This window comes from Papio anubis, chromosome 7, assembly GCF_008728515.1.
Source record: "Papio anubis isolate 15944 chromosome 7, Panubis1.0, whole genome shotgun sequence".
Classification (NCBI taxonomy): domain Eukaryota; kingdom Metazoa; phylum Chordata; class Mammalia; order Primates; family Cercopithecidae; genus Papio; species Papio anubis.
In genome coordinates this window covers 129,691,076-129,979,433 of record NC_044982.1, presented here as the reverse complement: position 1 = coordinate 129,979,433, position 288,358 = coordinate 129,691,076, and the positions used below count along the sequence as shown (strand labels likewise).

Below are 288,358 nucleotides of genomic sequence, written 5' to 3'. Positions count from 1 at the left end.
TGTAATAATTATTGCTGCATTAATGGAAAGTAGTCTATAAGAGCTCAACAAATAAGTCGGGCAGGTGGGTCACACCTATAATCCCAGTGCTTTGGGAGACCGAGGCAGGTAGATCACCTGAGGACAGGAGTTCAAGACCAGCCTGGCCAACATGATGAAACTCCATCTCTACTAAAAATACAAAAAATTAGCTGGGCGTGGTGGCGGACACCTGTAACCCCAGCTACTCGGGAGGCTGAAGCAGGAGAATCGCTTGAACCCAGGAGGTGAGGTTGCAGAGAGCCGAGATTGTGCCACTGCACTCCAGCCTGATCAACAAGAGCGAAACCCCATCTCAAAAAAAAGAAAAAAAAAAGTTCAACAAATAATGTGACAAACCTGGAAGACAAACCTCCAGGACCTTTTGTTCTTGATAATTCAAGTAATAAATCTGTCAACTTTCAAAGCTTCAAACTTACAAACTACTCTTAGAGATTTCTGTTATTTCAACTTCCATTTTCCAAAACTGAACTTTAAGTGGCTTCCAGATTTCCTTGGAGATTGGAACTGAAGAATTCTCTCTTTTAAAGTGATAGAAGCCAAACTTAAAGACAATTGATGTTTTTATAAATATATGGAAAAGATATCTGCTTCAACATGTCTTCAAAATTTAACAATCTGTAACAGGTAAACGTAGAATTAAACCATATTCCCAAATAAGCTCTTAAATCTTTATAGCACCACATTCTACATTCTTAACTATTAATTTTTTTGTCAATACTATTAAATGGCTTGGTCGTTCTCTTATGAATAAGCATTGTCACGTATGCTGAATGATGCATTTACAATCTCTAGAAGATCAAACTTAAAAATACAAAAATAAAAATTATTGTGGCCTATACAGCAGTGGTTTCCAGTCTTTTTGGCATCAGGGACCGGTTTCGTGGAAGACAATTTTTCAACGGACCCAGGTGGGGATGGGTGGGGGTGGTTTGAGACGATTCGAGTACATTTATTGTGCACTTTATTTCTGTTATTACCATTGCAATATATAATACTATACAATTCACCATAATATAGAATCAGTGAGCTTGTTCTCCTGCAACTAGACGGTTCCAACTGGCGACGATGAGAGAGTGACAGATCATCAGGCATTAGAGTCTCATAAGGAGCATGCAACCCAGATCCCTCACATATGCAGTTCACAACAGGGTTCATGCTTCTATAAGAATGCGGTGGCTGATCTGACAGGAGGCAGAACTCAAGTGGTAATGTGAGTGATGGGGAGTGGCTGTAAATATAGATGAAGCTTCACTACTCATCCACCACTCACCTACTGCTACATGGCCTAGTTCCTAATAGGCCACAGATGGGTACCAGTCGGTGGCCCAGGGGTTGGGGAACCCTGCTATACCGAACTCTTTGGAGAAAACAATGTCACTGAAGCAGCAAGCACATCCTTGTGACAGGCGGGAAATACTGTTTTAAACAGGTAGGGTAGAACAAAATTATGGTGGGCCCAGCAAGATGAAAAATGTTGACTGATATGGTATACGCTCAATTACTCAATAATCACAGAATAACTACTTTATATGCTGGATCTGTGGGCAGAGAGAGAAAATACAGGGTCCTAGCCTCCAAGAAGCTCACAATTTAGTATGACAGAATTATAGAACAAAAATATTTAGACCAAGGTGGGCAGATCACGAAGTCAAGACATCGAGACCATCCTGGCCAACATGGTAAAACCCTGTCTCTACTAAAAATACAAAAATCAGCTGGGCGTAGTGGTGCGTGCTTGTACTCCCAGATACTCGAGAGGCTGAGGCAGGAGATTGCTTGAACCCCGGAGGTAGAGGTTGCAGTGAGCCGAAATCATGCCACTGCACTCCAGACTGGCAAAAAAGCGAAAATCCATCTCAAAAAATTTATATATATATATATGTGTGTGTATATATATATGTGTGTGTGTGTGTGTGTGTATGTATATATATAAAAAGAACAAAATTGGCCAGGAGCAGTGGCTCACACCTGTAATCCTAGCACTTTGGGAGGCAAAGGTGGGCAGATTGCTTGAGCTAGGAGGTCAAAACATGGCGAAATCCCATCTCTACTAAAAACACAAAAGTTATCCAGGCATGGTGGTATGTGGTATGTATGCACCTGGAGTCCCAGCTACTCAGGGGGCTGAGGCGGAAGGATCACTTGAGCCCAGGGACAGAGGTTGCAGTGGGCCAAGATCATGCCACTGCACTCCAGCCTGGGCATGAGAACCTGTCTCACATAAATAAATAAATAAATAAATAGCCAGAATACATTATAAACATGCTATAAATAAAAGCACTCTGTAGGAACAAAAGGAGGCGGCAATTAAGGACTCTGATAATGGCTTCATAAATAAAGTGGCATCCAAGTCAAACCATGAAGGATGCACAGGATGACAGTGGGCGAAGAATATTCATTTCAAACAATGCTGAGACATGGCAAGAAATGGCAACATCTAAATACTCTAATGCTTGGGACTGTAGGTTCTTTTGTTCTTTTTTTTTTTTTTTTTTTTTAGTAGAGAGAACAAGTTGGGGTCAAATTTATCAGAGTGAGCACAGGTTTCTGTTTAACCTAGTTTGAGGGAGACTTACCTGAGGAGCTGAAGGGAATAGACTAGAGGGAAAGTCTGAAAGACTACAGAGGAAGCTCTTGCAGTGATGGGGACAAAGAGTAGTTTCAGCAGTTCTACCACATTAACATGCCAATTGTTACTAACAATATTATCTCCATTTTTATTAAAATATATAAAATATTTCAATACTATTGTAAAACTATATATGAATTCATAAGAATGATAAAAGAATAAAAATTTAGAAACATACAAAACACAAAACATGACAATATCTCTAATATGCTAGTATGCAAAGAAAGCCTTCAAAATGGTAAGGAAAACATAGGTGACATCTATCTTATCCATAGTATTTTTATTCTTTATTTCCCTTTTGAGAAAATTATAAAGAAAAACAACAGAATAAAAAAAATTCAACTTTGGTCCTAGTAAGTACTCATCTAAAACTAAGGCTAAATAAAAAAGGTCGAACTATAGAATTTTAAAAAAACAAGAAATTGGGTGGTGAGGCACAGGGGTCAGGCTCACACGTATTATCCCAGCACTTTGGGAGGCCAAGACAGGCAGATGGCCTGAGGCCAGGACGAGACCAGCCTGGGCAACATGGTGAAACTCTGTCTCTACAAAAAATACAAAAATTAGGGGAGAGTGGTAGCACACAAATGTTGTCCCAGCTATTCAGGAGGCTGAGGTAGGAGAATCGCTTGAGCCCAGGAGGTCAGGGCTGCAGTGAGCCATGATGGCACCACTGCACTCCAGGTGGTCCACAGAGGAAGACCCTGTCTCAAAAAAAAAAAAAAAAAAAAAAAAATTCTGCAGTTCCTGTTAATACAATTTTTCAAATACACCTCTTTGTTCATGACAGTTTTCCCGATAACATGCTTTCTTTCTGCATCCAAAGAAAGATCATTTTTTCTTAGGCTCAGAATAAAACAGAAGACTCTAACAACTTTCCCCTACGTGCTTGCCCCTACAACAAGTATACATTCCTTCTGAAACTTTCTAACTTCTAAAGAAACAGAAAAATGCTTTGGAAAAGCTGTTTTCTATAATTCCACAGCAGAAAAGTCAACACATAGATACTGCCAAGTATTATGATATAAATGTGATAGTGCAGGTATTTTTACCCTTCACTGTTCCTCCAAATATCTAGATTCAAACTCTCCAAGCATTCTGCACAGGAACTGAGTAGTCAGATAAAAAGGGCACTAAGGCCCAATGCTCAGATTCTGACTTGTAATACCATTCTCCAATAAAAGGAACAAAGGTCTCTTGGTGAAACAGCTGATTTCACCAGGGCATTGAAAATATAACCCTGGAGCATCCTGCAGTGCCAGAAAGTAAAGAAACACCCAAAAGAATACAGGCATGTCAAACAGGACACTGGAGCCAAGCTGAAAGAACTCCCAAAGGCCAAAGCTGGAACAATTTTGACAACAAAATAAAATAGTATCAGTTCTAGTCCAAAATTTTAAAATGAGGCTGGGGGCAGTGGGTCACACCTATAATCCTAGCACTTTGGGAGGCCGTGGCGGGCGGATTGCCTAAGCTCAGGAGGTCAAGACCAGCCTGGGCAACATAGTGAAACCTCTGTCTCCACTAAAAAACACAAAAATTAGCACGGGTGTGGTGGTGCATACCTGTAATCCCAGCTACTCGGGACGCTGACGCATAAGAATTACTTGAACCTGGGAGGCAGAGGTTGCAGTGAGCCAAGAAAGCACCACTGTACTCCAGCCTGAGCAACAGAATGACACTTTGTCTCCAAAAAAAAAAAAAAAAAAAAAATCCATGAATCCATACTGATATAAATAAATCTTCCTTACAGAAGAATTCCAAACATTTATGTAGACACTCCCTGGTCCAGGAGTTGAAGCTTAACAACCCCTCCCCCACCAATCTCAAGTAGGCAAGAAAAGAGTAACTCTATATTGGAGAAACCTGGCAAACACTACTCAGCCAGGTGATCACAATTAATCAAATCAGTGCTAAGTCATGTTGACACCATGTACTCCTGATACAATGTGATGAGAAAGGCAGGGCACTTGACCTCCACAGCATTCTTTCCCAAAACCCCAAACTATGAGAAAAACATTCGGCTAACCTAGATTGAGGGATGGTCTATTAAATATTTGACAGGTAATCCACAAAACTGTTAGTCACAAAAAGTAAGGGAAGACTGAGAAACTGTGAAACCAGAGTCTACGTTGAAATATTATCTGGAGTTTTTTTTAACAATGATGTATCAATGTTGGTCTCCCAGTCATGACAAACGTGCAGTGGGTAAGATGTTAACAATAAGGGAAACTAAGTGAGCAATATATGGAAAATCTTGTAAAACTACTGCAAAATAAAATCTTCTTTAAAAAAACAAGGGTATTATTTACAAAGTTCCCTCAATCCCTAGGAAAGGCAGGAGAGAAATGAGTGACTATGGAGCTTACCCTGCTCTCCAACTTCACCATCCATTCTTTCACTACTGCCAATCTCCAAAAATCTAAAGCTGGAACCAGACCGGGCATGGTGGCTCACGTCTATAATCTCAGCACTTTGGGAAGCCAAGGTGGATGGATCACCTGAGGTCAGGAGTTCAAGACCAGCCCGGCCAACATGGTGAAACCCTGTCTCAACAAAAAATACAAAAATTAGCCAGGCGTGTGGCAGGCACCTGTAATCCCAGACACTTGGGAGGGCTGAGGTGGGAGAATCGCTTGAACCTGGGGGGCGGAGGTTGCAGTGGGCCGAGATTGCGCCATTGCACTCCAACCCAGGCGACAAAGCAAGACTCTGTCTTTAAAAAAAAAAAAAAAAAAAAAAAAAAACAGAAAAAAAAAGCTGCAACCACCATGAGAAAACAAAGGGCCTAAAACCACCCAGTTGCTCCACTGGGATAGCAAGACATACATCTGTATACACTGAGAAATTATGTGTAAGTCAAAAAATTATAGGTAATTTTTCTATGGAAAAATTATCCAATCATGTCATCTTCTCAAATTACCAATAGTAATTTTCCAAATAAACACATTTCTTGTGTTAAAATGTTCAGCAATCATGCATTAATAGTCAATATGTACACAAAGCACACATATGCCCGTGTGTATACCTGTGTTTTATCTGTTTCTTTGTGACATAAAGCATAAAGAAAACCTATTATTAAATGAGAACAGAGAAGTAGTACTTCAAAGCACTAAAGGCTAAGGGTCTTAATCATCAAATACTACAATTACCTAAGTGGAAATTAAGACAGAACCTAAAGGTTAAAGGTCTTAATCATCAAATACTACAATTACCTAAGTGGAAATTAAGACACAACACTAGGCCAGGTGCGGCGGCTCACGCCTGTAATCCCAACACTTTGGGAGGACTAGGTGAGTGGACCACCTGACTGACATCAAGAGTTCGAGACCAGCCTGGCCAACACAGTGAAACTCTGTCTCTACTGAAAATACAAAAATCAGCTGGGTGTGGTGATGCATGCCTGTAATCTCAGCTACTCAGAAGGCTGAGGCAGGAGAATTGCTTGAACCTGGGAGGTGGAGGTTGCAGTGAGGCAAGATAGCGCCACTGCACTCCCACCTGGGCGACAGAGCGAGACTCCATCTCAAAAAAGAAAAAAAAGCAAACAAAAAAGAACACTAAAATTAAGCCACTTATTCTTATATAAGCTAGGAATCTTTGGTCCCAACTTTGACAACCTTAGTTTGGTAGTGAACCATAAGACATTATCTTCAGTTGGAACATATGCCAAATGTTAAGTTTCAATGTGCTATGAACTTGTGTTCCGCAAAATTCATATGCTGAAGTCCTAACACCCAGTACCTCAAAATGTGTCTGTATTTAGAGATAAGACTTTTAAAGAGGTAATTAATGTTAGATGAAGTCATATGAATAGGTCCTAATCCAATCTGACTGGAGTCCTTAAAAGAAGGGGAAATTTAAACACACAAAGCAATATCAGGATGCAAACACACAGAAAAAAAGACTGTGTGAGAACAGGTCTTTTTGCAAGGGGTCATCTGCAAACCAAGAAGAGGGGCCTCAGGAAAAACCAAACCTGCTAACACCTTGATATTGGACTGACAGTCTACAGAACTAGGAGAAAGTAAAGTTTTGTGGTATAAGCCACTCCATCTGTGGTATTTCATCATGGCCGCCTAAGCAAACTAATAAACTGTGGAATAAACACTTTCTGAGTACCTTAAATGTGCTAGAATGCCCAAAGTATTGTAAATACAAGAATGAATAGACACAGACCAGTCCTGAAGTAGTTATAGTCTAGCAGTTAGTGAGAAGTATCAGTAGGTAATCAAAATGCAGCATAAGTGTTATGACAGAGGCATGCATTGAAATTTAATAGAAGTAGAATCTATTCTGATTCTGAAGCAGAGGGTGTACCAGGAAAAGTTTTCCAGGAAGGACAAAAGAATGAAATTTGAAGAAGAGAAATCCAATTACCCTATTTTTCATGGCAGAGGTTCCCTGAATCAACTACATAATTAACAATGAAGTATACCTAAAAATGTATAAAACAAGTTATACGAAAGACAAAATACAATCTTCTGATAGACAATTTTTAATCTTCAAGATGTCAAATTCAAACAACTATCAATCTAGAACGATGACTGTTAGGAAGAAAAGGGGAAATTAGATGACTTCTTCAGACACTTTTGAGCATATGAAAAACTAGACAAAGGTCCACGGAATTACAAAATTTCCCTCAGAATTCACTCCAATTAAATAATAGGAGGAGGAATCTACTTTATTAGACCTAAAACCCCAGGTTCTCCTTTAATCTTCAACATTAATACTAAGCTCCCAACATATCTCATCAGGCAACCCAGTCTCAATCTTTTCATTACCTTCCAGCAGGGAGAACTGTAAGTTATAATACACTTCAAAGATTAAAACAGATGTGGAGGCCAGGCATGGTGGCTCATGCCTGTAATCCCAGCACTTTGGGAGGCTGAGGCAGGTGGATCACCTGAGGTCAGGAATTGAAGACCAGCCTGGTCAACATGGTGAAACCCTGTTTCTACCAGAAATACAAAAATTAGCTGGGTGTGGTGGTGGGCACCTGAAATCCCAGGTACTTGGGAGGCTGAGGCAGGAGAATCGCTTAAACCTAGGAGGGCAACAGTTGCAGTGAGCTGAGGTCAAACCACTGCACTATAGCCTGGGCGACAGAGTGAGACTCTCTCTCAAAAAAAAGAAAGAAAAAATAATAAATATATAAAACAGATGTGGAATCCAGCTATCATCTATCAAAACAGACACATTTGCAAAAATATGAAATTTGCTCTTCTCAATGTTTTTGTTTTGAAAAAGTTATTTTCATAAAATACTATTTATATTTACATGTAATGGGTTTATTAATTTCAAAATAAATATTTTTCTTAAATTAAAAAGAATACCAAAACTTATCTAAAAATATATAATTAGTAACATAAAACAATGTTCACAATTAAAAATTTGCCTACAACATGTATTCCAAAATCTGTTTTTAGTCATGATTTCATGTGAAGGCATAAACAAAATGTCGTATTCTCAAATGATACAAAGCTAAAAAACGACTGCATATAAACTGAATGACACAATCAGAACCTGAAAATAATTATTAAAGCTTACAATTTAGCAAAACCATTTTAATTTTTTGTTTGTTTGTTTTTGAGATAAGGTCTTGCTGTTGCCCAGGTTGGAGCACAGTGGCAGGATTACAGCTCCCTGCAGCCTTGACTTCCTGGGCTCAGGTGATCCTCCTGCCTCAGCCTCCCAGGTAACTGGGACTATAGACATGAGCCATCATTCCGAGCTAATTTTTTGAATTTTTTGCAGAGATGGGGTTTTGCCATGTTGCCCAGTCTGGTCTCAAACTCCTGGCTTCAAGTGATCTACCTGCCTCGATTTCCCAAAGTGTTGGGATTTTAGGTGTGAGCCACTGCTCCCGGCCACTGAATAATTTCCTTGAGTCAAATTACCGCGTAATATTCTGGACACTCACTCACAAATGCTCCCAGTTCTAATTTTGGTGTCGTTCTATAAAAACACTCTATTATCTAGCCACCTTTCTTCAGACTCAAATATCAAAGTTTTCTGATCTGAAATTATCAAACTCTACAGACTTTTTCACCAGTCACCACCATTTGGTCACTTATAAAAAGCACAATGGGATAAAGGGGGTTCTACCAGCATCTTCCCTGACAGAGATAGTCACCCTCACAAAGACTATGCTCTAGCTAATATGAAATATCCCAAAATAAGAAAAAGCAATCCTCCCAAAACTGATAACACGTAAAAATAAAATACGTGGTTGAGTGTGGGGGCTCACGCCTGTAATCCCAGCACTCTGGGAAGCCAAGGTGGGCAGATCACCTGAGGTCAGTAGTTCGAGACCAGCCTGGTCAACATGGTGAAACCCCATCTCTAATAAAAATACAAAAAAATTAGCTGGGCATGGTGGTGAGCCTATAATTTCAGCTGCTCAGGAGGCTGAGGCAAGAGAATAGCTTGAACCCAGGAGGCGGAGGTTGCAGTGAGCCAAGATTGCGCCACTACACTCCAACCTGGGTGACAGAGTGGGGCTCCACCTCATAAAATAAAATAAAATGAAATAAATGACAATATTAACACAAAGGACAGGAGGGGAGTAAATGAAAGTATACTGTTTTAACTTTCTCATATTATACATACAACCATCTATTATTCCTTGAAGAAAGACTGTGATAAAGATGCATAGTGTAAACCCTAAAAGAACCACAAAAAGTTTTTTTTTTTAAAGTATAAGCCAAAAGTGGCGATAAATGTAATATGATTTTTAAAAATCCTCAATCCAAAAGGAAGCAGGAAATGAGAAAAGGAACAGGTGGGACAAACAGAAAACCAACAGCAAACTGACAGATTTAAATCCAACTGTATCAACACTGGGGCTACTGGTGTAAGGACAGACTAGAGTCCAGAAATAGACTCAGATACATCATCAAATGATTTTCCAACAAAAGTGCCAAGATAATGAGGAAGGAACTGTCTTTTCAACAAATGATGGTAGGCTGAGTGAAGTGGCTCATGCCTATAAATACCAGCACTTTGGGAGGCTGATGCAGGAGGATTGCTTGAGCTCAGGAGTCAAGACCAGCCTGGGCAATATAGTGAGACTCTGTCTCTACAAAAAAATTTTAAAACTAGCCAGGCATGGTGGTGTATCCCTGCAGTCACAGCTACTCAGGAGGCTGAGGCAGGAGGATTGCTTGAGCCCAGAAGGTTGAGGCAGCAGTGATCCACGATTGTGTCACTGCACTGCAGCCTGGGCAACAGAGACACAGTCTGTCTCCAAAAACAAACAAACAAAAATGGTAGTGAAACAACTGGAGAGCCAGATAGGAAAAAAAGGAATCTCAACACTTACCTCACACCAGATACAAAAACTAAACCTAAAACTATAAAGATTCTAGAAAAAACATAGCAGAAAGTTTATGTGATTATATCATGGGCAAGGATTTCACAGGATACAGAAAGTAGTACCATTTCTTAAAAAAATTAATAAGCTTGACTTTATCAAAATCAAAACCTCTGCTCTTCAGAGACAGCATTAAGAAAACAAAAGAACAAGCTGGTAAGCTAAAGACAGATAAAATTATATATACATATGTTTGTGTGTGTGTGTATACAAACATATATATGTAATTTGAATACTGAATATATGAAAAACTCTTATATCCTAATAAGACAACCCCACAAAAAAATAGGCAAAAGATTTTACAAAACATACAAAAATAGCCAATAAGTAAATTTAAAAATCTTCAATATCTTTAGTCACCAGAGGAATGTAAATTTAAACTATAGTAAGACCCCATTACACACCCAACAAGACTAAAACAACCCCACAAAAAAATAGGCAAAAGATTTTACAAAACATACAAAAATAGCCAATATCTTTAGTCACCAGAGGAATGTAAATGTAAACTATAGTAAGACCCCATTACACACCCAACAAGACTAAAACTAAAAAGACCAAAACCACCAAACATTGGCAAGGATATTCCACAACTGGAACTCCACACATGACTCTCTGGCAGCTTCTAATAATGTTAGCTATGCATACATCTAACCTATGATCCAGTAATTCCATGCCTAAGTTGGAAAACACGGATACAAAGACTTGTATATGAATGTTCATCACTTTACTCATAATAGCCAAAAATTAGAGAAAAAATAAATCTCCAAGTGAATGGATAAATTATGTTATACAGCTACAAAGGGATACCAAACAGCAACAACAAAGAAGGAACTTACTGATACATGTATCAATATGGATTCATCTCAAAAATATCATGCTAAGGGAAAACCAGACACAAAGTATTTATTTGAAATTCTAGACAGGCAAAGCTAACCTAAAGTAAAAAAAAAAAAAAAAAAAAAACTTGAACATTGGTTCTGTCTTTAAGGGATGGGGACAGGACTGACAAGGAAGGAGCATGAGGGAACGACTGTTTGAGGCGATGGTTGTTCGTGTTCAATACCTTCATAAGGATTTGGGTAACAGATTCATTTGGCAAAACTTAAATGGTACACTTAAGATTTGTGCATTTCACTGTATGTAGAGTTTACTTTAAAAAATGTAAACAGCCTGTAATTCCAGCACTTTGGGAGGCTGAGGCAGGTAGATCACAAGGTCAGGAGTTCAAGACCAGCCTGGCTAAGATGGTGAAATCCCATCTCTACTAAAAATACAAAAAAATTAGCTGGATGTGGTGGCAGGCGCCTATAATCCCAGCTACTCGGAGGCTGAGGCAGGGAACTGCTTGAACCCGGGAGGCGGAGGCTGCAGTGAGCCGAGATCATGCCACTGCACTCTAGCCTGGGTGACAGAGTGAGACTCCGTCTCAAAGAAGAAAAATAAATAACTGTGAACAAATATTTGACTCTAGTTAGTGACATGAAAACTGTAGCTTTTTAGGGATAAAATGCACTGACGTCTGTAACTTTATTTTTTTAATTTTGTAACTTTAAAATGCATAAAAAGCAACAGGTTTGGCTGATGGATGGTTTGAGGAACAGATAGATGGCTAGAAATATCATAAAGTAAAAAAATAGCAAATTGTTAATCACAGAATCTAGGTGGCAGGGAGATGGGCGTTCAATGTACAATTCTTTCGTCTTTTCTATGTTTGCAATTTTGCATAATAAAATGCTGAAGGGAAAACATTTGATGAGCAGAATATCAAACACAAGAGTAATAATACTACTACTTACATGAAATTCTAAAACAAAGAAAACTCATGTATGACGTCAAAAATCAGATGAGTAGTTGCCTGAAGCAGGAGATGTGGGTGGCTGATAGAAAAGCACGAAGGTACTTTCTAGAGTGATGGAATGTTTTATGTCCTGATTGGGGTGCTGATTGTATGGATACACACATTTGCCAAAATTCATCTAACTATACATAAAACATGTGCCTCAGATTGTGTATAAATTATACATCAAACATCAAGTTGATTGGTTTTTAAAATAAGTTCACTATATAAAATCTGGAATACACAGAAAAACCACAGAGAAATTAAGTTTCAATCCCATCACCGAAATAAAATCACCAATCTTTCCTTCTCTTGCCAATGACCATGCCTACTGGAGATAAAAATATACCTTATACTGTTTTCCTTAGAAGGAAATACAGAAATAGTGACGTCCTCAATTTTGGAATTCTTTACTCAGGCAACTCAAAACCCATTGATTTAAATCCCCACATCCCCATCACCGCTGTGACTCATTAGCAAGTTATTAATCATTCTGTGCCTGAATTTCCTCATCTGAAAAATGAAAATATTTATCACAAAGGGTTGTTTTAAATATTAAACAAAGTAACGTATGCACATGATAGCTCTTATTGTTGTTGTTTTTAAAGATGACGAGTCAGCTAGTTTTTAGAAATCATCCAGGCAAAGGAAGTCCACAAGCTTCTTCCCTCTGAATTCTTCCCGCTACCCATCACCACATTTTTTTTTAAGCAGGCCTTCAATCCCCTAGCTACACCTACCTCAAACTAGTCTAACTTATTCGAGTGAACCTCAAATTCCTCTTGAAGATTAAACCAAAACATTGAGTTGTTAAAGGCCAAAGCTAAAGTTGCAGTAACAAAATAAATAAAAATAAAATCAGAAAACTAAATTAAAAAGATGACAGCTATCCTGAGAAGGCAGGATCTAATGTTGGGAGCAAAACTGCCCAAGGAAACAATTTCTCCTTGAATGAAGTCCAACAAGTTTATTTAGATAAAACTTGTTTTTACTCCACATATATGATTTAGGTCAGTCAAAACATGCAACCTGGAAAGTAGTAATGAAAGATTGTGTTCTAGAGGCTGGGTGCAGCGGCTCGTGCCTGTAATCCTAGCACTTCATGGGGGAGAGGATTGCTCGTGCCCGGGAGTTTGAGATCAGACTGGGCAACATAGGTGAGATAGGTGAGACTATCTCCACAAATAAATAAATGAACAAATTGTATGTACTAAAGAAAGAGAACATGAGTTGTAAGACGAAAACCAGGAAGAATTACTGACACTTTAATGCCTGACAGTAAAGGCATACTGAAAGTTGGAATCTGGGAGAACACCTCTGGAGAGACATCGTGCCCATAAAGTGAACTTGACAAGAAAAAAATAATTTAAACCATGTAGGAGATTATGCTTGCCCTTCTGCTCACTGATTATATGCCTAGAATCAACACAAAATAGAAGATTAAATTTTGCTGCTCTATATTAGGTCTCACTTCCCAAGTGTCTCTCAGAATGTAAGCATCTTACTATGCTGTCAGATTCTAATCTTTGGAGCCATTTATTTTTCCCACATTATAGGCCATATACACAAACCTACTCTCTCTGATATTTAACAATGAAAACATGATTTGTTCCAATAGTGGAGGGAAAATGGGAAGTGCTGGACTTCCAGAGACTACATATTTATACTGTATATTTTCTGGGCAACTTTAGGGATTTCCAAGGTTATCTCTGACTAAATGCCATTTTTGCTTCCTCGGATCAGTATATTCAGACAGTGAAGTGAAAATTCTTGTTGCAAGAAACAAAAAATGCCAAGATATTAAACAACTCTAGAATACTGGTTTGGGGAAACCAAGAATTCATTATCCTGTATGCTGATATCAGCTACTTTATTTAACAAACCTTTTTTGGTTTGAATTTTTGCTCTAAGTCACTGATCAAGGTGATAGAAAGGTGCTAACCTTTCCTAACAAATTTCATATTTTAGATAAAAATAGTAATCCTAATCCTAATGTGAATTCTTGTACACATTAAGTCTCATCTACGCACATTTATCTACCTGTATACTTTTTTGCAATCTTCAGAATTTTAGTTTCAGTAAACCTAAACAGCAAATTCCTTTTGTTGGAAATAATAAAAAGAGACCACTGAGGATCAGTAAAGATAATTGGGAGAGAAAAGATGGAATATTTTAAATTGAAGCTTGTTAAAGACAGATAACTAAAAACAAAGTCAAGACCTTAAAACTGCTAATCCAGAACTGCCATCTATGAGGGAAAAAACACGCATTCACACTGGAATAAAATAAATAAACCCAAGAGTCTGGGAAGAGGGTTTCAAAAAGATCAATTCAGCTATGGCAAGGAGGATAAACACAGGATAGGTCATTCAAACTTCTTCCATCCCAATGAGAACAAAACCTAGAAAAGTCACTCAGGAAACAGAAATTAATTTTACAGTAGCTTATTAATATTTTAGAAGATACAATAACACTGACAATACATTAGCTATCACTTACTCATTTATGGTTCTCATTCAATAAATATTTATTGAAAGCCTATAAAGAGCTAGGCACTTGTTTTAGGCACTGGCATCAGCCATGAACAGGACATAGAAAGTCTTTGCTGTCATGGAAATTACATGCAAATGAGAGACCAAAAAAAACCAAGATAATTTTAGAGGAAAACGTGCTATTAAGAAAACAGGTCACATGCAGTGGCTCACATCTGTAATTCCAGCACTTTGGGAGGCAGAGGCAGGCAGATTGCTTGAGCTCAGGAGTTCAAGAGCAGCGTGGGCAACATAGCAAAACCCTGTCTCTACAAAAAATAAAAATAAAAAAATGAGCTGGGTGTGGTAGCAGGCACCTGTAGTCCCAGCTACTTGAGAGGCTGAGGTGGGAGGATGGTTTGAGCCTAGGAGGTGGAGGATGCAGTAAGCAGGGATCATGCCACTGCACTCTAGTCTGGGCAACAGAGCCAGACCCTGTCTCAAAAAAGAAAAAGGTCGGGCGTGGTGGCTCATGCCTGCAATCCCAGAATTTTGGGAGGTTGAGGTGGGCAGAGGGCTTGAGCTCAGGAGTTCTAGACCAGCCTGGGCCACAGGGCAAAAGCATGTCTCTACGAAAACTTAGCTGGGTGTGGTGGTACATACCTGTCCCAGCTACTCAGGAGGCTGAGATGGGAGGATCGCTTGAGCCCGGGAGGCAGAGGTTGCAGTGAGCTGACACTGAGCCACTGCACTCCAGCCTGGGCAACAGAGTGAGACCTTGTCTCAAAAAAAAGAAAAAAGAAAATAACAGCCAGTAGGATCACTTGAGGCCAGGAGTTCAAGGCTGCAGTAAGCTGTAATAGCACCTGTGAATAGCCACTGCAATCCAGCGCTGGCAACATAATGAGATCTTACCACAAAAAGGAAAGAAAGAAAACAAAACAAATGGTAAAGGCTGACTATCAACAGGATCCTCTCTAAGAAGCTAAAAATATGAATCATAGCCACTAGTCAGTCAAGCCACACAATTCTGGAGGAAGAGTATTCCTGGGAGAGAAAAAATAGGAAAGACTATGTGACAGGAAGATGCCTAACAGGTGCAAAGAACTGAAAGAAGGGAAGTAGAAGGAAAGGGAAATGGCACACAATGAGATCAGAGGTAGTCAGGGCCGGATCAGGTAGAGCCTGTAGGGAACTTGCTGAATTTGGTCATTCTCTTTTTTTTCAATTAAATGCACAGCTATGAGGGCTTTCACTCAGAACTTCAGTTCCCATGACTACTTTTACATAAGATTATTACATGTGTTACATGTTACTCACCCATACTTACCATATTTACCATGGAGATTTTCAGGAACTTGGCCCTCACAGTAGAAGAATGTTCTAATAAAACATGGTAACTGCTACAAATAAGTACCAAATACTATGGGAACACAGAAGGGACAGCTATTAATTCTAAAAGAAAAAACTGAAAGAAGTTTAAGAGCTGACCTTTAAAAGTAAAATTTCATGTAGAGAATAAGGAGAAACGGCAGGAAGACGGTCAAGAAAACAGAATGGTGAGTTTTAACCAATACTATACAGTAGTCTCCCCTTAACCACAATTTACTGTCTATAGTTTCAGTTACCTATGGTCAACATGGTCCAAAAATATTAAAGAAAAAACTCCAGAAATAAACAGCTCATAAGCTTTAAACGCTTATGAATGCCTACACAGTGCCCAAGTCATTAACCTCACTTTGCCATTTTATCATCATTTTCCATCATCACAAGATGGGTGAGTACAATATTTTAAGAGAAAGAACACATTCACATAATTTTTATTGAATATAGTTGTAATTTTTTGCTATTAACGTCTTGCTCTGCCCAATTTGTAAATTAAACTTTATAAAAGGTACGCATGTTGTAGTTGTAAGCATCTACTGGGGGTCTTGGACTGTATCCCTCATGGATAAGGGAGGACTACTGTATTTAGTTCTTTAAAAATTATTTCATAAAAAATAAAATCCCATAATATAGTTTTTGTAAGTGTTCTGTAACAAATCTTGTATCACATGATTTTCCTCACTTAATAAAAGTATTAAATATTTTCTATTAAAGACCCTAGCTGTCAAAATAGACTTAGGCTTTCTAAAGCGAACCTATTCACCAAATGGGCAGAGCCCAGTTCCATGTCACTAATATAACTTTTTTCTGGCAAAATTATCATGATTATCAAAAGCAGAAGTTCACATCTTTTAACAACATGGTAAGTTATACAAGACCTTTATCTCAAATCTCCCTCCAATCCCCAATAAATTGATAGTAAAAGGAATTCTTTTTTTAAATCAACAACAAAAATAGGAACAAAGTAGAGATGGCAATAGAATCCTGTTACCTGACTGACAGGAAATCCAGAAAAGAGAAGAGAGGTAAAAAATGGCTAAGAAGTTACCTGAGGTAATATAAGTGTGTCATATAACTGAAGAACATGAGCCCGTGATACCTCTGTTCCCAGAGACTACCATTCTCCTCCTCACCTACTCCACGAAAGCCCCAATTGTTTCTAGGCTATTTCTCAAGCAGGTCAAGCATGCTACGGCTAGTCACACTGCCTTCAATGCTCTTCCCCCAGATAACCACGAGGCTCACTCATTCACTTCCTTTACATCTGTGTTCAAATGTTTCCTTATCCATGATACCTTCCCTGAGCACCTTACATTAGTAGTTAATACCAACATCAAAATTTTTGTGGAAAGGCAAAAAAATAAAAATATAAAGTTAGGGCCGGGCGCGGTGGCTCAAGCCTGTAATCCCAGCACTTTGGGAGGCCGAGACGGGTGGATCACAAGGTCAGGAGATCGACACCATCCTGGCTAACCCGGTGAAACCCCGTCTCTACTAAAAAATACAAAAAACTAGCCGGGTGAGGTGGCAGGCGCCTGTAATCCCAGCTACTCGGGAGGCTGAGGCAGGAGAATGGCGTAAACCCAGGAGGCGGAGCTTGCAGTGAGCTGAGATCCGGCCACTGCACTCCAGCCTGGGCGACAGAGCAAGACTCCGTCTCAACAACAACAACAAAAAAATATAAAGTTAACTCAACCCTCTATCTTCCTTTTCCAGGTCACTTATTTCCATAATCACCATCCACAAAATTTGTTTCCTCACCAGAGCAGAGATTTTGTTTTGATCACTACTATATGCCCAAAAGCTTAGAACACATATTTGGCTTTCAATAGGCATTTGCTGAATTGTTGTTTAAAATAATCAAAAATCCTGACATAACTGAAAGATGGTGTGAAAGGAGAATAGCGGGCTCATCAAAAACTGGTTAATTTCTGGAGCAGCAGTTATCTTTTTTTTTTTTTTTTTTTTTTGAGACAGAGTTCGGCTCTGCCACCCAGGCTGGAGTGGAGTGGTGCGATCTAGCTCACTGAAACATCTGCCTCCCAGTTCAAGCAATTGTCATGCCTCAGCCTCCCCGAATAGCTGGGATTATAGGTGCCCGCCACCACACCCGGCTGTTTTGTATTTTTAGTAGAGACAGGGTTTCCCCATGTTGGCCAGGTTGGTCTCGAACTCCTGACCTCAGGTGATCCACCTGCCTCGGCCTCCCAAAGTGCTGGGATTACAGATGTGAGCCACCGCACCCGTTCCTGAGGACCTTCATAATCTTAAAAATTGGCCAGTCACTGTGGATTGCTTGGGCCCAGGAGTTTGAGACCAGCCTGGACAACATGGTGAAACCTGTCTCTACTAAAAATAGAAAAATGAGCCAAGTGTGGTGGTACATGCTTGTAGTCCCAGCTACTTCGGAGGCTTAGGTGGGAGGACTGCCTGAGCCCAGGAGGCAAAGAATGTAGTGAACTAAGATCTCACCACTGCACTCTAGCCTGGGTATGAGAGAGAGACCCTGGCTAAAAAAAAAAAAAAAGGAAACAAAAATCATTGGAAGATCTGAAAAAGCTTTTATATCTATTGACACTTACTGATATGGTCTGGATCTGTGTCCTCACCCAAATCTCAGGTCAAAGTGTAATTCCCAGTGTTGGAGGTGGGGCCTGCTGGGAGGTGACTGGATTATCGGGGCAGTTTCTAATGGTTCACACCATCCCTTTGGTGCTGTTCTCATTATGGACTTCTCATGAGATCTGGTTGTTTAAAATTATGTGGCACCTCCCCCTTCTCTCCTGCTCCCACCATGTAAGACACCTACTCTTGCTTTGCCCTCTACCATGAGTAAAAGCTCCCTGAGGTCTCCCCAGAAGCAGATGCTGCCACGCTTCCTATACAGCCTATGGAACCTTCAGCCAATTAAACCCCTTTTCTTTATAAATTACCTAGTCTCACGTATTTATAGCAGTGTGAGAATGAACTAATACGCTTACCCTATTAGAAAGTAAAACTCATAAATGCTTTAAAATGTATTATTTTAAAACTGCAGTAATAGGCCAGATGTGGTGGCTCACATCTGTAATCCCAGCACTTGAGGAGGCTGAGGTGGGTGGATCACTTGAGGTCAGGAGTTCAAGACCAGCCTGGGCAACATAGTGAAACCCCGTCTCTACTAGAAATACAAAAATTAGCCGGGTACGGTGGTGCATGCCTGTAATCCCAGCTACTCAGGAGGCTGAGGTAGCAGAATCGCTTGAACCTGGGAGGCCGAGGTTGCAGTGAACTGAGATTGCACCACTGCACTCCAGCCTGGGTGACAGAGTGTGACTCCATCTCAAAAAATAAAACAAAAAAACAAAAAAACAAAACAAAACCACTGCAAACCCACTATATCTAATAAAAGTAACTTTTATTAAAATATTTTCAAAAATTTAATGAGTGGTAATACTACACATTTTTTGCAAATCTCTCTAATGGCTAGCTTAACAGAAGAAAGCTGGATTGTCACACTTCCATCTGTATTCAATCTATCATGATATGCTGTTCTGGTTAAATTATAAAAAAATCCAGTTTCACACAAATATGTAGTTGAAAAAGGGAGTAGTATTTTTAAAAACCTTTTCAGGTAAGTGTGGGTGCTATTCCTCTTTGATACTACCCCAGTACTTTACAAAGGCAGCTTGAACTTAATTGCAATGTGGAATCTGAAACCGTATCAGTGAAACCTCGTACTATCTCAGTGAAAAATCAACTGTTCGATACTGCACTTTACATAGACCTTTCACCCAGACATGACTTTGTAACATCATGGTCATCTGAAAAATATTGTTTCACCAAGTTATGTGCCTCTTTCAAACATGACACATTTCATTATGTAACAGTTAAAAAAAAAAAATCATTTGTTAATAACACAACCAAGCTCATTGCAAAGTCCTGAGAAACTGCCAAAATTACAGTGACTGATAGGAGTTTTCCACAATTCTAATTTTTGCTTGAAAGTCTGAATTTTATCTTGGCAATAAATTCTGTCATTTGTTTTTCATGAAGTGAAAGGCTCACTTCATTTATTTTTGAGAAAATATGTAAAAATATCCAAGTTCACATAAATACAGTTTGCTTCTTTCAAGTAAAAATGTGTTCCATGAAAAAAGCAACTAGTTTGCTAATCCAGCTTATAACTAAATCAAACAAGTTCTTTTCTCAAAATAAGCATCATACTTTGGTATGCAGTGGAAGACCCTGTAACAACCTTCCCAAGAACATACGGACACACCAAGGGGAAGAACACTCACTGGAATCTTTCAGAGGGTGGAGGGTGGGAGGAGGGAGAGGATTAGGAAAAATAACTAGTGGGTACTAGGCTTAATACCTGGGTGGTGAAATAATCTGTACAACAAAACCTATAACACAAGTTTACCTATGTAACAAACCTGCACTTACAGCCCTGAACTTAAAGTTAAAAAAAAAAAAAACAAAAAACTTCCCATTTTGTCACATGGAATATAAAACACACGTGCTCAATAATCAACATTAATAAATTAACAATTTTTTTTTCTTTCTTTTTTTGAAACAGTTTCACACTGTCACCAGGCTGGAGTGCAGTGGTGCAATCTCGGCTCACTGCAACCTCTGCCTTCTGGGTTCAAGCCATCCTCCTGCCTCAGCCTCCCGAGTAGCTGGGATTACAGGCATGTGCCACCACGCCCTGCTAATTTTGTATTTTTAGTAGAGATGGGGTTTCATCATGTTGGCCAGGATGGTCTTGATCTCTTGACCTTGTGATGCGCTTGCCTTAGCCTCCCAAAGTGCTGGGATTACAGGCTTGAGCCACCGCGCCCGGCCTTCATTATAAGTCTTTTGAAATTGACTTTTAAAACCATGTACAGATATTAATTAGTTGAAAATTTAAAATATTCAAAATACTACTTTGAAAAAACACATATTAAGTTAGGTTGAATAAGTAAATAAAGCAAATATCCATACACAGGTCAGAAACCGGCTATGAAATATACCAAGATGTAACAGTAACTGCCCAGGGGGCAAAAAAAAGAATGTATTGGTGAGTTTTCAATCACATACAGAAATTCTGTTTTATAACTTTATTTATTTACTTATATATTTATTTTTAAGACAGAGTCTTGCTCTGTTGCCCAGGCTGGAGTACAGTGGCGTGATCTCCCCTTACTGCAACCTCCACCTCCCAGGTTCAAGCGATTCTCCTGCCCCAGCCACCTGAGTAGCTGGGATTATAGGCATGCTTCACCCTGCTTGGCTACTTTTTTTGTATTTTTTAGTAGAGGCGGGGTTTAACCAGGTTGGCCAGGCTAATCTTGAACTCCTGGCCTCAAGTAACCCATCTGCCTCGGCCTCCCAAAGTGCTGGGATTACAGGTGTGAGCTACCACACCCAGCCCAATTTTTAAAATTCACTTTAAACTTCATCGAAAAGCAACAGTTTTCTTCAGATTAGAATGTCTGATGACTTAGTTAAAAACAGTTAAAAGTATAAACTTTAGTTTTTTAATAAACAGTTAAGTGACTAAACACACACACACAATCTTTTTTTCTTCATTTCACATGATCACAATTAAGAACGTATCAGGGCCGGGCACGGTGGCTCACGCCTGTAATCCCAGCACTGTGGGAGGCCGAGGCGGGCGGATCACAAGGTCAGGAGATCAAGACCATCCTGGCTAACACAGTGAAACCCCGTCTCTACTAAAAGTACAAAAAAATTAGCCGGGCGTAGTGGCGGGCGCCTGTAGTCCCAGCTACTCGGGAGGCTGAGGCAGGAGAATGGCGTGAACCCGGGCGGCGGAGCTTGCAGTGAGCCGAGATCGCGCTACTGCACTCCAGCCTGGGCGCGGATCGAGACTCCATCTCAAAAAAAAAAAAAAAAAAAAGAACGTATCAGAATATAACTCATCATGTATTTGAAAAACAAAACAAGAAAAAAATTGCTTTATGAGAATAAACTGCTGAATCTGAGGTGATTATTTCATAAAATCTTCAAAGAAATATAAACCTACTACCAAAAATCTAATTTAAATTTAGTTTCCTAGCGATGTCCTGATGCAGGAAAAAAGAGTTTCTTCCTGTATATAAATAACACAACAGCAAATTGGATTGCCCACTAAAAGGAACCGGGGTTCCATGGAAAATGGCTCATTCCAAGACTGACACAGGAAAGAAAGAAGATGCGCTTGCAACATCTTGCTGTGCCAGAAACACAGGAAATACTTAAAAAAAAAAAAAAAAAAAACAAACAAAGGCTGGGCATGGAGGCTCATGCCTGTAATCCCAGCACTTTGGGAGGCCAAGGCAGGGGGATAACGAAGTCAGGAGTTCAAGACCAGCCAAGCCAAGATGGTGAAACCCCACCTCTACTAAAAATACAAAAATTAAGCCGGGCGCGGTGGCTCACGCCTGTAATCCCAGCACTTTGGGAGGCTGAGGCGGGCGGATCACAAGGTCAGGAGATCAAGACCATCCTGGCTAACACGGTGAAACCCCGTCTCTACTAAAAATACAAAAAAAAAAAAAAAAAAAAATTAGCCAGGCGCGGTGGCGGGCACCTGTGGTCACAGCTACTCGGGAGGCTGAGGCAGGAGAATGGCGTGGGCCCGGGAGGCGGAGCTTGCAGTGAGCCGCAGTGAGCCGAGATCGCGCCACTGCACTCCAGCCTGCGCAAGAGAGCCAGACTTTGTTTCAAAAAAAAAAAAAAAGAAAATACAAAAATTAGCCAGGGGTGGTGGCGGATGCCTATAATCCCAGCTACTTGGGAGGCTGAGGCAGAGAATTGCTTGAACCTGGAAGGCGGAGGTTGCAGTGAGCCGAGATCGTGCCACTGCACTCCGGCCCGGGGCGACAGAGTGAGACTCTGTCCCAAAAACAAAAAAGAAGACAAGTTAAAAAGCTACAGGAGCCCACGTGGAAAGGCTCCTAATGGACAAATCTGGGACAATTTGAACATCAAAATAAAGGTAATAATGGGTTATAACCCACTGAATAAAACAGGGAACACACGATTCTATATTAATCAGATAAAAGAATGTCTCTTCCTTATAAAAGAATGTCCATTAGTGAAGAAAATGGATGACTTACAAAATAAACCCTTTCCAACCATCAGAGTAAAGATGAGTATACGCAAGAAACATCAATAGATGCTACATGGGCCTTGGGGGATGTGGGGAGTGGTGAGGAACAGGATGATCTGATGAGGAGCAGAGTATCTGCACTATCTCAAAGTTATCCCCACAGATTGCTTATTAGGTACACTGTTTCACATTACAGGAGACTAAAGAGATATGAAAACTAAATGCATTTTGTGATCTTGAACTGGGTCCTATGAGGAAAATGCTGTAAAGGGATAAATGCTATTATTGGGACAATTTGACAAAACTGGAAAATGAGCTGTAGATTAATATTATCAAAGTTAAATTTCCTGAATTTGGTAACTGGTGCAGTGATAATGCAAAAGAACACAATACACAGTGAATATTTAGAAACAAATAGGCATAATGTAATATAATGGGCATAATGTAAGCAATTTACTTTTAAATGATTCAAAAGAGAATAAGGGGCCAGGCACAGTGGTTCATGCCTATAGTCCCAGCACTTTGGGAGGCTGAAGTAGGCTGATCACTTGAGGTCAGGGATTTGAGACCAGCCTGGCCAAGATGGTGAAACCTCGTCTCTAACTAAAATACAAAAATTAGCTGGGCGTGGTGGCGGGCACCTGTAATCTCAGTTACTTAGGAGGCTGAGGCAGGAGAATCGCTTGAACCTGGGAGACAGAGGTTACAGCAAGCTGAGATCGCACCACTGCACTCCAGCCTGGGCAACACAGCAAGACTCCACCTCAAAAAAAAAAAAAAAGAGAAAATAAGGCGGCAAGTATGACAACATTAAAAATTGGTGAATCTGAATAATGGGTATTCAGGAGTTCTCAGTACTATTTTTTAAATCTTTCTGTAAGTTTGAAATTATGTCAAAATAAAAAATTTAAGTAGCCGGGCATGGTGGCTCACGACTGTAATCCCAGAACTTTAGGAGGCTGAGGCGGGCAGATCACTTGAGGTCAGGAGTTTAAGACCAGCCTGGCCAACATAATGAAACCCCGTCTTTACCAAAAATATAAAATATAAGCTGGGCGTGGTGGCGTGCACCTCTAATTCCAGCTACTTGGAAGGCTGAGTCAGGAGAATCACTTGAACCTGGGAGGTGGAGGTAACAATGAGTCAAGATGGTGCCACTGCACACCAGCCTGGGCCACAGAGTGAGACTCTGTCCAAAAAAAAAAAAATAATTAAAGTAACAACAAATTGGGATGTCAAAAGATAATAAAATAAGTAATTTATTCGAGTGCCCTATAGTATCTATGAATAAGGAAAATGACTACAACATTGATTCAGATTTGACACCTAGCCATATATAGAATTTCTTAAGTTTTGTATTCTGTAGAGAAGGAAAAATATTTTTTAAGAATCCAATCACATACATACTAAACTAAGATGCTAATCCTGTATGCCCTCAGGAAAATACAGAAATCTTTTCCATGTTAACACAATCCACACTGCTGAATTCTCCTTTCCACCAGCAAGCCATAAGCCCCTTACAGGCAGGTGCTAAGAGCCTGCCCTTTGTTGTAACTCAAGCACTGCCACAGTGCCTGAAATACAACACTCCTGTTTGTTGAATAAATACTGAACATTTACAAATAGAAACAAAATACTGTATTTTATCAAAATGAAAAGAAACTGGGAAGGGAAGAGACAATTAAATATGGTACTTTTACAAGTTTTTTTGAGACAGAGTCTCACTCTGTCACCCAGGTTGGAGTGCAGTGGCACAATCTCAGCTCACTGCAATCTCCACCTCCTGGGTTCAAGCGATTCTCCTGTCTCAGCCTCACAAGCAGCTGCGATTATAGGCACCCACCACTACGTCCAGCTAATTTTTGTATTTGTATTTTTATTTTCTTTATTTTTGTGTTTTTAGTAGAGACAAGGTTTCACCATGTTTGCCAGGCTGGTCTCAATCCACTCACCTCGGCCTCCCAAAGTGCCAGGATTACAGGCGTGAGCCATTTCACCTGGCCACTTTTACAAATTGTTTTAAGACATTTTTAAATATGATTGAACATTTTCTTTTTCTTCTTGAAATGGAATCTTACTCTGTTACCCAGACTGGAGTGTAGTGGCGCAATCTTGGCTCACTGCAACCTCTGCCTCTTGGATTCAAGTCATTCTCCTGCCTCAACATCCCGAGTAGCTGGGATTACAAGCACCCGCCACCATGCCCACCTACTTTTTGTATTTTTTGGTAGAGACAGGATTTTTCCATGTTGGGCAGGCTGGTCTCAAATTCCTGACCTCAGGTGAGCCACCTGCCTCAGCCTCCCAAAGTGCTAGGATTACAGGTGTGTGTACCACCATGTCCAGCCTAAATATGAATGAACATTTTTCAAAAAAAATTTTATTTTATTGTATTTCATTTACTCATTTGAGATAGGGTCTGCTGGCTTTGTCACCCAGGCTGGAGTGCAGTGGCACAATCTCGACTCACTGCAACCTCTGCCTCCTGGGTTCAAGCCATCCTCTCACCTCAGCCTCCCAAGTAGCTGGAGTGCAGTGGCACAATCTCAGCTCATGGCAACCTCTGCCTCCTGGGTTCAAGGCATCCTCTCACCTCAGCCTCCCAAGTAGCTGGAGTACAGTGGCACAATCTCAGCTCATGGCAACCTCTGCCTCCTGGGCTCAAGCCATCCTCTCACCTCAGCCTCCCGAGTAGCTGGGACTACAGGCATATGCCATCATGCCTGTCTAATTTTTGTAATTTTTTGGTACAGACAGAATTTCATCACGTTGCCCTGGCTGGTCTCGAACTCCTGGGCTCAAGCAATCCACCTTCCTGAGCCTCCCAAAGTGCTGGGATTACAGGCACGAGCCACTGGGCCCAGCCAAAAAAAATGTATTTTAAAATATGAACATTTTCAAATCTCACAAAAGCAGAGAACAATATTAACATCCATGTACCCATCACCACAACCCAACAATTATCCAGATTGTGCCTGACCTGCTTCATCTATCTCATCTCCCTCCACTGCTTTTTTTGGTTTTTATCTGGTATCTGTTTAAAATAACAGACATCTCTGGGCACGGTGGCTCATGCCTTTCCCAGCACTTTGGGAGGCCAAGACGGCTGGATCACCTGAGATCAGGAGTTCAAGACCAGCCTGGCTACCATGGTGAAAATCTGTTCCTACTAAAAATATAAAAAGTCACCAGGCGTGGTGGCGCGCTCCTGTAATTCCAGCTACTCGGGAGCCTGAGGCAGTAGAATTGCTTGAATCCGGGAGGTGGAGGCTGCAGTGAGCCGAGATCACACCACTGTACTGCAGCTTGGGCAACAAGAGGGAAACTCCATCTCAAAATAAAATAAAATAAAATACCAGACATTTGCAAGTTTTCTCCCTAATTCTTCAGTCTCTATCACTAATAAAAAGTGGGCATTTTCTTACATGAACATAAGGCCATTATCATCCCTAACAAAGTTACAATAACTCCTTGATATCATCTAATACCCATCCATATTCAGATTTCCCCCAGTGTTTCAAAAATGACTTTCTACAATTGGTTTGAGTCAGGGTTTAAACACCACCAACATATTATATTTGGTTACTACACATAAAATAATTTTAATCTGTCTGCATCATCTGGCAGTAAATATGAGAAGCTTAACAGACAAACCAAATAATTAATTTACATTTGTAGATTCTCTAGAATCAAACCTCATCTAATGCATTTGCTATTCCTGCTATCTGCAGCAGTCTTCCTCCAAATCGTCACTATGGCGGATTTTTTCTAGTAATTGCAGTCACAGGTCAAATTACCACCTCTAAAAAGGCCCTCCCTAACCACTCAATCTATAGTAAAACCATTTCCATCCATGCCATATCACATGGTCCTATTTTCTTCACGGCACTCACCACTACCTGAAACCATTCTGTTTATTATGTTCCCCCACACACAACAGAATGTCAGCTCCATGAAGGCAGAGTGCCTTCACTGAAGAACAGTGACTGTGCCTAGAACATGAGACATTCAATAAATGTATCTATATAATAATGCAGTACTGCTCTTTAAAATGTAAGCTCAGCTAAGTATTTGGAGACTTTTTTGTTGTTTTGTGTTTTTTTTTTGAGACAGAGTCTTGCTCTGTTGCCCAGATTGGAGTGCAGTGGCATGATCTCAGCTCACTGAAACCTCCATCTCCCGGGTTCAAACAATTCTGCCTTAGCCTCTCCAGCAGCTGGGATTACAGGCACGTGCCACCACCATGCCCGGCTAATTTTTGTATTTTTTTTTAGTAGAGACAGGGTTTCACCACGTTGGCCTGGCTGGTCTTGAACCCCGACCTCATGATCCACCCGCCTCGGCTTCCCAAAGTGCTGGGATTACAGGCGTGAGCAAGCGCCCCCAGCCTCAGCTAAATATTTGTCTTTAAACATTTGTAATTCACTCCTCATGTAATGACATAAATTGAGTACCTGTAGAAACCTGAGCCAGCTGTTACCAAGAATCTGTAGGATGTAGGAAAGAAGCAAACAGAGGTTTAAGACATTCAAATGTAATTGTGGACTTTTACTGAACAATAATTACAGGTTTCTGAAAGAAAAACAAATTATTCAGGATGATTTTTAAAATGTTACCAGGAGTAATAAAAAATTTCATTTTTAGTACCATCTGAAAGCTATTAAAGCTTGAGTAATTAATATCTACAATGGGACAACAATAACAATAATATGTGGAACAACAATCATAGTTTGTTTGTTTGTTTGTTTGTTTTGAAAAACAGCCTCGCCCTGTTGCCCAAGCTGGAGTGCAGTGAGTGGCACGATCTCAGCTTACTGCAACCTCCGCCTCCCAGGTTTAAGCCATTCTCCTGCCTCAGCTTCCCAAGCAGCTGGAACTACAGGCACACACCACTAAGCTTGGCTAATTTTTCGTATTTTCAGTAGAGATGGGGTTTCACCATTTTGGCCAGTGTGGTCTCGAACTCCTGACCTCAAGTGATCCACTCGCCTTGGCCTCCCAAAGTGCTGGGATTACAGGGGTCAGCCACCACACCTGGCCCTCAGTTTCATCATAGGTTTTACACACACACATTTCATGAGGAAATTGATGCTTTCTGTATAGCATTTCTTTCCGGGGATTTGATTACGAAGAATAAAACAACGAATACCAAAAATCTAACTAGATATACAAACCGTTAGATTTGGGACCTAGAGAAAACCAGTTATCTATTCTACAATTCTCACTTAAACAGAGAGACCTGAAGCCCAAGGAGGGTTAACAATAAACTCGGAGATCTAATGTATAGCAAGCAAAGATAGATCTAAAATCTAGATCTTCTGTCTCTAGTCCTATATTATTTCATAAGATGTTACCCATAGAATGTTAATGTCAGGTTATAACATATTTTAACTTCTATCATTTTTCAGATAGTCTCTTTTATTTCCTACTGAAGTCTTAGCCCAAAAGGGGAGAAAAAGGCAAAAGAAGGGCACATAAGTATGCCTCAAGTAAAGCATAATACAGAAACCCCTCTTTAAACTACAACAACAACAACAACAAAAGCATCTAAAAATCTAAACGGTTTGATTCAATTAGTTTCTTTTATATTTTTTATTTTAAAGTAAAATAACTAGGAGTATCTGCTAAATGACTATACCTTAGCTTTATACAAGCAAGGTGCTGTTCTCTTAAACATCAGAATAGCTCTCTCTCAATAATCTGTAGAAACGGAGTACCACAGTGAAATTCGTTAAGGTGTAACCTCTTTTGTAATGCATTTTTCACCAAAATGGAGTCACTTTGTTTATATCTTTCTTTAAAAACCAATTCTATGTCAGGTGAAATAACTAGCAAACATGTGGCCAACAGACACCAAACAAAAGTTAAAAAGTGACAGAAGGATCTGCACATGATATAGCACTCGTGATAAACAAGGGGAGACTCACTCTTCCTACTTTTTCCTATAATATTATTTAGACCAATTTACAAACACCCTCATCAATTCTTAGAATACTATTGTGAATCTTTGGTCACAAACAAATGAGCAGGAGAGAGATGATAAAGTCATTTGTCCAAGGTTAAATGGCAAGAAAGTGTCCAAAATAAGATAAATCAAGGCTTTTAAAAAAAATCAACTTAAAATTATTTTAAAAGTAAAAGGACCTCCTTCTTATCCATCTGTTTTACCTCACAAACATAACCAGACTAGGGTGAAACAATGTGGCTTATATTGACATGAAGATTTTTACAAAAATACATACAGTAACAAACGATCAAAAGGTGCATCTTTACTGTAATAAAGCTAAGTCCAGTGTAACAGAACTTGTGTATGGTAATCTCAAAATCACATTCAAGCATTTACAAGCATCACACACACACACACACACACACAAAAAACAAAAATGCGAAAGGAAATGGAACCTTAGCTTATCTTTTCCCAGTTTGTTCTTTTTAGTTGAAGAGGCCCCTAAAACAAGAAAATTATAAATAAAATACCAAATGAAATAAAGTTTAGATTGTCAGGTTCAAAACCTACAGGAACTCCTACAAAACGTAGTCTATGTCAGTTGGCATCTTACCATTCAAGAGAATTCTAAATTAATGCCGCACATAAATCAAAAAACAGGAAAGCTTACAACAATACAATGGAGTCACCCCACACTATACACATGAACAAATTAAATGAATACCCTATACTTCCTGGTATTTTTTGAATAATCAAAACTTACACTTGGGTTGAGAAATACCCTCTGTAAACATCTACTATAACCTATTTAAGAACTGTTGTGACAAATCTATTTCTGCTGCACTGAACAGATATTCCCACTACAGCACTGACACTGTCTCTGATAAATTATCTAAGGACAATAGTAAAAACATTCAGCTTCTTTTTAAATGACCAACAAGCCAACTCCATACAAAATCAGACGCGTCTGTATTTCAGCTGTTCCGCGGACTACGTTTCCTTGATCACAGCAGCAGCAGGCGGCTCCCTAGCCGTCAGGGCTGACTTAGCGCCCTCCAACTCCCCGGGTCCGGGTTACCTTCATCACTCCATTGTCAAATCGCACTCCTACGCCTCGGTCCTCAGCCCCCATCCTGAGACTCTAGGGAGAGTCGGAAGAGGGAGAGAAATCCCCTCACCCACACTTCCTCACTGTAGGCTGTGGGTGTGTCGGTAGACGAAAGCCTTGCCCAAACACAAATCGTCTGCGGAGACCCAGACCCTAAATCACCACTGAGCCAGAGATAACCGGCCGGTCGCCGACCCCAGCCTTCCGCGGCCGCAGCCCTTCCTCTTTCTCCCCTCCAGGCCGGCCCCTCCCCCGTTGCGCGCACGCGCGGCCTCCAATGGATCCCCTCCCCCCTGTTCCCCTCACCTTAATCATTAGCCACCCTCTTCTCTTCCAGGGTCCGGGAATCACTGACCCAGGAAGGAAGACAGAAATGTAAGGCGTAAAGAGTAATGCGTCGAGACCCAGCGATCTGCGCCTCAGACGTCGGCCTAACAGGCCCCTAGAGTCAAGAGCAGTGTCTGTCACCGCCACCAAAACTGTACGTGCGGCAGCGCCTGGACTCGGCCCAGCTAAGCCGGCGTGGGTTCAGAATGCCTAATTTGGTCCCACAAGAACTCCTTCTCTGAAGCTGCGGGCGTTTCTACGCTGCGCAGACCGAACACCTCCTCGCCGTCGCCGCCACTGCCGCTGCTCCCCTACCGCCGCCGCCTAACCAATTCCTCCCCTACCGAGGAGAGCACGACACTAGGGGCCTTTACGACAGTTCGGAAAGTGAGAGCGCAGTAGCCTTCACGCCTCCATTAACATCTGTTTGTTTCTGCGCTTGCTCGATTCCCGTTTCTCACCGTCCCGCCCCCTCGGTCCCGGCCCTCCCCCTTTGTACTGGTTTTATCAGTCTGTTGGCGAAACTGAAAGGTGTCACAAAGCTCATTATTTAATTTTCTTTGGTAATTATGCGTTCAACATTTAAGCCAAATCTTGACTACATCTTGGTTCATTTTTTCGTAACTAAAAATTAACCAACTACAGAAATTACTATATTTACAGATACACGTAAACAGAAACATCATGAGTTAGTGTCTTTCACAACAAATGATACCCATATCATATGCGCTAATTACATAAAGATCAGGGCACCTCACTGTTAATGCTTCCGGAATCAGATCAAAAGTGGTAACAGATACCTCCTGCGAACTCGGGCTGTACAATCGCATAAGCCTCCTTGTTTATTTTATAAAAGTCAGTAGATAACAAATGCGTCATTATATGCATTAGGAGGATAGAGAGAGGATGAGCCTTAGAGTCCATCAGGCAGACTTCCTTTCGAAAGTCCAGTGATGCCACTTAAGAGTTCTCTGATTCATGAGATCCTTATAAATCTTAGTTTCCTCCTCTATAAATTGGGAAAACGTATTGACCTCAAAAGGTTCTTGTTAGATTAAATGAGACAGTTTATATAATGCTCTGAACATTACTCGCCACTTAAGTGTGCACTAAACATTAATTCCCTCTCTTTGCCATCAACTCATCTTTTTCAGTACTTTTTTTGTTCACTCATATTCTTCACATCGTTCAGCAAACAAATGATTTTGGCCAGGCACGGTGGCTCATGCCTGTAATCCCAGCACTTTGGAAGGCCGAAGCGGGTGGATTACCTGAGGTCAGGAGTTCAAGACCAGCCTGGCCAACATGGTGAAACTCCTTCTCCGCTAAAGATACAAAAATTAGCCCGGTGTGGTGGCGCACGCCTGTAATCCCAGCTACTTGGGAGGCTGAGGCAGGAGAATCGCTTGATCCAGGATGGTGGAGGTTGCAGTGAGCCACGATCAAGCCTTGCACTCCAGCCCAGGTGACAGAGGGAGACTCCGTCTCCAAGAAAAAAAAAAAAAAAAAGGCCTGGCGCGGTGGCTTACGCCTGTAATCCCAGCACTTTGGGAGGCCAAGGTGGGCGGATCATGAGGTCAGGAGATCGAGACCATCCTGGCTAACACGGTGAAACCCCGTCTCTACTAAAAATACAAAAAAATTAACCGGGCGTCGTGGCGGGTGCCTGTAACCCCAGCTACTCGGGAGGCTGAGGCAGCAGAATCGCTTGGACCTGGGAGGCGGAGGTTGCAGTGAGCTCACGATTGTGCCACTGCACTCCAGCCTGGGCGACAGAGTGAGACTCCATCTCAATTAAAAAAAAAAAAAAGAAAACACAAATGATTTTAAAATTACAATAATAATCGAGGAAAGCAGACTGGGTGGGGAAACTAAAAGAGCATTTGATTAGGATTTTCCTCAATCCTCCTATTTTCTCACTCTTAAATGTAGAATTTTGCCCGGACTATCTTATCTTCCCCTATGGTTTTAACTGTTACTATCTCATGACTTCTCAAACCTGTATTTCCAGCTCTAACCTTTTTCCTAAAGCTTTTGACCTGTGCTTGTCAATTAGGTAGACACCAGCCACATGTGGCTGCTGAGCATTTAAAATGTGGCTAGACCCCCTCCTGTTCTCCCTCTCCCCTCCCCTTTTCCTTTTCCATCTCCCTGCTTCGAAAAGAAAAGAAAAGAAAAGAAAAAAGTGACTAGTACAAATTGAGAAGTGCTTTAAGTGAAAAATCCATATCAAATTTCAAAGGTACAATACAAAAAAAAAAGACTTAAAAAGTCTCAGTACTTTTTAATATTTATTATATGTTGAAATAATATTTTGGATATATTGGGTTAAATCAGTGGTTCTGAAGCTGGGATGATTTAGCAACATCCGGAGACTGTTGGTTGTTACAACTCAGGGAGGAGGGGTGTGGCTACTGGCATCTATCCACTAAGATAGAGGCTAGGGATGCTGGCCTCTACGTAACAAAGAATTCTTTGGCCCAAAATGTTAATAGTGCAGTTGAGAAACCCCAGATGAAATAAAAGGGTGAGGGCTTGAACCCTGTTGGGATGCTGAAGGAAAAGAGTCAGCAGAAAAAAAGAGCGGAAAGATAAAGAAAATAAAGGGATGCTCAATGGAGAAAAATACCTACAGAGTGAGAGGAAATGAGATTTAAAGCTCAGATGGAAAGTTAGCCTTGGATAGGAGAAGGCACAGCCTTTCCACTGAAACAGGTGAGAAGGAAGAAGACTGCAATTTAGGTATGTTAGCTTCAGGGGGCAAATTGAGGGCTTGTTCATTGAATGAACTTGACTTCCTTATGAAACATGAGGTGGGGCCATCTACTAAGATGTGAGCTTTGGAAAACGCTGGGTGCAGAGTGACTAGAAGAGATTTAAAAAATCAGAACGGTCACTAACATAATGGCAAAAAGGGCAACAAATCAAAGCCCAGAGCGGAAGAGAAGTGAGGTTGAAGGGACAGGTGTTTTGCAGTTGTATTTAGAGGAATAATGGTAGATTGTAGGGATAAGAGGCAGCTCTCACCTGAATTACACATAACAACTTTCTGATTTCTATGCTTCTGCTTCCACCACTGTCACCACCCCACCCCAAACTCAACCTTAAGCCACAGTTAGAGTATGGCAGAAACTGATTAGACATTAAGTTGCTTAAAATATTTAAATGACCTTCCATCACCTTCAAGTTAAAATCCTTAGCATGACAAGTGAAGCCCTTCAAAATCCAGATTCTTCAATACCACTTCATACCACCCCTAGCTCCCATCCTGTCCCCTCACCCTTCCTGGACCTCAGCGGACTTCTCAAGCTTCTTGTATTTCCCCAGAAAAAAAAAAAAAAAAAAAAAAAATATATATATATATATATTCTTCCTACATAACTATCAATTTTCCCCATGAAGCTAACACACCCAATTGCATTTGTACAATCACTTCTTTCCTGTCACGTGTTTCAGTGGAAAGGCTATCCTTTCTCCTATCCAAGGCTAATTCTTCCACGTGAGCTTTGGATCTCATTTCCTCTGCCTCCATGGGAACGTTCCTCAACTGAACATCTCTTTATTTCCATTATCTTTCCTCTCTCTTTTTCTACTGTTTCTTACCCTTCAGAATACAAACAAGGTTCAAGACTCACCCGATCTTAACTCCATATTCTTCTAGATATATGTCTTTTTCCATCTCTCTGCCTTTGCACAGTTCTTTCTGTCTGAAAATTCTCCCCTCTTCTCCACATTTGCCACCCATGCTTTACCTGCTTAACAAATTCTTATCCATTGCTCCAAGCCCTCTTCCATGAAGCATTTCCTTACCTCTCTTCCTGCCCCTTGAAATGGACTTAATCACTCCAGTTTTAGTACTCTCTTCAATCTTTATACATACATCTAAGTATTATGATTATTTACGTCTATACCTGTCTCAAAACTTAAAATCAGAGAAAATGTCTCTCTTTAGTAGAAAAATAGCACTCAATAAACATGTATTGAACTGTACTGAATAAGAAGAATGGAATTCGAATCTCAATTTTGCCACAAGAAACCAGAAATCCTTAAATCACTTTAAATATCTGAAAATGAATCTTACTCACTTGTGGAGAGATCAAGGTTATCCAAATGCACTGCAAACCAAATTCTGCTTTCCTAAAACTGCAGCCAAATAATGTTTACCAAATTAGTCTGCATATATGGGCCAGCAGTATCTAACTATCTGCCTGGCAGGAATTTGGGGAGTTTGGTCTAAACATGGAAATACTGGGCTGAATTAGTGAGACACCTGCAATCAAAGGGAATAAGAAAATTTCTACAAACTACCAAAGTCAGAAGGAAAGACTGGTATGCCCGTCATCCACTGCATACTTCATAACTGAATAAAGTCTGCAAGTGAGAGTAACTAATTATATGGTCAGCTTTGTGAGCTCTTTGGAAGAAATGGAGAAAAGTTTGAAGATTTAATGCGAGAGTTAGGAAGATCTTGGGAAATTCTTGAAAGTATTTCGTGAACTATTTCCTCAGATGTAAAGCTTTGGAAATAATTAAAAGGATCTCAGAGATGAACTAGTCAGAACACTTAGTGATTCAGAATATTTTATTTTCTTGTTGGCATGTGAAGATATCACTGGAACTTGAAACTGAATGAAAAATGCTATAGACTCCATAACTACTGATTTAGTTGAGGTAGTACAGCTCCTTATTAAAATTTTCTGTATGTGCTGGGTGCGGCAGCTCATCCTTGTAATCCCAGCACTTTGGGAGGCTGGAAAGGGCGATCACCTGAGGACAAGAGTTGGAGACCAACCTGGCCAACATAGTGAAACCTCATGTCTACTAAAAATACAAAAATTAGCCAGACGTGGTGGTGGGCACCTATAATCCCAGCTACTCGAGAGGCTGAGGCAGGCAAATTGCTTGAACCCAGGAGGCGGAGGTTGCAGTGAGCCGAGATTGTGCCACTGCACTCCAGCCAGGGCAACAGAACAAGACTTCACCTCAAAAAATACATATCTAGATAAAAAATGATTTCAGGCTATGTGATTGGAAAGAGACTATTTTTAAAGATTATATATGTAGCATATACTCATATAGTACTGTATAATCTTTATTACACATAGATAGAAACAGATAGAAAAGATAGTGATTAGACACAGCCCTTTATCCTACTACTAAACTGTTTTGCAATCAATGCAATCATAGATTCTGAAAAATTGAAGAGCTATTTAGTAGAAGAATAACCTCAAAAGACAATACACTTATGATGAGTACTTATCAATTGAAAAATTTCCATTTGTCTTTGGAAGGCAACTTTCAAGATATATTTGAAATATCGAGAGGCCGGGCACGGTGGCTTATGCCTGTAATCCCAGCAATTTGGGAGGCCGAGGTGGGTGGATTACCTGAGGCCGGGAGTTCAAGACCAGGCTGGCCAACATGGAGAACCCCCGTCTCTACTAAAAATACAAAAACATTAGCCGGGCGTGATGGCACACGCCTATAATTCCAGTTACTTGGGAGGCTGAGGCAGGAGAATTGCTTGAACCCGGGAGGTGGAGGTTGCAGTGAGCCGAGATCATGACAAACAGAGCAAGATTATCAAAAAAAAAAAAAAGAAGAAGAAGAAGAAATATCAATAACTAATACTATCTCTGTGACTCTTTCTAAAAATCAGAGGTAACAAATTATGGACTAACCAGGGGAAACAGAATGCCTGGAATTTTGCAGATGAGCAAAACTTCAAATATTCTGATAAGTTTCTGGTTATCAGGCCAAATTCTGGGCATGTCTGAGGCTATCTCATTCTTTGAAAGTATATTTTTATGATAAAAGAGTAGAAAAATGAAAGTGAAAGCTACCATCCACCATTGGTGATGTAAGCCTAGAATCCCAAGTGAGGAGTTCCAACTGACTGGTAACCATTCTCAGAAATAGTGTAGTCTGTTAATTACCAGTATTTTTATACGCTTGGTCAAAGTTAGTCATAGGTTTACCAGTAGGCATTTTCATTAAGTTGTTGTTAACTTTTGAAATGCTTTTGCAATGCTGTTTTTAAAATTCAGAATTTTTAATGCGCTCACCTCTATTAGCAATTTTTTTTTTTTTTTTTTTTTACAATTACAAGTTTCTGGCCAGGTGCAGGGGCTCACATCTGTAATTTAAGTGCTTTAGGAGGCTAAGTTGGGACAATCACTTGAACCTAGGAGTTCAAGACTGGCCTGGGCAAAATAGTGAGGCCCCATCCCTACTAAAAATCCAAAAAAATTAGCTGGATATTATGGGATGTGCCTGTAGTCCCAGCTACTCAGGAGGCTAAGACAGGATAATCACTTGAGCCTGGGAGATTTAGGCTGCAGTGAACTGTGAACATGTCACTGCACTCCAGCCTGGGTGACAGAGTGGGACCTATCTCAAAAAAAAAAAAAAAAAAAAAAAATCACAAGTTTCTGAACATTGAAAAGTTAGCCTGGATAACCTCCAAAGTGCCTTAAAGTTCTAACATTTCATACTTTGCCTCAGACCTAAGTAGATTTATGAGAACCCTATATTACAATTTCAAGTGTGATTTACATACTGGCTACTTAGTTGCGAATTCAGAACAGGAAGTAAAGACACTGTGATGCATTTGCTTGTTATTATTTACAGATCATGCAAAGTTTTCCAAAAGCATTTAAAAGTTTCTCTAAACTACATTAGTATTGGTTTTAATTGCACAAACTAATACTTGATTATGATTTTAAGTTACAGGATTGCAGAGACTGTGCTTTGTTTAATTAAAAGATTACATAGTACGGCCGGGCGTGGTGGCTCACGCCTGTAATCCCAGCACTTTGGGAGGCGGAGGAGGGTGGATCACCTGAGGTCCAGAGTTCGAGACCAGCCTGACCAACATGGAGAAACCCCATCTCTACTAAAAATACAAAATTTACCGGGCGTGGTGGTGCATGCCTGTAATCCCAACTACTCTGGAGGCTGAGGCAGGAGAATGACTTGAACCCGGGAGGTGGAGGTTGCTGTGAGCTGAGATCATGCCATTGCACTCCAGCCTGGGCAACAAGAGCGAAACTCCTTCTCAAAAACAAAACAAAACAAAAAAACAAAACAAAACAAAAAAACAAAACAAAACAAAAAACCACGCATTATGTAGTACATTGTTCTCAGGAGGCTGAGGCAGGAGGATCATTAGAGCCCAGGTACTCAGGGTTGCAATGTGCTATGAACATGACTGAATAGCCACTACACTCCAGCCAGAGCAACACAGCGAGACCATGTTTCAAAAAAAAGAAAGAAAAGAAAATATTACACAGCACATTAAAAACACTGATATATTGGGGGACTATTCAGATATAAAGATATAGAAGAAGAAGAAAGAGAATAAAATGAAAGTGCCCATGGGCTAAAAGCAAATTTTAAAAAGTTATTTGACAACTTGAATTCAAACACCTTTAGTAGGTCAGGGCTTCTGGTAAGATTGTAATTATTTCTGACTTTTTTTTTTTTTTTTTTTTTTGAGACGGAGTCTCGCTCTGTAGCCCAGGCTGGAGTGCAGTGGCCGGTTCTCAGCTCACTGCAAGCTCCGCCTTCCGGGTTTACGCCATTCTCCTGCCTCAGCCTCCCGAGTAGCTGGGACTACAAGCGCCCGCCACCACGCCCGGCTAGTTTTTTGTATTTTTTAGTAGAGACGGGGTTTCACCGTGTTCGCCAGGATGGTCTCGATCTCCTGACCTCGTGATCCGCCCGTCTCGGCCTCCCAAAGTGCTGGGATTACAGGCTTGAGCCACCGCGCCCGGCCATTTCTGACTTTTGACAGAACATAAGTCACTATTATGCAACAGAAATTTGTAAAGATTAGAGATTTTAGTTTAATATCTTAATTTTAAAATTTGCTTAAGTATTTTTAAATTCTGAAAATATCAAGTGATTAAGGTTGATGATCACGAAACTCTGAAACCCAATCTATTTAAATTATACAGATAAGAAAAATCTATTTCAAACTGTTCACTAATTTAGAATTGAGTTAAACTAGGAGAGAGTGCCACCTACTGAATCAGAATTGCTTAAACATCTCAACATCAAGAACATTTTGCAAAACCTGTAAAGCTCTAGCATTTTTTCTTCAAAGATGTACATTTAACATAATCTTCATACAGCAAATATTATTTTATGTAATGAAATTTTCTTTTTCAGTAGACGATAACGGACTAGACTGGCCACAGGTGTTTATCATCCCAACATCACACTGACAAACGAGAAAGGAATTAAAAACGTACAAAACAAAAACAAGAAAATGGGAGAAGGTCATTAGCAAGCAAGTTATTCCACCTAATATCTAGAAGATAAAAATCAGAGGACTAGTGATTGTTATAGCAAAGTAAAAAGGCTACACCCGACCGGGCAGGGTGGCTCACGCCTCTAATCCCAGCACTTTGGGACCCGAGGCCGGCGAATCACCTGAGGTGGGAAGTTCAAGACCAGCCTGACTAACATGATGAAATTCCGTCTCTACTAAAAATACAAAATTAGCCAGGCATAGTGGTGCACGCTTATAGTCCCAGTTACTCAGGGGACTGAGCCAGGAGAATCGCTTGAACCCGGCAGGCGGAGGCTGCAGTGAGCCAAAATGAAGCCATTGCACTCCAGCCTGGGCAACAAGAGTGAGACTCCATCTCAAAACAACAACAACAAAAAAAAAGCTACACCATTAACTACTGTCAAACAAGGCTGCACCAACAAGCAAGCTGCTGTGCTTTGCAGAATACAAGACAGGCTACGGACTCAAGCCAAAGGCAAGCGAGGTTAAGAGTAAAACGTAGAAATGAAACCGGAAGAGATAAATCTTAAGTCTCTCTGGGCACAGTCCAGTGAAACCTTTTCACCACTCTCTCACCACGTAAAGAAAATGTGGCATCTAGGCCTTTAAGTCCTAGGCTAAAAACAGGAGTAGGGAGTTCTGTAAAGAAACAGATTGAAATAGTTGAGAAGAACCAGAACAGCTGGTGAGACAAGCAGTGATAAATACTTCACATTCTAAGATGTATAGGCCCCACCTGCCCACACATGCCTGGCGGTAGGCAGCACCCTTCCACACAGACATCACACTTAGGGTTTTCTTGGTTTTGGTTTTGGTTTTTTTTTGAGACAAGGTCTTCCTCTGTCGCCCAGGCTGGAGTGCAGTGGCACCACCGCGGCTCATTGCAAACTCCACCTCCCGGGTTCAAGCAACTCTCCTGCCTCAGCCTTCCGAGTAGCAGGGATTACAGGTGTGCACCACCATGCCCAGCTAATTTTTGTATTTTTAGTAGAGACGGGGTTTCGCTATGTTGTCAAGGCTGGTCTTGAACTCCTGGCCTCAAGTGATCCGCCCACCTCGGCCTCCTAAAGTGTTGGGATTACAGGTGTAAGCTACCGCGCCCAGCCACATTTAGTTTTCATTAATGCACTACGTTTAAAAATACATTTATTGACAACCAAGAAATGCCAGATAGGTCTGAGCACGGTGGCTCATGCCTGTAATCCCAACACTTTGTGAGACTGAGGTGGGAGAATCGCTAGAGCCCAGGAATTTAAGACTGGCTTGGGCAACATAGCGAGACCCCATCCCTACAAAAAAGAATTAAATTAAGAAATGTCGGGCCGGGTGCTGTGGCTCACGCCTGTAACACTAGCACTTTGGGAGGATGAGGTGGGCAAATCGCTCAGGAATTCGAGACCAGCCTCTACCAAAAATACAAAAAATTAGTTGGGTGTGGTGGTGTGTGTCTGTGTTCCCAACTACTTAGGAGGCTGAGGCTCTGGATTGCTTAAGCCTGGGAGATGGAGGTTTGGTGAGGTGAGATCGTGCCACTGCATTCCAGCCTGGGCAGCACAGTGGGACTCCATCTCAAACACAAACAAACCAATCCAGAAATGCCAGATATTTGCAGAAAACCTATAACACGAAAGAGTCCAAGATAAACATTTTTTTTATTGTTTGTTTTTGTTTTTTGAGACCGAGTCTCACTCTGTTGGTATGGAGTCTCACTCTGTTGGCACGGAGTCTCACTCTGTTGCCAGGTTGGAGTGCAGTGGTGCAATCTTGGCCCATTGCAGCTTCTGCTTCCCAGGTTCAAGTGATCCTCCTACCTCAGCCTCCTGAGTACCTGGGACTACAGGTGCACACCACCACGTCTGGCTAATTTTTGTATTTTTAGTAGAGACAGGGTTTCACCATGTTGGCCAGGCTGGTCTTGAACTCCTGACTTCAGGTGATTAGCCTGCCTCGGCCTCCCAAAGTGCTGGGATTACAGGCATGAGCCGCTGTGCCCAGCCAATAAACGTTTTTTAAATGACAATAGAGAATGGAGATAATTCAACAAACATAAGAGGGAAAATATTTTAAGCTCGCTAATATCCTCAGAAATTAAAAATGATACTGCATTCTTACAATAGGAAAAGGATGTTATTTTTTAAAAAGGAAGAAATAATCTTTATAAATTAAAATACGATTCCTGAAATTAAAATTCAATAGAAGGGTTAAAATTTAATAGAAGGGTTGAAAGATAAAAGAAAGAAAATATTCCAGCATGTAAGACAAAAAGAAAAATAAAGATGAAGGAAAAGATAAGAGATATAGGAGACCAACCCTAGAAGTAAAATATCTAATAGAAGCAAGGTACACACATCTATAATCAAGGAGGATTCCTTGAGCCCAGGAGTTTGAGGCCAGCCTGGGCAACACAGAGAGAGCCCCATCTCGTTTAAAAGAAAAAAAAAGTACAATAAAATTTCTTCAAAGGGAGAACAAAGAAAAGGAAAAAAGAAATCATAAAAGAAATAAAAATTTCCCAAAACAGAAAAGGAATTCTAAAATTCTAAAATCATGTATTAATTCACCCATTGATGGACACTCAAGCTTCCATATTTTGATGATCATAAATAATGCTGCTATAAGCATTCATGTACAGGTATCTGTTTGAGTCCCTGTTTTCATTTCTTAAGGGTATACACCTAGAAGTGCAATTGCTGGGTCAAATGGTAATTCTATGACTATCTTTTTGAGGAACTACCAAACTGTGATCCACAGTGGCTGCACTGCACCATTTTACATTCCCATCAGCATTATATAAGGATTCCAATTTCTCCATATCCTTGTCAACACATTATTGTCTGTCTGTTTAATTATATGTGGTTAAATATAACTGCATCTCATTGCAGTTATAGTCTGTTTTATTCTTTTAATGATTGCCTTAGCAATTACCACATTCATCCTTACCTATTAAAATCTAGTTTTGTTGCCTTTAATATCCTCTTGATCAAGAATCCATAAATGGCTTAAAAATATTTACCAGCTGGGCATGGTGGCTCATGCCTGTAATTCCAGCACTTTGGGAGGCCAAGGCAAGTGGATCACTTGAGTCCAGGAGTTCAAGATCAGCCTGGGCAACATGTTGAAATCCTGTCTCTACAAATAATTTTAAAATTAGCTGGGCATGGTCGTGCGTACCTGTAGTCCCAGCTACTTGGGAGGCTGAGGTGGGAGGAGCACTTGAGCCTGGGATGTGGAGGTTACAGTGAGCAATGATTGTGCCACTGCACTCCAGAGTAAGACTACCGTCTCAAAAACAAAAACAAAAAAACAATGTCTACTATATACATTCCCTTCACACACACACATACCATTTGTGATATTTTGGCCATTTACTGAAATTCTATAACATTTTAAACCCCACAAGACATTGTTATTGTTCTTCACACCCCCTGTTTTTGCAGTCAGTATGATTTAGATTTATCCTCATAATTATCGTTTTCTTTGGTCTTCATTGATTTCTGCATCTCTGATCTTTCATGGAAGATTATTTTCCTTTTGCATGAGGAATAATCTATAGAATGTCCATATATTCTATAGATTATTTTATAGAATATATTGATATTCTTTAGATTATTTTTTATATATATGTATACACACACATGTTTTTTGTTTTTTGTTTTTTTTGAGACGGAGTTTCACTCTTGTTGCCCAAGCTGAATTTCTATGCTGTGATCTCGGCTCACTGCAACCTCTGCCTCCCAGGTTAAAGCGATTCTCCTGCCTCAGCCTCCCGGATAGCTGAGATTACAGGCTTGTGCTACCATGCCCTGCTAATTTTGTATTTTTAATAGAGATGAGGTTTCTCCATGTTAGTCAAGCTGGTCTCAAACTCCTGACCTCAGGTGATCCACATGTCTTGGCCTCCCAAAGTGCTGGGATTACAGGAGTGAGCCACCACACCTGGCCTAGAATATCCTTAAGTGCTTATCTGCTATTGACAATATCTCTCTTTTGTTTTTCCTGGAAATGTATGAATTCACCTTCATTAATGAAGTATTTCTAGAGTGATAGTTATTTCCTCACTGCACCTTGAAGATATCATTTCACTGTCTTCTGAAACCCTTGTGTAGCTTCTAAATTGACGTCTTTTTTTCTGGCTACTTTAAGACTTTTCTTTTTGTCTTGATTATTAAAGTTTCATTGTGATGTGTCCAGTTGGGCATTTATTAATATTTTTATTTATTCTGCTTGGGATTTGTAGGGCTTTTTGACAGTGGACTATCAACCATTATATCTAAAATATTACCTATAATCCATTCTTTCTCTTTTTCTTCTGAAACTTCAATTGCATATGTTAGATCTCACTGTATTTAGTATACTTTTACCCTTTATACTGTATTGTTTAACTATTCCTTGCTTCATTCTAGATAGCTTCTTCTGAGCTTTATTCCAGTCACCTAATTCTCTCTTCAGTTATAACTAATCTACTAATCCAATTTTTAAAAATCTGGTCTCATATTCTTTTGCTTCTGGAATTTTTTTACCCAAATCTGTTATGTCAGTTTTATATAGTTCACAGTTTCCTGCTGAAATTTTCTATCTTGATTTTGTCCCTTGAACACCGTAATCATAGTTGTTTTATAGCCCATGTCTATAATTTTATGGAGTCCCTGTGATTCTTTTTCTGTTGTTTTGCCCGCTGTTCTGACTCACAGCTTCTTGTGTCTTCGTGTTCCTCTTTATCTTTCACTGTGTTCAGGAAACGGTGCTTGAAATATTATTTATAGAAATTATCTGAGATTTGTTATGAGGTTAACTTCCTCCGCAAAGCATCTTGGTTTGTATCTGTATCTGCCAGGTGCTCCAGGTGGTCAGCAGTGCAGGACCACGGTGTGTGGTTTTCTGCATTACCACATGATGTGAAGGAACCGCCATAATGTATATTCTGTTGTTGTTTTGTTTTGTTTTTTGAGACAGAGTCTCTCTCTGTCGCCCAGGCTAGAGTGCAATGGTGCTATCTCGGCTCACTGCAACCTCCACCTCCCAGGTTCAAGCCATCCTCCTGCCTCAGCCTCCCGAGTAGCTGGGACTAACAGGTGCGTGCTGCCACACCTGTCTAATATTTTTGTATTTTTAGTAGAGACAGGGTTTCACCGTGTTGGCCAGGCTGGTCTCGAACTCCTGATCTCAAGTAATCCACCTGCCTCAGCCCCCCAAAGTGCTGAGATTAAGGCATGAACCACCGCACCTGGCTCATAATCCATATTCTTTCTCTGAGAGGACACACATTCCTGGCCCTGCCCAAAGATGAGAGTGGGTCACCATCCCTGGTGGGAACCATAGATCTGCCCTCATTCCTTCGGTCCAGCACGGCTTCTAAAACTACAGTTTAGTTTCTCATTGGCCTCCTCAGAGTGTCATATTCCTAGGACAAACATGTTCCCCACATCCCATATCTTGTCTTGTAATTCCTCACTAAATGATGAGCTGTTTTATGATTTTTAAAAGACATATTTACAGGTAGTCTATAAATTTTAATACCTTCAATGGGAAGGTAGGTACAAATGATCTCCCCATTATAATTTGACTTTGGATGTCCTGCCCTCAAGGTTTAGTTTTAGGCTCTCCTTTATTTCTTTGCCCAGATTGTTCTTCTGAGCACCAGATATACATGCTCAACTGCCTATTTTACATCTCCACTTGAATGTCTAATAGGAATCCCAACCTAAGATGTATAGAATTGGATTTACATCTATATATCAATGATTCTACATGTATTATTTCATTCAATTTCTACATCTTTAAGATAAACGTTATTTTCAAAGTTTTAGTTTGTATTTCCCTGATACCTAGTGAGATTGAATACTTTTCATCTGTTGTCATCCAGATTTATGGAAAGACAATCAGAGAGTATAAGTAATTTTCGCAAAGTCAAAATTAGTATTTTAAAAACCCAGGTCTCAGCCAGGCACGGTGGCTCACGCCTGTAATCCCAGCACTTTGGGAGGCTGAGGCGGGCAGATCGCCTGAGTTCAGGAGTTCGAGACCAGCCTAGCCAACATGGTGAAACCCCATCTCTACCAAAAATACAAAAATTAGCCAGGCATGATGGCGGGCACCTGTAATCCCAGCTACTCGGGAGGTTGAAGCAGGAGAATTGCTTGAACCCAGGGGATGGAGGTTGCAGTGAGCTGAGATCACACCACTGCACTCCAGCCTCGGTGACAGAGGGAGACTCTGTCTCAAAAAAAAAAAAAATTAAAATAAAAACCCAAGTCTCAATTTTTCTGCTTTCTGCCATGATGGAATAATAGGGAATTATTGTTTTACCTTAAACAATTAGAAAATCAGACAAAATATTTTGAAACAGTTTTCAGGCCGGGCGCGGTGGCTCAAGCCTGTAATCCCAGCACTTTGGGAGGCCGAGACGGGTGGATCACGAGGTCAGGAGATCGAGACCATCCTGGCTAACACGGTGAAACCCCGTCTGTACTATAAAATACAAAAAACTAGCCGGGCGAGGTGGCGGGCACCTGTAGTCCCAGCTACTCGGGAGGCTGAGGCAGGAGAATGGCGTGAACCCGGGAGGCGGAGCTTGTAGAGAGCTGAGATCCGGCCACTGCACTCCAGCCTGGGCGACAGAGCGAGACTCCGTCTCAAAAAAAAAAAAAAAAACAGAAACAGTTTTCAGAAAATGGACAATAGACAGGACAACAGGACAAATCAGTGATCCTGAGAGAAGCGATACAAACAAGAGGAGCCCTTCGACTGCCCAGAGGCGGCTCCTGGACTGCGCCATAGAGAAGGGGAATCCAGGCCAGGCGCGGTGGCTCAAGCCTGTAATCCCAGCACTTTGGGAGGCCGAGATGGGCGGATCACGAGATCAGGAGATCGAGACCATCCTGGCTAACACGTTGAAACCCCGTCTCTACTAAAAAAAATACAAAAACTAGCCGGGCAACGTGGCGGGCGCCTGTAGTCCCAGTTACTCGGGAAGCTGAGGCAGGAGAATGGCGTAAACCCGGGAGGCGGAGCTTGCAGTGAGCTGAGATCCGGCCACTGCACTCCAGCCTGGGCGACAGAGCCAGACTCCGTCTCAAAAAAAAAAAAAAGAGAAGGGGAATCCAAATGGACCTCAAAGATTTAATGAGTTGATAAAACAGAGATTCAGAGATGCCCAGGCAGCTAGAATTTGTAAGCCAAACAATCAGGAAAGAGGAAGCTGCACAGAGAAAGAGGGGACGCTGGCAAGAACTGGAGAGGGGCTGCTTCAGAATTTAACTGGGGACTGATCTACACATACATGTGAGTATACTACATCAGAAAAGAGTAGGCAAAACATCTCCAGAGCTCAGACAATGCTGTAAATAATTTTTCTCTATCAGCTAGGGAGGAAAGACCTCCATACGTGGGGGCATGGAGTCAGGTTGTCAAAAAGGTACTGCCTCAGCAGTGAGGCAAAATTAGGTCCAAAATAAAGGTTGTCTGGACCCAGCTGCACAAAGCGTAAAAGCAAGACTTTAAAAGATGACCCTGGTCGGGCGCGGTGGCTCACACCTGTAATCTCAGCACTTTGGGAGGCCAAGACGGGTGGATCACGAGGTCAGGAGATCGAGACCATCCTGGCTAACACAGTGAAACCCTGTCTCTATTAAAAATACAAAAAATTAGCCGGGCGCGGTGGCGCGCGCCTGTAGTCCCAGCTACTCAGGAGGCTGAGGCAGGAGAATGGCATGACCCCGGGAGGCGGCGCTTGCAGTGAGCCAAGGTTGCACCACTGCACTCCAGCCTGGGCAAGGGAGCAAGACTCCGTCTAAAAAAAAAAAAAAAAAAAAAAAAGATGACCCTTATTCCAAGTACCTTAATGAGGTCTCAGAAAAAAGTCCAAACAAAGCAGTAAAAATAATCCAGCACCCAAGCATGTAAAATTCACAATGCCTGGGTCCAAACAAGATTACCATGCATGCAAAGAAGCAGGAAAATAAAACCTATAATCCAGCAGAGGGAAAATTAATCAAGAGAAACAGCCAGAAATAACACAGATGTTGGAATTTGTTGAGAACATTAAAACTGTATAAATGTACTCCTTTTGATCAAAAATATAGAGAAAATCATAAGCATCATAAATAATAAAATGAAAGGGCAGGACATGGTAGCTCATGCTCGTAATCCCAGCATTTTGGGAGGCCTAGGTGGGCAGATTGCTTGAGCCCAGGAGTTCAAGACCAGCCTGGGCAACATGGCAGGACCGTCTCTACAAAAAAATACAAAAATTGGCCAGGCATGGTGGTGCATGTCTATAGTCCCAGCTACTCAGGAAGCTGACACAGGAGGATTGATTGAGCCCAGGAGGTCAAGGCTGCAGTAAGCTGTGATCATGCCACTGTACTCCAACCTGGGCAACAAAATGAGATCCTGTCTCAAAATAAAATAAAATAGAATAAAAGGTTAAAAGACCCACTCAAATTTCTGTAGATAAAAAACATAATACCTCAAATATAAAATATCCTTCATGGGATTACCAGCAGTTTAGACACTACCAAATAAAAGATTAGTAAACTTGAAGACAAAACAGCCACAACTATCCAAAATAAGCACAGAGGAAAAAGAATTAAAAACAAAAACAAGGCCAGGCGCAATGGCTCCCACCTATAATCCCAGCACGTTGGGAGGCCGAGGTGGGCGGATCACGATGTCAGGAGTTCGAGACCAGCCTGGCCAACATGGTGAAACCCCATCTCTACTAAAGATACAAAAAGTTAGCCAGGCGTGGTGGCGCATGCCTGTAATCCCAGCTACTCAGGAGGCTGAGGCAGGACAGTAGTTTGAACCCGGGAGGCAGAGGTTGCAGTGAGCCAATATTGCACCGTTGCACTCCAGCCTGGGTGACAGGGCGAGACTCCATCTCAAAAAACAAAACACAAAAAACAAACAAAAAAAGGACAGTCTATCAATCAGCAGTGAGAAAATATCACACAGCCTAGCATACATACAACTGGAGTCCCAGATAGAGATACGAGGAGGAGGAAATAGAAGTAATGGTCCGGAAAATTTTCAAATTTGATGAAAAATATAAACTCATAGGTCCAACAAGTTCAATGAACCCTCAGCAAATGATACATGATGAAAAACACACAAAAGCACATAATAATGAAATTGCTAAAAACCAATGAACAAATCCTTTTTTTTTTTTTTTTTTTTTGAGGTGGAGTCTCTCTGTCGCCCAGGCTGGAGTGCAGTGGTGCGATCTCAGCTCACTGAAACCTCCACCTCCCAGGTTCAAAAGATTGTTCTGCCTCTGCCTCCCAAGTAGCTGGGACTACAGGTGCATGCCACCATCCTAGCTAACTTTTGTAGTTTTAGTAGCGACGGGATTTCACCATGTTGGCCAGGCTGGTCTCAAACTCCCAGTCTCAAAGGATCCACCCTTGTGCTAGGGTTGAATCCACCAAAGTGCTAGGGTTACAGGCATGAGCCACTGCACCTGGCCAAAAACAATGAACAAACCTTTAAAGCAGGAAGAGGAAAAATAAAATGACATGCAGAAGAAAAATATAGGACAGCCCAAAACTCATTAGAAATAATTTAAGGGCAGGCACAGTGGTTCATGCCTATAATCCCAGCACTCTGGAAGGCTGAGGCGGACAGATTGCTTGAGTTCAGGAGTTCGAGACTAGCCTGAGCAACATGGCAAAACCCCATCTCTACAAAAAATTAAAAATTAGCCAAGCATGGTGGCTCATGCCTGTAGTCCCCGCTCTTTGGGAAGCTGAGGTAGGAGGATCACCTGAACATGGGGAGGTCAAGGCTGCAGTGAGCTGCACTCCAGCCTGGGTGACAGGTGAGACTGTATCTCAAAACGAAAAAGAGAAAAAGAAGAAGAAGAAGAAGAAAGAAAAGAAACAATTTAAGCCAAGTAATAGTGGGGTGACAAAGTACTAAAAGAAAAAAGTCTGTCAACCAATAATTCTATACCTGGCAGAAATATCTCTCAAAAATGAAGGAAAAATTAAAAAAAAATTGTGACATGTGAAAGATCAGATAAGTCATCCCCTGTAAAGTGACTGTACTGGAAATGTTCAAGTAATCTTTCAGGGAGAAGGAAAAAGTTACTAGAAGGAAATCTGAGTGTACATAAACAGATAAATAACATCGTATGTGGTAAATAGGATGATAAATGTAAAAGATTGTTTTAATTTTTTTCCCTTTAAGAGATAATTTAGCCGGGCGCAGTGGCTCAAGCCTGTAATCCCAGCACTTTGGGAGGCCGAGACGGGTGGATCACGAGGTCAGGAGATTGAGACCATCCTGGCTAACATGGTGAAACCCCGTCTCTACTAAAAAATACTAAAAAAACTAGCAGGGCGAGGTGGTGGGCGCCTGTAGTCCCAGCTACTCGGGAGGCTGAGGCAGGAGTATGGCGTGGACCCGGGAGGCGGAGCTTGCAGTGAGCTGAGATCCGGCCACTGCACTCCAGCCTGGGCAACAGAGCGAGACTCCGTCTCAAAAAAAAAAAAAAAAGAGAGATAATTTACTGGCTAAAGTAATAGTAGTAACAACATATTGTGTAATTAATTACATATTCAAGTTAAATGTATGACAAAAATGGGAGAGAAATAGTGGAAGTATGCTGTTACATAATTGTTACACTGTATATGCAACGTTTCAACATTATTTGATGGTAGACTAAGTTAAATATTTGTACTGTAACTGCTACATCAATCAGTAAAAACACAAAAATAAGAATAGCTACTAAGCCAATAAAGAAGAGAAAATAGAATCATTTAAAATTTCTCAATTAATCCACAAAAAGGTCAGGAAAATAGGAAAAAAAAGAACAAAAGACAGGTGCCCCAACTAGACGACAAGATGGGATAAATAAAAAACAAAATGATTCAAACTCAATCATATAATACATCCAGTTTAAATGTTTATAGTCTACATACTCTAATTAAAAGGCAGAAATTGTCACAGTGGATAAAAAACAAGACTCAACCATATACTGCCTGCGAAAAACCTACTCTAAATTTAAAGATACAGATAAGAGAAAAGGCAGGGGCCGGGCACAGTGGCTCACACCTGTGATCCCAACACTTTGGGATGCCAAGGTAGGACAATCACTTGAGTTCACAAGTTCAAGACAAGCCTGGGCAACACAGCAAAACCCCATCTCTACAAAGAATACAAAAATTAGCCTGGTGTGGTGGTGTGCACCTCTTATCCCAGCTACACAGGAGGCTGAGGTGGGAGGATGGCTTGAGCCGAGGAGGCTGATAAAAAAAAATGATAAAAAGTAAAGGAATGGAAGAATATATACTATGCTAACACTAAAGAAAAAAAGTTGAAATGGCTATATGAGATAAAGCACATTTCAGAGAAATGAATGTTACTATATAAAAAGAAGTTCATTTCATGATAAAGGGGTTAAATTCATCAATAGATAACAATCCTAAATGTGTATGCACTAATACAATACTTGAAGTATGCTACTAAAAAAGGATAGAATTTAAATGAGAAATGCACACATAATTAGTGTTAGAGGTTTTATTATTATTATTACTATTTTCGAGACAGAGTCTCTCTCTGTCGCCCAGGCTGGAGTGCAGTGGTGCAATCTCGGCTCACTGCAACCTCTGCCTCCCAGCTTCAAGCGATTCTCTTGCCTCAGCCTCCTGAGTAGCTGGGACTACAGGTGCCCGCCACCAAACCTGGCTAATTTTTGTATTTTTAGTAGACATGGGGTTTCACCATATTGGCCAGACTGGTCTCGAACTCCTGATCTAAAGTGATCCACTTGCCTTGGCCTCCCAAAATATCGGGATTACAGGCGTGAGCCACCATGCCTAGCTATGTTAGATATTTTAACACTTGGCTATTAACAACTGATAGGAAAAATAATTTTTCTATTTTTTATTTTTTTTTTGAGATGGAGTCTCCCTCTGTCACCCAGGCTGGAGTGCAGTGGCGTGACCTCAGCTCATGGCAACCTCGGCATCTCAGGTTCAAGCAGTTCTCCTGCCTCAGCCTCAACCTAAAAATACAAACATTAGCCGGGCATGGTGGCAGGCACCTGTAATCCCAGCTACTCCGGAGGCTGAGACAGGAGAATTGTTTGACCCCGGGAGGCAGAGGTTGTTGCAGTGAGCCGAGATTGTACCACTGTACTCCAGCCTGGGCAACAAGAGCAAAACTCCGTCTCAAAATAAATAAATAAATAAATAACTGGAGTGCAGTGGCTTGATCTGAGCTCACCGCAACCTCTGCCTTCCGAGTTCAAGTGATTCTCCTGCCTCAGCCTCCCGAATAGCTGGGATTACAGGTGTGCACCACCATGCCCAGCTAGTTTTTGTATTTTAGTAGAAACAGGGTTTCACTGTGTTGGCCAGGTTGGTCTCAAACTCCTGACCTCAAGTGACCTGCCTGCCTAGGCCTCCCAAAGTGCTGGGATTACAGGAGTAAGCCACTGGGCCCAGCCTAAAAATATTTTAAATGAATAAAAATAAAACCACAATTGTTAAAAATGTGTGGGATACCATTAATATACTGTTTTCAGGGAAACTTATAGCATAAAATATTTATATTAGAAAAGGAGAAAGCTTTAAAATCAACGACCTGTTTCCATCTTAAGAAATCAGAAGACCAAATTAAACTAAAAGCAAGCAGAAGGAAGAAAATAATAAAAAGGCAGGTGGTCACCAACTGAGGGGCAGGGGGATTCCCACTGGATCCTGGGCAACCGCTCAGCATCTAAGCCGTATGCCTCTATGGCCGTTCTGTCTCCTGTGTCAACAAGAACTTGCTCAAGAAGTTTGCCAAAAACCCAAATCCCATCCAAGATACTACATTAGATTTCATCGTCATGAGATATTGTCTCGTCATGTCTCATTGTAGACTCCTCTTGATGGTGGTAGTTTCTCAGACCTTCCTTGTTTTTGATGACCGTGACAGTTTGAAAAGTAGCAGTAAGCAATAATGTTTTGGTCTGAGGCTCTTTCTCTATGATCTCACTTTACTTACAAACCATCTAAGTTGGAAGGCCTGATGAATACCTCAAAGAAAATTAAGGAGGACCACGTATGCTTAAGGACCCTGGATGGCCTTCTCTGTAAAGCATTCACAGGTTGCAGTGTACCTCTGATGTGAAGCAAGATATCTATAATCTGAATACTTAGCTTTCCAAGGTATCTCTGACTTTAGACCTCTCAGCCTTCTGTGTATATTAAAAGACAACTCTTTGCTGAGCAGAATGAGCACATAGAAACCATCTTACAGAAGAGCATCGTACAAATGAAGCATCTTTTGATGTCTGGACAGACCTTGACTAACATGGTGCCAATGGTTTGTTCAAGACAAACAAAATACAGCTCTAGCTGGGATTGATCAGTTACTGACAATGGTTGACTGTGGACCATCAGATGAATAAGACTTTATACAAAATGATTTCAGGGAACTTGTGACTCTGATCAGTGCACTGTCATCTGATGCCATGGAATCTGCTGTGCACTCAGGTCTATGTGGAATCAATCACGGGGTGCTCAACAAGCAAATCATGGGATACAAAAGGAAGAGAAAGGATTTAGAAATATGAGCCCAGTGTGGCCAAAACAAGAGCAAGAACAATTGGCTGAGTTGACAAAGCAAATGAAAAAGAGAAAGAGAAAGAAGAAAGCAAAGCCCCTTGTGGATGATGACAGTTCTCCCAAGAATTACCCCAAGATGTAGAATGAGTGATGATGCTCTGGATAATGAGTACATTCTTTGAGAAGCGCACATTGAAATATGAGTATGGATTACCAGAGAAGAGGAACTGGAGACAGGGAAAGAAGGTGATAGAAAGGAAAAATGTTAACTTGTCACTTGTTATTAGGTTAACTTTTCTCTTAGAGAGAAAATAAGTTTGTGAGGCATCAACCCTGCTGATAGATAAGCTTATTTTGAGGGGTTAAACTGATACAGACCAACAGCAGCTAAGTCTGTACTATGTTTATGTTTATGTCCTCTATATGACACTTATACATAATATGAACTCTACTTTTGGAAACAAATGTAAAATTTTAATTTTCAGATAGAAAAAAACAAGTAGCAATCAATGGAACAGAAAACAAGGACAGGCCATGTGATGGCTCACGCCTGGAATCACAGCATATTGGAAGGCTAAGATGGGAGAATTGCTTGAGGTCAGGAGTTTAAGACCAGCCTGAGCAACATCGTGAGAACCCATCTCTACAAAAATAAATAAATAAATAATTTTTTGAGATGGGATCTGGCTTGGTCGTCCAGGCTAGAGTGCAGTGGCACAATCTCGGCTCACTGTAACCTCTGCCTCCCCTGGCTCAAGTGATCAGTGATCCTCCCACCTCAGCTCCACAAGTAGCTAGGACCACAGGTGCATGCTACCATGATCGGCTAATTTTTGTATTTTTGGTAGAGACACGGTTTCCCCATGTTGCCCAGGCTGGTCACAAACTCCTGAGCTCAAGTGATCTGCCTGCCTCAGCCTCCCAAAGTGCTGGAATTGCAGGCATTAGCCACTGTGCCCAGCCTTTTTTTTTTTTTTTTAACCTTTACGCTCTGTTGAACTTGATGAAGTGTCTGAAAGTTCATCAAGGTCAATCACCCTATTTTCCACAAGAGAAAAGTAAGCCCCAGAAAGGTCTAGTAACTTATTCAATATCCCACAGCAAGTTAGTGGGCAATAATAACCAAGCATGTCTTTTCATTAAAGAGGTACTATCTCCTTGAACTGACCATTAAATGAAATAGGCTTTATTCCCATTATAAATGAGAAAACTATATCTGAGAAAGGTTAAATTACTTGTCAAGGTCAATATTAAGTATTAAAGTGAGGTGTAAACAAAGAAAAAAGTTTGACATTAAAAATATTTTCTCTCATTTTGGGCCACATGTCTTTTTTTTTTTCATTAAAACATAAAAAGATAAAAATATTTTCAGGGTGGACGCAGTGACTCATGCCTTTAATCCCAGCACTTTGGGAGGCTGAGACAGGTGGACTGCTTGAGTCCAGGAGTAAAACCAGCCTCGGCAACATGGCAAAACCTCATCTCTACAAAAAATACAAAAATTAGCAGGGCATGGTGGCATGTGGCTCAACTCTCAGCTACTAGGGAGGCTGAAGTGGGAGGATCACCTGAACCCAAGGGGGTCGAGGCTGCAGTGAGCCGTGATGGCACCACTGCACTCCAACCGGGGTGATAAAGTGAAACTCTCTCAAAAAAAAAAAAAATATATATATATATATATATACACACACACACACACACATACGCATATATGTATATATCTTTGCCCAGTGATTTGTTTTATCTTCTGTTTTGTTCTTCCTTTTTTTCTTTGTTCTTTTAGAGATAGGGTCTCACTCTGTTGCCTAGGCTGGAGTGCAGTGGCACCATCAGCTTCAATCTCCTGGGCTCAAGTGATCCTCCTGCTTCAGCCTCCCAAGTAGTGGGGTCTAAAGGCATGCACCACCACACCTGGCTAATTTTAGATATTTTTACAGTATTTATTTATTTGTTTGTTTGTTTGTTTGTTTATTAGAAATGCAGCCTCGCTCTGTCACCCAGGTTGAAGTGCAGTGGTGCGATCTCGGCTCACTGCAACCTCTGCCTCCTGGGATCAAGCAATTCTCCTGTCTCAGCCTCCCAGGTAGATGGGAGTACAGGCCCGCGCCAACACGCCCTGTTATTTTTGTATTTTTAATAAAGACAGGGTTTTACCATGTTGGCCCAGCTTGTCTCAAGCTCCTGACCTTAAGTGATCCACCCACCTTGGCCCCCTAAAGTGCCGGGATTACAGGCAAGAGCCACCGCGCCTGGCCCTGGCTAATTTTTTCAAAGTTTTTTTGGTAGAGGATGGGAGTCTCACTATGTTGCCCAGACTTGTCTTGAACTCCTAAGCTCAAACAATCCTTCTGCCCTAGCCTCCTAAAGTGCTGGAATTACAGGCATGAGCCACCCCACCTGGCCCTTTGCCCAGTGCTTTAAGAGGCCAAGGCAAGAAGATTGAGTTTGAGACAAGCCTGTCCAACATAGAGGGACCCCCATCTCTACAAAATAACAAATAAAAGAATCTTTTCATCTTTGTAGTAAGAATATTTTTCACAGATTCACTTTTGGTTTGTGCAACAAAAACCCAAGTTTTAAAAATGAAAAATTGAGTTGGGTGCAGTGGCTCATGCCTGTAATCCCAGCACTTTGGGAAGCTGAGGTGGGCAGATCACTTGAGGTCAGGAGTTCATGGTCAGTCAGTTCAACATGGTGAAACCTTGTCTCTACAAAAAAAAAAAAATTATCCGAGCTTGGTGGGGTAAGCCTGTAATCTCAGCTATTTGGGAGGCAGCAGAATCACTTGAACCCAGCAGGCAGAGGTTGCAGTGAGCCGAGATCACGCCACTGCACTCCAACATGGGTGATGGAGCGAGACTCTGTCTCAAAAAAAATAATAAAAATTAAATAAAAATTTAAAATAAATAAAAATAGATTGGCCAGGCAGCTTGATGACTCACACCTGTAATACCAGCGCTTTGGGAGGCCCAGGTGGGTGGATCACCTGAGGTCAGGAGTTTGAGACCAGCCTGATCAACATGGAGAAACCCTACTAAAAATACAAAAATTAGCTGGGCATGGTGGTGCACACCTGTAATCCCAGCTACTCAGGAGGCTGAGACAGGAGAATTGCTTCAACCCAGGATGCGGAGGTGGCAGTGACCCGAGATCACACCACTGCACTCCAGGCTGGGTGACAGAGTGAGACTCCGTCTCAAAAATAAATAAATAAATAAATAAATAAATAAATAAGAGAAAATGAGCTTAGGGATGCAATCTAAAGATCTGAAATTATGCCTGTATTTTCAAATGTGACATACCAATTCCTTGCCACAAGTGCCACTTTGTTTTATTTTTAATTTTCTTTTTATTTTTGAGACAGGGTCTCACTCTGTCACCCAGGCTGGAGTGCAGCAGCACAATCTTGGCTCACTGCAACCCCCGCCTCCCAGGCTCAAGTGATCCTCCCACCTGAGCCTCCCTGTAGCTGGGACTACAGGCACACGCCAACACACCTGGCTAATTTTTTGTATTTTGGTGGAGACGGGGTTTCCCATGTTGCCCAGGCTGGTCTCAAACTCCTGAGCTCAGATGACCCATCGCCTTGGCCTCCCAAAATGCTGGGATTATAGGCCTGAGCCACCATGCCCAGCCCACAAGTGCCATTTTAAATGAATCATCTTTTATTATATTTACTTACTTATGCAAACATGCCCAGCCCTATTCTCTAACAGTATTTGTGATAGCTTACATGAACACATGTAATCATTAGGGTAGAAACCTCAATGGATTAAGACCCTAACGGGCAAAACAAAAAAAAAAGGATGGCAAAATTCGGACAGAGGTAACTATTAATATGATGCAAAAATGCATACCATAGAATCCTGGACAATTTCTAGGCATGAGTCACAAATTTAGCTTTAGATTCCTTTCAACCAGAGCCAACAGTGAAATGCAATCAATTAAAAAATTCATAGTGTTAATAAGGGAATATGTCTTAGAAGAAGCATAACTTTTCCTTACATCAAGACCTTAAAAAAAAAATCATCATTATAGAGATACTGTGTGACTGTAAACAACATTCTGAACATCCGTACAATAATTATTATAGTTTCATGAAAGGAGGAGACATATTACAGTGAGATCCTTTTACAGTCCCTTAAGAAAGGAGATAAGCCCAATATAAGAAGGAGGCTGGCAGGCCAGGCACGGTGGCTCACACTTGTAATCTCAGCACTTTGGGAGGCCAAGGCAGGCAGATCATGAGGTCAGGAGTTCAAAACCACCCTGTCCAATACAGTGAAATCCCGTCTCTACCAAAAATACAAAAATTAGTTGGGTGTAGTGGCAGGCACCTGTAATCCCAACTACTTAGGAGGCTGAGGCAGGAGAATCGCTTGAACCTAGGAGGCAGAGGTTGCAGTGAGCCAAGATTGTGCCATTGTACTCCAGCCTGGACAACAAGAGCAAAATTCCATCTCAAAAAAAAAAAAAAAAAAAAGACAGAGGCTGGTAAAGAAGACAAAGTATGAGTCTAGTAATAAACTCCCATAATCTCTTCATATGAAAACTTTCTAGAAGATTGAGGGCCATTTATTTTCTTACCAAGTCAGGACAGAAGTTTTGCAAGAAGGGTTCTTCTGCAGGTATAATTTCCTACATGCTATCCTCTCCTGTCCTGCTGGTACAGCTTGTCCCAACTCCAAAGGGTAGGTAAGACACAGACCATGGATTTTAGCACACTCTGCTCCTGGTCATACAGAGACCAGTTTTTGTATGACATATATAAGCACTGCTATTCCAACAGTACCATCTACATGGGGAAACTTGTAATATGTGGGCAAGATTTCAATAGGTTTTTCCCAAGTAGCCTAGGATAAGGTTTTTAAGGGAATTAGCCTTAAGAGGTGGGAGATATATTAAGCTGAGCGGTAAGTTCATGAGGGTTCACTTCATTCTCTTTCCACTTTTGAATATACTTGAAATTTTGCAAAATAAAAAAACGAGAGCTGGGCATGGTGGCATGTACCTATAATCCCAGGTATTTGGGAGGTTGAAGCAGGAGGATTGCTTGAGCCCAGGAGTTTGTTTGTTTTTTTTTTTCTCTCTGAGACAAGGTCTCACTCTGTCACCCCGGCTGCAGTACAGTGGAATGATCATGGCTTACTGCAGCCTCCACCTTTCAGAGCCCAGGAGTTTGAGACCAGCCTAAGCAACTTAGACAGAACCCATCTCAAAAACAAACAAAACCCCCCAAAAAAACAAAACAAAAAAAAGAAAATATAATCATGTTGAGGATCCTCAGGGATAAATGAAGTAATATGTATCACAAATAAACAATTATAAAAAGCAGACAAAAATAAAACAAGAGTAGATGGATAAAAAGTGTGCCAATTAGAAATTTCAGAAATTAAAAAGTAGCAGTAAAAATTTAATGGAAACTCAAAAGCAACCCAATTAAAAATAGGCAAAATATTTAAACAGGCATTTTACCAAAAAAGATGTATGAATGGCTGGAAATGGTATACGGAAAGGTGCTCGACGTCATTGGTCATTAAGGAAATGCAAACTAAAGCCGCAGTAAGATACCATTTCACATCTACTAGTATGGCTATAATAAAAAAGAAAATAACTGCCGGGTGCGGTGGCTCAAGCCTGTAACCCCAGCACTTTGGGAGGCTGAGACGGGTGGATCACGAGGTCAGGAGATCGAGATCATCCTGGCTAACCCGGTGAAACCCCGTCTCTACTAAAAAATACAAAAACAAACTAGCCGGGCGACCTGACGGGCGCCTGTAGTCCCAGCTACTCGGGAGGCTGAGGCAGGAGAATGGCGTAAACCCGGGAGGCGGAGTTTGCAGTGAGCCGAGATCCGGCCACTGCACTCTAACGTGGGCGGCAGAGCGAGACTCCGTCTCAAAAAAGAAAATAACAAGTGTTGGAAAGGATGTCAAGAAATAAACCCTCAAACTTTGCTGAGGAGTATGCAAAATGGTACAGCTACTATGGAAAACTGGCAGTGTCTTTAAAAATAAACATAGGCCATGTGCGGTGGCTCACGCCTGTAATCCCAGCACTTTGGGAGGCCCAGGTGGTTGAATCAGGAGTTCAAGACCAGCCTGGCCAACATGGTGAAACCCCATCCCTACTAAAAATACAAATATTAGCTGGGTATGGTGGTGCATGCCTGTAGTCCCAGCTACTCGGGAGGCTGAGGTGGCAGAATTGCTTGAACCTGGGAGGCGGAGGTTGCAGTGAGCTGAGATCGTGCCACTGCACTCCAACCTGGGCGACAGAGTGAGACTGTGTCTCAGACAATAAATAAATAAATAAATAAATAAACTTAAATGTACAGTCATACCAAGAAATTCCACTTCTAGATATCTATCCAAGAAAATACAAACATATGTCCACACAAAGACTGGTACATGTTAATAGCAGCAGTATTCATAATTGCCAAAAAGTGGAAACAATCCGAATGTCCATCAACTAGTGAAGGGATAAACGCAATGTGGTACATCTATATAATGGAATACTTTCAGCAGTATCAGGGAACAAAAAACAAATACAGGCTATAAAATGAATGAACCTCACAGAAATCAAGTGCATAACACATATTGTATAATTCTGTTTATATGAAATGTCCGGAAAAGTCAAATATATAGAAACAGAAAGTATATTGGTGGTGCCTGGGGCTAGAGGTAGGGACAAAGGTGGACTGCAAATGGGCATGAGGGATCATTTTATTATGAAAGAAATCTTCTAAAACTGGATTGTGATAATGCTTGTACAACTTCACAAATAGATCAAAAATCATTGAATCGTACATTTTAAACTGTATGTAAAATGGTAAAGATGGCAAATTATATATGTATGTTTTACCTCAATAAAAGAATAGAAATAAAATTAAATGGTATGTAAATTACGTCTCAGTGAAACTTTTCATTTACTTATTTTTTCTTTTCTTTTTCCTTTTTTCTTTTCTTTTCTTTTCTTTTCTTTTCTTTTTTTTTGAGACAGAGTCTTGCTCTGTTGCCCAGGCTGGAGTGCAGTGACATGATCTTGGCTTATTGCACCCCCTGCCTCCCAGGTTCAAGCGATTCTCCTGCCTCAGCCTCCCTAGTAGCTGGGATTACAGTTGCATGCCACTACACCCGGCTAATTTTTGTATATTTAGTAGAGATGGGGTTTTGCCATGTTGGCCAGGCTGGTCTTGAACTTCTGACCTCAAGTGATCCACCTGCCTCAGCCTCCCAAAGTGCTGGGATTACAGGCGTGAGTCATGCACCTCGCCCATTTATTTATATTTTCAAGACAGGGTCTCACTCTGTCCCCCAGGCTAGGCTCCAGTGGTGTGAACTCCTGGGCTCAAGCCATCCTCTTGCCTCAGCCTCCCAAGTGGATAGGTCTACAGGTGCCTACCACCACGCTCAGCTAATTAAAAAAATTTTTATAGAGACTAGTCTCAAACTGCTGGCCTCAAGCGATCCTCCTGCTTCAGCCTCCTAGAATGCTAGGATTACAGGTGTGAGCCACCGTTCCCAACCTCAATGAAGCTATTTTTTTAAAATAACAATAATAATAATACTTGGGTAAACTTAAGACAGGACAACTCTGAGTAATTAGTGAACTTGGAAGATAATACTGAAGAATACATTCAAAACACATCACAAAAAGAGATAAAAATATGAGACAGGATGGAAAAAACATACCATTAATCTGAGTTCCAGAAGAAAAGACTATAAAGGAATTATAGAAAAATAGCATTAAGGTCGTGTGCAGTGGCTCACGCCTGTAATCCCAATACTTTGGGAGGCTGAGGCAGGCAGATCACCTGAGGTCAGGAGTTTGAGACCAGCCTGGCCAACGTGGTGAAACCCCGTCTCTATTAAAAATACAAAAATTAGCTGGGCATGGTGGCAGGTGCCTGTAATCCCAGCTACTCAGGAGGCTGAGGCAGAAGAATCACTTGAACCTGGGAGGCAGAGGTTGCAATGAGATCACGCCATCGCACTCTAGCCTGGGAGACAAAGCAAGACTCTGTCTCGAAAAATAGCACTGAAAGTGATAATATCTGAGTAGATTCAGGAACTAAAGGAACATACGAATCTTCAGATTGAAAGTGCACTTCTGCAGGATAAAGAAAAATCCACACCTTATATCCAAACAAGTAGGCTGGGCATGGAGGTTCACACCTGTTATCCCAGCACTTTGGAAGGCTGAGGCAGGTGGATTGCTTGAGCTCAGTAGTTATAGACCAGCCTGGGCAACATGGCATAACCTCATTTCTACAAATACTACAAAAATTCCCATGTATGGTGGTGTGCGCCTGTAGTCCCAGCTACTCAGGAGACTGAGATGGGAGGATAGCTTGACCCCAAGTTGGTCAAGGCTACTGTGAGCTGAGATCGGGCCTCTGCACTCCAGCCTGGACAAAACAAAACAAAACAAAAAGTAACACTGAAAAACATCAAAGATAGAAAGAAATTGCTAAAAGCCTGTCTAAGAAATTATCTATTAAAAATCATTAGACTTATAGGAATATTGCTTCAAATTGCTGAAAGTAAATACAGTCTTTTCTCAGTACACACAGCGGATTGGTTCCAAGATTCCCCAACACCCACGTGGTGTATACAAAATCCTTACATACTCAAGTCCCACAGTCCACCCTGCAAACCTGCATATAGGAAGTTAGTCCTCCATATAAGTGGGTTTCACATCCCACTAATGTTGTATCTTCATCTGTGTTTGGTTAGAAAAAAATCCCTGTAGTAGTGGACCCATGCAATTCAAACCCATGTTGTTCAAGGGTCAACTGTAATTGTCAGTCTAAAAATCTACGTGCAGCTAAACTATCGTTCAAGAGTGAGGATGGGCCAGGCACAGTGGCTCACGCCTGTAATCCCAGCACTTTGGGAGGCTGAGGTGGGTGGATCACTTGAGGCCAGGAGCTTGAGGCCAGCCCGGCCAACATGGTGAAACCCTGTCTCTACTAAAAATACAAAAATTAGCTGGGCGTGGTGGCACACATCTGCAATCCCAGCTACTCAGGAGGCTGAGGCAGGAGACTGAGGAGAATCACGATGCTGGGAGGTGGAGGTTGCAGTGAACCGAGATGGCACCACTACAGTCCAGCCTTGGTGACAGAGCGAGATTCTATTTCAAAAAAAGAAAAAAGTGAGGATGAAACAGCATATAAAGAACGGGAGAGAGTATTCTTTTCTGAGCCTCACTGAAAGAACTACCAAAGGATGTGAGTTAGCAAGAGAAATGAACTTTAAAGGAGTGGGATGTAAGGCATGAGAGAACATAGAACTTGACAAAAATATGTTGTTAAATTTAATTAAATGTGAACTCTAAAAATAATTTTTAGAAGAAACTAAAACTAAAACTGAACGGAAACCCTGAACAAAAATAAGAAAATAGGGATAGGGAGTATTCAGTGGATAATCACAGTATGCAAAGGTTCAGTAGAAAGGTAGAAGACACTGAAAAGCTTTAGCCTTTGGAAGTTTTTATATTTAAGTAGTGTGGTAGCCAGCCTCCTATGATGGCTCCCAATATCCTCACCTCCTGGTATGGTCATTGAATTGTGGCTTCCCAGTGTGCCCGATAAAATATAGCAGAAGTGAGAGGGCTTTGACTCCTAAGGCTACTTCATCAAAGATGTGGCAATTTCCACCTTGGTCTCTCTCTCTCTCTCAAAGCATTGGCTCTATGGCAATGATTCTCAATTGGGGATGTTTTGTCCCCCATGTTCACCCCAGGGACCATTTGGAGATGTCTAGGGAGACATTTTTGATTGTCGCAACTGGGAGCGCTACTGCCATCTAGTGGGTAGAGGTCAAAGATGCTGTTAAACATCCTAAATAGAACAGCACTTCCGGCCTCCTACAGCAGCAAATTATGAAGTACAAAATGTCAATAGTACTGAGGTAGAGAAACCTTCTCCTAGGGAAGACCAGATGCCATATCATGAAGACTATCCAACAGCTGTATCGAGATGTTCACTCGGTAAGGAACTAAGACCTCTTGCCTCAACAACTTGCCAGCTACATGGGTCCTTGAGAGTGTCCTCCAGGCTCAGTGAAGCCTCAAATGACCGTAGGCCAGTTGACATCTTGACAAGTCATGAGAGATCCCAAGCCACAACACCCAATTAAGCCCCTCCTGAACTTCTTACCCACAGAAACTGTGTGAGATAATAAATGTTGATTGCTTTTTTCTTGTTTGATTGTTTGTTTGAGATGGAGTCTCGCTCTGTGGCCCAGGCTGGAGTGCAGTGGCACAATCTCAGCTCACTGTAACCTCTGCTTCCCAGGTTCAGGCGATTCTCCTGCCTCAGCCTCCTGAGTAGCTCGGACTACAGGCGCCTGCTACCACGCCCGGCTAATTTTTGTATTTTTAGTAGAGACGGGGTTTTACCATGTTGGTCACGCTGGTCTCGAACTCCTGAGCTCAAGTGATATGCCCACTTCGGCCTCCTAAAATACTGGGATTACAGGCATGAGCCACCATGCCCAGCCAAATGTTTTATTGTTGTTTTAAGCCTCTAAATATTGGGGTAATTCATTAGACAGCAATAGATAACTAATACAAATAAGTAAAGTTAAAGATTTAAGGATATGATTAAAAGAAGAGAAATATAGTTTATAGTTCCCAAACTAGCAAAGGCAAATCAAAGGGGAACTATACAAAATGTTAATAACCCAACATAAAGCAGAGAAAGAGAAGGAAAAAAAAACAAAAAACACGGTACCGGAATCACAAAATATACACATATAAAGTTAAAGACATTAGAAATCACAATAAATGCAAATGCATTAAACTCATGTACTAAAGAGGAAAAACTCAGACAATGGATTAAAAATATCCAACCACATACTTCTTACAGAAGATAATCCTGAAATAACATAGAAAGATTGAAAATAGGCCAGGCCCAGTGGCTCAAACCTGTAAACCCAGCACTTCAGGAGGATGAGGCCAGTGGATGGCTTGAATCCAGGAGTTTGTGACAAGTCTGGGCAACATGGCGAAACTCCGTCTCTACAAAAAATACAAAAATTAACTGGGCATGGTGGCACATGCCTGTAGTCTCAGCTACTGGGGAGGCTGAGATAGGAGGATCACTTGAGGAGGGAGGATGGCTTGAGCTCAGGAGGCGAAGGTTGCAGTGAGCTGCGATGGCACCACTTCACTCTAGCCTGGGCGACAGTGAGACCCTATATCAAAAAGAGAAGAAAACTGAAAATAAAACAGAAGCAATTACAAATTACAGAAAACACATATGAACAGAAAGCTAATAGTAAGTAGTATCAGACAAAATAGAATTTAAGGCAAAAACAGAGATAAAGAGTGGCACTACATAAAGATTAAAGGAACACAACACGTAAGTCATAAGTGTATTTGTATTAGTTATAAAACAGCCTTGAAACATAAAACAATAAAGCAAAAACTGATCTACAGAGAGACATTGACAGAAATCACAATATTGGCAACTATTTGCAGTTGGAGAAAAGATATAAATATGTATTTATGTATTTATTTTATGTATGTATGTATATATTTATTTATTTTGAGATAGGGTCTTGCTCTGTCACACAGGCTGGGGTGTACTGACATGATCACGGCTTACTGCAGCCTTGACCTCCTGGGCTCCAGTGATCCTCTCACCTCTGCCTCCCAAGTAGCTGGGACCACAGGTGGGCACCACCACACCCACCTAATTTTTTAAATTTTTTGTAGAGATGAGGTCTTGCCATGTTGCTCAGGCTGGTCTCAAACTCCTTGGTTTAAGTGATCCTCCCACCTCAGCCTCCCAAAGTCCTGGGATTATAGATGTGGGCCATGGAGCCTGGCCAATATGTATTTAATAGATAATGCATGTGTATGGTAAAAAATTGAAGAGGTTCAATACTGTTCCCTGAAATGAAAGCCTCTGTTCTGTCCATCTCCCTTAGCCTCTGAGTTCCTCTCTTCAGAGGGCAATACTATTAACACTTTTAACTGTTTCTTGTGTATTCTTCCAGATATGAGTCTATATACTTACCTATATAATCATACATGTTATTTTCCCCTTGCAAACAATAGCAAACTACATACAATATAATCTGGTGTCTAGCTCTGTTTAATTTTTCTAAAGTATCTTGTAGTCATTTCCATAGCAGATATGTATCGATCCATCATTCTTACTAATAGGTGCAGGGTATTCCACTGCATGACCATACCATTGATGAATGTTTAGGTGCCCATCACTTTTGCTGTTATAAACAATGCTGCAATGTCAGTTCAAATAATATTTCCTATAGATTTGTTATTATCTACAAGAATGAGTGGGATTTCTGGATCAAAGTGTCTATACCTTATAAGTTTGTTATACATTTTCAAATTGATCTTCATTTATGTCAATTTATACTTCAATTTACAATGCATGAGAATACATTGACAACATATTCTTAAAAACACAGCAAGTTAACAAACTTTTAGCTCCATACCAACCTAAAGCTTCATATTCTTCAAAATGAACTTGATAACCAGATTGTCATGCCTGAGAAAAAAGATTTACTGGCACAGGAGATGATTAGTAAGCTGTGGTCTTTATGATGTGAGCCTTTCAATCCAGAAACATCTCCATTTATGTCAACTTGTGAGTCTTTCAAAGTGGCTTATAATTTTCCCTACGTGTATATTAAATATGTTTTGTTTGGTTCAAACGTAAGTCATTTATTTATTAATTTATGCTACAGCAAAGGTCTTCTATTATATCTCCTAACTGATTTTTCTTTGTAATATATATGAAGCTATTGGGTTTTGTGTATCAGTTTTAACACATGTTGTTTTATCTATCATTATCTTATTGTTTGTAGCAGTTGATTCTTTTGGGTTTTCCAGATACACAGTTATATCATATCCAAATAGAAATAGCTTAACCTGTTCTTCTCACAATGCTTCTCCTCTTTTTCTTATTAACACCTATATACTATTAAAGACAGAGAAGCTAGTGAGCATTCTCTATTTCTGACTTTAGAAGGAACCCTTTTTATAAGTAAATGCTGTCTTTTGGACTGAAGTATATATGCATGTGCATGTGTGTGTGTGTGTGTGTGTGTATACTCTCCTACACTTATGGAGATCACCATATACTTATTCTCCTTAGTTCTTTCAGGTTTTCTGTTTTGTTTTTTGTTTGTTTGTTTGTTTTAGACAGTATCTTGCTCTGTCACCGAGGCTGGAGTGCAGTGACACAATCATAGCTCACTGCAACCACAAACTCTTGGGCTGAAGTGATCCTCCCACCTCAGCCTCCTGGGTAGCTACGACTTGCACCACTGTGCCAGGCTTTTTTTTTTTTTTTAAAGAGATGGGGTCTCACTGTGTTGCCCAGGCTGGTCTCAAACTGCTGATCTCAAAGTAATCCTCCCACCTCACCTCCCAAAATTTGGGATTACAGACTTGAGCCACTGCACTGGCTGCTTTTTTGCCTTAGTTCTATTAATAAGATGAATCACACTAATGAATTTTGTAATAATAAAATACCCTTGAATTTCTGGAATACACTCCTGGTCACAATGTATTGTCTTTGCAAAGTGCTGTTGAATTCTGTTTACAAAGATTTTATTTTAAACTTATGCGTCATATTCACAGAAGAGGTTGGTTTGTAGTTTTCTGCCAAGACAAGTTTTTGTCAGGTGGGACTGAAAGTACCAGCTCTCTAATCATGGCTTATTCTTTCCAGTGACTAGCCCCCATCCTAAAGTTACCTAGGGGTGGCCAGCCATCAGTCAACTTGTTAGCACACACAAAGTCACCTACCAGTTTGGAGATTTCAAAGATTTTAGGAGTTGTATGCCAGAAAACAGGGAGGAAGACCAAATACTGTATATATTTCACAATATCACAAGCCCAAATGTCCATTAAGAACAAAATGAATAAACAAATGTGGTAAATTCAAACAATGTAATATTACGTTATAATTAAAAAAACAAATTACGGATATATGCAACAATATGGACAAATTTCATAGATGTTATTATAAACCAAAAAGTATCTGAGACAGGTTTCAATCAGCTTAGAAGTTTATTTTGCCAAGGTTAAGGACATTCCCAGAAGACAAGAACACGGAATCATAAAAAGTCTGTGGTCTGTGCCTTTCTCCAAAGAAGAATTTGAGGACTTCAATAATGGGGAAAAGTGCGCTGGAGGGAAAAGAGGGAAGGTATGGTAATCCACATGTTGCAAGAGAAAAGAAGCAGGTAGGGGAAGAGTCAATTATGTACTGGTCTCATGCTCAGTAAATTGGCACTTTACATAAGATAAGGTGAACATAGAGTAGCTACCGGGAGAGATATTGAACCTTTTATCTGTAACTCTCTGCTTATGAACAAAAGGAAAGGCAGCTTCTTCCATGACTCAGCTTTCAGCTTAATTTTTTCTCCCTTTGGCATAGTGAACTGGGGTTCTGAGTTATTTTCCTTTCACATTATGTTGTATGTTACCGTATTTTTCACAGCAATCAACACTCTGCCACAAATGACAAACATCCAAATTGCAGTGACTTAATATCACACAGGTTTATTTCTCAGTCCTGGGACACTTCCTGTGGTTCTGGAAGACTTCCACTATGCTGTAGCTATACCATCCAAATCATGAAGCCTCTGAAGTAACAGTAGTCAAGATAAGACAGGACGGTTGCCCAAGAAGTTTTTTTGGTTTCGTTTTTGTTTTGATTTTGAGACAGGGTCTCACTCTGTCACCCAGAATGGAGTGCAATGGCACAGTCACAGCTCACTGCAGTCTCCACCTCCCAGGCTCAAGCAATCCTCCTGCCTTGGCCTCAAGTAGCTGGGATATAGTGCCTCTACACCAAGCTAATTTTCTATTTTTGCAGAGACAGGGTCTCATTGTTGCCCAGACTGGTCTCAAAGTCCTGGGGTCAAGCAATCCTCTCGCCTCAGTTTCCCAAAGTGCTGTGATTACAGGTGTGAGCCACTGCACCTAGCCAGCCCAAGAAGTTTTTCAGGGCCAGGGTCTGAAACTGGCTAACATCAGTTCCACCCACATCTCACCAGCCAAACTTCTAGAAAGGTGGCAACCTCACTGCCTAGGCACCCAGGAAGAGAAAAGTGAACATATAGCATTACCTCTGCCATGAGTGTCCACTTAAGGCTATTGATGGAGAATCCATAACAACTGAGGAACTTAAGGATGTGGCAGCTATATAAAATAATTAGAAAAATATGAACAGATGGAGGGATCCTCCCAAACTCTAACACAGAACAAATTCATATTGTTTACATGCCTACATAGAGTAGAAATGTTCTTGACCCGCATCCTTTTACCTAATGCACTGTAGTAAACTACATTCTCACTATTCCCTTTGTAAAATAGGCTAAAGCCGTGACATACTGAACACTTTCAATTAGTAGGCTATTTTCCAGCATAATCATGTATTTCTGCTGCCAGAAGTTGGGCTGTATCTTGCTTGCTATTAGTCATATGGATTTGCTCCAAAACCTGTTTTTCCAGTTGTACATGTTATACGTTACTCTAATTATGTAATTTAATTAAATATTCCTGAAGCCCCAGAAATATGAGTTCCAAAATCAAAGAAAAGGCTTTTCTCCTTTGAAAACCCATGGCTGGGTCTGATGCTCTGAAACTTCAAATAGGCTTGTTGAAGCCATATGAACTGTAATCCAAAGTATTAAATTATGGCACCGTAGGGATTTCCTCATATAATAATAGGGTAGACTCTCAAGCAGGGCTGTGGTTGCCTCACTTGCCTCACTACGGCTTTAAATGATATAAAAGGCAGCTAGCCTACTGCTCTGGCGCTCCTGACCTAGCAGATTTTTCATTTCCAAGGGCATCTCAGACTGTTGGTCTTTGGGTGCACCACCATGAAGAATAAAGGTAGGCTTTGGGGAACCACATTGATTCACATCTTTGGTCATGTAAATATTTTGTTGACTGCTTTTTTACAGGTTCAGTCGTGAATAAGGAATCACTTATGTGATCATTCTCACCGATCTTTGAACCTAGCCTAGACAAGCCCTTCCATCCAGACTAGTTCAATCATACATCAAAAGATTGGTGAACATTTTTGTGTTTGAAATTAAAATATTTAAAAATAATGTACCATTACTAAAATGGCAATAGAGTTGTAGCAGAGTCAGACCAAAAAAAAAAAAAAAAAACCAAAAAACAAAAAAGAAGGCAGCTGATTAAAAATCTCAGCTAAAATGTGTTGACTTAGAGTTGCCTATTCAGATAGCAGTAGTAAGAAAGGACCGTCTTCCCTTCTGGGAATCAGGTAGAATTATCCGGGGAGCATGTAGTCTTCAGGTTCCACACCCCAGTTTGAATCTGTGGCAGTAACTAACTATTCTATAGCCATATCCTCTTCAACCCAGAAATCTCTGCTCCCTTGGGATGACAAATCCATTGTTGTGTGACTTTATAACCATCAAAAGGCTTAGAGTAAGTTTGGAAATAATCAAAAATCTTACTATTTAAGGTTTAGATCTTAAATATTTAATGCTTTGTCTAGAAAATGTCCTTGTATGTTTATTATTTAAAATGTTATGCTTACGGTGAAACCCCGTCTCTACTAAAAATACAAAAAATGAGCCAGGCGTGGTGACAGGCACCTGTAGTCCCAGCTACTCAGGAGGCTAAAGCAGAATGGCGTCAACCCGGGAGGCGGAGCTTGCAGTGAGCCGAGAACGCGCCACTGCACTTCAACCTGAGTGACGGAGCGAGATTCCGTCTCAAAAAAATAAAAAATAAAATAAAATAAAATAAAATAAAATAAAATATATCAGCGGGGCGCAGTGCCTCATTCCTATCATCCCAGCACTTTGGGGAGCCTAGGCAGGCAGATGGCTTGAGCTCAGAAGGTCGAGACCAGCCTGGGCAACATGGTGAAACCCCGCCTCTAGAAAAAATACAAAAATTAAACGGGTGTAGTGGCATGTGCCTGTAGTCCCAGCTACTGGTGGGGGGTGAGGTGCTGAGGCAGGAGGATTGCTTGAGTCGGGAAGGCGGAAGTTGCAGTGAGCTCTGATCCTGCCACCGTGCTCCAGCTCGGCAACACAGAAAAACCGTCTCAAAAAAAAAAAAAAAAAAAAAAAAAGGAGGCATCTTTTTTGGAAAGTTTAACTGTAAAAGGAAAGACAGGAATAGGAAAAGAAGTTCAGAATTTCCTTCTCTGCCAGTTCTTTTCTTCTTCTGTCGTTTGTTTTTTTTGAGACAAGGTCTTGCTATGTTGCCTAGGCTGGTCTCAAATACCTGAGCTCAAGTGATCCTCCTGCCTCAGGAGATGAGATTAAAGGTGCTGAGATTATAGGTGCTCACCACTGCATCCAGCTCTCTCCTTAGGATAATCCTGAACTTTAAGGTTCCTAACTTTAAACTCAACTCAATTCTTTCCTCACCATGAATCTCTTTCTCTATTTGTATTTTGTATCTCAGGGAATGTTATGATTCCACATCCGTTTGATAACTAAGACCTGTCGATTCTACTTCTGTAATTCATCCCTTCCCACTCCACCTCTCTTAACACACCAGTAGCTTCCTAACTGGTCTCTCTGCCTCCTTTCTTACTTCAATGCACATGGGAAACTTCAGGCTACTTATCCAGTCTCATCCCCCCTCCTCTCCACTTGCAGCATACCTGCAATGTCTTCACTGCCCATCCTAACGCATGTTTCCTTGTTGTCCCACATTCTTCTGCTCTTTCCTCCATTACCACTTCTTCCATTCGTCTCATCTCTCAAAACTCAGCTTAGATGTCACCTTCATTAGGAAATGTCCCAAATGTATTTTAGGGCTGATAGATCTTTTCTATTTTGGTCATTGTATGGCAGTTTAGTATTTAGATTGTATTATAAATGTTAGTTTGCTTATTTCTCCACTAGACTGTCCTTTGCGGCCTCTTTTGTATTCATTTCTGTATCCTTATTATTGGACAATACCTGGCATGGAGTGGGCGTTCCAATGATACACATTGAGAGCAAATGCTGTGTTCTTAATAAAGCCTTATTGGAGAATCCCATATAGGCTCTTCTTAATACACAGCCCTTTCTTAGCCCAGTACAGCTCTGAGCAATCTCTTTTTACTTCTTTGCTTCAGTATTTCAGCCTACTTTTTGCTCTTTTATCTCTTGGAAATCCTCTCCCCCAAAGTCAACTTTCAGACTAAGTCACAGATTCTTCAGTTTCCTACTTTCTTGCTTCTTTGTGCTGGTTATCTATTGCTGCATAACAACTTAGGAGTGTAACACAAAAATAAATATTTACTATTATATACAATTTTTCTGAGTCAGGAAGTTAAAAGTAGCTTAAATGCATGTTTCTGGGCCAGGCATGGTGGCTTACACCTGTAATCCCAGTACTTTAGGAGGCCAAGGCAGGTGTATCACTTGAATCCAAGAGTTCAAGACCAACATGAGCAACATGGAGAAACCCCAACTCTACACAAAATACAAAAAATTATCTGGGTGTGGTGGCATGCACCTGTAGTCCCAGCTACTCAGGAGGCTGGTGGGAGAGTGGCTTGAGCCTGGGAAGTGGAGGTTGCAGTGACCAAGATTGTACCACTGCACTCAAGCCTGGGCAACACAGTAAGACCCTGTCTCAAAAAAGAAAAAGAACAAGTGGGTGGTCTGGCTCAGGGTCTCTCATAAGGTTACAGTCAAGATATTAGCTGGGGGCCGGGCGCGGTGGCTCAAGCCTGTAATCCCAGCACTTTGGGAGGCCGAGACGGGCGGATCATGAGGTCAGGAGATCGAGACCATCCTGGCTAATACAGTGAAACCCTGTCTCTACTAAAAAATACAAAAACTAGCTGGGCGAGGTGGCGGGCGCCTGTAGTCCCAGCTACTTGGGAGGCTGAGGCAGGAGAATGGCATGAACCTGGGAGGCGGAGCTTGAAGTGAGCTGAGATCCGGCCACTGCACTCCAGCCTGGGCGACAGAGCAAGACTCCGTCTCAAAAAAAAAAAAAAAAAAAAAAAAGACATTAGCTGGGGCTGCAGTCATTTAAGGCTTGCTGGGACTAGAGGGTACCATTTCAAGATAACTGACTCAAAGGAATGGTGAATTGGTACAGGTTGTTGTCAAAAGACCTCAGTTCCTTGCTGTGTGGACTTCTCCTTAGGGTTACTTAAGTATCCTCACAACATGGCAGCTGGATTCTTCAAGAGCAAATGACCCAAGAGAGGGAACGATAGAGGCCACAATCTCTTTTATGACCTAACCTTGAAGTTCAACTCTATCATTTTCTCAACATCCTATTGGTTGCACAGGTCAGCCCTGTTCAACATGGGACAGTGCTACTTGAAGATGTCAATGTTGGGAGAAAGAATGATTGGGGGCCATCTTGAAGGCCACCACAACCCCTTTGAAGATTAGCATACAAGTACTTATTCTTTGATAGGTTTAATGGATACCAGAAGGAAATGAGGGTTAACAATGTTTGAGCACTCATTATGTGTTAGACACTTCACATACATTATTTAAGTTTTAAAAATAAAAGTATAGCACCATCTGTTAACCTCAGAAGTAGAATTTAAATTCATGATTATATGGCCCCAAAGCCTATGCTCTCAATTTTAACCTTTTTTATTATGAATATAATATACATAGAGAAATTGTAGAAAACAAATAGGCCGAGTGCAGTGCCTCAAGCCTGTAATCCCAGCACTCTGAGAGGCCGAAGCGGGTGGATCGCCTAAGGTCAGTTCAAGACCAGCCTGGCCAACATGGTGAAACCTTGTCTCCACTAAAAGTACAAAACTCACCTGGGCATGGTGGCAGGCACCTGTAGTCCCACCTACTCTGGAGGCTGAGGCAGGAGAATTGCTTGAACCCAGGAGGCAGAGGTTGCAGTGAACTGAGATCATGCCACTGCACTCCAGCCTGGGTGACAGAGTAAGACCTTGTCTCAAAAAAAAAAAAAGAAAGAAAGAAAGAAAAGAAAACATAAATATTCAGGCTGAGAAATTATTGTAAGGTGAACATCCCTATAACCACCATCTGAGTCAAAAAAAAGAAAAAAAAAAATTCAGGCTGGACACGGTGGCTCATGCCTGTAATTCCAGCACTTTGGGAGGCTAAGGCAGGTGGATCACCTGAGGTCAGGAGTTTGAGACCAGCCTGGCCAACATGGTGAAACCCCATCTCTACTAAAAATATAAAAATCAGCCAGGCATGGTGGTGTGTGCCTGTAGTCCCAGCTACTTGGGAGGCTGAGGCAGGAGAATCGCCTGAACCCAGGAGACAGAGGTTGTAGTTAGCTGAGATCACGCCACGGCACTCCAGCCTAGGTGACAAAGTGAGATGCCATCTCAAAATAAATAAATAAATAAATAAATAAAATATTTCAGCATTCCAGAAGCCTTGCACATGACTCTTCCCAGTTAGCTTCCCAGCTTACCTCCCAACTACAGTAAGCACTATCCTGACTTGTATGGCAACCATATCCTTGCTTTCCATTACAGACTTACTACTTCAATATACATGCCTAAATATTACAATTTGTTTTTTCTTGTACTTCAGTCATAAAAATGATACGTATTATTTGACATAATGTAAAAGAATTTACATCATGTACTTACATAAGGTAATTTATTTCAACATCATTATAATTGCTTCATATTAATTATTGTACAGTATTGCATTGTATGAATATACCACAATTAACTTATCCATTCTGCTGTTAATTGATATTTCGGTGGTTTCTAGGTTGTGACTATTACAAATAATGCTGCTATGTATATTTGTTTTTCTATAGAGCATATACTTAGAAGTGAATTTGGGGCTGGGTGTGGTGGCTCACGCCTATAATCCCAGCACTTTGGGAGACCTAAGTGGGAGGATCCCTTGAGTCCAGGAGGTTGAGGCTACAATGAGCCATTAGAGCACCAGTGCACTGCACTCCAGCCTGGGTGACAGACTGCGATTCCGTCAAAAGAAAAAAAAAAACCCCACAAGAAAAAGGAAGTGAATTTTTGACTCAAAGATTATAAAGAATATATGGTTCTCTAACTTAATTAGATAAGTCTAAACTATTTGTTAAAGTGGTTGTATCCAATTTTTTTCTTCTAGTATTAAAGAGTTCCAATTATTCCATATGCTTGCCAAAACCTAGTATTGTTATTCTCTCTGATTTAAGCATTATGCTGGGGTATAAAAACATATCATTGCAGTTTTAATATGCAATATCTTGATTACTAATGTTTGATCACCTTTTCACATATTTATTTAAATTATGTCTGTGTGTGTGTATATATATGTAATGTTTAATATACACACACATATATACCATTTGAATTGAATTTTCTCTTTGGTGAAGTGTCTTTTTGAGTCTTGATCATTTTTTTCTTTTCTTTTTTTTTTGAGACAGGGTCTCACCCTGTCACGAACGTTGGAGTGCAGTGGCTCGATCTCAGCTCACTGCAGCCTCTGCCTCCCAGGTTCAAGCGATTCTCCTGCCTCAGCCTCCCAATTAGCTGGGACTAGAGGCACACGCCACCATGCCCAGCTGATTTTTGTATTTTTTAAATAGAGACAGGGTTTCGCCATGTTGGCTAGGCTGGTCTCAAACTCCTGGCCTTAAGCAATCCACTGGCCTTGGGATCCCAAAGTGCTGGGATTACAGGCATGAGCCACTACGCCCGACCTTGATCATTTTTATTCTGCTGGGTTTTTTTCTTTTTAATGTGTTCTTTGTATATGGTGGTTATGAACCTACTGTTATCTGTGTTTTAAATACCTCCCCCTTTTGTAGTTTGCCTTCTACTCTCTCAGTGGTACCTTTTAATGAGTAGAAATTATTAATTTTAGTGTATTTATATCAATCTTTTTATTTGTAGTTGGTGCTTTTTGTGTCCTTATAAATAAATATTTTCCTAATCCAAGGTCCTGATAATATTCTCCTAATACTATCTTTGAGGAGAAACAAATCTGAGTACTGATTTCCTCCTCCCTCTGGTAACTTAGCTCAGTATAAAAGCAAGCTGACAGCAGAAACTGAACTCCAAAAGATCCTCCTTTGCAAAAAAGACTACTTCCTGGTCCAGGAACCTCCACTATTACACAGTACACTGACTGCTGTCCCCACCTACCCTAGAATAATGTAGAGCATTAAGGTGGTGATGTCCTTGCCAACTGGATTCCTTTCCATGGTTTACTGTGCGTACCCTTTTTACTTCTTACCTTGTATGTTTTTCCACTTACAGTTCCCATTTTATATTTACATACTGAACACCAGTGGTATTATTGTTTTGCCTCATATTCATGTCTACAATCCACATGGAATTGTTGTTTTTTTTTTTCTTCGTATTTGGTGTAAAGTAGTAATCCCAATGTAATCTGTTGAAAACACTGTCCTCACATTACTACTCGATAATGCCACTTTTGTCAAAAAGCAGGTGCATGGATCTGTTTCGGGTCCCTCTATTCTGTTCCATTGGTCTAGTTGTCATCTCTTTGCTAACACCACATTTGAAAATAATGCTTGAGGCCGGGCGCGGTGGCTCAAGCCTGTAATCCCAGCACTTTGGGAGGCCGAGACGGGCGGATCACGAGGTCAGGAGATCGAGATCATCCTGGCTAACACGGTGAAACCCCGTCTCTACTAAAAAAAATACAAAAAACTAGCCGGGCGAGGTGGCGGGCACCTGTAGTCCCAGCTACTCGGGAGGCTGAGGCAGGAGAATGGCGTAAACCCAGGAGGCGGAGCTTGCAGTGAGCTGAGATCCGGCCACTGCACTCCAGCCTGGGCCACAGAGCGAGACTCCGTCTCAAAAAAAAAAAAAAAAAAAAAAAAGGAAAATAATGCTTGATGTACCATAGAACAAATGCTGATATCATTTTCCTTCCTCAAAACTTTTTGCTGATTCTTGGTCATTTGCATTCCATGTAAAATTTGGAAGAGTTTCTCAAATTCCACTCCAAAAACTGGTTACTATTTTGATTGAGACTGAATTGATAAGTATATCAATTAAGGATGAGCTGACATCTTTATAATATTGAGTTTCAAAATTCATAAACCCAATACCTCTCCATTTTTTTTTTGTATTGCAAAAATTTATTAAAATTGGAGACACTGTTTTAATCTTCTTGTGCCATGAGACTCCATCAGGCTGTCTATAAAGACCATTGGGAGGCTGACGATCACTTGAGCCCAAAAGTCTGAGGCTGTAGTAAGCCTCAAAGGGCCACTGCACGCCAGCTTGGGTGAGGCAAGAACCTGTCTCAAAAAACTCTCCATTCATTTCTTTAAAAATTTTCCCACCAGGCACGGTGGCTCACACCTGTAATCCCAGCACTTTGGGAGGCCAAGGTGGGGCACATCACCTGAGGTCAGGAGTTCCAGATCAGCCTGGCCAACATGGCAAAACCCCAACTCTATTAAAAATACAAAAATTAGCCAGGTATGGTGGCAGATGCCTGTAATCTCAACTACTTGAGAGGCTGAGGCAGGAAAAGCACTTGAACCCGGGAGGCGGAGGGTGCAGTGAGCTGAGATTGCGCCACTGCACTCCAGCCTGTGTGACAGAGCGAGACTCCTTCTCAAAAAAAAAAAAAAAAAAAAAAAAATTCCCAATAAAGTTTTGTGTTTTCCATGTAAAGTCTTCCACATATTATTAGATTTGTCCCTAGATAGGTGACATTTTTGAAATTATTGTAAATGTATTTTTCGTCTTGTAGAAATATATAACCACTTTACATTTGATTGAATATTAAAAATTTGGCTGGGCACAGTGACTCATACCTGTAATCCCAGCACTTTGGGAGGCTGAGACGGGCAGATCACCTGAGGTCAGGAGTTCAAGACCAGCATGGCCAATATGGTGAAACTCCATCTCTACTAAAATATACAAAATTAGCTGGGTGTGGTGGCAGGCACCTGTAATCCCAGCTACTCAGGAGGCTGAGGCAGGAGAATCACTTGAACTCAGGAGGCAGGGGTTGCAGTGAGCCAAGATCGCGTCACTGCACTCCAGCCTGGGTGACAGAGCGAGACTCCATCTCAAAATAAATAAATAAATAAATAAATAAATAAATTAAATTCGCACTTACTTATTCTACTTATGAGGTAAAGGAAAAAATTTTAAATAGTGAATTTAAAAAAATTTTTTATTTCGTTGGCTGGGTACAGTCACTTACACCTATAATCCCAGTGCTTTGGGAGGCTGAGGTAGAAGGATTACTGAAGCCCAGGAGTTTGAGACCATCCTAGGCAACATAGCAAGATCCTGTCTCTACAAGAAAAATTAAAATTAAAAAAAATTAGCTGGGCATGGTGGTGTAAGTCTGTAGTCACAGCTACTCCCAGTACTTCGGGGGGATGAGGCAGGAAGATCGCTCGAGCCCAGGAGTTTGAAGTTACAGTGAGTTATGATCATCCTTGTAAATAGCCATCCTGCTTTAGCTTGGACAACCCAGTGAGACTCTGTCTCTTAAAAGAAAAATTCATCTTATTCATGGCTGATACATGGTAATGCAATTTATTGTTGTACACTGATATTGTGTTCAGAAACGAAGCAAAACTCTCTCATGAATTCTAATAATTCCTTTTGTAATAATATCATCTATAGATAATGACTTGATTATTGTTTTCAATCTTATATATTTTACTTTCATTGCCTCATTGTCCTGGCTAGGCTCTTCCATTGTACTGTAGGAGAGTATACAGGTGTGTGCCACCATGCCCAGCTAATTTTTGTATTTTTAGTAGAGACAGGGTTTTCCCATGTTGGCCAGGCTGGTCTTGAACTCCGGGACTCAAGTGATCCACCCGCCTTGGCCTCCCAAAGTGTCCCAACTGCACTTGGCCAAATGCAATTTTTCTAGGAATTTTAAATTTCATCTAAATTTTCAAATATGTGGCCTGAAGTTGGGTTCCTAATACCTCTTATTTTTAATGTCTGCATGATGTGTAAATTTTTTTCTTATTCTCAATATGAATTATTTGTGTCTTCTCTCTTTTTTTCTTTAAATGCCAATCTTTTAAATTTGATAAGTTTATCAGAGTGCCAGTTTTAAATTTGATAAGTTTATCAGAGTGCCAGTTTTTGGCTTTGTGGATCACTCTATTGTATTTTTATTTTATATTTCATTTATTTCTACTCTTATCTTTATCCCCTTCCTTCTACTTCTTTTATTTTGCCATTCTTTTCCTAACTTCATGAGATATATGCTTGGCTTATTTTTAATCTTTCTTCTTTCCCAATAAATGCATTTAATTCTATACATTTCCCTCCAATCACTTCTTTAGCTGTTTTCCATAGGTTGTGAAATGTTGTATCTTCATCATTATTGTGATTTCTTCTTGACCCTTGGTTTATTTCAAAGTGTATTTATTAATTTCCAAACGTATGGTGATTTTCCAATTATCTTTTTGCCTTTACTTGCAGTTAAATTGTAATGTGGTCAGAGAACATATTCCGTAATTTCAGTCCTCTGAAATTATATTGAGGCTTGTTCTATGAGTAGTATAATATCAAATTTCTAACTGCTCAGGACTGCTTTTAAAAATACATATTCTGGCCGGGAGCGGTGGCTCAAGCCTGTAATCTCAGCACTTTGGGAGGCCGAGACGGGCGGATCACGAGGTCAGGAGATCGAGATCATCCTGGCTAACATGGTGAAACCCCGTCTCTACCAAAAAATACAAAAAAACTAGCCAGGTGAGGTGGCGGGCGCCTGTAGTTCCAGCTACTCGGGAGGCTGAGGCAGGAGAATGGCGTAAACTCGGGAGGCAGAGCTTGCAGTGAGCTGAGATCCGGCCACTGCACTCCAGTCCGGGCGACAGAGCAAGACTCCGTCTCAAAAAAAAAAAAAAAAAAAAAAAATATATATATATATATATATATATATATATTCTACATTTGTTTGTCTACTATGTCAAATTTGTGAACTGCGTTGTTCAAATCTTTTATCTACTTACTGATCTTCTGCCTGCTTGTTAAATTAGTTACTGTGAGAAGTGTATTAAAAATCTCCCACAAAAAAAACAAATTCCTACAAAAATTGCAGATTTATCAGTTTCCTTTGTAGAACTGTCAAATGTTACGTACTTTAAGGCTCTGTTATTAGGTGCATAGAAACATACAATTGCCCCATCTTTCCCAGGATTTGCTCCTCAATATTAAGTGAGTCTTCTATCTTTTTAGTGGGTCCCCCACCCCAAATGCTACATAGGGTGAGTATTCCTAACCCAAAAATCTGAAATGCTTCAAAATTCAAAACTTTTATTTTCCTATAAATTATTGGAGTATAGGTGGTATGTGGTCACATGAGTAAGCTCTTTAGTGGTGATTTGTGAGATTTTGGTACACCCGTCACTGAGCAGTATACACTGCACCATATTTGTAGTCTCTTATCCCTTGCACCCCTCCCACCCTTCCCCCCAAGTTCCCAAAGTCCATTGTATTATTCTTATGCCTTTGCATCCTCATAGCTTAGCTTCCACGTATCAGTGAGAACATACGATGTTTGGTTTTCCATTCCAGAGTTAATTCACTTAAAATAATAGTTTCCAATCTCATCCAGGTTGCTGCAAATGCTGTTAATTCTTTCCTTTTTATGGCTGAGTAGTATTCCATCCTATAAATATACTGCAGTTTCTTTATTCACTCATTGATGGGCATTTGGGTTGGTTCCACGATTTTGCAATCGTGAATTGTGCTGTTACAAATATGCATGTGCAAGTATCTTTTTCATATAATGACTTTTTTTCCTGAGTAGATACCCAGTAGTGGGAATGCTGGATCAAATGGTAGTTCTACTTTTAACTCTTTAAGGAATCTCCACACTGTTTTCCAAAGTGGTTGTAATAGTTTACATTTCCACCAGCAGTGTAAAAGTGTTCCCTGTTGGCCGGGCGCAGTGGCTCACGCCTGTAATCCCAGCACTTTGGGAGGTCGAGGCAGGCGGATCACACGGTCAGGAGTTCAAGACCAGCCTGGCCAATATGGTGAAACCCCGTCTCTACTAAAAATACAAAAATTAGCTGGACGTGGTGGCAGGCGCCTGTAGTCCCAGCTACTTGGGAGGCTGAGGCTGGAGAATCGCCTGAACCCGGGAGGCAGAGGTTGCAGTGAGCCAAGATCGTGCCACTACACTCCAGTCTGGGCGACACAGCGAGACTGTGTCTCAAAAAAAAAAAAAAAAAAAAAGTGTTCCCTGTTCACTGCATCCACACCATCTATGTTTTTCGATTTTTTGATTATGGCCATTCTTGCAGGCGTAAGGTGGTATTGCATTGATGTTTTGATTTGCATTTCCCTGATCATTAGTGATGTTGAGCATGTTTTCATATGTTTGTTGCCCATTTGTACATCTTCTTTTAAGAACTGTCTATTCATATCCTTAGCCCACTTTTTGAAGGAATTGTTTGTTTTCTTCTTACTGATTTGTTTGAGTTCATTGTAGATTCTAGATATTAGTCCTCTGTCAGATGTATAGATTGTGAAGATTTTCTTCCACTCTGTGGGTTGTCTGTTTACTCTGACTGTTCCTTTTGCTGTGTAAAAGCTTTTTAGTTTAATTAAGTCTCAATTATTTATCTTTGTCTTTATTGCATTTGCTTTTGGGTCCTTGGTCATGAAATCCTTGCCCAAAGCAACTTTCAAAACTTTTTGAGCACCAGCATGATATTCAAAGGAAATGCTCATTGGCGCATCTTGGATTTCAAGTTTTTGGATTAAGGATGCTCAACTGGTAAGTATAATGCAAATACAGTTGATGCTTGAACAACATGGGTTTGAACTGCAGGAGTCCACTTATACACAGATTTTCTTCTGCCTCTGCCACTCTTAAGATAGTAAGACCAACCTGCTCTTATTCCTCCCTCCCTTCAGTATGAAGATGATGAGGACAAAGACCTCTTTGAATGTCCACTTCCACCTAATGAATAGTAAATATATTTTCTCTTCCTTCTGATTTTCCTAATAAGATTTTCTTTTCTCTAACTTACTTTATTGTAAGAATATAGTATACGATACATATAATATACAAAATACACGTTAATTGACTTATGTTATTGGTAAGGCTTCTGGTCAACAGTAGGCTGTTAGTAGTTGCATTTTGGGGGAGTCAAAAATTATACATGGACTCAGGGGCTTGGTGCCCCTAACCCTGAGCTGTTCAAGGGCCAATTATATTCTAAGATCTGGAAAAAAAAATCCAAAATCCAAAACATTTCTGGTCCCAAGCATTTCTGATAAGGGATACTCAACCTGTACCAGCTTTGTCTTGGCTAGTGTTTACAAAGTGCATCTTTTCCAAACTTTTGCTTTAAAAAAAAAAAAATATATATATATATACACACACACACACACGTTTACTTTTGAAAAGATATATGTGTTTACTTTTGAAAAGATATATATATGTTTACTTTTAAAAATATATATATTCACTGTTGAAAAGTAAATATATATAAAGATATATATAAAGACATATACATATAGATATATAGATATATAGATATATATAAAGATATATAGAAAGATGTATATATACACAAAGACATATATATATATATAGTGAGATGGAGTCTCACTCTGTCACCCAGGCTGGAGTGCAGTGGCGCAATCTCCGCTCACTGCAACCTCCAACTCCCGGGTTCCAGTGATTCTCTTGCCTCAGGCTCAGGAGTTGCTGGGACTACAAGTGCGTGCCACCACACCCAGCTAATTTTTTGTATTTTTAGTAGAGACGGGGTTTAACCTTCTTAGCCAGGATGGTCTTGATCACCTGACCTCGTGATCCGCCTGCCTCGGCCTCCTAAAGTGCTGGGATTACAGGCGTGAGCCATTGCGCCTGGCTCATTTGTGTATATTTCTTAAATGTGTTCTTCTAACTACTTAAAAACTTCTGGACTGACAATTATCTTTTACCTGGAATAGTTAACCCATTAATCTTTAATGTAATTGCTTTTATGTTTGTTTTGAAATGTTTATCTTATAGCATAAGATAATTATCCTACTGGTTCTATGTCCCCTCTTCTATCTTGTTCTTTGGAGGATTTTCTTTACCTTAGTTAGTTTGAAAGTTACAGTCTTTTAATATTTGACTAGTGACTACCCTAGAAATTAGAACATGCATGTCTGACCTTTCTGTGATCATTTTCTTCTTTCTCAAGATACCATTTAGTACTTCCTTTAATGCAGATCTACCCGTTGTTAATTCCCTCAGTTATTATTTGCTATTAGGTATTATTTATTTAAGTACAGGTAAGATATCAAACCTGCTATTTTCCGATTTCCTTTTTTGCTGTTGAAAAGTAAATATTCACTGGGCCCAGTGGTTCACGCTGGTAACCCCAGAACTTTGGGAGGCCCAGGTGGGCGGATCACAAGGTCAGGAGTTCAGGACCAGTGTGGCCAACATGGCTAAAACCCCATCTCTAATACTAAAAATGGGTTGTGGCCTGCTGGTGGTGGCAGGCGCCTGTAATCCCAGCTACTCAGGAGGCTGAGGCAGGAAAATCGCCTGAACCCGGAAGGTGGAGGTTGCAGTGAGCTGAGATCACACCACTGCACTCCAGTCTGGGCAGACACAGGCAAGAGACTCCATCTCAAAAAAAAAAAAAAAAAAAAAAAAAAAAAAAAAGAAAGAAAGAAAAAGAGTGGCCGGGCGCTGTGGCTCAAGCCTGTAATCCCAGCACTTTGGGAGGCCGAGACGGCGGGATCACAAGGTCAGGAGATCGAGACCATCCTGGCTAACACGGGAAATCTTCGCTTCCTCTACTGGGAACACAAAAATTAGCCGGGCTTAGGCTGCCTGTGGTCCCAGCTACTCGGGAGGCTGAGGCAGGAGAATAGCTGGAACCTCGGGAGGCTGAGCTTGCAGTGAGCTGAGATCTGGCCACTGCACTCCAGCCTGGGCTTTGTGACAGAGACCCGCCTCAAAAAAAAAAAAAAAAAAGAAAGAAAAGAAACATTCCACCAGGCATGGTGGCTCATGCCTGTAATCCCAGAAAGCACTTTGAAAGGCTGAGGCTTAGGTGGAGGGTTGACCAGATCACGCAGATCAAGAGATAGAGACCATCCTGGTTAATATGAGTCCCCGTCTTTACTAAAAATACAAAAAAATTAGCTAGGGTGTGTTGAGACACTCAGTCCTCAAGCCTCGAGGCTGAGGCAGGAGAATCGCTTGAACCCCGGGAGGAGGGAGGCTGCAGTGAGCCGAGACGCCACTGCACTCCAGCCTGACAGAGCAAGACTATCTCAAAAAAAAAAAAAAAAAAAGAAAAAAAAAGAAAAGCAAACATTTATCTTATATTTGCTCCTATGAAGGCGATGTCCCTTTAAGATTTTATCTTGATCTTCTGTAGTTTCACCATGATGTGTCATATATGATTTTAAATGTATCCTACTTGGGCTTCGTGGAACTTCTTGAATCTATGGATCAATAGGTTTCTTAAATTTTAGAAAATTATCATGTATGATCTCTTCAGAGATTGGTTGACCCCATTCTCTTTCTTTCTGAAATTTCCAACTACAATTATTTTGATTTCTCTGAATTCTGTCTGTCCTCACTCTCTGTGCTGATATTTCCAATTTCTCCCTTTCTCTAACTTTTTTTTTTTTTTTTTTTTTTGAGACAGATCTTGCTCTAATGCTGAGGCTGAGTGCAGTGGCCGGATCTCAGCTCACTGCAAGCCTCGCCCGTCTTCCATTCTCCTGCCTCAGCTTCCCCGAGTAGCTGGGACTACAGGCTTCGTCACCTCGCCCGGCTAGTTTTTTGTATTTTTTAGTAGAGATGGGGTTTCACCGTGTTAGCCAGGATGGTCTCGATCTCCTGACCTCGTGATCCGCCCGTCTCGGCCTCCCAAAGTGCTGGGATTACAGGCTTGAGCCACCGCACCCGGCCTCCAATCCTCTATTCTGCGTCTTAAGGGCAGATATTTACTTATTTATTTATTTATTTATTTATTTAGATGCAGTCTCACTCTGTTGCCCAGGCTGGAGTGCAGTGGTGCAATCTCAACTCACTGCAACCTCTGCCACCTGGTTCAAGCGATTCTCCTGTCTCAGCCTCCCCAGTAGCTGGAATTACAGGCACGTGCCACCACACTTGGCTACTTTTTGTATTTTTAGTAGAGACGGGGTTTCACCATGTTGGTCAGGCTGGTCTTGAACTTCTGACGTCAGGTGATCCTCCCGCCTCGGCCACCCAAAGTGCTGGGATTACAGGCGTGAGCCACCGTGGCTGGCCTAGACACTGTAACTTTAAAAATATTTGTAAAAGCAATTGGTGAACATAGGTAATGTGTTGTATCTCCCTTCAAGGATAATTTACATTTGCTTCTGCTAGGTAGCAGTGGCAATAATATGACACTGTTATGTCTTAGAACATGACTTCATGACATTAGCATGACATCAAGATGGCTGCAGTCTATGCAAGGCTTTCCTTACTCTAAGTTCATGTTTTCTTCTAGAGAGCAGTCCTTTAGTGTTTCAAAAGTAACTTTGGGGCCAGGCGCGGTGGCTCACGCCTGTAATCCCAGCACTTTGGGGGGTTGAGGCAGGCAGAGTACTCGAGGTCAGGAGTTCGAGACCAGCGAGGTCAGGAGTATGAGACCAGCCTGGCCAACATGGTGAAACCTCATCTCTACAAAAATACAAAAATTTAGCTGGGTGTGGTGGCTCATGCCTGTAATCCCAGCTGCTCAGGAGGCTGAGGCAGGAGACTCACTTGAAGCTGGGAGGTGGAGGTTGCAGTGAGCTGAGATTAGGCCACGACACTCCAGCCTGAGAGCGAGCAAGGCTCCATCTCAAAAAACAAACAAACAAAAATACCCCAAAAAACAACAACAAAAAAACTAAGTTTGGGATGGCAAATCAGGCCCCCTTCCTTTGGCAGACTCTGGGCTCCACCTTTTGTCCCTTAAATCACCCAAAAGTGGTGCTCAAATCTCACCTGCCTTTCAGCATTAGCAAGTAACTTCTTTTACTCCAAATGGTGGTCTCCTCTCTCTAGATTTCAGCCTTCTCTCAATTTTTGGCCCAGCAATTTCTCATTATCTTGTTATTTCTTTTATGGTTTTGATGTTTTAAAAAGTTTCAAAATGTTTTGTCAAACATCTTCCTTATCTTCAGAGAGACATCTATATGATTTATCTCCCCATCACTATTTAATATAAGCTATGCACTTTTCATTAAGACAAGTACACAGTAATATAACTATTGCCAATAGGAAATAGCTGAGTCCAGTGAAGATGTTTCAAGGTAGGAAAAGTTTAAAAGCCTATTTGGGCTAGGTGTGATGGCTCACGCCTGTAATCCCAGTACTTCGGGAGGCTGAGGCAGGAGGAGAGCTTAAGCCCAGGAATTTGAGGCCAGCCTGGGCAACATAGTGAGACCCTGTCTCTACAAAAAAAAAAAAAAAAAAGAAGAGAAAAGAAAAAAGAAAAATTAGCTGAGTGTGCTGGCATGCTACTTGAGAGGCTGAGGGGAAAGGATTGCTTAAGCCCAGGAGTTCGAGACCAGACTGGGCAACAATGTGGTGAAACCCTATCTCTACAAAAAATACAAAAATTAGCCAGGTGGGGTGGCAGGGGCCTGTAGTCTAGCTATTCAGGAGGCTGAGGTGGGAGGATCACTTGAGCCTGGGAGGTTGAGGCTGCGGTGAGCCATGATTACACCACTGCCCTCCAATCTGGGTGACACAGTGAGACCCTGTCTCAAAAAAATAAAAACAAAAACAAAAACAAGAGAGAGTGTAGCTGTAAGTCCCTAGGTAAATCTCTTACAATCTTGAGGACTGGGTCAGAACATTTTTTTTTTCTTTTTTCTTTCTTTTTTTTTTTTTTGAGATGGAGTCTAGCTCTGTTGCCCAGGCTGGAGTGCAATGGCGTGATCTCAGCTCACTGCAACCTCTACTTCCTGGGTTCAAGCGATTCTTCTGCTTCAGCCTCCCAAATAGCTGGGATTACAGGCGCGTGCCACCACGCCCAGATAATTTTTTGTATTTTTAGTAGAGATGGGGTTTCACCATGTTGGCCAGGCTGGTCTTAAACTCCTGACCTCTAGTGATCCACCCACCTTGGCCTCCCAAAAGTGCAGCGATTACAGGCTTGAGCCACAGCACCCAGCTTTTTTTTGAGAGACAGGGTTGCCAGCCTCTGTTGTCCAGGCTGGAGTGCAGTGACTGGATCTCACTGCAACACCTGCCTCCCGGGTTCAAGTGATTCTCCTGCCTCAGTCTCCCGAATAGCTGGGATTACAAGTGCCCACCACCACACCCGGCTAATTTCTGTATTTTTTGTAGAGAATGGGTTTTTTCTCTTGACCAGTTTGGTTTTGAACTCCTGACCTCAAGTGATGGGCCAGGAGATTTCTAAGGAACCTTTGCATTCTAAACTTCTATTACTGTGAAACCAATATTGTAGCAGAGACAGAGCTGCATTTGGAATCAGGAGGCTGGGATTTGAGCGCAGCTCTGCCACATACCAGCTGTGTGAACATGGGCAAGTCATTTAATCTCTCTAAGCCTCACGGAGATTTACCTCACAGAGTTGGGAAGGATTAAGGGGGTTACTGTATGTCAAAGTGCCTTATAAACTGTAAAGAACTACCCTAATGACAGGTATTCTTTTATAACGTCCAGTCTTCTTCTTTTTGAGCCAATCAGAAAAAGTAACCTAAAGTGAGTCAGATCTCAGGAATTTAAGTTGTAAAACCAGGAAACACATTATAGTTAATTGTGCATCATACTCACCTTATGGAATTTATAGAATCGTTTTATTCTATCAGTGCTTTCACTTTGATAATGAATAATACAAAGTAAAATTACAAATAGGTACTCACTTCTACAGGCCGATCCTCCATAAGAAGATGGTCACTGTTCTCGGAATCCCAAATTTTGAGGGGCAAAATAGTGAACACAGTATATGATAACGGCAACAAGTACTTATAAACTAGTTTTCTCATTCATTGAACAATTTCGTGTGGAGCCATCACGTCTATCGGGGAGGATAGCAAACCTGAGGTCAACACGAAAGTTTTCCTGTTTTCAAGCGAGCAGGGGCAGCCCTAGAATAAACTAAGCTGCCATCAGCAGGGCGATGATGTTTTCTCCTGAAACAGCCAATGAGACATGTGTCAAAAGCCAGGCCTTCCTATTCTTTGCACTAACAGTCCCAGAATTGCTTTGAGGTCTTTTGAATGGAACTCGGGGAACCTAGTTCGTTGGTGCACACCGGCGACAATTTTTCGATTATTCAGCAGAACTGATAAAGTATTTCCCTGAGAGGTTCAGCGCGCGCACGCGCCTTCTCGGTTTGTGTTGAGTAACGCGCGCACTGTCATTCAGTGCCTACACATCGTTGTTGCTGAAGGCTCAGGAGTTGCAAGAAAATGGCTAACGAAGCGACGAGGGAACGGCAGCGCGGCAGACGTTGCTGCGATAGGACGTGCCTGACCTCCCAGTACACACAAGGGAACGCACCGCCCAAGTGTCCGCGGCCCGCCCGACCGTACGCGCCGCTGCTGGTCCCTGAGCCAATGCGCACGCGCGGCCGTCATCCGGGTGCTGGCTGCTGCTGCAGGTTGCGCTAGGGTGGCGGACCGGGGGAGGGGCCAGCGGCTCATTGTGCGCAGCGCTGTGCGGCGCCGGCGGCCGCCGAGGCCTGGGTGGAAGTTGGCGCTGCTGCCGCCGCCCTGCAGCCCACTCGCTGCCTCGGCAGCGCGCTGCTCTTCTAAGATGGCTGCCGCTACCGGTGCGGTGGCAGCCTCGGCCGCCTCGGGTCAGGCGGAAGGTAAAAAGATCACCGATCTGCGGGTCATCGATCTGAAGTCCGAGCTGAAGCGGCGGAACTTAGACATCACCGGAGTCAAGACCGTGCTCATCTCCCGACTCAAGCAGGTGAGGCCCGGCGAGGACTGGGAAGGACCGGGGAGGAGAGCTTAGGCCGCGCCTCGGCGCCCCGCTTCCGCCGCAGCCTCCGGCCGCCCGCAGCAGCTGGGACCTGCGGGGCAGCATGGTAGGGAGGCCCGGGGCGGCTCCCGCGAGCGTGGAGGACGGGGACCCTTACGCGGTGCCCCTGCCCCCGCGCCCCGGGCCGGGCCTGCGAGGGACCGGCCACAGCAGCCCAGCGTGCCTCCGCCTCCCCGGGACGTCCCCGCCAGCCTGCGAGGGTTGCGGCCGGCCGGCGCGGCCTCCCAAGGGCGATCGTGGAGACCGGGGAGGCGCTCGGTCTCCAGCCTTTAGCCATGGTGAGCGTGTGCATTTCTTGGCCTCAGAGGGAATGGTTAGTTTGGTGACTTCTGCGAAGTTACCGTTTAATTGTGCCCAACCGTTTCTTCCCCATCTTGAGGGGGAATTGGTAGTGGGAGTTGATGGGTGGGTGACAGAGAGAGTTTTTGTTTTCCACTAGGCTTTTAGTTTTTGCATCAGCGCAATAATTACTTTTTCATTCCTGATTAGCTTTCTGGTTTGAGTGAGCGTTGGAATTGTAGTAGAGTAGCAGTAAGTTTGCATTACAGAAACTAGGAAAACTCTTTTTAGTTATTTACTTTAGTAGCTAGCAACTTTTCTGCAATATAACATATTTAGATTTTTGGCCAGTATGATGTGATATTTAATTATCTTGACATGGTAGAATTTAAAACTCCTTGCGATTTTGATACCTAATGATTTTTCTCCCCCTGAAAGTTTCTCTCACTCTTTCGTGTAGTTTAATTGCTCATTTTTGAAGTCGGTTTATGAAATAACTGGCAATTCTAATGGCTTCAGATTTGCTAAATTTTTTTTTCATTTCGTTTTTATAAAATAAGTTTAGATAGATTGTGTAGCATATTAACTTCTCTTTCTAATGTAGGCTATTGAAGAGGAAGGAGGCGATCCAGATAATATTGAATTAACTGTTTCAACTGATACTCCAAACAAGAAACCAACTAAAGGCAAAGGTTGTTACGAGTTATGAACATATTTTAAAATATATTTTGGTTATATAACTTGCCTCTGCTCTTGTGCCACTTGCCCTGTTTATATAGTGCTACTCTTTGCTATTTCCCTCTGGCACTCTGCCTTCTTGGGTCAAGGAAGAAAAGTTACTGTTGCCAGGCTTTGGGTGACTTGTAGCCCTTAAGATTCGGCTGAAGCTGATTAGAAAGTGAGAACAGTTCTTTATTGCTTCCGAAAAAAATTACAAAGTCAAGTTGTGTGATGATGCTTCATAGTGTGAAGACCTGAATAAAATACAGTTTAACACATGTCTACCTTGCCCCACAATTGGCAGAGTATTGATGGAATTCCTACCAAATCTTTCACCTTGCCTCCTTGCTGTTTTCTTTAGTATATTAAAATTCTATAACCTTTATGTTTAGTACTTTGTTTGACTTGGTGAACTTAATTTGCATTTATGCCATTATACCTCCTAATTTTTAGTGAAATTCAAAAAGACCTCACCAATCATACTAACAAGGTAGAGGGAAAAATCCATGATTAATTAGCTTTAAAAAGGTTTAAATTATAGGGATGTTAAAGATTCTTCTTTTGTAACTTTTAAGCTAGAGCAGAATATATTTATTTCCAGGATATAATGATTTAGTGACTAGCTAAAAGTGGTTTTAAATGAACATTTTGCAGTATGAATGGAACTTAGGTATTTTTTAAGGCTTCTTGGCGAGTGAAACCTTTACTTGAATAACTGCAAATTTCTCCCTCCTATAAGGACAGTGGCAGAGGGTGGACATGATATATCTGTATTCTGGTCCTTACCTACAATTTTCATGCAGAGTTTGTCATGGACAGCTGCTGCATTTTTTGTAATCTAATTTTCTTCACTGCTTTAAGTGATCCAAATGTTACTCCCAACGACTGAATGATTGCAACTAAAATAAAATGGTTTAATCTTGAAAAGAAGGGAATATTAAATTTTGATCTTAAGCACACCTGGGTATCAGAGATGAGGACGACTCACTATTTTGAGTCTTCCTAGGTTAGGAAAGTCCCCTGTTTGTGCCAAAGGAAATTGAAAAGGGCTAAGAAGCATTCCCTGGGAGAGATGAAGATGCAGTTTAGAGAAGTAAAAAAGTTACCTTAAAGGTAGCTTTTAAGATAACTCTGACTCAGTGTATCACTTTGAGAGATACATTTTCCTGTGTTTAGAGAAGCTTGTCCTGAGAAGACTGCTAACAAACCAAAGGCTATTTCAAAATGGAAAATGATAAAAATTCAGAAATAAGTATATCAGGAATTAACCATGTGTCTTGTAGTGGTTTTGATTCATATCTTTTACCTAGCATGCTGTGCTTTGTCATAGTCCCAGGTTGTTTGAGTTGACTATTATTTTAGCATTGAAAATAAACATGATTTATTCTGTTCTCATCTATTTTTAATTTCTGTGTATATCCCTTTTTCAGTTTTTTTTTCCTCAGTTTTTTTTTTTTTGGGGGGGATGGAGTTTCGCTCTTGTTGCCCAGGCTGGAGTGCAATGGCATGATCTTGGCTCACCGCAACCTCCGCCTGCCAGGTTCAAGCGATTCTCCTGCCTCGGCCTCCATAGTAGCTGGGATTACAGGCAGGTGCCACCACACCCGGCTAATTTTGTATTTTTAGTAGAGACAGGGTTTCTCCATGTTAGTTACGCTGGTCTCGAACTCCCGACCTCAGGTGATATGCCTGCCTTGGCCTCCCAAAGTGCTGGGATTACAGGCATGAGCCACCGTGCCCAGCCCCTTTTTAAGTTTTGACTGGGAACATCATTTATCTCACCATTAGAAATAATTTCAGCAATATAAAATTTTAAGGATTTTTTCAATACATTTTATGACATACAGGTATATATCATATATATGATATACAGGTAAATATATAGGTATGAATATATAGGGGTGTGTGTGTATATATATTTTTAATAGGGTATTGCTCTGTTGCCCAGGCTAGAGTGCAGTGGTGCCATCATAGCTCTTTGTAGCCTCAAACTCTTGGGCTTAAGTGATCCCTCCCACCTTAGCCTCCCTGGTAGCTGAGACTACAGGCACGTGCCACCACAACATTTTAAATAAGTAAACATTATTTATTTTTATCAGTATGTTTGTTAATTTTTTTCTTTGTATGGGTTGTATTTGAATTTTATTCCATAACTCTGATGTTAAGAGGTCCTAAGGTATTCAGTTAGAAGTTGTAACATTTGGGGGCCGTGCGCAGTGGCTCACACCTGTAATCCCAGCACTTTGAAGGCCAAGGCAGGTGGAGCACCTGCGGTCGGGAGTTCAAGAGCAGCCTGGCCAGCATGGTGAAACCTCGTCTCTACTAAAAATACAAAAAATATGTATATATGTATATATCTGGGCGTGGTGGCACGCGCCTGTAGTCTCAGCTGCTCGGGAGGCTGAGACAGGAGAATCGCTTGAACCCAGGAGGCGGAGATTACATTGAGCCGAGGTCACACCGCTGCACTCCAGCATGAGCGATAGAGCAGGAGTGCATCTCAAAAAAAAAAAAAAAAAAAGTTGTAACGTTTAATCATTTGTCTGCAGCAGGCCTCCTTGTAAGAGATGCATGACAAAAAGCTCTTGTGTCCTTGAATTCCGGCCATCATTGTTATGAAAATCCTGTGAATTACAAAGAATATAATGTAAATCTCCACCTCCAAACGTAGTTTGAATTAATTTACAATAAAGATGCTTATTGATTCAATTATTTTATTTTTATTATTTTTAGTATGAGAGATTTTGAACCCAGTTTACTTGTTAAAGAATGCTCGTGTCAAATTCCAAGCGCTACTGATCATCTTTAGAGCCAGTTTTGCTTAAATGCGTCATACCAACTCAGTTCTAGCCTTTGAGATGTTTTCTCTGCCAGTTTACACAGTGATAAGATTATTTTAGGCCAGGCGCAGTGGCTCATGCCTATAATCCCAAAAGGCCAAGGCGGGAGGATCGCTTGAGGCCAGGAGTTGAAGACCAGCCTGAGCAACATAGTGAGATCCTATCTCTATTTTAAAAAAGAATTAAGATGTTTAAGTAATAACTTTTAGAAACCAAATTTATATAGAGAAACTTATTAAAATATCAATAATGAACAGATTTTAAAACCAAGGATATATTAAATATTGTTTAAATGTGATGTCAGTTTTCCTTTTTTTTTTTTTTTGAAATGGAGTTTCGCTCTTGTCGCCCAGGCTGGAGTGCAATGATGCAATCTCGGCTCACTGCAACCTCTGCCTCCTGGGTTCAAGCGATTCTCCTGCCTCAGCCTCCCGAGTAACTGGGATTACAGGCATGCGCCATCACGCCCAGCTAATTTTGTATTTTTAGTAGAGAGGGATTTCTCCATGTTGGTCAGGCTGGTCTCGAACTCCCGACCTCAGGTAATCCTCCCACCTCGGCCTCCCAAAGTGAGCCACTGTGCTTGGCTGATGTCAGTTTTTCAGTCAAGTTGCTGAATTACTACATCCAATTCTTTTGCCAGATCTTGCTTTACTTACTGGTATCTACCTTGAAATAATTGCATCTTGGTTATGCCACTTTTCCTTCAATGAGCCTGTTTTATCTTTTGTAAAACTGGAAATTTTACTGGTTCACCTATAAGGCTCTTTTAGTTCTGAAATTTAATAATTATATAGCCAAAAATGAGAAGAAAATTCTTTCTGTTTAACTAAAATGATGTTTAAGGAAGCAACAAGTAAGCTCATAGGAAATCAGTATAGTTTTTCTTCAGCACAAATTATTAGAAAACGAAAAGTGCCAAGAAGGGGATTACTTAGAGGTAATTATGTAGACATCAGCAAGACATAATGTATAATAGCTTGTCAGGAAAAGAAATCATTCTTATGACAATATTAAGGTAGTGATTAAAAGTTAAATGACAAGAGAGAAGCTTCCTGGGTATGGAAAAAATACTTTGGTGAAACATTAAGCTTATCTCCTATAAAATAACTATAGGGTAACTTTTAAAAAGGTATGTTAAAATGATTGTATTTAGAGAGGTTAGAGGGAAAGGAACCTACATTTTTAAGTTTCTCCTAGAATACTTTTTAAATGCAGCTATTACAAGCACAAACAATGTTGATAATGTTATAGTGGGCTCTGACATTTATAACAACATATTTATAAAATTCCTTTAGATGTAGTTAATAGAGTGGACGTTTGTATCTTAGAATAGCTTTATTGAGTCGTTTCACACTCTGTTATGAACTTTTAAATAGGTAACTTAGAAGAAAGCTTCACCCATTGAAGTTTACGGTTACATTAATTGGGTGTGTGTTTAAAAAGTAGCTAAACAGGTAGAGCTAACTTCTCATTAGGTTGTTTTAGAGATTATAGATTTAAAGACTTTTGGTTTACCTGACACTGGCATATCCTTTTCTTTTAGATTTTCAACCTCTAAAGTCACCAATTAACTTCAGCAAAAGTGATGTGGTTAATCAGTACAGGATTTAGAACGTGTGTACTGCAGTACTTACCGACGTGAAAACTTAATTGCAATACCTGGCGACTTCAAAAAGACTAAAAATGCTGTGTAAAAGCTGATTTTTCTCCTATAGAAACAAGTATATTTTGAGGTTATAGGTTTGGCCAAACATCTAATGTCTGATTTTTTGTGGAAAATACCACAGACTACGTATTTATAATTACATGTTTACTCTGTAAAGCTTTCTAAAACTTATGTCAATTAAATGTAGTAATCAGCCATATAAAGCACATTTCATATAACATAGTAACATAGTGTACTGTAATTAGCTTTTTTTTCCCTCCAGCTGTAGTATGTTCAGATGTTAAGGGACACTTTAATCAGAACTGTGGCATTGAGGAGGACTTTGGGCATATAATTGTTATAGATATTTCTTAGGCACCCGAAGGCTGAAAGCTCTGTGAAAGCTGGGACGTAGTTTTTCATTCACCTCTCTGTCGGTAATGCCTAGTGTAGAGCATGGCACATAATAACTGCTCAAAAAATATTTGTTGAATGAATACTGAGGGCCTTTTTGGGGCTTTCTTAACTGCTTTTAGAAATATCTCTTTTGGGCTGGGTGCCGTGGCTTACGCCTGTAATCCCAGCACTTTGGGAGGCTGAGGTGGGCGGATCACCTGATGTCAGGAGTTTGAGACCAGACTGGCTAACATGGTGAAACCCTGTTTTTACTAAAAATACAAAAAATTAGCTGGGCATGTGGCTGTGATCCCAGCTACTCCGGGAGGCCAAGGCAGGAGAATCTCTTGAACCCAGGAGCAGAAGTTGCAGTGAGCTAAGATCGCGCCATTGCACTCCAGCTTGGGCAACAAGAGCAAAACTCGGTCTCAAAAAAAAAAAAAGAAAGAAATATCTCTTTTGGTGCCTATTTTAATTGCATATTTCTTTGTAAGAAGCAGGTACATCAGGGATTAATAGTTTTTATCTTTTTTTTTTTTAAGGTGCCTCTGAGGAGCACTAATGGCTTCTCCTTACACATTGATATGTAAAGTATACTTACTTTTAGAACACATAAATCATTACATTGTCCTTTTATTCTTTACCACATTGATGCTGTGCTGAAAAGCCTCTGAACCTTTGCTGGAATATTGTCCAACCTCAGAGATTGTATATGTCATTTTCATTTCACAAAATTAGCCCTTTTTTCAGAGCCATTAAAACCTACATTTGGCCAGGCGCGGTGGCTCACATCTGTAATCCCAGCACTTTGGGAGGCCCAGGTGGGCGGACCACGAGGTCAGGAGTTTGAGATCAGCCTGGCCAACATGGTGAAACCCCCTCTCTAGTAAAAATACAAAAATTAGCCGGGTGTGGTGGCATGTGCCTGTAATCCCAGCTACTTGGGAGGCTGAGGCAGGAGAATCACTTGAACCTGGGAGGAGGAGGTTGCAGTGAGCCAAAAATGGTGCCACTGCACTCCAGCCTGGGTGATGGAGCAAGACCCTGTCTCAAAAAAAAAAAAATATATATATAGGTAATCCAGAAAAGTAGAAAGTGAAGATTACCCATAATCCCACCACCCTGAATTTATCATATGTAACATTTTACATATGATATACATACATAATATTTATAATCAAGTACGTGTTTACTCTGTAAAGCTTTCTAAAAATTGTTTCAATCTAATGCAGTAATCAGCCACATAAAGTACATTTCATATTACCACACGTTGATCTAAGTTGTGTAGGTATGTGTGCAAGTACTTACAGGAGGTTTATGTTTAAGGGTTCCCCCCCCCTTTTTAACAACTAAAATAGATTCACACCATACATGGTGTTTTGTTGAAGGTAGATAGAATTTAAATATTTCTGTAGTCTGGAGAATCAAAACACAATAACCTTCCGTCTGTATTCTTCTTAACAGCTTCTATAGATAGATTCACTTATCTTTGTGGCTCATGATCTGCACCTGCATTAGTGATTTGAGTTTTAAAAAATACAGAAAGCAGGCTTTCACTCCCCATAGAGTTGGTTTGGGTTGTTATGTTGGGGGCCCAGGCATCAGTATGTATTTTCTAAAAGCTCCCCAGGTGATTCTTACGTACACCTGGAGTTAAGAACTACTGACTAATCTAAACTAAAGCTTGAAAATTAGCATCATTTTTATTCATCTCTCTGCTACTCAGTTTCTAGATTGTTTTATATACTTTTCAGTTTTCGAAAAACTTCTGCATTGCTTTATTTGATTCTCACAACGGTGCTGAGAGTTAGGCAGGACTATTTTCTTTTTACTGGTAGAGTAGAAAGGTAACTCATTAAGAACCCAGTTAAATTACCTTTGACAGTCTTATGTTTGTAGGCACAACTGCCTGAAGGAGTGTGCCAGAAATGTTTATTCTGTTCATCTTTAGATAATAAATGTAAGAGATTTGAAAAATACACCTTTGGCATATTCAAGGTTTATTACAATGAATGTGAATTATCTTTGTAGTAATTTTTCAAAGTGACCTATTGGGCCAGGTGGGATGGCTCACGCTTGTAATCCCAGCACTTTGGGAGGCCGAGGCGGGTGGATCACTTGAGGTCAGGAGTTCGAGACCAGCATGGCCAACATGGTGAAACCCCATCTCTACTAAAAATACAAAAACTAGCTGGGCGTGGTGTTGGGCTACCTACTCAGGAGGCTGAGGCAGGAGAGTCACTTGAACCCAGGATGCAGAGGTTGCAGTGAGCTGAGATGGCACCACTGCACTCCAGCCTGGGCAATAGAGTAAGACCCTGCCACGAAAACAAAAACAAAAAACCCAAAGTGACGTATTGTATGACTGTTGTGTTTAAGACAATGTACAAGGCCTTTCAGAAAAATGATTTTATTGGTAAAATGTCAGTTTAATAGAAGAGAAGCTAAAACACTTGCAGACAATTCAAGGCATGGCCTGTGATTGTTTTAAGATACTCCATGCAACTGAGGAGAGGTTGTTGTTGGAAACATTTCAGTTTGGCATATCTTCTTAATCTTCCCCTCCCTTCCAGCAGAAATTTTATAACTAAGCTTTTTTTTTTTTTTTTTTTTTTTTTTTTTTTTTTTTTTTTTTTTTTGTGGATGTTTAAGGGGAAAAGTTACTCAGCCATAAAGTATTTTGGCAAAATGATTTTAAAATTTCCTTGGGCTGGGCGCAGTGGCTCACGCCTGTAATCCCAGCACTTTGGGAGGCCAAGGCAGGAAGATTGCTTGGACCCAGGAGGTTGAGGCTGCAGTGAACCATGACTGCCACTGCACTCCAGCCTGGGCGATAGAGCGAGACCTTGTCTCAAAGAAAAAAAACTCATTGTTAAGTGGGATTTGTTTTTGTTTGGGAGGTACTTAAAAAGGAAAATTGCAAACCTTTATAAGGACCAGTTTGCCTTTGGAGGAAAAAGAAAATTGCAAACCCTTATAAAAACCAATTTGCCTTTGGAGGAGAAAGCCAATTTATGATCCAAAATTCTTTGTTCAGAATTCTCAAATACAAAAAGTTCTGAAAACTGAAAGTTTTTTCTTAAGTTTGGTGGCAAAGTTATTTGTAGTCTTAATGTATCCCATTTGATGTGAATCTGCATACATTTCCTTGCACAAAATGTTTCTGTGAATGTGAAATACTGTTCCAGAAGCCACTGGGAGGTTTAACTTAATAAATAGTATATGCAACATTTTACTCTTCTAAAATCTGAAAATTGTGAATTCTGGAACATATCTCAGAGGGTTTCATTGAGAATTTTTGGACCTATACAAATTTATGCTGCATAAATGTTTATAGTCTTGTGTTTCTCTTGTATATACATTTTTACTTTGCCATTTTACTTTAGACCCTAAAATCATGCAAATAATATTTTAGGTTTTTTTTTTTTTTTTTTTTTTTGTAATTTCAAAATAGCCATGTTACTACTGTGATAGTTTAGGATGTGATAGGTTAATTTTGCTTATTTTGTTATTCAGATTATGTTTACTGCCCAATTTATTTTGTAGTTTTTTCCTCAAAGCATAAAAGTTTGGCTTCAGGCTGAGCGTGGTGGCTCACACGCATCTAATCCCAGCACCTTGGGAGGCCGAGGCTGGTGGATCACTTGAGACCAGGAGTTCGAGACCAGCCTGGCCAATGTGATGAAACCCTGTCTGTATTAAAAATACAAAAATTAGCTGGGTGTGGTGGGATGAGGCTGTAATCCCAGCTACTCAGGAGGCTGAGTCAGGAGAATTGCTTGAACTCGGAAGGCAGAGGTTGCAGTGAGCCAAGATCACGCCACTGCACTGCACTCCAGCCTGGGCAAGAAGAGCGAGACAGTGTATCCAAAAAAAAAAAAGTTTGGCTTCAATCTGTCTTATACTTTCAGTTAGTTCCTTCATCCTGGTCATGCCACTTTCACAGTTTTGTGGCAGTTGCTAGATTCCCTGTAGGACAAAAGAGGTGAAACTGTTTAGTTGATTTGCTGCAGGAGCTTTGATAGCAAAGGTTTAAATGGGACAGATATAAATGGTTACTTGACTGTACAAAAATGTGCTGAAGATAGTGCTGCTTGTTGGAATTTAAGGACGATTTGGTCTTTAAAATTCTTTCTCATGTTTGATATTACAAAAGTTAGGGACCTGCAGATGTAGTGACAGGATGTACTGACAGGATGGGGTTATACACGAAGTTAGTTGAACTGCCATGTCATCCCTTTCTCCCAGCTGGGCCAAATAGAAATCTAGACCTTGTTTTCTTATTTTTAACTTTTAGAGATTATCTATTTGTTTATTTTTGAGGAGTCTCGCTCTGTCACCCAGATTGAAATGGAGTGGTGGCGCAATCTTGGTTCACTGCATTCTTGACCTCCTGGGCTTAAGGGATCCTCCCACATCAGCCCACCTAGTAGCTGGGATGGCAGGTGCACACCACCACACCTGGCCAGTTTGTGTGTTTTTTGTAGATATGGGACTCCACCGTGTTGTCCATGCTAGTCTCGAACTTCTGACCTCAGGTAATGATGCCTTTACCTGATGGAGGCCAATGCCTTGGCCTCCCAAAGGGTTTGAGATTACAAGTTCGAGCCACCATGCCCGACCTGTTTTCCATTAGTGTCCAGCATAGGATTTACTCCATTATCAGTCAGAAAATATATAATGCGGCTGGGTGCAGTGGTTCACCCCTGTAATCCCAGCACTTTGGGAGGCTGAGGCGGGTGGCTAACCTGAGGTCAGGAGTTCGAGACCAGCCTGGCCAACTTGGTGAAACCCCGTCTCTACTAAAAATACAAAAATTAGCTGGACGTGGTGGCGGCATGTGCCTGTAATCCCAGCTACTTGGGAGGCTGAAGTGGGAGAATCGCTTGAACCCAGGAGATGGAGGTGGCAGTGAGTTAGGATCACACCACTGCACTCCAGCCTGGATTACAGAGTCAGACTCCATCTCAGAAAAAAAGAAAAAAGAAAAGATATAATGCTTGAATATTGGCTGGTTTTATATTATATATTTTTGTATTTATTTTATATATGTATATATTTATATATAATATGTATAATATGTTATATGTATATAATATATAATTAATGTAATATATAATATATTGTACATATATATTACATACACATTATATTATACATATTCTATATTATATACATATATATAGTGTTGTACTAGGTTCTGAGCTGGCTGATAAACGTTATAGCCTTTTCTTTTTTTTTTTTTTGAGGCAGAGTGTTGCTCTTGTCACCTAGACTGGAGTGCGGTGGCATGATCTCGGCTCACTGCAACCTCCACCTCCCGGGTTCAAGCAATTCTAGCTTTTGGGAGGCCTCAGCCTCCCAAATAGCTGGGATTACAACCATGAGCCACCGCACCTGGCTACTTTTTTGTGTTTTTAGTAGCGATAGGGTTTCACTATGTTGGCCAGGCTAGTCTCAAACTCCTGACCTCAAGTGATCCCCCCGCCTCGGCCTTCCAAAGTGCTGGGATTACAGGCGTGAGCCACCTCGCCTGGCAACATTATAGCTTTTTAAAATGAGTTATATTTTAAACTCATTTTAAAATACGGAGGGGGAAGTGTTTTTTTACAAAATAAGAAATTACAATATAGTCGACTGGTGTCAGGAGTTCGAGACCAGCCTGGTCAACATGCTGAAACCCTGTCTTTACTAAAAATACAAAAATTAGCTGGGTGTGGTGGCATGCACCTGTAATCCCAGCTCCTTGTGAGGCTGAGGCATGAGAATTGCTTGAACCTGGGAGGCGGAGGTTGCAGTGAGTGGAGATCATGCCATTGCACTTCAGCCTGCATGACAGAGTGAGAGCCTGTCTCAAAAAAAAAAGGAAAGAAGTTACAATATAGTTTCTAATTTACTATGTGTAAAACAAGCCAAAAGTTACAAATTATGAAAGCAGTGCAAAGCTAATGTAAGATTTCAGTTTTCTTGAATATTATGTATCTATCAGGTTGTTACTGCAGTTTCATCACTGTTTGACAATGTTGTCCTAATGGCTTTTAAGATTACAAGCTGAAACATTAAATGTCCAGTGTGATTGTACTTTAACTGCTGTTGGAAATAGTATGGGACAGCAAAGTTAGACCATTTTTACATACCCCAGCGCTGCCTCTTGTTGCCCATGCGTCATAGTCATCGGGCGAGTCTCACATTTTAAAATTTTATACATGTGGATTTTGGAGCTTCTGTTTACACTAACAGAGATAATATTTTAAACAACTGGCATATTGTAGCTCCTCAAAGATCTAATGGTTTTGAGGAATGGAAATTGGGCTGCGTTTAAATTGAAGCACTGCCACTTACTAGCTTTGTAATCTAATTTTTCAGAGTTAGTTTCTCTTTTGTAAAAGGGGCATAATTGTTTCAGAGTAGTTGTGAGGATAAAATTTTAAAATACAAATACATAAATGCATGTGAAGTATTTATCCTAGTACCTGGACCATAGATGCCACTTCAGTAGTAATGACTGCTGTTTTTGTTGCTGAAGTGTAATTTGATTTTCCTGTTATTACTAAAAGAAGTGAAATTCGATACAGAGTGTGCATAGTATGTAATTTGTCATTATGCTGAGGACTGCCATTTCAAATATAATACTTTTATTTAAAAATTTTTTTATTTTGTATTTTTTTGAGATGGAGTCTTGCTCTGTCACCCAGGCTGGAGTGCACTGGTGCAGTCTCGGCTCACTGCAACCTCTGCCTCCTGGGTGCAAATGATTCTCCTGCCTCAGCCTCCCAAGTAGCTGGGATTACAGTTGCCCATCACCCCGCCTGGCTAATTTTTGTGTTTTTAGTAGAGAACGGGTTTCACCATGTTGGCCAGGCTGGTCTCGAGCTCCTGACCTCACGTGATCTGCCCACCTCTGCCTCCCAAAGTGTCGGGATTACAGGCGTGAGCCACGATGCCCAGCCAGAACATTCAGAACATTTTTATTTATTTATTTATTTATTTATTTTGACACAGAGTCTTGTTCTGTTGCCCAGGCTGGAGTGCTGTGTTGCAATCTTGGCTCACTGCAGCCTCCACCTCCCGGGTTCAGGTGATTCTCCTGCCTCAGCCTCCCGATTAGCTGGGATTACAGGCATGTGCCACCATGTCCGGCTAATTTTATATTTTTAGTAGAGATGGGGTTTCACTGTGTTGGCCAGGCTGGTCTCAAACTCCTTACCTCAGGTGATCCACGTACCTCAGCCTCCCAAAGTGCTAAGATTACAGGCATGAGCCGCTGTGCCCGGCCTTATTTATTTATTTTACTTTTAAGACAGTGTCACTCTGTCTCTAAGGCATGAGTGCAGTAGGGCGATCTCAGCTTACTGCAACCTCCGCCTCCCCGGTTCAAGTGATTGAACCCAGTGCCTCAGCCTCCCAAGTAACTGGGATTACAGGCATGCACCACCATGCCCAGCTACTTTTTTGTATTTTGTAGTAGAGATGGGGTTTTGCTAGTTGGTCAGGCTGCTCTCGAACTCCAGGCTTCGAGTGATCTGCCCTCCCCACCCTCCCAAAGTGTTGGGTATACGGGCATGAGCCACTGCATCTGGCCTCAAAGATAATTAAATTGAATTAATTCACCACTCCTTATTAGAATAATGTGTTCTATACAGGTCATAATAAAATATAGTGGCAGGAATTCAAGATCAGTCGTGAGAAATCCTGGCTTCAGTTCTGACAGCACCATTTTCAAGTTTTAGGCAAGGTATTTAACCTCTCAGGCTCATTTTCTCTTTTGTAAAATTGTGATAATGGACCCATGTACCATCATAGGGTGCCTGGACAAATCAACTGAAATTTTTTTTAAGTGCTTTGCAAATTGTAAGGCAGTTTGTGATTATAAGGAATAAATAGCATTTGTAAATGATCTAAAGGAGTTCCCCCGAAAGTTCTCCTCTATAGGCTGTTTGGTGGTGAGTGGGTATGGGAGAGGATTTGATGTTTTGGTTTATTTTGCTTCTGAGACAGGGTCTCGCTCTTTTGCCCAGGCTGGAGTGCAGTGGTTGGTATAATTACAGCTCACTGCAGCCTTGCCCTCCTGGGTTCAAGCAATCCTGCCACCTCCTGGGTTCAAGCAGTCCTCCCACCTCAGCCTCCTGAATAGCTGGGACTACCGGCATACACCACTACACCCAGCTGTGTCTAAAAAAAAAATTTTTTTTTTTTTTTGAAGAGATAGGGATCTCACTGTGTTGCCTGGGCTGGTCTCAACTCATGGACTCAAGCGCTTCTCCCACCTCAGCCTCCCAAAGTGCTGGGATTACAGACATAAGCCACTGCTTCCAGCAGGATTTGATATTTTAAAAGAGCTTTTTTTCTCCTAAAAAGTAGCCTCTTTAAGGTTTTTGTATTATGGAACTTTCTCTAAATGTAATAGAAGAATTTAATTAGCTGGGTGTGGTGGCTCACGCCTGTTATCCCAGCACTTTGGGAGGCCAAGGTGGGTGGATCACCTAAGGTCAGGAGATCGAGACTATCTTGGCTAACACGGTGAAACCCCATCTCTACTAAAAATATAAAACATTAGCTGGGCATGGTAGCATGTGCCTGTAGTCCCAGCTACTTGGGAGGCTGAGGCAGGAGAATCGCTTGAACTCAGGAGGCAGAGGTTGCAGTGAGCTGAGATCGTGCCACTGCACTCCAGCCTGGGCAACAGAGCAAGACCCTGTCTCAAAAAAAAAAAAAAAAATTAGTAGTTTTCTTTTTCAGGAAAAGAACATCTTTAATTTTTTGTCTTTCTTAAATAGATTAATACTTTCAGATGAACAGACTTTTCTTAGTGATTGCCCTTTTAGTAACTTCTAATTTTAGACTTTAGGGCAACGTAATCAGATAGACTTGTTTTCATGTGAAATTCTCATGTACAAATTAAGTTTAGTGATAAAGAGAATGATGACAGTAATTATAAATTTATATGCAAAGCATTAATCTACAAAGGTAACAGTAAACCAGAAAGTTAAACCAAAAAGTTGTTTTCCCCAAAATGCAAACATCAACATTGTAAATAGGAAGTTAGCACAACACCAAGCGCCACACCTCATTTCTTATTTGGTTCTCACAAGCCTTCAGCTGCCAATTGAGTAAAAGAAAAATCCCCACTCCTAATCTTGTTTTTTGCATACTTGGAAGGACTAGCATAGCATTTTCCCTTTTACCACTCATTCGTGGAAATGACTTACAGTTGGGAGTAGATGACAGATAGGAGCTACCGAGGAGACTAGGGAAATGCAGATATACTAACTTTTAAAATATTTATCCCAACAGCTAAACCTCTACCCTGATTACTGAAGCTTAAACTAGGTAGTAGCACTCTCTGTGCCGGTTATAGGCAAAGGGAAAAAAGTTCATTCATTGGCCTTAGGAAAGAACATCCATTCATGTTTCAAAAGAAATGGGGAAAAAAAAAATTTTAACAGTAAAGTTCCAGAAGATGTGTTTTTTAATGACATTTCTAGTACACCAAGGATTTTTAACTAGGATTTTGTGGACTAGCCTGAAAACATAATAAACTTTTAGCATTGCCTCTGTGGAAAACTTTTTTGTTTTAAAATGTGGAAAGCGTTTTTAAAGTTCCAACTACCAGCTGGGCGCAATGGCTTAATGCCTGTAAATCCTAGCACTTTGGGAGGCCGAGGCGGGCAGATCACTTGAGGTCAGGAGTTCGAAACCAGCCTGGCCAATGTGGTGAAACTCCATCTGTCTCTACTAAAAATACAAAAATTAGCCAGGCATGGTGCCTTGTGCCTGTAATTCCAGCTACTTGGGAGGCTGAGGTAGGAGAATCTCTTGAACCCGGGAGGGGGAGGTTACAGTGAGCCGAGATTGTGCCATTGCACTCCAGCCTAGGCAACAGAGTGAGACTCTGTCTCAAGAATAAATAATTATTCTTAAAAAAAAAAAATTCTAACTACCAGTTTGCAAAGTTTTGAAGATGGGCAAAGAAGGTCTGTAGTTTGTCTGAAAGCTATTAACAGTTTTCACTTTGCCTTAATTTCTGCATGCCTTAAATCAGTTATTATGTTAAGTGGCCAGCACTCTTTATATTTAGGCTTTTGGATAAATAAATAATTAGCATAAAAGTAGTCACTGTATTTAAGGAATTTCTTCTCTATGAAGAGGCAAGGTATACTAGAGACAGAGTACAAGGCAATATGTCATCAATCACCTGATGGATTGTAAGATGAAGATTAAAGTGTGAGAATTTTTATTTCAGAGAATGCTGGTTGAAGAGAAGAACATAGGAAAGGCTTTGTGGGAGGTACAGATCTTGTACTTAGCTATCAGGTGTCTGTGTATATATAGTCAGTAGAATGCCATTGAAAGGTATCACAACTTCTCAGATAATTGAGGATAGAAAATTCAACTGGTGTAAAGAAAAATGCATCATACATGTCAAATCAGTTAAGCTGATGGGTTCATGTGTAGGATTATGTGCACAGTGTATTTCAAACAGCATGACATAGGAAAGCTTTTTTTGTTTGGGACGGCTCTGACCAGGTGGTTTATAAGCAGTTGGCATTAGCTTTGTTAGATAGTTTGGGAGTGGAGAGTGCTATTGCAGGGTAGACTCTGAATATTTTTTGTTCTTAAAGTAATAAAATATCAGTTGTTAGCCCATTTTCCTTCTTTCACAGGTAAAAAACATGAAGCAGACGAGTTGAGTGGAGATGCTTCTGTAGAAGATGATGCTTTTATCAAGGTAAAGTGTTCATTACTCAGGTTAAGATGTTTATTTTAAGCTTAGTATTTTGCATCATGAATTTTGTGCATTGCATTGAAGAATGGTCACTGAAGTATGTAGGTTAAAGATAAAGACCTATATACTGACAATGTATAATATTGTCAATCTCATTAACTCTCATAATTGAGAAATAGAGTAAATAACTTTAATTAAATGAGATACAAAAGCTAAAAATAATAATCTCTCCAGGCCTTTAGGTAGAAAGCTGGCCAGGGAAATAGCTACAAGATAATAGATACGTATGTTAGTTCCTGGACAGAATATCACAGGGAAGGATATTGATAATTTATTTTTTATCTGCCATTGCATTTAGCTTTTATATATAATTTACAGAACTTAGAGTAATGTAGACCTCAAAATACACCGAGAAAATTGCTGAGGTGTTACTACTTGATAAAGATCAAATTAAGGGCCAGGCGCCGTGGCTCACACCTATAATCCCAGCACTTTGGGAGGTCTAGGCGGGTGGATCACTTGAGGTCAGGAGTTCAAGACCAGCCTGGCCAACATAGTAAAACCCCATCTCTACTAAAAATACAAAAATTAGCCAGGTGTGTTGGCGTGTGTCTGTAATCCCAACTACTTGAGAGGCTGAGGCAGGAGAATTGCTTGAACCCAGGAGGTGGAGGGTGCAGTGAGCCAAGATGGTGCCAATGCACTCCAGCCTGGGCAACAGAGCAAGACTCCATCTCAAAAAAAAAAAAAAAGAGAGAGAGAGAGATCAAATTAAGAAATTTGTTTTGCCATTTAAAGATGAATAAGCGAGGCCTTTTGGGGCCAAAAATGAGTGTGTTTCAAAACTGGCTGGCCAGAAAAATTATGGATGTAATTTTAATTGGGGTTGTGGCAGTTCTAAATACTACAGCTATAGAACAAGCTGTTTATAATTGTAGTTAGGGTTTAAATTTTTTTTTAATTATTATTTTAATGAAAAGTGATCTGCTTATTTGTTCTTAAGTATTGTGGTATTTGCAGGAATTATTTCATGAGTATAGTTTCTCTTGAATTATGTACATTTGTGCCCCCATATATTCTGTTTCCTGGGTAAAACTAGTCCATATTGTCATCATGTCTCTTGATGTTTGTGTGTTTTACCATAGAGTCAGCTCATGTTCATTTACACACCCATCTCTCCTGCCTCCTAGCTCTCTTCACTCTCCACACTGCACATACACACACACACACACACACACACACACACACACACAGCCCTACCCCCAGAAGGTATTTTGTTGAGGAGTTAACCCTGAAAGCAGATAATTTTAGGAACTATTTGCCCAGGGATCCATGAAAATTGATGATTGCATGTCTGTAATCAGCTTGTGTTTGAGCCTTTAAGTTTTGGTATTCTGTTACCCTTATTATATATCTTCCATCAGGTTTGTTCCTTTCTTCCTATTTTTCTCCAGTTGTCTTCACCAGTAAGTGTATGATTAAGCAAACATTATCCATAAGCTGTAAAAACATTGTGACTCAGTAAAAAATCTTCTACTTTTCAAATTTGTTTCTTTCAGCTCTTCAGTTCATAAAAATGTTACAGTCATTTGAAATGTCCTAAGGAGATACATACGTCTATTCAGAAGAATAATAGTACTGTTTCTTATATGTGCTACAAAGGATGCCTTTGTGTTATTGTTAAATAAACCTGGTCATAACGTCTAGAATAACAAGGGAACTTTTTGTTTGTTCGTTTTTGTTTTTTTGAGATGGAGTCTCGCCCTGTTGCCCAGGCTGGAGTGCAGTGGTGCAGTCTCGGCTCACTGCAACCTCCACCTCCCTGGTTCAAGAGAGTCTCCTGCCTCAGCCTCCTGAGTAGCTGGGATTACAGGCGTACGCCACCAGGCCCGGCTAATTTTTGTATTTTTAGTAGAGACGGGATTTCACCATGTTGGCCAGGCTGGCCTCGAACTCCTGACCTCATGATCCGCCCGCCCGTCTTGGCCTCCTAAAGTGCTGGGATTACAGGCATGAGCCACCACGCCCAGCCCTTGGAGCTTTTTAAAAAATTCTGTTTAAAGATATCTTCAGTTTATTTTTGGAAGTATTAACATGTGATATATTTGATAGAAATTAAGTGAATGTATTTTTCTCATCTCCCACAGTTGATAATTTTGGAATTTATACAGTAATGGTTGGTAAATATCACCTATTGCCTAAATACCAGAATTGTATAGAAATTGCTTCTGTGAATAGGTGAGGAGATTGGTCAAAGTTGGCACCTCAGAATAGGTGAAGTTTCCTTGGTAACTTTCCTTGATCTTTCTTGCGCCTATACTTCTGCCATAATACAGCCATGTACTCCATTTTCAACCCCTCACGTTCCCCAACTCATACTGTAGTACGTTTGGTCAAACAAGAGATCCCCTGCTCTGCAAGCACTCCACATTCCAAAACAATCATATTCTTTTCTATGCCCACCTCTCGATAGAAATTTCAGTTTCCTCACCGCAATTTAGCTGTGAATGATTAGTAGTCATGCCTCTGCCTCTTTTACCTTTTAACCCAGAAGCCTTTTCTTAAATCCGCTGGATTTACCATAAGAACAGGAAAAAAGGAAGGAACCTTTATTGCTTTTACCCCTTTCTCTGCACTTAATCAGAAGAAATTGAGCAGATTGCTGATTTCGTTTTCACTGAAGTACCATATATCCATAAACTTTGAAGGACAAACAGACCCAATCCCAACCTGTGTTACCCTTCCTAATTGACATTTGGCACAGTGGTAGATTTCAAAACAAATACATTTCAATTAGTTATTTGCATATTTTTCAAGAACAAGCATTGATGCAGCAGTTGGGTGTTCTTTATTATTAGAAGTAAACTTTGTTTTAATGTATAAGACTTCCAAAGTCTTTGAAGTTAAATCAACGTATGGCACATGGAGAAATCAAGCCATATTTTTTGGACAGCTCCTAGAAGGTGGCTTGGTAAATATTAAATAACTGGAATTTAGAGCATCTCTAGTAGCAATTCAATTAGTGTGCATTTTAGTGTGAGAAATTTGAGAACTCAGATTCGTGTTTGATGATCGTGGTATTAGACCTATCTTTAAAGACACAGTTAATATATAAGGTAAAATGATTGAACTTTGGGAATATTAAAATATGATCAAATTTGACACATTTAAAGGTGTAAATTACCAAAAACATTTGGTGGATAGCCCACGCTACTTTGCCTCTAGTTGTACCAAATTTTCTTACCATTAAAAGGACTGTGAATTGGAGAATCAAGAGGCACATGAGCAAGATGGAAATGATGAACTAAAGGACTCTGAAGAATTTGGTGAAAATGAAGAAGAAAATGTGCATTCCAAGGAGTTACTCTCTGCAGAAGAAAACAAGAGAGCTCATGAATTAATAGAGGCAGAAGGAATAGAAGATATAGAAAAAGAGGACATCGAAAGTCAGGTCTTTAGCCAGTTTTTTTTAAAACATGACACAAATTAAGTTTTAAATAATAAAAAGTACTTTTTTCTAGTTCAATTTGGAAGTCTCAGAATTTTTAAAAGATGTGCTACTAAAGCTACTTATAAGTCATCTAAAATCCTACCACCTTAGGCAACCTTTTAAATTTTTGCTTATTTCTTATAATATTTATTTTTACATAGTTGTTACAGAGTTAAGTTGATATTCTGTATTTTCATATAACATATAATTTCATAATTTTCCCATAATTTATTAGACTGCTTTCTACAATTCTAATATACTCCTTTAATTTTGGACATTTTAAGTTTTAAGGCTTTTTCCCTACTCCACGATGAATGAATGTACCAATTTCATTCTGGCATTGCCAGCATTACTTGGTGGTAGGGTTTTTTCCCCTTTCTGCTACCTTAGCAAGTATAAAAGGTTACTTTAATTTACATTTCTTTGGTTATATCAAGGGTGGGGAATTACTTATGAAAGTTTAATTTTAAAGTAGATAATATTTCCAAATATTTTCTTTGAAATAGACCATTTGTCCTGCTTTGAAGTATGTTAGTACATTTTAAGAAAGTCAGTGGGTTAAGGAGTCAGTGCTGTTAGTATTCATGCTTAAAACACTTCACTTCTACCTACCTAATAAATGAGGGGCTCAAGAGAAATGTTTCTAATTCTCTAGCGACATGGCTAACTTTTTTTTGGCATAAAATATAGTCTGAATATTAAGCATTGATTTAGTACCCATGGTATCATAGACATTATACAGAAAACAAGGCAAATGATAATCAGGTATAAGCATAAAAGCATTCTCATGTTACCCAGATATTTTGTAAAGCAAAGCTATTGTATACCCTTTTACATAGGAAATTGAAGCTCAAGAAGGTGAAGATGATACCTTTCTAACAGCCCAAGTAAGTTTACATTTAGTCCTATGAATTTGATATTGTGGGTGGAAGGGCTTGGAAAAGGAATCTTATTTTGACTTCATAATTCTTTAATTCATGTAACTGTCTTAAATTTAATACTGAGTTATTTACGTGACATACACAAAGTACTTAAAACTATTGGCAAGGCCGAGGTGGGTGGATCACGAGGTCAGGAGATCGAGACCATCCTGGCTAACACAGTGAAACCCTGTCTCTACTAAAAATATAAAAAATTAGCTGGGCGTGATGGTGGGCACCTGTAGTCCCAGCTACTCAGGTGGCTGAAGCAGGAGAATGGCGTGAACCCGGGAGGCGGAGCTTGCAGTGAGCCGAGATCGCACCACTGCACTCCAGCCTGGGCAACAGAGTGAGACTCTGTCTCAAAAAAAAAACAAAAACAAACAAACAAAAAGATCGGCAGCTGAAATTTCTGTTGCCAGAAAGATAATTGGAGTTATTATGAGTTTCCTATCATTTTCAGAATTTTAGAAAAAAAGTCCATCCTTTCTGTAAAACCTAACTCTGGTTACTAGTCTTTTGAGAAGTCTACATTCTTCTTGATTTTTTTCTTGTCACTTGATGTAAAATAAGTCTTTTAAAAGTATTAATATCCTTTTCAAAGCTTTATTTAAAATTTTGTTAATTTAACACTCCTGTAACAGGCATAGTCTAAAAATGATTAAAAATTTCTAGAAATTTACTTGGGGGGTGTGTGTATTGCAAATGACTGCACTTCAATGTGTAATAACGTGTTGCTGCTAATGTGATACACATAGTGGACTTTTTAAAGTGACTTACAGATGTTATAAGCAGACATCTGCAGATCAATTTCTGCATAAAAAATTATCCTTTGTCTTTTTCTCATATCTGTAACTAAAGAACCCTTTGTTTTTGTGTCCTCTTAATTTCATTTTAATTTTTAATCTTATAAAAACCAGAGAGGGTTTGGTGGTTTTGATCCGAGTTGGTTTTCATCTGATAAATAAATGCACGCATCCCCGGCGAAGGGAGTCAGTGCCCATTGGCATGTATTAGCTCTAGAATTACCACAGTTATCCAAGTAGGAGAGGATCGTGTCCTATTTAAATGGTGTACTTTCAAATAGAGATATGGGTTCCTTTGTTTACTAGATTCAGAAAAAATAGTCATCAGGTCAGTTATTTCCTCTGGGTGGTATTTCCTAGTAGAGTACTTGGGCCTTGTATTCATGGACTACTTATTGATGGCCCCTGCATGCTTTCTTTCCTGCAGTGCTCTTGCCTTTGAAATGCTAGTGAGCCACAGATGCTTCTGAGGCTATATATTGCCTCTCTGTGTGTTGCAGTGGAGGAGAAGTTGCATTTGGGAGAAAAATTGCATTTCTGGGAGAAATGTTGCTGATCATTTGGAATATTCAGAAAGGAAATATTAGAATGGTGAAAGTCTGTAAGGCTGTCCCTAAGTACATTGATTTCCTGGTGATAAAGAATCTATGAGGGGCTGGGCGCTGTGGCTCATGCCTGTAATCCCAGCACTTTGGGAGGCCGAGGCAGGTGGATCACAAGGTCAGGAGTTTGAGACCAGCCTGACCAATATGGTGAAACCTGGTCTCTACTAAAAATACAAAAAATTAGCCAGGCCTGGTGTTGGACACCTGTAGTTCCAGTTACTTGGGAGGCTGAGGCAGGAGAATGGCTTGAACCTGGGAGGCAGAGGTTGCAGTGAGCCGAGATCGTGCCACTGCACTCCAGCCTGGGCAACAGACCGAGACTTGTCTTGAAAAAAAAAAAGAATCTATGAGGAAAATTAACTCTTAAATCGAGAGAGTACCTTTTCTAGATTACTGATTTGCAAAAAGGGGAAGTTGAGGTCTTTATATTATTTGGCAGCTGGATATTAGCTTCTGTCAAGGATCACTCCTATAGTTGTCCACTGTGTGAGTTGTATGAAGGCATCATATCTAAGGATACCCACTTAAATAATAAACTTCATTACAAACATTTTTTAAATGGATGGAAATATATCTGAAGGAAGAACAGTTATGTATTTCTTATCGGGGAGCAAGATTCGCCATATTGTATCAAAAGATGAGGTTACATTTTTAGAGAAGTTTTCTTTAAAATGACCTTTTTCCTCTTTCTAAATAATGTCTCGTGGAACATCTAGAAACATAAATGTATCTAGGTTCCATATGATCTAATGCATCTAAACATGCTTACTGAGTCTATTACTATGTGCATTCAGGGATACTTCATAGTGTAACCATCACCCAGCTTCAGCTGTTTTCAGTTAATGGCCAGTCTTATTTTCCTCTATGCTTCTGTTTACTTTCTCCCTTCTGCATTATTTTGAAACAAATCCAAACATATTTCCCTTGAAAAATTTCAGTATGTATCTCTAAAAGAGAATTCTTATTTTTTATATTAGCACTCCTAAAATAAAAATTTTAATATTATGAAATATACAGTTAGGATTCAAATGTTCAATTTTTCTATAGGTTTTTTTTTTTCATTATGTCTTGTTTAAATCTAGATACCAGTAAGATCTGTATGTTGTGATTGATTGAAATGTTTTAGGAGGTTTTCCCTTCCATCTGTTTTCCTCTTACTATTTTGTTGAAAAAAGCAACTTGCTTATCCCACAGAGCAAGGGTTAGCAAAAACAGGCATCTCATGTAGTTTGCCAGTTGCCACTGTAGAGCTTCCAAGGCCTGGATTTTGCTGATTACATTCCTGTGGTGGTCAACATGTTCCTTTGTTTATTGTATTTTTTGTAAATTGTTAAGTTGGTTGTAGCATCTAGAGGCTTGCTCTCAGATTCAGCGTTAACACCCCACCCCAGCACACACACAGCCGCCTCGTAGGTATAGTACTGTGTTCTTCTATTTGGATGCACATAATATCTGGTTGTCTTTTTGTGATGGTACCAATCATTGATGATTCATACCCAAGTAGGGGTTGCAAAGGGATGCTATTCTAATTCTGTCATTTCTTCTGTATATATTGGAATGTTTCTAGAAAGAGAAACTTCCGCTTATTTACTATTTGGTTACCCTGTGGTATCATTTACACAGGAAAGCCAGGATATATGTTTGATTCTTTCATTTTTATTTACCAATTTTCAGAATATTGAGCTGGTTCACTGGCATCTCTGACAGTGGCCAGTTCTTAATTTTTTCTTTTTTCCTCTTTAGATTCATTTCAAACTCATGGATTTGTATATATGTAATGTATTTTGGTCCATCACAGTTGTTATCCTTAATGCTTACGTTGTTCCATGTAGTGAGAGCCTCATCAAGTTGCCTCTTGAGTCCTTTCAGCATGATCCTAGTAGACTTTGATTGATTCCTTGCTTGATGGTATGTAAAGATGTGCCATTTCCTGCTCTAGAACTATAATTAGGCATTTCTTCTTTATAGTGGTAAATGGTATTTCAAGACAACAATCTAGGTGGTGGAGGTGTTCACTGCTACTGAGTTCATTGTTTCTAGGTCTTTTCAATGTACAATGCTAGAGAAAATGTTGGAGTTGTTTTCTTTGTTTTTGCTTATTTTTACTTTTAAGATAAAACAGACCTTCAATTCATATGGTACTTCCAAGATAACCATTTACTTTATCTTACGGTACACATACAACAACTTTAGAATGATTATACCAACACTACCACCAATGCAGTTACTGAAAGTAATTTAAGATTTTTTTAGACATATTTTTCGCAAGGATGTTTCCCTCTGGGGATGAACAAATCACCGTATTTTAAGTTCTTTCCATTCTGTATGGTTGTATCACCCACTGATACATATCTAGGTTGATTTGTTTCATTTATTTTCAGTATTTAGGTATTGCTTTTGAAAGTTTAGTCTGGGTGGGCTGTGGTGGCTCATGCCTGTAATCACAGCACTTTGGAAGGTTGAGATAGAAGGATTGCTTAAGGCCAGGAGTTCAAGACCAGCCTGGGCTACATAGTAAGACTTTGTCTCTACAAAAAAAAAAAAAACAAAATTAAAATAGCTGGGTGTGGTGGTCCATGCCTGTAGTCCCAGCTACTCAGGAGGCTGAGGCTGGAAGATCACTTGACTGCAGGAAGTCAAGGCTGCAGTGAGCCAAGATCATGCCACTATACTCCAACCCGGTCAATAGAGCAAGACCTTATCTCAAAAAAAATTAGAAAATTTAATCTGGCTGGATGCAGTGGCTCATGCCTGTAATCTCAGTTCTTTGGGAGACTTAGGCGGGCTGATCACTTGGCTCAAGAGTTTGAGACCAGCTTGGGAAACAAGGCAAACCCCCATCACTACAAAAAATACAAAAGTTAGCTGGGTGTGGTGGCGCACACCTGTGGTCCTAGCTACTCAGGAGGTAGATTGAGGTGGAAGGATTGCTTGAGCCCAGGAGGTTGAGGCTGCAGTGACTTGTGATTGTGCCACTGCACTCCATCATGAGCGACAGAGAAAACTCTGTCTCAAAAAAAAAAAAAAAGAAAAAGAAATTATATATATATATATATATATGTATATACACACACATATGTGCAGCATATTTATATAGGGATTTGTCTATTTCAAGAGCCAGTCCTCAGGCTTTGACTTGAAGCTGAAATCTTTAGGCATTAGCCTCTAGGAAGTTATACTAGGTGGACTTTGGTTCAGATTCTACTTCTATTAGTTAATTACAATATTGTGATTGTGGCAGGTTCTCTATTAGTCAATTTATATGTCTATAAAATGAATATTATAATTCTTACTCAGTTGATACAGGGATTAATCATAGATTCTGATGTAGTATATGTGCAATTAGTGGTCATTTGTAGTGTCGTTTTACTAGCTTGAACATACTGCTTACTTGAGAAATTTCTGGAGCTTTTTCTCTAAAATCTTGTTTGCTAATGCTTTAAATTTTTTTTTTTTTTTTTTTTTTTGAGACCGGGTCTTGCTCTGTCGCCCAGGCTGGAGTGTGGTGATGCAATCTCCCCTCACTGCAGCCTTGACCTCCCAGGCTCAAGTGATCACCCCTCCTCAGTCTCCCCAGTAGCTGGGACTACAGGTGTGCACCACCACACCCGTCTGACTTTTGTATTTTTTGTGGAGATGGGGGTTTGCCTTGTTGCCCAGTCTGGTCTCGAACTCCTGAGCCCAAGCAATCCGCCCATCTTGGACTCCCAAAGTGTTTGGATTACAGGTGTGAGTCATCATGCCTGGCTTTAATATGCTTATATTCTTAAAAATTTCCTGTAGTTTCAAGAACCTCTTCAGTGTTTAATATTATGTGTATTCCTTTTTCTATTTGCCCTTGCCCCTGATGTTTCACTAACCTGAAAAATCTTACCTTTTTTTGTCATATGAAAATCTATATACCTCTTACAGCCAGATTCACCTATCTCCACAAAGCTTTCTTTCATCTCTCTCTTATATGTAGTGCTTTACTGTTCACAGAGAGCTTTTTATATTCATTACCTTACTCAATCCTTGATATATCTTACATGGTTTACATGTCAACTCCACTTTATAGGTAAATTCATCCAGATAGATGACATACCACAGAGTAAAACTGTTTCAGTGATAAGACAGGGTAAATACCTAGGTGTCATGATGCCTATTCTGATATTCTTTTCACTAAACTCCACACTAGCAAATGTTTTCTGAGTTCTATTGTTTAACATAGTGCCAAAGTTAAGCACTTCAGATACATGAAAATCAAGCAGTTAGTTCAGTCTTTCCAGCTAAAAACAGCAGTCTTATACTGCATTTATTTAGTACATTTATTCAACAGGTATTTTTTGAGTACTTATGTGCCAAGCATTTTGTACTTCCCTTGATATTTAGCATATTCCCAGATAGGTAAGTAGTAGTTTAAAGTTATTGTGAAGGTTTGTTCAGTCCGAATACAGTGTTTACATGTCAAGCTAGAGGAAAGGAGGTCTTACTTAGCCTATACATGTACATATATCATAAGATAACCTATGGGAAGTAGTAGAATTGAATGTGTAGTAAATACTTGGTTCACTGAAAAATAAGTCCTAGGCTTGTCTTTGTCTCTTAGCAGTCGTTGCTGCTCCTAGGATGAAATGAAAATAAAGGAACTTTATGTCTTTTAGCATTGACTAAGGATTGCAGATCCCCCTGTGAGATAAACAACATGAGTTTGTAGACATTTGCTTCCTCTTCATATGTTAAATATTTTTTAAGACAAACTTGAGTGGTTAATTTTAAAATATGCTTTACATTTAATAAATAAATGTTTTACATTTACTTATTTGCTTTTTTCCTCATTTGAAAAAAAAATCTGTCTTCAATGGGGGGAAATTGTTTTCAAATAGTTGCATATCATGTCTGTGCATATATACCATTTAGACAGGGAAAATTTCCCATTATATTTCTTGGTTTGTTTCCTTATTGCAAGTATTTTGGACTTACTTCAGACTTATGGTTAGTGCTATGCTTGCTGCACATACTGCACAGTAAAATCAACAGGCATTTACGTGTGGTTCATCTTTTCTACTTTACCCAAGTTGTTTTTGTGCTCCACCCACATTGTAATCAGTTTTGTTTTCTAAAAGTTGGGTCAGGCCATTTCCCTACCGGCATTTAAGTATATATCATAAAATTTCTGTTTAAATTATGAAACCCTTCAGAAGACATGCTGAATTATTAAGATAAAAACCTAAAACTTCTCCAGCAAGTAAGACAAACCTTGCTAGTTACTTTAGCAACTAGAAATAACGTTATAATTGACAGGAACTACAATAGAACAAATTATTTTTTTTTTTACATCATAGTATTTTTAAAATTTTACTTTTTAAAATAGCCAATAATTTGGACATGTTTTTTTCTTGAAGCTTCCTTTCAGTTTTGCATCTCTAAAATAATAACTTCGAAATGGTGTGCTCTTTGCATCTGAGGTAGATAAGGAGAATCAAACTGCATTCTTTTATAAAAAAAAATTTTTTTTTTAAATATATATTTTTCTAAAATAGAGACAGGGTTTTACTAGGTTTCCCAGACTGGTCTCAAACTCGTGACCTCAAGTGAACCTCCTGCCTCAGCCTCCTAAAGTGCTGAGATTACAGGCGTGAGCCACCATGCCCAGCCACGTGTTGCATTCTTTAAGTTCATTTAGTCTGCTTTAAATACACGCTAGGGTGTCTCAGTTTATTGCTTCAAGAAAAATTACTAAACTAAAAGACAGTTTGAAAGAAAAAGATTTATCCATAATTCAAGCATAACTCATTCTTCCCTTGCTGTCTCTACCATTCCACCCAAGTTAAAATGTTTTTCTTTCCTTTCCAAATACTGCAAATTGAACACATAATGCTTAAAAGTATATTCTAGTAAAACAATTTATTAAGACATTCTTACAGGCTGGGTGCAGTGGCTCCTACCTGTAATCTCAGCACTTTGGGAGGCTAAGGCGATAGGATCCCTTGAGGCCAGGAGTTCAAGACCAGCCTGGCCAACATGGTGAAATCCTGTCTCTACTAAAAATACAAAAATTGGCTGGGCGCGGTGGCTTATGCCTGTAATCCCAGCACTTTGGGAGGCCGAGGCAGGTGGATCATGAGGTCAGGAGATCAAGACCATCTTGGCCAACAAGGTGAAACCCCACCTCTACTAAAAATACAAAAATTAGCTGGGTATAATGGTACGCACCTGTAATCCCAGCTACTCGGGAGGCTGAGGCAGGAGAATCGCTTGAACCAGGAAGTCAGAGGTGCGGTGAACCGAGATTGTACCACTGCACTCCCATCCTGGGTGACAGAGTGACACTCAGTCTCAACAAAATAAAACAAACAAAAAAATTAGCCGGGTGTGGTGGCGCATACTGGGAAGGCTGAGACATGAGAATCCCTGGAACCCGGGAGGTAGAGGTTTGCAGAGAGCTGAGATCGTGCCACTGCACTCCAGCCTGGGTTGACGGAGTGAGACTCCGTCTCAGAAAAAATGAAGAGGAATTCTTAGAGCACAGTATAATGGACTTAGATAGTGATAGAAATTACATTGCTGTGAGTTGATGATTTACTTGTTCTGGACTATTTTACTTCTCAGCTTATGGTCGAGCGTTTTAGTATTTTTAAGTTTCTTTCATGTTACCCTAGTTGTAAAATAATTGGTCATTCCCTTATTGGCACACTTTAACTTAGTCCAAATATCATTTATTAATAAAATGATTCATAGAAATTATTATTGTTGGCCAGGCGTGGTGGCTGATGTCTGTAATCCCAGCACATTGAGGGGCCAAGGCAGGTAGAGCACCTGGGCTCAGGGATTCGAGAGCAGCCTGGGCAAGATGGTAAAACCCTGTCTCTACCAAAAAATACCAAAAAAATTTAGCCAGGTGTGGTGGCGCACACCTGTGGTTCCAGCTACTCGAGAGGCCGAGGCGGGAGGATCAACTTGAGCCTGGGAGGCAGAGGTTGCAGGAGCCAAGATCACACCACTGCACTTCAGCCTGGGTGACAGAGTGAGACAGTCTCACACACACACAAGTTTAAAAAAGAAAGAAATATTTTGAAAAAAGAAATTATTATCCAAATGTACGTTTGAGCACACTGTAAAATATTTGACATTTTAAGAATTGCATGCTTTTATATGAATCTAAAATTGTATTATAAATAAGCCGTTTAAAGTTCTACTTATGTTTCAACTTTTTTAGTCTTTTTTCACTAAGAGGTTGTTACTCGGTAAAGGCAGCAATGCTTAGTGTTCTCTCTGTACCAACAGCATTAATTTCACCTGGAACCTTGTTAGAGATGCACATTCTAAAGCCTCATTCCAGACCTTCTGAATCAAAATCTGCGTTTTATTTTAACAAGCCCTCCAGGGGATTCTGATGTATGCTGAAATTTGAGAACCACTGCTCTAAGGCTTTGTATGTGGTAATTTCACAACAAGCTTCACATCGCCTGACTTTAAACAGTGTACTTCTGATTAGTTTTTCTTTTAAAAGTTATTAAAAGCTGGACATGCTGGCTCACACCTATAATGCCAGCACTTTGGGAGGCCGAGGCGGGCAGATCACCTGAGGCCAGGATTTCGAGATTAGCCTGGTCAACATGGTGAAACCCCGTCTCTACTAAAAATATAAAAATTAGGCTGGGTACAGTGGCTCACACCTGTAATCCGAGCACTTTGGGAGGCTGAGGCGGGTGGATCACAAGGTCAGGAGATCGAGACTGTCCTGGCTAATATGGTAAAACCCCGTCTCTACTAAAAATAAAAAAAATTAACTGGGCGTAGTGGCACGTGCCTGTAGTCCCAGCTACTTGGGAGGCTGAGGCAGGAGAATCACTTGAACCCAGGAGGTGGAGGTTGCAGTGAGCCAAGATTGCACCACTGTACTCCAGCCTGGTTGATAGAGGGAGACTCCGTCTCAAAATAATAATAATAATAATAAAAATTAGCTGGGCATGGTGGTGGGTGCCTGTAATCCTAGCTCCTTGGGAGGCTGAGGCAGGAGAATCGCTTGAATCCAGGAGGCGGAGGTTGCAGTGAGCCAAGATCGTGCCACTGCACTCCAGCGTGGGGGACAAAGCAAAACTCAGTCTCAAAAAGAAAAAAAAAGTTAATAAAACATTTGGTAGGGCACAGTGGCTTGCACCTGTAAATCCTAGAACTTTGGGAGGCTGAGGCAGGAGGAATGAATGCTTGAGTCCAGGAGTTCCAGACAAGCCTGGGCAACATAGCAAGACCTCTTCTCCACTTAGAATTTAAAAAAAAAAAATCCGCTGGGCATCATGGCACACGTCTGTAGTCCCAGCTACTCAGGAGGCTGTGTGGCAGGAGGATCACTTGAGCCCAGGGTTTGAGGCTGCAGTGAGCTATGATCATGCTGCCACACTCTAGCCTGGACGACAGAGTAAGAAGCTGTTAAAAAAAAAAAAAAAATCAAAACATTTGTTAAGCCAAGCGTAGTCGTTTGCACCTGTAATCCCAGCTACTCGGGAGGATAAGGTGGGAGAATCAGCTTGAGGCCAGGAGTTCGAGACCACCTGAGCATCAATAGCAAGACTTGTCTCTAAAAAGTAAAATGATTATTTAATTTTTTCAGTTATTGAGATTAGAATGCATATTACTTTATTCTTTATAGTCTTATGTTTGGGAAAATGTTGGTTCTCTGTTGCTCTGATTACTTCAGTGATGTTTGCATTATTTGCTTGGTAGAGCAAATTAAGCTTCTCCCCTTTATGACACTTCTGTTTTTAAGCTAGCACATTCTCAATTTTAATTTTAGTGAAGCTGTCAAATATTTTAAAATTAAAATCATGTTTTAAAAATGTGTGGGTTACTTGTTTTAATTCCCTATAGCACAAATACCATTTTAAAATTGGCTTGGCCATCAGTATATGTATGACAAATATGAACTCTTTTTTTGAGACAGGGATTTACTGTCACCCAGGCTGGAGTGCAGTGGTTGATATGAACTCATTTTTAACACATTAAAAGAATGAATAATTTGAAACTGACTTAGTAACTGTTCTTCTAATGTCTGATATACTTAAAGGGGAGTGTTGTTTGTTTGATTTGTTCATTACTGTGTATCCAAGCACTTGAAAGTTACGTCTACAGGTTATACTTTCTGGTACTATTTTAAATAGTATATCTTAGCTAGGAGTACCTGTGAACTGAGTAACATAAAACACATCATCAGGTCAGTCTTCTTATTGACAGCTCTTTGATATGAGGAAGAATTGGATTATATAAACTAGTTTTGAATACCAAAATTAATCCAGTTTGTTATTGATCTACTCATTGATAGATATACCTGTTTTCTAAGATGTCCCAGACTTGCGCCACATCTCTCTCTACATGGACTCTGGTTTTGATTGGAATAGCCTATTTATTTGTTAGTGTTAGGTATCCCTACATAATAATATGAAGCTATCCACCAAATTTCACTTGGCTGATTTTGTACTATTACTAAAATCTAGTTTTATGTGAATTCATTTTACATTTGATTATTCTTTGAATTTCAGGATGGTGAGGAAGAAGAAAATGAGAAAGGTATGTTTGATGCTGAATAGAGTTTAAAAATTGCTAAAATTTAGAAAAACAGTAAATTATGTGAAAATAAAGCACTCCTTATTTGAAATCTTATTTTTGAAATTAGTTTATTTTCAAATTTATCTATTTAGTGAATTAAGTTAGCATCTTGATTTTATTTTCCAATTGGTTTTAATTTTCTTTTGAACACTAAAGATATATTCCAACTTAATAGTACATATCAGTTACTGTAGTGAGCAATGCTATTTTTTATTTAATCCAATTTTTGTTTTTAAAATAACTTCTGGTATACGGTAAGTTGATTAAATTCTTAAGACTGACACTGCAGTAACTCATGTGTGCTTATTGGAGTCCGAGTGCATAACTCACAGTGAATTTTACAACTAGTCCTAAACATGATGAATGACCAGGAGACTGACTTTGTGTTTGCTGCTTAGAGAAACTTCCATACGGTCATCTGACAATTTTAGTTCAGACGAGCTGTCTCATTCAATACAATTACAGGGGCAACAGTAGTAATACATGTGGTCAGTAGGAGGTTATGGAAGAGTCCTTGGACAGAAGTCAAAGGATCCTACTTTGGACTAGAAAGGACATGGAGCAGGGTTAAGCAAGGCAAATAAAAAGCCTAGAAGCAATGACGAAGTAAAGCTACTGACTGAAAATGTCACATGCCCGAAGCCTTTCTGTTTTGGGGGAATGCAAGACATCTTTGAAAATGGTAATTGCAGACTGACTGGACAGGATGAAGACTGGAAATAACCAATTTCCTGAACGTTACGGAGCAGGAGCATCTTTGGAGCCTTCTGTACCAGTTTTCCATACGAATCTGGACTACTCAAGCATTGAAGAGTGGAAAAGATGGGGCCCTGAAATACTGTGAAGACTGATTGATATCCTCAGACTGTGACCTGTCAAGAAGTCACCATGGGAGTTCTGAAGGTCACTAGGGTTCAATCCCAGGATAATTCGAGCATTGAACAACAATCTGCACTTTTGTCACTGTCCCTTGGAGGAACAAAATCTTCCATATGCCATTAACTTATAACCAGAAATGAAGAGCTGGTATCTTCAGGATGGAACCATTTTCTCACTGTTGTTGTTTGGTGTTTGTATGTAGAGATCATTTTTTCCATGAAGAATAAGTGATCCTGGGTAAAGGATGGTTTATGTTAGTTAATACCCTTGTGTTTTTTTTTTTTTTTTCCTCCTAACCTTCCATCAGTGCTAATAACTGGCTTTATATTTTCTAGGTCCTATTCTAGCTTATGAATATGAAATTGTTTAAACTTCTTGTTTTGCCATATTTATTCCTGTTAAATCCTCTTAGATATAGCAGGTTCTGGTGATGGTACACAAGAAGTATCTAAACCTCTTCCTTCAGAAGGGAGCCTAGCTGAGGCTGATCACACAGCTCATGAAGAGATGGAAGCTCATACGACTGTGAAAGAAGCTGAGGATGACAACATCTCGGTCACAATCCAGGCTGAAGATGCCATCACTCTGGATTTTGATGGTGATGACCTCCTAGAAACAGGTAAAAATGTGAAAATTACAGATTCTGAAGCAAGTAAGCCAAAAGATGGGCAGGACGCCATTGCACAGAGCCCGGAGAAGGAAAGCAAGGATTATGAGATGAATGCGAACCATAAAGATGGTAAGAAGGAAGACTGCGTGAAGGGTGACCCTGTCGAGAAGGAAGCCAGAGAAAGTTCTAAGAAAGCAGAATCTGGAGACAAAGAAAAGGATACTTTGAAGAAAGGGCCCTCGTCTACTGGGGCCTCTGGTCAAGCAAAGAGGTTTGTTTTTCTATGTCAGTTCTTTACGATACTGAATTCCAGCATTCAATAAGATCACTCTACATTAAGGGGGTGGCTTCAAGAACATGTACAGTAATTAGTGTCTTATGATCCTGCCTATAATATTTTTGACCGTCATAAGTTACTTTTAAAAATTTTCAAGATCTTCATAATAATGCAGTGTGTTCTACTGATTGCATTGTCGAATGTCAGCATATATTTGGTTTTTTTGTTGTTTTTTGTTTTTTTTTTTCAAATTGACAATTTTTGTGTTTTATTTTTTAAAATCCTTGTGATGATGGTTAATGAACAACTATCAGTTCTAAGAACACAAAATGAAGTCAAGTCCCAGTCCTGAAATCTGGAGAAGATGGCCATATTTCCACTGAATAGAATTGTCAGAAAATCTAGATCTTCAGGCATCTTGGGGAAAATCAGTGCAAGAATCCTCAGGGAGTCATTTGTTCAAATAACCTAATCTAGGCCTTTGGAATTGTTAATTTGTATGAATAGCACTAGTTTGAAATATAGTGAATATCAAGCTGTTCTATTTTGGGTTTGTTTTTGTTTTTGTTTTCAATTTTCTTCTGGTGATTTGCCTCTTTAGCTCTTCAAAGGAATCTAAAGACAGCAAGACATCATCTAAAGATGACAAAGGTAAAGGGTTTTTTTCCCTATTTATTTCAGTGTTGACATTGCATATTTTCATTAAAAAGTAGTAGTTGTGTGGTGTTTTCTTTGACATTTAGTCCTTAAAAATTTTATTGACAGGCTAGGAACTTGAGATGGTCTTTATGTAAACTGTAGAATTATATAGATTATAGGAAACTGATTGATGTGTTACTGTTTACTTACTTTGTAAACTGGTATTGGGTATGTTAAAAACCCATTGGCTAGGGAACACTTATCTGGTGTGTTCCAAGGGACTGTGTTGGATATTAATAGATATTTTCTTACATTATAATTTCAGAACTATTTTATCTTTTGTTAACTCATTTATAACTACTGTATATCACCACAACCTTTTCCCTGTTCACAGATTATACTTTCTGGTACTATTTTGAATAGTATATCTTAGCTAATTAAATAATACTTGTGTGTATTTGTGGAGTCTAGTGTTCGTTTTTCTCTTTTTTCAATTCTTGTAAGTTTCAAAGTGCAATATTAAGTTGCTTTCTGATACTGAGAAATTTCATGCCCATGAGCTATAGTTTCATCTTGTACATGTGCTGTGTTTACTTGAAAAATACTTACTTTCTACAAAAGGATTTTAAGGGAAAATAAAACATTCAGGTACTACAAAGCTTTTAAATACCTCCTAAATGTGTAAGGGAGAATTGTATGCATCTTCTATAGTTTATTTTAAGCCAATTGGTCTTTTAAGGAAAAAAAAATTTTTTTTCTGTAATTAGTAACATATCTGGGCCCAAATGTTACTGGTAACAAAAATGATACACAAACATTGAGTTAACATTTCATAAGGTCCTTGATGAATACCCTTTGTAAGAACAGAATCAAGTATCAACCATTAATATTTAAAATATTTGAGCCAGGTATGTGTTATCTTCTCTCCCTCTGAGTCTACGCTGAAAGTAGCTTCACAACTGTTAACACATGTAATTTTTTAAAACATCTAAAATTTTTACTCTTTCTCCATTTAATGTGAAATATAGAAATTGTTCCTTTTAATTGCTTGTATACTGTTTCTCTTAAAGTGAGTAAAAATTATTTTCCAGATAAAGTCAAGTGAATGAAAATTTCCCTTTTATTACAGCACATTTGAAGAAAAGGGTGACTGGCTAGGCCTGTATCCTAAGATATGGCCTCTATACGTATGAAGCCATAATACGTGTGTGACATAGTACAGAAATGATTCATATAATCATTTACCTGTTATAAAGGATTTTGAGATCTCTGATCTTTAATCTTATAGTTGTTTCAGAAGATTGTTTCTTACTGACTCTAGAGTTATCCAGCTGCATATAATTCCCATTTTGTCTTACCTATTCTCTAATAGGGAATGAAGGTGTACCAGTTGGTTTGTCTTTGTTATTAACCATGTAAATTCTTGAAAAATGTATACGTTACTCTGACTTTTTCTTCTTCCATGTCAATTTCTAAGGATCTAAAGCCCACAGCAGATGTGGCAACTAAACAGTCTGTTCATTGCTAAGTGATTGCTTCCTGGTTGTCTCTATTCAGTGCAGTGGTAGACTATAAATTATTAAAACTGAACAGCAAATTGATTTTTTTACCCTCTTCAACTTAGAACTCATACAATAGGAAATGTACATACATTCAGATTTTTTTCCCTCACTAGTTATGTTGTCTTGTTTGATTTCAATAATAATAAACACAGGATTTTTATATAGTAATGTCATACTATCAAAATTATAGTTTGGAAAGAATGTGGCCCTTTTAATTTTGTATAAAGATTCTGATTGAGATACTTAAACATCTGATATTAAATCTATTCTAGGAAGTACAAGTAGTACTAGTGGTAGCAGTGGAAGCTCAACTAAAAATATCTGGGTTAGTGGACTTTCATCTAATACCAAAGCTGCTGATTTGAAGAACCTCTTTGGCAAATATGGAAAGGTACATTCTTTTTACCTTTTTATCCGTCTTTCTAGTATCTGCATTTGAAATGAGGATTGTATTCTAAATACTATTACATAAATATCTTCTAATTTGTTGTATCTCTTAGGACGGTTAATAGACTGAATTACTGAATTCTGTGGTAATGGTAGATGAGAGTTAAGGGATAAATAGTGTTTCATCATTTAATCTGTCTCTGAGCCTTGGGAATCTTTGTATTCCAAACTTTAAACCTATTTAAGCCAAAGACTAAGTTTATTCATCATGGTACTTTGTAGCACGTAGCTGGGGATCTGGCATATTGCTGAGCCTGATTTGGACATCTTGAAAAAATATATTTATATTTAGACTATTATTAGGCAGTGGGATATATAATTCATTGGGGGCTGGGAGGAACCATATACGATCCTTGTTATAGATTTCTAGTCCAGTAATGGAGAAAAATGTAAAATTGGCTATTATATAGGCATTAGAATCGTTTAAACTTATATAAAGTTATATACAAACATGTATCTATATTTAGTTTATATATAAACTTTTTTTTTTCTTTTTGAGACACAGTCTTACTCTGTCACCCAGGGCTGGGGTGTAGCAGCATGATGTGGGCTCACTGTGACCTCTGCCTCCCAAGTTTAAACTATTCTCATGCCTCAGCCTCCCCAGTAACTGGGATTACAGGCATGAGCAACTGCACTGGGCTAATTTTTGTATTTTTAGTAGAGATGAGGTTTTCACTATGTTGATGAGGTTGGTCTCAAACTCCTGGCTTCAGGTGATCCACCCCTTTCTGAGCCTCCCAAAGTGCTGAAGTTACAGGTGTGAACCACTGCACTATGCCCGTATATATAAATTTAATCAGAAGTTGTTTTAAGTGCTGCGAAGGAAAAGTACACAGGTGTTAAAAGGGCGAGGCTTTACTGTGGTTAGTTCATCAGGAAAAGTTTCTCCGGCAGTTAAGGGGAGACCTAAAGGAAGAGAAGGAGTAGTCAAAGAATACTCCATTAATAACGAATGCTTTGAATTGGGAGCTGCATCCCTGAGGGCACTCAATACTGTCTACTTACATTACAGTTTTTCATATACATCATAGTTAATGTACTCCAGTGTAAGCTCTTCGAGGTCAGGGACCTTATTTACTGTACTTCATGTGCACATGATAGGCTTTCAAATACTGAAATTACTGAATTAGTGACCATTATTGGTAAATAGCCGTTAATATTATCAAAACCTGCCCTCTTGATTTTCAGAGGCTATTTTTCCTGCTTTAATTAGTGAGTTGCCTGAGTGTAAAGGAGGTTCTTGTAGGTGTCAGAAATAGAATGCTGAGAATTGTAGTCCCGTGATAGGCTATGTTATTTTTTCTTCTGTTTTCAATAATATATTGTTAGAGATGTGAAAACAATATTTTAATGTTGATATTTATTAGTAGTAAAACTATATGCGGATACCATATATTTGGTAGGAAGACCCATAGAGTTAAAAATTAAATGTCTGTGGGGCAAATCAGCCTTTCCTAGGGTTGAGGTAAAAGTTGGTTGGTTCCAGCCACCCACACCATAAAACTCCTGATTTTCCTGTTTCCTTGTTCGCAGCTTTATGTCTTTACTCTGTTCGGCACTGAATTGTTCTCTCTCACTTTTCTTCTCACTCATCCATACCTGCTTTGTCTTTCTTAACTACCCATCTTACAGAATTGAAATTATTTGTCATTTTCATATACATTTGAAAAGCACATAGATTGAAAATGTTGTCTTTCAAGCTTTAGCGTGTTTTTCGGGGGGTGCATTTTTAAGTCTGGTTTTTTGTATGTGATTGGTTCTTTACTCATTATAGAAAAGTATCAACACTCATCATGAAAATACTGGAAACTTTTTCTCTAAAGACATTCAGGGTGGGCCTATGATAGGGATATTTTGGTTCAAATCCAATTTATTTGCTTTTATTAATTGTGTCATTACTTCACTGATGAGATTGTTTTGGCTACTTTGGCTACATATTTGAGGGGAGGAAATAAATATAAAAAGAAGGTTAAATTGCTTTTTGGCACTTTAAATTGTTCCCCTGAATATTTATTAAGATGGGTAATGTAGATGGTGATCACAAGAATATGAAATAGGCTGGGTGCAGTGGCTCATGCCTGTAATCCCAGCACTGTGGGAGGCCAAGGTAGGCCGATCACCTGAGGTCAGGCATTTGAGACCAGCTGGCCAATATGGCGAAACCCTGTCTGTACTAAAAATACAAAAATTAGCAGGATGTGGTGTTGCATGCCTGTAATCCCAGGTATTTGAGAGGCTGAGGGAGGAGAATCGCTTGAACCCAGAAGGCAGAGGTTGCAGTTAGCCGAGATCACACCACTGCACTCCAGCCTGGGCCACAGAGTGCGACTCCGTCTCAAAAAAATATATACATATATATATGAAACAGAATAAGATACACCCTGAATTAATACATAGTTTCCGTTTTGAAGTTTCATGTATTTAGAAGTGTGTGTAGTTGGAACTAGAAGTGTGTGTAGTTGGAACATTGTAAAACTCTCTAAAGTACAGTCTCATTTTGTAGGTTCTGAGTGCAAAAGTAGTTACAAATGCTCGAAGTCCTGGGGCAAAATGCTATGGCATTGTAACTATGTCTTCAAGCACAGAGGTGTCCAGGTGCATTGCACATCTTCATCGCACTGAGCTGCATGGACAGCTGATTTCTGTTGAAAAAGTAAGCTTGCCTAACTGTTTATCCAAGCAAGTCGAATTTGATGGCTAGTTCTCAACTCATAGCTGTTAACAGTAGCAGGGAGTAGAATTTGCAATTATTTTTAATTTTTATGTGTTTGTAGTTTTTACTTTCCTTATAATTTTCTATCTTTTCCAGATTTTCTGCCATTAACACACTTTTTATAATCACAAAAATGTAACCATATGTATAAATTGTTTTTCTGGTTCAAACCTTTCAGGTAAAAGGTGATCCCTCTAAGAAAGAAATGAAGAAAGAAAATGATGAAAAGAGTAGTTCAAGAAGTTCCGGAGATAAAAAAAATATGAGTGATAGAAGTAGCAAGTAAGGATTTATTATTTTTATTTATTTATTTCGATAAACAGACTTTTTTGGTACATTATAAAGTACTCATTCTGGTTTTTTTGTCTGGGGTGGTATGGTCAGGACACAAGCCTCTGTCAAAAAAGAAGAGAAAAGATCATCTGAGAAATCTGAAAAAAAAGAAAGCAAGGATACTAAGAAAATAGAAGGTAAAGATGAGAAGAATGATAATGGAGCAAGTGGCCAAACATCAGAATCGATTAAAAAAAGTGAAGAAAAGAAGCGAATAAGTATGCCATATATCTTTTCAATCCCTTTCTAATGCATTCTACTGCTTAATTTTTACAATGGAAGGGAAAACCTGAAATTATAATCCAGAGGTGTAAGCTTTGTTGTTAGGTGTCATTGTGGTAGTAAAGGAGGTCTAGTAGGAGTAATTGTCTTCTTTTCTACTCTGGGGAAACAAACAAATGTTTTCTTCCAGCTAACCTCCTTTGCTATTCTGGGCTGACTTAAAATGGTCATTGATTAGTACTATTGAATTAGGATCTTTTGGTATCACTGAAAGTATTCATGTTAGCAGACTGAACTGTTTAAAAAACTCTTTGCATTTAAGTTCTTGTAGAATAAGTAGGTTTTTTATTTCTTGTATTGGTGTGTGACTATCAGAAGTTAGCATTTTTACATACGTATTTTCTTTTTCAATGATAATTTTTAGACATTTATTTTATATAATTTTTTTCCCTTAGGTTCAAAGAGTCCAGGACATATGGTAATATTAGACCAAACTAAAGGAGATCATTGTAGACCATCAAGAAGAGGAAGATATGAGAAAGTAAGTCTCTGATCAGGATGGCTGTATTCTACTTCAGCTGTTTACAAAAGAAGATAATTCTGTTACTCCGTAACCATCTTTGCATACTTGCATGCTAGCAAACCCAAGAAAAAGGAAATGTTACTAGTTATTTGAACTTTTTAAATGACCTGCTAAACTTGAAAAATAAAGCCCCAAAATATTTTAATTTCTAGTGTTCTTCTAATTTTTTTCTATAGATTCATGGGAGAAGTAAGGAAAAGGAGAGAGCTAGTCTAGATAAAAAAAGAGATAAAGACTACAGAAGGAAAGAGATCTTGCCTTTTGAAAAGATGAAGGAACAAAGGTTGAGAGAACATTTAGTTCGTTTTGAAAGGCTGCGACGAGCAATGGAACTTCGAAGGTAGGAAGAGGGTCTGTTTTATACCTGTCGTTAAATATAGGTGAATATTTAACACTGGTTATAAGCCAGATTTCTGGAAATTGTATTCCCACAGAAAACTGTTTAACACCTTAAAGAAGTACGGTAGCATCTAATGATTTCTTAAGTTTGCATAGCACTTTACAATTTACCAAGTGCTTTCCATCTGTTATCTCCAACTCAACAGTTCTGTAAGGCTAGTTATGCCCATTATACAATTGAAAAAAGTGGAGGCCCAGAGAGGCTAAATGACTCTTCCAATGCCCACATGGCTAACAAGTGGCAGAGTCGGGACTCAGACCCAAGTCTTCTGACTCCAAGTCCAATGCTCTTTCCTCAACACCAAAGCTGCTGCCATAAAAAACACGACTTTAAAGGAAAAATTTGAGATAAGACAGTTTCAGAGTAGCTGTAGTGTTCAAATACTGTAATCTGACATTTTAACAAATTTAGCAAAAATTTATTGTTTGTATTAGTGCCTAAGAGAAGGAAGATTTGTCCTGTGAGCCTAATGGTATTCAGATTGTATCCCAAAGCAAGCATTCTCTTTAAAACAAATGGAAAATATAAACAAAGCAAGATGTTTCCATTTTTAGTGGCCATATCTCAACAGTTCATCATGAGTGTCAGTTTACTTTTGTATATCAATTTTTGGATGCCACTTAAAATAGTCTTGTGGGTGTGTTTTGTAGTATATTATTTCAAATGTTAACCTATCTTGTCCAGGGGTTACTTATCATGGGATTTCATCTATTCATTCATGAGAGTGTTGGGAACTACCAGAGATACTTTTAGCAACTTAGGTTATTTCTGCATAATAATTGACACACAACTTTACTAAAAGGAAGTAATCCATATAGCACATAGAACCCATTTTCTTTTTTTTAAGATGAAGTCCAAATGTGCCTAGCTTCCTGTTTATTTAGTTGACAACAGATTGAGAGGAGAGTGGGATTGAGGGGCAACTAGACCAGTGATTCTCAAACCCTATGAGACCAAAATCCCTTTTATATTAAAAAATGTTGCAATGCCTTTACTCTCCTGAAATGAAACTGATGCGTAACATACTTAACCTATACTAATAATTTCCAAAAATAAAAGTAATGGCTTAACTATAATATAAAGGAGAAATAAAAGTAATTTATAATAAAAATATGTATTCCAGATAGGAATGTTTAGGCATGACTTAATGAAGTAGTCAGATGTTTGCATCCCTATTTAGACTCACTGAGAATGGGACAGCTCCAGATACAGACTGACATTGTATGTCAGTTGATATGTTGTATTGGTTAGTAAATACCAGAAGTAGTGTTGACATTATGACATGATTTCTGAAATGGTGAGCAACTCTTGGTAAAAGTCTCAAGAAAGTATAATTTTCCTTCTATTTATATGGAGTTGCATTATTGGAAATTCTAAAATACATAAATCATATCAAAGCAGACAAACTTAGTATTTATTAAAAATGGGGTTGAGTTCTAGACTCACATGTTATTTTTGCTTAAGGCATTTGGTTGTTTTTAATGGTGTGAATGTCCATTGTGGCATCTGAAAGGTATGAGAAGTGTTGGATGGTTCTTACTGTGTACGACTATCCTCACTATTCCATGCATCAATAAGATGCTTAGATTCCTTCATCCTCATACACTAAATGCTAGTATCTGCCCCATGGTCATTGTGATAATTAAAAATACCCCATTGATTTCTGTAGAAATAGTACTGACCCATTGAGAACCACTGCGTTACTAGAGAAAGACATGCCAATGATAGGCAGAAAAGGACACTGACTACCTTACAGTAAGAAAATAACATTAAAAGTCTAATACAATAACAATTCAGTTCAGCAAACAGTTGAACTACCTCTGACTCAGAAAACACATTACTTGGAGCCATCTATTATAGGATAGTAAACATTCCAAAATAGCCCTTAAAGACACCATTTTGTTGTATGTAGTATTTGCTATTGTTGATGTTCATTGTTATGATCCCAAATCATCAAAATAAAGTATATACTTTGTTTAAGCAGATACAATAGAATATATAATAGGCATTAGAGCTTTTTCCCATCAAAAACAGGTGTTGGAAGTTGTAGTTTTGTAAATTTATATATGCAGATTACATCCTTCTAAAATGTCAATTAATTAATGGACTATTATTATAGTGATTTTTATTTAAACAGGAATCATCTAAGAGGCAACTACTCTATATTATAAAATTTAGCTGCTCAGTTGACAGTCTTATTTATAAATAAGTGAAAATATTGGGATCTGTTTAAAGTTTTACTTTGAATTCTCTTTCCAATTACATTAAAACTACTTAGATTGAGTTGAAATTTTAAATTGCCAACCTCAAGGAAAAATTCAAATTCAAAGCTATTCTCTTTCACACAGTGCTAGCATAATTTAAGTATTTCTAAATACTGATTTTTGGTAGACGAAGAGAGATTGCAGAGAGAGAGCGTCGAGAGCGAGAACGCATTAGAATAATTCGTGAACGGGAAGAACGGGAACGCTTACAGAGAGAGAGAGAGCGCCTAGAAATTGAAAGGCAAAAACTAGAGAGAGAGAGAATGGAACGCGAACGCTTGGAAAGGGAACGCATTCGTATTGAACAGGTGCAGTCAGAAAATCTTTTCATCTTAAATAACTCACCTTTTTCAAACTCTGTGATTTTAGCCCTAAAATTTGCTTTACTTGTTGTAAAGCGTCTATAGAATGAGTTTAGCTAATGAGCTTTTAAGTGTCCCTGAAAGATAACAGTGAATTAGGTACTAGTTAAAAATACAGTTAGTAGTGACTTTGTTCTAGATAACTGGTAATAATTCTAGCTCTGCAATATCATGGCAGCCTAATAGTCTGAGCATAGGACTATGAGTCCAGAGTAGTTGTAATCCAGGCTCTGTCACTATCCCAGTCTTAGAAAATAATAATGATTTCCTTACATATTATAGTGGGAATGATTTCCCAAGGCTGGAAGGAAATAATGCCTCTCTTTGCAGAATTGCACCTCAGGGTTTTAAGGCACTTAGTCTCCATACATATTAAGAACGCTATTTCTAATTCCCTTTAGGTGCTTTTATTTTAGTTGAATGATTAAACTAAACTTGACCTTCCCAAATACTTGCCAACTTTCACCACCCAGTCCTTGTTATTTTTAATGTTGCAGAACAATAGCTATAGCCTAGATTATTGAAATCAAATTTAGGTGTCATAGGTTTGTGTTTTGCCTGGTCTTTGCTTATGATGGTTTCTTAGCGACAGGATTAAAACAAGGTTGCATGTATACTTATCTTATGTTTTCATTTTGCCTTGGTTGGTTCTTCCTTCTGTGTTGTCTGAAGGAACGTCGTAAGGAAGCTGAACGGATTGCTCGAGAAAGAGAGGAACTCAGAAGGCAACAACAGCAACTTCGTTACGAACAAGAAAAAAGGAATTCCTTGAAACGCCCACGTGATGTAGATCATAGGTAGTTACTCACTTTATTCCTTAACAGTTACACTTGCTGTTTTATTCCCTTTGGGCTAAGACTAGAGAATTAGAAAGTATAGATTCCCATCACTGAAATAAAAGTCATGATCAACAGGGATGGGAAGGATTACAGTACTGGGGTAGAGCCAGTGCACTGGCAAGTGGGAACAGTCTGCATTTCTTTCCCTGTCTACCTTTCTGATGCCAAACGTTTTTCGTTATGACTGGAAATACATTGTCGTAGTAGGCTTCAATAATAATTAAACAGATTTTGAACATTCTTAAAAAGGTAGTGCAGATAGTATAGAAATGGAAGTCATAAACTTGAGATTGAAAGATACATTCTGTTGTGTGCTTGGATTCATACTTCATATAGATTTAAAAATATAAGTATGCCCATTTAATTTTCTTAACATAAATTCTATTAAAATGAGTTGATTGTGTAGAGAAATAGGTGGAATGAATGAACTGTGCTTCTGACTTGCCACTCTAATGTTTCCAAAGTTAAGGATAACTGAAGAGGTTGTGAACTGCTGGTTAGAATTTTATTATAAAGTGGTTTCAAGTATTTTATTTGTCTTTTCCATTTAATAATTATAAGACATGCAGTTTTTCAACTATTTTTCTCTCCCGTTAAATTCCTCTCACACTATTTGACTTTACGTAATTCAACAATTAAGTCTTTGCTAGTTTGTACTCCTGAGTGTGTTATGTCTTGAGTTTATTAGCCCTGTTGTGTCCACAGTTCTAACATGTGGTATGTATGACTCCAAGTAAATGTCGTTTGATTACTGTAGAACTAATTTATGTAAATGAGCAAATATTTCTCTTCAAGGCGAGATGATCCTTACTGGAGCGAGAATAAAAAGTTGTCTCTAGATACAGATGCACGATTTGGCCATGGATCTGACTACTCTCGTCAACAGAACAGATTTAATGACTTTGATCACCGAGAGAGGGGCAGGTTTCCTGAGAGTTCAGCAGTACAGTCTTCCTCTTTTGAAAGGTAGATATGTTGAAAATTGTTACATTTATTTTATGAGCCTTGCTAGTGATAACTCTGTTTCTCCTAAAATCTTCATTAAGAAGTACCAGGTCAGAACTGAATGCTCAGAACAAATTATATGGTTTTTGTTTCTGTTAATGGGAATGTGATTCAGTATTCCAAACTAATTAACTAGAACACCATTAAGTGGGTTGGCTTTATCTTCTTATCTTTATTTTATTTTTATTTTTTTTGAGACAGGGTCCCACCTGTCTCCCAGGCTGGAACACAGTGGTGCAATCTTGGCGTACTGTAACCTCTGCCTCCTGGGTTCAAATGATTCTTGTGCCTCAGCCTCCCAAGTAGCTGAGATTATAGACATGCACCACCACCATGCCCGGCTAATTTTTGTATTTTTAGTAGAGATGGGGTTTTGCCATGTTGGCCAGGCTGGTCTAGCACTTCTGGCCTCAAGTGATCCACCCACCTCGGCCTTCCAAAGTGCTGAGATTACAGGCATGAGCCACCGCGCCCGGCCTCTTCTTATCTTTAAAACTGTGGGAGCACTGATCGCTTTGGATGTGCCTCAACTGTTAAGAACAGTAAAACATTCTTCCGCTTGGTAGCAACTTTGAGTGTTTGGTATCATTTCTCCTGAACACTAAGAAAACCAACCTTAGGCTAGACACTTAGTTCAGTTTGAAAGAAAATGAGTTGTAATAATCAATGACTAGCTTTTTTCCATGGCTTTGCCTTAAGTTCATTTTTTGGTTTCATCATTATAGGTTATGCAGACAAAGTTAAGAAGAATTAAGCACTCAAGTAAGCACTTCTTGGACCTATATTCTTTGTTTCTAATCAATAGGCGGGATCGCTTTGTTGGTCAAAGTGAGGGGAAAAAAGCACGACCTACTGCACGAAGGGAAGATCCAAGCTTCGAAAGATATCCCAAAAATTTCAGTGACTCCAGAAGAAATGAGCCTCCACCAAGAAACGAACTTAGAGAATCAGACAGGCGAGAAGTTCGAGGGGAGCGAGATGAAAGGAGAACGGTGATTATTCATGACAGGCCTGATATCACTCATCCTAGACATCCTCGAGAGGCAGGGCCCAATCCTTCCAGACCCACCAGCTGGAAAAGTGAAGGAAGTATGTCCACTGACAAACGGGAAACAAGGTAGCTGTGTACTTCATAATGCTTTCCTAGTGGTCTCATGCCTTGGGGTTAAAAAAATTAAAGTTTTGATCATGTATGTTTTTATGTTTTGTTTAACAGAGTCGAAAGGCCAGAACGATCTGGGAGAGAAGTATCAGGGCACAGCGTGAGAGGTGCTCCCCCTGGGAATCGTAGCAGCGCTTCGGGGTACGGGAGCAGAGAGGGAGACAGAGGAGTCATCACAGACCGAGGTGGATCACAGGTAAATGCTGCGGGAGGCTTGCCTCCAGCCTGCGCACATACATTTAGAGGATTCATGAGCTACTCTGGATATACAGTAACATTTTGATATGGCCTAGCTAGATTGGAATGATTGAGAGGCATTAATTTTTAATTTTAATTTTTAAAATTAATCTGAATTTTTCTCATACTTTACTGTCAGAGTTGACCATCAGTAGTCCAAAGAGTTAAGGTACTAGCCTTGAAATACTGCATTTTGATTAAACTTCCTAGTGAAATTTAAGAATTGTTAATTTGATAAATGAGCCTGTCTAATGATAACTTTGGTTTTATTTCTTTTTAAGAAATTGAGGCTTTCAAACTGGATCTGAAATCTGTGACCTCTATTTGTGTTTCCTTTTCACTTTTTCCTTCTTAATAAAATATTCTTGACCAGGCATGGTGGCTTATGCCTGTGATCCCAACACTTTTGGAGGCCAAGGTGGGCAGATTGCCTGAGCTCAGGAGTTTGAGACCAGCCTGGGCAACATGGTGAAACCCCATCTCTACTAAAAATACAAAAATTAGCTGGGTGTGGTGGTGTGCGCCTGTAATCCCAGCTACTCTGGAGGCTGAGGCAGGAGAATCGCTGGAGCCCAAGAGTTGGAGGTTGCAGTGAGCCAAGATGGCGCCACTGCACTCTAGCCTGGGCTACAGAGCCAGACCCTGTCTGGAGAAAAAAAAAAAATATATATATATGTGTGTGTGTGTGTGTGTGTGTGTGTGTGTGGCCGGGCGCGGTGGCTCAAGCCTGTAATCCCAGCACTTTGGGAGGCCGAGAGGGGCGGATCACGAGGTCAGGAGTTCGAGACCATCCTGGCTAACACAGTGAAACCCCGTCTCTACTAAAAAAATACAAAAAACTAGCCGGGCGAGGTGGCGGGCGCCTGTAGTCCCAGCTACTCGAGAGGCTGAGGCAGGAGAATGGCGTGAACCCGGGAGGCGGAGCTTGCAGTGAGCTGAGATCCGGCCACTGTACTCCAGCCCGGGTGACAGAGCGAGACTCCGTCTCAAAAAAAAAAAAATATATATGTGTGTGTGTGTGTGTGTGTGTGTGTATATATTTATATATATACGTATACACACATACATCTTTTTCTCCTGCTTCATTTAAGTAGCTTAAAGTGTAAAATTGAAATAGAGCTTTGTCTGTTTTTTGTCTTCATATCCTAAAGATAGATGAGTGTAACGTTACATATATTTAAATTTTTATTCTTGTGACACTTATATTGACTTGAATATTTTGTAAGTTAATGAGCTGGACAGAGGAAAGTATCTTCATCTGTTAGAGACTGAAATGAACAAAAACCTTTTGCCTCATTTAAAAGTATTCTACTGATGAAATACTGGCACATGGGTTGATAGTAGCACAGTTAGGACATACTTTCATAAATTATATACCAAAAAGAACTGTGCAGTGTGTGTGTCTCCATTATATGCTGGTGTTTGTTTTGTATTTTAATACATATTAGTGTGTTTGTTTATTTGTTTTTGAGATGGAGTCTCACTCTGTCACCCAGGCTGACATGCAGTGGCATGATCTCGGCTCACTGCAACCTCTGCTTCCCAGGTTCAAGCGATTGTTTTTCCTCAGCCTCCCGAGTAGCTGGGACTACAGATGTGCGCCACCACCCCTGGCTAATTTTTGTATTTTTAGTAGAGGTGGGGTTTCACCATGTTGGCCAGGCTGGTTACAAACTTCCGACCTCAGGTGATTCACCCTCGTCTGCCTCCCAAAGTGCTGGAATGACAGGCATGAACCATCACGCCCACCCCCTAAACAGAATTTTTAAGACTGAGTGTATAATCCAGATAAGTCTGCCTTGTTTACAGTAAAATTTAAGAAAGTCTCAAAGACCAGCCCTCTGCATTCAGATGTCCTTTTAGAAAATGTGTCCTGAGGAGGAGATCTTGTATCCTCCCTTGAAAATTTTCTTTTTCATAGTGTTAGTCTGTAAATTGTTCTGCCACTATTATATCTAAGCCTCTCTGTGGGTACCTTCTGCTTTCTTTCCTGTAAGCTAAGTATCACAATGCTTGCTTTCTCTTTCCTTAGATCCCTAGTTCTACAGTTTCTTTCTTCGTGTTTGCTACTCTGTTTTCCGTAGTTACAGATGTAGCACCTTGTAAGTGCCATAGCACTAACTAGTATGATGTAAAATAAGTTGACAACTCCTGTTTTCTGTGCTGTTTGCATGTTGTCCTGATAGGCTGATCATAGGCCCCGCCGTGGCTTGTCTTAAGGTTTTGATCTCTGTCTGTGCGTTCTTACAGTCAATATAAGATCCAAGTATTTGAAATAATCAAGGGTCAAAAAGCCCTTGGGTGCTAGAAAATGTAGAAATAGAAATTAATGTCCAGCCCTGGTGGCTCATGGCTGTAATCCCAGCACTTTTGGAGGCCAAGGCAGGAGGATTACTTGAGGCCAGAGGTTCGAGACCAGCTTGGACAATATAGTGAGACCCCATCTCCATAGGAAAATTAAAAAATTAGCTGGGCATGGTGGTGTGCACCCTGTAGTCCCAGCTAGGCAGGAGGCTGAGGCAGGAGAATTGCTGGAGCCTAGGAGTTCACAGTTGCAGTGAGTTATGGTAGCAACAGTGTTGCTCCAGACCTCAGTACCAGCAACTGCTCCAACCTAGGCAGCACTTGATCATGTCTCCAAAAATTATTTTTAAAAACAGGAATTGGCTGGGTACGGTGGCTCACACATGTAATCCCAGCACTTTGGGAGGCTGAGGTGGGTGGATCACGAAGTCAAGAGATCAAGACCATCCTGGCGAACATGGTGAAACCCCGTGTCCACTAAAAATACAAAAATTAGCTGGGCACGGTGGCACATGCCTGTAGTTGCAGCTACTTGGGAAGCTGAGGAAGAGAATTGCTCCATCCCAGGAGGTGGAGGTTGCAGTGAGCCGAGATCACACCACTGCATTCCAGTCTGACAGCAGAGCGAGACTCCATCTCAAAAAACAAAACAACAACAACAAAAAGTATTGAATCATTTCCTCCATACCCTTCCCTGAAGCCTGAGTAGCTTCTCACTACAAAATAGATACAAACTCTTTCCATATGCTGTTGCACTACTCATCCTTTTATCTTCTCAGACATCTTATTAATTTGCTTCTGACATTAAAAATATAAGTTGGTATGAGACCGAGACTGAGGGTGTCGTGATTTTTTTTTTTTTTTTTTGACATGGGTTTTCACTATCGTTGCCCAAGCTGGAGTGCAATGGCGTGATCTCAGGTCACTGCAACCTCCACCTCCTGGAGTGTGCAAGTGATTCTCCTGCCTCAGCCTCCTGACTAGCTGGGATTATAGGTGTGGGCCACCATGCCTGGCTAATTTTTTGTATTTTTAGTAGAAATGGGGTTGCACCATGTTAGCCGGGCTGGTCTCGAACTCCTGACATCAGATGATCCTCCTGCCTCAGCCTCCCAAAGTGCTGGGATTACAGGTATGAGCCACTGCGCCTGCCCAAGTGACTTTTCATATGCTATTCTTTTAGCACTATCCTGAGGAGCGACATGTGGTTGAACGCCATGGACGGGACACAAGCGGACCAAGGAAAGAGTGGCATGGTCCACCCTCTCAGGGGCCTAGCTATCATGATACGAGGCGAATGGGTGATGGCCGGGCAGGAGCAGGCATGATAACCCAACATTCAAGGTAAATAACTACTAACCAGTTTAGACTTTTTCTGCCAGCACACAACCAACACTTGATCCTTTCTATAAAAGTCATTATAGTTTCTGAGAGACTGAACTGCAACTAGTGAAAACCCTAGGTCGGCCTGAACATTTCCCTGTATCAACTCAGAGTCTCCAAAAGACTGTGTGCAGAACAGCTGATATTAATGTGTTACTTTGTATTCTTCCTTGTAAATGAATTCAGTCACGTTCTGGCAAGTTGATCTAGATATGGGTATGTATGTATGGTAGGATCCAGTAGATAATGAATCCTTTTGTTTTGTTTTTTGTTTTTTGAGATGGAGTCTCACTCTGTCGTCCAGGCTGGAGTGCAGTGGCGAGATCTCGGCTTACTGCAACCTCCGCCTCCTGGGTTCAAGCAATTCTCTCATGTCAGCCTCTCAAGTAGCTGGGACTACAGGCATGCGCTACCATGCCCAGCTAATTTTTATATTTTTAGTAGAGACGGGGTTTCACCATGTTGCCCAGGCAGGTCTTGAACTCCAGACCTCAGGTGATCCGCCTGCCTCAGCCTCCCCAAGTGCTGAGGTTACAGGCGGGAGCCACTGCAACCAGTCTAGATAATGAGTCTTAACCTCACATTGGAACCATCATCTTGTTCCCTACCTAGCATTCCTCAAATTCTTAGGAAGAAAAAACTGAAAGTGTGTTCTGTTTCCTCCCTGTTATTTAAAATAACTCCTGGCAGAGCTTTTAGACATTTAACACAAAATCTATTCATACATTAAGAGGCGAGCTTTACTTTCTCTTCACACCGAGGTCGGATGTGGCCCTTCAGCCAGCAGGTCTTCAGCTTCCCCATCTCTTTCACGTCCTCCTTTCTTTCCCATTCCTCTTAGGAGAGATACTGACTTGACTCAGTGACCCAGGTCACTATTATTCCATGGTCACTTCTACCATCAAACTTCAGTAAGTGTGCTACTTCTGCCTGCACAAGCTCAACATTCATTGTATCCGGTTTGTAAAGGTCACTGATGACTTTTCTCCTGATATAGATTCTTTTATTTTCATGGTTTTCGACTCTTTGGTGGTTAAACACTGTTTCACATGGTCGTTTATCTTTATTTTGAGGGAGTCTGTTTTCTAGGGCACCATCACTTTCTTTCTGCCCTTGTGACTGCCTTTGCAGGCTCCTTCCCATGGCTAAGCTTTAGACACTGCTGTTTCCTTTCAGCTTCATGTTGCCACTGCCATGTAAGTGCTTTGCTGCATCCATGAATTCAAGGTCACAGTCAAACTCATTCTTCTCCTGTTTCAAACCTTTGTGTCCCTTTTGTTGCCTGCAGCTTCTTTTAATTTGATAATGCCACCATCCATTTCACTCACCCTGACTGGAAAAACGGGACTTGTCCTTACCTTTCTTCATTCCTACCATAAATTTCTAAGTGTGGTTCTTTTTTTTTTTTTTTTTTGAGACGGGGTCTTGCTCTGTCCAGGCTGGAGTGTAGTGGCACAGTCTCGGCTCACTGCAACCTCTGCCTCCCAGGTTCAAGCGAGTAGCTGGGAATACAGGCGTGCACCACCATGCCCGGCTAATTTTTGTATTTTTAGCAGAGACAGGGTTTCACCATGTTGGCCAGGCTGGTCTCGAACTCCTGACCTTGTGATCTGCCCACCTTGGCCTGCTAAAGTGCTGGGATTATAGGCATGAGCCACTGTACCCAGCTGTGTGGCTCCATTTTTTAAAAAAATGTTTCTCAGGCTGGGCTCAGTGGCTCATGCCTGTAATCCCAGTACTTTGGGAGGCCAAGGTAGGTGGATCACTTGAACTGAGGAGTTCAAGACCAGCCTGGGCAACATGGCAAAACTCTGTCTCTACAAAAAAAAAGTTTATCATAACTATCCCTTATTCCTCATTTTAGCTTCTATCTGATCTTCCCAAATTATTATTTTTGTGTTCCATTACCCTATTTGTAAATTGAACTGTTGAAACTCCCATTTTGTTATACCATTTATTGCTCTAAAACTATAACAAGCAGCTGCTCCAAGTCACAGGATCGAGCCCAGATTCCTTAGTCTGGCATTTAAGCCTTTTTATAATCTAGTTTGATTCTGCCTGAACCATTTCACTGTAGATAATTTTTTTTTTCCAAGACGAAGTCGCTGTCCCCCAAGCTGGAGTGCAGTGGCACTATCTCAGCTCACTGCAACCTCCGCCTCCTGGGTTCAAGTGATTCTCTTTCGGCCTCCCAAGTAGCTAGGACAGGTGTGTGCCATCACGTTCGGCTAATTTTTTGTATTTTTAGTAGAGATGGAGGTTTCACTTTCTTGGCCAGGCTGGTCTCAAACTCCTGTTCCTCAGGTGATCCTCCAGCCTCAGCCTCCCAAAGTGCTGGTATTATAGGCATGAACCACTGCACCCGGCCTTCACTGTAAATTTTTATCTCCTGGTTTGTTAAAGTTTTTTCTTTTTTGAGATGGAGTCTCACTCTGTCACCCAGGCTGGGGTACAGTGGCATGATCTCAGCTCACTGCAACCTCTGCCTCCGGGTTCAAGCAGTTCTCCTTGATCCGCCCACGTCGGCCTCCCAAAGTGCTGGGATTACAGGTGTGAGCCACTGTGCCTGGCCTGTTAAAGGTTTTTTGTCGGAGGAGAGGGTCTGCTTTTTTGTGTTACTAACATCTGCTCTGTTGCATTACACATAAAGATTCCAGAAATATTTTTTAAATGACTTCCTATAATTTAGCTCACAAACTTTAGCAAACAACAGAATCACCTGGAGGATGTGTTAAAACACAGGTTGGCCGGGCGTGGTGGCTCCTGCCTGTAATTCCAGTACTTTGGGAGGCCAAGGCTGGCAGATCTTTTGAGCCCAGGAGTTCGAGATCAGCCTGGCCAACATGGTTCAACCCTGTCTCTACTAAAAATTAAAAAATTAGCTGAGCATGGTGGCACTTGCCTGTAGTCCCAGCTACTCTGGTGGCTGGCTGAAGTGTGAGAATCACCTGAGTCCAGGAAGTCAAGCGGCTACAGTGAGCCATGATTGTGCCACTGCACTCCAGCCTGGGTGAAGTGAGTGAGACGCTGTCTAAAAATATATATATTTAAAAGAACAAAGAAAAACAGGTTGCTGGGAGTCCCACCCCCAGAGTTTCTTTCTCAGTGGTCTGAGATGGGGGTAAGAATTTGCATTTCTAACAGGCCCCCAGCTGGTGCTACTGCTACTGGTTTGGGGTCCACACTTAAGAGATCTGCTGCTGTAGTCCATCCACATGCAGATCTGCAACTGGCTTCTGAAGTAATGGGACTTCAAAGTGAGATTGCCCAAGTTCAGATCTCTGCTCCACCATTTTATTAGCTCTGTGACCTTGGACGAGTTCCTCAACCTCCAGATCTCTTTCTTCATCAGTAAAGTGGGGTTAGTAATGGTTCAGACCTCAGGGGACTGTTGAAAAGAGTAAATGATTTATTTTGGATAAAGTACCAAGAACAGTGCCTGGTAAATGTTAAGTGCTGCGTAAGTATTTGCAGTGATGATTTGTTCTTTGTTCTCTGACTTTTTTTCTTTTAAACCTTTTTCAGTAACGCATCCCCAATTAATAGAATTGTACAAATCAGTGGCAATTCCATGCCAAGAGGAAGTGGCTCCGGATTTAAGCCATTTAAGGGTGGACCTCCACGACGATTCTGAAAATGAGCTCTCTGCCATGGTTTTATGATAATTTATTGAAATCTCCTGTAAACTCTACTTGACTACTTATGAAAAGGACCTCTGACTTGCTTGAGAGTTCTGTCAGACTTTTCTTTTTAAAAATTTAACATGATTGCTTTTCTCAATTTTGGAGAAGATGTTTAAATAGTTCTGTTGTAACTTTTAATAGTTTTGTGTATCATTCAACTTTTTTTCTTGCAGCACCGAGACACATTTGAAAAGATGGAATTGAAGTTGTTTTGTTTAACGCTGTGTGAATATAAAGAGTAGTTTGCAGCTGTGTGGTAGTGGTTTAATTTGCAGCCTTAGCTCTGTGGTGTCTGGCTCTAGAGTTACTTCTTTTCACCAGGCATGTTCAGCCTCCATTTTGAAGGCTGTCTATGCTTAAGAAGTCTTAGCTGTCTAATTTTTAGAGAATAAGATTGTTCATTGCATTTCTGAGTATTATGTAACCTATTTTTGCAGAAGGTACTGTTACATTAAGTGCATCTGTGTATCCTGGTTTAAAAAAAATGTAATCTTTTTTGAAATAAACCTTCATATTCTGTATAGTTGCTAAAGTGTTGAGAACCTTTTTAATTGTAAAATGAGAACCGATTTTCAGTTTAGTGTAGCAGCACACTTGTTCAGGTTTGCATGGTATGAAACCAAATAGATTCATGAAACCTTGGCCATGAGGTTTGTTTCACAAGGTTCTTAGACCGAGTTGTGCAGGTAAGTGCACTTTTAGGTAATCTGCATTGTTTGATGGATAAATTCCATCTTTGGGAATTGTGTGGGTATTAATGTTTCCATGTTCCCAACTATGTTGAGAAGTGGAAAAAAACCCAGGTTCTAGATGGGTGAATCAGTTGGGTTTTGTAAATACTTGTATGTGGGAAGACATTGTTGTCTTTTTGTGAAAATAAAAATCCACACCTGGAATTGTATGTGTCTTTGTTTTCAGCGTTTTAGGTGTTAGTTGTCCAGTTCTTTCTGTAGTTCAGCCCAAGGTGACTGACTAGGTATAGAGCTCTAAAGGCAGTCTTTTGGTCTTTGTTCCTCAGAAATAAATCTAGCTTAGACTCTTCACCTCAGTAGCTGGGCAGCATATGCTGTTCATGTGTTAGAGACTTAACCACTAATCCTATGGCATTGTTTTAAAAAGGCATCTCTTTTAGGAAATCCCTTCAAGGTAAATGCTGTTCTTTCAAAAAAGCTTCCCACATTCCTTTATATAAATCAGTGGTGAAAAATCCAAATGGTCTAGATGTCTGGTAAATTCAGCACTCTCTATGCTCGGTACAGTCATGCCATGAGATGGCTCACACTTCCCAGTGCCATGGGCAACCAAGGTACCGTGGTCTCTGGTCCTTTGGGGAACTGGCACTGTGGGGACTTCTCTGGATTTCTTACCTTTTCTGCCATTCCCAGTCCGACAGTTGTGGGAGCAGGTTGGGTGTGTACGTTGGTGTGAGGGAGGTCTACTTCATTTCTTGATCACAACATTTTGTAGGGTGTTACAGGAGAAGCCTCAGTATCCACTGGAGTGAACGTTGGTGACTTTAGGTTAGAATGTCACTTCTCAGTGTTTCCTCATTTGTAGAGTGGGACTATGTTTCTTAGAAGGGATTATCATACAGCTGCTAACATTGGCTAAGCGCTTTACGTGCTGGGCAATGTGCTAAGCGTTTGAGGTACGTTCGCCTACCTAATACTCAGAAGAATCCTCCTAGCCATAGGTAGAATTACTGACCCTGACCTGTTTTCAGATGGGAATCTGGATAGTAACCTGCATTTTAGACATTAGATCCTTAATTTGTTTCAGTCTTTTCTGTACTTACACTGAAGGGTACAAGCCTATAGACATTATAGGTAATTATTTTTTACTCAAATCACCATGGCGAGTGCTTTTTTAAGTTCAGAAAACCTGACAAAACCATCTGATACGCTGTCATTGAGGTTGAGTGACCCTCAGCGATCACCAGCAGCAGCTCGCAGCGACCTGGCTGGCTCAGAGTCAATAGTGAAAACCAAATTTAGAGGGTTTTTTGTTGTTTTGAGATGGAGTCTGGCATTCACCCAGGCTGGAGTGCAATGGCGCCATCTCAGCTCACTGCAACCTCCGCCTCCCAGGTTCAAGAGATTTTCCTGCCTCAGCCTCCCGAGTAGCTGGGACTACAGGCACCTGCCACCATGCCCAGCTATTTTTTGTTATTTTTAGTAGAGTTGGGGTTTCACTGTGTTGGCCAAGCCGGTCTCAAACTCCTGACATCATGATCTGCCTGCCTCAGCCTCTCAAAGTACTGTGATTACAAGTGTGAGCCACCGCTTCTGGCCTATTTAGAGATTTTGTTGTTGTTGTTGTTGTTGTCGTCGTCGTCGTCGAGATGGAGTCTCCCTCTGTTGCCCAGGCTGGAGTGCAGTGGCACTGTCTTGGCTCACTGCAACCTCTGCCTCCCGGGTTCAAGCAATTCCCCTGCTTCAGCCTCCCAAATAGCTGGGATTACAGGTGACTGCCACCATGCCCGGCTAATTTTTTGTATTTTTAGTAGAGACAGGGTTTCACCATGTTGGCCAGGCTGGTCTTGAACTCCTGACTTCATGATCCGTGAAGGAAGACAGTCTCCTCAAAGCCAAGAGAATGGAGGAAAATGTGCCATTCCCCATGTGCTTGATGCACAATCCAAATGTTTTGCCACAGTGCAATGGCATCAGTGAGTTAGAAGCTATAGACAGCTCACATGATGCAAAAAAGATTCAAGAAAGATAGTAGCCAGTCTTGGTAAGCTGGGCAAGATGCTGACGTCAGAAACGACACATGCCAACAATCATTGTAAAATAAAATTAAAAGCTTAGGAATTACATAGAAAAAATCTCAAGCTCTTAAATGTATGAAGTAATGAAAACATTTAAAACCCTTCTGCCTGGATTGTCACTTAACTCAGTTCCTCCATACTTAACACGTCCTAACAAATACTGAATCCTCATTGTAATCCCAGCTACTTGGGAGGCTAAGGCAGGACAATTGCTTGAACCTGGGAGGCAGAGACTGCAGTAAGCCGAGATGGCGCCACTGCACTCCAGCCTGGCGACAGAGTGAGACTCCGTCTAGGAAAAAAAAAAAGAAACGAAAAAAAAAATTGTCAGATTTTTTGCATTTGTAAAGAATCACATCCAATCCATCTCTCTACCTAAAGATGAATCTCTTCTAATACCTCCAATAACTGCTTAATTAGCATTTCTGTCAAACACCTCAAATTTACCATGTGTAGTTACCCCCAAAAACTAATCCTCTCAAATACTTAATCACCACCTTCAACTCAGTAAGGGCGCTGTAGGTGAAATTAATAATATCCCTTAAAACGCACCACTCAACAATACTGTTTATTTTTATCTGAAACAAATTGTTTCCTGAAATCCTTTAAGTGCTTCCTACAGATAAGCTTCTATCTTTTCTTTCTCTTTCCTTTTGACTTGGCCATTCCAGCCAGGCCTAAGGGGCAGGTATCATGTAGTTAATGTTCATCTACATATTCTGTACCAAAATCACCAATATCTATGTCTTCTACCCCTCTTAACATTTTTCTCTGAGAAGATCAACTTCCCCTCCAAGCCCTCTAATGTCTCTCCATCTGCAGAATACATTCAGTCTGCCACCTTATTTCCTACTACTCTCTTCCTTGTTCACCTGGTTCCATGTGCTGACCACAGCATTGTCCCGTGTGTTGACCACAGCATCTCATCTCAAGCCTTTTGCTTGTGCTCCTTCATCTGAAATGCTCTCCCGCAGATAGCGATGTGGCTCGCTTCCTCATTGCTTCAGTTCTTAGCTAAAATGTCATTTCCTCAACCATGCCTTCTTTGATTTTATTTAAAATTGCCACACTTAGGCCGGGCGCGGTGGCTCATGCCTATAATCCCAGCACTTTGGGAGGCAGAGGTGGCTGGATCACCTGAGGTCAGGGGTTCGAGACCAGCCTGGTCAACATGGTGAAACCCCGTCTGTACTAAAATTACAAAAAAATTAGCCGGGCATGGTGGTGGGCGCCTGTAATCCTAGCTACTCAGGAGGCTGAGGCAGGAGAATTATTTGAACCCGGGAGGCGGAGGTTGCAGTGAGCCAAGATCACGCCACTGTACTCCAGCCTGCATGACAAAAGCAAGACTCCATCTCAAAATAAAATAAATTTGCCACACTTACTCCCTTTCTCAGCATTCCCCCTCCTTCCCATCTAATCTATTTATAATCCATTTTTTCCTACTTGAATGTAAGCTCCAGAAGGACAGCTGTTTTCGTCTATTTTTTCTTTTCACTGCTGTATCCCTGGCCCCTGGCTCTTAGTAGCCACTCAATAAATATTGGATGAAGGAATAACCATGTAAAGGATTCAGAATTTTTATAATAGGGACTTAGGGAGAGCAATCTGGTTGGAATGGGGGAGCCTGGGCTTTGTCTTAAAGTTCGTGTAACATTGGTGTAGCATTGTTGTAACAAACACAATTAAGATTGAATACTTAAGCCACCTGTTGGTGCAGCCATCAGTAAGAAATGGGATTGTTTAGGGACAGGCTGCCCAGACCAGCAGCCTCAGCCTGGAATTCATGCTGTCTGAGGTGAGATGCCTGCCCCAGGCATAAACATTAGCCATGAAGTCATCTTGGCTCCATGCTCACCATGTAGTTTTCCACCTGGATTTGCCAATAGGGTTAGGAAATGAGAATGAAATCTACTCATTGGTTAAGTTTTCATCAGTTAGGCCGGGCGCGGTGGCTCATGCCTGTAATCCCAGCACTTTGGGAGGCTGAGGTGGGCATATCATGAGGTCATCCTGGCTAACACGGTGAAACCCGGTCCGTACTAAAAATACAAAAATTATCTGGGCGTGGCGGTGGGCGCCTGTAGTCCCAGCTACTCAGGAGGCTGAGGTAGAAGAATGGCGTGAACCTGGGAGGCGGAGCTTGCAGTGAGCTGAGATCATGCCACTGCACTCCAGCCTTCGTGACAGAGTGAGACTCCGTCTCAAAAAAAAAAAAAATTTTCATCAGTTTATGAGACCGAGCCCATGGAAAGCTCAAGCAATAACCTTTCATTGGGACAGAGACAGTTTTCCTTCTCTTTTTTTTTTTTTTTTTTTGAGATGGTATCTCACTGTCTCCCAGGCTGGAGTACAATGGCACAATCCCGATTCACTGCAACCTCTGCCTCCCAGATTCAAGTGATTCTCATGCCTCAGCCTCCCAAGTAGCTGGGATTACAGGTGCCTGCCACCATGCCTGGCTAATTTTTGTATTTTTAGTAAAGATGGAATTTCACTATTTTGGCCAGACTAGTCTTGAACTCCTGACCTCAAGTGATCTGCCTCCTCGGCATCTTAAAGTGCTGGGATTACAGGTGAGCCACCATGCCCTTCCCCTTCTCTTAATAAATCTGGTGATGTCCAACAAACTATAAATTCACTAATTTCCTCACCACATTTCAGGCATTTGGGAAGTGGAGTGCAGGGGAAATGGGTCAGATACCATGACAAGAAATGGTGCATCCCTCAAGGACATGGTAATATAAGACTAAAAATTCTAAGGAATTCTGATCCAATGAACCAACACCCTAATTTTCTAAAATTACCAAATTACCTGTTAGCTTCTTTAATGACTTTATTTCCCCTGGATCTGCCATCCTGGGCCTCTGGACAGGTAGCCTGCTAGGATTTGCTTCACCCGGTTGACAGCTCACTCCCTCTGAACTACTCTAAGAACACTCAAATTTATGAGGTAAGATGGTACTACAGGGAAGGCCCTTGCAGCCGGGACAACGTGCAGGGGCATCCAGTCTAGAAACCACAGGCTTCAGAATGTGGATGAATAGGGACTCAAAAACCAGTTTGCCATTTGCTAGATGTGTTCAATTATGGGCAATTTATCTGTATGTCCAGAATACTACAGTCAGCTTCGCTAGTAGGAACAGGGCTATTGTAATAAGTGGGAAAATATGTGTCAAATACTGAACAAAATCTGCCCATTTTTTTTTTTCTAAAAAAGTCACTTTGTGTTCCCTGATTTAAGACAAAAGAGGCAACCTCATTTGTAAAAGGTTGCTGATTAGATAGAGAATTAGGCCGGGCGCGGTGGCTCACGCCTGTAATCCCAGCACTTTGGGAGGCCGAGGTGGGTAGATCACCTAAGGTTGTGAGTTCAAGATCAGCTTGGCCAACACAGTGAAGCCCTTTCTCTGCTAAAAATACAAAAATTAGCCGGGCATGGCTGTGTGCACCTGTAGTTGCTGCTACTCAGGAGACTGAGGCAGGAGAATTGCTTGAACCAGGGAGGCAGAGGTTGCAGTGAGCTGAGATCATACCACTGCACTCCAGCCTGGGAGACAGAGTGAGAATCTGTCTCAAAAAAAAAAAAAAAAGTAAAAATAAAAACAGATAATTGGATGGGTGCCGTGGCTTACGCCTGTAATCCCAGCAGAATGTTGGGAAGCTGAGGTGGGCGGATCACAAGGTCAGGAGTTCAAGACCAGCTTGACCAACATGGTGAAACCCCATCTCTACTAAAAATACAAAAATTAGCTGGGCGTGGTGGTGGGTGCCTGTAGTCCCAGCTACTTAGGAGGCTGAGGCAAGAGAATTACTTGAACCCGGGAGGCAGAGGTTGCAGTGAGCTGAGATCGTGCCATTGCACTCCAGCCTGGGTGACAGAGCGAGACTCTGTCTCAGAAAGAAAAGATAATTGAACTTGCATAGATGCTAACTGGGCAAAATCTGGGGTCTAATGGGTGATGAGCCTGGGCCACACCCCCACAGGTTCATGGATGGGGTCCCAGCATGTTTTACCCCCAAAAGTTCCTCCAGAGGATTCACATGTACAGCAAGGTTTGACAGTCACTCTAGAGATACAGCTCAGAGTAAGAATAACCAAATGCTTTTTACAAGCCGCTGGCAATCAACTCTGTGTTTTTGCCAGTGGGATGAGATGCTCTAAATAATGTAATTTTCTGATTAAATGATGATCAATTCCTCTGTAGAGCTGAATCACCCAGGGTGGGAGTGGGGGACCTCTGCATCAGCTTTAGGAACTTGGGTCCAGAGTTTTCAGAACTGTCTTGCTTGCCGGGCGTGGTGGCTCATGCCTCTAATCTCAGCACTTTGGGAGGCTGGGGTGGGAGGATCACTTGAGGCTAGTTTAAGACCAGCCTGAACCAAATAGTGAGACCCCGTCTCTTTAAAAACAAAAACAGCCAAACTGCCTTGGTTAAGTTGTGAAATATTAATATTATGTATTATTTAGATAAGCCATACTTTGTTTTCATTCCACTAAATAGAGAATGACCTTTGAAAGAAGTGTAAGAGGCCGGGCACGGTGGCTCACGCCTGTAATCCCAGCACTTTGGGAGGCTGAGGCGGGTGGATTGCGAGGTCAGGAGTTCAAGATCAGCCTGGTGAAGATGGTGAAACCCTGTCTCTACAAAAATTATCCAGGTGTCGTGGCAGGCACCTATAATCCCAGCTACTCGGGAGGCTGAGGCAGAGAATTGCTTGAACCCTGAAGGCAGAGGTTGTAGTGAGCCGAGATCGTACCACTGCACTCCAGACTGGGCAACAGAGCGAGACTCTGTCTGAAAAAAGAAAGGAGTGTATCAAGAGTCTCATTTTGCATCAACTAAAATTTTCATTCACTAAGCAAAAATATTATACTTTCCAGTTGACACACAGTTTAACTATTTTTTTCAAGTAAGTTTTATCTGCTTGACTATTTTTTTTATTTTTTATTTTTATTTCTGAGACGGCGTCTCACTGTGTCGCCCAGGTTGGAGTGCAGTGGCATGATCTTGGCTCACTGCAACGTCCGCCTCCTGGGTTCAAACGATTCTCCTGCCTCAGCCTCCCAAGTAGCTGGGACTACAGGTGCCCGCCACCATGCCCAGCTAATTTTTATATTTTTAATAGAGATGGGATTTTACCATGTTGGCCAGGATGATCTCAATCTCTTGACCTCGTGATCCGCCCGCCTCAGGCTCCCAAAGTGCTGGGATTATTGGCGTGAGCCACCACGCCCAGCCTGCTTGACTATTTTTAAAATTTAAATACAAAAACTCCAAGTGATCACATAGAATGACCAAAGTAAAGTTAACTCAAATTCTAGTTTTCAGTGCATAGGTTTTACATCTACCTCTAGTATTTTGTTTGATGCTATTATAAATGGACTTGTTGAATGTCAATTTTAATTGTTCATTGCTAGCATATAGAAACAAAAGTATTTTGAAGTAAAATTTACAAATATGCACACATTTTAAGTGTACAGTTTAATGAGCATTGACAAATGTCTACAGCCAAGTTATTACTATGATGATCAAGAATATTTGCATCACTAAAAGTTTCCTTGTGCTCTTTCCTGGTCATCCTAAACCACATCTCCAGCCCCAGGCAACCACTTATCTGCTTTCTACCACTGGAGACTTCGTCTCCTAGAGTTCATATAAACAGGATCATACAGTAATGTCTTATTTTGTGTCTCGTTCCTTTCACTCAGCGCAGTGTTTCTGCAATTCAGCCATGTTGCTGTATCAGTCATTCCATCTCTTTGTTGCTGTGTAGGTTTCCAATGTACGGATGTACCACAAGTTTTTGTGCATTCACCTACTGATGGAAATTTGGTTGTTGACAATGTTTGGCTATTATGAATAAAACTGCTATGAATATTTGTGTACAAGTCTTTGTGTGGACACGTTTTCTTTCTTTCTTTCTTTCTTTTTTTTGAGACAAGAGTCTCACTCTGTCACCCGGGCTGGAGTGCAATGGCACGATCTTGGCTCACTGCAAGCTCCGCCTCCCAGGTTCATGCCATTCTCCTGCCTCAGCCTCCCGAGCAGCTGGGACCACAGGCACCCGCCACCACGCCCAGCTAATTTTTGTATTTTTAGTACAGACGGGGTTTCATCATGCTAGCCAGGATGGTCTCGATCTCCTAACCTTGTGATCCACCTGCCTCGGCCTCCCAAAGTGCTGGGATTACAAGCGTAAGCCACTGCGCCCAGCCGACACGTTTTCATGTCTCTTGGGTAAATAGGATTGGATATATGGTAGTGTATATTTAACATTACAGGAAACTGCCAAAGAGTTTTCTGAAATTGTTGTACCTTTGTGCATCAGCAATGTAAAGGATTCAGATTGCTCCACAGATGCACCAGCACTTGGTATTGTCAATCTTTTCAACGCTACCCTTTATTGCTCCACAGATGCACCAGCACTTGGTATTGTCAATCTTTTCAACGCTACCCTTTGTTAGTGTTCAGTATAGTTCAATGTAGTTTTGTTTGTTTTTGTTTTTGGGATGGAGTTTTGAGCTTGTTGCCCAGGCTACAGTGCAATGGCATGATCTCGGCTCACTGCAACCTCCACCTCCCAGGTTCAAGTGATTCTCTTGCCTCAGCCTCCCAAATAGCTGGGATTACAGGTGCCGGCCACCATGCCCCGCTAATTTTTTGTATTTTTAGTACAGACGGGGTTTCACCATGTTGGCCAGGCTAGTCTTGAACTACTGTTCTCAGGTGATCCACTGGCCTCGGCCTCCCAAAGTGCTGGGATTACAGGCGTGAGCCACCATGCCCAGCCCAAATGTGTGTACATATTTTTCTGACTAATGATGGTGAACATGTTTTTAATGTGCTTATTGAACATTAATATATCTTCCTTTGTGGATTATTATTATTATTCTTTGAGATGGAATCTCTCACTGTTGGCCGGGCTGGAGAGCAATGGAATGATCTCAGCTCACTGCAACCTCCGCCTCCTGGGTTCAAGTGATTCTCCTGCCTCAGCCTTCCAAGCAGCTGGGATTACAGGTGCGCACCACCATGCCCGGCTACTTTTTTTTTTTGTATTTTTTAGTAGACATGGGGTTTCACTATGTTGGTCAGGCTGGTCTCAAACTCCTGACCTCATGATCCACCCTCCTCAGCCTCCTAAAGTGCTGGGATTACAGGCGTGAGACACCATGCCCGGCCATAAATTATTTATTTAAATCTTTACTCCATGTTTTAACATTTTTGTAAATTATTTTATTTCTTTCACGATGATTTAGAGAGACTATCTTCAAGCCAGTACAAATATTTCACAAATGGTATGTGGCTGTTTTCTAACCAGTTGAATAATGTGTTGCACAATAAGCCACCTCACATCTCAGCAAGAAATCACATTAAATCTGAATAGTAAAGACATGACACACTGAATTAGTATACAACTAAAATTTGCTTTAAATGTTTCTTTGGGGGAGTGTTGTGGGAAGTCAGGGACCCCGAACGGAGGAACTGGCTGGAGCTGAGGCAGAAGAGCATAAATTGTGAAGATTTCATGGACATTTATCAGTTCCCAAAATTAATACTTTATAATTTCTTATGCCTGTCTTTACTGCAATCTCTGAACATAAATTGTGGAGATTTCATGGACATTTATCACTTCCCTAATAATACTCTTATAATTTCTTATGCCTGTCTTTACTTTAATCTCTTAATCCTGTTACCTTTGTAAGCTGAGAATGTACATCACCTCAGGACCACTATTGTACAAATTGATTGTAAAACGTGTTTGAACAATATAAAATCAGTGTACCTTGAAAAGAACAGAATAACAGCGATTTTCAGGGAACAAGGGAAAATAACCATAAGGTTTACTGCCCGCGGAGTTGGGCAAAATACAGCCATATTTTTCTTCTTTCAGAGAGCCTATAAACGGATGTGCAAGTAGGAGAAATATCACTGAATTCTTTTCCCAGCAAGGAATACCCTGGGGAAGGCATGCATTCCTGGGGGGAGATCTATAAACGGCCACTCTGGGAGTGTCTGTCTTATGTGGTTGAGATAAGGACTGAAATACGCCCTGGTCTCCTGGTCTCCTGCAGTACCCTCAGGCTTCCTAGGATTGGGAAATTCCAGCCTGGTAAATTTTGGTCAGACCGGTTCTCTGCTCTTGAACCCTGTTTACTATTAAGATGTTTATCAAGACAATACGTGCACAGCGGGACATAGACCCTCATCAGCAATTCTAATTTTGCCCTTTGCCTTGTGATCTTTGTTGCCCTTTGAAGCATGTGATCTTTGTGACCTACTCCCTGTTTGTACACCCCCTCCCCTTTTAAAATCACTAATAAAAACTTGCTGCTTTTGCAGCTCAGGGAACATCACGGACCTACCGATATGTGATGTTACCCCTGGAGGCCCAGCTGTAAAATTCCTCTCTTTGTACTCTTTCTCTTTATTTCTCCGACTGGTCGACACTTAAGAAAAATAGAAAGAACCTAGTTGAAATATTGGGGGTTGGTTCCCCCAGCAGGGGAGAGGACAGCACCCTCTACTCAATAAAGACTGTTTTTTTTTTTTTTGAGACAGAGTTTCGCTCTTGTTGTCCAAGCTGGAGTGCAATGGTGCGATCTTGGCTCACTGCAACCTCCATCTCCTGGGTTCAAGCAATTCTCCTGCCTCAGCCTCCCGAGGAGCTGGGATTACAGATGCCTACCACTGCGCCTGGCTAATTTTGTATTTTTAGTAGCAATGGGTTTCTCCATGTTGGTCAGGCTGTTCTCAAACTCCCAACTTCAGGTGATCCGCTCGCCTCAGCCTCCCAAAGTGTTGGGATTACAGGCATGAGCCACCATGCCTGGCCAAAAGAAATATTTTTTACAGTGCAGAAGTCTTTTATTTTTTTTAAAACACCTATTATGCTATGAATTTGTAGGGAAGAGGTTCCAGCAGCTCAGGCTCCTTCCTATTGGTTCTCACAAAGTGTGATTCCCTGGGTAGAGGCTGCTGCTTCAGGTGAACCCAGGTGCCTTTCTCTTTGACTTCTTTCTTTTTCTGATCATTTTCCTTCATATGTTTCAGGAAGCTATCTTGGCTCTTAGAGTGCTTAATGTGCTCAATACACACATTAATTCTCTTGGCAAGAATCTTGCCCTTAACTTGTTTACAACAATGCCAACAGCATGCTGGGTCACACTGTAGACTCTCCAGTTTAGCCATGGTAACACTTGTGGGGCATTCCTTTTTGAACAGTACCCATTCCCTTGATGTCTACAATATCACCTTTCTTATAGATTTGCATATATGTGGCCAAAGGAACAACAACAAGTTTACTAAAAGGCTGAACATATACTGGGTGCCTCTCCTCTTTCCCTTTGTGTTCATCATTTTGGCAAATTACTGGAAGATGGTGGTTCTGGCCATCTTTAATTGTATTTTTAAATTTCGATGAAGTGGGCTGGGTGCGGTGGCTCATGCCTGTAATCCCAGCACTTTGGGAGGCCAAGGAGGGTGGATCATTTGAGGTGAGGAGTTCGAGATCAGCCTGACCAACATGGCAAAACCCCATCTCTACTAAAATAAAAAAATTAGCCAGGCATGGTGGTGGGTGCCTGTAATCCCAGCTACTCAGGAAGCTGAGGCAGGATAATCACTTGAACCCAGGAGGCAGAGGCTGCAGTGAGCCAAGATTGTGCCACTGCACTCTAGCCTAGGCAACAGAGTAAAACTCCGTCTCAAAACAAAACAAAACAAACAAACAAAAAAATTATGAAGTTAGGCTGGACACAGTGGCTCACACCTGTAATCCCAGCACTCTGGGAGGCTGATGATGTGGGAGGACTGCTTGAGCTCAGAAGTTCAAGACCAACCTGGGCAACATAGTGAGACCCCACAACTCTATTAAAAATTTTTTTGATGAAGTTCAGTTTATCAACTTTTTTTCTTTCAAGGTTCATGGATTTTCTTTTGGTAGGGGGGGTGCTATCTAGGAAATCTTCACCTACCTCACGATCACATAGTTTTTTCTCCTATGTTTTCTTCTAGAACTTTTATAGTCTTAGTTTTTATAGGTTATTTTGTTGAGACAGGGTCTCCCTATATTGCCCAGGCTGGTCTTGAACTCCTGACCTTAAGTGATCCACCTCAGCCTCCCCAAGTCCTGAGATTATAGGTATGAGCCACTGCAACTAGCCTTACATTTACATAAAATCCATTTCGGGCCAGGCAGACTGGCTCACACCTGTAATCCCAGCATTTTGGGAGGCTGAGGCGGGTAGCTCACCTGAGGTCAGGAGTTTGAGACCAGCCTATCCAACATGGTGAAACCCCATGTCTACTAAAAACACAAAAATTAGCTGGGTGTGGTGGTACACACCTGTAGTCCCAGATACTCGGGAGGATGAGGCAGGAGAATCGCTTGAACCCAGGAGGCAGAGGTAGTAGTCAGCCGAGATCTTGCCACTGCACTCCAGCCTGGGCGACAAACCGAGACTCCATCTCAAAAAAAAAAAAAAAAAAGAAAAAGAAAAAAGTCCATTTCTAATTAACTTTTGTATGGCATAAATTAAGGATTAAAGTTAATTTTTATCTGTATGTGTACCAGTACATTCTCACATTACTATAAAATAACTGAGACTGGGTCATTTATAAAGAAAAGAGGTTTACTTGGCTCATAGTTCTGCAGGCTGTACAGGAAGCATAGAGGCTTCCGCTTCTGCAGAGGCCTCAGAAAATTTACGATCATGGCGGAAGGCGAAGGGGAAGCAGGCACATACCACATGGCCAGAGCAAGAGCAAGAGAGCGAACTGTGGAGGTGCCATGCACTTTTAAACAACCTCCTCTTGTGAGAACTGTATCACAAGAACAGCACCAAGAGGATGGTGTTACACTATTCATGAAGGATCCATTCCCACGATCCACTCACCTCCCACCAGGCCCTACCTCCAACTCTGGGGATTACAATTTCACATAAGATTTGGTGGGGACACAGACCCAAACCATATTGATACGGATATCCAGTTTTTTCAGTATTATTTGTTGAAAATACTTATTTTCCTGTCCGGGCATGGTGGCTCATGCCTGTAATTCCAGCACTCTGGGAGGCTGAGTTGGGTGCATCACTCGTGGCTAGGAGTTTGAAACCAGCCTGGCCAACATGGTAAAACCCAAACCAGCCTGGCCAATGTGGTGAAACCCCGTCTGTAGTAAAAATTCAAAAATGAGCCAGGCATGGTGGTGGCCCCCCGTACTCCCAGCTACTCAGGAGGCTGAGGCAGGGAAAATTGCTTGAACTGGGGAGGCGGAGGTTGTTGTGAGCCGAGATCGCGCCACTGCACTCCAGCCTGGGCAACAGCACGAGACTCTGTCTCAAAACAAACAAAAACAAACAAAACCCAAAACCAAAAAACAAAACAAACAAAGAGTACTGAATCTGTCAACCCATAATTAGCATCTCTCTTCATTCAGTAGGCTGTAGGCCTTCATTAATCTCTCTCAGTAATGTGTTATAATTTTCATTGTATAGGTCTTCCACATTTTTTTCTAACTCTCACTGCATCCCAAATGGAAAAGACTATTTTTATTTTGCAAGATATATACATTAAAAGCAATAATAACTACCAAGTGTACTTTTACCATCTTTTCCTAAAAGGACATTTCAATACCAAAGAAACAGATGGCAGGAGGTCAGAGTGGTTACAGTGGCTGAAATCTACCTATATGGCACCCACGCCGGCTCCTGTTCTGAGGAGTCATGAAAAACGGAAAGGGAGTAACCCTGAGGCCGACAAATCCCATGTTAGTTCTACTTCACATCCAGTTCACCCTGTGTTCATCTCATCTCTATGGCAGACAGAATAATGGCCCAAAGATGTACATGGCCTGATACCCAGAACCTGTCTCACAGGCCAACAGGACTCTGCAGATGGGAGAGAATTAAGCATTGACACGGGGAAACAATCCTAAATTATCCTGATGGGCCCAGTCTTATCACAGGCATCCTACAAAGTGACCACAGGACCAAAGAGGGTCAGGGTCAGAGGAGTGACAGGGAGACGGAAGCAGAGGTTGGAGTGCAGCACTCTGAGGACAGAGAAAGGGCCATGAGCTGAGGAATGCAGGCAGCCTCTAGGACCCGGAAAAGGCAGGAAACGGATTCTCCTCTAGAGCCTCAGGAAGGAATGTGGCTCTGCAGACACCTTGATTTTGGGCTCTGAGACCCATTTTGGACTTCCGACCTCCAGAACTATAACAGACGTGTGTTATTGGTACGCCACTGGGTTTGTGGTGATTTGATACAACCCACTTTAGGGAACACTGACCCAGAAGGAGGGTGAGGATAGAGAAGCCATAATCAGCACAGAGGTGCCTGGAGGTGGGAGCAGAGGAGGGGTGAGCTGTATCCCAGATAGTAATGGGGTAGAGTGTTTGGGGGCTGGTCAGATTGCATAAGAAGGCAGATGGGGCCGGGCGCGGTGGCTCACGCCTGTAATCCCAGCACTTTGGGAGGCCGAGACGGGAGGATCACGAGGTCCGGAGATCGAGACCATCCTGGCTAACACAGTGAAACCCCGTCTCTACTAAAAATACAAAAAACTAGCTGGGTGCGGTGGCGGGCGCCTGTAGTCCCAGCTACACAGGAGGCTGAAGCAGGAGAATGGCGTGAACCCGGGAGGCAGAGCTTGCAGTGAGCTGAGATTGTGCCACTGCACTCCAGCCTGGGGGACAGAGTGAGACTCCCTCTCAAAGAAAAAAAAAAAAAAAAAAAAAAAAAAAAAAAAAAAGCCTGTAATCCTAGCACTTTGGGAGGCCGAGACGGGCGGATCACGAGGTCAGAAGATCGAGACCATCCTGGCTAACACGGTGAAACCCCGTCTCTACTAAAAAAATACAAAAAACTAGCCCGGCAAGGTGGCGGGCGCCTGTAGTCCCAGCTACTCGGGAGGCTGAGGCAGGAGAATGGCGTAAACCCGGGAGGCGGAGCTTGCAGTGAGCTGAGATCCGGCCACTGCACTCCAGCCCAGGCGACAGAGCCAGACTCCGTCTCAAAAAAAAAAAAAAAAAAAAAAAGAAGGCAGATGAACGGGACCACTGGGTTGGGTGGCGCAGAGGCCATTGGGTTGGGTGGTGCAGAAGCCACTGGCAGCCTTGACAGGAGCTGCTCCCTCTGGAAGAAAGGAAGGACGCCCTGCTGCCGTGGACTGAAGGCTTTTGCTCGCTTTGCCTCACCTAGACGCCCCCTTTCTGCTGCTACATCCCAGCACCCAGCAGGCACTCCGAACACACCTACGATGAACACCCGACTGCTCTGACTCTTCACCCTCCCACCTCCGGGGACTCCAGCCTTACTATTAACACTCCCTTATTCACAGGCCCCTCTGCTGCTGGAGGCGCCTCAGGGCCTTTGCACTGGCTGCTCCTGTGGCCTGGACCACTCTTCTCAGAGATCTCTGCGTGGCTGCCTGCTGCTCATCACCCAGACCCCACACAGCAGCCTCCCGGCACGTGAGAGTGTCACGTATTGAGAGGAAAATATTTTGAAGACATTAGGGTCAGTGAAGTAGGTTATCAAAACTAAATTCACCGGTTTCTTTTTTTTTTTTTTTTTTTTGAAACGGAGTCTCAGGTTGTCGCCCAGGCTGGAGTGCAGTGGCGCGATCTCAGCTCACTGCAAGCTCCGCCTCCCGGGTTCACGCCATTCTCCTGCCTCAGCCTCCTGAGTAGCTGGGACTACAGGCGCCCGCCACCGCGCCCGGCTAATTTTTTGTATTTGTAGTAGAGACGGGGTTTCACTGTGGTCTCGATTTCCTGACCTTGTGATCCGCCCGCCTCGGCCTCCCGAAGTGCTGGGATTACAGGTGTGAGCCACCGCGCCCGGCCAATTCACCGGTTTCTTTTCACCTTTTTTAACGTGGCGACTAGAACACCTAAGATGGCGTCTGCGGTTCACATTACACATCCTCCCTGGGCAGCGTACTCTAAGCCAGGCTGCAAGCTTCCCCTACAGGGCCAGACAGGAAATGCTTCCAGCTTCTCAGGCTCTCTGTCGTAGTTACGGTGGCAAGAGTCAGCCACAGATGACGTAAGTGAATGCGTATGGCTGCGCACCAAGACTTCACAAAGACAGGTGCTGGGCTGGGCTAGGCCGGCCCCAGACAGTGAGTCGGCCCATGCCTGCTGTGTGGTAAAGAATCCAAACCTGGGGCTCAGAGCGATGGCTCACGCCTGAAATCCCTGCACTTCGGAAGGCCAAGATTAGGTGAATCACCTGAGGTCAGGAGTTCGAGACCAGCCTGGCCAACATGGTGAAACCCCATTTCTACTAAAAATACAAAAAGTTAGCTGGGCGTGGTAGCGGGCGTCTGTGATCTCAGCTACTCATGAGGCTGAGGCAGGAGAATCACTTGAACCCGGGAGGCGAAGGTTGCAGTGAGTGGAGATCACGGCCACTGCACTCTAGCCTGGGCAACAAGAGCGAAACTCTGTCTCAAAAGAAAAAAAAAGAAAAAAAAAAAAGAAAAAGAAGAAAGAAAAAAAAAGAATCCAGACCTGCCCAGAGAGAGGCCTGGCTTTTGCCCTCCGCCCCTGGGAAGTCGTCTCTGAGCCCTTGGTGCCTCATGCATGAGGAGGGTCTGACTGCCTGGGGGCCTTAGGGCAGCCCACATCAAGATGAATTTGGGGTGGAGTTTGGGCCAGATGGTATCCCTGAGCTTGGGGGGGCTGGAGGCTGAGGTCAGCCACACAGAGATGGGAGGAGTCCCCAGTAAGAACAAGAACCCAGGACACAAGGTCTGAGGAGCGCCCCTGGCTGGCAACACTCCCTGCGTGCCGGGAGGAGTGAGGGGAGAGGACAGCTGATACCCAGTCTCCGTGGAGCCTTCCGCGCCCTCTTCCCGGCTGCTTCCAGCGCGTCCTTCTCTATGATAAGCGTGACTGTGAACATGGCTGAGTCCTTCTAGAGAACTCGCAAGTATGCCAAGGTCTTGGGGGCCCTACCGACTTGCAGCTGGTGTTGGATGGAACCCCACATGGACTGTCCCTCTGCGCCGTGGCCTCCCCACCATGGGTCACACTGGTTTTCAGGGGCTAAGCAGCGGTCTTCCCTCGGCTTCCTCGTGGCTTCCCCGCTCCCCTGCCTCCTCCCCTCCTCGGTCGTAGCCCCGTCAGGCTCACCCAGAACAACTCCAGCAGGGCCACCGCCTCCTCCCCGCTGCACACCCAGGCCTGCGTGTCAGCGGGCAGCGCGCTCAGGAACTGCTCCAGCACCAGCGGCTCCAGCACCCGCTCCTTGGTCTGCACCTCGGGCCGCCGCCGGTCCCCGCACAGGGCGCGGAGCAGCCCCAGCGCCTCGTGGGGGCCCGACGCGTCGCCCAGGTGGAAGCGGCGGAAGCGGTGCCACGAGGAGCCCGGCGCCAGGCCCTCGGCCTCCTGCTTCACCGGCACCACCAGCTCCGTGGGGCCTCCTGGATGGCAGCGCCTGCCCCGCGTGGCCCAGGGGACAAAGAGGTCTCTGTGAGGGGCGGCGCTCACTCGGGCGGTGAGGAAAGGCTGTCTGTCTCGTGGGATCCCACGGAGTCAAGTCCCGGCTTCTCGCTGGGCCCCCTCCGCGGCTTCTGTACCTCAGTCCTGCAGCTCCTCCCGCAGCCTGTCCTACAGCACAAAGGCTCTGGAGCAAATTCCAGCTCTGCTTCCCACCAGCTCTGTGTCCTTGGACAAGGTACAAGGCACCTTTTGTAATACACTGTATGTCCATGTCCTTGGCTCACTCAGGTGAGGCTCCCCAAGACCCCTTACCTCCCCGCACACGTGCACAAAGCTCACCGGGACTCCTCTTACACATTTTTCATTATTCGTTGCTGGTACATAGAAATACAATTTTTTGTGTATTGATCCTTCTATCCAGTGACTTTGCAGAATTTACTTATTAATTCTAGTAGCTTTACTTTAGATGACTTAGGGTTTTCCATGTATACCATCATGTCTTCTGGGAATGAAGGCAGCATTATATCTTCCTTATTAATTTCAATGCCTCTTCTCCCCCTTGCCTTACTGCATTGGCTGCTATCTCCAATAGAGTGTCAAAAGAAGTGGCGAGGGCAGACAGTCTTGCACAGTTCCCAATTCTAGAAAGAAAGTATTCGGGCTTTCACCATCATTATGTGTGGTGTCAACGTTGAGTTTGCCACTTATATCCTTTATGAGGCTGAGGAAATTCCCTTCTATTCCTGATACGCTCAGAGTTTTTATTACAAATGGGTATTAAATTCTGTCAAGGGCCGGGCGCAGTGGCTCACGCCTGTAATCCCAGCACTTTGAGAGGCCTAGGTGGGTGGATCACGAGGCCGAGAGTTCGAGACCAGTCTGGTCAACATAGTGAAAAAGCAGCCTTCCTAAAAAAAAAAAAAAAAAAAAAAAACAACAAAAAAAAGCCGGGAGTGGTGGCAGTCCCCTGTAGTCCTAGCTACTTGGGAGGCTGAGGCAGGAGGATTGCTTGAACCCAGGAGGCGGAGGTTGTGGTGAGTGGAGATTGTGCCATTGCACTCCAGCCTGGGCAGCAGAGTGAGACTCCATCTAAAAAAAAAAAAATTCTGTCAAATGCTTTTTCTATGTCTGTTGAGATGATATGATGATATTGACAGGGGTTTTCCTCTTCATTCTGTTAATATGGTTAATTACACTGACTGATATTAAAATATTAAACCAATGTTGTAAGTTGGGGAAAATTGACACTTGGTTATGACACTGGGTTCAAGCAATCCTCCTGCCTCAGCCTCCCAAGTAGCTGGGACTATAGACGACTGCCACCACTCCCAGCTATTTTTTTTTTTTTTTTTTTTTGTATTTTTAGTAGAGACGCTGTTTCACTGTGTTGGCCAGACTGGTCTCGAACTCTCGGCCTTGTGATCCGCCCACCTAGGCCTCTCAAAGTGCTGGGATTACAGGCGTGAGCCACTGCGCCCGGCCCTTGACAGAATTTAATACCCATTTGTAATAAAAACTCTGAGCATATTAGGAATAGAAGGGAATTTCCTCAGCCTCATAAAGGATATAAGCGGCAAACTCAAGGTTGGCACCACACGTAACACACATATATATATGTAAAACCAAATCTTACTGGATTTGATTTGCTAAAATTAAAACCTTTTCTTTTTCAAAACCATTTTTTTGGCCTGGTGCGGTGGTGCACGTCTGTAGTCACAGGACTTTGGGAGGCTGAGGTGGGCTGATCACTGGAGCCTAGGAGTTGGAGACCAACATGGACAACATGACGAAACTCTGTCTCCACTAAAAATACAAAAATTAGCCGGGGGTGGTGGTGCACACCTGTAATCCCAGCTACTCAGGAGGCTGAGGTGGAAGTCACTTGAGCCCAGGAGATCAAAGCTGCAGTGAGCTAAGATCGCATCACTATACTCCAGCCTGAGAGACAGAGCACGACCTTATTTCAAAACAAACAAACAAAAAACAAAAAACAAAACAACAACAACAAAAAAGTTGGTGCGGTGATTCACATCTGTAATCCCAACACTTTGGGAGGTCAAGGCGGGTGGATCACCTGAGGTCAGGAGTTCGAGACCAGCCTGGCCAACATGGTGAAACCCTGTCTACACTCAAAATATAAAATGAGCCAGGTGTGGTGGCACACGCATGTAGTCCCAGGTACTCGGGAGGCTGAGACAGGAGAATAGCTTGAACCCAGGAGGTGGAGACTGCAGTGAGCTGAGATGGAACCACTGCACTCCAGCCTGGGCAAGACAGAGCAAGACTCTGTCTCAAAAACAAAACAAACAAACACACACACACACACACACACACACACACACATTATTTTATTGAGATAGGATTCACATGCCATACATTTCAAATCAGCCACTTAAAGTGTATAATTATTTTAGTATATTCTCAGATACACACCATTATCACCACAATGAATTTTAGAAGATTTTCATCACCTTATGAAGAAATCCTATACTATACTTCTTTTTTGTTGTTGTTTCGCTCTTGTTGGCCAGGCTGGAGGGCTGGGATTACAGGTGTGAGCCACCACCGCACCTGGCCAGAAATCGTATACTCTTTTTTTTTTTTTTTTTTTTGAGACGGAGTCTCGCTCTGTCGCCCGGGCTGGAGTGCAGTGGCCGGATCTCAGCTCACTGCAAGCTCCGCCTCCCGGGTTCACGCCATTCTCCGGCCTCAGCCTCCTGAGTAGCTGGGACTACAGACGCCAGCCACCTCGCCCGGCTACTTTTTTGTATTTCTTAATAGAGACGGGGTTTCACCATGTTAGCCAGGATGGTCTCGATCTCCTGACCTCGTGATCCGCCCGTTTCGGCCTCCCAAAGTGCTGGGATTACAGGCTTGAGCCACCGCGCCCGGCCTAAATCGTATACTCTTTAGTTGTCACTGTTGACCCTCTCTTCCCAAGTCATAAGCATCCACTAATCTACTTTATCTTCAGAGTTTACTGTAGAGATTTTATTAAATGAAATAATATAAAATGTTATCTTTTGTGACTGACTTTTTCCCCTTAGCATGATGTTTTCAAGGGTCATCTGTGTTGTGGTATACAGCAGTACTTCATTTCTTTCTAGAGTTGAATAATGTTCCATTGTATGATCTACCACATAGTGTTCATCCATTCATCAGCTGATGGGCATTTAGGCTGTTTTCACCTTTAATCTATTGCAAATAATACCATTATGAACATTCCTGTACAAGTTTTTATTTTATTTTATTTTATTTTGAGATGGAGTCTCGCTCTGTCGCCCGGGCTGGAGTGCAGTGGCCGGATCTCAGCTCACTGCAAGCTCCGCCTCCCGGGTTCACGCCATTCTGCTGCCTCAGCCTCCCGAGTAGCTGGGACTGCGGGCGCCCGCCACCTCGCCCGGCTAGTTTTTTTTGTATTTTTAGTAGAGACGGGGTTTCACCGGGTTAGCCAGGATGGTCTTGATCTCCTGACCTCGTGATCCGCCCGTCTCGGCCTCCCAAAGTGCTGGGATTACAGGCTTGAGCCACCGCGCCCGGCCACAAGTTTTTATGTTTACATGTGTTTTTATTACTTTGGGAGTGAATACATCTGGGAATGAATTGCTGGGTCATATGGCAACTCTCTCTCTCTCTCTCTCTCTCTCTCTATTTTTTTTTTTTTTTTTTTTTTTTTTTTTTTGAGGCGGGTCTCCCTCTGTCGCCAGGCTGGAGTGCGGCTGGATCTCCAGCTCACTGCAAGCTCCGCCTCCCGGGTTCCCCGCCATTCTCCTGCCTCAGCCTCCTGAGTAGCTGGGACTACAGGCCCCCGCCACCTCGCCTGGCTAGTTTTTTTGTATTTTTAGTAGAGATGGGGTTTCACCGTGTTAGCCAGGATAGTCTTGATCTCCTGACCTAGTGATCCACCCGTCTCGGCCTCCCAAAGTGCTGGGATTACAGGCTTGAGCCACAGCGCCCGGCCGGCAACTCTGTATTTAATCATTGAGGGAACTGCCAGATTGTTTTCCAAAGTGACTGCCCCAATTTATATTCCCGTCAGTCATATATGAGGGTCTGTTTTTTGTTTTCTCACCAACACTTAAGCTTGTTTTTTGACACAGGGTCTCACTCTGTTACCCAGGCTGGACTGCAGTGACATGATCATGGCTCACTGCAGCCTCAGCCTCTTGGGCTCAGGTGATCCTCGCACCTCAGCCTCCTGAGTAGCTGGGACTACAGGCACATGCTACCACACCCAGCTAATTTTTTTTTTTTTAACATGGTTTAGAATTAACTGTTTACTTCCTGGGAGCGGGGAAATTCTCTCTTTATCAAAAGTTGGCCCAAATATTCTAAGAGTTATAGGTAAATGTGAATCAATATGTCAGTTCCCCATCTCCCTGCTCATCTTTCTGAACTTTGTAGCTCAATTACATGAATATACAGAGCAAACAGACTTTGGTCTAAATATCAAAGTTTATTGAAATAAAATATAATCTATAATAAAAAATACTACAGGTGTTATTCACTGGTTACAGTTTTAAGTATATTAACAAAAACAGCCAACATTTTAATCCAACAATGACACTATCTTTGTGGTACAATAACAAACATGAAAGTAAATGTTGAATAATACTGAATAATTCTGTCAGAAATATTTTATACTTTACCATCTATGTATGCCTTTTTAGGAATATCCTCCCAAAGTGAAACTTTTGAAACTGAAGACACTGTTTTTAAGAATTAAGTAGTTTTAGAATAATTAGTATTTAAAACAAATTTATTTCACAGAAATTCAGTTCAACCCTAAGCTGGGTAGATGGTTTAGGTATCTTTATTCAAAAAATGTTTTTCAATGCTCTTTCCTATGAATCTCTAGGATTGCTATTATTCCTCAATTGAAATTAAAGCTGGTCATAAAGCAAAACAGATTAATTATTTCAGAAGTAAAAAGGGTATTAAGACAGAAAATGAAAGGAGGAAAAAATAGGCACTCATATGCAATCTATAGATTTAAACGCTTTGAGAACTCAGTAGCCAATCTTGGCCTGGCACAAAGAGATCTTTGCTATGTCACAGCAAATTGACCCAATTAGTCCAACAATAAAGTGGAGAAAGAAAACTTGTTTCTCTTCCTTGCTATATTTCAAGATAATTTTCTCTGTAGTCATCACACCATTCCACTTGCTACTCCTCAAAATATGTGCCTCAATCCAAGTATTCTGCACAATTCAAGGAAAAAGATTCACATGCACTAGCTTCAGGAAATGACTTTCAGGGTACCTCTGAAGTTTCACAAGCAAACATGATCCCTTTTGCCGACTGCTGTGAGGCAGTCATACACCAATCTCCTGTTATATTGTCCTACTTGTAATGTGTGAATCTGTAACAAGTTGTCATTTATTAAGCAAGATAGTCTTTTAACAAAAACCTCTGAGGGCTTTTCAAAAACTCATCTTTAAAAATATGTTAAACAAAGATACCCTATGTACCCTGAACAAAATGCTTATTTCACATATGTGAAAAACAATAATAAAAATTCTGACAAAATTGAGAGACATACAAGACAAGTCTTCAAGGATTAAATACTGTTAGTCTTAAAATATGTTGCAATTATGTTCACAATGTAAGGTTCATTAAACATTTTTTAAAAACACATTGCATTAGTTAGAACTGCTTCGTAAGGTATTTCAGTTACAAGGCCTATTTTGACAGGTCGCTGATTTGAGAACTTAACTGAGAATTTCAGTTTCTTGACTTTTTTTTTTTTTTGAGACAGAATCTTGCTCTGTCGCCCAGGCTGGAGTGCAGTAGGGCAATCTTGGCTCACTGCAACCTCTGCCTTCCAGGGTCAAGCGATTCTTGTGCCTCAACCTCCCGAGTGGCTGAGATCACAGGCATGTGCCACCACGCCCTGCTATATTTTTTTTTTTGTATTTTTAGTAGAGACAGGGTTTCACCATGTTGGTCAGGCTGGTCTCGAAATCCTGACCTCAGGTGATTCACCCACCTCGGCCTCCCAAAGTGCTGGGATTACAGGCATGAATCACCGCACCAGGCCAGTTTCTTGACTTTTTATTTACAGTTATAAAACAATTATGAGAGCCAAAGGAGCCAGGATCACCTTCCAAAACATTTTGTTTTGTACTTCCCTGATTTATGAGGCATTCTTCTCAAAGCAGGATATTACAGTGCAGATTAAAACCGGATATTAAAGTTAATGGTGACAAATTATTAAGTGGTTTGAAGAAATCCTTAGAATATTAGATACAGTAGAGAGACTTACTGGCAGAATAAGAAGTCTACTGGGGTTCAAAGCTTAGGTTTTATATTTCTGCCATGGTATCTCAACACTTTCTCTGGGATCGTACCATGCCCTAAAAAATACCTGTTAGGCAGACAAGTCTAAAATCTCCTTTTTCAGGACAATAGGACAAAACTGAACTTGAGGCAATAGTTGAAGAATTTTACCCTGTTTTTCAAGTTTAATTTTTTTGAGATCAGAAAAGTGAAATTAGAAACTAGAATCCTTCATGTAAAAAAATATATGCATATCACAATTTATTAAACTCTAACATCTAACAGCAGAAACACCAGGATTAAGAACATGCATGAACTAAAATTTAGATAAGATATTCAAAATAAGTTAAATTTACCAGAGTCCTGCATTTGGCCTCTCTCATGCCATTGTCTCTATTTTGCAATTTGTTTTGTTCAGGAAGCCTCTGATTTTAATATTTAAAGTGTCACCTGAGAAGAGTAACCTCAATTCTTCATGTTTTCTCAACAGTCTTAGAGGTGTTGGACATCATTAATAAAAGATACTAAATCAGAGAACCTAAGAACTCTAAGATTCTGTCGAGTTCCTTTACCATTTTCAGTCACTTTCTAAAAGGGATTTAACTTCACATTATCAAATAACATTTTACACTAAAAACACAATTTATATAGCCCTAAAATAATAGCACTTAAGAGATCTAAATGAATTCCACCAATGCAAACAAAGGTTATATACTGTATTAGTAATTTGATACCACTGTACTTTATTTCATGGAGAAAAAGGCAAAGAGAATCTAAATATTTAGATCTGTGAAAGATACTAGAAAAAAATAGATTTTTAAATGCTTCTGATCCTCCCAAAATACTCTTGATTTTGACTCTATAGTCTATAGAACACAAAAGCAACTATAAAATGCATTTGGGAAGACATGATGCCATACTCAAAGAAACTACAAATTTTGACAGCATTAAAAAAAACTGACAAGATACATTTTGTTATTGAGAAAAAAGTGTGCACACTGAAGAACATAGGATGTGTAATATTTGTGATAATTTAAGTCATACTTTGTGCTTATACTATGCCCTTTATTCAGGAGTGCAAAACACTTAATCAAAAAGAGCATCCTTCACATATTTAGAGTACACTGAGGCACAGAAAGTTTGCCCAAGGCAAGAGAGAAAGTCAGGTTTATAGACACAAAATGATCTAGAATTGTTCATGTCCAATTCCTTAAAATACAAATTGTAGACTATTCGTTATGCCTCCATCTTATTTTATCAAACATTAGTAATTTTACTAAGTTTATGCATAAGTACTGTGTGATAGGTAATGCCCAGAAGGTTTTTATCATGTTTTAAAATAACTAGTGCATGGAATAGGAAAAGTTAATCAAATGTAAATCAATTCACTTTTTTTTTTTTTTTGAGATGGAGTCTCGCTCTGTCGCCCAGGCTGGAGTGCAGTGGCAGGATCTCAGCTCACTGCAAGCTCTGCCTCCCGGGTTCACGCCACTCTCCTGCCTCAGCCTCCCGAGTAGCTGGGACTACAGGCGCCCGCCACCTCGCCCGGCTAGTATTTTTGTATTTTTTAGTAGAGACGTTTCACCGTGTTAGCCAGGATGGTCTCGATCTTCTGACCTAGTGATCCGCCCATCTCGGCCTCCCAAAGTGCTGGGATTACAGGCTTGAGCCACCGTGCCCGGCGACACTTTTGCTTTTTAACAAAACTTAAATAAATGAGCTATTTGAGGACAGTTCTGGAAATTCTTGCCTCGATTTTTCTCCAGCAAGATTTTAGATACGTAGTTCACGTCAATGTTAATATATGAATAATTATTTTCTTATTTATTGGACTTCTAGTTCTCTTTCATGATCCATCTCTTAGTGAACTGACTTTCTGATTCATTGAAAGCAAAATGCTAAGAAGGTTTTGTGCAAGTGCAAAATGGTTAATCTTGGGTTTGGTCAACTAGTCTCTGATATTAACTTGTTTAGTTAAGCCAAGATCAAGAAGTATGAGAAAGAACTTGAAATATGAGAATCTGACACATAATATGGGATAAGTAGTCAATATTAGAAATGTGAGACAATAAAAACAAGATACATTCCAAAGCCTAATCCCAAACTTAAATCTACGCTTCATTCAACTCTGAACCTGACCTTGAAACACGGAAGAAGTTACTTTACCTAAGCACACTGGACCAGTGTAAAACCAATGCCAATTTTAGCTGCCTCATACTGCTTAATGTGTATATGTACATATGTATTCTTAAAATGGTGATTCTTAAAATGAAGGGAAGTTCTGAATTCTTTTGAGAATCTAACAGAGGTCCTGATAACTTGCTTCAGAAACACACACGTACAGTAAGTGTTGATCATGTACTATAAATCACAGCATTGTGGATGCAGTGGGATTAGACATGAAGAAAAATTTTAGATTTTCAATAAAGACTCTGGTTACTAATCTTAAGGAATATACTTAGACTCGGAAAGTAAAAGGACAGTGCAGTGACCATATTTGTTCATTCATCTGCCTATTTTCAAATCTAATGATGATGTGCTGGATGCAAATGTGTCCCTAATCTAGGCTATAAATGATAAAAACAAAGATGTTTAAGTTCTAACTTTTGTTAGCAGTATACATCTAATAATTTCCAAGTATTACAAAATACTTGGAAGGAGAGACTTTAATATACCACTATCAAAATCCTATGTACCCAAACCAGCAATGAAATGGCTGGATATATAACGTTACCTTGGGCAAAATTTAAGAAAATAAAGACACAGTAGCTCTACATTTTTTTTTTTTTTTTTTTTTTTTTTTGAGACAGAGTCTTGCTCTATTGCCCAGGCTGGTGTGCAGTGGCGTGATCTCAGCTCACTGCAACCACTGCCTCCTGGGTTCAAGCGATTCTCCTGCCTCAGCCTCCCAAGTAGTGCCCACCACCATGCCTGGCTAATTTTTGTATTTTTAGTAGACATAGGGTTTCACCATGTTGGCCAGGCTGGTCTCGAACCCCTGATCTCAGATGATCCACCTGCCTCGGCCTCCCAAAGTGCTGGGATTACAGGCATGATCTAAATTCTTTATACCCTTTAAGGACAGGAAACCAGTATCTCTGAAAAGTTTGTGTGTTTTAATACAATTTACATTTCATTTTTCCCCCCACAGTAATCAAAGCAAACATTTTATCATTATTATTCTTGGTATATCAAACTAAATTCCAGGAATGTAAGAAAGTCTGACTTGGAAATATTACATAGAAAAAGGCTGAAATAACACATTACATTTTTTAGTTCTTCCTTGTAAGTATATATTGACATCTACTTATCTGATAGCAGCACTGCTGGTTTTGAGTGAGTTTTGTTTTGTTTTGTTTCCTTCCAGAGGGAATGCAGTATGGCAGTATTTTCTTTGGAACAAATTAAGAAGATAGTAACAAATAACAGAAGAAATACTTCTACACATATATTTTCCGTGGGCAATAGATAAGTATATAATTATGAAAAAATATGCCTCAACTATGCTTTTTAAAATTTCTCAAGGTTTACTGGTTTTTCTTATTAAAATATAATGCACTATCACTACTATCTGTCCCAAGAAAAACAAACCCTGAGGTTTGAGTTTCCACCTTCAGCCAATAGTGATATCAAGAGTAAACTTGGATTGAGGTCAACCTGTTTGAGCCAATAGAGTTTTCTGCAGTATATCGGGTTATTATTACTAATGTATACATATTCTAGGTTATAATCAAGATACTCATGAAATATTTTCTATCAGAGTTTTATATCCCAAACAGGTTCTTTGATGATTTATCATACTACCATAGGAAATTTGAAGAAATAACGAATTGTGTAACAGAAATAGACATGCAATATAGAGGACATAAAAGATACAGCTTGACCCTGGATTTTTCCCTTAGAATAATTCCTTCCATAAATAAGACTTTATTTTTACATATAGATTCATCCTATAACTGGTCTAGGATCATAAAGTTAATGACGTAGCTGAAAAAATCCAGACCACACATTTCTGTGGTCTTTTGTCACCCTAGACCACACACAAAAAAAACATTCTCCAAGTGGATGCTCAGGTCAGATTATGATGCTCTTAAATAAAGAAATGTACTGAAGCTTAGAATGTAAAGTACACAACTATTTGCAGCAGCAATAGTCTTTCAAAATGACTAAAACAAACTTTTAAATATAAGGCATATAAAACAGACTATTGAGGACAGTTTTCCAAACTATATATAGAAACACAGGAAAATATGTGTGGCCTCATAATAAAGTTAAATAAATAGTATTTCTGAGTTCTATAAACACTATAAGAGGTTATAGTTTTATTTGGTTCCCATAAGTTAAAAACTCTGATTGCTTTTACATAAATTCCTCCAAATTCTTAGCTACTCTCAGATTTTTTTTTTTTTTTTTTTTGAGATGGAGTCTCGCTTTGTTGCCCAGGTTGGAGTGCAGCAGTGCGATCTCGGCTCACTGCAACCTCCGCCTGTCGGGTTCAAGCAATTCTCCTGCCTCAGCCTCCTGAGTAGCTGGGACTACAGGTGCCCGCCACCATGCCCGGCTGATCTTTTGTATTTTTAGTAGAGATGGGGTTTCACCATGTTAGTCAGGCTGGTTGTGAACTCCTGACCTCAGGTGATCCGCCCGCCTTGGCCTCCCAAAGTGTTGGGATTACAGGTGTGAGCCACTGTGCCCGGCCCTCTCAGATTTTTATTAATGTCTTTTCACAAGACACAGAGATTATCTCTAACTTCCTTTCAGAAATGTGCTTTTTCATTGGTTTTAATAAGTACATTTAATTTTCTAGCAATAAACATGACTTAAAATTTAAGGTTCAAGGTAATACTAGAAAAAGGTAGACACTGAACTATCTGCTTTTCTACATCCCCATATTTACAAGGCCTAGCATCCACTGTGCTTTCCTCCATATACTCAATCACATTGCCAATAAATAGTAACTGTGGTCCAGGTTACCTATGATAAAGACTCCCAAAATTCCTCAAAATTTTACAACACTACAAAGTCATTAATATCTGATATTGATAGGTTATAAGTATTAGTGTTATGCAACCTTTTGCTATTGGAAAAGAAATACAAATCTTTATTTTTGCTATCTAAATTAAATCTAAGCTCCATGATCAGTTCTCAAGATAATACCTAAAATGTACATTCCTAAATAAAGGTAAAGCTGTTTAAGGGCTGAACTAGTCCAATATACAATTAAGGGTTATTTATTCCTATTATTTTGTCTGTTTTTGTTTTTTTTTTTTGAATCCCTATGTTAAACCCGTGGTTTCTCATGGATTAGATCATAATTTAACATTGTAAAATTTCAGAAACTATTGTGCTAATATTTAGATTTCAGGAAGGAATCAGACTAAATCAATTACCTCCATTCATTGTTAGAACAGAAGATATAATAGCTTACTAACTGATATGAGTTATGAATGTCACTATGACACAAAATTTGCTGTGATTTGCTTATCTGGCTACAAGTGCAGTATTTTTCATGAATGACAACACACAGCATTTCCAACTTGTAACACAAAACTCCAGCTCATAAAGAGTGTATTGTGTGACTTGAAAAAGTCTGATTGTAACTAAGTAACAACCTTTCCCCTGAAAAAACATGAACAAAATCCATTGGGAAATCAGGCACAGACGGTATTGATCGGGTTTTCTTCCTTTCCTCCTGTGGTTTTGTTTCTCAAGACATATAGGTGGTTCCAACAGAAGCCAACACTTGTTACAAAATAACACAGCTATTTTTTTCCTTTTCTTTTTCTTTATCTTTTTCTCGCGGTTCCTTCCGTTTACGTTCACTATTCCCAGATTGTCTTCCACTTGATGGAGAGGCTTGTGCTGGCTGGCCCTGCTTTAAGAAAAATACGCAGGAAAAAATTAATCTAAGGGACTTATTCATGGTTATATAGAAACAAAAATCGTAACAGTGGAAGGAATCACTGATGGAAAAAGAAGTTAGCTATTGGTATACAGATTTGTTATATTACGTGATATATGAGCAGTTGCCTCTACCATTCTGGATATAACTAATGCATTCATTATTCTAAATAAATAAAATTTCTTTTTTTTTGAGACAGAGTCTGGCACCGTTGCCCAGGCTGGAGTGCAATGGCATAATCTTGTCTCACTACAACCTCCGCCTCCTGGGTTCAAGAGATTCTCCCGCCTTGGTCTCCCACGTAGCTGGGATTACAGGTGCCTGCCACCACGCCCGGCTAACTTTTTGTATTTTTAGTAGAGACGGGGTTTCACTATGTTGGCCAGGCTGGTCTCGAATTCCTGCCTTCTTGATCCGCCCACCTTGGCATCCCAAAGTCAATATTTCAAACAGTAAATAACATAAGATTATATTGCCTAAAGTCAAATTGAAGACACATTTGTCAAAAGTTTAGAAAATGTTAAAGAAAGTGACACCTTTTGATAAACTATAATAGTTCTTCAAAACCTCACTAAATTCCATAATAAACAGATTTTTTTTTTTTTTTTTTTTTGAGATGGAGTCTCAGTCTGTTAGACTGGAGTGCAGTGGCATGATCTCAGTTCACTGCAACCTCTGCCTCCTTGGTTCAACAGATTCTCCTGCCTCAGTCTCCTGAGTAGCTGGGACTACAGGTGCATGCCACCACGCCCAGCTAATTTTTTATATTTTTAGTAGTGACAGGGTTTCATCATATTGGCCAGGCTGGTCTCGAACTCCTGACCTCGAGATCCACCTGTCTTGACCTCCCAAAGTGCTGGGATTACAAGTGTGAGTCACCGCACCCAGCCATAATAAACAGATCTTAAAAGGAGAAAAGAACCCCTGAGAACTGGGAGTGTGGAATGTGAAATAAGACACCTTTTTTGAGTGAAAAGCTAGGCATAACGTGGTAGGATTTAACTATTTTTTTTTTTTTTTTTTTTTTTTTTGAGACGGAGTCTCGCTCTGTAGCCCAGGCTGGAGTGCAGTGGCCGGATCTCAGCTCACTGCAAGCTCCGACTCCCGGGTTTACGCCATTCTCCTGCCTCAGCCTTCCCGAGTAGCTGGGACTACAAGCGCCCGCCACCGCGCCCGGCTAGTTTTTTGTATTTTTTAGTAGAGACGGGGTTTCACCATGTTAGCCAGGATGGTCTCGATCTCCTGACCTCGTGATCTGCCCGTCTCGGCCTCCCAAAGTGCTGGGATTACAGGCTTGAGCCACCGCGCCCGGCCGGATTTAACTATTAAGCTTGGAGTAGTCAATATTTGAGCTAGAAATAGAAATTTTATACTTATTTTAATGGGGACTTCTATATTTAGTTTTATGAGACTTAAAAGGGCATCTTGCTTTTTTTGTATGCCCAAATCAGAATTTCTTGTATATCTGAATCAAAAGGAACAGTCTAGGCCAGGCACGGTGCCTCACGCCTGTAATCCCAGCACTTTGGGAGGCCGAGGTGGGTGAATCCCTTGAGGTCAAGAGTTTGAGACCAGCCTGGCCAATATGGTGAAACCCCATCTCTACTAAAAATACAAAAATTAGCTGAGCGTGGTGGCACACACCTGTAATCCCAGCTACTTGGGAGGCTGAGGTAGGAGAATTGCTTGAACCCATGAGGTGGAGTTTGCAGAGAGCCAAGATTGCACCACTGCACTCCAAGCCTAGGCGTCAGAGTGAGGCTCCATCTGAAAAAAAAAAAAAGAACAGCAGTCTGGCATGGTATAAATATAAAAGGAGGGGAATATTTTTAACTTAATGAAATGAGATTTAACATGTAGAATCTCACCATTATATTTTAAGTGCTTTAAACGGTTTACGGAAAGTGAAAAGTAGGGAGATGTCAATCTTTGTTGAATACCTAGTACATGTTAAACATTGGGCTAAGCCCTAATATTATTTGTTGTTCACAACAAACTTAAGAGTTCTTCTATTTTACAGATAGGGAAAATGAGGCTAAGAGAGGCAGAGGATGTCATCCAAGAGATTGCAACTAGAAGGAAAGACAGGAGCAGGAAATGCAAATCCACATTTATCTGGATCCAAAGTCTATATTTTTTCTAGTAGTACCTCATACTGCCCTCTAGTTGATAGAAAGGACTTCGTCCAAATTGACTTATTTTCTTGGCAGCTATTATGAATTTTAGAAATAAATTTGAAAATCAGAACCTCAGGAGAAAATATTTTACTAAACGAGATACAAGCTTAGGACAATGTCATAAAACCCATGGGGGCTAAATTCCTAACAAAATGGAAGAGTTAATACCTAATTTAAAATTTTTTATCTCAAGTGAAATTTACTGCTAAAGTGATCATCGCCTTTTTTTTTTTTTTTTGAGAAGGAGTCTTGTTCTATCATCCTGACTGGAGTGTAGCGGCACAATCTCAGCTCACTGCAACCTCTGCCTTCCAGGTTAAGCAATTCTCCTACCTCAGTCTCCTAAGTAGCTGGGATTACAAGTGTTCACCACCACGCCCAGCTAATTTTTGTATTTTTAGTAGAGACAGGGTTTTGCCATGTTGGCCAGGCTGGTCTCCAACTCCTGGCCTCAAGCAATCTGCGTGCCTCGGCCTCCCAAAGGGCTGGGATTACAGGTGTGAGCCACTGCACCCAGCTGTGATCATCACATTTAAGACTCAGAACACTAGTTTTTACCTGAGCCTGTGTAGAGGCAGCAGCAGCAGCAGCTGCTGCTTGTTCCTGTTCCTGATAGTATTGAGAAGCCCGTCTGTCCTCTTCCTCTTGGAGTTTCTTTGCTAGTTCCAAATCACTGATTCCTTCTGGGATTTGTTCCCAATTGATCTCTTGGCTCTGCTGTTCTTGTTGTAGAGATAATGCCATAAGATAATCCTAAGAAATTAAATTATAACCATCATTAGCCATGAGATTTTGCCCAAGAATGAATGACTGCAAATATAGATGTTATATCTATAAAGCTGTAAGAATGGCTTTAAAAAAATATGCCACGCCCGGGCAATATAGCAAGACCCTGTCTCTACAAAAAAAGTTTAAAAATCAGCCAGGTGTGGTGATGTGCACCTGTAGTCCTAGCTACTTGGGAGGCTGAGGCAGGAGGATTGTGTCAGCCCAGGAGTTTGAGGTTACAGTGAGTTATGATCTCCTCACTGCACTCCATCCAACACGGGTGACAGAGACCCTGTCTATAAAAATGAATAAAAACAAAAAAAGAAGAAGAAAACAATATAAAATGACAAATAATTAAAATAAAATAAAAACCATTTTATTTTAAATATTAAAATGACAGTTACCTTCCTAAGTATTTCCCTTGGGGAGCTATGAACTTATTTCAGTGATTCTGTCATTGTTCTAAATATTTTTGGAGGCCAGGCGCGGTGGCTCACGCCTGTAATCCCAGCACTTTGGGAGGCCAAGGCAGGTGGATCGCTTGAGCCCAGGAGTTCGAGACCAGCCTGGCCAATATGGTGAAACCCCATCTCTATGAAAAACACAAAAATTAGCCAGGTGTAGTGGTGCACACCTGTAATTCCAGCTACTCGGGAGGCTAAGGCAGGAGAATCACTTGAACCTGGGAGGCAGAGGTTGCAGTGAGCCAAGATCATGCCACTGCACCCCAGCCTGGGCGACACAGCAAGACCCAGTCGCAAAAAAAAAAAAACTGGGGGGAACGTATTTGAAATTGTTTTTGGAAGCCATATATAGGCAGTCAAGAAAGCTAAAAAGAAAACAAAACAAAAAGTAGAGGGGAGCCAGGTACAACGGCACACACCTATAATCCCAGCACTTTGGGAGGCTGAGGCGGGCAGGCTGCTTGAGCCCAGGAGTTTGAGACCAGCCTGAGCAACATGGCAAAACTCTATTTCTGCAAAAAACACACAAAAAATTAGCTGGGCATGGTGACACATGCCCGTGGTCACAGCTACATGTAGGGGAGGCTGAGGTGGGAGGATCACTTGAGCCCAGAAAGTTGAGGCTGCAGTGAGCTGTGATCACACCATTGCACTGTAGCCGAGGTGACTGAGACCCTGTTTCATGTATAAATAAATAAGTAAATTGGTTTAAAGAATTTTAAAAAGTTCCCCATTTACAAAAGAAACACATGCTTATAGGCAATTCAGACAAAACTGAAAATCATAAATAACAAAATTTAAATCACCATAATATCATTACACAGAGATAACTACTGTTAACAGTAGTTTATTATTATTTTTCTACATTCCCATACAAATTCAAACCAACCCTCTGAAACTACTGCAATGTTTTCTTTTCCATTTAGTGTCCTAAAAGTCTTCTGTTTTAAAAAATAAGAATTTCCCAAGATTATTAAATATTCTTCTAAAAGATGATTTTTAAAGACAACATAGTAGCCATCATATAGTCTTACTCAATTATTTAACCATCTGCTTCCTACTCCCATGTACACACTCAGATTACTTTCGATCAGAAAAAGTGCATTTTGGTCAAGCGTTAACTTAATATCCACTTTATTAAGAGTCAGTGCTGACTAAAATTTGACCAGTCTGTGTACCTCCTCCCCCATCTACCCTCAAAATAAGATAATTTTAAATAATACAGAGGATGGGTAAACGGTTTTTGCCTGTGGCCAGGTGGGGTGGCTCACGCCGTAATCCCAGCACTTTCGGGGGCCAAGGCGGACAGATCACTTGAGCCCAGGAGTTCGAGACCAGTGTGGGTAACATGGCAAAACCCTGCCTCCACTAAAAATACAAAAATTAGCCAGGTGTGGTGGCACATGCCTGTAATCCCAGTTACTCGGGAGGCTAAGGTGAGAGAATTGCTTGAGCCTAGGAGGTGGAGGTTGCAGTGAGCCAAGATCGCACCACTGTACTCCAGCCTGGGTGACAGAGTGAGACCCTGTCTCAAAAAATAAAAAAGGTTGTTGCCTGTAAAGGTCTTATCATACATATAGCATGACTATCTCATGGATATAAAGATATAAAGAATTTGTCCTTCAAGTTCTTCTGAATTCTTCAAACTCTGCTCTTTACGAAGCCTCATGGTCTTGAATCCACCCCTTCCTTGCTGCTTCCAGATAACAATCTCAGCACCTTATCTGGACTACTGTGACAATCTATTGCTTTGCCTTCATTCCCCTGCTCCAATTTTTTCTTGGCTCACTGCAACCTCCGCCTCCTGGGTTCAAGCGATTCTCCTGCCTCAGTCTCCCGAGTAGCTGAGACTATACAGGTACATGCCACCATGCCCAGCTAATCTTTTGCATTTTTAAAATTAGAGATGGGGTTTCACTATGTTAGCAAGGATGGTCTTGATCTCCTGACCTCGTGATCGGCCCGCCTTGGCCTCCCAAAGTGCTGGGACTATAGGTGTGAGCCACTGCGCCTCGCCATTTTTTTTTTTTTTTTTGAGACAGACTCTTGCTCTGTCACCCAGGTTGGAGTGCAATGGCACGATCTTGGCTCACTGCAACTTCTGCCTCCTGGGTTCAAGCGATTCTCTCACCTCAGCCTCCCGAGTAGCTGGGGTTACAGGTGCACACCACCACACCTGGCTAATCTTTGTATGTTTAGTAGAGACAGGGTTTCGCCATGTTGGCCAGGCTGGTCTTGAACTCCCAATCTCAGGTGATCCACTCACCTCGGCCTCTCAAAGTGCTGGGATTATAGGCGTGAGCCACCATGCCCGGCCCAATATTTTTTATATATAATATAACGCTTAGAAAAATCCCGCACATTTCTCTTAACATTTAAAACACAATACCCGTGTATAGCTTCTGAAGGAAAATGAGCACAATGACTTTCAGAACTGTTTTTCAAAGAAAAGTCCTAGAAAGATGCATATTTGTTTGAATTAAATATTCTTTTGTGTACTTGATACCTGCTCTTCAAATTGCCATTATAGCACTTAACATATAACATGCGTTGGTCAAATATCTGCCTCCCCTACTAGGCTCAGCATCTTTAAGGACAGGACTGAATGATTTATCGTTGTATCCCTAGGACCTAATTATCGTGCCAGGAAAACAACTCCTCACTGAATATTGGCTAACTGAACAGTCTTTGTGCACTTAAATTGTTATGAGTGAAATATATGCCAACTGTTTAATATGACCATATTTTTGCTTCAGTCAGGGAAGAATTCACATCACCATCATGCCTCTAATAATAAACAGACCTGTGGCTCCAAGCCTGCCCACTTACGGCAGGCAAAAATCTCATCTGTCAAAAAAAAAAAAAAATCTCATCTGTCTCATTTCTAAATGCAAGTTCTATTCACTAGTGCGTCTCCTGCTATAAATGTCTACTCCTCCTTACCTTGGCCTCTAAGGTTTAGAATATCCACCCATTCTTTATACAGTATATGCTACCTTCCAGATTCTCTCTCCTCTACTTTTTCTAACTAGTCAAAATATAACTCAGATATGTGCTCATCTCTTCATCTTTACCACCCAAGGCTAAGCCACCATCAGCTCTTGCTTGGACTGTTTGTCTCTGCTTAAACCTGTATCCTTCCTATGTATTCTCCAAATAGCAGTCTTTTAAAAAGGTAAAGAAGATCCCATCACTTCCATGTTTAATGCTTGACATAGCTTCTCTACTGCAATTAGAATAAAATTCAAACTTCTCACCATAACCTTCACAGTTCAATATGATCTGGCCTTCTGCACCAAAGTACATAATTAATGTACATGTAGAATGATCACCAACTATTCAGCAAGTGTCAGGAAAATTTCACAAGTATATTGATGAATTAATCTTTAGTTGAAAAATTTTGGATAACTGAATTCACATTTGAAAAAAATCAGCATTTTAAGCATTATAAAGAAGACAATACAAATTTACCTGATCTATCTGATCTTGTTGTCCTTTGTATACAGTTTCAGGATCTGAAGGAGGCCGAAGACGAAATTCTGAGTCACAGAAATTTCCATCACCATCTACGTTGTGCAGGCTTTCCCAAACAACTTTTTCTTCAGTAAGAAACCCCTGGTCCGTTACCAACAAATACAGTTGACCCTTAATAAGAAGTAACAAAAGAAAAAAGACTGTTAAATTGATCAAAACTAGAAATATAGTATTTAAGGAAAGTTTTATAATCTATATCTTCAGAATGTATTAAACATTCCTACTGTTTAGATCTGTACAACACGATAAATAGACCAAGTAGATATTTTACTTCCTCAAATCCACTCGGCTTTGAATATAGTTTTTAATTGGCACACTACACTATAACAAGAAATAAGAGCTCTTGGCATGCTCAGCTAATGTATGACTTATAAACACCTTTGGGGGGTTTATATTCTCATTTCACAAAATAGAAAAACACCATACAAATTCCTGAAAAATATATTACAGTCACAAAAAATGATACCATGTTGCCTATTTTTTTTTCCAATTAAGCCTATATGACTAATCCAATCCATACCAATTTTTCCTTTCTCTGCAGCATTAGTTACTCTTGTTTTATACACCAGTAATACTTTGTACCTACTCTGTATTATCAATGTACTTCTTTTGTATACCAATAATACAGATAAAATGCAATTGTTTTGTACTTGTTTTGTATCACCAAATTGCCCAGTATTGATTGTATTTTCCTGCCTTATCCCATAGCCTCTGTACCTGCATAAAATTTTTTTTTTTTTAATTTTTGTGGATACATAGTAGGTGTGTGTATTTGTGGGTTACTTGATTTTTTTTTTTTTTTTTTTTTTGAGAAGGAGTCTCACTTTGTCACCCAGGCTGCAGTGCAGTGGTGCGATCTCAGCTCACTGCAACCTCCGCCTCCCGGGTTCAAGTGATTCTCCTGCCTCAGCCTCCTGAATAGCTGCGACTACAGGCATGTGCCACCACGACCGGCTAATTTTTTGTATTTTTAGTAGCGATGGGGTTTCACCGTGTTAGCCAGGATGGTCACGATCTCCTGACCTCGTGATCTGCCCGCCTCAGCCTCCCAAAATGCTGGGATTACAGGCGTGAGCCACCACGCCCAGCCTACATGGTATTTTGATACACGCATGCAATGCATAACAATCACGAGGGTAAATGTGGTATCCATCCTCTCAAACACTTACTGCTTGTGTTACAAACAATCCAATTACACTCTTTTAGTTATTTTAAAATGTAAAATTAAATTATTTTTGACTATACTCACACTCTTGTGTTAGCAAATGCCAGGTCTCACTCATTCTGGTTTTTTTTTTTTTAACATCCATTAACCATCATCCCACCTGCCTCCAAATACCCATCCCAGCCTCTGGTAACCATCATTCTACTCTCTCATCTCCAGGAGTTCAATTGTTTTAATTTCTAGCTCCAAAAAAAAAAGAAAGAACATGCGAAGTATGTCTTTCTGCGCCTGGCTTATCTCACTTAACATTATGACCTCCAGTTCCATCCATGTTGTTGCAGTTGACAGGATGTCATTTTGTTTTGTGTGTGAATAGCACTCCATTGTGTATGTGTACCACATTTTCTTTATCCACTTGTTTGTCAATGGACACAGCTTGATTCCAAATGTTGTCTAGTGCAAATAGTGCTGCAATAAACATGGGAGTGCAGATACCTCTTTGATACACTGATTTCCTTTCTTTTGGGTATATTCTTAGGAGTGGGATTGCTGGATTGTACAGTAGCTCGATTTTTAGTTTTTTGAGGAACCTCTAAACTGTTCTCCATAGTGGTTGTACTGATTTATATTCCCATCGACACTGTATGAGGGTTCCCTTTTCTCCATATCCTCACAAACATTTGTTGTTGTCTTTCAGAAAAAAGACATTTTAATTGGGGTGAGATGATATCTCATAGTTTTGATTTGCATTTCTCAGATGACCAGTGATGTTCAGCACCTTTTCACATACCTGTCTGCCATATGTATGTCTTTTTTCTTTAAGATGGAGTCTCACTCTGTCGCCCAGGCTGGAGTGAAGTGGCATGATCTTGGCTCACTGCAACCTCCATCTACCAGGTTCAAGTGATTCTCCTGTCTAAGGCTTCTGAGTAGCTGGGATTACAGGTGCCCACCACCACACCTGGCTAATTTTTGTATTTTTAGTAGAGATGGGGTTTCACCATGTTGGCTAGGCTGGTCTCCAATTCCTGACCTCATCTGCCCACCTTGGCCTTCCAAAGTGCTGAGATTACAGGTGTGAGCCAACACACCTGGCTCCATTTGCATGACTTCTTTTGAGAAATGTCTATTGAAATCATTTTGCCATTTTAAATTTGATTTAACTGATGAGATTTTTTTTTTTCCTAGAGAGCTGTTATATATTCTGGTTATGAATCTGTTGTCACATGGGTAGTTTGCAAATGTTTTCTCCCATTTGGTGGGTTGTCCCTTCATTTTTTTTTTTTTTTTTTTTTTTTAGGCAGAGTCTGGGTCCCACTCTGTCGCCCAGGCTGGAGTGCAGTGGTGCAATCTCGGCTCACTGCAGCCTCAGCTTCCTGGGTTCAAGTGACTTTCCTGCCTCAGACCCAAGTAGCTGTAACTACAGGAGCACACCACCACGCCTGGCTAATGTTTGTATTTTTAGTAGACAGGATTTTGCCATGTTGGCCAGGCTAGTCTTGAACTTCTGAGCTCAGGTAATCCTCCCACTTCAGCCTCCCAAAGTGCTGGGATTACAGGCATGAGCCACCACATCTAGCCACTTTGTTGAAGGTATCCTTTGCTGTGCAGAATTATCTGTCCACTTTCACTTTGTTGCCTGTGCTTGTGGGGTATTACCCAAGAAATCTTTGTTCACTTCAGTGTCCTAGAAAGTGTCTCCAATGTTTTCTTTTAGTCATTTCATAGTTTGAGGTCTTGGATTTAAGTCTTTATTCCTTTTTTTTTTTTTTTTTTTTGAGACAGAGTCTCATTCTTGTTACCCAGGCTGGAGCACAGTGGCACGATCTTGGCTCACTGCAAGCTCTCCATTCTCCTGCCTCAGCCTCCTGAGTAGCTGGGACTACAAGCACCCACCACCACGCTGGGGAATTTTTTTTATTTTTAGTAGAGACGGGGTTTCACTGTGTTAGCTGGGATGGACTTGATCTCCCGACCTTGTCATGATCCACCTGTCTCAGCCTCCCAAAGTGCTAGGATTACAGGTGTGAGCCACCATGCCCGGCATTTTTTTTTTTTTGAGACAGAGTCTCGCTCTGTCATCTAGGCTAGAGTGCAGTGGTATGACCCCAGCTCATTAAAACCTCTGCCTCCCAGGTTAAAGGAATTCTCCTGCTTCAGTCTTCCAAGTAGCTGGGATTATAGGCATGCACTACCACACCCAGCTAATTTCTGTGCTTTTAATAGAGACAGGGTTTCACCATGTTGGCCAGGATGGTCTAGAACTCCTGACCTCAAGTGATACATCTGCCTTGGCCTCCCAAAATGCTGGCATTACAGGCGTGAGCCTGTAGAGGCGCCTGACCACTTTAGTCCATTTTGGCTTGATTTTTGTATATGAGATATGGGAGTCCAGTTTCATTTTTCTGCATGTGGATATCCAGTTTTCCCAGTACCATTTATTGATGAGACTCTTCCTTTCCCAATGTATGTTCTTGGCACCTTTATTGAAAATGAGTTCATTGTAGGTGTGTGGATTTGTTTCTGTGTTCTGTATTCCGTTCCATTAGTCTATGTGTCTGTTTTCATGCAAGTGTTATGCTGTTTTGGTTACTATAGCTCTGTAATATAATTTGAAGTCAGGTAATGTGATTCCTCCAGTTTTATTCTTTTTGCTTTGGATAGCTTTGGCTACTCTGGCTGTTTTGTGGTTCTATATAAATTTTAGGATTTTTAAAGTATTTCTTTGAAGAATGTCATTTATATTTTTATAGGGATTGCATTGTATCTATAGATTGCTTTGGGTAGTACAGAGATTTTTAACAATACTGATTCTTCCAATACATGAACACAGATCATCTTTCTATTTTTTGGTATCCTCTTCAATTTCTTTTTTGAGATGGAGCCTCTGTCATCCAGGCTGGAGTGCAGTGATATCACAGCTCACTGGAGCCTTGAGCTTTTGGGCCCAAATAATCCTCCCACCTCAGCCTCCAGAGTAGCTAGGACTACAGGCATGTGCCACCATATCTGGCTAATTTTTTATTTTTTCTAGAGATGGGGTTTTTCTGTGTTGCCCAGGCTGGTCTCAAACCCCTGGGCTTAAGCAATCTGCCTGCTTCGGCTTCCCAAAGTGCTGGGATTACAGATGTGAGCCACCATACCTGGCCTTCCTAACATATTTTTAATACCCAGCTTGGGTCTATCTCATCCTATGATAATTTAAGAGAAAAACAAAAAGTCCTTTCCAGCTAATTTTCCACTGAATAGATCTGACCCTTCTCTTATACTTATCACAACTCATTTCAACATATCATTTAATATTACATAATGTCTCTGTTTTACAATTTATGTAGATCATATATTACACTGGCTATTTTCCAACCATAATCTTATTCGTAATTTTCCCCCAGATGATGCTTTAGTATGAGGGTTCTTCTCTTTTTTTTTGAAACAAAGTCTTGCCCTGCCACCCAGGTTTTAGCACAGTTGGGTAATCTTGGCTCATGGCTCTGCCTCCCAGGTTGAAGTGATTCTTGTGCCTCAGCCTCAATAATAGCTGGGACTCCAGGCGCACGCCACCACACAGAGCTAATTTTTGTACTTTTAGTAGAGTCAAGGTTTTGCCATGTTGGCCAGGCTGGTCTTGAACTCCTGGCCTCAAGTGATCCGCCCACCTTGGTCTCCCAAAGTGTGGGGATTACAGGCGTGAGCCACAGCACCTGGTCACGTGAGTATAAGTTTTAACTAAAAGGGTATTCCTTTCTTGGTACAGCTGATCTGTCTTCTCATAGATCATCAGCCTCAATTTCCTCCTTAGATTTTGATATTTATTTTTTGTTGTTGGTGGGTTTTTTTTTTGAGACAGAGTCTTACTCTATCACCTAGGCCGGAGTGCAGTGGCACAATCTCAGCTCACTGCAACCTCCGTCTCCCAGGTTCAAGTGATTCTTGTGCCTCAGCTTCCCAAGAGTAGCTGGGATTACATGCACTTGCCACCACCCCCTGCTAATTTTTGTATTTTTAGTAGAGACGGGGTTTCACCATGTTGGCCAGGCTGGTCTCGAACTCCTGATCTCAGGTGATCCACTGCCTCAGCTTCCCAAAGTGCTGGGATTAAAGGCATGAGCCACTGTGCCCCACCTGACATTAATTTTTTTAAAAAACTATAAGTGGTTCACTGTCAACAATGCAGATTATTAGTCAAAAGTTCCTTTATGTAATTATAGCATAGAAGAGCAAAATATCTGTGACTATAGTACTTGTTTAGGCCCATCTGATCCTGAGAGTCTACGGTTAAATCACTAACAATAATATTTCTTGCATTGATATTCCAGCACTTTTGCTACATTATGCAGTCAGTGCTTTCTTAACACTCAAATTTTCCAATTTCATTCATCGGTTTTTAAAATACTGAAAAATTTCATAAATAATAATATAGAATAGGTTTTAATGCATTAAATTCTTAATTATGTATTAGTTCATATTATATAAAATGTCACATTGTCACAATTTGTAAATTTATAAAATATTATTAAATTTGACAAGTTTTCTTCATCAATTTACAAATTGTGATGATATTGTCAGGTATGTTGTTACTGCAAGTAACTACTACATGTAGAATTAATTTACGAGGGTATTTTTATATAGAATAGGTTTTCATTCAGTGTTCTTTTGTGATCCAATATGGAGGAAAGCACTGGCTAAATATTTTTGGTTAACTAACTTGGATTCAAATTACTTAACATCTCTAGGTCGGGTGTGGTGGCTCATGCCTGTAATCCTAGCACTTTGGGAGGCTGAAGTGGGCATATCACTTGAGGTCAGGAGTTTGAGACCTGCCAGGCCAATATGGTGAAACCCTGTCTCTACTTAAAATACAAAAAGCCAGGTATAGTGGTATGTGCCTGTAGTCTCAGCTACTTAGGAGGTTGAGGCAGAAGAATCGCTTGAACCCAAGAGGTGGAGGATCCAGTGAGCCAAGATTGTGCCACTGTACTCCAGCTTGGGCGACAGAGTGAGACTGTCTCAAAACAAACAAACAAACAAACACCAAAAAACCTTTAAAAAATTACTTAACATCTCTAGACTTTAGTTTTTTCTTCTTAGAAATTTTGAAGTTTCTAAGGTACTTTATAATTTGAAAATGTATACATTTCTAAGAGAGTTTCTAAAGTATTTTAAGTACTCAAAAATGAACTTACTACTCCTACTTAACAAATGTAGCCTTATCCACAAAGCACTTTCTTATCCACCCAGACAGGCAGTGAAGCATAGCTGTTGACTTGAAAGTCAAGTTGAAAGTGGACTTGAAAGTCAGATTGGAAATGCTTATAAGCTAAGTGGTCTTGGGCAACTTACTTAGGGTCTTTATGTCTTCCCTCAGCTATTAAGTGATAATAATAATATCCACTCCTCACAAAGGAGTTGTGAAGATTAAATGAGATAATCAATATAAAATGCTTAATAAAGTACAAGGCCCCTAATTGCTTCATAAACAGAAGATATATTCATGAGTATCATCTAAATCGATCTCAATTTCTGTGTCTATCTGCTTCTGTCTCCTATTTAAGAGAAAAAGATGAATCTCTCTGCTTGTACTATGGAATCATCACTTTCCTTATTCCAGTTTCCAATTTCCCCCCCTCCCCTTTCAATTTAAAAAGTGACAATTTTTGATATATCAACCAGCTTTAAAAATAGCTAAATTTAATAGATTGTTACTTAAATGTAGCATTCTGTGGAAAAAAATTTCTACTATAGCATTAGTCAAAGAGGAAATAGAATAAACAAATTTATTTCTTTAACATGGTTTTAGTATTTATCCAGAATTGTACCTCCTTCTAAACTACTTTTCACTTCTAATCCCTAAACATAAAGTAAAAAAGCAAACAAAACCAACCTCAAAACTCATCTGGCTGAGTTTATGGTAAAAAATAACAACACAACAACCAACCTCAAAAACCTTGGGACTGAATATGCTTCAGAGAGATGTCAGTAATTGAAAACCAAGAGATAGGGGAAACAGTTATGGCATGAATATAAAGGTCGATATGGTAAAAGCACAATCAAGGAGTCATAATAGGAAAAGAACTATACAGATATCATTATATGAACCAAACATCTAGAAGCTATGTGATCTAGACAGAGGCCATGTAATCTTAGTTAAGAGCAAGCAGAAGTTATCAGAGGGTGGTGAAGGCGGGCTATGAAAATGAAATGGAACAACTAGACCTAGGATACAGAATTAGGTAAGGATAGGAATCCAACAGTCATGATCATGAAAAGCTAAACTAACTTAAAATATGAAAAGCTAAACTAACATAAACGGGTCTGTTTCTAGAACAGAAATGGTTTATTTACAACCCATCTTTATACTTTCAAATTTCCTGCATGGATAAATAGTCATCTCACTATCTAGACCCACAGGAATAGTCCTGAAAGCATTTGCCCTCTTATGGTCTCCTCACTCTGCTCGTAGAAATCAATCTAGTTATGCTGTTGAAAACCATAGATCAGTCGGGCGCGGTGGCTCACGCCTGTAATCCTAGCACTTTGTGAGGCCGAGGTGGGCGGATCACCCGAGGTTGGGAGTTCAAGACCAGCCTGGCCAACATGGTGAAACCCCGTCTCTACTAAAAAATACAAAAAATTAACTGGGTGCAGTGGCGTGCACCTATAATTCCAGCTACTAGGGAGGCTGAGGCAGGAGAACCGCTTGAACCAAGGAGGCAGAGGTTGCAGTGAGCTGAGATCATGCCACTGCACTCTAGCCTGGGCTACGGACCGAGAATTTGTCTCAAAACAAGAAAAAAAAAAAAGCACAGATCTTCAGGCTGGGCGTGGTGGCTCAAGCCTGTAATCCCAGCACTCTGGGAGGCCGAGGCGGGTGGATCACCTGAGGTCAGGAGTTCGAGACCAGCCTGACGAACATGGTGAAACCGCGTCTCTATTAAAAGTACAAAATTAGCCAGGCATGGTGGCGTGCACCTGTAATCCCAGCTACTTGGGAAGCTGAGGCAGAAAAATTGCTTGAACCCGGGAGGCAGAGGTTGCAGTGAGCCGAGATCATACCATTGCACTCCAGGCAGGGCAACAAGAGTGACACTCTGTCTCAAAAAAAAAAAAAAGGCATAGATCTTTATAGAATCATGAGCCTCCCAAAGTGTTGGGATTACAGCCGTAAGCCACTGTATCTGGTCCCCAAATTAGCCGGACATGGTAGTGCGTGCCTATAATCCCAGCTACTCGGGAGTCTGAGGCATGAGAATCTCTTGAACGCGGGAGGCGGAGGTTGCAGTGAGCCCAGATCATGCCACTGCACTGTAGCCTGGGTGACAGAATGAAAGTGTCTCACACACACACACAAAATAAAAATAAAAAAAATAGGCCAGGTACGGTGGCTTACACCTGTAATCACAGCACTTTGGGAGGCCGAGGCGGGCAGATCACGAGGTCAGGAGATCGAGACCATCCTGGCTAACACGGTGAAACCCCATCTCTACTAAAAATACAAAAAAAAAAAAAAGAAAAAAATTAGCCGGGCGTGGTGGCGGGCGCCTGTAGTCCCAGCTACCCGGGAGGCTAAGGCAGGAGAATGATGTGAACTCGGGAGGCGGAGCTTGCAGTGAGCTGAGATTGTGCCACTGCACTCCAGCCTGGGTGACAGAGCAAGATTCCATCTCACAAAAAATAAAAAAGTAAAAAATAAAAAATAAATACAATAGTGAGGTCAATGTATATTTTGCAAGGATGATCTGCCCAGTTTAATTGTAGAAGACCAGGTGGATGTACAAGGAAAGAAGTGATACAAATGACAGCAGAAATTAGGGCTATTCCTATTTGTTGCCAATGGATAGATGAGGAATAAAAAGTTTAATGAAGAGTTCATGGAGGATATTACAAGTAATAACTAACAGAGATGGATTTCACTTTGCTAATAATGAAAGAAACACAAAGGTATTTTTCCAGAATTTAGCAACAGTAAACCACAAAACTAGGAATGATAAAAGGACTTTCCAACAATAGGAAGTCAATTAATATCTGTGGTCAGAGAAAATGTCCTGTGTAATAAAAATCATTGTTTGTACCATATTCGTTCAGAAGTGTGAAGTTGATTGGTAGATACTATTCACAAAAAATGGGTCAGTTTGATTAAAACATCCACTGTGGCCTCATGATGGCAGAAGGCTTAAAAAAGTCTGTAAAGATAAAATCAAGGCTAAACATGGTGGCTCACGCCTGTAATCCTAGCACTTTGGGAGGCCAAGGTTGGCAGACTGCTTGAGGTCAGGAGTTCGAGACTAGGCTGGGCAACATGGCAAAACCCTGTCTCTACTAAAAATACAAAAAATTTAGCTGAACGTGGTGGCACACACCCGTAATCCCAGCTACTTGGGAGGCTGAGGCATGAGAATTGCTTGAACCTGGGAGGCAGAGGTTGCAGTGAGCCAAGATTGCTCCACTGCACTCCAGCCTGGGTGACAGAGTGAGTCTCTGTCTCAAAAAGAAAAAACAAACAAACAAAAAAGATAAAATCAACTGTGGTAAAAATAAATAAACAGATGAAGATGAAATCATGAAGTTAATAAACAGGGAATACTTTGTCCAGGTATAGGTTTTAGAAACATTTATATACTTTTCAACGGTTTGGTGTATTGAAACACCACCTAGTGGTCTTCTAAACACCACTTTGGTGTATAGAGGGTCACCAAAAAGCCTAACCCTAGGCAGGGTGTGGTGGCTCACACCTGTAATCCCAGCACTTTGGGAGGCCGAGGTGGGTGGATTGCCTGAGGTCAAGAGTTTGAGACCAGCCTGGCCAACATGGTGAAACCCCGTCCCTACTAAAAATACAAAAATTAGCTGGATGTGGTGGCAGGTGCCTGTAATCCCAGCTACTCGGGGGGCTGAGGCAGGAGAATCACTTGAACCGGGAAGGTGGAGGTTGCAGTGAGCCAAGATTGTGTCACTGCACTCCAGCCTGGACAACAGAGTGAGACTTCATCTAAACAAACAAACAAACAAACAAAAAAACAAAAAAAACTCCACAAAAAAGAGTCTAACTTAACAGAGAATTCGCTCTGCTTCTATCCAATACCTTGAGATGGGAGTTAGAACAAAGATGTAATACTAAACAACACCATTCATAACTAGAAAGCATGTATACCTCCCTTACCCTCTTGTCAAAGAAGAGCCCACAGCTCAAACATCTCTAGAATTCCAAAAGACTTTGGATGACAAAAGATTTTAACACACACTAAAAAAAATTAATTAAATAAATATTAAAAAAAGCTTTTCATAAATAGGGTTTAGTAAATTCCTATGGAAATTGGTACAAACAGTAAAGAAACTGGAGGTTTCCTGGGTAATCATTTTTGTCCTGCCATCATGGACTTTCCCCTGCTGGCCTAGGTCTTGATAATGATATAAGATAATCATGAATACCTGGAAGCCTAAAGATCCTCTCTGAAAAGTCGTAATAAAAATTAGGCCAGGCTCAGTGGCTCACACCTGTAATCCCAGCACTTTGGGAGGTCAAGGTGGGCGGATCACTTGAAGGCAGGGATTTGAGACAAGTCTGGACAACATGGTGCAACCCATCTCTACTAAAAAAAAATAAGCCGGGAGTGGTGGTACCTGCCTGTAATCACAACTACTTGGGAGGCTGAGGCAGGAGAATCGTTTGAACCTAACAGGTGGAGGTTGCAGTGAGCTGAGATTGCGCCACTGCACTCCACTCCAGGCAACAGAGTGAGACGCCATCTTTTTTTTTTTTTTTTTTTGAGACGGAGTCTCGCTCTGTCGCCCAGGCTGGAGTGCAGTGGCACGATCTTGGCTCACTGCAAGCTCCGCCTCCCAGGGTCACGCCATTCTCCTGCCTCAGCCTCCCGAGTAGCTGGGACTACAGGCGCGCACCACCACGCCCGGCTAATTTTTTGTATTTTTAGTAGAGATGGGGTTTCACCGTATTAGCCAGGATGGTCTCGATCTCCTGACCTCGTGATCCGCCTGCTTCGGCCTCCCAAAGTGCTGGGATTACAGGCATGAGCCACCGCGTCCGGCCGAGACTCCATCTTAAAAAAAAAAAAAAAAATCCCTAAAAAGTAGCCCCACTAACAAAATAATAGAAGTATAGATATTGATGTCTGACTGCCAGTTTATTATAGACTGGCAATTTATTATTATAAGCCCCTAGGTGTAAACACCACTGAGGTAAAGCATTCTATCTAGATGTTAAATTTGTTTGTTGAAAGTATATCTTTTTTGTTTTTTTTGAGATGGAGTCTCGCTCTGTCACCCAGGCTGGAGTGTAGTGGCATGATCTCGGCTCATTGCAACCTCCGCCTCCTGGATTCAAGCAATTCTCCTGTCTCAGCCTTCTAAGTAGCTGGCATTACAGGCACGCACCATCACGCCCAGCTAATTTTTGTATTTTTAGAAGACATGGGGTTTCACCACGTTGGCCAGGCTGGTCTCAAACTCCTGACCTCAAGTGATCCACCTGCTTGGCCTCCTAAAGTGCTGGGATTACAGGCGTGAACCACCACGCCTGGCCTGAAAGTATATTTTGAATTCTGTGGGATGAAATGTATTTATATGACAGATGTTCCAAAGAAAAAGAGTTCACAGGAGTAGAAAGATGGAAAACATGGTGACCATTAAATATAATTTTTCCTTTTTTTTTGAAACAAGGTCTTGCTCTGTCATCCAGGCTGGAGTGCAGTGGCACGATCACAGTTCACTGTAGCTTCAATCTCCTGGACTCAAACAATCCTCCCATCTCAGCCTCCCAAAGAGCTGGGATTATGGGCATACACCACCATGCCTGTTTTTTTTTTTTTTTTTTTTTTTTTTTTTTTTAAAAAACGTTTTAAAAGTTTTTTGTAGAGACAAGGTATCACTTCATTGTCCATGCTGGTCTCTAACTACTGGGCTCAAGCAATCTTCCCACCTCAGCCTCTTAAAGTACTGTGAACACATGTGTGAGCCTGGCTGGTCATTAAATATGAAAGCATAAGATGTCCCTAAAAACTCAGAGTTCCTCAAGAGTGAAATGCTAGAAGGCAGTAGGAAGATATGGAGGATGTAGCTTTGAAAGTAGTCATAGTTTGTTTAAAAAAGTTTTTTTTTTTTTTTTTTTTTTTTGGTGCCATCATGGCTCACTGCGGTCTCACCCTCCTAGGCTCAGGGCTCAAGTGATCCTCCCACCTCAGCCACCAAGTAACTGGGTCTATAGGCACATACCACCACACTGGCTTACTTTTCAAAATTATTTGTAGAGACGGGGTCTTCCTATGTTGTCCAGGCTGGCTTTGAACTCTGGGCCTCAAGCGACTGTCCAGCCTTGGCCTCCCAAAGTACATAGGATTACCGCATAACCGCTAGCCTCTATTTTAAAGTGGCCGAGGCAGTGGCTCAACCTGTAATCCCAGCACTTTGGGAGAACCCAGGCAGCGAGATCGAGTCAGGAGATCGGGGCCACATCCCTGGCCTAACATGGTGAAACCCAGTATCCTACTAAAATAAAAAACTAGCCGGTGAGGAGTGGCGAGGCGTCTGTAGTGCTTCTTTCGGGAGGCTGGGCCGAATGTGTCAGACTGGGGCCGGGCTTGCAGTGAGCTGAGATCCGGCCACTGCACTCCAGCCACGGGCTGACAAGCCGACTCAAATTCAAAAAAAAAATTATTTGTGTCCTTACTAAATTACACATTCTCTGGGGCTCAAGTTTATAAAGAGCTACAAACAACTCAGGAATTAGTAGGACAGAGTAATAGTCTTAATGCTGAACAGCCTTAATAGAACAAAGGTACAATCCTCTCTCTGCCTTATTCCCTTAATGAGCAAATGGACACCATGCTGGAAGAACCCCTTCCCTAAATTTTATTTGGGATTTATTTAGTAATTTTAAAGTATTCCTTTAGGGGTTCTATTCTATACCAACAGCCAAAGTGTTATAGATTCTGTTGTAAATCAGGTAATCTGTCACTGGGTCAATGAAGAAAACATAATTTTGACCCTTATAAAGAATGCACTCGGCCGGGCGCGGTGGCTCAAGCCTGTAATCCCAGCACTTTGGGAGGCCGAGACGGGCGGATCACGAGGTCAGGAGATCGAGACCATCCTGGCTAACACGGTGAAACCCCGTCTCTACTAAAAATACAAAAACTTAGCCGGGCGTGGCGGCGGGCGCCTGTAGTCCCAGCTACTCGGGAGGCTGAGGCAGGAGAATGGCGTGAACCCGGGAGGCGGAGCTTGCAGTGAGCTGAGATCCGGCCACTGCACTCCAGCCTGGGTGACAGAGCGAGACTCCGTCTCAAAATGTTGTCCAAACTGGTGTAAAGAATGCACTCATGTCTGGGTGCAGTGGCTCACACCTGTAATCCCAACACTCTGGGAGGCTGAGGTGGGCAGACTGCTTGAGTCCAGGAGCTCAACACCAGTTTGGACAACATAGGGATATCCTGTCTCTAAGAAAAAATTTTTAATTTGCCAGGTGTGATGGCGTACACCTGTAGTCCCAGCTGCTTGGGAGGCTAAGCCATGAGGATCGCTTGAACCCAGGAGGCAGAGGTTGCAGTGATCTGAGATTGCACCAGCACACTCAAGCCTGGGCGACAGAGCAAGACCCTGTTTCAGATGGAAAAAAAAAAAAAAAAAAAAAAGGCACTCACTGGGTACTCTGTCAGAAGTAAAGCAGTGTCTTATCTAAAGACTGAGGATTGGAAAGCTGGTATAATAGGAATACAGGAAACAGAACCGAGAACTGTAATGGGTCATAAATAATCGTCCAAATGCCCATAGGATCCCTGGAGAACACAAGATTTGGATCATATTAAAACGGAGTTACTCTATCAAATGCAATGCATGGTCTTTGATTAGATCCTGGTTTGAACAAATCATCCATAAAACTATTTTGGGGACAAGTGGCAAATTTGAATATGGACTAGATTTTAGATATTAAGAATTATAGTAGCCACTGCGCTCCATCCTGGGTGATGGAGTGAGACCCTACCCTGTCTCAAAAAAAAAAAAAAAAAGAATTATAGTTAAGTTTGAGATGCAATAGGCCGGGCGTGGTGGCTCACGCCTGTAATACCAGCACTTTGGGAGGCCAAGGCGGGAGGATCACAAGGTCAGGAGATCAAGACCATCCTGGCTGACAGTGAAACCTCTACTAAAAATACAAAAAAATTAGCTGGGCGTGATAGTGGGCGCCTGTAGTCCCAGCTACTTGGGAGGCTGAGGCAGGAGAATGGCATGAACCCGGGAGGTGGAGCTTGCAGTGAGCCCAGATTGCGCCACTGCACTCCAGCCTGGGTGACAGAGCAAGACCCCATCTCAAAAATAAAAATTAAAATAAAAAAAAAACCCAACACTTTACAAGATGTAATCCCTGTCTATCTATTTAGCCTTTCTTCATTCCTTTTATTTGCTATGCTTCAGGCACACTGACTTTCTTTTAATTCCTCAGGAGTCAAGCTCTTTCCTTCCTCAGGGCCTTTGCATACATGCTCTATCTGCTTAGTTACTCTTTTTTGGCCAATTTATTAAACTAGAAGATTCACTTTTTAGGTATCATTTTATTTTTATTTAATGAATTAATTTATTGAGACAGAGTTTTGCTCTTGTCACCTAGGCTGGAGTGCAACAGCATGTTCTCAGTTCACCGCAACCTCTGCCTCCCAGGTGCAAGCGATTTTCCTGCTTCAACCTCCCAGGTAGCTGGGATTACAGGCGCCCACTACCATGCTCAGCTAATTTTTGTATTTTTAGTACAGATGGGGTTTCACCATGTTGGCTAGGCTGGTCTCGAACTCCTGACCTCAGGTGATCCACCCGGCTCAGTCTCCTAAACTGCTGGGATTACAGGCATGAGCCACCATGCCCAGCCTCAGGCATCATTTTAAATGTGACCTTCTCAAATATATCTTTCCTGACACTCCCTAAGTTATAAGTCCTGAAAAAAGCAACTAAATTATAAATCCTGATAAAAACTCTCATAGCTTGTGATATGTATCCTTAACAAAATGTATCTCAGTAGAAATAAATTAACAATTATTTGTGTAATTATTTAATATCTGCCCCTTGTCAAACTAGGAGGTCCTTAATAGGCAGACACTATAGCCGCCTTGCTCGTGGCTGTATTCCGACTACTAGTGAGCACCCAGACATGATACATGCTCAATAAATATTTGTTAAATAAATGAATAAATCCTAGACTTGAAAGGTCAGGTTAAGTAAGAAATAAAATGATTTAGCAGTATTCACCATGTAGCAATAAATCTGATCCTTATATCCTTTGGCCTCAGAATTCTGAGGAGTATGGATGACTCTGGGCCCATATCTGACATAGACATAGCTAAAATGTTGAAGTTATACAAATGAGCTGTTGCTATAATCAAGATAGGGAGAGCCAGGGCTTTAAGGGTATTCTTACACAGGCAAACAAATCATTATTTTATACTACTCTGTGTAATTCACTGACTAAAGTGTTGAAGAAAATATGAAGATGTAATTCATGACCTTAATAAGATACTTTCGTTTAGAAAAAAAAATGACACATTTACATGGAAAGAAAACTGGTAACTAGGTATTAACCAATAAGGGCTAAAAAAAGATGATGTTGCCAATAACAGCTAGATGATGGTTAGACAATTGTACTCTGCCTTAGCTGCACATTAAAATCACCTGAAAAGCACTCAAAATTAATCATGCGCAGATCCCACCTCCATTTAATGGAGTTGGTGGTAGGTTCTGAGGACTGGCATTTTTTAAAAAGCTTCCCATACAGTTTTAGCATACAATTTGGGTTGAGAACCAGTGGTTTGAGGAAAGTAGAAGTAGCTTTACTGAAGAGTTAGTATTTGAAATGTTTCTTAAAGGATGGGTAAAATTTGGACAGGCAAAAAGGAATGAGAAGAACTTTCCAAACAGGGCTTAAGGAGTGAGATATGGCAGGAAAGTGCAGAAATTAGAAGGTATAATGTATGTATGGGATGGAGGGTTATCAGTGAATAGACACCATTTTGGCTGAAGTAAAGTATTGGTGAATAGAACATATCTTGTATTTTTATCCCCATGCATGAAGTGCTACTGAACATTTTCGGTATATTATTGACGGCATCAGTACGGTATTCTACTATACTATTGAAGGAATCTATACCTTCAATAGGTATAAGGTGACAAACTTCTGAACTAAGTGAAAGCTCTAACAACAAAAAGAATGGCTATAAGAGATAAAAAGAGTAAACCAGTAAATGACAGAGCCATAAATGGCACTATAGGAAGAATTTAAAGCTACACATTATTAAAGAATTTAATGTTTGGTCACACCAAATTCATTAAACTTTAATAATAGCAAACCATCATAAAGGCAAATCATCTAAATAAATAAAAAAGTTTATTCTAAATTCCTTTAGCACTGAAATATAAACTTCCATCATTAGATGTCATCCTAGTTCTGGCCGGGCGTGGTGGCTCACGCCTGTAATCCCAGCACTTTGGGAGGCCGAGGCGAGTTATCACCTGAGGTCGGGAGTTCAAGATCAACCTGACCAAAATGGAGAAACCCCGTCTCTACTAAAAACACAAAATTAGCCAGGCATGGTGGCGCATACCTGTAATCCCAGCTACTCAGGAGGCTGAGGCAGGAGAATTGCTTGAACCCAAGGTGCAGGTTGTAGTGAGCCAAAATCACATCATTGTACTCCAGCCTGGGCAACAAGAGTGAAACTCCATCTCAAAAAAGAAAAAAAAGAAAAAAAAAAAAAAAGCCTGGGCATGGTGGCTTACGCCTGTAATCCCAGCACTTTGGGAGGCCAAGGCGAGCGGGTCACCTGAAGTCGGGAGTTCAAGACTAGCCTGACCAACATGGAGAAACCCTGTCTCTACTAAAAATACACAAAAATTAGCGGGGTGTGGTGGTGCATATGCCTGTGATCCCAGCTACTCAGGAAGCTGAGGTAGGAGAATTGCTTGAATCCGAGAGGCAAAGGTTGCGGTGAGCCGAGGTCGCGCCATCACACTCCAGCCTGGGCGACAAGAGCAAAATTCCATCTCAAAAAAAAAAAAAAGAAGTCATCCTAGTTCTATCTCTAGGGTTTATCTTTTTTTGATTCTTAGAAAGAAAATAATAAAATACTTATTGCAAAGATCTGTGAAAAAGAAGTGGAGAATTAAAAAACAAAAAGTGATTTGAGGTGACACTTCAATTGTTAATCCATCCCATCCTTATAAAGTACTGTATTTAATAATTACCTTCATAATTTGATGGTTACAAAATATTATGCTAAAATCTTTTATTTATAAGCAGATCAAAAGACATCTCTAAATCAAGCTCTTTTGATTTAGAATCACAATTAAATAGCTATTTCTATATCATACCTTGTATTTGGTCATGGTGCTAAAATGATTATTCCGAAAGAACACACAAAGTTCTCCTTCCTGAACCGTTGAAGTTAGTTCACATAATCCATGGTATGTCAGTTGAGTGGCTGTGTTATTTAGAAACTGCTCAGCTACAAAGCCTATAGAACCAATGCATAATATTAGATAGAATAATTTCAAAATTAAAAAGTTATTCTTTTGCTATTTAAAGTGTGTTCCAAGCATGGAAAAAGGCCAATCATTATAATACTTTCCCTACTACTTTATGATGACTCCAAATTGGACATCTGTGATTTTAATTTTGCTATGAAATATGTGTATACAGAAATTCCTAACCTAAAGAAATAGTTACGTGAAATTCTTTTTTATAAACAAATGAATTTACTTATACCTCACCTACTATTACAAAGGATTTCATGCAGGTTGCAGTAAAAAAGCAGACACAATAAAACTAAAACTCATCAAAGCAAATAAAAAGACAGGTGTCAGGCAATTTTAAAAATGGGTAGGAAAGAAAAATGTCAGTCAACAGCTACCTTCCCAGTAGCAAGGTGTTTTCACATTAAAAGATTTTACAAAAATCGTAGATAATTCTTAAACTTCTCAATTCTTAATTGTACACTTCTCAATTTTTGCTTTAAAACTACAAGTAGGCATAAGGCTGAAGAGAAAGCCGTGGGATAAATGATGCCATTTGTAATGGTTTTTAATGCCATTTTTATTTTAATCTCCTCCAACATATGCCACTCATGTAGCTGTATCAAGTTTGGAAACAGATCTTATGGCTTTTGTTTTTGAAATACAATAAAATATGCAGAAGTGATCTGGGGTATAGTTTAAAACATATATATATACACACACACACACACACACACGCACACAGCTGATCTTCATAAACACAATTGATCCTCATTGCAAGTTCATATCTGCAAGTTCATCTGCTGGCTAAAATTTATTTAGAACCTTCAAATCAACACTTGCAGCATTTTTATGCTTGTTTGTGGACATGTGAAGACCGGTGAAAATTCTGAGTGGCCCAATGTGCACATTCCCAGCTGAGGTCAAACAAGGCAACATTCTGCCTTCTTGCTTCAGCTCTCTCACATACTGTAAACAAGTGTCCCTTTCATAGTCTATTTAGTGCCAAGTTTTTCACATTTTTATGCCTTCTGTTGGTGATTTTGCTGTTTCAAACAGCATCCAAGCATAATGCCAAAGTGCTGGCTAGTATTCAGTAGACAAAGGCTGTGATGTGCCTTACAGAAAAAATACATGTGCTAGGTAAGTTTCGTTCAGGCATGAGTTATACAGGTTGAGAGGCTGAGTATCACTTATCTGAAATGCATGAGACTAGAAGTGTTTTGGGTTTGGATTCTTTTGGATTTTGCAACCTTTGCGTTATACTTATCAGCTGAGCATCCCTAATCTGAAAATGAGAAATCTCAAAAGCTCCAATGAGCATTTCCTCTGAGCGTCATGTTGGTGTTTAGATTTTGGAGCATTTTGGATTTTGGATTTTCAGATTAGGCATATTCTATCTGTAGTGCTGTTGGCTGTGAGTTTAACGCTAGTGAATCAACAATATATATTAAATAAGGTGTGTTTAACAGAAACACACATAAAACAAGTTTATGTATTGATCAGTTGATGAAAATGTTGTTACCAAAGGCTCCTTGGTAACTAACTCATATTTATCCTAGGGACAGTAGTTCAGCATTCACTAATTCAGTGTTCACAGCAACTTTATAGAACATAGCTACCATAAATAATGAGAATCAACTGTATACATATTTTTTTAAACTTGTATTTCTCTTCTTCCTTGCGTCCTTCCTTTTGGAGTAAGGAGACATGTCTCAGAAGCAATGGGAGAGGAGGGAAGGGAATGCCCTAAAAAGTTTCATAAGTGATCTGAGAGATATAGATATAAGGACTAAAGATAAATCTGTGGTATGAAAGTAACACTTCAACAATAAATTTAAAATAAAACTTGGTAGGGCCAGAAGCAGATAACATAGGTTTATTCCACTCCCTAGACATCCCTTAGTGTCAAACCATAGTACTTCAAGCTACAAAGTAGTTGTAAAAAGTTACCACACTATAGTTATCACACTACTGCAAGGACTTTGTTATGACAGAAGTACAAAAATTATAAAGAGGTCTATAGTCAAAAGAAATTCATTGAATACTTGCAACTTTTTCGGTTTATACATTTAGATATAAGAGGTTTCTTCACCTGATTACTGCTGTTACTTTGCCAAGTACTAAGTGACCATATACTAATGAATAGCATTTATGATGTACACTAGTAAATAGCATTTACTATTATGTAGCATTTAAAGAGTAGGCATTATGCCTGTGCTGAAAAGTACCACTGCTGTCTGTAATATCTGTATTACTAAATGTTCCCTTCAGAAAGATGTTTTTAAATGCCCCTTCCATACCTTACTCACACAATATCCTCTCTACAGATCCCTCTCAAAAAGATACAGAAATTCAGTAGATATATAGCACATTACTTTCATGTTAGTGTGAAATTCAAAAATTCAACATTAGAAAGGTCTTTCTCTGCTACTTCTTTTTACAGAATAGGACATAGGCTCAGAGAGAATAAGTGACTTGCCCAAGGACATAAAACTAGTTATGGCAAAGTGAAGACTGTAACCTAGGAGAATTATTATGGGTATTAAGTTTTAAAATTTATTGCAGACGAGTATTATAAATGCCACCTGAATTATATCTCTCCCAAAACCATAAAGCATAACTTATTAAGAACTAGAAAAAACAATGTTTCGTAATTCTCCTGTCATCTCTTAAACAGTGGTTTTAGTGGAAAAGGCTAATCTAGTTTTAACTTTTTACAACTATTTAAACAAACTTTGGAAAACAACTCTAAGTGTTACACAGCGGTTTATTTATCTGTAGACTTATCAGAGCATCATTATAACGCTCAAAGAGGTGTTACTGATTCAAATAATCCATGGTTTATTTACAACATTCACATTAAATCTCAATTTTATTGTTAGATATTGTTATTGATGATACTAAAGGTAAAAAAATTCATATAACGATAATAGAGCATTATTCATGAGAATAAATGTAAGCCTGATTTTCCTGAGAAGATTACTATATTTGAAAATATTTCTTATATTCAGAAATTCAAGGCTGGGTGCGGTGGCTCACGCCTGTAATCCCCGCACTTTGGGAGGCTGAGACGGGCGGATCATGAAGTCAGGAAATCGAGACCATCCTGGCTTACACAGGGAAACCCCTTCTCTACTAAAAATACAAAAAAATTAGCTGGGTGTGGTGGCAGGGGCCTGTAGTCCCAGCTACTTGGGAGGCTGAGGCAGGAGAATGGCATGAACCTGGGAGGCGGAGTTTGCAGTGAGCCGAGACTGTACCAGTGCACTCCAGTCTGGGCGACAGAGACTCTATCTTAAAAAAAAAAAAAAAAAAGAAAAAAGAAATTCAATAATAAATTAGTTCATTAAACTGTTTTCCTCTATTACTGGACAGTTATTAGAGAACATGAAAGTAATGAATGCCTTACAGATGGTGAAGTTAGAAAGACAGGTACTATCATTAGGTAAAAAGGAATAGAATGTAGAAATAGGAAGGAAGGAAATTTGATTTATTTAAAAATGTTGCCTAGATGTGGTCCTGTCTGAGATTTGTGTTCAAATTTAAGCTTAGTCAGAACTTAACTTGTCACTGTGACAGCTTTAAACAATCTAATTTTAAAGAATTTAATCTATATTTAAGTTTCAAAGATCAAATACATTAATGTATTTTTTTCTCAAAAGGATGGGCAAAACAATTTTTTTTTTTTTTTTTTGAGACGGAGTCTCACTCTGTCACCCACACTGCAAGCTCCACCTCCCGGGTTCACGCCATTCTCCTGCCTCAGCCTCCCGAGTAGCTGGGACTACAGGCGCCTGCCACCTCGCCCGGCTAAGTTTTTTGTATTTTTAGTAGAGACGGGGTTTCACTGTGTTAGCCAGGATGGTCTCGATCTCCTGACCTCGTGATCCGCCCGTCTCGGCCTCCCAAAGTGCTGGGATTACAGGCTTGAGCCACCGCGCCCGGCCCAAACAATTTATTTTAATGACAAATGCCCAGATTTTACTTGAAAAGATAAAAGCTCATATAATTTTTTTTTTCTTTTTTTTTTTGAGACAGAATCTCACTCTGTTCCCAGGCTGGAGTACAGTGACGCTATCTCGGCTCACTGCACACCTGGCTAATTTTTTGTATTTTTAGTAGAGACAGGGTCTCACCATGTTGGCCAGACTGGTCTCGAACTCCTGACCTCAGGTGATCTACCTACCTTGGCCTCCCAAAGTACTGGGATTACAGGCATGAGCCACCGCGCCCAGTCCACTCATATGATTTGATTCCAGGAGTACAGTAGGGAGCCCAGAACATTTTACTGTGCCAAAAAATAAGTGCTCAAGGAAAGATGAGGAGATACAAAAGAACACAAGACCCAACTTGAGGGCATCCCACTGGCCATATCATATTTAGAACAATTAAAGCATCAAAAAGAATAATGATAATGGATTATAATACACTGAATAAAAAGGAATCCATGAGTTTATATTGATATAATTTTTTTTAATGGGGAAGGAGGAGAAGGAAGAGAAGTGAAAACTGTTCTGTTACAGAAGAATAACAACTAATAAATAGAAGGAATAACAGAAATTATGACCACCACAGTAATAATTGATTCAGGCAAGAATCAATGGATGCCAGATCTACTGGGTGAAAGATTATTAAGGAATAGCATATTCACAGAGTTTAAAGAATAACATCACAGGTGACTTATTAACTACCAAGGGAAAAGGGCATCTTTACAGTATTAAAACCTGGCAGATATTATCTTATATTTGAACATCACCAATAATGAGATAATCAGGCTCATGTGCCCCCAATTTGATGCACTGGGAAAGACATAATCTCACCTATGTAGCATCCCTGCCAAAAATATATAACCTGAATCTACTAATGAGGAAATAATCAGATGAATCCAAATTGAGGAATATTCAATGGAACAACTGGCCTGGACTATTTTAAAAAGTCAATGTCATAAAAGACAAAAAAGGAAAGAAAGGAGGGAGGAAGCAAGGAAGGAAAGGAGGGAGGAAGCAAGGAAGGAAGGAAGGGAGGAAGCAAGAGAGGAAGGAAGGAAGAAGGTTATAGAACTATTCTACATTACAGAAGACTAAAGAGATGTGACAACTAAATGATTCTTAATTGGAGCCTACATTGAAAAAAATTAAAAGCTGTAAGGGGCATTACTGGGAAAATGGGATAATTCTGAATATGAACAATATATTAAATAATATTCTATAAATGCTAAATTGCTTGAGATAATTGTATCGTGATTATATAGGAGAATTTATATAAGAGAATTCCTTGTTCTTAGGAGACAAATGATGAAGCATTTACGGGCAAAGTGCTATATTTGCAATTAATTCTCACAAGATTTAGGGAAAAAAGAGTGTGTGGGTCTAGGTGCAGTGGCTCATGCCTGTAATCCCAGCACTTTGGAAGGCCAAGGCGGGCAGATCACCTGAGGTTGGGAGTTTGAGACCAGCCTGACCAACATGGAGAAACCCCATCTCTATTAAAAATACAAAATTAGCTAGGTGTGGTGGTGCATGCCTGTAATCTCAGCTACTCGGGAGGCTGAGGAAGAAGAATCACTTGAACCTGGGAGGCAGAGGTTGTGGTGAGCCAAGGTTGCATCATTGCACTCCAGCCTGGGCAATAAGAGCAAAACTCCGTCTCAAAAAAAAAAAAAAAAAAAAAAGATTATGTGTTCGGTGTGTAGGAATACAGAAAAAAAGAAAACATTCAATATATTAACAATTGGTAAATTTAGGTAAAGAGCATATAAATGTTCATTGTGCCATTATAATATTTTTTATGGGTTTGAGATTTTTCAAAATAAAAGTTGAAGAAAGAAAAAGGAAACCAATATTATTTAATAAAAATAATAAGCCAAACTATAATGTTCAGTATTTATGGCACATAATAAAGGCTCAATAAATATTTTAATAAATGAATACATATCCTAGAAATATTTTTATAAGCGTATTTTTGTCCTAGGATCAACTGTTAAAGAAACATTCCTAGGCCGGGTGTGGCAGCTCACACTTGTAATCCCAGCACTTTGGGAGGCGGAGGTGGGCAGATCAGCTGTCAGGAGTTTGAGACCAGCCTGGACAACATGGTGAAACCCTGTCTCATCTAAAAATACAAAAAATTAGCCAGTGTGGTGACGTGAGCCTGTAGTCCCAGCTACTTGGGAGGCTAAGGCAGAACAACTGCTTGAACCCAGGAGGCAGAGGTTGCAGTGAGCCGAGATTGCACCACTGTACTCCAGCCTCCAGCCTGGGCAACTGAGCAAGACTCTGTCTCAAAACAAACAAACAACAACCACACACACAACAAAAAAGAACGATTCCTGAGAGCATCTGGAATTAAATGAACAGCTCTGGTGAAGTCTGGCTGCTGGTACTGTGCTTTTTTTTAAACTTGCTGATTTTTGCTGCCATGAAAAATCAGCATCATCACAACCAGATTCAAAAAGGTATTGTTTCTATTCATCACTATACTGGAAAAGAAGTAGAAAATAAAAAAGGTATCAACACCCAAAAGCACTGTGTTCTACAAATAAGTATTCTACGTAAAGTAAAAGTTCTATACCTTTACTTACAAGGTATTTGCATCAAGAAAAGTGAATGTTATCTAAAACAAGTTGAAAGAACACCTAACTCTATTTGATTATTTGCTAAATAACATTTCTTTTTCCTTAAAAAGGAATTTGAGGGAATATATTTCTTATTCTCCATACCTTGATAGGAAATAAAATGTGTGAATTTTTAAAAAGTTATCACCTGTGATCAAAACTTATTTTTTTTTTTAATAAAGATTAGAAATAAGTCAGCTTTGAGGTATTATACTGATTTAAAGGGAAAGCTACAATTGCAGGCTAAACAGAAAAAGAAAGCAGATTATTTCAACTGAACACCACTCAAGATAATATGATATATGATGGGCTGGCTGAGGTGGCTTATGCCTGTAATCTCAGCACTTTGGGAGGTCGAGGCTGGCAGATCACCTGAGGTCAGGAGTTCGAGACCAGCCTGGCCAACATGGTGAAACCCCATCTCTACTAAAAATACAAAAATTAGTCAGGCACGGTGGCACATGCTTGTAGTCCCAACTACTCGGGAGGCTGAGGCAGGAGAATTGCTTGAATCCAGGAGGCAGAGGTTGCAGTGAGCCGAGATCATGCCACTGCACTCCAGCCTGGGTGACAGAGCGAGATTGTCTCAAAAAAAAAAAAAAAAAAAGATAATATGATAAAGAAAAATGATGAAGGAAACCTAATTGCTAAAAAGTAAGTAAAAATGTCTATTATGGTCTATTATGGCCTTTTATTTTCCATGATTTCTTAGTGTTTTATACAAGTAACCATTAGTGTTAAGTAATTATTTCAAATGAACTACATATTTGTAGTCACTTATGAACAAATATCTAGTTTAGCTTTTTAATTATGCTGAATGACACATATAATTATTCTTTAATATGGAAATCTGGCATGTAGAATTTCACCACTATGAAATTTATATATCAAGGAAGTAATCAATAAATATACCCAGTAGATATTCCTTAAAAATTCTATACCATTTTAGAGGGTTTCTTTCTTTGCTTTTACCATGATGTTCTTCCTAAATTATCAATAACACATATATTAACTATAGTTTTTCGTTATCCTGAGGAATCAATGTCAGAAAAATAATAATATTTGTGACATCAGGTTAAGGAAAAAGAAGTAATGAAGGGACTGACTTTTTTGTTCATTTTATTAATTATTGTAGTACTAAGTCCCATCCTTACTGTATTTGTAGACATAATTGGGAAAGATGTTAAAAGTGTTCCACATAACTTCATACTCCATAAGTCAGTTTATCCAAGTATTACTTCTTGGCTAGCATTCTGTCTGTTACCACTTTCTGAATCATATTGTTCCTTCAAGTACTACTGAATAGCATACTCTAGTATACTGGACATTACTGAAGAAGGATTCCACAGATAGACATTTTTAAAATAGGAGCTTCTTTTTAGTAATATATCTATGGTAATGAGAGCTTGTATAGGAATGCAAACTTCTAGTGGGTGGAGTTTTTCCCCCCTACAGTCTAGTTCATTGAGAAGGAATTTTGTTAATTGAGATAAAACACTTTTCTAACAGTTTTGTTGCTTCCTTCCCTCCTAAAATTTGAACATTGCTGCCTCATGCTGTAACGAAAGAGTTGTCAGAGAAATCAACGATCAACGACTGTATAATGTTTTTTGCTTTTTGGTTTTTTTTTAAGACAGATTCTATTCTGTTGCCCAGGCTAGAGTGTAGTGGCATGATCTTGGCTCACTGCAGCCTTGACCTCCTGGGTTCAAGTGATCTTTCAGCCTCAGCCTACCAAGTACGTGGAGCTACAGGTGCCTGGCTAATTTTTTATTTTTATTTTTTAGAAATGGGATCTTGCTACATTGCCCAGGCTAGTCTCAAACTCCTGGGCTCAAGCAGTCCTCCTGCCTCAGCCTCCCAAAGTGCTGGGATTACAGGTGTGGGCCACAATGTCCAGCCTGTCCCTGCATCTTTATATGTTTATTGCAAGTAGAAGACTAGCATAAACCTCCCAGCCTGATCAAGACAAAATCCCATCTCTACGAAAAATACAAAATTAGTGCATGCCTGTAATCCCAGCTACTCGGGAGGCTGAGGCAGGAGAATGGCTTGAACCTGGGAGGTAGAGGTTGCAGTGAGCTGAGATCGCACCATTGCACTCCAGCCTGGGCAACAAGAGTGAAACTCCATCTCCAAAAAAAAAAAAAAAAAAGATTAGGATAAACCTTAACTAAAATACTATGTATTTTCTTATTATTTTCCTCTTTTGCAAAAATGTGTTAAACTTCTGGATAATTAAGTAATATAATTAGTTGGGTTCTGATTAATATAGATGGAATTCATGCACATATCTTTTATATGCTCATATGTTCTTGTAGTCGTCAGTTTTAATTCTTAAAAATGTGATTATTGTAATAAACTTTCATTATATCTTATGTAAAATAATTGTGTGTCTGAGACAGACTAAAACTCATGCTCTACTTCTCATGATTTCTCTTTCTTTTTTGTTTACCTTTCATAGAAAGAAGAAGTATAGCCTCAGTATTTGTGTGTATTTTTGAAAGAGTAAAATGGGGACTAAGAAGGTATATCTACATGCTATACCTTTTGATAGCATTCTGTTTCAAATCTCCACTTCTCATCATTGACTGGAACACAGTTGAAAAAATATTAAACTGATTTTGTGATGATGAATTTAGGAATTTCAGTTAGCTAAGGATTAGGAAAACTGATTTTCAGAGGCATATTCTGATCCAGAATGGGGCTTTAATATATTATATTATGCTAAAACGTAAGGCAGTAGTCTACTAAAATAGAGTACTTGAGCACCATAATACTCATCTCAGTCAATTGAAGTATTCAGGATCAATGATAAAGTCCATTCAGTACTCCTAAATAATAAACCTTTTTTAAAAAAGTAATTATCAGTAACCTCTGGGTACATGACTATACCAAAGTTAGCAAGTGATTCCAAAGATTTTTAATAGAATCGAGGCCTGATTTTACAAGTTAAATGAAAAAGAATTCTAGGAAAAACCTTTAATTGGCACCTTTATGAAGGATTACTTCTTTTTTTTTTTTTTTTTTTTTTGATACAGAGTCACTCTGTTGCTCAGGGTGGAGTACAGTGGCGCGATCTTGGCTCACTGCAACCTCCGCCTCCTGGGTTCAAGTGATTCTCCTGCCTCAGCCTTCTGAGTAGCTGGGATTACAGGCATGAGCCACCATGGCCGGCTAATTTTTTGTTGTATTTTTAGCAGACACATGGTTTCACCATGTTGGCCAGGCTGATCATGAATTCCTGTCCTCAGGTGATCCACCTGCCTCGGCCTCTCAAAGCGCTGGGATTCCAGGCGAGAGCCACCATGCCCAGCCTGTGAATGGTTACTTCTTAAAATTCATACAAGTAATATGACATGTGTTTTTTAGAAGTCTTATTTAATAAATTTGAAAGATATTAAATTATTAGAAAAATTATCTTGCCAAGAATTTCAAAAGTCAGGAAACAGCAGCACTCACCCACCTTCACTAACCAGCTCACTATTGTCTGACTGTTTACAAGAGATGATCTTCTCCACTAGTTGGTTGTAGCTGCAGTTACCAACAGCTTTTACGATGTCATCAATCTAGAAAACAAATGACTGTCTCACTAATCATGGTAAGATTAGAAACAAAACAAAAGAGAGCCATATCACTCTTTATAATTTTATTCTAATACTAAATATAAAACTATTATTTAAGAAAAACAAAATCAGCACTAAAATCAACACCCAACAGTTTCCAAGTTTGTTTACAGCTCAGTATGACACATTACGAAAAATACTGCAGTTGTATTATTTTAATTATGCAAAAAAAGATTAAATAGGATTATTACATGCAACTTTATTTCTTAAGGTCATAAACATGTATTTAAGTGATCAAAATAAAACATAAACTATTTCAGGAGAAAAAATAAGAAAATATCCATTTTTTTTCACCCAGCATAAACTACCAAGCAACAGTTTTTTTTTTTTTTTAAAAACTAAAAAACAAATGCTGCATATTTAAAGCAAGGCAACTTTAAATATGTTAATTTATAAGATTAATAAAATTATTACATTTTATTACTTATTTCCTAGAGAAGTATAGTGGAGATGTGAGTAGAGATAACTAACGTTATTTTCCTGAAGAAAAGTATGTTAATCAGGAATGATATCTGCTTCATGATTCTTATTTAATCTTTGTTTTTGGAGGTACAGCAGAAGAGTAAATTTAAACTTTTAAGCTATAGGAAAATAAAACTGGGCTTCTTTACTCTGTCTCCATTACACTTTGCTTTGACTATAGAAGAAAAAGAGGTTTCTACTGTCTAAACAACTTATATAGTTGCCTTTCCATACATAAAAATATATTTATATTTATTTATAAATTATTTACGTGTATTGCTGTATTAACAAGTTATATACCTAATAAATACAAATTTTAGAATTATATAAATAAAAATAAGAGGAACAATGTTTTCTTCCTACATTCAAATGATCACCTTTGAATATCACAGGTCTCAACATATATCTGCACATACTCAGCAGTGGTTTTCAAAGTTGGGGAGCTTATTAAAAAGATGTAAAAGAATTTCAGGCTCAAGTTGCTTCTCAATTGTGTAAGTTTTCATTCCACTGAGCAGGTGATTCCGATGCATAACAAGTTTGAGAACCACCATTCTAGGCTATAATTTATTTTCCTTGTTTATGAAAAAGTCTACAATACTAAAAGACTCTTAACTCATTCAGGCATAGATATCCTAAACATTTTTTTTAGTGGGGGGAATCGAGTCTCATTCTCTTGCCCAGGCTGGAGTGCAGTGGTGTGATCTTGGCTCATTGCAACCTCTACCTCCCAAGTTCAAGTGATTCTCCTGCCTCAGCCTCCCGAGTAGCAGGGATTACAGGTACCCGCCACCACACCTGACTAATTTTTTTGTTTGTTTTTAGATGGAGTCTCGCTCTGTCACCAGGGTGGAGTGTGGTGGGGCAATCTTGGCTCACTGCAACCTCTGCCTCCCAGGTTCAAGCGATTCTCCTGCCTCAGCCTTCCTAGTAGCTGGGACTACAGGCGCCTGGCACCACGCCCAGCTAATTTTTGTATTTTTTAGTAGAGTCGGGGTTTCACAATGTTGGCCAGGATGGTCTTGAACTCCTGACCTCAAGTACTCTGCCTGTCTCAGTCTCCCAAAGTGCTGGGATTACAGGTGTGAGCCAATGTGCCTGGTCCATATCTTAAACATTTCATATTAACTTAAAACACAAAAATGTATTCAATGGTCAATCTTCTGACGCAGAGCCAAACAAATCCTTTTCTTTGCGAGAGGATCCTTGGGATAAGATTCTATGTAGATTGCACAAAAAACATCTATGAGTTCCAGCTTTGATTTATGTAAAATGAGAAGTTAGACCCTTAAGAAACAATTTGAGGGCACAATCTCTTCAGATGTTATTTTCCTCAACACCTTTACTTTATAGTGCTTTTCATTAGTGACTCAATTTCAGTAAGTCTTTTCAAAGAATCTGAATTTTCAATTCTAAGAAATCCACAAAAATACAGCTACAATAAGTTGGCTGTGGTGGCTCACACCATAACGCAAACACTTTAGGAAGCTGAGGCAGGAGGATATCTTAAGGCCAGGAGTTCAAGACCAGTCTGGGCAACACAGCAAAACTCCTGTCTCTAAAAATAAAATAAAATATTTTTTTGAGATTTTTTTCTTACTCTGTCTCCCATGCTGTGTCACCCACAATGGAGTGCAGTGGTGTGATCTGGGTCTCACTGTGTCACTCTCGCTGGAATGCAGTGGTGTGATCACAGCCCACTGCAGCCTCAACCTCCCAGGCTCAAGCAATCCTTCCACCTCAGCCTCCTGCATAGCTGGGACTATAGGCACACGCCACCACACTCAGCTAATTTTGAAATTTTTGGTAGAGACAGTCTCATTATGTTGTCCGGGCTGGCCTCAAACTCCTGGGCTCAAGCAATTCTCCCACCTTGGTCTTTCAAAATGTTGGGATTACAGGCGTTAGCCACCACGCAAGGCCTCTAACAAAACATTTTTTAAAAAATTAGCTGGACATGGTGGTGCACATCGATAGTCCCAGCTATTCAAGAGGCTGAGGCGAGAGGATTGCTTGAGTCCAAGAGTTCAAGGCTGCAATGAGCTATGATCATGCTACTACACATCAATCAGCCTGGGCAATGGGGCAAGACACTGTCTGTAAAACAAAACAAAACCCCCCAAAACCCAACTACAATAATAAACACAAGATCAACAGGCTGGGCATGGTGGCTTATGCCTATAATCCCAGCACTTTGGGAAGCTGAGGCGGGCAGATCACCTGAGGTCGCGAGTTCCAGACCAGCCTGGCCAACAAGATGAACCCTCATCTCTACTAAAAATACAAAAAATTAGCCAGGTGTGGTGGTGGGCACCGGTAAGCCCAGCTACTTGGGAGGCTGAGACAGGAGAATCACTTGAAACCGGGAGGTGGAGGTTGCAGTGAGCCAAGATCACGCCACTGCACTCTAGTCTGGGCAACAAGAACAAAATGCCATCTCAAAAAAAAAAAAAAAAAAAAAAGACCAATATACAAGAATCACATATATTTCTCTAGAGTAGCAATAAAAAAGATTTCAAATATTCATAGGCAGAATCCAGAATCTGTACATTAGTGTTTCACCCAAGGCCAGGTGTGGTGGCTCACATCTATAATCCCAACTTTAGGAGGCTAGTGGGGGAGGACTGCTTCAGCCCAGGAATTTGAGACCACCCTGGGCAACATAGCAAGACTTTGTCTTCACAAAAAATAAAAAATCTAGCCAGGCATGGGAGTGTGTGCCTGTAGTCCCAGCTACTCAGGAGGCTGAGACAGGACTGCTTTAGCCCAGTAGTCCCAGGTTGCAGTGAGCTATGATCATGCCACTATACTCTAGCCTGGGTGTCAGAGTAAGATCTTGTCTTTCCCACCCCAGAACTCCATTCATCCAATTTATTTGGATGTCTATTACATACTACTACATACAAGGTGCCATTAGAGAATCTATACACACAACAGTGAGCAAAATAGTTTATGCTTTCATAAAGCTTATATTCTAGAGTAATAATAAACCAAATCAACAAATACATAGTGTAAGGTTGTTGTATATAGTGGTATGCACATGTTTGTTTTCATTGTAGTATAGTATTCCATAGAATATACCATAATGTGGTTATTCATTTGTCTTCTGATGGTTATTCAACTTGTTTTCAGTTTGGGATTATGGCAAATAATACTGCTGTGAAAAACTCTAGGACATTTATCCTGTTCCACTCATCAGGAGTGTATGCCTTGCCAAATTGCTGGGTCTTAAGGAACGCTTAGCATCAACTTTAATGGATAAACTAAACTGGCTTCCAAAGTAAATGGTCAATTTCCATTCTCACCACAAGGAGTGAGACTTCTCTATGCTGCACATCTTTGCCAACATTTAATATTGTCAAATTTTTATTTTTTTATTTTTGTTTTTTGAGACAGAGTCTCACTCTGTCGCCCAAGCTGGAGTGCAGTGGTGCATTCTCAGCTCACTGTAACCTCTGCCTCCTGGGTTCAAGCAATTCTCTCTGCCTCAGCCTCCCGAGTAGCTGGGATTACAGGCACCCGCCATGACGACACCCATCTAATTTTTGTATTTTTAGTAGAGACAGGGTTTCGCCATGTTGGCCAGGCTGGTCTCGAACTCCTGGCCTCAAGTGATTCACCCGCCTCAGCCTTCCAAAGTGCTGGGATTACCGCGTGAGCCACCAGGCCCAGCCTACAGCAGTTTTATCATGATGGCCAGGGACTGGAAAACGCCCAGATGCTCTTTAACAAGTAAAACCACAGTATGTCCACACCATAGAATAGTACTCAGTAATAAAAAGGAACAAACTATTGATAGATGCAACAATCTGGATGATGCTTTGGAGACTTATGATAAATCTGAAATGCCAATCCAAAAAGATTACACACTGTATTATTTTGCTTATATAATATTCTAGAAATAACAAAATTATAGAAATGGAGAAAGATTAGTGGTTGTCAGGGGTTAAGAAGAGGGTAAGGGTGTGAGAGAAGTGGGTGTGGATATAAAAGGGCATCAGGAGGGATTCTTGTGTTAATAGAAATGTTCTGTATCTTGACTTTGTTTACTTATTTATTTATTTTGAGACAGGGTCTCGCTCTTTCTCTCCGGCTGGAACGCAGTGGTGTGATCACAACTCACTGTAGCTTCAACTTCCTAGGCACAAGTGATCCTCCCACCTCAGCTTCCTGAATAGCTGGGACTACAGGCATGTTCCATCATGCCTGGCTAATTTTTGTAGACATAAGGTTTTGCCATGTTACCCAGGCTAGTCTTGAACTCCTGGGCTCAAGTGATCCTCTTGCCTTGGCCTCCCAAAGTTCTAGGATTATAGGCATGAGTCACTGTGTCCAGCCATGTATTTTGACTTTATTAATGTCAATTTCCTAGTTTTGATATTTTACTAAATTTTGCAAAATTACTAAATTTTCCCATTGGGGAAAACTGGGTAAAAGGTATGAGGGATCGTTCTTTATTATTTCTTTTTTTTTTTTTTTTTGAGATGGAGTCTTGCTCTGTTGCCCATGCTAGAGTACAGTGGCACCATCTTGCCTCACTGCAAACTTCGCCTCCTGGGTTCAAGTGATTCTCCTGCCTCAGCCTCCTGAGTAGCTAGGATTACAGGTGCCCGCCACCACACCCGGCTAATTTTTGTATTTTTTTAGTAGACACGGGGTTTCACCATCTCGGCCAGACTGGTCTTGAACTCCTGACCTCATGATCCACCCGCCTCGGCCTCCCAAAGTACTGGGATTACAGGCGTGAGCCACTGCACCCAGCCCATTCTTTATTATTTCTTACACTGGCATGTGAATCTACAATTACTTCAAAACAAAAAGTTTAATTTATAAAAAAGGTAAATTCTCACCTCATACCATAAAACAAAATAAATTTGAAAGGCATTGGCTGGTAGGAGTCCTTTGTCTTTTTCTTTTAAAGTTCACAATTAACCAGTATTATTTTGAAATTTGAATCTTACTTATGTTAAAACATGTAAGTAAGTGAAAATAATATTACAACAGTATAGGAATAGACATAACAGATCAGTGGAAAAGAGAAGACTCTAACCTATAGAAAAATTTAGTATGTGATAGTAGAATTATTTTTTCCTTTCATCCTTCCAATTGACTCTCCATTTCTTCTCTATTCGGGAGACTAACCTCTATGGACTGCAGCAACTGGAATTCTTACTTTCTAGTTATCAGCTGAATTTGGCCACTGGGAGCTACTGGAGGAAATCAGAAAGTGGCAGTCAGAGAATGTTTTACCTATGCTCTTTCCCTGCCGGGCCATAGCTTGGTGGTAGTATTCCGCTCCTGCAGGTCACATCTCCTGGTCAGGAGCTCTGTGCTTTACTAATCAATCTTGCTGTGTTCTGCTAAGTATTCCCTCTCCTTGTCTCTTCCGAGTTAGGAGTGGCAATCATTTTCTGCTGTTGCTAGGTCTAAGATGCTTCACCAACCTTTGCTTTTCCCCTTAACTTTGTCCACACCTTTGTAAATAGTCTCTTCATTAAACTTCTGACAGTTATCCTTAAGTGTGTCATCTACTTCCTGCCAGGACCCTGATACCCTTGACAAGAGGCAAAATCTGGATTGCTAGAATGGATAGATGGCAGTGCCTTTTTAAAATAAATGTTTAGGTAATACAAAATCTCTTTTCAAAGCTATGCAATAAAGAATATGGTTTTGCCCAAAGAGAGGTTTGACCTTTGTCCCGGCTCCTATGAAATAACTTCTAAATCTTGGCAATTCCGTACCAACAGGACTGACTGTGTTATTTATCGTGGGCTCCTTGGGCCACACCTGCAGTTTATACTAATGATGGATCCCTTGAACCACATGGTGTCAGCTCAGCTTCCAGGGAGGAAAGGGTAGGAGTCTGGGTTCAATTACATGGGCAATAAATTAAATCATACCTACATAATGAAATCTCAATAAAAAATCTGAACACTGAAGGTTGGGTGAACTTCCAGGATTGGCAGCACTCCATGCATATTGTCATACATCAATTCCAGGACGGTATGATGTCCTGAGGATCCAAGGGGAAGCTTCACAGTTGGAACCCTCCGAGATTCTGCCATATATCTCTCTTTCCTTGGCTAATTTTAACCTGTACCTTTGCCCTGTAATAAACTGTAATGGTGAGTATAATAGGTTTCAGGGAGTCCTGTCAGTCACTCTGGTGAATTACTGAACCTGAGGGTAGTTTTGGGAAACCTCTGAACTTGTGATTGGTGTGAGAAGTAAGGGTGGTCTTCTATGAGCTCTTCCCTCTAACCTTGTAGTTGGGCCCTAGCTCCTTGCAGTTGGGGTCAGAGGTCTTGGGCAGACTTAGTAGTCTGGAGGACTGCGCTCTTAACCTCATAGTTTGGCTAACTCCAGGCAAAAGTGCAAAAAAAGTAAGTAACAAAAAATATAAATTGAGATTAATTTTCCAAATTAATACATTTTTCCTGCATTTGTGTTTATATAATTTAAATTCTTTGACTTACCTGAGGGTCTACTAACCACCCATGGTACAAAGGAATATCAAGAAGATCAAATACTATGCATTCTGGTGTATATTCAAACACTCGAACACCAGTGAATCTTACATTTACATCCAGGCCTGTCTGTAGTTTGTGCAGAATTGCCATGGCATCACTCATATTCTGAAAATAGAAAAGGGGAAAGTTCTAATTCAGAAACATCAAAACACGAACAAAAAAGATATTCAAGTACAAGCACATTTACTTTTAATTTTCCATTTTATCCAATAAATTCAATTCAACATATTTTTATTATTGAGTATCTACTATGTGTCAGGCACTAATTGGAGTTTGAAAGATGTAACAATGAATAAAACAGACACTGAGGTGGGCGGATCACTTGAGGTCAGGAGTTTGAGACCAGCCTGGCCCACAGGGTGAAACCCTGTCACTAAAAATACAAAAATTAGCTGGGCGTGGAGGCATGCACCTGTAGTCCCAGCTACTTGGGAGGCTGAGGTGGGAGGATCACTTGAACCCAGGAGGTGGAGGTTGCAGTGAGCCGAGATTGTGCCACTGCATTCCAGCCTGGGCAACTGAGCAAGACTCAGTCTCAAAAAAACAAAACAAAACAAGACAAAGTTCATGCTCTTATGCAACTAATATTCTATTGAGAGAGATAAACATGTATATATATAAAACAATGTCAAGTATTAGTAAGAAAAACTGAGCAAGAAGAGGTTGTAGAAAGTAGGAGAAATGAAGGACCTATGTTAGACCAGAAAGTCTAAAGTCAAATGTTTTTAAAGTCAAAGAGGAAGGCCTCTTCTACTGTTGAATCTAAAATAATTGAAAGTAGGATCTTGAAGAGATACTTGTACACCCATGCTCATTGCAACATTATTCGTAATTCTTTATCTATTCTTAGTTACAACTGACAAATGAATACAGAAAATGAGGTATATACATACAATGGAATATTATTCAGCCTTAAAAAAAGAAGGAAATCCTGTCCTATGCTACAACCTGGATGAACCTTGAGGACATCTTGTTGAGTGAAATAAGCCAGTCACAAAAGTAAAAATACTGTATGATTCTACTTACATGAGATATTTAGAGTCATCAAAACCATAAAAACAGAAAGTAGAATGGTTGTTTCCAGGGGAATGGAGCAAGTGGGAAAGGGGAGTTGTTTGATGGATATAGGGTCTCACTTTGCTGCTCAGGCTAGAGTGTAGTGGTGTGATCATGGCTCACCACAGCCTCAAACTCCTGGGCTCAGGTGATCCTCCCGCCTCAGCCTCCCATGTAGCTGGGGCTACAGGTACATGCTACCATGCCCAGCTAATGTTTTTGATATTTTGTAGAGATGGGCTCTTACTATGTTAACCACGCTGGTCTTGAATTTCTTAGCTCAAGTGATTCTCCACCTCATGCTCTCAAAGTAGTGGGATTACAGACACAAGACACCATGCCTGGCAAGTTTCAGTTTTAAAGATGAAAAAGTGGCCGGGTGTGGTGGCTCACACCTGTAATCCCAGCACTTTGGGAGGCTGAGGCGGGTGGATCACGAGGTCAGGAGATCGAGACCATCCTGGCTAACACGGTGAAACCTCGTCTCTACTAAAAATACAAAAAATTAGCTGGGCATGGTAGGAGGAAACTGTAGTCCCAGCTACTTAGGAGGCTGAGGCAGGAGAATGGTGTGAACCCGGCAGGCGGAGCTTAGAGTGAGCCAAGATTGCCCCACTGCACCTCCAGCCTGGGCGACAGAGCAAGACTCCGCCTCAAAAAAAAAAAAAAAAAAAAAAAAAAAAAAAGGATATATTTTATACTGTGTGGTTTCTAACACAATTAAAAAAAACAGAAATGAGCTATCAAGCCATGAAAAGACACAGAGAAAACTTAAATGCATATTAGTAAAAAAACAAGCTAATCTGAAAAGGCTACATACTGTGTAATTCCAAATGACATTCTGGAAAGGGCAAGACTAGAGACAGTAAAAAAGATCGGTGGTTGCCAAGGATTAAGTGAAGGGAGGAGTGAACAGGCAGAGTACAGAGAATTTTTAGGACAGTGAGACTATTCTGTATGATACTGTAATGATTGATACGCATCATTATACATTTTTCAAAATCCAGAGAATATACAAAACCAAGAAAGAGTAAATTATAGACTCTTGGTGATAATAATGTGTCACTGCAGGTTTATCAATAATAAATGAACCACTCTGGTGCAGGATGTTGATAGTGGGGGAAGCTGTGTGTGTGGAGTTAGGAGGAACAGTATAGAAATTCTCAGTACTTTCCATACTCAATTTTACAGTGAATGCACTGAAAAGGAAGGAAGGATGGAAGGAAGGGAGGGAGGGAGGGAGAGAGAGAGGAAGGGAGGGAGGGAGGGGAGTGGGGAATGTAAATGGGAGAGGAAAGAAGGAGAGGGAGGTGAGGGAGACAGGCCTCTTTGAAAATGACACTAGAATAGAGACCACAGTGAGCACTGACTCTTAGGAAGCTCTGGGCAAAGAGCATTCCAGACAAAGTAGACACCAGTGCAAAAACAAGTTTATTACTGTGTCCGTGGAACAGCATGGGGCCCAGTGTGGCTGAGACAAAATAAAAATGAAAAATTGTAGGAGATGAAGTCTAAGAGACAGGCAGAGGCTGGATCACAAAGACTTGTTTGTCAAATTAAGGAGTCATTCTGTCCACATCAGTTTTCTCAATAAATGTAGTCATATACATCTGGAATAAAGACTATTTTTAAATGCTTTTCTAAGCATGTTAACACATTAAATATGGACATATGTATAGAAAGTACACTTGAAAGAATAAAGAAAAATCGATACATAAAATTTAACACTTTTACTGAATCCTTACTGCTAATGAGACACTGTACAAGATACTAAAGACACAGAATATGAACAGTAGACTACAGTCTATAGAGGGGTTTGATAATAAAAAGGGTGAAAATGAAGGAAATCTTCTTATATTAAAACTAGGGATTCTCTTTCAAATTTGAAAAAGACAAATTTAGGTTACAAAAACGAAGTTCTGTTTTATGAAATAATTCACAAAATTCCATTCTAACAGACTGTACAGACTATAAACAGGAATCATTCAAATGTTTTAAATTCATGAATGATGCATTTATAATAGGATAACATTGTTATACTGCAGTCTTTTACCTTTGTCAGTTTCATCTCTTCCTACTATGTATGTTTCCCCCAAACAATGTATTTTCTCTACCTTCCCAAAAATTGAACCCTTAAAAACAATCAGCTTACATTTTTTCCCTTAAGTGTTTTCGAACTTTTCTTAAATCTACAGCAATGATGAATCTGAAAAAATACTAACAATAGCAATCTAAGAATTATAGTTTTACAATCACCAGATTTTCCTCTATTTTTGTAAATTTTTGGTTGTCAACCACCCAACTTCCTTCAGGGGCAATATGATTTCCAATGGCTCTGGGTTCAGGCTTATTCCTTCATATATTTGCTACAATTATTCCCCCTTATTTAGTATTAAAACAACTGAGTTAACACCATTTGATATCTTCATAAAGATTACTAAAACTGATGAAAGAGGCCAGTCACAGTGGCTCATGCCTGTAATCCCAGCACTTTGGGAGGCTGAGGTGAGCAGATCACTTGAGCCCAGGAGTTTGAGGCTGCAGTGAGCCACGACAGCACCACAGCAATCCAGACCATGTGACAGAGTGACAGACCTCGCCTCAAAAAAAAAAAAGGCTGGCACGGTGGCTCACTCCTGCAATCCCAGGCAGGCAGATCACTTGAGGCCAGGAGTTCGAGACCAGTCAGGCCAACATGGTGAAATGCCATCTCTACTAAAAACAAAAAAATTAGCCAGGAGACATGTCTGTAATCCCAGCTAATTGGGAGGCTGAGGCATGAGAATCCCTTAAACCTTAAAGGCAGAAGTTGTACTGAGCTGAGATCGTGCCACTGCACTCCAGCCTGTACAACAGAGGGAGACTGTCTTTGTTTTTTTGAGATGGAGTCTCGCTCTGTTGCCCAGGCTGGAGTGCAGTGGCGTGATCTTGGCTCACTGCAACCTCCACCTCCTGGGTTCAAGGGTTTCTTCTGTCTCAGCTTCTCAAGTAGCTGGGACCACAGGCGCATGCCACCACGTCCAGCTAACTTTTTGTATTTTTAGTAAAGATGAGGTTTCACCGTGTTATCCAGGATGGTCTCGATCTCCAGACCTTGTGATCCCCCCGCCTCAGCCTCCCAAAGTGCTGGGATTACAGGCGTGTGCCACCGCGCCCGGCCGAGACTCTGTCTTAATAAAAAACAACAACTGATAAATTAAACAAACTTATTTTAAAAGGGTTTTAAACTCTTGGGTAAGTATTTTACCACTTTGTTCCTAATTCCAAATTATACTTAATATTATAAAATACAAATGTGAGCTATGGTTGCTTGTCTTACAAGAAGGGAGTACTACTGGAAACTTTAAGGCAGTGGTTAAACTGTTTCTTAGAACTCTTTTCAAAGGAACTTTTAACATGGTCAAATATTTTAAATTTATTTATTTATCTTTATTTTTTTATTTTTTTTGAGGCAGAGTTTCACTCTTGTTGCCCAGGCTGGAGTGCAATGGCACGATCTTGGCTCACCGCAACCTCTGCCTCCTAGGTTCAAGCAATTCTCCTGCCTCAGCCTCCCTAGTAGCTGGGATTATAAGCATGTGCCACCAGACCCAGCTAATTTTGTATTTTTAGTAGAGACGGGGTTTCTCCATGTTGGTCAGGCTGGTCTCGAACTCCCGACCTCAGGTGATCCACCCGCCTCAGCCTCCCAAAGTGCTGGGATTACAGGCATGAGCCACTGCGCCCGGCCTAAATTTAAATACAAAATATATTTTAAGAATATATTTGCACTCATTAAAAATTTGTTATGAACACACACACATCATGTTTTCTTGTACTGTCAGTATATTATTAGACAAAACTGGAAAAAATAGGCTCTTTGCTTACATTACAACTTCTGGTAAAGAGTTTTAATTGGGAATATTGCAGCTCTGTGTTGGTCTTTCTAAAATTAGATTTGAAGAGGTCTGCTCAAGTAAAATTATACAAAAAAGAACACTATTACATCACACTTGTGGAACATTACACATTAGCTCAGACTGAGCCCAGCCATATAAGCTTGACATACACTATTTTCAAAACTAACAGTAATGTAATTATAACACCTTAGAGTTTCAGTGTTTATTTTAAAAGCAGGGTACTTTTTGCCTGATATGTTTATGAGAAATGCAAGCAGTTGTTAGATATTCTTTGTTTCAACTTTGAGCCAATATTTCCAATCTCTCTTTAAGATTCCTGATCAGTGTAATGGGAATGTATTCTAAGACTGCAAGATGGACTTAAACCAAATGCTGATAATATTTGCAAGCATTTTTATTTTTCTTTCTTTCTTAATTTTTTGATATGCAGTCTTCCTATATCACACCCAGACTGGTCTTGAACTCTTAGGCTCAAGTAATGCTCCTCCCTTAGTCTCCTGAGTACCTGGAATTACAGCTGCGAACCACTGTGACTGGCTGCAAACAGTTTTCTTTTCTTTCCTTTTTTTTTTTTTTTTTTGTAACAGGGTCTCACTCTGTTGTCCAGGCTGGAATGTAGTGGTGTGATCTTGGCTCACAGCAACCTCTGCCTCCTGGGCTCAAGCGATCCTCTGACCTCAGCCTCCCACGTAGCTGGGACTATGGGCGTGTGCCACAATGCCCAGCCAGTGTTTTGTATTTTTTGTAGAGATAAGGTTTTGCCATGTTGCCCAGGCTGGTCTCACTCTTGGACTCAAGTGATCCGCCTGCCTTGGCCTCCCAAAGTGCTGGGATTACAGGCATGAGCTACCATGCCTGGTGCCTGCAAACACGAAAATTAGGATTTTCTCATTTCAATCAAGATTTTCTCAGGATTAGGCAACGAAAGTAAGATGAATTTGGAGGTTGATATCAGACTGCAACTATCATCCACAGTCCCTAATTTTAACTTTTTAATCAAAATAGCTTCATGATTTCAGTAAGAAATGATATAAATTTCATAAATACATGATATAAATTGAACCACTTTATACTTATCATGTACTGGTTTTATATACTAGAAGGTGGATAAGATTTCATTTGAAAAGAGGTTTCTATTGCTAAAAATGTTTAAATATCACTGTTTTAAGGTACAAATTCCCCTGATAAAATTTAAATGACTTAGAATACAAATTTGGCTTTAGCTGTAGATTTCCTTTCTTCTCCTTCTCCTTATTTTTTTTTTTTTTGAAAAGGAGTCTCACTCTGTTGCCCAGGCTAGAGTGCAGTGGTGTGATCTCGGCTCACTGCAAGCTCTGCCTCCCGGGTTCACGCCATTCTCCTGCCTCAACCTCCCGAGCAGCTAGGACTACAGGCACCTGCCACCATGCCCGGCTAATTTTTTGTATTTTTTTTTTAGTAGAGATGGGGTTTCACCATGTTAGCCAGGATGGTCTCGATCTCCTGACCTTGAGATCTGCCTGCCTTGGCCTACCAAAGTGCTGGGATTATAGGCGTGAGCCACCGCCCCCGGCCTCTTATTATTATTTTTTTGAGGCAGAATCTCCCTCTGCTGCCCAGGATGGAGTGCAGTGATGCAATCTCGGCTCACTGCAACCTCTGCCTCCCTGGTTCAAGCATTTCTCATGCCTCAACCTCCTGAGTAGCCGGGACTACAGGTATGCGCCGTTACGCCCAGCCAATTTTTGTATTTTTAGTAGAGATGGGGTTTTGCCATGTTGGACAGCTGGTCTCGAACACTTGAGAGTGACCCACCCACCTTGGCCTCCCAAAGTGCTGGGATTACAGAGCCACAGCATCTGGCCTAGATTTCGTATCTTATGATATGATGCAACGTAAGTTGTTGATTATTCTTTTTTTTTTTTTTTTTTTTTAATGAGACAGAGTCTTGCTCTGTCACCAGGCTGGAGTATAGTGGCGGGATTCCAGCTCGCTACAACCTCCTCCTTCTGATTCAAGTGATTCTGCGGCCTCAGCCTCACAAGTAGCTGGGACTACAGGCGTGCACCACCCTGCCCAGCTAATTTTTTTTGTATTTTTAGTAGAGATGGGGTTTCAACATGTTGGCAAGGATGGTCTCCATCTTCTGACCTTGTGAACTGCCCACCTGGGCCTCCCAAAGTGCTGGGATTACAGGTGTGAGCCACCACGCCCAGCCAACTTGTTGATTTTTCAAATTCTATAGGACTAGATTATCTGAACATTAAATTCAAGAAATTTTGCAAGACTGAAATGAGTTATGCTTTCTTTTTGCAAATTTGATACTGGTGAAAGTATGTTAAAAAGGTTGCTTTGAAAGTAAATGTGAAGGTTCCAACAATGTCTCTTTCTTCCCTGGCTAATACTTCCTTCCACTCTAAGAAGCCAATTCCTTCTTGTCTTTGCCAAGTAAAGGAAGAATACTGACGAAAATAAAACTCCGCTTGCTTTTTTCCAGCACCAATAATTTTGAACCTAGTGATACCTCCTACAATGCAGAACAGGATCTCTAAAGAACATGTCAAGGAATGTGGATACTGAAACTATCAAATAGCAAAACTTGTCCTAATGACATTCCATATACATCATTTGTTCAACTTTCTCCTGAACATAACTTAATTACAAAATATAAATAAAACTAGGAAAGATACATCAATGACAAATTCACCTGGAAGTCAGTTTTTCAAGAAAAACATTAGGTTTGATCCATCATGGAATGAGAAAAAAAAAAGGAAAAATACTGAGGAAAAAAATGAGAAGAAAAAGGAAAAAAAAAAAAGAGAAAAAAAGGAAAAAATCTGGCTGTGAGCTAAAAATGGATTTTATATTTTTAAAGAGGTATAAAAAAAGAAAACAAAGAATATGTAATAGAGACTGACCACATGTGGCCTGCAAAGTCTAAAGTGTTTACTATCTAATCCTTTATAGAAAAATGCTGCCAGCTACTAATAGAGACCAATGTATATATTTAAACTTTAAAATTATATACTTTATATACTTTAACAAAAATTGTGTTTATTACCTGTTCATAATTTAAACGTTGAATTTCTGAAATTTCTTTTGGCTTTGCATCAAGCATGTAATCTCCTGTAAAAAAAAGAATTGTAAAATGGCCTTTTAAAAACTTTTTTTTTCTGATTACAAAAGTAATAGATCTTATAAATGTTAAAACACTGTAGTTATAGCTAACATATAAAGTTGACTCACCAATCCTACCCAGAGAGAATCAATGTTAACTTTTCCTATCACCTCAAATATTTTTTCAATGTATATACTATAGTGCTTTTGAACTTTTTACTTCCATTTTATAATATATTTCAGCAGCATTCCCCGTTACTATGTATAAAGGTCCGAAAGGTTGTACCAAATTTCATGGCTGTGAACAATATAACTATTTCTTTTTTTTTTTTTTTTTTTTGAGACGGAGTCTGGGTCTGTCACCCAGGCTGGAGTGCTGTGGCCGATCTCAGCTCACTGCAAGCTCCGCCTCCCGGGTTCACGTCATTCTCCTGCCTCAGCTTCCCGAGTAGCTGGGACTACAGGCGCCCGCAACCTCGCCCGGCTAGTTTTTTGTATTTTTTAGTAGAGACGGGGTTTCACTGTGTTAGCCAGGATGGTCTCGATCTCCTGACCTCGTGATCCGCCCGTCTCGGCCTCCCAAAGTGCTGGGATTACAGGCTTGAGCCACCGCGCCCGGCCCCAATATAACTATTTCTGATTACCTCACCAACAATGGGTATTATCAGTCTTCTAAATGTTTGCAACCCTGAGAAGTAAAAAAAAAAAAAATTTAGCATCTGGCCGGTTTGGGTGGCTCATGCCTGTAATCCCAGCACTTTGGGAGGCTGAGGTGGGTGGATCACCTGAGGTCAGGAGTTCAGCCTGGCCAACATGGTGAAACCCCAACTCTACTAAAAATACAAAAATTAGCTGGGCGTGGTGGCAGGCACCTGTAATCCCAGCTACTTGGGAGGCTGAGGCAGGAGAATCGTTTGAACCTGGAAGGCAGAGGTTGCAGTGAGCTGAGATCGCGCCACTGTGCTCCAGCCTGGGCAACTGAGTGAGACTCTGTCCCAAAAAAAAAATTTTTTTTTTTTTTGCATTTAAAAAGATGGTATTTTTATATATGAGTTTTTATTTGGTATCACCTTTTAAATATATGTATAACCTTTTGGTATACGTGGCAACTTTTTAATATATGTAGAACCTTCTAAAAATATGGATCACAATTTTAATACTTTTAAATCTATGTATTATCTTTCAAATTATGTATTAACTGTATGTACATACTTTTTTCCTTTGAATTATCTACCTATATAATTTTCTTTTTTTTTTCTTTTTTTTTTTTTTAAGAGATGGGGTTTCGCCATGTTGCAGCATCCCAAAGTGTTGGGATCACAGGCATGAGCCACTGTGCCTGGCCTATCTTTTCTTATTGAACTGTAAAAGCTAAACTGGGCTGGGCATGGTGGCTCATGCCTATAATCCCAGTGCTTTGGGAGGCCAAGGAGGGTGGATTACTTGAGGTTAGGAGTTCAAGACCAGCCTGGCCAATATGGTGAAACCCTGTTTCTACTAAAAATACAAAAATTAGCCAGGCGTGGTGTTGTGCACCTGTAGTCCCAACTACTCAGGAGGCTGAGGCAGGAGAATTGCTTGAACCCAGGAAGTGGAGGTTGCAGTGAGCCAAGATCGCGCCATTGTACTCCAGCCTGGGTGATGGAGCCAGACTCTCTCTCAAAAACAAAAACAAATTTTATTTTTTTAAAATCTTGTCAACTGGTTAATCTGTCTCTACCCTTCCAGACAACTAGTTAACTGATTTTTTGTGAGATCTAGACTTAGTGACGTAACTGAGACTACACATTTTAGAAGACTTTTTTTTTTTTTTTTGAGACGGAGTCTTACTCTGTTGCCCAGGCTGGAGTGCAGTGGCGTGATCACAACTTGCTGCAACCTTAACCTCCCTAGGCTCAGGTGATCCTCCCACCTCAGCTTCCTGAGTAGCGGGGACTACAGGCATGCACCACCACACCTGGCTAATCGTTTAAAAAAATAAATAAATAAATAAAGCTAAACTGGATGCAGAAAAATGAGCAAAACTTGGAAAGGCAATGGGAGAAAAAGCATCTTTTGAGGGGAAGAATGAATGGAGAAAACACATATAAGAAAGATCATGTCACATGGACAACTTATAAGAAGATTTAATACAAAAGATTTATATTGTAAAGTAGTGGCAAACACAGTTGAATGAGTAAACTTGAACAGATTTTAGAAAATCCTAAATAATATGCTGATAAGTTTGGCTGACTGTAAAAGATCACACGGATCTTTATACTATATTAAGTAGAGAAGTGAAGGATGAAATTGATGCTTTAGGAAAAGCACACTGATATGTAGGCTAATTTAGAGAACAAAGAATGATACAGTTTGCAGGTAAATCAGGTTGTGAAGTATCAGTATACAGAAACAGAAAAAATTTCAAGGAAAGAATTAATATAACCTTGCTACTAATGGGATATTCTAGATAAACAGAAAACAAGAAACCAAAATTTGACAGCTACTTTAGGCCAAAAAAATGGAAGAGACAGTTTGGCATAAGTTTACTAGCTTATACCAGGTGAACATTTGGAAAAAAGGAAATACAGGCAACTCTGGGAGAAATCAAAATGCTTCAACATTGACCTGTCTTTACAGCGTATTTATATTCAAAAGATAAAATAATTTTTTCAAAGTCAGACAATGCCACCATCTCTATTATTTTCCTTACTTTATACTATGCCAGTCTTACCATCATACTAACAATATCAGATGGCTGAAGTCACAATATACATTCCAGTTTATGTTGAGTTTCATATTCCTGCTCATTTCCTGCCTTCTCCCTCCATCTCTTCCCCTACCTTACTTTATTACTCTTCCTAACACTTCCTGGCTATAGTGTTTCTTTCTCTATGCCAAAGCCCTCCAAAAAGCCATGTCCATGTCTGGCTCTGCTCTCATATTCTAGTAACAGAAATTTCCAGATTGAAATTCACCACTCTTCTAATCTTTGCCAATCAAAATTCCCATTTCCTTGGGGTACTTCAGCTAGGCACTAGGAAAGCAATTATTAGTTTCTCTTACAATCCCTCTACTAGTGTTTGCTTTTTAACTAAAAAACATCTTTTTTCTCCAGAGAAATGGAGCAATCTCAACAGGAGAACATCTAAATAGCTTAGAAAATTAATTTGTTCTGGCACGACTGACCCTGAGTAAAGTTTACTTTTGGTGAGGCAGAGCCTTCAGAATTTATTCGCCTACACCATTCTTGTTCACTTCTCCCCCATATCCCATTAAAATATTACTTTTACACTGTCACTAATAGCTAAGTCCTCTCACCAGTGATTCCCAAACCTCTTTAGCTACACCAGGTCTAGCTATTTCCCCACTAATTTTTCTTTTTCCTTATTAAAGTTATCTATCCTATGTTCTGCTTCCTCAGGGCTTTCCTAGCTAAGAGTTAGATAAATTTAACACACCAAGATGTGTTAACTATTTCTTTTATTACTCTTTCCAAGAAAAATACCATGCTGACATTTTCGTGGTTAAAGTACACTTATGCAGCCACATTAACTACATGTTGACACCTCCAAATAACTAGCTCACAGAACATACTCAGTAAATATTTACTGGATTGCTGGGCGCGGTGGCTCACGCCTATAATCCCAGCACTTTGGGAGGCCAAGGCGGGCAGATCACCTGAGGCCAGGAGTTTGAAACCAGCCTGGCCAAGATGATGAAACCCCATCTCTACTAAAAATACAAAAATTAGCTGGGTGTGGTGGCAGGCGCTTGTAATCCCAGCTACTTGGGAGGCTGAGGTGAGATAATCGCTTGAACCCGGGAGGCGGAGGTTGCAGTGAGCCAAGATTGGGCCGTTGCACTCTAGCCTGGGTGACAAGAGTGAAATTCCATCTCAAAAAAAAGAAAAAAATGTTGCTGGATTAAAAAAGGCAAGAAAAGGGCTGGGTGTGTGACTTATGCCTGTAGTCCCAGCACTTTGAGAGGGCAAGGTGGGTGGATTACAAGGTCAGCAGTTCAAGACCAGCCTGGCCAACATGGTGAAACCTCATCTCTACTAAAAAAAAAAAAAAAAATACAAAAATTAGCTGGGTGTGGTGGCGGGCGCCTGTAATCCCAGCTGCTTAGGTGGCTGAGGCAGGAGAACTGCTTGAGCCTGGGAGGCGGAGGTTGCAGTGAGCCAAGATCACACCATTGTACTCCAGCCTGGGCAAAAGAGCAAGACTCAGTTTCAGGAAAAAAAGAAAAGAAAAGAAAAGAAAGAAAAACACAAGTAGAGGAAATTTCAAACACCAAAAACACTTTGGGATGATAGAGGGGTAAGAGGGATATATTTTTGAGTACATGAGCTTTCAGCATTCTTTAAATCATAGAAAGTGCCCAGAGGGAGACAGCACATTAACCCTCTAAACATTGGTTTCCTCATCTGTAAAATAGAGGCATTACAATTTTGTGATGGCTTTATTTTTCCACCAATCTCATCCTTTGTACTATTAGTACTTCTGCACTTATGGCTCTGCTCATCGGTTCTCTGCCACCACAACTGTATTTCTTCATTTGCAGAACTCATGGCAAAAGAGCTCATTTTGTCTCAGAAGGTACGCAGACAAAGTCAAGTAGAGTGCTAGTGATAATGAGCAGGGAAGAGGTTAGGTAAACGGCATCAACTTGTGATAGCACAGAAAGTAGAGCCAGAATGAAGATAAGAGCTATGGAGTGGCAGCACAGTTTAACACTGTCCAGTCGAAATATAATGGAAGCCACAAATTTGAGCTCAATGTAATTTTAAATTTTCTAGTAGCCACATTAATAAAAGTCAAAATAAATAGGTAAAATTAGTTTTTTTTTTGTTTTTTTTTTTGAGATAGGGTCTCACTTTGTCACCCAGGCTGGAGTATAGTGGCACAAACATGGTTCATGGCAGCCTTGAACTTCCAGGCTCAAGTGATCCTCCTGCCTCAACCTCCTGAGTAGCAGGGACTACAGGTGAGCTTTATTACACATGGCTAATTTTTAAATTCTTTGTAAAGACAGGGTTTTGCCATGTTGCCCAGGCTGGTCTTGAACTCCTGAGCTCAAGTGATCTGCCTGCCTCAGTCTCCTGAAGTGCTGGGATAAAAGGCATGAACCATCACACCTGGGCAAAATCAAGCTTAATAATATATTTTACTTAACCTAGTATATGAAAATTTCAACAATCAATATTTTAAAATTACTGATATTCTTTTTTAACGAAGTCTTTGAAATCCGGTGTATATTTTACATTTACAGAACATCTCAATTCACACTGGCCACATTTCAAGTACTCGAGAGCCGCATGTACCTACCGGCTACTATATTCTTCAGTGCAGGTTTAGGTGATATATGGTAATGACCTAACAAAGAATAGTAAATGAGTCCAATTTGACTCAATCTGCCATCTGAGAACAAGGAAAGGAGGGTGGAGAGTGGATGGATATGGAAGAGCTGGATAGGAAACAGGGTCAGAAATACATGTAACTCATTACTTAAATTATATATAGTTATATATAAATGGCCAGGTGCGGTGGCTAATGCCTATAATCCTAGCACTTTGGGAGGCCAAGGCAGGTGGATCACTTGAAGCCAGGAATTCAAGACGAGCCCAGCCAACACCGGGAAACCCCGTCTCTACTAAAAATACAAAAATTAGCCAGGCATGCTGGCGGGCACCCATAATCCCAGCTACTTGCGAGGCTGAGGCAGGAGAATTGCTTGAACCTGGGAGGCAGAAGTTGCAGTGAGCAAGATCATGCCACTGCACTCCAGCTTGGGCAACAGAGAACCAGTTTCAAAAAACAAAACAAAATAAAACTACATTTAACTTTTTATTATGCCATTTAGGAAACTAAAATAGATTAAGCATCCTATTACAGTAAATTCAAACTTCCTGCCTGGCTCACAAGACTCTCTTGCCACAATCTACTTATCTCTATTTCTTTAACTATACAACATGCAGATTTACCAAGTATAGTCAAATTAGACTCATACACTGTTCCTTCAATATGCCTTACATATTTCCACCTCTAGCTTGAGCTTAAGATAGTTTCCACCTAGCCCTCAAACAACCTTTCTTATTCTTTACAACAGCATAGATTCTAACTATCCTTCAAAGCCCAATACAAGTCACATGTTCTCCTTTAAGCCTTTTCTACTCCTTACCCACTTCCCATACCCATTTATACCCAAACTTCTCAAAAGTTTTCTGCCCTTGAGGCTCCACTTCCTTACCTCCCAGACACTCTTCAACTCACCACTCCATTTCCATCTCATCACTGCAGTGACACGGTTTGATGAAGGTCACAATAACCTTCACACTGCCAAGTCATAACGGGAGTATTCTCCAGTATTCAATACTCTTTCTCCTTTCTTCTAATAATCTTCACCTTCTCTGGGCTTCATTATACCACTCTATCCTGGCTTTTCTCCTATCTTACTACCAGCTACTTCTTCACTATTTCTCTGTCCTCTACTTCATTCATTTTAGCAGAGGTGATGTTGCACCTAAAGGAGCAAAAACTGGTTCTTGGTGCAGGAGGGTGGGTGGCAAAAAAAAAACAAAAAAACAAAAAAACAAAAAAACTTAAGATAGTATAATGGCTTATAGCCTTCAAATGGCCACAGTACAAAAAAAAACCCATACAATAGACCCACACAAAATGGCTCAAGCCTGTAATGCTAGCACTTTGGGAGGCCGAGGCGGGCGGATCACGAGGTCAGGAGATCGAGACTATCCTGGCTAACATGGTGAAACCCCGTCTCTACTAAAAATACAAAAAATTAGCTGGGCCTGTTGGCAGATGCCTGTAGTCCCAGCTACTCGGGAGGCTGAAGCAGGAGAATGGCATGAACCGGGAGGTGGAGCTTGCAATGAGCTGAGATCCGGCCACTGCACTCCAGCCCGGGCAACAGAGCGAGACTCCATCTCAAGAAAAACAAAACCAAAACCAAAAAATACATACAATATATTTACATTAAAATGTCCTGAAGTGAGCCATTAGGACATAAGTGTCTATAAAGGCTCCTCAGAATGGCAATAATGAAAAGAAAGTTGAAACACTGCTCCACCTAATCTCTACACGCTGGGAAACTTCAGGGGAGATTCCTGGACCCTCTTCTTTTCTCTCTCTATTATCTTATCAACTTCCACAGATTTAAATACCATTTTTATACTGATGACTTCTAAATTCTTATCTCAAATTTCAGTGTTCTCTGGAACTCATAGTCTTCCATTAGCAAATTCCCTAGATATTCAACTTCTCTGAACGTTCCCTTCACCTTACTATCTGAGTATCTGGCTCTGTCTTGATGACAATGCAGTTCTCTTAAGTGATAGTTCTGTTCTCTCTCATACTTCTTTTACCAGTGAGCCTCAAAGTGGAATAGGTACCCACTTGTTGTTGAAAGTAAGAGGGAAGGTATAAAATAATTGCCTAGAGAAATGAGAGAGTGAATGGATTAGAGACCTGTGGTATGATTTTGGGGTGTTACCTTTGAGGTTATTCTCTCTCCTCTTCCTCCCTAAATTCCTCAGTTTTAAAACTCAGATAATTCTACCCATTATCTACCCACCTTGTTGCAGTTATCTACTGACCTCCAGGCCAATACCCTTTATTCTTAGCTCCTTTCTCCAACACAAATCCCATAATTTTTGGTAATTCCAATAAGCATGGGGATGTCTCTTCCAACACCCTGCCTCTCTGTTCCTTGACCTCTTCTCCAACGAAAATATGTTATGCTTCAAACACACACACACACACACACACACACCCCAGAAAAACCTTTTATTCTACTTTATCTCAGAAACTCATTTCCCATGGTAATACGTTTCATTATTACCAAAAATTCCTCAGCTGTATCAGGAATCGAGACTTACAATCCATTAATCTCATTACATTTTCCTTCCACACACTTACATCATTTCCTCTTTACGCAGCTTAAATTCTATGGCCCGTGATTATAATCACTCTCTATACACACCTTCATACTTTAGACTACTCCCCTCATCCCCCACCGCACAACCCTGGCCCCACCACTGGCAACATGTAGAGCAACATACCCTAGATTCTTTCGTCAACACACTCATCAGGCAAAAATTCAGCTCTGGTTAAATCCTGGCCTCCCATCATTCAGACCTGGACTCGTACAGCTGAACATGACTGAGAAAACAACAGCATCCTGGCTGGTTTCACTAACCCCAAAGGTAACATCCCAAAATCCTACCACAGCTCTCTAATCCATTCACTCTCCCATTTCTCTAGGCAATTATTTTATACCTTCCCTCTTACTTTTAACAACTCCTCCCTCATCCTCACTCCCAACTGATGACTTTGTTTCCTATTTCATTGAGAAAATAGAAGCACTCAAGAGACTAGCTACAACCACATCCACCCACTTACCTGCACCTATTTGTAATACGTTCTGTCTTTCCTCCTATTACCATGGATGAACTATCTAAGGCTAGATTTTCTATTTGTATAAAGTACTTTCTGCAGCTCCTTTTCTCTAGTTTTCTCTTTTATAAAATGGCTTTGAGGTATAATCCACATCCCATACAACCTACCCACTTAAAATGTACAATTCAATTATTTTTTGTAGTATATTCACAGGATTATGAAACTATCATCATGATCTAATTTTATTATTGACTGATTGATTGATTGAGACAGAGTCTCACTGTCGCCCAGGCTGGAGTGCAGTGGTGTTATCTCTGCTCACTACAACCTCTGACTGCTGGGTTCAAGCGATTCTTCTGCCTCAGCCTCGCAAGTAGCTAGGACTACAGGCATGCGCCACCACACCCGGCTAATTCTTTGTATTTTTAGTAGAGATGGGGTTTCGCCACGTTGCCCAGGCTGGTCTTGAACTCCTGAGCTCAAGTGAACCACCCACCTCAACCACCCAAAGTGCTGGGATTACAGGTGTGAGCCACTGTGCCAGTCCCATTTTGGTCCTCCCTAAAAGAAACCCTGTACCCATTAGCAGTCAACCCCCATTTCACCCGATCTCTTTCCCAACCCTAAGCAACCACTAAACTACTTTCTGTCTCTATAAATTTGCCTATTCAAGTTTTTTTTAATTTTCATTTTTTAGAGATAAGGTTCTTGCTCTCTTACCCAGGCTGGAATGCAGTGGTATGGTCATAGCTCATTGCAGTCTCAAACTCCCGGGTTCAAGTGATCATTCCACCTCAGCCTCCCAAGCAGCTGGGACCATAGGCATGTACCACCAGCCTGACTAATGGATGTTTCATATAAAGGGAATCATATACTCTTTTGTGACTTTGCCTCTTTCACTTAAATGTTTTAGGGTTCATCCATGTTATAGCATGTATTCATACTTCATACCTTTTTATGGCTGAATAATATTCCATTGTACAAATTTACATTTGTTTATCTGCTCATCAGTTGATAGACATTTCAGTTGTTTCCATTTTTTGACTACTAGGAATAATGCTGCTTTGAACATATTTTTTTTTTTTCCCTGAGACAGAGTCTTGCTCTGTTGCCTAGGCTGGAATGCAATGGCATGATCTCAGATCACTGCAACTTCCACCTCTTGAGTTCAAGCGATTCTTCTGTTTTGGCCTCCTGAGTAGCTGGAATTATAGGCACGTGCCACCACGCCTGGCTAATTTTTATGTTCTTAGTAGAGACGGGGTTTTACCACCTTGGCCAGGCTGGTCTCAAACTCTTGACATTGTGATCCACCTGCCTTGGCCTCCCAAAATGCTGGGATTACAGGCGTAAGCCACAGCACCTAGCCCGAACATTTTTATACAAGTTGTACGGACATATGTTTTCACTTCTCTTGGGTAAATACCTAGGAATGATATTTCATGGTCATACGGTAATTCTCTTTAACTTTTTAAATTGCCAAACTGCTTTTCAAAGTGGCTGTATTATTTTACATTTCTACTGGCTAGGTGTGAGGGTTTCCAGTTTTCTCTTGTTTCCAGTCAGGTTTTCATCCCATACTCTCATCAAGGTTACCAATGACCTCCTTATGGCTAAATAGTCAATTTTTAGTCTTCCTCCTGTTTGAGCTATTATCAGCATTTGATTCAGCTCATCTCTCACTCTTCCTTGAAACATTTCTTCATTAGGATTCTAGGAAATCACAGCCTCCTATTTTTCTTCTACCTGGCTGAGCATGCTGGCTCTTTCTCCTTCCCCATCTTCTAATCACTGGCATATCTTGGACTCAGTCTACTGACCTTTTCTCTTCAATCTACTACATTCCATCCCTTAATGATCTCACCCAATCTAACTACTGTTTATATATGTTGTCTGTAAATACATATTTACAGGCTAGACTTGTACTGTCTAATACAGTAGCCAGTAGCAATATGTGGCTATTAAATTTAATTTACATTATATAAAATTAAAAATTCATTTCCTTGGTCACATTACACACACACACACAAACACATACACACACACACAATTTTGAGATAGGGTCTTGCCCTGTTGCCCAGGGTAGAGTGCAGTGTTGTGATCTTGGCTCACTGCAGCCTCTGAATCCTGGGCTCAAGCAATCCTCCCACCTCAGCTTCCCAAGTAGCTGGGACTACAGGTGCACACCATCACGCCTGGCTAATTTTTGAATTTTTAAGTGGAGATGGGGTCTCACCATGTTGCCCAGGCTGGCCTCAAACTCCTGGGCTCAAGACAGGAGCTACATTTTAAGAGCTTGAGGGCCACATGTGGCTAGTGGCTACTGAACTGGACAGTACAGATACAGAACATTTCTATCATTACAGAAATTTTAATTGTATAGTGCTGATCCAGACCTCTCCTCTGAACTCAAGATATATATATCTCTCTCTCAATAATTGCTTTCCTGATGGCTCCATTTTTTTTTTGAGACGGAGTCTCGCTCTGTCACCCAGGCTGGAGTGCAGTGGCCGGATCTCAGCTCACTGCAAGCTCTGCCTCCCGGGTTTATGCCATTCTCCTGCCTCAGCCTCCCGAGTAGCTGGGACTACAGGCGCCCGCCACCTCGCTCGGCTACTTTTTTGTATTTTTTAGAGGAGACGGGGTTTCACCGTGTTAGCCAGGATGGTCTCGATCTCCTGACCTCGTGATCCGCCCGCCTCGGCCTCCCAAAGTGCTGGGATTACAGGCTTGAGCCACCGCGCCCAGCCTCCAATTATACTTTCTAAAAAAAGGGTCTTCCTGCCGGGTGCAGTGGCTCATGCCTGTAATCCCAGCACTTTGAGAGGCCAAGGCGGGGGGATTGCTTAAGCCCAGGAGTTCAAGACAAGCCTGGGCAACACAGTGAAATCTGATCTCTACAAAAATAAAACTTGACCAGGCACGGTGGCTCACGCCTGTAATCCCAGCACTTTGGGAGGCCGAGGTGGGCGGATCACCTGAGGTCGGGAGTTCAAGACCAGCCTGATCAACATGGAGAAACCCTGTCTCTACTAAAAACACAAAATTAGCCGGGTGTGGTAGCACATGCCTGTAATCCCAGCTACTCGGGAGGCTGAGGCAGGAGAATCACTTGAACCCAGGAGGTGGAGGCTGTGGTGAGCCGAGATCATGCCATTGCACTCCAGCCTGGGCAACAAGAGTGAAACTCTGTCTCAAAAAAAAAAAATCAAAAATCTAAAAATTAGCTGGGTGTGGCAGCATGTGCATGTAGTCCCAGTTACTAGGCAGGCTCACGTGGGAGGATCACCTGAGCCTAGGGAGGTCGAGATTGCAGCAAGTCATGATCACGCCACTGCACTCCAGCCTGGGCGATAGAGTAAGACTCTGTCTCAAAAGAAAAAAATAAAAAAAGAGTCTTCTAAAATTTGCAGTGTCATTTATATCACTAAGTCTGTATCTCACAAAAAAATGAGTTAACTAGTTGTCTGGAAGGGTACGGACAAATTAACCAGTGGACAAGATATTTCTTTTCTTTTTTTTTTGAGATGGAATCTCACTTTGTCACCCAGGCTGGAGGACAGTGGTGCAATCTCGGCTCACTGCAAGCTACGCCTCCCGGGTTCACATCATTCTCCTGTCTCAGCCTCCCAAGTAGCTGAGACATCAGGTGCCCCCCACCACGCCTGGCTAATTTTTTTGTATTTTTTAGTAAAGACAGGGTTTCACCGTGTTAGCCAGGATGGTCTCAATCTCCTGACCTCGTGATCTGCCCACCATGGCCTCCCAAAGTTCTGGGATTACAGGCGTGAGCTACCGTGCCCGGCCCCAGGTGACAAGATTTTTAAAAAATAAAATTTGTTTTTGTTTTTGAGACGGAGTCTCACTCCATCACCCTGGCTAGAGTGCAGTGGCATGATCTCAGCTCATTGCAACCTCCACCTCTTAAGTTCAAGCAATTCTCCCACCTCATCCTCCCAAATAGTTAGGACTTACAGGTGCATGACACCACACCCGGTTAATTTTTGTAATTTTAGTAGACACAGGGGTTTCACCATGTTGGCCAGGCTGGTTTCGAACTATTGACCTCAAGTGATCCACCTGCCTTGGCCTCCCAAAGTGTTGGCATTACAGGCGTGAGTCACTACACCTGGTCTTAATAAAAATTTAATTACTGAAAAAACTGTAAGAATACGGATTAAGATTTCCTATTTGGTAATAGTATAAATATATAAATTCTTACTTGCCAGATTATAAAAGGCCACAATGTGATGTACAACTGCCTGCTCTCTAAACAAGTTCAACTCAATGTAGCCAGTCTACAAACTATATTACTGGTCTGTTTTGAAATAAGCAGCTTAGGCCGGCCGCGGTGGCTCAGGCCTGTAATCCCAGCACTTTGGGAGGCCGAGGCGGGCGGATCACAAGGTCAGGAGATCGAGACCACGGTGAAACCCCGTCTCTACTAAAAATACAAAAAATTAGCTGGGCGCGGTGGCGGGCGCCTGTAGTCCCAGCTACTTAGGAGGCTGAGGCAGGAGAATGGTGTGAACCCGGGAGGCGGAGCTTCCAGTGAGCCAAGATCGCACCACTGAACTCCAGCCTGGGCGACAGAGTGAGACTGTCTCAAAAAAAAAAAAAAAAAAAAAGAAATAAGCAGCTTAGAGAAGAATGCAATTCAATACATTACTTCCTTCAACAAGAAAATTTTCCTATAAAAAATTTCAGTTGAAATGAACAGTGTGCTTACTAATGTAAATATTTTACATCCTAGGAGAAGATTCTATCTCACTGCAGACTGATAACTAACATTTTGTAGACTGGCATAGGTCCATGAATCACACACTTTCAGTAGCACTGCTCTAAATCACCTCCTTTGTCTTTGATTCAAGTCTACCCAATATTTTTGAACACTTTCCACATGCAATGTCAGCGATTCTGTGCCATCTCCCATTCTACAATTTATTGGGATTAAGATGTATCTTGTTTTCTAGACGTTACCTAGATTCCTTATGTGTATTACAGAATTTCAATGCTGGTCAGAAAGAAGACTATACCATCTAAGAACAGTAACATACTGATAAAAATTTTTAATTAGCAGATTCAAAATTGTAATTTTAAAATAGATTATATAATAGCACTTCAGAAAGGTGAGACTGGGTAATAAACTAGCTTTGAAAACGTTTGTTTTGAAAGAGATATAAAATCCACTTTTCAACACTAACCTAAATATTCCATCAGCTGCTCAGCAGTTATGATTTCCATCATCGGTGGAAGTTTCACCTGAAAAACAAAATATTATTTCTATAAAATTAAATGTTTTAGGTGACTAAAGTGTTTTTTGCAGTCAGAAACACAAATACTTATGTCTATATTATGGATCTACTATACTTATACATTAGCATTCACATATATTAGAATCTTTATAGCCAGTCTTTTTTTTTTTTTTTTTTTTTGAGACAGAGTCTCTCTCTGTTGCCCAGCTGGAGTGCAGTGGCGCAATCTTGGCTCACTGCAAGCTCCGCCTCTCGCGTTCACACCATTCTCCTGCCTCAGCCTCTGAGTAGCTGGGAATACAGGTGCCCGCCACCACGCCCGGCTAATTTTTTTGTATTTTTAGTAGAAACGGGGCTCTACGTGTTAGCCAGGATGGTCTCGATCTCCTGACCTCGTAATCCACCCGCCTCAGCCTCCCAAAGTGCTGGGATTACAGGCGTGAGCCACCGAGCCTGGCCTATAACCAGTCTTTACTATATTATTCTATTTATTAGGTTGATACAAAAGTAACTGTGGTTTTTGCTATTAAAAGTAATGCAAAGCTTAAAAACAGGCAAAATTTAACTATATTGTTTAGAGCTGCACACATAGGAGATAAAACTATTAAGAAGTAAAGAAATGGGCTGGGCACAGTGGCTCACGCCTGTAATCCCAACACTCTCAGAGGCGAAGGTGGGCAGATCACTTGAGGTCAGTAGTTAGAGGCCAGCCTGGCCAACATGGTGAAACCTCCCGTCTGGGCAATAAAATAAAAAGAAAAAAAAAAGTAAAGAAATAGGCTGGGTATAGTAGCTCACGCCTGTAATCCCAGCACTTTGGGAGGCTGAGGCAAGCAGATCACTTGAGGTTGAGAGTTCGAGATCAGCCTAGCCAACATGGTGAAACCATCTCTCTACTAAAACTACAAAAATTAGCTGGGCATGGTGGCACATGCTTATAATCCCAGCTACTTGGGAGGCTGAGGCAGGAGAATCACCTGGACCCAGGAGGCGGAGGTTGCAGTGAGCCAAGATTGTGCCACTGCACTCCAGCCTGGGTGACAAGAGTGAAACTCCATCTCAATAAAATATAAATTAGTAAGTAAAGAAAAGGATGCTATTAAAAAAAATCAAGATTATGGTTATCCCTAGTGGTAACGGAAGGAGTTATAGTTGGAAAGGGGCTTTTAAGGGGATTCTGACAAGCTGACAACGCTCTATTCTTTGACCTTCTTGACCTGCAATGGTAGTTCCACTGATGTTTGCTTTATAATAATTTATTAAACTGGACATCTATTTTATGTATGTTTCTATGTGTTACATTTCACAATAAAAAGTTTAAAAGTAAATAGATACATTATAGTGATATTTAAACTAAAAACCCCAGAAAATCCATTAAAATTAATTCAGCTGCAACAACACATTAGTCTAAATTAATTTTTCAAATGCATTGTCAAATGAATGACATAGATATTACAGTCAATGACTGCAAATACTTTAACTGACAGTCACAAGCACACTCCAGGGTATATTTATAGACTAGGAGAAAAAATAAATACTGTAGGATGGACACTCAAAGTAATTACTGTATCAATGATAGAAGAATAGTAACATTGTTAAAAATTCTTCAGCAATTATTTTGTGTTCAACTAAGGAAATCCTTTAAATCAGCGATTCTTCCAACAATTCTCCCAAATGTTGAAAAAGGTCCTCTAGGTGTTTATGTTATCAAATGTAATAATGTCACAATTTTGTTTTAATCAACAAGTAAAATAAGTTTTTAAAAAGACCCCTATAAAACAGAATGGTCTGAAGCCCTCTGTAAGCATAGATGACAGTCAATAGTTATAATTAGTCATCTAGTAGATTTATTATTCAGTAAAAACCAAGAGATGTCTTTGAGGTTTGATCGTCATTTCATTCTAAATTATTTTTATTGTCTGTGACTTTTTTTTTTTGAGACGGAGTCTCGCTCTGTTGCCCAGACTGGGGTGCAGTGGCGCGATCTCAGCTCACTGCAAGCTCCGCCTCCCGGGTTCATGCCATTCTCCTGCCTCAGCCTCCCGAGTAGCTGGGACTACAGGCACCTGCCACCATGCCCGGTGGGTTTTTTTTTGTATTTTTTAGTAGACACGGGGTTTCACCGTGTTAGGCAGGATAGTCTCGATCTCCTGACGTCGTGATCCGCCCGTCTCGGCCTCCCAAAGTGCTGGGATTACAGGCTTGAGCCACCGCGCCTGGCCGTTTGTGACATTTTTAAATAATTTCAGGTCAGGCCCGGTGGCTCACACCTGTAATCCAGGAGGCTGAGGTGGGCAGATCACTTGACGTCAGGAGTACGAGACCAGCCTGGCCAACTTGGTGAAACACCGACTCTACTAAAAAAACACAAAAATTGGCCAGGTGTGGTGGCGCACACCTGTAGTCCCAGTTACTTGGGAGACTGAGGCAGGAGAATTGCTTGAACCCAGGAGGCGGAGGCTTCAGTGAGCAGAGATCGTGCCACTACGCTCCAGCCTGGGTGACACAGTGAGACCCTGTTTCAATTAAAAAAAAAAAAAAAAATTCAATAGACTATTTTTTTTAAAGCAGTTTTAGGGTTTACAGAAAAACTGGGCAGAAAGTACACAGAGTTCCCATAAATGACATATTTTTAAATTGAAACTCTGGCAAATTACTGTTGACTGTTTGTTTTTCTAAATAAACTTTCTTTTGGAACACATTTGTTAATGTACCGTCTTTGGCTGCTTTTCCACTATAATGCAGAGATGAATCTGTGCAGCAGACTGCAGGGTATGCAAAGCCTAAAATATTAGTATTTACTATCTGATCCTTTACAGGAAAAGTTTGCTGATCTCTGCATTAGATGATTTTTTTTAGAAGCAAATACACAAGTATTTCAACTCACTTATTTACAAGCAGTCAGTAGTATATTCATTTCCTGAATTGTAGCCAGTAAAGTACTTTGGATGTTTATTAAAACTAAAAAGTGCCTACTTCACACTAATACTATGGAGCCATCCACAGATCTTAATTATTTTTTTTTAACCATTTGAGATCTTCCCAAAAGCTTGCTTCTTTTTTTTTTTTTGCTTTCCTTCACCAGCATCACCTCAAAAGCAAGTGCCAAGGGTTTTGTTAACAACCTGATAAGGCTTTGTTAATAACCTAAAAAGACTTGTAAGTCTTTTTAGATTTTTTCAAAGGAGAAACAAGTTATGAGATAGCTGGCTAAGAATATAGAACTAACAGTTGTGGCAGTCTGTCTGAATCTCTAAATTTTAAGTTTTACAATGAAAAAAAATAACTGGCTGGGTGCGATGTCTCACGTCTATAGTCCCAGCACTTTGGGAGGCTGAAGTGGAAGGATCACTTGAGCCCAGGAGTTTAGACCAGCCTAAGTAATATAGGGAAACCCTGTCCCTACAGAAAAAACCCCAACACAAACAACAAAACTTAGCCAGGTGCGGTGTTGCATGCCTGTAGTTCCAGCTATTTGGGAGGCTGAGGTGGGAACATCACTTGAGCCCAGGAATTCTGAAGCTGCAGTGAGCCACTGTCATGCCACTGCACTCCAGCCTGGGCAACAGAGAGAGACCCTGTATGACCTCTTTTGGTAATTATCTACAACATATTGTTTATAATAAATGAGTACTTTAACAAATACAAAGGTACTTGGAAGACACTTTAAGTAGTTTAAATATTCCTCCTAAAATTTGAGCAAAGTATCTCAACATATATTAAAAAATAGCTCCCAATTAATAGAGACCAAATAAATTTTTATTATCTAGGAAAATGTCCTACCCTATAAATATTACTGAATTAACTGGATTTCCTGAGGAAATTATTATTATTATTTTTAAGACATGTTCTCACTGTCCTCCAGGATGGATCGCAGTGGCAGGATCATAGCATACTGCAGCCTTGACCTCCTGGGTTAAAGCAATCCTCCTACCTGAGCCTCCCAAGTAGCTGGAACTACAGGCATGCACCACCACACCTGACTAATTTTTGTATTTTTTGTAGAGGTGGGGTTTTACTACATTGCCCAATCTGGTCTTGAACTCCTGGCCTCAAGCAATCCTCCCACGTCAGCCTCCCAAATCACTGGGATTACAGGTGTGAGCCACCGCACTCGGCCCTGGAAAATTATTAATATAAGCACAAGAATATTTAAATTAATAAAAGAAAAAAGCTACTCAGACTCCAGATGTTCCACTATAAGGTAAAACCTAAAATATCTAGCTCAATTATTCTATCGTCCAGGCTAGAGTGCAGTGGCAATATCATGGCTCATTGTAGCCTCAACCTCCCCGGGCTCAGGTGATCCTCCCACCTCCACCTCCCAAGTAGCTGGGACCACAGGCGTGCGCCACCATGCTTGGCTACTTTTTTGTATTTTTTGTAGAGACGGGGTTTTGACATGTTGACCAAACTCCTGGACTCAAGCAGGAGCCCAAACTCCTGCTTAAATTTGCCTACCTCAGCCTCCTAAAGTGGTAGGATTACAGGTGTAAGTCCCCGTGCCTGGCCCATTCTGTAATTCTTAATCATCTAAAGAAGAAAGTAAATCTGGGAATAGACTCAAGCAAGACCAAAAATAGTAACAACAAAACCTTCTGTTTAAACTGTAAGTGAAATCTTAAACAGGAATGTGAAACATCCTAAGAATGATACGCCAAGGTTTTGACACCTGTGATTTTGATAACCCAAAGGAAAAGATAAATGCAGGGGACTCAGCAATAACTAAGAAATAAGAAGCACTTTATATAGGTGATGGCAAGTACAAAAATTACTACTAGCCAAATAATGTTTTTAAATGCTTAACAATTAGAATACCAATATAATAAGTATTCAAGAAACACACTTTGAGTTCCAACACCTCTTCAAAGTTGGGAAGATACTTGAGAAAATATAAAATTGAGTTATTTGCCAGTCTCTGCTCTTTAGAAAAGAGAAGTCAGGGGCTGGGAAGAGTGGCTCACTCCTGTAATCCCAGCACTTTGGGAGGCCGAGGTGGGTGGATCACCTGAGGTTAGGAGTTCAAGACCAGGCTGGCTAACATGGTGAAATCCCATCTCTACTAAAAATACAAAAAATTAGCCAGGCGTGGTGGCAGGCACCTGTAATCCCAGCTACTCAGGAAGCTGAGGGAGGACAATCACTTGGACCAGAGAGGCAGAGGCTGCAGTGAGCCAAGACCATGCCACTGCACTCCAGCCTGGGTGACAGAGTGAGACTCCGATTCAAAAAAAAAAAAAAAGAGAGAAAATTATATATTGAACATCTACTAATTGTCATTCGATTTTATGTTACCTGAATCCCCAGCAATCCTATGAAGCAGGCATTATTAACCCCATTCAAAGAATAAACTAAGGCTTTAAAACGTTAATTTATCCAAAGTAAGTAGAAGTACTGTGATGGGAAGTGAGATCAGACACCAAAGCCAATTGCCTTTTCCATTATACCAATACTCACAGGCTTTTCTAACAACAGCAGAACACTTTCCACTCAATGAAATCTTATATAAAACATCATCTGAAACATATTTTAAATCAATAATTGATAGAACTTTGTGACCAGGGAAAAGTGGAGCATGATGGGGAAAGAATAATCAAAGTTGACTCTAAGGCTCAGGAAACTAAAAATCAAGATCCATACAATTGATAGCAGTGGAAATTTGGCAAGTGAAGATAAGTTTGTAGAAGAAAATGATGTCCGCTTTGGAACTGTGACATTTTTAGTTTGACATTCAAACAGGGAGTTGAGTTTGGAACAAAGAAGATAACATTTTTATATTGCAGTTTATTTTTGTATTACTTACATATGGCAAAATGGACCCACTAAATAATAGTCAAATTTCACTAATATGAAATACGCAGTGTTTACATACATATGTGTGTATATATGTAGCATTTATATATTCAGCATGAATATATAGTATTCGTGATTTTTTAGTTGAAATTGTAAAGAAATTATTCTTTAGAAAATATTAGAAGTAATAATGGGAATCAAAGAGAAGCTTTACCCACTTTTTTCAAAATAAGGACTCAAAAACTTAAGGATTCTTTCAACATGCCTTTAATTCTGGCTCCAGCAAATAAAAATGTATGTATTATAAGCTATTACACATCATGCTTTACATTTTAATTTCTTGTATGTACTATTCATTTACTACTAGTAATATAATACTTACTAAAAAAATACTCAAATTGAGACTTTTTAGTAAATCTAATTGGCTTTCTACTTGCTATCAGTATTTCTTTCTTTTTTTTTCTTTTTTCAGATGAAGTCTCGCTTTGTCACCCAGGCTGGAGTGCAGTGAGACAATGTCGGTTCACTGCAAACTCCATCTCCTGGGTTCAAGCAATTCTCTAGCTCAGCCTCCCAAGTAGCTGGGATTACAGGCACCCGCCAGCACGCACGGCTAATTTTTTAATTTTTAGTAGAGACAGGGTTTCACCACCTTCACCAGGCTGGTCTTGAACTCCTGACCTTGTGATCCACCCACCTTGGCCTCCTAAAGTGCTGGGATTACAGGCATAAGCCACCGCGCTCCGCTGCCATCAGTATTTCAAAACAGAAAAATTTTATGAGACAACCCACAAGTTAAAAAGGCTTTGAAACTCTGAAACGCTTTTGTCAGTTTTTATCATAATTTAGACCCTATCCTCAGAGTAAGACCAAGGCCTATTTAAAACTGTCAGAAACTGCAGATATATTCACACATATTAAATTTGCAGGAAAGTCTTATTTTATAAGCACTTCAAAGTGTTTTAGAGCAATAAAGAATGTTGTTGCAGTGGGATTTACTAATAAAAGATTTACTAGTAGGCTGGGTGCAGTGGCTCATGCCTGTAATCCCAGCACTTTGGGAGGCCAAGGTGGGCTGACTGCCTGAGGTCAGGAGTTCGAGACCAACCTGGCCAAAATGGTAAAACCCTGTCTCTACTAAAAATACAAAACAATTAGCTGGGTGTGGTGGCAGGTGTCCGTAATCCCGGGTACTTGGGACACTGAGGCAGGAGAGTAGCTTGAACCCAGGAGGCGGGGGTTGCAGTGAGCCGAGACTGCACCATCGCACTCCAGCCTGGGCAACAAGAACTAAACTCTGTCTGAAAAAAATATATAAAGATTTACTAGTAAAAGAAGGCATCTTCCATTCAGAATTCACCATGTATATTTAAGAAGCTCAGCAAGCTTACTATGTTGAAAAATCTCCTCCCCAAAATATTAATAATTAAATTTTACATTAATTGCTTGAAAGATAGATGAGAATAGGGTAAGGTAAGAGACCATTTTGAAGGCTACTAAGGTAGTCCAGGTGAGAGATGAAGGCCTAAACTAGGGTAGTGGCAGTAGAAAAAGAAGTTACTAATTGCTGAAAAACATCTAAGAATATATTTAATAAACTACAATGGGAAAGTCAAGTTTATTCACCATAGTACCCCAAAGAGACTCTGAAATTAGAAGTGTCAGACACTTCAGAAGACATAAGATAAAGCACAGAGAGCTAAAAACAGGAGTCTGTATAAAGAGCAACTAGTACCAGATTGCAGAATTTGATCTAAGAAATCATGAAGTCTATTTCTGCTTCTCTGACTTTATCATTGGCTCTCCCATCCTGTTTTGCCCCAGACCTATTGTCCACCAGACTTAGTGCTATCTTGAACTTTATCTTCCCAATCAAACATCCTGAGTGAGAGCTCTGGTTCTAGAGTAGGTGATAATCTTACCTTGGACTAGTTATTTAAACTTTATGCACTTCAATTTTCTTTTTTTTTGAGAACGGAGTTTCACTCTTGTTGCCCAGGCTGGAGTGCAATGGCATGATCTAGGCTCACTGCAAACTCCGCCTCCCAGGTTAAAGTGATTCTCCTGCCTCAGTCTCCTGAGTAGCTGGGATTACAGGTATGCGCCACCACGCCCAGCTAATTTTGTATTTTTAGTAGAGATGGGGTTTCTCCATGTTGGTCAGGCTGGTCTCAAACTCCTGACCTCAGGTGATCTGCCTACCTCGGCCTCCCAAAGTGTTGGGATTACAGGCGTGAGCCACTGTGCCTGGCCTCAATTTTCTATATACATAAAATAAGAACAACAGTCTACATAAGGATTTCATGATGTGGTTGAGAAAATTAAAAGGGAAAACATACAATGCATGTAAAATAATGCACAGTATCCGGACACATAAATAATTGAGTACTTACTATTATTATTCAAAGTCCCTATGATTGTTAGTACCACCTGTGCCTAAATGTCCTTCACCTGGGACTCAACAGATAAGGTTGGATAGGGAGTGAGGTTTTTCACTAAAAGACTACTCATATCAAGGGGAGAAGAAGAAATGAACACATCTATCACTATTAGAGGGCAACTCCTACTGGCAGTATTTATTCTCTCCTCAGCCCTTGTCTACCTTATCTTACAAATCCAGAGTTACAACACCAATTCTTGGAAGAGACTGGGAATGAAAGCCTCAGAAATGTTCTTAAGTCTTTTGTGTAAACAAAACCCCACAATTGTGTGAAGTTTTAATCTCTTTTTACAGGATCTATATTTAAAAACAAGGTGGGCAGAGGCTAAGATGGAACCTTTGGCTCACCATCTGTTTTTCCTTTTTTATAAGTAATAAACACACTTGGAAAACCTCAAAAGAGCTCTGTGCTTACTTACTTCAGGAAAAGAAAATTTGTGTGATTACAATGTTTCTGCAAGTCAGGGGAAAAAGCATAACCTAGATGGAAGTTAGAAGTGTCTGTGAAAGGATATGAGGTAAAAAAGTCATCAAGGAGGGAGGGAGAACTAGAGAAAAAACTCACCCCTGGCAAAAAGCTCACCTTCATCGTGCCTCACTTTGCAGGTGATAATGAGACAAAAGCGTATGTCCATTTGAACTTTGAATTTTCTGTTAATAGCCTTTTGTTCATTTTGCCATTGTGCTGCTCATCTTTTTCTAATTTATAAGGGCTCTTTGTAAATTAAGAAATTAGGGTTGGCCATAGTGACTCACGCCTGTAATCCCAGCACTCTGGGAGGCTAAGCCAGGATTACTTGAGGCCAGGAGTTCAAGGCCAGACTAGACAACATGGTGAGACACATCTCTACAGAAAAAATAAAAAAGAAACTGGGCACAGTGGCTCACACCTGTAATCTTAATACTTTGGAAGGCTGAGGTGGGCAGATCACTTGAGGTCGGGAGTTCAAGACCAGCCTGTCCAAGATGGTGAAACCCTGTCTCTATTAAAAATACAAAAATTAGCCAGAAATCGCATGAACCCAGGAGGCAGAGGTTGCAGCGAGCCAAGATCGTGCCACTGCACTCCGGCCTAGGCGAATGAGTGAGACTCCGTCAAAAAAAAAAAAAAATTAGGTGGGCATGGTAGCACACACTTGTGGTCCCAGCTGCTCAGGATGCTGAGGTTGGAGGACTGCTTGAGCTCGGGAGGTCGTAGCTATATAGGGAGCCATGATTGCACCAACACGCTCCAGCCTGGGTGACAGAATGACAGTCTATCTCAAAAAAAGAAAAAGAAAAAAAAAAAAAAAAAAGGGAAATTAGCCCTTAGATAATCCAGCAAAGAGTTCTCTTAGTTTAGTGGGTTTTGATTTAGTTTGTGTCTGTTCTTTTTTTTTAAGCTTTTTTATATTTTACAGAATCAAACATATGAATCCTTATTTTACAGTTTATAGGTTTGATGTTTGGAGAAACCAACTTTATATTAAAAATCCTTCTTCAGGACCCCAGCATCCCTCCCATGACTTGGAACAGGAGATAATCTCAGCTTATACTAAGCAAAAAAAAAAAACTGGGAAAAGAATTCCCTACCAAAAACAGTTAAGAAGGAGAGGAGATGTGTTTCCAGCATCTTAAATTAGTGCATTCATTTTTCTACTAAAATGCTATACAATGATTAGATATTGCAATACTCTGTCTTCTCTATCACAACGTATAATATAGGTTATATGTAAGTTTTTTTGTATGTATATTGGCCTCAGAACCTATAACATTCTAAAAGAAAAAAAAAAGTATAACCAAGTAGGGATTCCCTCTATTATTAAAGAAATACCTTTGTAAGCCCTAAAATATATATATTATTTACCTCTAGCTTAACTTCATAAACACCTAATTGCATGGGTTACAGCCCTCAAATATACCTATAAAAAGCATTTTTTTTACAGCTAAAATAAGATTTTTAAAAATTAAAAATCAAACACAGTCAAAAAGAAGCAAAATAAAAATGTATTCTAAGTGATACATTTGATACATTTTGATAAGTTTACCTGGTATAATTTGTAATTTGAGACTAGCTGGGGCAATATAGTGAGACCCCATCTCTACAAAAAAACAATAAAAAGGAAAAACACAGAGGTAGATGAAACTATCTCTTGAAAATGACAGGTAAACAGAATTACAAATTTGAGCTTGAATTAAATGTAATAGATTTCTTTCTTGATTTGTTAGATTATCACAGCTCAACTATTTAATAGATTTTCTTTTTTTACAATTAAAACAATTTTTTTTTTCTTTTATAGAGATGGGGTCTTATTATGTTGACCAGGCTGGTCTCAAACTCCTGGGCTCAACTGATCCTCCGGCCTTGGCCTTCCAAAGTGCTAGGATTACAGGCGTGAGCCACAGTGCCCAGCCAACTATTTAATAGATTATGAATGATCACCTACTCTCTGTCAGTTCTGAACCAATACTTTCAACTCAGTCCTTACCCTGTTTGATCACTTTTACTGTCACTTCTCATCCAGAACTACTACACTTATACCTTTGCTCAAATCCTCCCAGTTTGTTCAGTCTATTGATTTTCTAATAATTTCATCCTCTCCCAAAAGAGATTATCAGCTGTTTTCCCTTTCAATTCTCTAATTCTCTCCCCCTACACCCCAGGTGTCAGTTCTTGAAAGAAAAGCCCAAGTCTTGATAACTCTAACCAGTCATTCTTCCTGCTCCTATTTCCAGACATAAGCGAACTAGGGAAAGACCAAAAACAAAGCAAAACTGATAATCTAATCGTTTTTAAAGGATACCTCAATTTATCCATGCTACTAATTGGCAGTCTTTCTGTTTGTGCCTCAAATTCCTAAGCATAATCTCCACTGAGATTCTTCTTTAAAATGCAATATACTTTTCTCACAAAATTCACCCTGTCAAATGCTTTACAATCTTAATTATTAATGAGTTCAATAGTTACTGCTTATGAGTTCAATGATTATTTTGCCAAATTGAAAAATACAAGGCTTCAGTTTTCATCTACCTCTCTTTTTTTCCTTATTATTATTTTTTTTACAGACATGGGGGGTCTCACTACATTGCCCCAGCTGGTCTCAAACTCCTGGGCTCAAGCGATCCTCCTGTCTCAGCCTCCCGCAATGCTGGGATTACAGGCATGAGCCACCACACACGGCCAACTTCTCTATCTTAATGTGACCTTGTCTCTGTATTTTTCTTGTTCCATTCCTCCCAATACTTCAGAAAATACAGTTGTTGTTCCTTTCCTCTAAAGACAACTGAGGATTCCATGTTATCCTGACTTTTCAGTGACCTTGTCCCTACACCTGTCATCTTCGGCAGAATCTTCCCTACTCCATCAGCTCTCTGATGCTGCTGCATTTGACGATAGTAATGTACTAAATTTTTATTACATTATCTTTCTCTGAATACTCTCATGACATTGCCCTATTTCTAGTTCTCATTCCACATCTCAAATTGTGCCTATGCTGGTTTTTCACTCCCTCACCCTTAATATTCTTCCCTTCCTCCCCCAATTTGATCTTTATTCCTGTTTTCTCTCTGTCTCCTGGAGAATGAGGTAGGGGAGGAGAGGGAGTGGGGAAATTGAGACAGGATGGAGAGGATGTTTCTGCTGGCAATTTGTCACTCTCACATATTGGGATGGCAAAAAAAGTTGAGAACTATTGCTCACTACTCTCTGGAGAATTCATTTAGTCTCAGAACTACCATATTTACTCTAGGTAGTAATTCTCCAATTTGATTTTTCTCTATAATTTTATAGCCTCTTGCAGGTGGATCACCTGAGGTCAGGAGTTCAAGACCAGCCAGGCCAACATGGTGAAACCCTGTCTCTAATAAAAATACAAAATTAGCCGGTGTAGTGGCACACGCTTGTAGTCCCAGCTACTGGAGAGACTGAGACAGGAGAATCACTTGAACCCAGGAGGCAGAGGCTGTAGTGAGCCGAGATCCTCCCACTGCACTCCAGCCTGGGCAAGACAGAGTGAGACTCTGTCTCAAGAAAAAAAAAAAAAAAAAATCAGCCTCTTCCCTGAGACCCAGTCCATGCTTCTAACAGCATAATGAATATTTATATTTTTATGTCCCACTACTGGACATTTCCAACTAAACACAACCAAACTTTGGCATCAACTTCCCCATCTAAAATAATTCCCTTAATACCTTCCCTATCTTTTGAAAGATCCAACCAATCTCTGTTACTCAGGTTTGAAAAATGGGGTTACTGTCTTCACTTCTTATAGCCAGTCAGTGATGAAATCATCATTGGGAATGCTACATTATCCTCATCAAAGAGAGGGGGCAAAGAACTCTAACCAAAGCGCTATCCGCATCAATTCTTCCTGCTACACTCACTACAATCTTACTTCTAGCCTAATATCAAAGTAAAAGACCACTTTCTTCATGTCATTTCTTTATCTAGCAATTTAGAATAGCTCCAATATCAGCTATATAGAAAGTCTAAACACCTACATCAATGGATCCTCTGAAATCTGACAACCACCTTCACACCCCATTTACTATTTTTCTCTACTAGAGCATTTCTCAACCTTTTTGTTCCCAAAGCCCTTTATAGTCTTAAAAATGATTGAGGACCCCCAATAACTTTCATCTATGTGGATATCTATCTATATCCACCTTATTATAAATTAAAATTGAGAAAAATTTAAAACACAAAGTACAGAGGCATACACTGCATTAACTGTCAGAGCGATGCCATTACATCACGTAGCCTGAAAAATTCCATGGACACTTGTGAGAGAATGAGAGTGAAAAAGGCAAATAGGCCGGGCGCGGTGGCTCAAGCCTGTAATCCCAGCACTTTGGGAGGCCGAGACGGGTGGATCACGAGGTCAGGAGATCGAGACCATCCTGGCTAACACGGTGAAACCCTGTCTCTACTAAAAAAATATATATATAAAAAACTAGCCGGGCGAGGTGGCGGGCGCCTGTAGTCCCAGCTACTCGGGAGGCTGAGGCAGGAGAATGGCGTGAACCTGGGAGGCAGAGCTTGCAGTGAGCTGAGATCTGGCCACTGCACTCCAGCCTGGGTGACAGAGCAAGACTCCGTCTCAAAAAAAAAAAAAAAAAAAAAAGAAAAAGGCAAATAACTTCTTAGTATTATTATAAAAATAGTTTTGACTTCTAGTACCCGGCTCACTTTGAGAATACTGCTCTACTTTGCTTCTCTCATCCATCTCTTTATCAATCATCAATGATTACTTATGACTGGTTTTTGTTTGCATCAATAAGCTGGAGGAAAAAAAAAAAACACTGATAACCACAGATTTACAAAGTAATCTCCAAATTCATTAGCATGCTTGCTGATTCATAATCTGACAAAACCTATCAATTTTATTTCCTGCTATTACCACCATTTCCTTTACCTCCTATGCTGCACAATTCAACCCAGGTTGAAGGTCTCAAGTAGAAGAAATCCTTTTCTGCTTCAGTATCTTTCAATACACTATTCTCTTTGCCCAGAAGGTCTTCTCTCACTCATCCTTTGGATCTAGTTCACAGGTTATCTCTTCTATGAAGTCTTCCCTTGATAATCCCCTCCCCAATTACCCTTTTCTCTGGGCTTCCATAGCATATTAGAGCTTCTCACATTGCACTGTAATTATTGTTTATATGTCTGTCGTCCCACTAGATAGCTACGTGAAGGCAGATTTGCATCATACTCATCTTTGCATTTCCTTTTTTTTCTTTTTTGGGGATGGGGTTTCGCTCTTGTTGCCCAGGCTGGAGTGCAGTGGCTTGATCTCGGCTCACTGCAACCTCCACCTCCTGAGTTCAAGCAATTCTCCTGCCTCGACTTCCCAAGTAGCTGGGATTACAGGTGCCCACCACCATGCCCGTCTAATTTTTTTGTATTTTTAGTAGAGATGGGGTTTCACTATGTTGGCCAGGGTGATCTCGAACTCCTGACCTTACGTGATCCACCCGCCTCGGCCTTCCAAAGTGCTAGGAGTACAGGTATGAGCCACTGCGCCTGGCCTCATCTTTGCATTTCTAGTACCTCACACATAGTGGGAACCCAAATATTTGATCATTCACTTGAATCTGTCTGAATTGAATGAGTCAGTTTAATATGCATCTATCCCCAAATACTCCAGACCACAGTACTTGCCCTTTCCTCTGAATTTCTGCAGTACTATATCAGAAAAAGGACTACAGGAAAGTAATAGCTATTCCTTCCTACAAAAAAGATTAGGGACTCTGGCCCATTAGAGCAAGTCTAACTCCCCAGTTGAGAGCCTCTATCAAGTGGCTCTTCTTTACCTTTTCAACCTTATTTTTCATTATTCTCCAACATTAACTTACCACCTCTGTCATTTAATAAACATATAAACACACAATATCCATTCTGTTTTCATTCCTTTGGTTTATACTCTTCTCTCCCCTGGGAATTCCATTTCCCTGTTATTCTAAATTCTCTTCCTTAAAAGATCTGTTAAATTGCTGTAATGGTGGTGTCTTTTTAAAAAAGAAAGAAAAAAAAAAGATTGGTTCAAGATCCATAAATCCCATGAAGCTTTCTAGGACTATGCCATACCAAATGAAAATTTCCCCTTTCTGAATATCAAATGCATTTCCACAGATTTACCACAATTTACCTACCACTTGTCTCATATAACTTACTATTTCTTGTTCTTAAACAGTTTCAAGTAAGTCAATGATGCCACCTCAAACAGCTTGACAGCCTTTTAAGGGCAGGTACTGTCTTCACTCAAAACATCTCAGTGCCATTATGCACCAGACAATGGCAAGGTTTCTAATTTTATTTCTTTTGTATCAGCCCTTGCTAGTGACAGGAAAATAAAGGCATGTTTGATAAACACTATTCCCTTTACGTGATTTTCTTCCTAACTGTTCAGAAGAATCCAGGTTACTTTTTTCTTTTCTTTTTCTTTTAATATAGGGTCTCACTATATTGCCCAGGCTAGTCTCAAACTTCTGGGCTCAAGCGATTGTCTTGTCTCAGCCTCCAGCGTAGTTGAGCTTACAGAGTAGCTGAGATTACAGGCGCACACCACCACACCCAGTTTGGGTTATTTTTTTTTCTAGGAAACATTGCATCTATAAATATAATTACCAATTTGAAAATAAAATAGGTGCTGTGAGATGCATCTTCTTAGCACCCTAACACTGCAAGCTTAAATAAGACACTTCATTTTACAGGTAACTCTCTCTGAGTCCTCATCATACCTATTTTTAAGGGTCCTTCCTTTTTTTGCTCCTTCACCTTAGCTATATCTTTTCTTACTTTAGTTTTTAAGAGTTTTAGCTCCTTTAACACATTCGGATGCATGGTTACTGGTAATAATGCCAAACCATTTGAGAGCCAAAGAAATGAGGCAAGTAAAAATCATGCATAAAATGAAAACAATCTTTGAAAACCAAGAAGTTATGGTAATTGGGTCTCAGACCAATGCTTTTCCTTAAATGGAATTTGTCTAAAGAGCCACATCTTTCCCATCACCATTCTCTTAAGTATCTACACACGAATGGGGCATTAGTTGGAAATCAGACTAAACATAACCATCAAAACTTAGTCCATGATATCACGGATTGATGGTAACTTCTGAAGATTACTTTCTCCAATTCTTCACTTCTTTGCATATGTGATAAAGTCGGCAAGAAAACATAGGAAATTATAGTTTAAAATAATCACAAGATTAAAGATACTCTAAGTCCTTCTTGTTTCTAAGTGTATCAACCACAATTGAACGTTGAAACAACACTACAAGAGAAAACGGAGGTTAGGGGCAATTCTTTTCGATATATATACAAGGGAATATTCTTTCAACATGGAAGTCTTGGAATGAATTTCATGTAAGAAGGGGACTGATGAATGAGGAAAGAAAGGAAGCCATCACCTGACATGCAGCAGCTCCCTCACCCCGTTTTCCTCCACCCCAAAAGCTGTAGGAAGTAGAAAGCTGCAGAGTGTACCTTCCAGGCCAGGAGCAAAACATTGAGGATGGCCAGCAAGGGGCAGGGTCCGTTCTCATTCTGGGTGATGATGGGTGTGTTCTCTTCCTTCCACTGGATCCACTTGATGTGATACACAGACTGTCCCGGGAAGCGTTCCTTGGAGGCCGCCAGCACCTGAGCGGTCTCCTCCTCCTCCTCCTCCCCCTTGCACAGAGGAACAGCCCCGGGCAACACCGCCGCGCCCTCCTCCTCCTCAGGGACCCTGTTCTCCGCTCCCTCCTCACTATTGAACTCGCAGCTACTGGGAAAAGAATGCAGGTTAGAGAATGACTCCAGAGAGTCCAGGCTCGGCGATTCCCCAGGAGGGGTCGGGTCGCTGCAACTGCTGCTGAGGCCGCCGGCGCTGCTGGGCTCTTCGGAGCCGGCGGCCGTCAGCTCTGCTTGGCAGGTGCCGGCGAGATCCGGGCGGTCTCCCGCGTCTCCGGCGGGACCCAACTCATGACCCACTCCGGCCACGGCTGTCTCCGGGGAGGCGGTCACCTTGTACTGCCCTCTCAGAGGCGCCTCGGCGGCAGCAGGACTCTCCACACCACTATCCTTCAAGTCCAAACCCGGGGAGGAGCTGCAAGGTCCGGGAACCTCAGGAGAGCCCGCGGGAGAAGCCGAGTCCGGGAGGCTCCTGCTGGCGGCCGCCGCCCCCAGCCCATTCCCGCCGCTGCTCTCCGCCGCCCATACCCCAGGACCATCACCAGCGGCAAGCCTGGTCTCTTGTAGCCCTTCCTGCGAAGAACCTGTCCCTGACGCTGGCCCGGCCGCCACCCCGTGTTCTAGCGGCTGCAGGCTCTCGGGGCTGCTCTCCATACCGGGCCGCCCGCCCCCAGCTCTATGGAGACCGCGGCCAGTTCTCCGCAGCCAGCGCCTCGGACGCCATGACAGCTGTATTGGCAGCAACAGCGCCCTGGCGCGGCCCCGGCCAGGCACGTCACCGGGGAGGGCACTAAGAACGCGCGCGCGCGCGCTACCGCGTTCTCCGTGCGCTCTGAGCTTGCCTCCGCTTGACAGCGCGCTGAGGGGCGAAGGCGAACCACTCAGCAGCCTCCCACGTGGCCCAGCCCCTTCCGTGTGCCCGCCCGAGCTCGCGCTCCGAAGGCCGGGCGTGGAGGGCGTGGCTAGGAGGGCGCGGCCGGGGGGCGCGCCCCCGCGGCTCAGCTCCAGTAGGAAAACATCCTCTCACTATGTGGCCGGAAGTTGAACTCCGGGGCAGCCCGCTTGTGTGCGGCTTCTTTAAAGACAAGGCAGGCGGCGGACAGCTTGGTTGTAACCCTTTAGCGCTGGGTCGTGTGTGGCCCACCCTCGGGCTCAGGCGTTGTGGAGTGGTTGGAGGTGGTTGTAGTATTTGGCAAAGAACTTGTCCCTGAAGGGCTCAGGAGACCTGTTTTCTCAGCTCCTAATATGGAAAATTGAAGGCATTTCTTACGAGATGCAGATTTTAAAGCGGGCGTATCTACTCGAGGGGTTTGGATTACTGCACTGCACAAGTTCCAGTAGCTCTCGGTTTTGGCTGAGAAGAGCTGTGCTTCTCACCAGCTACTGGTGAGACACTCGCCCTACAGGCAGAGTCAGTATGGTTGTGGACATTGACCTGCGCAGCAAAAGAAAGTGGCTAATTTGCGCCAATAATAATAAATTAGCTTGTGTTTGAATTAGCCAAGTGTTTGCGGTTTTGCTAACTTGGCTTCACTTTGCATGGAGTGGGAAGTGCCTGCTTCTGAAAAGGTGACTTTTTTCCTAATTAGAATAGACTCCTCTTAAGGCCATGCAGTTTTCAAAGAAAAAAGACAAGCTGGACGTTTTGTTAGTAACAAAATGTATGTGGGTCCTATTCTAACTTGTTCCAGAAAAGGGCTTTTCCCCCCATTTTTTTCCTTTCAACATTTTCTGGGCTGTTGGGGATACAAAATTTAACAAGACAGGTCTTCCTTCGCAGACATATAAATACCTCTGTTGGTTAGAGAAGGCAGACAAAATTGCAAAGTAGTATTTCATTCAGTCGTTTAATACATTTTAGTACCGAGTAAGTTGCTGGATACTGTCTGGCACTGGAGATGCCATAGTGGATCACAGAGCTTATATCTTCGTGGAGCTTACTGGTTTTTTTTTTTTTTTTTTTTTTTTTTGAGACGGAGTCTCGCGCTGTCGCCCAGGCTGGAGTGCAGTGGCGCGATCTCGGCTCACTGCAAGCTCCGCCTCCCGGGTTCACGCCATTCTCCTGCCTCAGCCTCCTGAGTAGCTGGGACTACAGGCGCCCACCACCGCGCCCGGCTAATTTTTTGTATTTTTAGTAGAGACGGGGTTTCACTGTGGTCTCGATCTCCTGACCTTGTGATCCGCCCGCCTCGGCCTCCCAAAGTGCTGGGATTACAGGTCTGAGCTACTGCACCCGGCCAATGTTTTTTTTTTTTTCTTATTGCTATATTTTTAATGCCTACTTAGATGGTTTTTTTTTTTTTTTGGAGACGGAGTCTCGCTCTGCCCCCCAGGCTGGAGTGCAGCTCCACCTCCCGGGTTCAAGCGATTCTCCTGCCTCAGTCTCCCAAGTGGCTGGGACTATAGGCGCCTGCCACCAGCTAATTTTTTCTATTTTTAGTAGGGATGGGGTTTCACCATGTTAGCCAGGATGGTCTCGTGATCCGCCAGCCTCGGCCTCCCAAAGTGCTGGGATTACAGGCGTGAGCCACCACACCCGGCCACACTTAATATGTATTACATATAATACATGCATTTTTAATACTTATATTCTTGTTTACCTGAGAATGCAGAAGACTGTGCCTTTTTTTTTTTTCTCTTGAGACGGAGTGTGGCTTTGTCGCCAAGGCTAGAGTACAGTGGAGCAATCTTGGCTTATTGCAACCTCCACCTCCCACGTTCAAGTGATTCTCCTGCCTCAGCTTCCCGAGTAGTTGGGACTACAGGGGCACACCACCATGCCTGGCTAATTTTTTTTGTATTTTTAGTAGAGATGAGGTTTCACTAGCTTGGCCAGGCTGGTCTCGAACTCCTGACCTCATGATCCGCATTGACATGATACTATGATATATGTCTAACTGTGGGGTCCAGCCCTAGGGAGCTTGGCGGGTATTCTCCCCGTGTGCGGAGATGAGAGATTGTAATAAAGACACAAGACAAAGAGATAAAGAGAAAACAGCTGGGCCTGGGGGACCACTACCATCAACATGCGGAGACCGGTAGTGGCCCCGAAGGGCTGGATTCGCTGATATTTATTGCATACAAGACAACTGGGCAGGGTAAGGAGGGTGAGTCTTCTAAGTGATTGACAAGAGAAGCAAGTCACGTGATTACAAGATAGGGGTAGCTGAAGCCTAGCGAGAAGGCAGCATACGTCAGCGTTTTCTTCTCTGCACTTGTAAGAAAGATCAAAGACTTTAAGACTTTCACTATTTCTTCTACCGCTATCTACTTACGAACTTCAAAGAGGAACCAGGAGTACGGGAGGAGCATGAAAGTGGACGAGGAGTGTGACCACTGAAGCACAGCGCCACAGGTTTAGGCCTCCAGATGACTTTGGGCAGGCCTGGATGATATCCGGCCTTCCATAAAAAGCTGGTGGAGCAGAGTGTTCCCTGACTTCTCCAAAGAAAGGACACTCCCTTTTGCGGTCTGCTAAGTAACAAGTGCCTTCCCAGACACTGGCCTTACCACTTGACCAAGGAGCCCTCAAGCGGCCCTTATGCGGGCATGACAGGAGGCTCACCTCTTGCCTTCTAGGTCACCTCTCACAATGTCCCTTCAGCACCTGACCCTATACCTGCTGGTTATTCCTGGAGTATATTAGTAATGCAACAAAGAGTAATATTAAAAGCTAATAGTCAATAATGTTTATAATAATGATTGATAATCATCCATAATCATCTCTATATCTAATTTGTATTTTAACTATTCTTATTCTAACTGTTTTCTTTATTATACTGAAACAGTTGGTGCCTTCAGTCTCTTGCCTGGGCACCTAGGTAGTCCTTCGCCCACATCCAAATCTTGGACAACAATAAAAGATAATGGAGAGCTTTTTCAGAATGTTGAATTTAGGAGTTGTGTGTGCTTTTGATCTTCATGTCAATCCATAAACAATAAATCTTGTTCTTAAATTTGAATTTGTTGCCTAAAATGGAATTGGAGATGTTAATAGATTAAAATATATGCTGCTGGTTTAAGCATTTTATGGTATTTTAGGCAATGAAATATAAATAAGAATAGTACAGATTTCAAGGCTGGGCGCAGTGGCTCACGCCTGAAATCTCAACACTTTGGGAGGCTGAGGCGGGCAGATCACCTGAAGTCGGGAGTTCAAGACCAGCCTGACCAACATGGAGAAACCCCGTCCCTACTAAAAATACAAAATTAGCTGGGTGTGGTGGCACATGCCTGTAATCTCAGCTACTTGGGAAGCTGAGGCAGGAGAATCACTCGAACCTGGGAGGCGAAGGTTGTGGTGAGCTGAGATTGTGCCATTGCGCTCTAGCCTGGGCAATAAGAGTGAAACTCCATCTCAAAAAAAAAGAATAATACAGGTTTCAGGAAATTTAGAATTTAGCATGGTACCTCAAATGTAAAAAGGAAATCTATAAAGCTGTGTTATATGAATAAATTAAATGAATGAATCATTTATAGACCAGTGGGCCATAGGAGAGCCAAAAATCATGGCATACACTTCTCAAACAATGGCCTTTCACCATTTTTCAAAACCTTTACTTGGATAAACCTATACTTGCTGTGGTAGTTTTTCTTGGTATATCTTTCAAATGCTCACATGGCATCATTTAATAATTTATTTGTAACAAACAGAACCAGTTTTTATTTTCATGTGTTGTCAACAATTAAGCCTAGATAAACAGCTGTGAAAATATAGTTATTTAAGTTCATGAAAATATACATAGCTATTTTTTAAGGGAGGTGAGGAGTGGCATCTAGGGAGAATACCAGAAGACAAACTGATATTTTATTCTTATTTTGCTTATATGTATCTTTAGGTAAACTCGGAGGTAAGATTGCCATTTTTAAGTTAAATAGTTACCATCCAAATTTAATTAAATTAATTTATTTAAGACAGGGTCTCACTCTGTCACCCAGGTTGGGGTACAGTTGCACAATCATGACTCCCTGAAATCTGAACCTCCCAGGTTCAAGTGAGCCTCCTGCCTCAGTCTACTGAGTAGCTGGGACTACAGGTGTACACCACCATGCCCTGCTAGTTTTAAAAATTTTTGTAGAATATGTTGCCCAGGCTGGTCTTGAACTCCTTAGTTCAAGCAATCCTCCCACCTCGGTCTCCCAGAATGCTGTAATTATAGGCATGAGCTAGTGTGCCTGGCTACTATCCAAATTTTAAAAATTATTTTTCAAAGTATCAGATGTAATAGTCTTAAAAGTTAAATAATTTATATAAAAACAAAGCAGTTCCCTGTTCTGTCCTTCCAGACCCTTGAGTCCTGTTTTTTATAAACAGCCTCACAGTCTCTTTCAACTCATGATCATCGGTATGACTGGTCATACTGCTAACTCTGTGGCTAAATTAGTGGGAAGTGAAGAATTAAGCAAATAAAATAATGAGGCAACTAAGTAATTTTTGTTGTTTGTTCTTTTTTATTCTTTGAGACAACTGTTAATTCCAAGACAGACAAAAAGCTTAACACAAAAATAAATCACAGTAAAATACCTGACTCAGCGGTGAATACTTATGTAGTTCTAATGCTTTAATCTTTGAGTATGTAATCAAAAATTGTTTAATAACTGGAAGATTGGAGCAATAGGAGGAAGAATGATATAAAAGGAAAGAACTAAATCCTCATCTTCCATGGGAATAAATCAATGAACAATATATACAATTATTTTTTTCTGTCCAGTGAATGGAATACAGTGTTTTGGGTTTTATTCTCATGATTTAACTCATGATCAGTTCCTTTTTTTTTTTCTTTGGAAACAGGGTCTCACTATGTTGCCCAGACTGGAGTGCTGTGGCTATTCACAGTGGCTCTTGTGGCACACTACAGCCTCTAACTTGGCTCAAGCAATCCTACTGCCTCAGCCTCCAGAGTAGCACAAACTACAGGTGCTCACCACCACACCCAGCCTCATAGCTGTTCTTTAGCTCTTCGTACCCTTGTTTCTGAGAAACAAGTTTACACTCTGGTTTCTTCATTTAACAATTGTAGGCTGGGTGCTGTGACTCACTCCTGTAATCCCAAAACTTTGGGTGGCCAAGGTTGGAGGATTGCTTGAGCCCAGGAGTTCGAGGGTGCAGTGAGCTACGATGGCCTGGATAACAGAATGAGACCATCTAAAAAATAAAACCCAAAACACTGTATTCCATTCACTGGACAGAAAAAAATAATTGTATATATTGTTTATTGATTTATTCCCATGGAAGATGAGGATTTAGTTCTTTCCTTTTATATCATTCCTCCTCCTATTGCTCCAATCTTCCAGTTATTAAACAATTTTTGATTACATACTCAAAGATTAAAGCATTAGAGCTACATAAGTATTCACCACTAAGTTAGGTATTTTACTGTGATTTATTTTTGTGTTAAGCTTTTTGTCTATCTTGGAATTAACAGTTGTCTCAAAGAATGAAAAAGAACAAACAACAAAAATTACTCAGTTGCCTCATTATTTTATTTGCTTAATTCTTCACTTCCCACTAACTTAGCCACAGAGTTAGCGGTATGATCAGTCATATCAACTTATTCCTCAGGTCCATGTTAATACTGTATACGTTCTTCCTGGAACAGTCACTTCTTTCCCTCTGCTCTGGACTTTTTTTTTAATAAGCCTGCTACACAGGTGTCATCCTGGGATTTCTCTTGATCACTTTTTGAGGAATTCCTTCTTCTGTGTTGATTCCTTTGTTTCTTGGATCTCCTTTTTCTTTAATGATGCATATTTTTGCTTTTTTCTTTTTTTAAATAATAGAGATAGGGTCTCCCTCTGTTGCCCAGCCTGGAATGCAGCGACACGATCATGGCTCATAGCACCCCCAAACTCCTGGGCTCCTGTGGTCCTCCTGCCTCAGCCTTCCAAGTAGCTAGGATTACAAGCACATGCCACCATACCTGGCTCATTAAAAAAATAAATTATTTGTAAACATAGGTTCTCACTATGTTGCCCAGCCTTATCTCAAACTCCTGGCCTCAAGTGATCCTCTGCCTTGGCCTCCCAAAGTGCTGGGAATATAGGTGTGAGCTATGACACCCAGCCAACTGTATTCTTTTATTTTTTATTTTTTTGTGGGTTGGAGTCTCGCTCTGTCACCAGGCTGCAGTGCAGTGGCATGATCTCAGCTAACTGCGATCTCCACCTCCTGGGTTCAAATGATTCTCCTACCTCAGCCTCCCTAGTAGCTGGGACTACAGGCACGTGCCACCATACCCAGCTAATTTTTATACTTTTAGTAGAGACAGGGTTTCACCATGTTGGCTGGGATGCACTTGATCTCTTGACCTTGTGATCTGTTCGCCTCAGCCTCCCAAAGTGCTGGGACTACAGGTGTGAGCCACCACACCCAGGCTTTTGTTGTTGTTGTTGTTGAGATGGAGTCTAGCTCTGTGGCCCAGGCTAGAGTGCAGTGGTATGATCTCGGCTCACTGCAACCTCTGTCTCCTGGGTTCAAGCAATTTTCTGCCTCAGTCTACCAAGTAGCTGGGATTATAAGCACCTGCCACCATACCCAGCACATTTTTGTATTTTTAGTAGAGGTGGGGTTTCATCATCTTGGCCAGGCTGGTCTTGGACTCCTGACCTTGTGATCCACCCGCCTTGGCCTCCCAAAGTGCTGGGATTACAGGAGTTAGCCACCACGCCCAGCCCAAATGTATTCTTAATTAGCTTCCTGAGGAAGAGTGCAAGGGAAGTAAATTTTTGTAGACCTTGTAGGTTTTTACATTTTATAGTTTGGCTGGGTATAAAATTGAAGATTGGAAATACTTTTTCTTCATTTTAAAGTAATTTTTCAATTGTATTCTAGCTTCCAGGTAATTATAGAGAAGTCTGATATTATTGTGACTCCACAACCTTTGTCTATAACCTCTTACTTCTCTCTGAAGTTTATTGATCTTCTCTTATTCTTGATGTTCTGACATTTCAGTATTTGATATATCTTTGTGTGGTCTTGCTCTGTTTCTTGGGCTGGCTACTTGTGTGATCACATTCAGTGTAGAAACTTACGTCCTTCAGTTCTGTGAAATTATCTGGTTTTATTTTATAATTCTTATCTTTTCTCTGATTTTACACTCTTCATCTTTTTATTCTACTTTGCATGTTTAATTTCCAATAAATCATTCTAGTTTTTGTTTAATGGCATCCTGACCTTTTATCATCTTTTAGAATATTGATTATAATTTTTAATATATCCTTTATATTTTTCAAAACATATCTGAACCATACACTTCAGAAAAGTATACTTAGTGAACATATAGTTAGTGATTGTGCTAGAGAGTGAGATATGGGGGATATAAGTGTAAAACATTTGACTTATTTTTTGGGAGTACAAAGTTGTTTGGGGAATTAAGAAGTATGTTCACATGAAATGATCATTGAGAATACTCACTTTATAATTAACCCTAAATGACTAGTACAAACAGTAAACGTTATAAAAGTTCAGATGAAGAAAAATATTTTAGTGTGAAATAAGGAAGATTTAAGCTATACAGTGCTTGTCTAATTAAAATAACAGGCTGATTACTACCTCAGGCTTAAGAAATCCAAAAAATACATCAAAATGATTCTTTTAAAATTCAGTTTTTCTTTTTTTTTTTTTCTTTTTTTTTTTGAGACAGAGCTTCGCTCTTGTTACCCAGGCTGGAGTGCAATGGCATGATCTCGGCTCACTGCAACCTTGGCCTCCCAGGTTCAAGCAATTCTCCTGTCAGCCTCCCAAGTAGCTGGGATTACAGGCGTGGCCATTTATATTTTCAGTAGAGATGGGGTTTCTCCATGTTGGTCAGGCTGGTCTCCAACTCCCGACTTCAGGTGATCTGCCCACCTCGGCCTCCCAAAGTGCTGGGATTACAGGCGTGAGCCACCATGCCTGACCTAAAATTCAGTCTTTCTTAGTTGAATTGTATTATGTTTGGCTATCATGACAGAAAATTTGGTGCCATCTTTGATTTTTACGCTAGTTTACTGATTATTATCTCATCGATAAGTCTTGCTGATATTATATACCCCTTTCCTTCATTCCCTTTGGGGCCACTCCTGAGTCCTTATCTCCTTACCACTAGAGTGTAGCAGCATTCTAATTATTCTCCAGCCTATGATCTCTTCCTTATCTTATTCTGCATAAACCTACAAGAGCTATAGTTCAAACATCTTGGCTTTGTTATGTTGATGATGCTATGGAAAATAAACTGATCGTTCTTTATTGTTAGCTGCGTCAAAATTAGCTCAGACCAGAAGATTGCACAAGTACAGGGCATATATACATTTACTCCTCCTCTTTTAGCCTTCTATTCAAGATATGTGAGAAAATTCTGAGTTAAAAATCAAAGGTTTCCATGTAACTCAAATTGCCCTGGCTCTGGCCTTCAACTGCTTGCAGAAACTCCAGCCTCCTGCAAAGAACATCCCCGACTCAATTATTTCTGAGAGCCCCCATGGGGAGTCCCACACCTGTTTAGAAATAAGTCCAATCCTATGATATTCCACCAGGTGCTGCTTCTACTCCATGCTGCTTTACCAGATGCCCATCTGTCCTGGTAATGTTAAAAATACTTGATGGTGAATGGAGGGAAATAATTTTCTCTTCCCTCTTATTATAGCCCTAATGTGTGACAGTATTAATGAAACAGTTCTCTCAGTTTTACTTATGTAGTCCTTTATGTAGTCCTTTTTCAAAGTGAGGGCAAAATGTGATTCCAGGTAGGTTGCACCAGAAGTGAACGTAAGAAATATATAACATCTTCAACTTAGAATCCCTGCTTCCCTAGTCTTATGGCCAATGGTTAAAATTTTGTCATTGGATCACGTATATTATGCCTGCCTCATTCTTTCCTTAGAACTTTTCTCAGAAATACTTCTGCCCTGCCAGCCCACCAGTTTGTCAGACATCTGTCAACTCTAGTTCTCAAAGTATGGTTTTTGGGTTGGTAGTATCAGTATCACCTGGGAACTACTTAAAAATGAAAATTCTCAAGCCCTACTCCAGATCTACAGAATCAGGAGCTGTGTGTTTTTTTTTTTTGTTTTTGAGACGGAGTCTCGCTGTGTCGCCCAGGTTGGAGTGCCGTGGCCGGATCTCAGCTCACTACAAGCTCCGCCTCCCGGGTTCACACCATTCTCCTGCCTCAGCCTCCGGAGTAGCTGGGACTACAGGCGCCCGCCACCTCGCCCGGCTAGTTTTTTGTATTTTTTAGTAGAGTCGGGGTTTCACCGTGTTAGCCAGGATGGTCTCGATCTCCTGACCTCGTGATCCACCCATCTCGGCCTCCCAAAGTGCTGGGATTACAGGTTGAGCCACCACGCCCGGCCAGAGCTGTGTGTTTTAACAAGACCTCTGGGTGATTCTGATCTTTGATAAAGTTTGAGAATTACTACTCTAGCATTGGGGGAAGCAACCCCTTCTGACTTACATGACAAATAAATAAACCTTAGCAAGAGACAGCGAGAGGCTTCTAAATTCACCCTCCATATTCACTGTTATTTTTCATTACTCTTCTGGAACTATGCAATCCTCCAGAACTATGCAATGCTCTTTTGGCTGTGTTTTTCTATACACTTTTCCTTGAGAGGGGTGTGGGTGGGTGTGTGTGTGTGTGTGTGTGTGTGTGTAGACAGAGAGATATACTTTCAAAGTAATGTCTAAGACTATATTTATCATTCTGACGTCAAATTGTTTTTGGTTCTTGTCTGTCTCATGTTTTTTTTTTCATATTAGTATCATTCTCTCAGTCAGTCAAGTGGTTCTGTTTTATTTTTCTCACAGTCAAGAAGTCCTATTTTCAATTTGAAAGGTTTCATTCTTTCGCCCAGACTGGAGTGCAGTGGCACAATCAGAGATCACTACAGCCTTGAACTCCTGGGTTCAAGCAATCCTCTCACCACAGTCTCCTGAGTAGCTAGGACTATAGGCATGTACCACCTCACTTGGCTAAAGAGAATGGGGTCTTGCTATGTTGCCCAGGCTGGTCTCAAACTCCTGACCTCAAACGATCCTCCCCACTCAGCCTCTTAAAGTTTTAGGATTACACCACACCTGGCCTAATTTTGCTTTCTTAAGACAAAACCTAAACATACCCATTTTATAAAAACTAGTAAACCACTGTTTTCTTCAAAGGCTACTATTAAATCAATGGTGTATCTTACAATTGAGGGTATCTTAGAATTGGGGAAATATGTCCTCTCTTCTGCTGTTTTTATGCGTTGACACTGACTTTCCAGCAGTACCTGGTCTTTTATTTTCACTACATCCCTTACTATGTTTGTTTAAAACGGCGGTTGCCAAACTTTAGTGTAATTAACTCCCATGTGGGAAGTCTATTAAAATGGGTATCTAGGCTCTATCCCCAGGAACTCTATTCAACGGAACTGGAGAAAAGCTCTGTAATCTGCAGGGGTTTTTGTTTGTTTGTTTGTTTTTTGAGATGGGGTCTCACTGTGTCACCCAGGCTGGAGTGCAGTGGGGGTATCAGGGCTCACTGCAGTCTTGACCTCCTGGATTTAAGTGATTCTCCCTCCTCAGCCTCCAGAGGAGCTGAGACCACAAGGGTGCGTCACCATTCCTGTCTAATTTTTAAATTATTTGTGGAGATGAGTTCTCTCTATGTTGCCCAGGCTGGGGACTCTGCGGTTTTGATAAGCATCCTAAGTAACTCTAATGCAGTTATTTCATGAGCTATACTTTGAGGAACACTGACCTAGAATGATATCAGGCAAAAACTACTTGCATCGTTGAGAAGTATAGTTTTGTTAATATGCAAACAGTAAGAATTTGGACCCATTTGGTTTATAATCACAATAATGAACCTCATAATTTTCACTGACTGTCTATGATGTGGTGCTTTGGGGCACAAAAGAGAATATGAAGCATGGTCACATGGAGGCAACCCAATGTAGCCGAAAGTGTGATGAATGGAGACTACAAGAACCTGGTCCTGCCACTGACTAATTTTACAAGCTTGGGTAAAAGTAAATTCATAAATTTACTTCAGTTTTCACATTTTGTAAAAGAAACAAAAAAAGGAAGACTATACTTTCAGGGATCATTTCTATAGTTCGTTACTAGAGAAGTTTCTCTGAATGTGTAGAACATCAGAAACCATGAGAAGGAGGCACAGTGTTGTCTCCCGAGCGTGAAGCCAGGTCCTGGTGTTGCTTCGCTGCAACTGCCATTTGCCATTGATTATGGTTTTTCTCTTCCTTTGGGAAAGTAAGAGGGAAAGGATGCAGTCTGAGTGGTTCCTATGAAAAAAAACAAAGAAAGAAAGAAACAAAAAAACCAGGAGGAAAATAGCTTGGATGATTTTGCTATGTGGTACTGTAGATGAAATGGAACTTATAATAAAGAGTTTATAAATTATAAATATATTTTTAAATATATTCTTATTGCCACTGCCCTCAAGTTGGTTAGGAAGACAAAACGTAAGTGTCTATAAGTAAAATAAAAATGTGACCCCTATAGGCAGTGCTTAAGGGGTAGTATGAAGTGCTTCTCAGAAAGATAATTAAATAACCAAATCAACAGAATAAATCAGCTTAGCTATTTTTGTTTGTTTGTTTGTTTGTTTTAGATGGAGTTTCGTTCTTATCACCTAGGCTGGAGTGCAATGGCATGATCTCAGCTCACTGAAACCTCCACCTCTTGGGTTCAAGCAATTCTCCTGCCTCAGCATGCCTGGCTAATTTTTTTTTTTTTTTTTTTTTTCTGAGACAGAGTTTCACTTTTTTGTCTAAGCTGGAGTTCAGTGGCACGGTCTTGGCTCACTACAACCTCCGCCTCCCGGGTTCAAGCAATTCTTCTGCCTCAGCCTCCCGCTTAGCTGGGATTGCGGGTGCCCACCATCACACCAGGCTGATTTTTTTTTTTGGAGTTTAGTAGAAACGGAGTTGCACCATGTTGCCCAGGCTGGTCTCGAACTCCTGAGTTCGGCAATCTGTGCATTTCGGCCTCCCAAAGTGCTAGGATTACAGGCGTGAGACACCGTGCCTGGCCTAATTTTTTATATTTTTAGTAGAGACCAGGTTTGACCATATTGGCCAGACTGGTCTCAGAACTCCTGACCTCGTGATCCGCCCACCTCGGTCTCCCAAAGTGCTGGGATTACAGGCATGAGCCACCATGCCTGGCCTAATTCTGTGTTTTTAGTAGAAACAGGGTTTCACCATGTTGGCCAGGCTGGTCTGGAACTCCCGACCTCGGGTGATCCACCTGCCTCAGCCTCCGAAAGTGTTGGGATTACAGGCGTGAGCCACTGTACCCGGTCAGCTTAGCTATTTGTAACAGTTACCTTAGAAGACAGGATTTGTTCAGTGTTTAAAAGAAGTGAGAGTAAGGCTGGAAATAGAATCAAAGTCTGAATAAATGCAAAAAAAAAAAAGTGGTCTAATCAATTATATTATTTCTAAAGAAATCATATAATAACAGGAAGGGAGATAGTGGTCTGCATGGAGTCCAGAGAATATCCCACACAGCATAAGGGTTTGCTGAAGTGTGCTTTGATCACCATCTATTGTGGAGGTCCCCGAACATGTGGATGGTCTGGTACCAATCTATTCTCTCGATAGATTCGATTGTGGCATAGTAAGTTGAATAGTTGGATGAATTAGCCAGAAAAATCATTCAGTTAATTTTTTCTTCAGTGATGCCTTGCTTACTAAGCCACTTTGAATTATGCTTTAGCTTCTCAACTATTGATAAGACATAATGCATTGACTTGCTAACGTGAATAGCTAGCTCATAAAATTATGAGGTGACATTTTAAGACCTAAGTCCCTCAAGAGTTTATCTCCTTGTCATTTGATCAAATCAGGTTGCACTGAGAAAAATCTAGCTTCTGGGTCTTAAAAGCTAACAGGTAGATTCTGTACCATGGCAATGATAATAAGGATGGATTTACCCAGTAATTCAAAAGACTAGACTACAAGATTTGGAGTCAAACAACTTGGGTTAGAAGCCTGGTCTGCCTGTTTCCTCATCTGTTAAATGAAATATATCTACTTCAAAGCATTGTTACAAAGAGTAAATGGAATCATGTATATAAATTTCTTATCAAGGTGCCTGGTACCATGTCAGGAATATTGTTTTGGTAATCTGGAAATCCCCATAGTAGGAACAAAATAAATACTTGTCAAATGAGTGAACGATTATTATCATCGCCACCCTGTAAGCTTTTGGGGTGCCCTCTGCTTTGCCTCAAACTTTTCTATCTCTGCTCTCTTTAACACTGGGATAATAGAATTTCCAGAAAGTAACACATGATTAATTGCAGATGAGAGATATAAATAACAGGTGTTTCAGGCTAAAATGTGATTGAGATTACTATGGCAAGGGGGATCTACGAAAAAACTTCAAAGACTATTGTGAACTTGGTCTAGTTTTTAAAATGGGTCATAAACTCAAATACTGACAGGGATAACTGGGATGGGGTTAGATTAGACAAACCCAGACCAAAGAGGGCAGCCTCTACTCAGTTTCTGCCAATTGATTCTGTGCAAGGATCTAGGTTGGCTTGACCTTTCAGTTTCCACGGAAAATCTAGAATCTTGGTTTAACCATGAAACCTTACAATTATTTAATATTGATGAATAATTGAGAAAAAAAATTTTGACCAGACACAGTGGCTCATGCCTATACTTCCAGCACTTTGGGAGGTTGAGGAGGGAGGATCACTTGAGCCCAGGAGTTCAAGACCAGCCTAGACAACATACAGAGATCCTGTCTCTACAAAAAAAAAAAAAAAAAAAAGCCGAGCATGGCAGTGCATCCCTAATACCTATATTCCCAGCTACTTAAGAGGATGAGGCAGGAGGATAACTTAAGCCCAGGAATTTAAGGCTGTGGTGAGTCCCACTATACTCCAGCCTGGGTGACAGAGCAAGACCCTGTCTTAAAAAAAAAAAAAAAATAGAATGGGGATGATATTTAAAAAAATACAATACAGTTTGATAAAGCTACATTAGAATTATATAAATGGTAGCATTAAGTTTTGTCTAGAGGGGAAGTTTAAAATTTTACAGAAAGGAAGAAGCCTAAGCCATATATTTAACAATGTCTATTCCTTTACATTTTAAAGGAATGCCTTCTAATTGCTGTAAGTTACAAACACCATATTTCACCGTTCTCCTTTCCCCAGACGTGGATTTTTTTTTTTTTTTGAGACAGGGTCTCACTCTATTGCCCAGACTGGAGTAAAGTGGTGGGATCACAGCTCACTGCAGTCTCAACCTCCTACACTCTAGTGATCCTCCCACCTCAGCCTCCCAAGTAGCTGAGACTACAGGCGTGTGCCACCATGCTCGGCTAATTGTTTTATTTTTTAAAGAGACAGGATCTCGTTGGTCAAGCATGGTGTTTCATGCTTGTAATCCCAGCACTTTGGGAGGTCGAGGTGGGCAAATTACTTGAGGTCAGGAGTTCAAGACCAGCCTGGCCAACATGGTGAAACACTGTCTCTACTAAAAATACAAAAGTTAGCCAGGAATGGTAGTGCATGCTTGTAATCCCAGCTCCTTGGATAGCTGAGGCATGAGAATTGCTTGAACCCAAGACACAGAGGTTGCCTTGAGCCGAGATTTCACCACTGCACTCCAGCCTGGGTGACTAAGTGAGACTCTGTCTCAAACAAACAAACAAACAAAAAAGGCCAGGCACGGTGGCTCATGCCTGTAATCCTAGCACCTTGGGAGGCCGAGGCGGGTGGATTGCTTGAGCTCAGGAGTTCGAGACAAGCCTGGGCAACACGGTGAAACCCCTTCTCCACTAGAATACAAAAAATTAGCTAGGAGTGGCAGCGTGTGCCTGTAATTCTAGCTATGTGGGAGGTTGAGGCAGGAGAATTTCTAGAACCTGGGAGGCAGAGGTTGCAATGAGCCGAGATCGTGCCACTGCACTCCAGCCTGGGCCACAGAGCGAGACTCCATCTCTTAAAAAAAAAAAAGAAAAAAAAAAAAAAAGAAGACAGGGTATTGTTATATTGCCCAGGCTGGTGTTGAACTCCTGGACTCAAGAAATCCTCCTGTTTTGGCCTCCCAAAGTGCTGAGATTACAGGCATGAGCCCCTGTGCCCAGGCCCAGAAGTAGTTTTTTAAAGTCCTTTTCTCCTCTGATTTTTCTTTTATACAGCAAGTAAAATCCTAACCAAAAAAGTGTCTTAAAATGAATTATTGAAAGGATTCTCTGAGCCTAATTTCATAGAATTTATAGGATAAATGGGAGAAGCATTTCTCCTGGAGGGAATAACAAGTGCAGAGATGTCAAAGAGGGAAGTGATGTGTGTTTGGGAAACCAACTGCAGTTGAACAGCAGCATATTGTGATTAAAGCACACGCTCTTGAGGCAGATCTAACTTTAGGCATTGGTTCTGCCATGCACCAGCTTTCTGACTTTGGGCAAGTTATTTACGTTTCCATTACCTTACCATTCCTCGAACTCCTGACCTGCTATTACTGTTATTCTAATTTTTGTAACTGCTACTTTTAGAAGATAAAGTAAGAAAGAGCTGGCCATTGGGGACAGCAGACTTTTCATCCTAGAAACATGGCCCAGTTTGTCTAAAACCTTACTGAGAAGGCCCCAACACCACCGATGAACACTGCCGTGACTTACTTGAAGACCTGGTTGGCTATATTTTGGCACTGTGCCAAGGTTGAGCTGGTTCCTCCAACTCCTGCTTAGATTCCTAGTTATTCAGAGCTTAAAAATAATAGCTGGGCATGGTGGCTCACGCCTATAATCTCAGCACCTTGGGAGGCCGAAGGGGGTCAGATCACTTGAGGTCAGGAGTTCGAGACCAGCCTGGGCAACATGGTGAAACGCCATCTCTACTTAAAACAAAAAAAATAGAAAAATTAGCCAGGCATGCTGGCGTGTGCCTGCAATCCCAGCTACTTGGGAGCCTGAGGCAGGAGACTCACTTGAAGTTGGGAGGCGGAGATTGCAGTGGGCAGAGATCACGCCACAGCATTCCAGCCTAGGCGGCAGAGCAAGACTCTGTCTCAAAACAACAACAAAAAAAATCACTCAGTAACACTTAAACTGATAGCTTGAAACAGCTCACAGTTAAGGAAGCTATGCTGAATGGTTTGGTGGCCACTGAGGTGTGGATGTGATTTCATATCCAAGAACACAAAGGCAAACATGACATCATTAGCTATAATATTTGAAGACCAATCTTAAACATCTGATTCTATTTCATTTATTTTTTGAGTATTCTTGGACTATGTGTGATCAGACTGCTATTTGTCAAAAAAAAAAAGGAGTGGTGAAAGACGAAGCTGGCAAGGAAAACAATGACTAGATCATGAAGATCTTGGTTTTTTTTTGTTTCTTTGTTTTTTTTTGAGATGGAGTTTCACTCTCGTTGCCCAGGCTGGAGTGCAATGGTGCGATCTTGGCTCACCGCAACCTCTGCCTCCTGGGTTCAAGCGATTATCCTGCCTCAGCCTCCCGAGTAGCTGGGATTACAGGCATGCACCACCATGCCCGGCTAATTTTGTATTTTTAGCAGAGATGGGGTTTCTTCATGTTGGTCAGGATGGTCTCGAATTCCTGACCTCGGGTGATCCACCTGTCTCAGCCTCCCAAAGTGCTGGGATTACAGGTGTAAGCCACTGCGCCTGGCTGAAGGTCTTGTATTTTATCTTGCAGATAAAAGGATCTATATTTTCAAAAGACTGGCAGGTGGGGAAGGGGTGGGCAGGAGATCAGGCAGTAGGTATGTGAGAGAGGAAGACGAAGGCTTGGGCTGTGGCAGTAAAGATAGGTAGAGGGACTTCATATGCTGGAGAATAAAGATGACTTGATGATCTATCTACTGGGATGGGAGTTTAGGTAATTGAGTGAATGGTGTTGCCATTAACCAAAATAGGGAATTTAGGAGGAAGAGAGGTTCGGGTAGGTTGATGTAGGGGCTTTTCCAGTTTGGGACATGTTACGGGTATGGCTGTGTAATTTCAGGTAGGAGATGACTAGCAAGAGTTGGATATGTAATAATAACAACATCTAAAATATTTTTTTTTCCTTTTTTTTTTTTTTGAAGGGGTTCTTCTTACGTAGCCCAGCCTGGTTGCAGTGGCCGGATCTCAGCTCACTGCAAGCTCCGCCTCCCGGGTTCACACCATTCTCCGGCCTCAGCCTCCCGAGTAGCTGGGACTACAGGCGCCCACCACCTCGCCCGGCTAGTTTTTTGTATTTCTTAGTAGAGACGGGGTTTCACCGTGTTAGCCAGGATGGTCTCGATCTCCTGACCTTGTGATCCGCCCGTCTCGGCCTCCCAAAGTGCTGGGATTACAGGCTTGAGCCACCGCGCCCGGCCCTAAAATATTTTTATAATAGTAATTGTGTGCTATGCACTGTTCTTGGTACTTTACATCTGTTAATTTATTTGACCCTCATAGCAACACTCTGAGGTAGATACCACTATTTTCCCCATTGCAAAGATTAGGAAACTGTGGCATGGGTGCCTTAACTTACCTAAGGTTAGGTGGCTAGGAAGTTGTGCAACTAGTATATGGGTCTTGGGTTTGGGGGCATAAGAAACGTCCCAAGAAAAAATTATTGGAATACTGTTCCAGGAAACTTGCTGACAATGTGCTAGGCATTGTCAAGACAGACCCAGGCTTTGTTTTCATGGAGTTTATAGCCTAGTGAGCTGTATACATTTGGGGGTAGTAAAATATCATGCAAGTGAAAATGAGAAGAAAGCTAAGGGTAAAATCTTGAGGATCACTAATACTTATGTGGTAAAGAGAAGAAAAAGTCACAGGAAAAAGATGTAGATGAAACTACGACTAAAAGTAAAGAAGAAAGTCAAGAGTAAATGAAGGTTTATAAACTATTAGAAGAGGGAGTTCTGAGGAGAGAGTGTTTTCTGAAAGGTCCAGTAAGGTAAGGAGTGGTCTAGTGGAATTGATCACTAACAGATCTTTGATGTCTTTGATGGCCCTAGCAAGAGTAGCTTCTTACAAAGCTAGGTGGGAACAAATTGCAGTGGATTAACAAGAAGTTTGAAAGCAAGACCAAAAAGAAGAGAGACTGGAGTAAGGGATATAAGTTAGGAGTTCTGCAGTAATCTAAGCAAGATAAAATATTATAATTAAAGTAAAGCAGTGGTTCAAACTTGTAACACTGGAATACCCTCAGAGTGCTAGCCAATCAGAGCAACAGCAATGAGAAGGGGAGCATTAAAGGCACAAAGACATTTTTAGGGAAGAATCAATATGACTCGGTGACAAAGGAATAACCTAAAATGACACCCCCCCCCGACTTTTCTTTTCTTTTTTAAATAGAGACGGGACCTCACTATGTTGTTAAGGTTAGTCTCAAATTCCTGGGCTCAATTGATCCTCCAGCCTTGGCCTTCCAAAGTGCTAGGATTTCAAGCGTGAGCCGCTGTGCACAGGCTAAAATGATTCCAGGTTTCTGGGATAGTGGTAGTGCCAGTATCAGAGATAAGAAGTTAAATATATTGAGTTTAGCATGACAGTGGGACATCCAGCAGGCAGTTTAGTAGAAGTTGGAAATTCACAATGTAATTGTTGAAATGTTTACCAGCATTGGCCTTCAGTCTGTGCAACAAACATTCTCCTCTAGTGTTACTTGTCTATTACACTGTATAATATATGAGCATTTGCTTACAAGCTGAATTTCCCATTACTAAAACTTGAGGATAACTTTTATTATACTGGTAATATCAAAACTGTATTATTCCTGAGGAACTAATGCTATTAAAATAATTACTGCTTTCAAGTGGATGTTTGAGTGTTCATGCAGTGACCATATATTTATATTTTTTTACTTAATAGTCGTATAGCAAGTATTATATGCCAGGTATATTGTTACAATTGCTTTACAGATATTAACGAATTTAGATGTAATCATCAAAACAATCTGCTGAGGCAAATATTTTTTCATTGTCATTTGACAAAAGAGATATTGAGGCCAGGTGGAGTGGCTCACACCTGTAATCCCTGCCCTTTGAGGGAGCCAAGGTGGGCAGATCACTTGAGCCCAGGAGTTTGAAACCAGCCTGAGCAACATCGTGAAACCCCATCTCTACAAAAATACAACAAATTAGCCTGGCATGGGGCCCCCCCCGACCTGCAGTCCCAGCTACTTGGGAGGCTGAGGGGAAGGATCACCTCAGCCCTGGAGGCTGAGGCTACAGTGACCTGTGGTTGCACCACTGCATCCCAGCCTGGGTGACAGAGTGAGTTCCTGTCTAAAAAAAAAAAAAGAAAAAGAAAATAAATATTGAAGTTAGAAGGCAAAAAAACTTGGCCAAAGTCACATGGTTTATAGATGGCAGAGAGCTAGGAGTCAAACCCAGGCAGTCTGTGATAGTGCAGATGCAGATCTTATACTTTAACATTTCATCAGTTTTCTAAACATTTGCAAAATATCAATAATGAATTAAGTTAAAATGGTAGCCCAAACTTGTAACACTGGAATACCATTCATTATGATGCTGGTATGTAATGCCATTCGTGCTTTACAAATAAAAAAAATACAGTTTTTCTTTTTTTTTGAGACAAGGTCTGTCTGTGTTAGGCAGGCTGGAGTACAGTGGTGTGATCGCAGCTCAATGCAACCTGAACCTCCAGGGTTCAAACAGTCCTCCCATTTTGGCGTCCTGAGTACCTGGGAGTACAAGTGCATACCACTGCACTGGCTATTTTTTTTTTATTTTTAATTAATTAATTAATCAATTTTTTTTGAGACAGTCTTGCTGTCTCCCAGGCTGGAGTGCAGTGGCGCCATCTCCGCTCACTGCAATTTCCGCCTCCCATGTTCAAGCGATTCTCCTGCCTTAGCCTCCCGAGTAGCTGGGATTACTTGCCTCAGCCTCCAGAGTAGCTGGGATTACAGGCACATGCCACCATGCCCGGCTTTTTTTGTTTGTTTGTTTTGAGACGGAGTCTCGCTGTGTCACCCAGGCTGGAGTGCAGTGGTGCGAGCTCAGCTCACTGCAAGCTCCGCATCCCAGGTTCATGCCATTCTCCTGCCTCAGCCTCTCGAGTAGCTGGGACTACGGGTGCCTGCCACCACGCCCGGCTAATTTTTGTATTTTTAGTAGAGATGGGGTTTCACCATGTTGGCCAGGCTGGTCTCAAACTCCTGACCTCAAGTGATCTGCTGACCTTGGCCTCCCAAAGTGCTGGGATTACAGATGTGAGCCACCGTGCCTGGCCAAAATAAATTTAAAAAATTAAAAAAAAAAATACAGTCTTTATAAATGCAATTTTCAGTAATAACCTTGGTAATGCAAAATACGGTTTTGGAGTTTTTTTCCAGTTGAATTTTAAGGGAAAGTGCCATTTGCCTCTAATCACTGGAATTCATTATAAAAATATTGTGCAACAGAAAACGTGCTACAAGGTGCTTTAAGAGCTAGAAAATAAAAATACCATTTGTTGACAGCACTACCACAAGACATTAGTAAAAAGCACAGGTGATATGTGATGTAATGTCTGCAGGTAACTATTTCCTAAGACTGAATATTTTAACGCAGGAAAATAAAAACCATTCGTGAGATTCTGCCATCCTCTGATGATTCCATGTATTTCATTATAAATGGATACAATTATGATGGTTTTGAAACGTCCGTTTTTGAGCTTATTAATGTTGCAGCAAAACTAGAATCATTCATTTCTCAAACTGAGAATTAAAGAATATTCTTATGGCCGGGCTCGGTGGCTCCCGCCTGTAATCCCAGCACTTTGGGAGGCCGGCGGGAGGATCACCTGAGGTCGGGAGTTCGAGACCAGTCTAACCAACATGGTGAGACCCCGTCTCTATTAAAAATACAAAAAATTAACTGGGCGTGGTGGCGCATGCCTGTAACCCCAGCAACTTGGGAGGCTGAGGCAGGAGAATTACTTGAACCTGGGAGGTGGAGGTTGCGGTGAGTCAAGATCACGCCATTACACTCCAGCCTGGGTAACAAGAGTGAAACTCCAGCTCAAAAAAAAAAAAAAAAAAAAAATTGATTTATGTTAATGGTAACAAATGGTATAAAATACCCAGGCAACAGTATAGGAATTCCAGTTTATTATGGTATCAATATTAAGGCCAAGCGCAGTGGCTCACGCCTGTAATCCCAGCACTTATGGGAGGCCAAGGCGGGAGGATCGCTTGAGTTGGAGGTTACAATGAGCTATGATCACACCACTGCACTTAAGCCTGGGCGAGACAGCAGAGACTTTGTCTTTAGAAAGCAAAACAAAACAATTTACACACATACACACACACACACTCCCTAATTCAGCCTACTCAAGCACGATACCAAATAGATGAAGAATATCTAATTAAACGGCCATAAAAAGTTCTAGTTCATGACATGCAAGTTTAAAGAATCAAAATGAGTTACAAGAAAACAAATACAAGCTTTAAGAAGTTGGGGAGAAGATGTGCGAGGATTCGCTTCAGAGATGTGACAGAGAGAGAGAGAGGAAAGAGGACATTTTCTGGACTGGAGATTCAAGACCGTCTGGTTCAGGCTGCATGTTTTTGCAAAGCCTAAAGCCTTAGTCTGTGAAATAAATTTGTAAAGAGCTCGGAAAACTACATCTCGGACATGGTGTCTTTTCTTCCTGCTGCTTGAAGGTCTTTGCATGTTCCGATCACTAGGGCAGCTGCCGCTATAATTACTGCTTGCTGGGAGTTTTTGTTTACTTGGTAGCTGTGGTGCACCGGAGAGGCAGAGAAAGAAGAAACAAAAACCTCTGTTACTTGTGACGTTAAGAAGTGGAAAGCAGCCCCGCTTACATCTTCCATGGTCCATTTTAGCCCAAGGGAAGGTCCTCAGCAGCTCTAACACGTAGCGGAGCACTATCTTCACGTAGGAGCGCACCCGCCTCGGGGCGGGACCAGGACAAACCCCGCCTCCGAAGCCCAATCCCAGCTCTCCGACGGCGGACAGGAAGCGGCGGCGGGCCTAGCGGCACGGGAACCGTCCCCCGCGCGCATGCGCGCGCCCCTGAAGCGCCAGGGGGACGGGTAGGGGCGGGAGGTAGGGGCGCGGCTCCGCGTGCCCGTTGGGTGCCCGCGCGTCACGTGGCGAGGAAGGGGGCGGAGGTCCGAGTTTACAGGGAGGAGGGGGAGAGAAGAGGGAACGAGCAAGGGAAGGAAAGCGGGGAAGGGAGGAAGGAAACGAACGAGGGGGAGGGAGGTCCCTGTTTTGGAGGAGCTAAGAGCGTTGCCGGCCCCTGAAGTGGAGCGAGAGGGAGGTGCTTCGCCGTTTCTCCTGCCAGGGGAGGTCCCGGCTTCCCGTGGAGGCTCCGGACCAAGCCCCTTCAGCTTCTCCCTCCGGATCGATGTGCTGCTGTTAACCCGTGAGGAGGCGGCGGCAGCGGAAGATGGTGTTGCTGAGAGTGTTAATTCTGCTCCTCTCCTGGGCGGCGGGGATGGGAGGTGAGGCACGACTGCGAGCGCCGGGGGCGCCGCGACCACGGCGGAGCGGCGGCCGGGCCGAGAGGAGCCCAGTCGCGCCTCGCGGCGTGCGCGTCAGTCAGCCCAGCCGGCCAGCGGCGCCACTCTGGCGGGCCGCGCTCCCCGCTCCCTATTGTCCCCCCGCGCCCCGACCGCTTTCCCTTCGGTGGCGGGCCGAGGAGGCTCCCAAGCCGCTGGCGAGGCCTTCCCCGCCCCCCACCGCCCTGGCGGCCCGGGAGGCGGGGGTCGCCTTCCAGAGAAGCGAAGTCGGGGCATTCGCGTCGCCTGGCGAGAGCGGTGGAACCCAGGCTGGTGGCTGCATCCCTCCAGTCTGCTCGGCGGGTGCCCGTGCAGGCAGCCGCAGCGGGGCTGGCGGTCTGGCCGTCCTCGTTCAGCGCTCATCCTGCTCACCATTCCTCCCCCAGCCCCTGCCCGGTAGCGGATACCGAAGTCCTCTCCGCCGCCGAGACCCGCCGCGCAGACTCGTGGGAAGTTGTGTTGTTTGCGGCTGGGCTCGTGTATTGTTCTTTACCGGGCGCGCGGATCCTGACCGACCCCATTCTGCAGAGGGGCCGCCCGTGGAGTGGCAGCAGTCATCACCCGCGTGTCTGAGACTAGTGGCCTCGGTTCTTCCTGTGTCCTGTGTTTGGAGAGAGATCACAGGAGGGTGTGTTGGTGTTCAGTGAAAACATTCTGTCGCCCAGGGGAAGGGGTTTGGTCGGGAGAAGGGTAAACCATTTGGGGATGTTCTTTGATTTGTAGGCTGGATTGGGTCTCCTAGAGTAGAAGTTCGGTCCCTGGGTGACCCAACTTGAAGTTTCGTTAAACTCTCAGGTCGAGTAGATGTGCAGTGTAGTTAGTGGATTGTCAGAACGGTGCCCCCTCCCCCCTACAAATGAAAGTTAAATTTGCTAAAAGCATGTCATTTCTTGTTTCGGATTTTGAAGACGACGATTTTTATTTCCGGTGTATCCTACGACCAGCTGCATCATTTTATTCTTGTGTAAAGTGCTTTATTTTAGGTAAGCTTTTTGACTTGCCCCAAAGCAAACTTGAAAACCTCAAAGTGTGCCTAAAAGCAACGAATTGAAAAATTTTGAGGAATGCTTTGGATGAGTGTCTGTAGCCTTTGATAACTTAGAAAATATCTATTTCATGTATTGTTTCTGTTTTTTTCTTTGCCACTTTGACTTATGACTGCAGGGCCAAGTGTGTTTCTGTCCTGTATTCTACCGAGTCCGAGGGTGGTACTGCGTAGGCAGACTTCTGTTATAGTTTGTAGTGTTCGGTTTTTTTGTTATACATTTTGTTTTATTTTTTTCAATCCAAGTCATCAAGCAAGGTACACATTTTAGATTCAGAACTGATAATAGATGTTTAGTTTTAAAAAGGATTATGTGCGGGAGACCCCGTTAGAGCCTTTTCATCTGACATTTGTTATTTCTGTTCTAAACGTGGCTTTCAACAAATCATTTTCCTATCTGTTTTCACTTTTTGTGATTAAATTCAGGAGTTAAGACACTTCTCTGTAAGGTAATAAAAAGTAAGACAAACACATGAGGCACTTTACTGAATAGCAGTATAGCAAATGTTCTTTTAAAAATAATGAACACAGTAAGAAACTGATGTAGTCTTATGTTTGAAGAAAAAACAATTGAATAACATAATGTTTGTGGGTTAAAACCCGTATACAAAAATTTTCTAAACTCAGATTTCCGGAGTCCTTTATTGCATTAAGCATTGATTAAAAGCCTAATTTTTGGTATTTCTGTTAAGCAGAACTTTTTCAAAAAACAGAAGACAAGTTTTATTAGTTTTATTTTAAAATTAGTATCAAGATTTTAGCTTTTGGGTACTTGAAGATACTTGTAATTTTATTGTAACTATGAGGTATTTGTATTTACTAATCTGAACTGTTTGTGGTCACTTGTAAGATCTTTGTATGATGATTTGTAGACTTCAGCACATTCAAATTGAATGTGTCTTTGTTTTAGCATATGAGAGAAAGGAGAAATTTGTGTAGATTAGAAGTTGTGGTGGTGATTTAACTTAAAGTAGAAATCATTTTCAGGTAGTTAATAAACCCTTTTTGTTGCTTCCACCTCCCCAATTTGTCAGTCGCTGTTGTGTGTGAAAATTTGCTTGCTTTATATATTGCTAGGATGGGAAGCTAGAAGGAAGAATTAAAGTAGTTAGAATCATAAAACATAAACTTTCCTAATGGTGTCCATTTCCAGCACAGCCCCATCCTATGTTGTAGTTGTAGGAGCATACCATGTTTTTTTATTTTATTTTTTAAATTTAATTGGTGTGTTTGAGAGCACAAAAGGTATTTCAACTGTAGCAATAAATCCCATAATGTTTTGGTTTGATGAAATCATACACGAAATGAACTTCAGAGTACGATATGTCTCTTATATTTAAAAATCTGGTGTAAGTGCTTAGCTTTGTACAGTATGCTCAATAGAAATAGGTTTTCTGGAAACTCGACCAGAGCTTTAAAGGTAGTAGAGCTGAAGCAGTTAAACCTTCTCTTACTCTGACTCGGAATCTACCAGCAAATAAGAGTTTAACGAAAGAGACAGACTAATTTTGTCTTTATCCTTAAGGATCTCTGACTCTTCATCTTTTTTAAAACTTCAGTTTGAGTCCAGTTAACTCCATCATCTTTTTTAAAATTTGTTTTATTTATTTATTTTAAAAAGTAGTGACAGGGTCTTAATATGTTGCCCAGGCTGTTCTCAAACTCCTGGAGCCTAGCGACTCACCTACCTTGGCCTCCCAAAGTGCTGGGATTGCAGGCATGAGCCACCCCGACTGGGCAATTCCTTCTCTTGTTAAGACATTTTTCTTAACAAGAAACATTTACATATTACGTATTACTAGTAATTTGCATATTACTAGGATGGGAAGCTGCAAGGAAGAATTAAAGTGTTTAGAATTATAAAACATAAGCTTTCCTAATGGTGCCCGTTTCCGGCACAGTCCCATCCTATGTTGTCGTTGCAGGAGGATACCATTGCCTACATTAACAGTATTTTCTGTGTGTATGTATACAGCCTCTCCCAGCAGGCATGGCAGGCACTTCTCTGATGTGCTTTTAATAACTTGTTTAAGACCTTCAAGGATGTGTATTATCTGATCTCTTTAAAATTTTTCTAAGGACCTTAAGAATTTTGTGGAGTAGGGTGAATGGAACATTTCTATGATGCCTTTTGTGTATCTGAATACTGTGTTAAGAGTTTCACTTTTCAACAGTTATGAGAGAGGGGTGATATGCAGTTGAAGAAACAGACTTGAAAATACAATTCTTCTAGCATCATCCACCACTTATTTAGACATTCAAACTCAAGCTGGTTTGACCTTAAACCCTAATAAGCTTTTTTATCCATTGCCCCCTCATGCGTTTTTGAAAGTGGCTTTCATACATTAGCTCAAAGGTGGCCACTGGACTAAACTACCTTAGAGGTATATTTTATTTGCATTGTCTTTAAGTTTGAACTAATGATTAACATTGGGATATTTCTCAATGAAATTAGGAAAAATTGGGATATTTCTCATTGAAATTCATGGATTTCTGGATTTTAGGGGAAGACTTGGAAATCCAGGTACTAGGGGGCTATATTCCTATTGTCCAGAGCTGAGCAGTAGGGCAGTAGCCACCCTTTTTAAACTGGGCATGTGCGTACCCGTTACTGCAGTTCCCATCATTCCTGATGATACATCTGGCCTTTTTCACTCATTTTTGTTACCTGCCTGGGTGCTGTGGGTAGGTTGTTCACATCTCTGCCTCAGCTTTATCTTGTATAGATAACTCCAACTTTTAAAAAATGTTTGACTGTGACCTCTTACTCAACTTTTAATGTTTTTTTGCAATGTTTTTTCTGTAGTCTTAAAAATTGGTTTAAAAAGAACATGGCATACACAATACTTTTTATTCAGCATTAGGTTATTAGATTTTTTTTTAAAAAAACCCTATTTTTATAATAACAATTTGAAGGTCTTTAAGATAGAATGATTGTTAGTCTCTCCACATGTCTTTATCTAAATGAGTAAATAAGAAACCGTTTCTAGGCCGGGCGCGGTGGCTCAAGCCTGTAATCCCAGCACTTTGGGAGGCCGAGATGGGCGGATCACGAGGTCAGGAGATCGAGACCATCCTGGCTAACACGGTGAAACCCCGTCTCTACTAAGAAATACAAAAACTAGCCGGGCGAGGTGGCGGGCGCCTGTAGTCCCAGCTACTCGGGAGGCTGAGGCCGGAGAATGGCGTGAACCCGGGAGGCGGAGCTTGCAGTGAGCTGAGATCCGGCCACTGCACTCCAGCCTGGGCTACAGAGCGAGACTCCGTCTCAAAAAAACAAAACAAAACAAAACAAAAAAAAAAACAAAAAAAACGTTTCTTTTTCTACTGGGATGAGAACCACAGAAAAAATTAGTTGAGGGTCATATTAATAAAAAACAATTTAAGAATAGGATACAAACATAAACTCTGCTTTTGAAATTAAGACAATGAAATGGAGGAGCAATAACTTCAGCAATTAGCTACATTTTCCTAACATTGTTGGGAGATCACAGGTTCAGATATGAGATGATGTCCATATAACAAACTCTGGGAATACACTTTTTTTTTTTTTGAGACAGAATATCGCTCTGTCGTCCAGGCTGGAGTGCAGTGGCCCTATCTTGGCTCACTGCAACCTCCACCTCCCGGGTTCAAGTGATTCTTCTGCCTCAGCCTCCAGAGTACCTAGGACTACAGGCATGTGCCACCAGGCCCGGCTAATTTTTGTATTTTTACTAGAGACCAGGTTTCACCATATTGGCCAGGCTGGTCTCAAACTCCTGACCTCAGGTGATCTGCCCGCCTTGGCCTCCCAAAGTGCTGGGATTACAGACATGAGCCACTGCGCCTGGCCGGGAATACACTTGTACATTTTTTGTGTGTTTCTTTTTGTTGTTGTTGTTGTTGGTCTTGGTTAGAGATGAGGTCTCACTAGGTTGCCCAAGCTGGTCTTGAACTCTTGGCTTTAAGCAATTCTCCAACCCTGGCCTCCCAAAGTGCTGCGGTTACAGGCCAGTTTTGGGTGTATCTAGTGGAAGTTTTTCTAAAATATAGAAAATTTACTGTAGACACATTTGTCTCCTTAAAATGGACTGAATTTAATCTTAAATGATTAAAGTTTAATTGGGAGAAGAGTTGTTATTCTGGGTTCTATTGTAGTTTCTGTTTTTACTTTTTCCAGAAATGATTGAAATGGCCTGGTAGTTTATTATTTTTCTAAATTTATTCTAGATGATTGTGCATTTTATTCTTGGATCTAGTTGTAGCAGTATTTCCAACTTTTTGGTTAGGTTTCTTTGCTTTCTTGTAAATCTTGAACATGTCACCTTCTAATTAGTTGTTTCTAGTACGTTTTGTGTAGGAAAACTAAATGATTATACTTAACAAACACGCTTGCACGTGAAATGAAATAAGTTAAGTTCTAAATCTATGGAATAAAGTACATGGGCTTTAGGTAGTTTTTTCTTTCTCTCTGCCCCCCACCCCTACCCCTCACCTTTCAATATGTATAGTTTGGCTTTGTAGAGTTTAGCATTGAGGTTGCGTGGCTCCTAACTTTCTAAACAGTTGGAATGATGTGGTACTAGTGTGTTTTGCTAGTTACAGTGAGGCAGGGAAGAGTGGAGAGAAAAAACTGATGAATAACCAGGAAGGTACAGCAAATAAAATGTATACTCATTTGGTTGCAGATAGATTATGTCCTAGAGCTAAATCATGAGTACTCTGGTTTTATACTAATATACTAGATTATTGGTATTAAACATACTTTAAAATGTCCAACTATAATATTCGCTACAAGAGTAGAAATTGTGAATTAAGAAAGAGTATTGACTGGATGTGGTGGCTCATGCCTGTAATCCCAGCACTTTGGGAGGCCGAGGCAGGCAGATCACCTGAGAGGTCAGGAGTTCGAGACAAGCCTGTCCAACATGGCGAAACTGCCTCTCTACTAAAAATACAAAAAATTAGCTGGGCGTAGTGGCGGGCCTCTGTAATCCCAGCTACTCAGGAAGCTGAGGCAGGAGAATCGCTTGAACCTGGGAGGCGGAGGTTGCAGGGAGCCGGGATTGCACCACTGCACTCCAGCCTGGGCAACAAGAGTGAAACTCCATCTCAAAAAAAAAAAAAGGATTTTATTTAAAGGAAATTCGGTGAAAGGTAGATGACAGAGGCTCATGGTATTGTGCTTGTTTCTAGTAAGTAGCTGTGTTACAGTAACTGTGTTACCATTTTGGTGATTTTTACATTTGTATAAAGTTAAATTTCTTGTCTGTCTTTAATTGTATTACATTATAATGGTTAGAAAAAAAAATTTTCTGAAGTTGAGGCATAGTTTTGGAAGCGTCTAGCTTAAAATATGGGCCATGTGGAGTACCAAAAATGTAGTTTGTGTGGAGAAGGTTGAAGGCAAGGGCAGTCATTGGCCACTGCTGCCAACACTAAGTTTCAGTGAGAAGCCTATGTGAGATAAATTGTGGGTAGGAAAGGCTATGGACAGAAAAACACATAGTGATTTCACATCTGAACCCCCCCAAGCCCAAAATCACAGGGTCCAACCTTCCTAATTGTGGGAATGATTTGCATTTTGTTTGATTTTTACATGGGCAGCTCTATGTGATGTGCTGGGGTAAAGAGCCCCAGGTTTTTGTTGTTGTTTTGTTTGTTTTTGAGACAAGGTCTCATTCTGTTGCCCGGGCTGGAGTACAGTGGTGGGATGTCAGCTCACTGCAGCCTTGACCTCTCCAGCTCAAGCGATTCTCCAACCTCAGCCTCTCCATAGCTGGGACCACAGGCACGCGCCACCATGCCTGGTTAATTTTTTGATTTTTTTGTAGAGATGAGGTCTCACAGTGTTGTCCAGGCTGTGTTGTTCTTTTCTAAAGGAGTAATTGATTTTATTAATGATTGTTAATGATCTTCCAAGCAACCCTAAAAAGTCTGCTTGTTCTGAACAAAAATCTAGTAGTGATAATTCTAACTAGTCTAGCTGTTGATTTTTATATTAGGAAAAAGGAAGTAATGTTAAGGATAAGTGGAAAACCTATGATAACCCTACCACTTGGATTCCTGTAAGGGCATCCAAAAATCTTCATATTGTCCAGCAATATGAAGATTTTGCCTTAGTATCAGGATAGCCATTTCCAGCTAGTTTGCAGGAAATAGCAGTGCTGAGAATATTTCTCAGGGAGTGTAGTCTCCCTTTGATGCTGAGTGAATTCATTTTGAAGCTACTACAGATGCTTCTTGACTCATTGATAAGTTGAAAATACCGTAAGTCGAAAGTGTATTTAATGTTGGCAACAGAGATGATGGTTCAACTTAGTATTTTTCGACTTTATGATGGTGAGAAAGTGATACGTGTGCAGTAGAAACTGTAACCCCATTGTAAGTTTTAAGGAGCTCTCCTCCACTTAATGATGGGATTATGTCACAATAAACCCATCATAAGGTTGAAAAATATGAATCATAGTAAGTTGGGTAACATATGTACGGTCCACTTGTATTACTCCAAGTAAACAATGTGAGATGTATACAGTGAGAACTTTGTTGTTTAGTCACCAGGATTTATTGTGTGTCTATGACTGTTACGAGTCATGAAGCCACAGTATTGAGTGAGAAGAAAAGTAAAAAATACTGAGTTTGTTGGAGTAAATGAAATGCCAACGTATAAATATATACTTCTAATTATGTATTGTAGTTGCACCTGAAATGAGGATTTGTTAAGCTTGAGGGACTTGAGCAATTGGGGAAGGCTTTTTGAGGTAGAAGAGAATGGCATATAAGATGCTTGTAGGTTTACTTGCACGGAATCGATAGTCTGTGTCAGGAAATCAGGAGAATTGCTAACTGGGCCATGATAATCAGGACTCTGATTATTCTAGGCCACAATAACTGTGAGATAGAATATTATGGAATGTTGGTTGGAGTCCCTGTTGAAGAGTTAGGTTATGATTGACAAATTGGGTGATTGAGTCTTGGATTAGAATGATTGTAGAAATAAGTAAGGATAGAACAAGAAATGACATGGAAGAAAAACTGATAAAACTGGGCAAATGTTTAATGTGAAAGTAACAAAACTTATAGAGGGCTCACTCTGTTGAATGTAAATATTAGGCTGTTTCATTGGAGGGAGTGTGATTTTATAAAACTTTAAAGACCTCAGTCTTTGAAGTTGGAAATGTCTTAAGATTTTGAGTCTGGATAGAAGCTTATAGATTGGGATGGGTGTCAGAGTCTGGGATTTTATCTTATTCGCATGCTAATACTTGGAAACTGGATAAAACTTAGCACAGATCTTAAATCTCTGGCTAGTTATTTGGGAAGCAGTGCTTTAGGTAGTTGGGTTATAGAAGTTTAGTGAATTTGGAGTGGAGATAGAGATTAGTTTAAAGATATACTAACATTGTTTTTTCTTATTTAAGTTGGAATTAGGCTATTCAGTTCAAAAATATGATTGACTCTTGATTTCATGTGAACTGTGAACTTCTGTTTCTGAGACAAATAGGGGAAAATAATGTGATCTTTGCATTTTAGGCAAATGTACACATATGATTTATGGAGCAGAATTTACTTTCCATCTGTTTTTGCTTGTATTGATGGTGACAGGACACAGATATACATACATTTGAACTTTGAATTTAGCTTTCAAATGATCTTTGCATTTTAGGCAAATTTGCGTTAAGTGATTTGTGGAGCAGAATTTGCTTTCCATCTGTTTTTGCTTGTATTGATGATGGCAGGACACACATATACATACATTTGAACTTTGAATTTAGCTTTCAAAAGAACACATAGAATTCTCTGTGAATTGATGGGATATTAATTTACTATCCCTTTTCCTAGGAATTAAGTGGGATAATTTGTAAAAGTGCTAAAGACTTTAAAGTACTATGTAAATGTTATTAAAATTATGTCATTTCCAGACCTACTTTCATTTGGGATCTATCAATTACAAAATACAGATGGATAAAATTTATTTTTAGTAGTTGGAATATTAGAACATCATTACCAAACATTAGAAAATAGAATTAAAGAAAATCCAGAATTCCTCCTCCAACACAATTTTATCGCTTTTTAATATTAATCATGTAATCTTTTAAAATACTTATGGGTTTATATTATAGTATTTGTGTAGTTCTGTATACATTTAAAAAACTAATGTGTAGTTGATGGCTGGGTGTGGTGGCTCATGTCTGTGATCCCAGCACTTTGGGAAACTAAGCTGGAAGGATCAGTTGAGGTCAGGAGTCTGAGACCAGCCTGGTTAATATAGCAAGACTCTATCTCTATGCCAATAATAATAATAATAATAATAATAAAATAAAATAAGTAAAATTAAATAGAAGAAAAACCTAATGTGTAGTTAAAACGTGTATATATGCAAAGCAGACATTGAGATATTTATAAGTAGTAAAAAATGATATCATGTCATTCCTGTTTATACCATATTTTTTCTATTTTATGGATATTGCTGTTCTTTTTTTCTTTCCACCCTAGAGACAGAGTCTCGCTCTGATGTCCAGGCTGGAATGCAGTGGTGCAATCTTAGCTCACTGCAGCCTCCGCCTGCTGGGTTTAAGTGATTTTTGTGCCTCAACCTCCGAGTAGTTGGGACTACAGGCGTGTGCCACCAGGCCTTTCTCATTTTTGTATTTTAAGTAGAGATAGGGTTTCACCATGTTGGCCAGACTGGCCTTGAGCTCTAGAGCTCAAGTGATTCTCCTGCTTTAGCCTCCCAAAGTTTTGGGATTACATGGGTGAGCCACCGTGCCGACTTTGATATTGCTGGTCTTTATTTCAAGCTTTATAGTTAAGTTACTGATCTGTGTCTTTACTAGAAGGGGAATGTTAAGAGGGAAGTAACTGCTTGGTAAGTGGACTGCACTTCTTGATACATGTTATGTACCCGTTTTCATTCAGCAGTTACTGGCATTAGTGAAGCAACCTTCATAGTACTGGCTGTCAGCTATATTACGGAAATAGTCTTGTTACATGAAACTGAATGTCTTAATGATTTTTGTTGAAATTGGAGTATTGCTGTAGTAAAATCAGAAAGTGACCTCCTCCAATTAGTACAGTATATTATCAGAACCCTCAAATGTGTATTATAAAGGTTAGGTATTCTAATCTAGCATAATGGAGAGGACAGTTTTGTTGACAGCTTTGGAGATGGATTGGCACTGATGCTTATAAATTGGTTCAGAAATCAGAATTTAATTTTGGCGAGAATTTATAAATTTTAAGAATTTATACATTTTCCTGGTAGCCCATAAATTCACTTGTATCCATCCAGTCATAGAAATCTCTTAGTAACTCCATGCTCCTTAGGAACAACAGGCCATTTAGTAAGGAGGAGCTCTTTTTCTTTAGTGTAGAGCACACTTTAGCATAGTGGTTCTCAACTAGGAGGCAGAGGTGGGTGTTTTGGGATATCTTATGGGAGAAGGGTGAGTTAATGACAATGGGTTTAATGTGAAATGGAGCGAGTGGGACAGATGTATATCAAAAGTGGGATGCTGGCTATGTGAGTATGAACGTGATGTAGGTAGGTTGAAAGTCATACTCTGTTACTGTCTGTACTTCTGTCTTATTAGAAATTGTATGAAAGATTCAATATAACCCACAGGTTCAGAAAAAGGAATAAAAAAATATTGTATAAAAGAGTTTCAAATCAGCATAGAAATCTTATGTAGACAGTTCAATCTTTTGATTTTTAAATTGTATTTCATAAGTTAGTGGTAGAAATTTAATACATTCAATAGATTTTAATCATTTGTGTTTTCTGCCCTTTGTGTATAATTTTTAAAAGAGCTACTTTGACTTCTGAGCCAGCTTGTGTTATTTTTACTTCTTAGAGACTAGCTGATTTCAAAAAGTGGGTGTGTAGAAATATACTTTTAATTGTAGACACTCCCTCCTATCTTGTACTTTAACTTGTAACTGTTAGGTGTAGCTGTTTGCTTCTGGAAGTTGATTTGGCCGGTTTCTAGTGAAAAAATAGATTCTGGCTTAAGTTTGAAGTCACATTGTAGAAGTAGCTTTTCAAAGAGTGCATTAAAGGCACTTCAATATATTACTGAAATATAGGGCATGATAGTTCCTGGAAGCCTACCTTTGTCATACAGGAGAACAGTTTTGTTAGTGGTATTTAGTGCCTGAAGATCTGAGTGAATATGTATATCAAATAAAGGAAGCATTGGTCAACACAGTGTGATGCCTGTGACATGTAGTTGATGACTCAGTAGGAAGGAAATATATTTTTATGTTGGGGAAAAATGCTGTTGGTACCTAATTTTGAAATTATACAAGTGAAAAGTCTGTTGAAAACAAGTTGATTACAAGTAATTTTTTTGAGGAATGCAAATATGCCATGCTTAGCTTACTCTTACATCCTCTCATTTATTGTAATTGAGTTTTTCTGTAAATAGGAAGATCTGTAATATCAAAACATTATTGCAGATTTTCTTCTCCCATTCTTAAGATTGTACAATCAACTTTTTGTGTATATATAGGAAAACACTTGCCTGTTATATGATATTTCTGTCTCACACCAAGGTGGTGATGTTGACCCACCATCAGAGAGTTATTCTTTGTTTTTTCTCCTGATGTTAATGAAATTTTCATTCTGTATTTTTTCACCCAATTCTTTAATTTAGATTGGAACAGAAGATTGTAAGTTTTGGGTTCAAGGATTGGGAAGTTAGCTTTTGCTTGGAAGGGTACTTGGGAAGTAAGATGCTACCTACCCATGGAATATGGAAAAAAACATAATGGCTGGCATTTGTTGGGGTACTTAATGCCAGGCACTGTTGTTAGGTCGTTTTGTGTATCATGTATTAGCTCAGTCTTCAGAGCATCTCTATGAGATAGGTGTTGTTATTTTCATTTTATAAATGAGAGAGAAGGATCAAGGAGGGTTACTTATCCAGAGTCAGGAAAGTCAAATAGTAGTTATCAATTGAGGGAAGCCAGTATTTGAATATAGTCAGTCTGGCTCCAGAATCCCTTCTCTTATATACTATACTGTCTCCAAGAAACATACCCCAGGCTTTAAAAAGTTTAGTATACTGGGATGATTTATCATTCTTAGATCTTGCCTTTACATGTAGGCTAATTTTACACTCAAAGCATAATTTAGGTTCTTTGTACTTACAGTATTTGAACCATTTGCCTTTTAGTCAGTGAGGTTCTTTATAGAAGGTATTTTATTTTTTGGATGTGAAAAAATGTTTACAGTTGAGGGGAGAAAAGCACCTTACAGAAAGAACATGCATAAAACCATTTCAGTTTTGTCATAGATAAATATATATGTAATCATTTTTAGAGAACAGATACCAACTTTCTGGGTAGTAAGATTCATAATGCACTTCTGTGATTAGGAAAAATAATTTTTTAAAAGGCAGATTAGTAAATACCAGTATCCTGGCGACCTTGAGAAAAGTTAAGGAAGATAAAAATACTGTTCTCAAATTGTAAACAGTTCTCCTAAGCTCTCCTGTGACAAGGAAGCCAAGTTGTGTTTTTTCTATTTCTTAGAACCTGCTGGTCATTTTTCTACTACTCTTGCATGTGATTTTTTTCGTATTACTTAGTTTTCCCCCTTCAAAAAAACCCCAAAAATTAGAGATGGGGTCTTACTGTGTTGCCCAGACTGGTCTTGAACTCCCAAGCTAAAGTGATCTTCCTAAACAATCACTTTTGACTTTCCGAAGTGCTAGGATTGCATAAATTTTGGTAAATAATCTGTTTTCTCTATCTCGTAGATCCAACCTAGTTATTCTTCTGGCAATTTTACATATAGGCTTTGTTCGATATACCGTGTTTCTTTTTTTTTTAATTCTTGAAAATGTTTATACTTTCTAAAAGGTTGAGGGTATACTAGTAATTAATATTTGTATGCTTTTCACCTAAATTTATGAATGGTTACCTTTTACCACATTTACTCTCTTTTTAATAATATATCCTTTTTTCCCCTCTGTTTGATTTGAAAATAAGTTGTACTCTAAACACTTCAGTGTGCTTGCCTTTCATAAAAGTAAGGACATTGTGCTACATAACTAAGGAGATTTTTTTCTTAAGTGTGGAGATGTTCAACTTTTCCATGGGGCTTATAAGTATTAGGTACCATGTGACTGTAGTATATGCTTTGTAGTATATGCTTTTCAAATTTCCCATGGGGCTTTTAAGTATTAGGTATCATGTGACTGTAATATATGCTAGCTTTCTGGCAACTAAAACAGAGAACGAGAAAGTAAAATGCTGTTGGTGCGCTTTTCTGTGTAGGTAAAATAAAAGAAGAGAAGGGAGAAGATGTTGACTTTGCAGAGTAACCATCCTGTAGGGTGGAGCCATTTTATGTAGGAATAATATCTCAGTAACATAACCTTGAGGTTATTGCATCATTATGGCCTCTTCTGGTGAAGATGTTAATAAGGATAAACCTGGCTTAAGAAGAACATGTTAAAGGAGGAGGAAAATTGATCATCCTTCAAATAGAAAGATATTTAGTAAGATATAATTACCTAGAAACTGTCCTTAGTGGAAGCTGTCATTTTCCGTTGGTGTCAGATTAGTAAAATTTTA

The 288,358-nt window shown here is 40.8% G+C and overlaps 2 protein-coding genes and 1 non-coding gene across 17 annotated transcripts; 2 read left to right on the top strand and 1 right to left on the bottom strand.

The window, feature by feature from the left end:
* The first annotated feature begins 86,025 nt into the window (after positions 1-86,025).
* LOC110743687 (SAFB-like transcription modulator) lies at positions 86,026-168,944 on the top strand. Of its 13 annotated transcripts, none has more exons than XM_031668603.1 (21): positions 86,026-86,923; positions 87,879-87,966; positions 103,543-103,607; positions 106,858-107,055; positions 107,934-107,981; positions 118,944-118,971; positions 120,302-120,770; positions 121,378-121,427; positions 123,250-123,368; positions 125,931-126,080; positions 126,319-126,422; positions 126,525-126,691; positions 127,151-127,236; positions 127,455-127,618; positions 130,070-130,250; positions 130,977-131,101; positions 131,939-132,109; positions 132,954-133,265; positions 133,365-133,506; positions 137,035-137,195; positions 168,793-168,944. In XM_031668603.1, exons 1-21 carry the CDS (start codon positions 86,762-86,764, stop codon positions 168,839-168,841), a joined length of 3,039 nt encoding a protein of 1,012 aa, XP_031524463.1. In that variant the 5' UTR covers positions 86,026-86,761; the 3' UTR covers positions 168,842-168,944. The 13 variants fall into 13 exon arrangements, with proteins under 13 accessions (XP_031524463.1, XP_031524468.1, XP_031524462.1 ...); XM_031668608.1 differs by lacking the exon at positions 168,793-168,944 and adding an exon at positions 140,760-141,818 and having other exon boundaries at positions 120,530-120,770; XM_031668602.1 differs by lacking the exon at positions 168,793-168,944 and adding an exon at positions 140,760-141,818 and having other exon boundaries at positions 120,356-120,770.
* MINDY2 (MINDY lysine 48 deubiquitinase 2) lies at positions 168,521-252,112 on the bottom strand. Of its 3 annotated transcripts, none has more exons than XM_021940611.2 (9): positions 251,076-252,112; positions 234,827-234,884; positions 221,171-221,235; positions 213,224-213,280; positions 206,024-206,126; positions 195,801-195,943; positions 178,208-178,381; positions 174,063-174,257; positions 168,521-171,300 (listed from the first exon to the last, which is right to left on the bottom strand). In XM_021940611.2, exons 1-9 carry the CDS (start codon positions 251,916-251,918, stop codon positions 171,172-171,174), a joined length of 1,767 nt encoding a protein of 588 aa, XP_021796303.2. In that variant the 5' UTR covers positions 251,919-252,112; the 3' UTR covers positions 168,521-171,171. The 3 variants fall into 3 exon arrangements, with proteins under 3 accessions (XP_021796303.2, XP_009208547.2, XP_003901040.2); XM_009210283.3 differs by having other exon boundaries at positions 168,521-171,297; positions 213,122-213,280; positions 251,076-251,918; XM_003900991.4 differs by having other exon boundaries at positions 170,966-171,300; positions 213,122-213,280.
* Positions 252,113-263,307: 11,195 nt separating this feature from the next.
* LOC116276288 lies at positions 263,308-263,523 on the top strand. The gene has a single exon (XR_004185705.1). It is a non-coding gene; the product is annotated as a small nucleolar RNA U3 (small nucleolar RNA).
* The last annotated feature ends 24,835 nt before the right edge of the window (positions 263,524-288,358 follow it).

What these genes read in the sequence shown, in the direction of transcription:
- LOC110743687 (XM_031668601.1), top strand. Translation starts at nt 86,762, where the DNA reads ATGGCTGCCGCTACCGGTGCGGTGGCAGCCTCGGCCGCCTCGGGTCAG. An exon ending in TCATCTCCCGACTCAAGCAG is followed by an intron (nt 86,924 to 87,878) that starts GTGAGGCCCGGC and finishes TTTCTAATGTAG; the next exon opens with GCTATTGAAGAGGAAGGAGG. An exon ending in ATACCTTTCTAACAGCCCAA is followed by an intron (nt 107,982 to 118,943) that starts GTAAGTTTACAT and finishes TTTGAATTTCAG; the next exon opens with GATGGTGAGGAAGAAGAAAA.
- MINDY2 (XM_003900991.4), bottom strand. Translation starts at nt 251,918, where the DNA reads ATGGAGAGCAGCCCCGAGAGCCTGCAGCCGCTAGAACACGGGGTGGCG. An exon ending in GCAGCTGATGGAATATTTAG is followed by an intron (nt 221,236 to 234,826) that starts GTTAGTGTTGAA and finishes TTTTTTTTACAG; the next exon opens with GAGATTACATGCTTGATGCA. An exon ending in CTGCCTCTACACAGGCTCAG is followed by an intron (nt 171,301 to 174,062) that starts GTAAAAACTAGT and finishes TTTTTCTTAAAG; the next exon opens with CAGGGCCAGCCAGCACAAGC.